The sequence below is a fragment of the Aricia agestis genome, chromosome 19 (assembly GCF_905147365.1).
Source record: "Aricia agestis chromosome 19, ilAriAges1.1, whole genome shotgun sequence".
Classification (NCBI taxonomy): Eukaryota; Metazoa; Arthropoda; class Insecta; order Lepidoptera; family Lycaenidae; genus Aricia; species Aricia agestis.
Window position 1 is genome coordinate 13,773,724 of NC_056424.1, and position 288,358 is coordinate 14,062,081.

At 37.3% G+C, this 288,358-nt stretch overlaps 7 protein-coding genes and 1 long non-coding RNA gene across 10 annotated transcripts; 6 read left to right on the forward strand and 2 right to left on the reverse strand.

Annotated features, from left to right (window-relative positions):
- Window positions 1–15,326: 15,326 nt before the first annotated feature.
- LOC121736480 (protein boule) lies at window positions 15,327–41,898 on the reverse strand. The gene is made up of 4 exons (XM_042127699.1): window positions 41,167–41,898; window positions 18,471–18,533; window positions 16,070–16,223; window positions 15,327–15,524 (listed from the first exon to the last, which is right to left on the reverse strand). Exons 1-4 carry the CDS (start codon window positions 41,539–41,541, stop codon window positions 15,397–15,399), a joined length of 720 nt encoding a protein of 239 aa, XP_041983633.1. The 5' UTR covers window positions 41,542–41,898; the 3' UTR covers window positions 15,327–15,396.
- Window positions 20,199–29,237, reverse strand: LOC121736482. The gene is made up of 2 exons (XR_006037025.1): window positions 29,203–29,237; window positions 20,199–20,431 (listed from the first exon to the last, which is right to left on the reverse strand). It is a non-coding gene; the product is annotated as an uncharacterized LOC121736482 (long non-coding RNA).
- A 484-nt stretch (window positions 41,899–42,382) lies between the features above and the next one.
- On the forward strand, window positions 42,383–67,062 carry LOC121736479 (dual serine/threonine and tyrosine protein kinase-like). Its single transcript, XM_042127698.1, has 22 exons — window positions 42,383–42,608; window positions 51,672–51,795; window positions 53,521–53,681; window positions 54,569–54,685; window positions 54,761–55,186; window positions 56,736–56,938; window positions 57,769–57,863; window positions 58,141–58,337; window positions 58,645–58,761; window positions 59,334–59,448; window positions 60,052–60,278; window positions 60,682–60,772; window positions 61,220–61,307; window positions 61,568–61,732; window positions 62,073–62,199; window positions 63,364–63,482; window positions 64,158–64,249; window positions 64,621–64,753; window positions 64,946–65,121; window positions 65,454–65,679; window positions 66,052–66,137; window positions 66,535–67,062. The coding sequence occupies exons 2-22, from the start codon at window positions 51,681–51,683 to the stop codon at window positions 66,741–66,743; spliced, it is 3,285 nt and encodes a 1,094-aa protein (XP_041983632.1). The 5' UTR covers window positions 42,383–42,608; window positions 51,672–51,680; the 3' UTR covers window positions 66,744–67,062.
- A 16,507-nt stretch (window positions 67,063–83,569) lies between these two features.
- LOC121736769 lies at window positions 83,570–150,013 on the forward strand. The gene is made up of 15 exons (XM_042128152.1): window positions 83,570–83,720; window positions 84,137–84,279; window positions 84,882–85,009; window positions 85,412–85,670; window positions 86,030–86,194; window positions 86,682–86,832; window positions 90,311–90,437; window positions 90,998–91,244; window positions 96,595–96,727; window positions 100,654–100,719; window positions 101,146–101,246; window positions 101,736–101,863; window positions 109,750–110,005; window positions 110,232–110,414; window positions 149,857–150,013. Exons 1-15 carry the CDS (start codon window positions 83,666–83,668, stop codon window positions 149,998–150,000), a joined length of 2,286 nt encoding a protein of 761 aa, XP_041984086.1. The 5' UTR covers window positions 83,570–83,665; the 3' UTR covers window positions 150,001–150,013.
- Window positions 89,265–96,794, forward strand: LOC121736800 (trypsin-like). The gene is made up of 6 exons (XM_042128190.1): window positions 89,265–89,362; window positions 89,707–89,780; window positions 90,376–90,503; window positions 90,998–91,244; window positions 91,507–91,689; window positions 96,595–96,794. The coding sequence occupies exons 1-6, from the start codon at window positions 89,296–89,298 to the stop codon at window positions 96,733–96,735; spliced, it is 840 nt and encodes a 279-aa protein (XP_041984124.1). The 5' UTR covers window positions 89,265–89,295; the 3' UTR covers window positions 96,736–96,794.
- Window positions 124,337–133,429, forward strand: LOC121736797 (trypsin-2-like). Its single transcript, XM_042128186.1, has 6 exons — window positions 124,337–124,428; window positions 124,604–124,704; window positions 126,156–126,283; window positions 131,894–132,149; window positions 132,481–132,666; window positions 133,202–133,429. Exons 1-6 carry the CDS (start codon window positions 124,368–124,370, stop codon window positions 133,343–133,345), a joined length of 876 nt encoding a protein of 291 aa, XP_041984120.1. The 5' UTR covers window positions 124,337–124,367; the 3' UTR covers window positions 133,346–133,429.
- An 8,931-nt stretch (window positions 150,014–158,944) lies between the features above and the next one.
- On the forward strand, window positions 158,945–174,969 carry LOC121736796 (trypsin-1-like). Its single transcript, XM_042128185.1, has 7 exons — window positions 158,945–159,068; window positions 159,249–159,349; window positions 172,765–172,892; window positions 173,203–173,458; window positions 173,987–174,172; window positions 174,711–174,851; window positions 174,891–174,969. The coding sequence occupies exons 1-7, from the start codon at window positions 159,008–159,010 to the stop codon at window positions 174,894–174,896; spliced, it is 879 nt and encodes a 292-aa protein (XP_041984119.1). The 5' UTR covers window positions 158,945–159,007; the 3' UTR covers window positions 174,897–174,969.
- A 52-nt stretch (window positions 174,970–175,021) lies between these two features.
- Window positions 175,022–179,777, forward strand: LOC121736798 (trypsin-7-like). 3 transcript variants are annotated; one of them, XM_042128187.1, is made up of 6 exons: window positions 175,022–175,217; window positions 175,598–175,701; window positions 176,109–176,236; window positions 177,537–177,789; window positions 178,368–178,556; window positions 179,341–179,777. In XM_042128187.1, exons 1-6 carry the CDS (start codon window positions 175,160–175,162, stop codon window positions 179,476–179,478), a joined length of 870 nt encoding a protein of 289 aa, XP_041984121.1. In that variant the 5' UTR covers window positions 175,022–175,159; the 3' UTR covers window positions 179,479–179,777. The 3 variants fall into 3 exon arrangements, with proteins under 3 accessions (XP_041984121.1, XP_041984122.1, XP_041984123.1); XM_042128188.1 differs by having other exon boundaries at window positions 175,147–175,217; window positions 175,598–175,698; XM_042128189.1 differs by lacking the exon at window positions 175,598–175,701 and having other exon boundaries at window positions 175,147–175,217.
- Window positions 179,778–288,358: the final 108,581 nt, after the last annotated feature.

Below are 288,358 nucleotides of genomic sequence, written 5' to 3' on the forward strand. Positions count from 1 at the left end.
CAAGGCTTTTCTGATTTGGTATGTATAGGGAAATTGACTTTATTACATGGTGTGTGGATTCTTTTTACAATGTGACTCTTGTCTCTAGGGATTTGTAGAGGCTCGCCTGGGACGTCTGAGACAATATGATTATAGGCTTATAGTATATGCAAAATTGTATATCACAAAACTACTGAACCCAGTCGTTTTCGATAATTTGAAATCAATGATAGTAGTTTTATATTATTATTACGTCTATGAAATGACAAAAAACGACGACGACGACGACGACGTGACGTCGTCGTTAATGACGTCTCTCGTCGTCTTTAACTTAATAATAATTAATGTAAAACATTTTTTTTAAGAATAGGTTTCATAGTCTACCATATACAATGTTTTGTCATAGAACTGATATTGAAAAAGTAGTCTAAAGGCAAAGTCAAGATTGGCATTAAATAGCTTATTGGTTATTTTAACTTACTAGTATGAAAGAAATTCGAATAATTTAGATTACCCTTAGTAAGCCGTTTTATCTGAATTTTCCACTATCCCGATCCTCCCAAACGGTATTATGTATAATATCAAAATTTAGACAACGGTCTCCCATCTCTTTCGCGCCAGCAGATCGTCCATCTTGCGTCTCGCTCTGTCCAGTCTGCGCGGAGGCTTTTTTATTTTTCACATCCGAGGTTCACCGCTGATTGATAGAGGGGGTGTGAGGGGATAAGAGGAGTTCGGGGGCAGGGGAAGTACTTGAGATATCCGCTAGATATCGCTAGTTGGAAGAAGTTTCAAGATTTGTTATGGCGTTTCAGACTGTTGAAGAAGTGCGGTTAACAGATTATTTTTGTTATGTTCATGTATCTATTGCCATTATTATCTACATCAATGTGATTGTGAATCTACATCGATCACAATAAAGCAATTTTTTTTGTAGATAAAGATTGTGAATGTATTTTACACACATTGCTCATATAAAGACCCGAATATTCGAATGAATCTACAGTAGTTCTCCGTTCATAAAAATACAATTTGTGTTTTCGAGGACTTGTGATTTAATCGCAATATCTTGTATATACTATAATGTACAACTAAACAGGAATTTCAGATTCAGCATAATATATTATTATCTTATATTATTGGGCCAAAAATATACCTAAATTTCAACACTGCTGAATACGCACTCAGTGTAAAGAGGGCTTTAGGGAAACCGATGTCATAGTTGTTTTACATGCAAGAGGGCGGAAAGAGGCCCTTTGACACAGTTATAGTTTTATATGAACTTTGATCATTCCAATTACTTTTTAGCGCTTTTTAAATTATTTTATGTAGGGTAAACATATTAATATAATAACGAGCTTTTGCCCGCGGCTTCGCTCATGTTAAGAAGTATTATTATATACAAACTTTCATCCCCTATTTGAACCCCTTGGGGTTGAAATTTATCAAAATCCTTTCTTAGCGGATGTCTGCGTCATAACATCTACCTGCATGCCAAATTTCAGCTCGATCCGTCCAGTGGTTTGGGCTGTGTGTTGATAGATCACTATGTCAATCAGTCAGTCACCTTTGAGTTTAGAAACTTTTATTTATCATCAAACTCTGCACCTGAGTGTTGTAATATTTTGTAAGAAATTGAAAGGGGCAATAATGATCGCTAATGTGTATATTTTTTTTTATGAAATAAGGGGGCAAACGAGCAAACGGGTCACCTGATGGAAAGCAACTTCCGTCGCCCATGGACACTCGCAGCATCAGAAGAGCTGCAGGTGCGTTGCCGGCCTTTGAAGAGGGAATAGGGTAATAGGGGAGGGTAGGAAAGGGAATAGGGTAGGGGATTGGGCCTCCGGTAAACTCACTCACTCGGCGAAACACAGCGCAAGCGCTGTTTCACGCCGGTTTTCTGTGAGAACGTGGTATTTCTCCGGTCTAGCCGGCCCATTTGTGCCGAAGCATGGCTCTCCCACGTATTTGTAATTGCAACGACTTATACTGATGATTCACTGCACACTTCTCATGGACTTAATTTAATTGTAACACAGTTCGTTGCAGATATGTATGTGATTCAGATTTCTCCCAAACACGAATAATGGCAAGTATTTAAAATGTAAAGTAGAGGAATATATTGTGATACATCACACAATCTCGACACAATCGAGCCGAGGATCTATGAGGATTAAATTGACTATTTACAACTACTGTGACAATGATATGGAAGAGTTTTGAGGACATTTTTTTTAATCAAAATAAGATGGCGTATTTGATATCCATACTCCACGAATATAGTTTTTTTTTTTTTATGAAATAAGGGGGCAAACGAGCAAACGGGTCACCTGATGGAAAGCAACTTCCGTCGCCCATGGACACTCGCAGCATCAGAAGAGCTGCATGTGCGTTATAATAAGTGAATAGGGTAAAAGGGGAGGGTAGGGAATTGAAGGGAATAGGGGAGGGTAGGAAAGGGAATAGGGTAGGGGATTGGGCCTCCGGTAAACTCACTCACTCGGTGAAACACAGCGCAAGCTCTGTTTCACGCCGGTTTTCTGTGAGAACGTGGTATTTATCCGGTCGAGCCGGCCCATTTGTGCCGAAGCATGACTCTCCCACGTATATCTCCCACGTAAGTTTTTATTATTCGTAGTCCTTACTAATATAATTAATGCGAAAGTGTAGATACACTCTGTCTGTCTATCAACTATCTGTCTGTCTGTCTATCATTACCTCTTCACGCCTAAACCGCTGAACTTTGCTGAATTTTGCTGAAATTTGTCATGGAGATACTTTGAGTCCCGGAACTGGACACACTCTTTTTATCCCAGAAAAAAGGTCCGATTATTGAATCGAATTTTGTCGCAACGGAGTTGTGGACTGACGCTAGTTACAAAATATAATATATTAATAATAATATATTATATTTTGTAACTTTCATCAAACAAATAATAAATAATTATTATTTGTTTGACGAAATTACTATAAATAAAAATGCCGACAATTTTTATCGTAACTTTGTCGCCGCGAATAAGTTTGTTGCTCGAGAATCGTACATTATTTTTCCACAAATTTATCCTGTCTTTCCCCGGGACTCAATTATGACCATATTTAATGTTATCTAAATCGATTTTGCGGCATAATTATGAAGCGGTGAACGACACATACCCAGAAAGACAGAAAGAAATAATTTGCACCGTTAATTCACAGACTGCAAACTCTGGAACATTCAATACTGAGAGAAAATCTTCTTGTCTCTTAGTCTTGAATATTCCAGAAAAGTTTTTTTTATGTTATGTTTACGTTTTTACATTTAAGGTTTTTTTACGAGCCATAATTTCGAAGTGTTCGGTGAATGTTGGCCCTAAAAGGTATCCCTTTTCTATTGCTTAAAATTTTATGAAATATTTGTTAAACATATAACTCAGATATAAATATACTAGCAACCTTCCGCGCCCCGGCTTCGTATAGGTGTAATATAGGTGTATATGGCCCAAATTTAGTAACGCAAAAAATCGTGTTTTTGTATGAGCCCCATTATTATTTATTTTATATAATTTTATTATTAATTGTGAAAGTATAAATACAACTGAGTATTTTGTGAATATCTAAATTGCCTACTTATTTTCATTATTGATATCGAGAAAAAAACCCCAAAAAAAAACACGTTTGTTGTATGGCAGATTTTTATTAGTATTTGTTGTGATAACCTCAATTGAATCCTACTAATAATTATTATAAAGGCGAAAGTTTGTGAGTATGGATGTTTGTTACTCTTTTACGCAAAAACTACTGAATGGATTTTAATGAAACTTCACAATAATATAGCTTAAACATCAGAATAACACATAGGCTACAATTTTAAGGCACTGTGGTTGTTGCAACTACGTAAAATGGGTTTTTAAAACACGTTTTAGTAAAGGAAATGTCCTTATTTAAGTATAAAATAAGTACCGTTTTAAAATTGAGAAAATTTCCTATACGCAAAGGTATATCAGTACACAATTTGAAAAATTCTGCTCGATAAAAAATCTCAAATATGACTGTTATGTTCATAATTAAATCATTTTATGGCTAAATTACACACTTTCTAGAAAAAACAAAAAATTTAGTATATGTGTCATAACCTAACCTAAACGATGTGATATATTTGATTTATGTAATACTAAAAACAAAAGGTTTTTACTCCTATTTTCTATTATCAAGGCACGCGGCGAGCGGGTAACAGCCACTGTACAAGGCGCGCTGATATGAATGTTATTTTAATGTCCTTAACGTCGATATTCGTACTGACAGACATCGACCTGCTTATTTTAGGGACTACTGGGCCTTAACTTAGATGGAAGAGGTGTTATGTTCGTTTTTTTTACGTTCAACGATTACTCCGTAATATTTTGTGAAACGATTTTCATATTTATTCTTATGGTGTATGACCCCAATTTGGTGTCATGCTCACAAAAGTGGTTACCTGATTAAGGGATCTATAATATTAATCGAGGGAACTCCTCAAAATTTATATGGAAAAATGTAGTGACTTCAACTTCAATTAATAATATTCTGTGAAAATTTCAACTGTTTAGCTATTACCGTCAAGACAGACAAACGGAGAGTCATTAAAATCTTAGTAATAGGGTCCCGTTTTTTACCCCTTGGTTACGGAACCCTAAAAAGATGAAAAAGAAGAATTTCAAAACAAAAAAATCTATTTTTAGTATGTAAAAAAATGTGTCGTATTTTTTAATTTATATCTACTTTTTATTTAAAACGTTATATCCTATAAAATCCGTGGATTGAGGTCACCGTATAGTAATATAAGGCAGGGTGGTCACTGTCGTAAATTACTAATATTATTTTTGACAATTTACATCGCCGGGAACTCCACGACGCTCTAATAATTTCGACTGAAGCTTAGAGCTACGAAACTGGGTGATGGATGTGGTACAGCACTCAATATGAGGCGGAAAGTGTCGCTCTTTTCTTCTCCTCTTCATTACATACCACTAGCTGATATTACTGAAGCGGGCAAGGTCCTCACAGGATTGCGAGGGTGATAGCTTGCCCGACTTATAAATTGGAAGGTGCAAAGGATTAAGTCATGTACACGATGGTCGACCTGAATAAAACTAACGTGGCAGAGCCATGCTTCAGCACGAATGGGCCGGCTCGACCGGAGAAACACCACGTTCTCACAGAAAACCGGGGTGAAACAGCGCTTGCGCTGTGTTTCGCCGAGTGAGTGAGTTTACCGGAGGCCCAATCCCCTACCCTATTCCCTTCCCTACCCTCCCCTATTCCCTTCCCTTAAGGTGACCCGTTTGCTCGTTTGCCCCCTTATTTCATAAAAAAAATATTAATATAATGACAAAATCTATCAAAAAGTAAACAAGCAAAAAAGTCATAAACTAAAGAGTACAAAATAATATGAAAAAGGTTTTTTAAAATAAATTGAGCTATGTACACTATATTACTAAAAAACGAGTTGACAAGAAGTATTGACCTGTTTTCGGGTTTTTTGTGTAGTCTTAAAATACCTTAAATAAAATATGTTTACTTACCTAATTGGATTTATGCTCATCTGTTTTATTGGTCTAATCCAATGATATTCTACTTATACAGATATGTTATGTCCATACTATTTTCCGGCTTAAATATCTTCCGAACAATTTTCAAATTCAAAATTGCAAACATTGACATATTTGACAGATAAGTGAAACAAAAGATACGAAAAACCATTTACATAAAAGAGACAGTTCTATTTTTAAACGTCGAATCGTATCGCTGTCTCTTTCTTCGCCTGAGCTATGACGAAAATTCGATTTTTTCCAGATTGTTCGAAAAAATAATTGAAAATGTAAATAATTGAGGTATTTATTGCAATCAAGACAAGAGAGAAGACAATGGTAAGAGATTCCATGTGTTTTGTTTACTTTCGAGTCATAATTAGTACATTTTCGAAATACGCACGACGTCATTTTCAATTTATTTAGGTAAGACAAGACGCGGCACGTTCGTGACTGCGCCCGATGCAGACTAAACAACAGACGGCCCAATTGGGCCGTATTTAACAACGCGCGCGGTAGTAACATATCTGCTTTGAGTTTTTCATCATTGGTCTAATCCCTGTGCCATTATGTCCGCCATTGTACATTGTGCAAAAAGTATGAAATTAATAAATAATCTTACCAACTCAACTTAAGAGAGTGACAACTGATTAATTATTATTACTCTACAGTCGACTACACTCAATCACAAACTGTCTACTCTGACTCAATGATTTACAGTTTTTTAAGTAAACGCATGTTTTGTCACTATAACAATATATTCTGCATAGCAAGTCTTGTTTCAATTATTTAGTAGTTTATTTAAATAATTTTAAATAAACTACTAATAAAATAAATAGGAGATGCAAGCAAAGATTTGGAATAGTTTCATTTTAAATGTTTCGTGAAAATCGGGATATTAAAATTAAAGCTTTAAACAGCTACACATACAAATTCCTTCTTTTTTGGAAGTTGGTAAAAATTACCGCATCTAATCCATCGCACGCTATGTAGATCTGGATGTATTCCAATGAGTGTAGCTCGTAGGGTGCGTCTTTGTGTAACTGCTCTTACAATTACATCGCTGGGTTCCTATTCTGATGATTCGAATGTCACTTCGAGCTGCTGAGCACATGCTGTTTCTTTGTTTTTTAACTGACTTCAAAGTTGCTTTCCATTAGGTGACCCATTTGCTCGTTTACCCCCCTTATTTCATATATATATATATATATATATATATATATATATATATATATATATATATATATATATATATATATGCAAAAGTGTATAAACGAATTTTGGCGTAACTCCGTTGCGGGTGAAATCTAGAAAAAAAAAATGTCCTTTCCCGGAACTCAAAGTATCTCCATACCCAGAAAAATCAGTTCAGCAGTTAGGGCGTGAAAATTTAACAGACAGACAGACAGGCAAACATACTCTTGCATTTATAATATTAGTATGGAAGTATGCACCGTATTTTTCAAGTGCTTTTTATGGATGTTAATTAAAGCCTGTTAAATGTTCTTACCGCTAAGGTTATGCTCAAAATTTTTCTTGGAATGCTATTTTAATTGATAGATTAAAATAGCCATTTTGAGCCAGATTTCCACTCAACTGTGCTGTCAAATTGTTACTTGAGAAGCTGACTCCTGAATATGGCCACATTTTAACTTGAGTTCTTTACGCTCTTGATATGAATCTAATAAGAATTACCACTTTAATACCATAATATTGAGTACAAGTATGATAGTAATTTATTAACATAGGCCTAACAACAGTCTTGTATCATCATAAACCTATCCTGTGCTCTGATTGTTTGTTTTTTTTTGCTTCACAACCCTAATAGTAATTACTATTCATGAAACTCTTCGAGTTAATAAAAAAAATGATAATGTCAATATAATAATGGTTGTGTGATAATTTGAATCTTTAGTCTTTACCTGAAAAGAAAGAGGAACAAATAAAACAAAGTTCAATTATAATTAATTTATTACGCTTATCAATGTTATTGCTTCATATTATTGTACTCTTATATGTATCGATGAGACTAATTACGTATAGAGGATTTTGCACAGCAGACATTCATAAAAGCTCCCAAAAATAATTTCTATAAGGTCAATGCCTCAAATTTCACGACGAGCACAGCGGTAGCAGTACCGCCGCAAAATTGTGGCAAAGACCAGGGACTTATTATCATCCTCAAATCACGCTTCGCACCTTAGATTGTGTGCCTGTGAGTGACAGCCTGCGTTCGAAGCGACATTCGAAGCATGACAATAGGCCCCCAGGGGCTCGATTCTCATAGCTTCTTTCGATTCGAGTAGGCTGTCTTAATCGCACGTAACAGATTGTGTGTGAGTAAGATAGCCTGCGATTGAAACTACAGTTTTGCAACTGACGTTAGAATTGGGCCCCTTGGTAATAAGCCGTGTAATGAATAAATGTGTTTTCAAAGCCATGTTGTAAGGTGAGCAGTGGAATTAAATTTAAATATGGCCAACATAATTGAATTACTAAATTCACTAAGACAATTTTTGGTATAGCGTTTTTGTGACAAAAAACAAAATTGCTCAAAAAATGTCCTTAATGTTCTTTCAGCAGAACAAAATATTTTAAGAAGAAGAGTAAAATATTTGCGTAAAAGTTGTTGCAGAAAATATATCTAATGAACCCTAAACTTTACTTTGTACCAAATACTCTATTGTCTAAGTAGGCGTCTCTCTAGATACAGGGAAAATACAAATAACTTTGATAGAATTTGTCTTTGAAATCACAATATGCCGTATAGCTGAAGATTCTTATAAGTATCGTGATATATGAAAATATTAAGCATGATCATAATTTAATTTTTTTTACAGATTAACAAATACAACGATGGCCCAAGTCACAAAACGAATTACAAAACTTCATTTTCGTCCTAATGAAACTTTATGACACATCTCGTGGTTTCAACCATAACAACAAGAAGTAACAAGAAAGAAGACAACAAAAGTAACGTAGGACTAGACAGATTTATAACCTAAAAGATGAAGATAACAATTCCGATTGAACGATCGATTGATGGTTGATATGATAAGAAGCAACCTCATGTGTCTAGCAATACTCTAGAACTAGATCTTAATTAATCACAATACAGTATTATTAAATAAGTGACACAGAGTTGATGGGCTACGAGGTCTAATGGGGTAGGGTGAATATTATTTTATGCAATAAGACAACTCTCATCCCATATACCATACCCCATCCGACAACATAGCCATCAGAATACAATCCCATACAATCGAGGAATTAGCCTATACACATAAGTCAACAAGGAGAATATAGAATTATAGTTAGCGGTTTAAAATATCTATTATTTCAATAACAATATCACATATAACTAGACAATAATGTTATATATTACGATAACAATCAACAATCATCTACAGATACATTCGATGATAGCGCTGCACCGACCGCCGACGGTCGAGGCGTCGCGGTCGGTACTCGTAATGATAAAAATACTTAATTAATTCGTATAGTAAATTTATGTGCGTAATACCACGACAATCACAATCGTAATCTCACAAATAATGCTACAATACTTACGATAAGTACACATAGAATATGGAATATACATGTAGGTCTACACACAGATAATACTACGGGTATATGATTACTTCGTTTAAATACACATCCCTCGGAGGCCAAGGAAGATTTGATGATCTGTGTAGTGCTAAACTTAACAACTGCGCCTCGGGGGCGTGCGGATGAGTGATGTGTCTAGTCAATTCTTCTGTTCCTCTAATAAAAACTGTAGCGAACCTAAGTACAACTTCGATGTTACGCTTGTTACGCTATTGTAATACTATAATCGACGATATATTGTTTTACAAAAATATTTCAAACCATTCGAACTTCGCCTTAGAAGTAGTCAACATTTAGTCTACGTAGACAACAACTGTTATATTTTTTAAAATAATTAGTTTTAAATATGTAAAGGTATCAAAAACTTTCAACGGTAAGCGCTCGAACGATGCACGAGAAGAATTGACAGCGAAATACTTATATTTTGGTAAAAACAAATCACAATCGGCAGCGTACAACGAAACAACGCAGAATTTGAAATCCCATCGTACTATAGAACCTCCTAACAACTCTTAGATATTGTCATTGTCCCTGTACATTATGTCTTTTGACTGATATAGGTTAGAAATCTTCTCCTAACAGGGTCCCACGACCGATAACAGGACGGCTACTTCTATTAATGCTAATTTAGTTCATCCTTTTGTCCAAACTAAAGTATTTAAAAATATCTGAAAATTCATTTCATCATAAGCTTCATCTGGTTCGCAAATAATACTTGATCATAAAATAGCATTCAAAGATATAAATTAAATTGTAGCTCAACAATAAAATATAGATGCCCATAAAAGCAATGATACCGCCCAAGGAGCAGGCGGTGAATCACAATTCATGTATTTATAACATGTGCAATCTCACTTTGTAATATTAGAGTATATAGTTTAAATCTATTTACATAGCCACACATAATGTACGTCTATACGAATGACAACTATTCTGATCTATACTCGATATGTTAGGCAGAAAGTCTCTAGGCCATTACCGTTAATGAAAATTTAATACATTTAGTAGCTTAAGTAGATCATAATTTAGATACAGTAAATTTATTTGAAGTAAATATTAGTATAAATCAATTTGGAATTGATATCACAATAAATGATGCTATAGTTGAATATTATGAAATTAACACGTTTGATTTTTTAGGGCCAACCCACACGCACCACAACCACACCACATCGCAACGACAAAAATATGTGGTCGAGCAGTGGTTACGTGTGAATGGTGTCGCTGCAGCTTTTTGTAGTTGCGTTGTGGTACAGACAAAATGCCGACGTGGTTGCGATGTGGTTACGTACGAAAGTCAATGAAACGGAGGGGGCAAGAGCACGGTCGGTGTGTGCGCACTGTCATTGCATCGACGCAACGTTGTGGTTGCGATGTGGTCGGTATCACACAAGTGGTCGACAACGACTGCAAAATGTGGTACGTGTTAATGGTCCAGTTCATTTACAATACGAAATATATGCCCGACCACGTGGTGTGGTTGTACGTGTGGGTTGGCCCTTAATGTCATTAAAAGAAATACTATAATATAAACGTATAGAAATAATAATTTGAGCAACAAATTAAATGCTTAACACTAGACTTAACCTACCATAGTTTAAAAAAGTCCAAGATAACAAATTGACAGCGTTTTCAGTTACAGAATTAACAATTACAATTACATTTTGTCTTTTGACGCAACACGATGGTATTAAAGATGATTTTATAAAGGAGTTATCTTGCTTGGCATGGTATACTGTAGACCAAAAGGATGTTTGATCTTAATTTTTAAGGATCAATGATTTAAGTGAACTAACGATGATTTTAGTTTGAAATTTTTACTCCAGTTATTAGTAGACAGTATACTACCAGGCTTAAAACACCTTTATTCTAAAACATTACAACATAATATAGAAACGAAGCTTATGTGTAAAGGCAGATTTGAATCAGACTTACACTATACCACATATCTATATAAACCTATGCTATAACATTGATACATTAAAAGTTCTAGAAGACGTTCTTAGAATACATTTAATAACATTTCTTAATTTAAATGCTTTACAAACTTAGTGTGATTTAGATAACGTTTGATAAATGGTTTAATAGAATCTATAGTAGGATTTATACCGAATATATTTAAAAATTTTATATAATCAATGTCTAAAAGCTTTAAGTTTATTCTTTCACGAGTAACACTGGCATAATTTAAGCAAAAATATATTTATCGCCGCCTAAGTATATCAGAAGATGCCTAACATAAAATAATTCTAAAATTCAAATCTCTTGGGGTGTCGCCGGTTGGTCCTAGAATATTTTTTTTTTGTTTTTCATCCGGACGAAGTGTTATTTCATCCGGAGTAGAATATTTTTATGAATCTACCACTTACATTGGTATTAGGACAATGTCCTCTACAACAATCACATTGTTAGATGATATTGCACTATTCATACTTGATGAAGTAGATCGATCGATATAGTCCGGTCGCCGAACGAAAATTATTTGCCATTGACCTATTCCTACTGTCTCACTCGCGAACTAATATTTATCAATCTCGTTTCCATAGGCATGCAAAATGCACTTAGCGATATTTTGCTTTTGAATACGATTTCGTTCGGTAATTAACTATAGACGAAATGTTATTGTGAAATGAATATTATATTCGTATATAAAATGTTTAAAATGAGTTTCATTTGTAACGTTTTACAATATAATTACGGGAATTTCAGGCAACAGTCATGGGATCAGCCGTGTAAGAACATTGACCTATAGGGTCATTGTCCTTATTATACAGCAGATGTGTTTTAGTGTTGACAATTGAATTTTGAATGTTAATAACAATTGTTTTTTTTTTATATTTTTCATGGTTGTGCCATAATCTCCCATACTTATTCTTGAAAAGAAAATACATAACTAGATGCAAGTAACATGATATTAAAATATTTATGATATTCTCAACATTATCAACTTCAGCAAATCGAATCGGCAGCTTCTACCACCGCAACAACAACACAATCTATCAAACAATATAAAGTAATTTGCAAATTGTTGCACAATATGGTTTGGACCCAGATCAATAAATTTTCAATAGCTGATACGACAAAATTATACAAAATACACTTCTCTGTTCTAATAAACTTATTGGGTAGTTATTGATAAACAAATCCTTCATAAGGATAACAAGCAAAGTCAACAAACCTTACGCCCGATTTCGCCAACGCATGTAAACATCGTGTCTCCTCTTTCTTCACTACGAGAAATGAGAGAGACAACATGATTCATCAATAAATTTTATCAGGCGTTGGTAAAATTGGTTATTAAATTATCATAACATTGAGGTATAATAATAACATTGTACAACTAGATGTTGCTATACTCCACTCGGGCTAACTTGTCGCTGGCGGTCATCGACTCCCTGTCAAAAACTTGTCATTTTCCATATAAACCGCGATTGACAATGAAGTGTCAGATGTTATCAATCGTGGTTTTATATGGAAAATGACAAGTTTTTGACAGGAGTCAATGACCGCTAGCGACAAGTTAGCCCGAGTGGAGTTTAGGACTTTGTACACGAAAAAAATCTTGCGGTATAATTTATTTTATACTATTCTGCGGAAGTTACTTTTAGAGCCTATACAAATTATCTTGATTGTCCTCTTACGGCCGTTCCCAATATTTGATCTATCTCTGGTTTTGCCCTACTAGAGATAGGAATAGCTCACAATTGACATAAAATATATGTCTCTAATGTCTAATGTGAGCTATTCCTATCTCTAGTAAGGCAAAACCAGGATAGATCAAATATTGGGAACGGCCGTTAGATAGATAAAGGTAAGATGGATCAGAAGAGGCGCAGTATATTTTCTGCATGGCACCTTCTAATAGTCCAGTGACGAAACACGAAGAAATTCGTAAAATGACCTCGCCTTAGTCTCTCCCTCTCGCACACAAATAACAGGCTATGAGAACATGATAGTTTCGCGTGAGTGAAAGAGATAAGCAGTTAGAGGTCAATGTACGAATTCTTACTGGGTTAACGACCAGATATAGCGCTCTTCCTTTTGCTCAACTAATAATACTGATGTTTTGAGTAATAATGATTATTATAGATGTAACAATTTGAAAGTGGAATACAAGTTGTAAAGGCAAATATCGAAATGTTATACGCCTAATGGCTTAAACGATACTTAGCTACTTTTGATGATATATACTTTAGTGAGTGCATTTGACGAATTGGCTAGTATAATAACACCATCACTAAAGAAACCGAATACTTAAACAACACTTTACATAGAGTCTTTCTTTGCCAGAATAACAAAGATGTACAGCAATTTAAGCACTGTTTAAATACTCGGCCAAAAGTCTTAAAATCCAAATAATTTAACAAGCATTCATCTTATTATATCAATTCATCTGCATATAAAGTCAGGACGCTTATGATGGAGAAATTCAGTCACAGACCTGTCACTTTGTCTCTTTCACTCAAATTTAGCCGTCGCACTATCATGTGAAATCTTGTGAGTGAAAGGAATAGCGAATGTGCAGCGGATTTCTCCGTTATCCGCACCCCGACTATAGCACACCGAACTATAACTAGAGACAGATACAACCAGAATAGATAAAGACAAAAACTTCAAAAACCTTCAAATATCTGAACACTTACATCACTTTACCTCAGCGGTGTTGCCAACTCTTGACGGATAGAAACTACTTGAGCACGATCGAAAGGAATGGTGGAATAAAGATCAGATCCTATACAGCAGTTTAGACATAAATATCAAGAGGTTTCAAACAAAAAATATCCACAGTCTTACATAGAACTTCCTCCTTTTTTGAAAGTTAGCTTGAAAGTCAGGCAGGTTTACATGTAATGCGTGTAATTTAAAGCTACTGACGTTATAAAACCACACTGCTTAGCGAAGGCGTAGTTTTCTTACATGTGTGTGTACACGAGTATGTGACGTTGTCACACGGCGAGGCGTAGTTTCACCGGCCTTAGTATATCATGATTCGTTAAAATTAACCTTCACTTTCTTATTTTGCTTAGCCTGTACTCAGTTGGCTGAGTATATGTCATATCTATATGCTTAGAAAATTATAACAGGCACATTCACGTATTTTTTTCACGCACACAATGTTCTCGTGCATGTGTGCGTGATTTTGACTGGGAACACACACTTATATATTTTGTAAATTTATTTTAATATCTATTGTTGGTATTTTGATTACTTTTATATTATCTGCTATCTAGGATCTCCAATAGATGATACAATATACATAAATGTATTTTATTATATAATAATATGGCAATGATAACATTATAATGACTAAAAGCCTGACTAGGAAAATAAAATTGCAATCAGATTTTTTACAGCATTTCTTGTGATTAGTAGCAGACCCTTAGACAAAGTATATTTCTTTAAAAACGATCATGAAATTCGTTATCAAAATGTATGCGGTTTGACATAAGTCATCGCTAAATGACAATTCGCTTGCGTCAAATCCCATACATTTTGATAACGAATTTCGTTATCGTTTTTAACGAAAGGGACTTTGGCTACGGCCTCAGGTTTACATACATACAGTGGCTCGCGTTTGTGACCAGATGCTACCCATGTTTACACTGATACAGTGCTTATTTAGAATCCAGTAATAGCTGCCGCTACTGTCCCGTAATACCAGGCCACTGCTTGTTGCGAGTAGACGTTAAACATAGAATAAAATCTGTACACTTTCGTAGAAACAGCTAGAAAGTTGCCAAATCGATTTCATTACTACAAGCACAAAGTGTGCACTACTGGGCAGTGGGTATATAGCGCCGCGTACGTGTGCTATGCTAGTAAAAAGGTCGTATTCTAGCTGTTCCTTTGTACGCATATTTTCTCTGTGTGAGTTTCTACCGAAGCTGAGCTAAGCTACATTTTGAGGAATGTGTCTTTAAGAACATTGGTTCTCAAAGACACATTCATTATTTGCCTAACTTCGCAGAGATTCTATTGGATCTTAAAACACATTTTGTGAAGCTTAGCTCAGGTGGAAACAGCCTTAGACCTAATTTCACCAACGTCTGTTTGTGTAAACAGCTTGTTAAAATGTCATGTCTCCTCCTTCATTCATATGAAAAACAAAAGAGGTAACGTGATACTAATTTGAAGCATTAACTTTAACAGTCGTTAATGAAATTGAGCCTTGATTTTCTTTTACATCAATTAATATTAAATGGGGTTATTCTAAGTCAGGCTAACGGAATTTTACTAGGCGTGGGTGTTCTCACAGGCATCAGTAAATGAAGGCGGGGTGGAGGGGCGGCGGCAGGCGCGGCTTGTCGGCGCAGCACGACGGCTCGCAGCACGCGGAGTAGGGCGCGGGGACCAGCGCGTATTGCGGCGGACCGTAGATGGGGGTTGCTGGAAAAGAGGTTGAGAGCATGATGGACTTGTAGATAGTGGTCGTATTAGAGTATTGTGTGGTGTAATTTTTAATTTGGTCCTAATCAAGTCTCCATGTAAAACCGTACACTCCGCGCGAAGGCTTTGATAAGTTATAGATTTGTATAGGTAATAGATTAATGTGTGGTGGGCGCAAAGAAAGATATTTCAACCGAGCCAGTTAGTGAAATGCGCTAGGGGTGGACAGCAGGGCCAAGCTACTGGCAGCTATGCTCATGATGCATCACAGACTACTTACTGTCAAAAGGTAGAGGGTACACTGCGTATGGAGGTGGTGGGCTCACAGGGTCCGCCCGCCGGTAGCGGCGCTAGGGGTGGACGCAGCAGCTGGTAGCAGCGAATATGATGATAGCCTCGAAGGCTAACTTACGATTAAACTGTTTCGTTGTTTTATAGGCTGGTCGTAGAGCTTGGGACAATCATAGCATCTAGTAGCAACATTTTTGATGATAGCTGGTAGCAGATCTTCTGACGATAATTTGGTCAAGGACTAAACAACTTACTGTCAAAAGGTAGAGGGTACACTGCGTATGGAGGCGGTGGTATCTCACAGGGCCCGCACGCCGGTAGCGGCGCTAGCGGTGGACACAGCAGCTGGTAGCACAGCGGCGCCTGGAGCGGTGTCGCTTCTGATGAGAGCATCGGGATCTGACTTATCTGGAATAAGATGAATATGGTTTTAGGTATGTAAATTCATCCACCTTCGTCAATTTTACGATTTATTAAGACTAGTTGCCCGTAACACCACTGCAAACTCGTTTAACGCGCTAACCGTACGTATTTCCCAGATAAAAAGAATCCTATGTCCCATAGCGGGACTTAAAGTATCTCCATATCAAATTAACGCCTCCGTAGTCTAGTGGTATAGAGCGCGGCTCTTGAATCGGAGGTCGTGGGTTCGATTCCCGCGTTGCAAAAATGTTATTTTCAAGTTTGGTTAGGACAATGCAGGCTGATCACATATAGGCATGATGACTATTTTTTTTCTTATCGGTAATTGAAAGACACTTAAAAAATAGAAACATCGTTTAAAGAATGACTCTGATAGCTTAAAAATTCACCAAGATACGACAATTCAAATATCTCATAAAAAAGACCTGCCCGAAACGCTCCATACAAAGTGCTACGAAAGTATGACGTCAGTCTTTCGTAGTTTGTACGCATCGGGAGACAACTTTGTTCGACAGGTATATTAAATATTGCGTTTATGAAAGTGGTTTCATAACAAAAGTTGCTTTTAATTGCATAAGTTATCGAATTGTATACAACTATTAAGAAAATTATTGAAAAAAAAAATTTACTTGAATATCCAACTTTGAAGGCGCATAACAAAAAAAATACAAATGCTATCAAGCTGAAATTGTGGGAACACTTATTTTTTACCGTGATTTCTTTATTTTATTAACAAAATTCGCTAATCTTTGACCTTGTCATCATCCCTATTGTCTGAAAAGATGATCCATGCGTCGGATGGGCATGTAAAAAGTCGGTCCTGCGCCTGATCTCTCACCAGTCGTGTCGGTCTTCCGTCCCACTGGGTTATGAGAGTACAGGAATAGAGAGTGCTCTGGTGTACTGCTCACACACTTGGGCACTATAAAATTACTCCTGCGTAGCTGGCCTGGTTTCAATGAAACCAGCCACCGTCACCGAAACCGAAAAAGTGTGGGAGTTATTATTATTATATCAAATTTCAGAAAAATAAGTTCAGCGGTCTGGGCGTGAAGACAGACACACTTAAATTGTATCAGCGTCAGTTAGCAAGCCATAAGTTTATTGGTAATGAGTAGAGGCGATACCGTTACGATCCCTTTCCGAGTAGGTTGAGTGCGTTACCTTTACTTACCGTTTCAATTTTTTAGGGCAAATCTCTACCTATTTATTGTGAAAACCAAGGCTTGCTTCTAAAGAAAGACCAACATTCACCACTGCTACATTAATTATTATAATTCGTATTCGAGATAAAAATAACTGTAAACTCTGTGATATAAATTATCCGTTCCTTCGATGTAATCGAAGCATGAATTTATGTTGAAAACGAACTTTTGCCCACGGCTACGCTCGCGTTAGCAAGAATTATTATATACAAACTTCCATCCCCTATTTTAACCCCTTGGGGTTAGAATTTATCAAAAACCTTTCTTAGCGGATGCCTTCGTCATAACATCTACCTGCATGCAAAATTTCAGCCCGATCCGTCCAGTGGTTTGGGCTGTGCGTTGATAGATCACCATGTCAGTCAGTCACATTTGAGTTTTATATATTATATTATAGATGTAACTAGCTGTTGCCCGCGACTTCGTCCGCGTGGATTTTAGTTTATAGTTGTTCCCATTTTTTTCACATTTTCCTCTATTTCTTCGCTTCTATTAATTTTAGCGTGATAAAATATAGCCTATAGCCTTTCTCGATAAATGGGCTATCTAACACTGAAAGAATTTTTCAAATCGGATCAGTAGTTCTTGAGATTAGCGTGTTCAAATAAGCCCTTTCAAATAATTTCCCGTTTTTTTCCACATTTTCCTCTATTTCTTCGATCCCATTAGTTTTAGCGTGATAAAATATAGCCTTTAGCCTTTTTAGATAAGTGGGCTATCTAACACTGAAATAATTTTTCAAATCGGACCAATACTTCCTGAGATTAGCGCGTTCAAATAAGCCATGTAAAATAATTTCTACCGTTTTTCCACACTTTCCTCTATTTCTTTGCTCCTATTAGTATTAGCGTGATAAAATATAGCCTATAGCCTTCCTCGATAAATGGGCTATCTAACACTGAAAGAATTTTTCAAATCGGACCAGTATTCCTGAGATTAGCGCGTTCAAACAAACAAACAAACAAACAAAACAAACAAACAAACTCTTCCCAATTATAATATTAGTATAGATTAAAATAATAATTACCTGTTTCCGCACTGCCTGCGCAACTCGAAGACGACCCAGCGGTGAGAACATGACTCCTCCACTCTGGAAAACATAAAAATGTATGTATGAAATATACAATATATTTCACAAAAAATTGCACATTAAAGTGTAAAATAATGTGTCTAAAAATAGTGATAGTCATAGAAGGGGATCCGAAAATACTAGACTTACTGAAATACAATATTACTATACTGAAACTAAACAATGAAAATATAATACTGGAAAAGACGCTTCCTTAGGTTGGATGTGGATTTGCAGAATTTTCTCTGCAATGAAAACTTTTCAAGTTATAGCGAGGTCGAATAGAAATATGGAAGCCAATATAATAAAGCTTCGACTTAAGGTGAGATTAAAGAAAAACACTTTTCACCGTCTTAGGGATTAAGAATTTCACAGCTCGCTTGCGCCAGCAATATGTTTTACCTCTAGTACTGGTTTAGGAATATTAGTATCACTCTCTCGGTAGATTTTTTTTTTAAACGGGCTTTGGCCCACCACACATTCCCACCACTGTATCTCCTGTGTCGCCAGGATCGACAGCGGTATCCAACCACGAAAACCCTTTGATACGATCTCAGGGAGCCCGAGGGACATGCTAAAGCTGTCTTGGGACCCGCAACGAAATTAATCAGAAGAAAATAGGAGGAGTAGGAAGAATTCCAGATTCCCTCCCCATATAAAGCGGGAGACAGCACAAAGTTGCAGTGACCGAAAGTCAAAGAACTGGAAGGGGGAAGCACCACGGGAATAAACGTTAATAATAATAGTGACTACTACGCTAGAGCTAAATTAATTTATTGTGTTAGACTGTTGCCAGCTGTAGTAATTGTGACAAAAACGCTTGAAGGCACGGTAGATGAGATAATATGTATATAATATGACGACCTATGTGGCTCAATTGGTGGGCTGTTGGTAGCTCAAGCCGGGGGTCGCGGGTTAGAATCCCGCCGACGCGGACGGAACAAAAAGTTTTCAAAGTTCCTGGGTCTTGGATGTGCAGCGTTGCAAATAATGCATTACTTTAGTTAATGCATTGACGTTTCATTACTTATTACTTCTAGTAATAAGTAATAAGAAATTTTCATTACGAGTAATGGTGTCAGTGCCCATTACTCATTGCTTTTTTTAATGGCATAAAAATAAATTCTCATTACATTTCTTTTGTAATGATTTCTCAGTACAAAAAAAATGTAATGAGAATTTATTTTTATGCCATATCATCTTTACATTACTATTTTTTTTAATTTAATGTGTATTTTAAAAATGTACATTACAAATTACAATTTTTAATGTTAATGAGTACCTACTGTAGCATTACACATTATTTTTAAAAGATTTTATTTGACTTGCTCTGTATGTATGTATGTAACTTTTTTCAAAGACCCCCAAACACTCCCCCACGAAACTTCTTTTCTTTCTCAATTGGATCGAATAGAGGAGAAAAATCCAGGAAGAACAAGCCAAAGAACCCCATATCCAGGACAGATAGTTGCCGAGTTACAAGCATTCAAACTTTGACATCGACAGCTCGGCAACTGTCAAACGTCTTACAAAAGTAGCCATAACTCCGCTCCCAATAGGCCTAGAGGAACGGGGTTTCTTCCAACGTCAAAGGCAACACCTCGGCTACCTCCTCCCCGAATTTGAACTAAATCGGAGACATCAATTTTTTTCTCAATTGGATCGAATAGAGGAGAAAAATCAAGGAAGAACAAGCCGAAGAACCCCATATCCAGGACAAATAGTTGCCGAGTTACAAGCATTCAAACTTTGACATTGACAGCTCGGCAACTGTCAAACGTCTAACAAAAGCAGCCATAACTCCGCTATAACTCCGCTCCCAATAAGCCTAGAGGAACGGGGTTTCTTCCAACATCAAAGACAACACCTCGGCTACCCCTCCCCGAATTTGAACTAAATCGGAGACATCAAATTTTTTTCTCAATTGGATCCAATAGAGGAGAAAAATCCAGGAAGAACAACCCCATATCCAGGAAAAATAGTTGCCGAGTTACAAGCATTCTTTGACATTGACAGCTCGGCAACTGTCAAACGTCTTACAAATTTGCCATAACTCCGCTCCCAATAGGTCTAGAGGAACGGGGTTTCTTCCAACATCAAAGGCAATACCTCGGCTACCCCCACCCCAAATCTGAACTAAATCGGAGACATTAAAACTTCAAGGATGAATTTGGGGGGGAGACCCAGATATCTGAAAAGTACTCGAAAAATCCAGAAGAACGAGCCCGAACTCGGCCCAATTATCCCAAACGACGAGGAGACAGCGAAGGGTCTAATTTTCAGACATAAATTTGGCCGCCATCTTGAAAATTTTTAAACCTTTATATCTCCGCTTATATAACTCGTATCGACACGGGGTTTTCACTGTTTAAAACGAGCCCTCACTCGGGGAGTCCAGGATTAAAGATGGTCGAGTTATTAGCGGAGGGTTTTTCTTCCAGGGCAAGTTTCACGAGAGTGATATTATGTTGGTGAAGTCTTGAAAGTTTGCTTGCCCGAAGGTACTTGTGCGGTACCCTCGCTGTTCTCCTGAATATGAAAATAGTTGTCGCCCTTATTACTCGGTAATAGTTTGTATACTCATCTAAATTAAAAAAAAAACTCCATAACTATACCATCCCAATTAATTTTTTATTTACATAGGTAATTAGATGTCTTTTTTATGTATTTACATAGGTAATGTAGTGAACAAATTTTACATTACTCATTCTTTACATTTAATGGACAATGAAGGTCCGATAATGGATCATTATTTTGTAAAATGGCAATGTAAGATACTCCATTCCTTTTTTTTTGTGAAGGTGCCCATACACGGGACAAATTGTCGTTCGATTTTAACACCGAGGAGATAAATCGTTACGATAATTGTCCCGTGTATGGCCACCTTAATGAGTAATGTGAATATTCACATTACTCATTACTTTTTTTAATGTGTAATGGAGGACCACACATTACACATTAATCATTTAATGAGTAATGGATACCAATTAAATTTCCATTGAAAAAAGTAATGAGTAGTGCATTATTTTTTACATTAAGATTTTTGCAACGCTGTGGATGTGCATTAAATATTATGTGTATCATATAATAAAAATCTTAAATATCATACTATATGTATAGTTTAAAAGTCTCCTACTATCCTACTTCCTACTAATATTATAAAGGCGAAAGTTTGTTTGGATGTATGGATTGGTGGATGTGTGGATGTATGGATGTTTGTTACTCTTTCACGCAAAAACTACTGAACGGATTTTAATGAAACTTTACAATAATATTATAGCTTATACATCAGAATAACACATAGGCTACAATTTAAGCGACTTTCGAAATGGGGGAGGTGTAATGTTCGTTTTCTTATATTCAACGATTACTCCGCCGTTTGTTAACCGATTTTCAAAATTTTTCTTTTGGTGTATAGGATATCATCCCAATTTGGTATTATATTCACAAAAGTGGTGATCTGATGAAGGATCCATAAGTAATCGAGGGAACTCCTCAAAACTTATAGGGAAACATGTGGTGACTTTGTCAGACTTTGTCAGTCAGATTTTGCAACGAGATATACCTGGTATACCGTGGTTCGGAAGGTGCTGAGAGAACTCCTGATTCTTTATAGATACAAGTTTGGGAGTTTCGGCGTTGTTTTAAGAACAGAAAGCATATGCTACTATGCAAATTACATTCATCATCATCATCATAATCATCATCAATACCATATTATACCATTTCATAGTCTTTTAGATCGAGACTCGAGTTTGTCAAGCGATAATTAAAAAGAATCTATACCCACCTAATATTATGAACCTGAAGAGTATGTTTGCTTGAACGCGTCAATCTTCCTGAGATTGACGCGTCCGATTTAAAAACTTATCTCAGTGTTAGATAGATCATTTATCGAGTAAGACTATAATAGGCTATATTATATTATCACGCTAAGACTAATACGACCGAAGAAACTTAGGAAAATGTGGGAAAAACGGGGGAAATATTTTTTATGGGAAAATGTACGGTTTCTGTGAAATTCCTAATTTACGCGGGCGAAGCCGCGCGGGACATCTAGTTAAATATATTTCCGTTGTCTGGTATCCGTAACACAAATCCTTCAGGTATTTAGCACGGTTCTAGACTGACGTGGTGTGAAGCGTCCATAGATATTATAATATTATATTATACCTAGGATTTATAAAGTTGGTTTTAAGTGCTAGCTCACATGTCCTGCACGCCAAACATACCTTAGAACCTCTAAATATACCTCCTATGAGAATATGTGCCTGTAATTCAACCTACCGTTTTGATACGTCTAAAAATGTGAATACATTTACATGAAAGGACATCAGGCATTCTGGTCTAAAACAAAGGCGCGGCCAGAACTAAGAATATTTCCAATAGTTCGGCTATATAAAGAACTTAAAAAAATATGGACTGTAACTGATTTTTCTGAGTAATTATTTAGTAAGCAAAAATAAAAAATGCATTACATTAAAGGGGTCTCACTGGGAAAGGCAAACGAGCAAACGGGTCACCTGATGGAATGCAACTTCCGTCGCCCATGGACACTCGCAGCATCAGGAGAGCTGCAGGTGCGTTGCCGGCCTTTTAAGAGGGAATAGCTACTAAGGGAATAGGGTAATAGGGGAGGGTAGGGATGGGAAGGGAAGGGAATATGGGAGGGTAGGGAAGGGAATAGAGTAGGGGATTGGGCCTCCGGTAAACTCACTCACTGGGCGAAACACAGCGCAAGCGCTGTTTCACGCTGGTTTTCTGTGAGAACGTGGTATTTCTCCGGTCGAGCCGGCCCATTCGTGCCGAAGCATGGCTCTCCCACGCATAAATTGGCCCAACTAAGATGTGGTCAACATCTAAACAGCATTTTTTTAAATCCCTTGATAATATATTATATCCTCAGTCCAAATAATACCTACAACGTATTATAAAGGCCTATTCATAAGATTTTAATAATAAGGGTCATAGTGAGGTCTACCGAAATTATAATATTCTTTTCGCAAAAAGGTAAAAAGGTTTTGATCTCAATACGTTGCGATAAATGTTGCCCGTCATTTCTATGGACACAAAGAAACATTCGGATATTTTAATTTTATGCTTAGATTGAGATTTTTCGGTTATAATTAAAGCAGATTATTCTATTTTTAGAAAGGTTTTATTGTTATGTGTTGGGGCAAAACCTTCTGATAAAATTACGTTAAAATTAATATTGTGTCTCGTTATTTTAAAGTACTTATTATTGTATAGATAATATAATATCTCTATTCGCACGGAAAGTACATTTTTTCGTGATTAAAACTTTTTCCGAGACTAAATCTTCATACCAAATGGAAACCAGAAAAAATCCTTTCCATCAGGGATTAAAACGAGTATTTTGAATCCCAAAGGCCCGAAATATTCATAGTTCCTCCAAAATCTAAATTGAATCTTTTCATTCAGTCGCAGTCATCAAATTTTGCAGAATTTCATCGTATGCGTTTGCTAATCCTAGTCCGGTTATCTGACGAAAAATCTGACCAACTAAATCTGACTCTGACTGAAAATGTAACCAGTTGTAGCAATTTTGTTACATGCGGTATAGTGAGTTCAGTCCACAACCTAAATTTACAGTCGAAACACATGAAAAAGGATATACCTAAATCTAAAAATATATTATTACAAGCTGTCCCGGTGAACTTCGTGTCACTTTAAAACCTTCCCTGGACTTCTACGAATATTTTAAGACTAAAATCAGCCCAATCCGTTCAGCCGTTTTCGAGTTTTAGCGCGACTAACACATTTGAGAATCCATTTTTATATATACAGGGTGTAACAAAAATAAGTAATAATACTTTCGGGTGTGTACGTGTTCCTTGTAGAGAGTTCATTGTGAAAGTAGCAGCGCTGAAAGACCAACATTTTTTTTTCACTTTTGTATGGGGAAACTAGTGACGCTCGGGCCCTTGCCCATACAAAAGTGAAAAAAATTTTTCTTCTTTCAGCGCTGCTACTTTCACAATGAACTCGCTACAAGGAACACGTACACACCGTAAAGTATTATCACTAATTTTTGTTACACACTGTATAGATATCCTTTTTTAATAAATCGTGTTTTTGAAGGGTTCCATAGGAACTACTGAATACACTAAAATTACTAAAGTATTAAGATACACGTGTATTTGGGGTGAAAATATGTTTTAAGTAGTTAGGACTGGGTTATTATCACAGATCTAAACGGTTTTAATAAACTACCGCATCTGTACCGCTACCACTTCTGATCAAAGAAAAGGGCATAGATTTACGACAGTAAAATGGACACTCCCCGCAATTTTTTCAGACCAGCAGTATTTCCGGACAATACAACTTGCAAACCTTCAAGAAGAGAGCGTATTCCCTCTTGAAAGGCCGTCAACGCACCTGCAACTCTTCTAATGTCTCTTACCCCCCTAATTTTTCCCCTAATTTATAAAAGAAAGTAGCTTGAAATTATGAGGACTGCCTCCTTCCATGTAAGCATTCGATGTAGTACTTATGTTTTTGGTAATATTACCGTTATTACATCGCCAGTAGCTGTTACATTTGACCTTGTAGTTTCCTTGACATGCAATAAAGCCCTCGCAAGTTCATTGCACGAGTTATGATGTTGTTGCCTCCTACGTACTCGATTTTACTGCATGTAATTCTTGAGCTACACGCCAGGCAAACAAAGCCTTAAGAGTCGGGCCACACTGAGGTGCGTTGCGTTGGGTTGTCGCGTCGCGAGTTGTAAAGGAATCACACAATATGCCACGTTATAGCCTATACGTAACTGCGAACTTGCATCGCAAATATTTGCAGATTTGTTTTAATTTTTATTATAAATTTGAAAATATTTTTGCCCCAACAAGCTGCGCACAACATCGCTCAAAAATCCAGAAGATAAAACAGAAGGGAGATCGGGGCAGCAGCCCACCCTGGGCTACGTTATTGGTAGCGTCAAATTGGTAGCGTTATTGGTCGTCATTTCGATAGATCGTGATCAGGTGGCACGTTTTTGTATTGAGTTCTCATCACCTTTAGTTTTTTCAAGTGATCTTAAAATTGGGCTCAGCCGATACCTAGCTGCGTCGTGATGACAAAATATGTCAACATAATACGAGATGCCGACAGAGCAGCGCGCATTCAGCCTCCCAAGTCCCACATCATCTTCGGTCCATCGTTCCGTCTAACAAGTCGCATATCTATTATGATGTAAAAACGCCGTTGCGACGACGCATCGCACCGCAATAGCGCAATGTGACTTCACTCTAAGGCACTCTTGTGGATCGTTGCCAAGCTATTTCCCATTGTCTGTAAGCATCGTAAGACGAACCCTGAAATCTCCTTTTGATTGCTATACGTGCTTTTCTATTACTGTTATGGGCATAATCATATTAGAACACTCGTTAACAGCTGGTTTTAAAATTTTATTATAAGCCTTATTCTGTTATATCCTGACTTTAACTACAATCATCTTTTCCGTACCATCTACTAATTGCCAATTAATTTATTCTAAAGATTATTATCTATTTCACTTACGATAAAAAAAATACGTATTATATATACCCTTGTTAATATTACTAAGAGTGAATGTTGGCCTACATTAAATTGCGCTATTGAAATGGCCTATTTCAATTAAATATATAGGTATGTGAATACTAAAATTGAAAGCTAATTGTGATAATAATAGCAGAAAAGATTTACTGCAAACTAAACGAATAAATTATGAGTAGTTTGGTATCATCCTTAATTTTCGAGCAAAAAAATTGATTAGGTACTTATTTAATTTAAATTCAAAATTACGATTGTTCATCGGCCATAGCAATAACTAAAGTACAAGTAAGTTTGATGCCCGCTTCGTTGCGACAAAATTCGTTTATCGCTCGGGAACCGTACATTTTTCCAGGATAAAAGTATCCTATGTCCTTTTCTGGGATTTTAAATACCTCCATTACCAAATTTCAGCAAAATAAGTTCAGCGGTTTGGGCGTGAAGTGAAAAAGTGACAGACAGACAGAAGCTCTTTCGTGTTTATTATATTAGTATAGAATTATGGATTATTTTTAAGAAAGATCGTTAACATTTCCAAGTAAATCAATGTCATATTTCACAAAAACGCTGAACATCGAACCCTATTAAATGGAAGCCTAGGGCAACAGAATCGCAGAGAAATTAAAAACCTTGACAAATGAGACGGATACCTAAGTCCCAGGAAATTATTCAGCTTTCAGTTATAACTTGAGAGTAATTTCGCTTTTAAAATTAAGGACGTTTTTTGGTTTCAATTAGAAAATCCGTGAACAATATTGCGTAACGATTTCCCGTTCATGATCACCCTCTAATCCAGCCTTAACCTAATTTCGATGTCGGTTTTAAACCTTTTTTATACTGTCAGAAAGATTAATGAGTGTACTTTCCCGTAAGCCCACACGACCCACAACTAGGTATATGCTTTCATCATTAGCGACATCATTATTATGATGTTTTATGATCCTTTTTAAAATAAATTAAAAGTCAAAAAGTTTGTTTAAAAATAATCTTACAAACATATTTGAGCATCTACATAACGCCTACCACCGGTTCGGGAATTAATCCGACGAAAAGAACCAGCGCAAGAAACTCGTACGGGGCTGTCTTTTATCATGAAAGATGTAAAAAATCGTAATAAAGAGCGATAAACTCGTAATGGGGATTGTCCATTTTTTTTTTAATTTTGCTCATTACAAAAACACTTCGAGGAATAAGGTCGGTGATCGTTTTTCTGTATATAAACGAAAAAAATACCCATTAGTTACTTATATTTTTGAACAAATACGTTTAACCTTTGTTTGACCTTCAATGGCGTTAAATTAGCAATAAATTCGACTAACATTACGTTTCGAACTTTTGGTAAGCTTCTCGTATCAGCTTTCACATAATGAGAACTTGCATTTGACGAACCAGCCATTATAATTAAGATTGAAAGGAAATTTAAAACATATGCAGACGTCAATTGGCGGCCGATGATGACGTCAGAGCGAAACTTTAAAAATTTATTGAGAAAAAACTAGCCGATGAATTTCAAAATTATTTAATTTATATTCTTAAAATACTCTATTATAACGAAAAAAAATATAAAAAGTACATGTGTTTTTTTTGGACAATGCCCATTCATAATCCGCGTAGTAACTGCTTGATATCGTAGGTATGTTACACATTTTTCATTGTTTTTTGAACCACAGTTTTGCTATCAGTTTTGTTTTTTTTATTTCCCGTGCTTTGTCCTTCCAACTTCTTTAATTTTTTAAGAACATCAGACTTTTCAGAAATCAGATTAACTGTCGTTGGGAGACCATCAAAATCACTCTTGATGTAAATTTTATCTTCGAGGCGTGTATCTTGTATCTTGAGTGAGTGTTATCAGATAAGTTATCTAGTGTTTGCACGAGAGATACCTTTGTTTTACAAATTTGTTGACAGTGTTTCTGATTTAAGATATAATGTGTAATTATTTGTGCTTCGTACTTACCTACCACAAAATCGAAAGCCTATCAAAAATCTGTTTTTATTATTTCAATGAAACAAAAACAGATACAATGTATGTAATTTAGTATTTTTTTAGAGATTTTTGTACGTAAAAAAAAACAAGTAAATCATGCAACTTCGTATTTGTTCAATTGGAGTGCCCCAAGGACCAATAAACGAACTCATATTTCTTTAATGGTTTATAAAACACGCAAACACGTTTGCGTGAGTGAATTTCGATAAATAGTGCCCAAAGTATATTCTAACGAACTCCCGAGCAATAATTGGAGCAGTATATAGAGGTTAACAAACGGTTAACACCTGTACGGGTGCCAAATTAACATAATTAGGAGAAAAGCTGACTCAGACGCCTTTTCACGCTTATTAATAAAAACAAATAAATTCTTAGCAAACACTTTAGTCCGACCATTGTCTGGGGAGTTATTAAAAACAGACGATTAATTTTGTTTGGTCTACATTCTAAAACGATTTAAGCGAATTGGCAAGTTTTTTACGCAGGGTCTTTTCGCAGGTTTAGCTATCGAATTTACAGTCATCTGATTGATTTGGATAGATTTTTTTTAAGCTACTACTTAAATTATATATATCCATGTCGTCACCAATGGCTCTTGCGGAAGACCGGCGCTGAATATGCCCCTGAGTGTACCAGCACATGCCGAGCATGAGCCAATTTGTGGCTTGCAATTTGGAATTGTCTTGTTTTAAAGTATGTGTGTATGCATCATTAATGTAGTTGCAAATAAACTTTATTATTATTAAATTATTAGTCAATTATTTTGAGAGCATTAATTTTGTATCAATAACACACCTAATATTTTTAAATGAGGATGTCTCAGTCGCACGACGAATATCAAATTTAACTCAACTGTAATTAAATTTTGACATAAGCCTCGTACATTACCTGTCAAACTCTTCATTAAACGCCTCCGTGGTCTAGTGGTATAGAGCGCGGCTCGTGGGTTCGATTCCCGCGTTGGAAACATGTTATTTCCAAGTTTGGTTAGGACAATGCAGGCTGATTACCTGATTGTCTGACAAGTAAGATGATCCATGCGTCGGATGGGCATGTAAAAAGTCGGTCCTGCGCCTGATCTCTCGCCAGTCGTGTCGGTCGTCCGTCCCACTGGGTTATGAGAGTAAAGGAATAGTAAGTGCTCTTGTGTACTGCGCACACACTTGGGCACTATAAAATTACTCCTGCGTAGCTGGCCTGGTTTCAATGAAACCGGCCACCGTCACCGAAACCGGTGTGGGAACTATTATTATTATTATTGGAGTTCAATCAATATTGTGTACTGTGTTACAACTCTGAGTGTGGCTGTAGATCTACAGACTAGGTATATTATAGTATGTACTATGTATTTAATCTGTTTCATACTGCAGGTACATAATATTTACAGTGAAAACGTGGAAGCAAAAATGTAACGTCTCGGAAACATGTAGACGTAGAAGTGGCTTTCAAAGACGAGTGCTGTTCAGGTAAAGCCCCGACGGATTAAAACCTCTTTGGACTTTTACAAATTCTTTCTCGAATATCCAGCTGGAAACGTCTTATTTTCATAATTATTCCCCATTTGTGTAGTTGCCTTGTTACAGATCTTTAGATACATTTATATACGAGTATAATATTTTGGCCTACTTAAAAAAAAACAATAAACTTTACTAATTTTATATAATTATGCGAAAGTGTGTCTGTCTGACAACATACCTCTTCACGCGTATATTACTAAACCAATTTTGCTGAAATTTGGTATGGAGATACTTTGAGTCCCGGGAAAGGACATAGGATAGATAGAGACCTCTTGTGGAAAAACGTAGGGTTTCCGCTCGATAAACAAAAGGCGCAACGGAGTTGCGGGCGTCATCTAGTAATATTATATTTTTAATGTAATAAATAAACTCCTATTTCTTAAATTGGGCGTGCTTTAAAGCATTTAAGTTAGCAATATCCAGATATCTTTTATTTTTCTCTCTCAATGAATTCTCATATTTTTGAGTATGGTTCGCTTCCTATGTCTTCTACGTAAAAATGTTATTGTTGTACCTTCTAAGCTTAAAAGCGCATTACAGATAGGTATAGCTTTCAAGTATAAAAGCTCACGACCTTGAGTTAGCTTCAAAGCTCAATCGCTGCCCTTTTACACGGCTCCAGACGAGAGCAAGCACTCTATCAAACGTACCAAGTGGCCCGTTTTATTTGAAATTTTTCGCTCTTTTTCACGAACGCTGTTCTCGATTGTTCCACGCAAATTGGAGTGTGCTAAAACAATTATTTTCGGTGACTTCCAGTATCGCCCGAAAACATTTTTATACCGATTCCTCAATAAACGTGTATATACACGTTTGCACACCATCTATGAAGAAATACATATCGTTTGTTATACCTGGATCGAAACCATCTAAAACTGATCCATTTTATTATGTACGAGCTTTTGCCCGCGGCTTCGCTCGCGTTAAGAAGTATTATTATATACAAACTTTCATCCCCTATTTGAACCCTTTGGTGTGGAATTTATCAAAATCCTTTCTTAGCGGATGCCTACGTCATAACATCTACCTGCATGCCAAATTTCAGCCCGATCCGTCCAGTGGTTTGGGCTGTGCGTTGATAGATCACTATGTCAATCAGTCATTTTTTTTAGACTTAGAACGACTTAACCCATTTGACTAATTTTAGTCTCAAGAAATGTTTGTGGAAGTCCAGGATGGTTTGTACCACAGAAATGAATCAAGATAGAACGGTTAAGCGGGTGGAGTACGCGTGTTTCAATCTTGCACAAGTGAGCAAGATTTGTTGAACGTTCATTTAGTCAGCGCGCACGTCTCGACTTGATTACACCGGAGCGATTGTAAAAACAGAAGTACAAAAGTGAATCGTCTTAAAAGAGGTACCTATCCTTTCCACGGATAAGTTATTAGTTCTAACTAAATGCAAAGCAAAAATTTACACGATCGATTCCTTAGCAACGCACGCGCGTCGCCGTTCTATCTTGATTTATTTCTGTGGTTTGTACGCTGAAAAAATATGTAAGGAGGGAAGTGACATGAAATTAATCGGGTTATCCAGTGTATATTATACGCAAAAGTATATCTATCTGTTACCCCTCGACGCCTAACAAAGATAGGTAAACACAAACAGGTAGTGAAAAAATTATGTCTTCCACCACGTTTACCTAGCTTATTGACATCGAGTCATCATCCCGGAAAAATCTATAGTTGGCTTGCGAGAAAGAACAAATTTCTAGTCTAAGTCCTAAGTGATAAATTAAAGTAGCCCTAAATGTTATCCATGTAGGGTCACATTTGGGGCATAAGAATAATGTCCTTTTAATGTTTCGATGTTTCTATGTCAGATAAGCCGGGCAATAAAATAAACATAAAGCCTATAGAATTTTATCACATTAGAGATCGTAAAATTGTTATTGAATTAGCAGACAAGCAGATAGATTGTCTGATGGGAAAGAATTATACTATAGCTACTTAAGTTGGTTTTGAGTCACTAGAGAAACACATCTACAAAGTTAAACTGACTATTTTTCTCCATTTGAATCCACATTCCTAGTCCAATAAGAAATTAAACATAACTTTTTGAACCAATTAAAATTAATGTTATACTTTTTCAGTTACTGTATAATGAATTATGATTACATACTCTCAAATGCCTCCTCTCCTACTCTCACGCTGCCCACTTAGATTTTAACATATTTACCTACATCCAATGATGAAATACTCAAACCAGATATGTTACTACCGCGCGCGTTGTGAAGATTCAAATACGGCCCAATTGGGCCGTCTGTTGTTTAGTCTGCATTAAGCGCAGTGAGGAACGTGCCGCGTCTTGTCTTACCTAAATAAATTGAAAATGACGTCGTGCGTGTTTTGAAAATGTACCAATTATGATTCGAAAGTAAACAAAACACATGGAATCTCTTACCACATATCTTGATTGCAATAAATACCTCGATTATTTACATTTTCAATTATTTTTTCGATCAATCTGGAAAAAATCGAACTTTCGTCATAGCTCAGGCGAAGCGATACGATTCGACGTTTAAAAATAGAACTGTCTCTTTTATGTAAATGGTTTTTCGTATCTTTTGTTTCACTTATCTGTCAAATTTTACAATGTCTGCAATTTTGAATTTGAAAATAATTGTTCGGAAGAGATTTAAGCCGGAAAATAGTATGGACGTAACATATCTGTATAAGTAGAATATCATTGCCTACATCTACTCGCTTGGTATTAGATCTGAGTTAAAGTTATTTACGTTCTAAAATATTATTATGATAACTTTGCTTTAATCAAATATATAAGGCGATCCGTCAGCCCGATTGTCGAGTCCCATAGAGTAATGTCAAAGATTTTCAAGTGGTCTATAATTGACGGAAGTTTTGGCAGCGATTTTTGATCAATACTATCGTAGTCAAGAAGTCAAACTTATAAAACCCCGTATTCGCTTCATTTGGTCTGAGAGAATGTATTTGTGAAGTATTATCCATTATTATATTTATTTATGAGGGAAAATGTAATACTGCAATCTAGTATATAATTACACTTTTCTTCTGTCCGCATCTTTGTTACGTTCAAATTCGTTCATTGTGTGGAATCGTTTTAAGAAATTGTCCCAAAAAATGTTTCGGGAGACAATTTTATTTTGTCCTTTTCTCAAAATACCTAACTCTATATTTTTCATCAAACTCAACTAATGGTTAAGTAGGTACCTAGTATGCAATTCATACTGTAGTCACAGAATATAGTAGTACCAACAGAAGTCCAGCTCGTGAAACCCGTTTAAAAAAATAACAACTCTTGCTGCGATACTATAAAGTTCAAATTCCGACCGCGCAGTGCTAGGTGCCTACAATTATATTTGCCTACATGTGCGCTCTCTATCGCGTAAGAGGTACCCTTTCTGACGAAATCAAGATTGTCACCTTTTAGAAAATAAAATAATCTTTTTTTAATTACTATAGCTACTAATAGCAAACTTTTTTATAGTAATAATCAAATTTTAGTAACCCAACGTATATTTTATAATAGTTTTATATTCGATTATAGTGTAGGAGCTGGTCAGGAATTTTTTACAACTTAAACATAGTAACTTGTGTTTATTTATGTGTAGTATGCGGTTTGTTTGTAACAAATTGGTTTATTTGCTATGTTTGTGTATTTTTTTTTTCTTTTTTTGTATTTTGAAGTCTTAAATTACTTTATTGAAATATTTCTTTGACTTTTTTAATTGTTCATATTTATCAGATTAATAATTATTCTGTCACATCGGTTAAATCAGTACCTAGATATATGCGACGAAAAAATTTGCGCGCGCGTCACCGCTCGCTTGTGAGTCCCTTGTGATCTGCCCCTTTAAAGGGGTACTTACAGTTCGATACCTAAAGGCGCGAGTGGGACAGGCCTGCTGTAGTTCAATTGAAAACAAGAAAAGGACACTAATTATCTATCTACTATCTCCCTATAACTTTAAAATTTCAAGATTAACGTAACACAAAGTTACCTATTACCATCCGCGACATTTAAGATCGTTTCGATCTTCCGTAAGTAAAGTAGTAAGTAGATGCTTACATAGCAAATATAATAAAATCTTATTAAAATATCATTTCGATTTATCGCAGTTGTGTAAAATTCTAACTAAAAATCCCTAAAACTGCTCCCTCGCCGCGAGCATTCACTTGTAATGTAACATTTGTAGATTCGTTTTTGAGCATTACATTACACGTGTAATGTAACATTCGACTTTGAGCATTCCATGGCTAGTTGATGTTAGAAAGTGTTAGAAGTTGTATCAAGATATTAAACACTGTCAAGGTGCGCATTGCAATGCTCGCGACCTGTAACGTTACATTACAAGCGAATGCTCCCGGTGAGGGAGCACCTTTTAAAGTTATAATAAAAAGGCTACGCAATTTTTTAGCAGACTCTAAGGTAAAATAAGAAGTTGTGATTAATTCATACTCCATGTTACGAAGTTCAGAACTCCAGAAGACGAAGTAGGTCCCAGCAAGGCCGATCGATCTCCGAGATTAAAAACTGAGAATCATCCGCTTTTCAGATGTTTTAATCATTTCCCGGTCTTAAATTGTAGGCGTGTCATCAAAATTTATTACTTAATTGACATTCTAAAAAGCGGGAAAACGTCAGCATAAAATATTATGTCAGGAAGGAAAAACACAATTGAAGACATCATAATAATAAACTCCCATACCGGTTTCGGAGACGGTGACTGGTTTCATTGAAACCAGTTACACAGCCCGCAGGAGTAACGTTATAGTGCCAAAGTGTGTGCACAGTACACGAGAGCACTCTCTATTCCTTTAACTCTCAAAACCCAGTGGGACGGACGACCGACACGACTGGCGAGTGATCAGGCGCATTACCGACTTTTTACGTCATGCCCATCCGACGCATGAATTATCTTAATTGTGAAACAATCAGGTGATCAGCATTGTCCTAACCAAACTTGGAAATAACCAACCAACCATAAATTATGTTTCCAACGCGGCAATCGAACCCACGACCTCCGAGTCAAGAGCCGCGCTCTAAGCCACTGGACCACGAAGGCGTATAACGTTATAGATGAAGCAAGTAACAGTATAAAAATCACGTTTTCTACTGTTAGTACTAACAGAGACCAGACGTTTACAATTTGAAAATGTTCGTTTTTGCTTTTTATAAAATGACGGCTCTGTCTGTCTGTCACTCTTCAGTTTTCACGCCCAAACCACTGAACCGATTTTGCTGAAATTTGGTATGGAGATACTTTGAGCCCCGGGAAAGGATACTTTCTACCCAGGAATTTTGTTACCGAGTAGTCGATAAACGAATTTTGGCGCATCGGAGTTGCAAGCGTCATCTGCGGGACTGAAATGGTCACATTTAGCAATTCCTCTCAATCAATTCACAAAATGAATTGTTAAAACTGCCAAACTGACGAATGTCAAATTAGTACGAATTTAGACATGTGAATTGCAAACAAAGTGTAAATTTTTCGTTTTTTTTTAATTAATCATATTATTATTTAAATGAATGATTTGAATGAATGAATCACATTTTGATAAGACAAACAACATTTTTATCTGCGAAAAATCTTGAAAGTTAACAGATCTCTGATTTTAAAAAGCTAACAGAGATAGAAAGGATTTCATACTTTGATTTGATGGTCCTGAAATATGGATTGTTCTATTTGTAGGATATAAGAATAACGTACGTTACTCTTATATAACTATTAAGTGTTAACCATTATATAACTATTAAGTGTTATATACAAAAAATCTGCTGGTTAAGGTTCCGTTTTAGGGTTCTGTAATCAACAAAACTTGGTTGACTACGGTACCCTAAAACGGAACCCTTGTTTTTTTTGCGTTTGTCTTATCAAAATGAAGCTACTCGCAAAAAATTAGCTTGATATACTCCACTCGGGCTAACTTGTCGCTAGCGGTCATTGACTCCCTGTCAAAAACTTGTAATTTTCCATATAAACCGCGATTGACAATGAAGTGTCAGATATTGTCAATCGTTGTTTTATATGGAAAATGAGAAGTTTTTTACAGGGAATCAATGACCGCTAGCGACAAGTTAGCCCGAGTGGAGTATAGTACTTAATTAAAAAAAAAAATGTTCTGCTCCCTGACTATCTGCCGTCTAAATATTTGTGATGCATTTCGTCTTCTATTGCTGACTTGTATTTGCCAAGAAATAATGTTTCGTCGTATTGCATTTGCAATAAGGATTTCGTATCGCATTCGATTTCGTATAGTTCATAACATCAAATTGTTATTTGTTTTAAGTTGAAAAGATAATTTTCAAGGTTTTTAGTTATATTCTCACTGTATTCCTTGATAAAAGGTATTATGCTACCAATATCAAAGTCGGCCGCAAATAGTAGGTAAGCAAATGATATTGGATCAGCGGCGTTATGCACTTTTTCTGAAAACTAACACACAAACTAACAAACTAAACATTATTATAGAGATCACACCAGGACACCAATTGAAAATTAATTAATTAGACGAACGGAGAATAGACCATCTGCGCAAGGAAGGAGAGGAAGTTTTAATTTTTTTAATTTTTGGTTACGGTTTTAAATTTTAATGATTATTATTAGACTAGATGTTCCGCGCGGCTTCGCCCGCGTAAATTAGATATTTCATAGACAAATTAGTCCACAAAAATAGCCTATGATCCTTCATGTGGCCTACTTCTTATCTGTGCTAAATAACAGAAAAATTGATAAATTCCTAGATAAATGGCCTATCCAACACTCAAAGAATTTTTCAAATCGGACCAGTAGTTCCTAAGATTAGCGCGTTCAAATAAGCCCTTTAAAATAATTTCCTCCCGTTTTTTTCAACATTTTCCTGTCTATCTTCGCTCCTATTAGTCGTAGCGTGATAAAATATAGCCTAAAGCCTTTCTCGATAAATGGAATATCTAACACTGAAAGATTTTTTTAAATCGGACCAGAAGTTTCTGAGATTAGCGCGTTCAAACAAACAAACAAACTAACAAACTCTTCCGCTTTATAATATTATTAAAGTATTAGATAGTATAGATAGAATATAGTACATATAGAATATTATGTCAGCAGAATATCATACTTCCCTAAAAGTATTTTTCAGACTAATGGTGGTAAAAATCTGTGCACCTATACTGATAAAATATCTAATCGTTTTATTTTTAGGGTTCCGTACCCAAAGAGAAAAAACGGGACCCTATTACTAAGACTTCGTTGTCAGTCCGTGTGTGTCTGTCCATCTGTCTGCCTCAAGGCTGTATCTCACCACTATGCACTATAGCTTTAATAGTATTTACTTACCTACACTTCTGAATTTTTCACAGATTTTGTATTTCAGTTGTCGCTACAATAACAAATAGATACTAAAAACAAAATAAAATTAATATTTAAATCATCCCTCTCTCATACAAAAACACAATTTTTGCCCATATTTCCTCTATAACTTTCTTTCATACTCTTTGATAAAATATCACATATCATCAAAACAAACTTTAATTAGAGATTTCGGATTATTCACCCAAGGACAACTCTTCGCCTATGACAACAATGATAAGATAAACCGTGTGATCTAAAATGTATTCTAATACAACGGCAGAGGGTGTGATTTAGTTCGCAGATAGTCGAGGAGCTAAGTCATCAATCATTGTATTGCTAGCGGTTGAGACAAAATAGGTCTTGCAGATGGGTACCTAGGCACTTCATTTATCTGGGTTAAAGCTTAGCCTATGTTACGACGTTAAACTGTTTAGGATAATATATTACTAGCTATTCGACCGAGCTTTGCTCGGTATTCGATAAAACACGAATAAAGTGACATTTTCTAAAAATTATTCCTAGCTAGATCGATTTATCGCCCCCGAAATCTACTAAATACTAAATTTCATGAAAATCGAAAAGCCAATTCCGAGATTCCAATTATATACTTATATATTATATACCTACAAGAATTGCTAGTTTAAAGATATAAGATTATTATTATTTAATTTATACATAACTAGCTGTCCCGGCAAACGTTGTTTTGCCATAAAATTATTTTCCCTATTTTCCTACTTTTCTCTTGAAGGTTTTTCTGATATTTTTTTTCTATAGACCTCACGGAGCCCGAGACCTTTCCAACAAATGCAAAACTGTGGAAATCGGTTCGTGCGTTCTGGAGTTATAGCGCCAGGAAGGAAAACTGAAGGAAAATGTCGTGATTCTAGTGTTTCGCCATAAAGCAGGGAGCACAATGGCTCTGGTGGCGGAACCAATAATGGCAATCTTAGGTATTATTTTCGGTTAATAAAAAAATTTCGAAAATTAATGTCTAAAACAAACAAATAAGTATAACAGTACCAGAACTTTGTAGACATTTTACAAAAAATAAATACACTCCCGGGGGAGGCAACATGTGCGCAATAATCATCAAAACCTATTTTAAAAATGCTTCATAAAAATAAACATAATCAATAAGTAATAAAATAAGTCTTGTCTTCTAAATTACAAAATTGTAAAAATTCCCGGTGACTCTGCTGGTAATATTCTACTATTTGACAGGATTGGACAACAAATGTTTGACATGTAATAAACAAATCAGCATCTATTGAAATGATAAATTATTCATTAATCATTACACATATCGAGTTTTCATTGTTTTTAAGATGTATTCTGCTATTCGGGACGGAAACAAATCCAACAAATCAAAAACCATGGCAATCGGTCCAGCCGTTCTCGAGTTATAAGTGTTGTAACAAACACGACTTTCTTTTATATATATATAAGAATATATTATGATATCTAATATAAATACTACGAGTAGATGCCTTATGCCATTATGCCGCTCGCAACACCGTGGCGCGAAAATTAGTTTATGGCGTGGGAACTGGGAACCGTACATTTTGGTTACCGTACCCAAAGGGTAAAAACGGGACCCTATTACTAAGACTTCGTTGTCTGTCCGTCTGTATGTCACCAGAATGTAACTCACGAACGGTAATAGCTAGAGAGTTGAAATTTTCACAGATTGTGTATGTCCGTTGCCGCTATTTAAACAACAAATACTAAAAAGAAAATTAAACTAATTTATAAGGGGGGCTCCTTTATATTACTTATATAGGGCTATTTTCCCTTCCCTCCCCATCCCTACCCTCCCCTAGTACCCTACTTCCTCTTAAAAGGCCGGCAACGTACCTGCAGCCATTCTGATGCTGCGAGTGTCCTTGTCATTCCGTATGGGCAGCGATGTCGGCGCGAGGAATTATCGGCCCTTACTTTTTTGAAGATAGAAGGGGACGCACACTCACAGTGAATTCAGAGCGTTATGTGGAGATGTTAGACGAGTTTTTCGTACCCCAACTGCAAAACTTTCCTGGTTACAACCAAAGAACATGGTTCCAGCAGGATGGAGCAACTTCACACACGTCCAACAGATCTCTGCCTCGAGTTCGAGAAATTTTTCCGTACAAATTAATCTCCAGGTGAGGTGACATAAATTGGCCTCCACGGAGTCCCGATTTAACGCCTATGGATTTTTTCCTGTGGGGTTATGTCAAATCAAAAGTTTACGCTAATAAACCGACTTCCCTGGCACAATTAAAAGAAAATATCCGTCATGAAATGGCAGCCATCACGGAGACTACCTGCCGAGGCCCGAGCTGTCATAGGCAATTTTAGTGCCCGACTAAATCAATGCCGAGAGCGCAACGGTTTACATTTGGACGATGTTATTTTTAAAAAATAAATTCCCAAACAGTGTACTTCAATATAAAATAAACATTTTTTCAATAAAGCTAAGACTTTTCTTTTAAAAAAAGATTTAAATGTGAACTTTCTTTTGAGACACCTTGTATTATTATACCTAATTTTAGTAACATATTGGTTTAGCGGTTTGGGCGTGAAGAGGTAACAGACAGACAGACACACTTTCGCATTTATAATGGATAGTAGATAATATGGAAGTATGGATTAATACAAGTAATTATATTATACTTATTTCATCTTCTATAATCTATATCTATACTATTTTAATATTATAAAGCGGAAGAGTTTGTTAGTTTGTTTATTTGTTTGAACGCGCTAAGCTTAGGAACTACTGGTCCGATAAAAAAAAAATATTTCAGCGTTAGATAGCCCATTTATCGAGGAAGGCTATAGGCTATAATTATTTATCACTCTAAGACTAATAGGAGCGAAGAAATGGAGGAAAATGTGGAAAAAACGGAGGAAAATTATTTGAAAGGGCTTATTTGAACGCGCAAATCTCAGGAACTGCTGGTCCAATTTGAAAAATTCTTTCAGTGTTTGATAGCCCATTTATAGAGAGGAAGGCTATTATAGGCTATATTTTATTACGGTTAAACTTATAGGAGCGAAGAAATAGAGGACAATGTGGAAAAAACGGGGGAAAATTATTTGAAAGGGCTTACTTATTTCACGAACTACTGGAGCAATTTTTCTAATTAGGCACAGATTTCCAATTATAAGAATGTACTCTATGGGCACAGATAAGAAGTAGATTACGTGAAGGATTATAGGCTATTTTTTGTGGACTAATTTGTCTGTGAAATATCTAATGTACGCGGGCGAAGCCGCGCGGAAAGTCTAGTTTTTGTAATAAAAACCCAGGGTTAAGTTTAACCTAGACTAGATATCTGATTTAAATTTCGATTCGAAAGTAAGGGTAAAACAGCAGCTGTTGTATTTTTTTTAACCGACTTCCTTTTCAAAAGGGTTTCCGTTAACCACATCGTGTGGTTTAGCCCTTTAGCCACAGAATATAATATATTAGTAGTACCAACTTTAGTACGGAAACCTAGACGCACGTTAGTCCTAGACCGGTCTGATCTGTTTTTAGAAACCCTTTCTTTTAAACGCGGGTTTTTCTCTTTGTTAATGGAATTCTAAAATTGCGTTTAGAATTATTAAGAACATCTAAGAATTATGTTTAAAAGTACCTACCTTGTTTCAAAATCAAAATCGATCGTGGAATAATGAGATAGATACAATAGCTTATCTAATGTTATCGCGGCTGGATGTGGCCGCTTAGGGCTTCATGAATTAAAGAAATGCGAAAGTTTGTCTGTTACCTAGACAGGTAACAACTAACAGACAAACTTTGTTTTTGTAACAGACAAAATTGTATCAAAATCAGTTTAGTATTTGGCGTGATAGACATCACGCCAAACCACTAAACTGATTTTGATGCAATTTGCTATGAATAGGTATATACTTAATATATATTTAGGCATAAAAATAATATCCTATGTCCTTTGTTTTCTATTATATTATAATATACCTATTCCCGCGATATAAGTATTTTTAGGCATCGGTAACAAAGACTTTACTAGTTATGAGCGAAAAAATAAAAATCATAAGGTTTACTAAAAATAATAGGTAAAATACGCTCAAAACCTCTTGTAATATTTTTTTTTTCAAAATAATACAACATCGCGAAAATTATTGTAGCACGCAAACTTGACGCAAACTAGCACGAATTTCAAATTTAGAATTCCAGAATATTTTTTTTATACCTATCTCTGGTTTTTTTTTAATTAAGTACCTAGGTAAGTATTTAATTAAATAATTAATTGTATTGTTGCTTTGAACAAAAATGAGCTCACCTGTTTAACAATAAGTCTCGCAACCCGCGGACTGGCGAATGTGACGAAGCCGTAGCACTTGGAGACACCAGCTCGGTCGTAAATGACCCTGGCCGCTGTGACCGTGGAGAACCCGGAGAAGAACTTCCATAGGTCCTCGTCCGTCGTCGTCAGGGAGAAACCACCCACGAATATTCTATTGTGAATGACGGTCCCGAATTTGGGAGCGTCCGATGGTGGTAAACTGTCGTCCGTGTCCTCCTCCGGAGAATTCAACAGGGCCTTCAACTTCTCGTGAGGATCCGCACTCTTTCTATTGTTTGCGGCGCTCTCCTCCACTATATGAGCACAACTGGCCGATTCGCTCCTAATATATCTCTTCGCGATGCCCTCCATGGTGATTTTTCGATTAATTTTATTCAAAACATGTTCCCTTGTTTACTAAACTAAAAAAACTAGCGACGACTAAACATACACTAATGCTCACACGGAAAAACAACTCGTACACTGCCTTTTTGGTCGGTATCGATTTTGTTTGTAACACTGAGGACTTTATATGTGTATACCAGCGTAGCGCGTTGCGCTGTGGCCACGGCTCGCGTTTTGACTGATTTCTCCGCTGTATAATAACGACGTGAAAGATAAGGCTGTGTAGATTGTGATTTTAGATAATACGCACTAAAAATAGTGTTTGAGCTATTGTCAACCGCTATTTTTACTGGTCGAGGGAACTAGGTCAGCAAATGTTACCGCGGGTAAATTTTGAATCATTCACAGAGTGGGTCGATTTACATCTTAGCGATAATAGATGGCGCTTTCAAATTTATAACTTTATTATAACTTGCTTAGAACCTAATAAAACTTAATAGGATGTAAAGTGCAGTCGATATAATTGTAAAGAAGTCTTGATACGAAACCTTCGATATCGATTATTATCGGATGACACTCGATTTATAAAATATTTCATTACCTACATACCTACAGAAATTTATTATAAAAACATAATATTATTATTATAAAATACCTTACTTTTATTACTAAACTGCAAGCTACACTGATGCGTGAAAGTTGAAATATGATGATGATGAATTTAGTATTGTTTTGAGTTTTGACTAGGTACCTAAACGCCTAATCGTTCGCCACTCTCAAAATCGTTGTCAGTACAAAAAAAAAAATAAAAAAAAAAACATACTGACATTGACACTTGACAGTTATAAAATAGGGCAGTCGCCAAACGTCAAAGTGGCCGTCTGTTGTCAGCTGTGCGGCAAAGCAAATTGTTTTTGTTATTGTAATAAAGTGAAACTTCCTTATATTTTCGCAACCAGTTTCCAAGTTGCACAAAATCCTTTACCGTTAGTGCCTATTGGTATTGAATAGGTTCAATTCAGTGGTATAAGTGGTTTTAAGAACATTGCTGATTGTGCTATATACGTGGTACAGTTGTGACCTGTGCTACAAAGGTACGTTATTAAATTATGGCTTAACGCTTTAACATTCGAATTTAGTACACGTTTAAATGCATTAAAAGTGCATTGGATAGCTGCTGGTATCGTGTGCAGTGAAGCTTGGCGGGATGTCATAATATTTTTTTTGTTTACCTTCAATTTTAAAATAACATTACGAACGAACATAATTTATACGATTAAATAAATATTTGTAAACGTTTATCTTAACTCAAATACCCTATTTGTTGTAGTCAATAGTAAATAAACTAATGAAAATCGACGTTTATTCAAACAATTATTATCAAATTATAGATTTGTATTAGTGGAGCATCCATGGCCTAATGGGTAGACCTTTAGTTCGCACTCCTAGAGGGAGCAGGTTCGAACCCGGGTGGAGGCGTGTACCTATGAGACATTTTCTGATCTCAAGTACAGAATATGGACGCTCGTACGGTGAAGGAAAACATCGTGAGGAAACCCGCACATAGTTGGTCCCAGACATATTGACTAGTTCTTTCATCTCGACTAGGCCGACTATGATGCGAGAATGCCGTATGCGCTTGGGCAACCATACAGTCATTTAAAAATCTTGTCCCAGGCACTACAGTATTTGAGGAGTGGTTACTTCATTCTGAAAATTAATACTGTATAAAAAACCATTTAACGGATGTAAAGGCCTATTAGAATTAGTCTTCAGATGACTTCACTTGTTCATAATTGTGAAGCAATAATTGAGGACAATTGAGTTGCATAATGCAAGTATTCTCAATTAAGAAAAAAGTAAAACTTAATCATTTCTTATGCTTCAATGTTTATTTCTTATTTTCTCTCTCTCTCTCTCTCTCAGTTAATCACAAGTCTGTATAACTGAGGGTTGGAAAATTGAGTTTCTACCATAATATCAAGCAATCAAGTGATCCTTCAAGGCCCATAAGCCCACAATAACATTTCCAAGAATCCGCGATCGAAGGATTAAGGTGTTAAAAACAAGTCATAGCTCATACACGCTGGTTACACAATCAGTTTTTCATCGATCTGATCCATCAATCTGATTTACAGAATACTGATGGTTAATAAGGTACACATTTACCTCTGTGAATAGATGAGTCTCTACTTGCAGGCAAAATATTAATACTCAATTTGCAAGTTGTGAAATAGGTGATTCCCTATTAGTCATGTCCGTTGTACAGTACATTATGTATGTATAGACATTAATTTTATTTTTATATGTATTACGTAATATTCTAGTCTGTGAATGAGATGAAACTGATAAAATCCATTTCGATGATTACAATGTCCGTTTGATCATTTGTTAGAACTTTTATGTGAAATTTGAATGTTTATTATACGAGTATGCATATATTAACTAAAATACTTCATAGATATATCAGCGTGTTTATACACGACGCCGCGTCGGCGTACAACATATTTTGAATTTTGAGAAGCCAATCATAACATAATAATAATTTAATTTAATACGTGGGAGAGCCATGCTTCGGCATGAATGGGCCGGATTGACCGGAGAAATACCACGTTCTCACAGAAAACCGGCGTGAAAAAGCGCTTGCGCTGTGTTTCGCCGAGTGAGTGAGTTTACCGGAGGCCCAATAACCCCTACCCTATTCCCTTCCCTACCCTCAACTATTCCCTTCCCTTCCCTTCCCTACTCTCCCATATTACCCTATTCCCTCTTAAAAGGCCGGAAACGCACTTGCAGCTCTTATGATGCTGCGAGTGTCCATGGGCGACGGAAGTTGCTTTCCATTAGGTGACCCTTTTGCTTGTTTGCCCCCTTATTTTATAAAAAATAAGTAATAATAATACGCAATTAATTTGATTGTCATGTTAGCTGTATCGAAACTGGTTATGACTAAAACAATCTACATTGCAATGATTACCTCATTACATAATTAATTATAATATTAATTATGACTGGGCTCTGTTATCTATAATTACATATTCTAATTTGAAACAATTAGAAAAAATAAGGACAGCATTTCTTCTCTTTTTTTTTTATGAAATAAGGGGGCAATTGAGCAAACGGGTCACCTGATGGAAAGCAACTTCCGTCGCCCATGGACACTCGCAGCATCAGAAGAGCTGCAAGTGCGTTGCCGGCCTTTTAAGAGGGAATAGGGTAATATGGCAGAGTAGGGAAGGGAAGGGAATAGTTGAGGGTAGGGAAGGGAATAGGGGATTGGGCCTCCGGTAAACTCAGTCACTCGGCGAAACACAGCGCAAGCTCTCTCTCTAGACATGAGTTTACAACTATTAAGTTAGTTTAGAATAAAAACTGCTGTGCAACTATTTTTAAGCAATAATATTCCCTCGAGGAAATATATTGATGTCTATTGTTTTCACGGTAAAATTCGGCCGCTTTGTTGGAGCATAAAAAATATATATATATGAATTGCATGAAATATCCATACTTCATATTAAAATATTAAAGTGTTTCTGTCTGTCTGTCTGTTATCTCTTCACGCCCAAACTGCTGAACTAATATTGCAGACATTTGGTATGGTCATACTTACATACTTTTATCCCGAAAAAGTTGTTGTAATTTAATGTATCGAGGACAGCTAGATTCTTCTACATTACAAAAGTAATGTTAAAACTTCTAATTCATGATGAAATTTAATAGATCAACTGAAATTTTTTCATAATTATAGCATCATAACAAGGATAATTTTTCTTGCCTTGAACTGATTTTTAGCACAAGATACTGCCTTTGTTGCTCTGAAACGTTTTTATTTCTCAGGAACTTAAAAAAATATCTATTATAATAAATTAATAATCCTTTCCGGGACTCTAAGTATCTCCATACTAAATCTCAATCTTACCTCTGTGGCTCAATTGGTGGACTGTTCTGCTGCTCAAGCCGGGGGTCGCGGGTTCGAATCCCGCCGACGGAATAAAAAAATTTCAAAGTTCCTGGGTCATGAATGTGCATTAAATATGCACGTATCATAATATAATAAAAATCTTAAATTATATTATGCATAGTATAAAAGTATTAAATATATTTCACTGACGTGGTGTAAAGCATCCATAGATATTATTATTATTATTAACCCTCCGTGCACCACGTGGGGTCTGACAAACCCCAGACGTACAAAAAATTTCATAACTTTTTAAAAATTCGTGTGATTTTTTTGACGCTTTACGTAGCTGGAGTTAAGACGTTGCCTTACCGTTTGGCGGCTGTAGTTTAGGATTTTCTTCACCGATGCAACAAACACACGTGCACAAAGTGTGCTGGTGTGCTGGGGTCCCACAAACCCCACGTAGTTCGGGACGTCGTTAAAAAGTTGTATAGACAAAATATTTGAATTCATTTCGATTAAATAAGCATTCGTTCGTTCGATTAAATAACAGGTTTATGCACAAATTAAGTATGACTTTCATAGAAGAAGATTTGAAATATCGCAAAGATATAAACCATGGATACTGAGAGGTTCTTGTAAGCGGTTTCACGAATTTCTTGGCAAAGCAGCCCCTGGACCACCAGAAAAATTATCAAAATCAATAAAGAAGTGTTCAGATTGTATCAGGAACATAAATTTCAAACTCAAATACGGTTGTGAGCCCAATAATAGACCTATTTGCTTACACATACCGTGCCCACTTTCATTGTAAGAAATGTACTGATTTCAACATGCCTGAATATCGTGTAGACTGATTATATTAAGTTAATATTATGCAATTTGTATTCCTTATATAGTTAGTTTTATAATTTTAAAGCAGTTCGGGAAATAAAAGGTAACTTTTCAACTGTGGGAGCCCACTAAAAAAGAGTCTGTGTTTTTACTTGGTAAAAGATTACAAAATTTTCATTTTTGGGTGTAAAGTATTAAAAATAGGAGTTATCTCAGTAAGTATCGTTTTATATTACAACTAAATATATAAAAAACAGTTCTTTGAAACAAAATAAACAAATAAATACAAATTACGCATTTCTTGCCCAGATAAGTCTTGGGGTTTGACAAACCCCACGTGGTGCACGGTGTAACTTTTATTCACGTGGTGCACGGAGGGTTAACACTAGAAAGACCGGAGCGGTCAAATGACCGCATGTTCGTTTTTAATTTGCGATATTTTTGGTACCGTTGCGTGAAATTCGTTTTCCTCTCGTGAGATTTAATAATTTTCGATTATTTAAATTGAGATAACGTGTTTTAATGATTGCTCAATAATTATAAGTTTTAAATAATAACCTACCTAGAAAGACCGCAGCGGTCAATTGACCGCTTGAATAAAATTTCAAAAGAAAGTGGGTTATCCTTGCAAGTTTTATTTTTCTTTCAATTTTTTTATCATTATTATGTTTTGTTTGTGTATTGTATTTGAAATTTGACTTAAAATTTATAAAGAACTCGACTGAAATAGACTTGTCAATGATTCATAGGACAAAAGTGGGATAAATACTTTTATTTACATAAATGGTCTGAAATTTCACATTTTTATATGTAAAAATAATGGCAATATATTTACAAATATAGTATGTGCACAAATAAAATCTTTTGCCGTGCCTGTTTTGATATTGTAACGTATTTCAAGTTTTTTGCCTAATGAAACCCTGTTTTTTGAAAATTATCAACGGTATTACAAAAATCTATGTCAATTTTCATAGTATTGCTGCCTGAGTTGACCTCACACAGCCAGGGTTTATTAGTAGTTCGAATTTCAATAAAATATTTATGCTGAGTCAATTTTATTTTTTATTTTACCTACATAAACGAAGCAAATAACAAACTAAAGGTTACGAATTGTAGTTCTATGAAAATATGATAAAAATTGTTATATTTATGCTAATTTTAAGTATATTTCATTTCTAAAGCATATTTTTTGTACTTTTTTAGCATTAGTGATAAAAGGTTTTTATATTGTGACCAAAAATACGACACGAAAAAATAATAGCTTTGTCCTCCAATAGGGTATTTTCATCAAGATGTTCATGGCTTCTAGACGTGAATTACTGTACATAAGAGTAACTTTACCTTTCTAATGCTATAATGAGAAAACATAAAATCTGAAAAAACGGTGTTTTATGCTCAAATACAGGAACAAAACCAATAAATCTTGTGGAGTCATTATAATATCATTATATCAGTAGCAGGTCTATAAAATGCTTTTTTAAATAATTTTCTTGAATATTTGTTCGATAATTTAATTTAGTTACATTTATAAATAATTACATGATCAATAAAATGCAAAAACAAAATAGCAAGATACACAAAAAAATGTAAAACCTACGATGGGTCATTTGACAGCTCTTGGTCTTTCTAGGAAGTTCAGAATTCCGGTCTTTTTAGTGTTAAACATCAACATAAAAATTAATTATGCATTATTAGTTACTAGCTGTTTGACCGAGCTTTGCTCGGTATTCGATAAAACACGAGTAAAATGACATTTTCTAAAAATGATTCCTAGCTAGATCGATTTATCGCCCCCGAAAACCCCTATATACAAAGTTTCATGATTTGCTAGACCGTTCTAACTTATCATGGCCATTATATATAAATAATGTGTAGAACAAACAAAGTAGTAAATAAATGATTATTCTCTTGACAGACGCACTGTCCTAAGGTTATCTGTTCCAACCTTGTAACCGAAGTATCCTTACACTTATTGACATTTCAATGAACATAAAACCTTTAAAATCATTTTGTAGAGGTATAATTTAGTAACATCTTGAATTTAACTAGCTATCTTCATGTTAACAATCTACATCACAACCATGACAAATTGCTTACATATTTCACATGATAATTTTTAAAACAAATTTTTGCCTTTGACCTCGAACACTTTACTAAAATATCCAATAAGCACATCAAAATTATAATATAATGGCAATAGTTAATTCTTCATTCGCCCATTGACCTATCTCAAGCTTTCTCTTTCACACGAGCGAAACTAAGGCTGGTATAAATAGTACTTAAGATGCGACCCGGTCTCAAGACGCGGTTCGGCTCTGTGATTGGTCCGAATTTTGACAGCCAACCAATAACAGAGCCTGAACCGTGTCTTGAGACCGAGATGCATCTTGAGTACTGACTATTTATACCGGCCTATTCTACGGAAGAAATATTTAGCTTTCTTATTTGACATTTCAACAGCTATGCGACAGAGCATGCTGGCGATGTTTTTGGGAATATAAGAGGCAAGAAGTGATAGAATTATTAATTGGTCAGCTCAGACCAAATAAAAAGTCATGACAGATCGCCGCGAACAACGAAGTGAAGACATGTACACGCGTACGCCCGCATACGCAAAACGAAAGTACGCCAGTTGGAACGAAGTTCCTTATGGGGCATTCGGCGTAAAGGAGGCTAGGGAGAACGATATTTAACCTCGACACTTTTTTACTTTTTTTTAATACCTGCATAGTAGGGGCAGAGGGCGTTGATAGTATTCCTGTGTGTCAACTAGATGGCGTTTTTGAGAATAAACAACGACGCGTTGTTAGTATTCCTGGGCGTCAATAGATGGCGTTTTTTTATAATTTTTTTGAGTATACATAATAATAATTATGTAAACAGATTTTTTGAACATAAGAAATAACTTCGTTCCATTCGGGTGTCCCTTGACACCTCTCAAGTTTTTTTCGTCAGTAGCTATCGCGTTCGCGACTCGTGAGAGCAGCACGCATTTAGAAAATAATTTTTAACAGCTCGAAAATGCCGAGCTGTCGTTTTTTTTTTATCAAATAAGGGGGCAAACGAGCAAACGGGTCACCTGATGGTAAGCAACTACCGTCGCCCATGGACACTCGCAACATCAGAAGAGCTGCAGGTGCGTTGCCCGTCTTTTAAGAGGGAATACGCCCTTTTCTTGAAGGTTTGTGAAAGTGTTTCGTGACAGGGTGTAAAAATAATTCATCCAAGGATAAAAAGCGAGATGGGCCCACATTTCACAATAAATTTTTGAGGTTACTGCGAGAACTATGCAAAAAAAACAACAAAAATAGTAAAATAAACTAATTTGATAAATCGTAACAAATTTTATTTCTGAAACACTTCCCATTTCCGTCCCATACCGTCCCACTTTTTACCCACGAATCACTCAGGAGTCAGGACGACACTGAATAAATTGAAAGTGATATAAAGTATCACGTTGAATTTATTAATAATAAATAAGTATATATTTTGTTTAATTGATTTTGGGGTAATTTGAATTTAACATGGCTAGCTCACGCACCACATATATCATGCATAAAGAGCCCCCGAGACGATCAAACGGTTTGATTCAAACCGTTTGATATCGGTTTGAATGGTTTGTCAAACGACACTGTGCAGTTTCATTCAATACGCGCTGTCGGGTACACGTCTTGTGAATTGTGATGCAGAAGATGCTATAGATTCTAAAACGAGGATCGCGATTTTCTTATCTTATGTTTATAACATTAATGCATGGCCCCCGCTACCATATGTGCAATGTGTGCAATGCACACGGGTGCCATCCTCTAGAGGCGCCAAATTGCCATCTTTAGGGGCGCCAAAACCAAAGTCCCAAAAAATTACCTAAAGGGGCGCCAAAATCCTTTTTTTTTGCACACAGGCGCCAGTAGCCCTTGCGGGGGCCCTACGTTAATGTCCTCCGTCAGAAGAGAAAAAAAAAGAAAAAGACTGGTCCAAAGAATGGTATGGACTAACATAATATCGTTTTACCCACGAACATCTACAGAAAGTGCTAGAAACTACAGCTTCTTTCTCTTTTTCTTCTTCATAATCCAGCACTAAACTAAGCCGGGTTTGTTCAAACCTTCAAACGCGTCGAAACACGATCAAACGGCGCGTCAAACACAACAAAAATATGAAATTTCATCAAACAAGCCTCAAACACGTAAATGTTTGACAAACCGTTCAAACTAGCTTTGTAAACGATCAAATCGGTTTGAGTCAAACTAAAATTTACGTGTTTGAGTCAAACCGTTTGATCGTCATCGGGGCCCTTAAGAAACCGGCTTCATCTTTTGTTCGCAGCGATCCGTCTTGAGTCTTCACTTTTTATTTAGTCTGATGATGTGGTCAGCAGCTAATATATACGATATTTTTTAACTTAAATTGTTTTTACATGACTACAAAGTTCAATTTTTTTTTTCGACATGTGCCTCTATGACTGTGAATAATGATAGACAATTTGCAGCTGACCTTGATGATACAAAGCGATGTCATTAAAGGCAATAAACCAAATCATACATCTAAGTTACTGTGCAGTGCCGGAAATAGCCTTTTTTGCGCCCTGTGCGAGTGCTCAGTGCGCCCTTGTTTTATTTTAGATATTATTTCATTCAGGGTGATAAAACATGGTGTTGACTGTTGGTAGACCAATTATAATAGGTTAGGTACCTAGGTAGGCTAAAATTTTGGAAAACAAACTTTTTTTAAATAACTGAAATGGGAAAACAAGCAGGCGAGCCGTCTGATATCAAGTAGGCCTTTCGCCTGTTATGATTATACCACCCACACTGTGCAGTACTAGGGGCGCAGTGGGAAATTATCCTGTATAAAATAATATACCTGCCTGGTCTCGCCATTTTTGCGCCCCACCCCCCTCCCCCCCCCTTGGGCGTAATTCTACCTGTGCCTGGGCACCGGTGGCACCACCCTATTTACGGCACTGTTACTGTGTCTATATGAGTTATCTTATTTCGAGGCATCAAAATTCAAATTAAGTACACAATTTTTTAACATTTACTTCCGCCACAGTATAGCAATATTAGTATCATATTGCTATACTGTGCTTCCGCCTTTGAAATGACATTTTTCTAAGAGCCCCCGCAGACTGCAGACTTTTAATCGGCCGATAGTTCAGTTTGGCTCTTGATCGTTTACAACGATACCGAGTCGGCCAATAAGTAAGTTTGATGTGCTATACGAATGCCTTCAAACTAAACCATCGGCAAACGGTCGGCCGATACTAAATCAGTACGACGTTCTTCCACGCGCGCACACGACGCCCATTATTTGATCGGGCGACTCGGTAGATATCCGAATCGTGTAAAATTTTTCAATCAAAAATCTATCGCTGTGAATGGAATCTATCCCTCTTTTGAAGTCGGTTAAAATCTGTTTCCAGATCAGATGGATGGGCGGTAGCGGCATGGCGCGGCGGACGGCGGCGCGCGCTCGCGTGCTGCGGCTGCTGCTGCGGGACACGATGCGCGCGCTGCAGGACCTGTGCCCGGCTCCACCGCCTAATGGTAACTCTTTAACAAGAGTCAGTCAGAAGGGGTGTGCTCACGCCCCTCAGCAAGGCAGAATTAGCGTAGGCGGTATCACTGCTGACGGTTGCTTTTGAAAGGCGATGTGGGATTGCCAGTGCGATTTGACTAGACTTGATATTTTATTCTTATGCTGGCCAGTGCAATCTGGTTTTTAGTAGTAAACTAGTATGCTTAAGATGCACTTATCGTTAATTCACAATCCATTCATCCATCCCTGGGTCGCTGGTTCAAATCCGGCTCGAAGGACCATAAAGGATGTAGCGTTCTTGATTTACTACATACTTTTACTCGATAAATGAAACGATTGACAAATGTATTTGTAAGATATTGGTACCTGTCACGGAGCTCATACAAAAAGGAGCTGGCCTAAGCAACTGTGCACTGTGATTTTCAACTAGGTCCTGACGTCATCATTGTGGGCGGGGCTTAAGAGGATTCCACACCGCCCTTTTTTCCATACATACGTTGTCCCCTGTTTCCTCCCTGGATAATGCTAGTAGAGTTATAATTATTTTCCTGAATATCTACGGCCACTAATACAATGTCCCTATGTTTTCTTTTTTTTCATAATTTAATTATTAAATAAGATATGAACGTTCAAAAACCCAAAAAAATGGCCAGATTTTCCATTGTGTTCAAACGTCCAGAAAACAGATTTGGCTAGATTATACAAAAAAAGCAAAACATAGGAACACAGTTCAATCCTTTTTTTAATCTTTAATGAAAAAAGTACTTAAATCGGTTAAGTTTTGGAGAAGGAATCAGGGGACAACGAATCGTTGATTTTCTGGATTTTTTGCAGTTGTCTCTGTCGCGTTCTGCGGTATAGGCTTGAGGTAAGGGAGACAGCTATAGATATTACCCCTACCTTTTTTTCATTTCTCTAGCCCCTGTTGTATCCTCTTAAGTCAGTACACTTTCAGCGTTTGTCAGGTGCACACGTAACAAGGAAAGGATGAAGTATTGTGTTCTACAATGTCGAACACACTCAGACAGACGTTCTGATAATATAAATACCATCACATTTCATTTGGAAATAATTTTAAATGTAATTTAAATATAAAAGTTCTAGAACATTTCAGCTTTCAGCGTTAATTATACTACTTGACACTAGGTGGCCAAACCTTTGAAAGATAATACAGACGTAAATGCGTATAATTTTGCATAAGTTTATTAGAATAATCATACTTGAATACTGAAAAGTACACTTAGTCTTAAAGCATTTAATGCATTAAATATAATTAATAAGCATTTAATAGCTAAAACCGTGATTATATAGCTTTTATTATTTAATTACTTATAAACCGCCTGTCGTCACCTATGATAACTATTTGAAACGTAAAAAATATCCAGGGCTGTAGTACGCCCCATAATATTCAAGACAAAACGACATTTAGTGTAAGATAGTTGAACTACGTAGTATCATCAACATCGACCTAAGCTAGTAGTTTTGCTTTTAGCCGATGGATGAAATATTGAAAAGTGGGCGGAGCTTGACACCCCCTCACCCCGCAAATTGTCACGCGTCGTTTCATAAGGAAACTTGATTACAACACCTCCTCTTAGTATTAGCTCCGTGGTACCTGTACTTCTATTCCTATTAGATTTTTTTAAATCAAGAACTTGTGCAATTGTTAGGGATTCTGAGGGTAAAAAACTGAAACTTTAAAGTATCAGCCTGCACCACTGCTATTTTTCCAGCGCCGGACGTGTCGGGCGTGGTGGCGGAGCTGAGCCGGCTGGCGGCGCGGCCGGCGGCGCTGGTGGTGCTGGGCAGCACGGCGTCGGCGCGCGCGCGCCTCGTCAATTGCCTGCTGGGCGCTCGCCTGCTGCCCGACGACCTGCCCAGGGGCTGTCGCTGGGTGAGTAGACCTCGATCTGTGTGAGCTGAACTCGAGCTTTAGGGGCTGTTCCACGATTTGCTGATAATTTCCGGAGAGGCTATCCACAACTTATCTACTTATCTGACATACTTTATCTCCATACTTCATCTGTCAGATAAGTTGTGGATAGCCTATCCAGCACTTATCAGGAAATGGTGAAACAGGCCCCTAGAGTAATCGAATCATCAGTCTTTAGGGGTATCTCCAAAGCATTTAAGAGAAACTACCCGATATCAGGGCCTGAAAGTTTTTGGCACTTCTCATCGTGATGACGATAATATGGACAATCGGTATGGCATTGAATTTGTGACCTTTTGTGCCATGTGTCTTATGTCTACAGCCTTAAGAAATTTAAATCTTTAAGAAAATTTTGAATGGATTACGTTGACACTAATGTTTTTTTTTTTTATATTCGACTACAGCGAGGTCAAAAATAAAATATGGATTCTATGTATGTTAGTTCCCTCCTAAATTGCTACTTTCGCATTCGGGGCAAACGAGCAAACGGGTCACCTGATGGAAAGCAACTTCCGTCGCCCATGGACACTCGCAGCATCAGAAGAGCTGCAGGTGCGTTGCCGGCCTTTTAAGAGGGAATAAAGTAATAGGGGAGGGTAGGGATGGGAAGGGAATAGGGGAGGGTAGGGAAGGGAATAGGGTAGGGGATGGGGCCTCCGGTAAACTCACTCACTCGGCGAAACACAGCGCTAGCGCTGTTTCACGCCGGTTTTCTGTGAGAACGTGGTATTTCTCCGGTCGAGCCGGCCCATTTGTGCCGAGGCAAATGTGTCTTACAAATGTCTATTAATGCCGCAGGTTACTTCAGCATTTTCGTAGGTGCCTTATTATAGTCTGTTTGTTTTCAGATACGAATCCAATTCGGTTCGTCGACGCAGGCGCACCTGACGCTGGGCAACTCGGAGTTCGAGCTGGTCGACGAGCTGGAGTGCAACAGGAGACCTTGGGACACGCTGCCTCTGCAGGTGAGTTATAATAATAAAGTGTATTACACTATATAATACAATTATTGAACTTCATTCACCTGAATTTCATTACAGGACGTCCTCCGCCAAGACCCATCCGACAATTCCACTATGCTGGAAGTAGAACTCAACAACTCTTTCCTAAAGACCGGCCATCGCATCATCATACCTCCAGATATTGCCTCAGACCCTGGACCTTCTACCTACTCCACTCTCAAGCAACTCCATGCGGATCTCTTTGCGAAACGAGAGGCCATCTTGAAAAATTTTAACCCTGTGTACCTGTATGCCCTGGACAGCTTTGGCAGTAACATCTTCAATGAGAATCTCAGTCTGGCGAAGTATACGCCTTCTAGGAGTGAGGAGGAATTCTGGAATACGTTCAACCTGCATTACATGGCTCGTATGGGGGCGGGGGAAGAGATGAGAGTGGATAAGGCCGAGGAGATGTTTGAGGAGACGTTGATGGGGATGGACGATAATGCTGTGTTTACTCCGGAGGTATGTGTTAAAGTAGCTATAGAGTATTAAAATAAAACCCCCAACGCACCTGCAGCTCTTCTAATATTGCGAGTGTCCATGGGCGACGGTAGTTGCGTCAGGTGACCCGTTTGCTCGTTTGCTCCCTTATTTTATAAAAAAAAGTCTGTTAAAATATGTTTAGGTTATTTTTGAATCGAAAAAGTATTGTTTGATCATGGCTTTGAATAATAAATTGGAATTAATTTTGTGAATCAGGTGATTCATGTCGACTGGACATGAATCATCGGACCCGACTAAATTGCGTAGGTTAGCCATCTGCCTATGAATCTATTTCTCCGATAACTTGTGTTTTTTTGGTAAATGATTTGGATATCAGCAATAACTATAATTATTGATTTATAGATGTTTTAAATGTACTTTATTGTGATATTGTTATTTTACCCAAAAGACGACCTCTGTGGCTCAGTGGTGAGCGCGTTGGTAGCTCAAGCCGGGGTTCGCGGGTTCAAATCCCGCCGACGGAACAAAAAGTTTTCAATGTTCCCGGGTCTGGATGTGTATTAAATATGTGTATATGATATAACAAAAATCTTAAATATATGTATAGTATAAAAGTATTAAATATATTTCCGTTGTCTGGTACCTGTAACACAAGTCCTTTAGGTACTTAGCACGGGGCCAGACTGACGTGGTGTGAAGCGTCCATAGATAAAAAAAAAACATTGAAAAAATAACACAGTTTGTTGTTAGCGCTGTTGTCGACTACAGTAATTTCGTTTTACCACCAACAAATATCTCGTAATTACCTATACTTTCATTAGTTACTAGATGTCCCGCGCGGTTTCGCCCGCGTAAATTAGGAATTTTACGGAAATCGTACATTTTCCCATAAAAAATAGCTTATGACCCTACTCCATGGGACGATGTATGGTATAATATGGTAGTGATGATGATGATGAATGTAATTTGCATTGTAGCATATGCTTTCCGTTCTTAAAACAACGCCGAAACTCCCAAACTTGTATCTATAAAGAATCAGGAGTTCTCTCAGCACCTTCCGAACCACGGTATACCAGGTATACTTCGGTGCAAAATCTTACTTGTTGGTAGCATGTGCTTAGAATACTTCTCACGAAACCGAAGTCACCACATGTTTCCCTATACATTTTGAGGAGTTCCCTCGATTACTTATGAATCCTTCATCAGATCATCACTTTTGTGAATATAATACCAAATTGGGATGATACCCTATATACCAAAAGAAAAATGTTGAAAATTGGTTAACAAACGGCGGAGTAATCGTTGAACATAAGAAAACGAACATAACACCTCCCCCATTTTGAAAGTCGGTTAAATTGTAGCCTATGTGTTATTCTGATGTATAAGCTATATTATTGCAAAGTTTCATTAAAATCCGTTCAGTAGTTTTTGCGAGAAAAAGTAACAAACATCCATACATCCAAACACGCCTTTATAATATTAGTAGGATAGGATATTAGTAGGACGTAAGTACTCAAAATAATAAGTTATGCTCGTTTGAAAATAAATAATTATTTTCTAATTTTAGAACTGCTTAGATCTGCACCAAATTAAGGAACTGGATCCGAACTCACAAGTGTACTTCATACTATTCGCGGACAGCGTGTCCGGTCCGGACGGCCGGCCGGACATCGCGCCGGACGTGACGGAATCGGCCGGATCCGGCGAGTCGACGTACAATGCTGATGATCTGCCGGAGTCCGATCAGGATTTCGCTGATGGGGCGTTGCGGTGAGTACACATTAAAGCCTCGTTTCCACTAAGCAACAATTCACGCGCAACATGCTGGACAACAAGTTGCCCAACATGTTGAAAGTCAGCGCGGAACTTTTGATGAACAACGTTGTCTGTCTACGCATCTACTTTACGTCAGTCGTCGCCAACATGTCGCCAGAGGAACTTGTGTTGATTTTAGTGGCGGTGGTTATAATTATTTTTTTATAGTATCTGTGAGCAGTATCCCATAGACGTTCATAGTTTTGGTACAGTTCGCTTAATTTGAGCACTTGTTCGTTAGACCACACTACGGACATTGTTGCGCGCGTCTCCACTTGACGACAATTGATGCAATTCTCTTTAAACAAACAACAAGCCGCGCGTCATGTTGCGCGTCAGCTGGCAACATCGCGCGCTGTTGTGCAGCGTTGCCGTACATGTTGAGCGTCACGTGTCGCGCGCTAAATGTTGCCTAGTGGAGACGCGGCTTAACTTACGTACGTATACGACGTTTCACGTATGTGAGACGCACTAGCGTCCGTGCGTACTTGTTTGCGTACAGCTTATGTTTATTTTAGTTAACAAAAAAAAACAATAAGTCACTTCGTTTGCTTTTAAGACGTTCATTTTTTTTTATTTCAACACATAATATAGCTTTAATATCTGGATATCTGTTCGAATGTCACTCCCCTTTAGATTGAGCGTTTTTTTAGAATTGAAACAATTTTTTTTTTCGAAATTCTCAAACGAATAACTTGTGAAAGGTAAGAGGATAAGAGGGACATAAATAAGACCCTCGTTGTTGCAATATATTTTAATATTGAAATATATTGTATACATTACAGTAATACAGAATCTCAAGAGCATATCCCGAGAGTCACACTGGAGGAGCGGCAAGTGTCCTTCATGAACGACCTGCTTGATCAATGGGAGCTATTGAGTAAGCTTTTCAAATTCAAACAATTTAAAATGTTACCATAATCATAATCATTTACATATTCGCCTTGAATGTAGGTTACAAAAGTTCTTACATTATAAGGTGGTACAAACATTCTGCTATAAGTAGCGTGCAAATGTTATAATACACAGTCAAATAACTTGACGCTTTAAATATTTTAGTTTACAATCATAAATGACCGTTATACTTTACCATAACATTAAACAACTTCTAATAAAGCGTTAATATTACGTTCACTTAAACGTTATAATATTTTCAGCGAGTCCCCCGCCCAAGCACCACGTGGGCAGCACGTGGTCGATAGTCGACGAGCAGGCTTTTAACACGGAGCTGGACGAGTCGCGGTACGGCGAGCGCGTCGTCCGCACCCGCAGCGGGCTCATCCGCGCCGTGCAGCGGTACGCCGCTGACGTAGCGCACACGCAGCTGTTAGTGCAGTGCACTAAGTTAAGCGAGGTAACACATACACATTCATGTGTGTGTCTTTACACACTCAAACACGTAAATATACACGCACAAGCGTTCGTAGGTCTGTACTAAGTTTAATGTTGACTAAACACACACTAATACATAGATATATGTGTAAGTATACGCACACAAATAAGGATTTACGCTCGAGCTTACGAATGCACCTTCATCTACAAGTTTTTTATTTCACTTTTTTTTTTTATTAAGTACAAAATTTTGGTTTTGTTTTATTAAATGTCACCTTTTTACAAAAAATACGTCTCGATAATTTGTTTTTTGGGTTTTATCGTTCCAGATCCACGTGAAGCTACTACAGCAGTTCCTGCTGTCGTCGTTCGAGCTGGCGCGCGAGCTGCAGGTCGTCCCGCGGAATATACACTACGCCGCGCACATGGAGCGACAGCTGTATGAGGTGTGTACGGTTTATGTGGTGGGAAAAAAAAAGTGGAAATAATCCGTTGGAAACGCATGTTCTCCTGTAATATATACGAAACATAAGGTAGGATTCAAGTCGTTGGCATTCAATACAAGAATTCACGGAGAAGTCAGAGATTCGTACATTTACCAACACATACGCTATAATATAATGTCTCTTACGCTCGGGCATGTTTATATTGTGCTTAATTTTCCACTGAGAAGCTGTAAAGGCGTGAAAGGCGCGAGGCGTGAAACAATATTTGTTTTGCTGAAATTACTGATCAATGGTCGAATTTGCTCCAAACTGCTCCACGAATGCGATTATACTTACAAGCGACTAGAGTCGTCAAGTTTGCGGCAAGAATTTGGAACCTATAATATGATGTCAACGCAGGAGAAGCAGTTTTATAGTCTGTCTTGTCTGTCTGCCACGCATGCCAGTCTGCGTTTTAAACGTTACGGTGTGTACAAAAATGAAATGTCCACGAAATCTAGATCATATATGGCGATCATCTTCAATCATATTCTAATACCCATCCATCCAATTTCATTGAATGAATGTTACAGATGATAACGGAGAAGTTCTCTATGGGCGAGAAGCGGCGGGAGCTGCTGCGGCTGGTGGAGGAGGTGCTGCGAGACCTGCGACCGCACCTCGAACAAGTGGACTGGAGCGTCGATGGTGAGGATGTTTGTTACTTACACTTATTTTACAATAATATTGTATTTACCTTTAATATATACAAACGCGTGCACGCGCGCACATACGCACGCTCGGACGTACACACACACACACACACACACACACACACACACACACACACACACACACACACACACACACACACACACACACACACACACACACACACACACACACTCACACTCACACACACACACTCACTCACACACACACACACACACACACACACTCACACACACACACACACACACACACACACACACACACACAAGTAATAGTTAAAAAAAAGACCAAAAACACGCTTTTTTCGAATTCATTTATTTATTTATATTTTCTTTAAAAAAATAACAAATTATTGAATTGTCATTGGTTTTAACTACGTATGTAAAGTTTCGAATTAATTTAACTACCGGAGATAGGTGGAAATTGCGCTCAACGATTCTGTTACATACAGCCCAAGCTAATAAAAGCGTGTAAAGAAGTATACCCTAGTTAACTACACTTGCCGTCCTTGTCATTTTGCCTCTAAATGTATGAATAGGGGTAGTTTTGTGTTTATTAACCCTGCCTAATTCGTTTCAGACCTACCGTGCCATCAAGACAAGCGGTTTACCGTATCGTCGTCCATATTCTACTCGAGCCGGAGTTCTATCGACGTCCGACCGGATCCGGACCGACCGGTTCGGACTGGTCCGGACAGGTCGGATTCTGAGGCGGAGGAGGCGGCTTCGTGTTACGAATTTGATGATTATGAGATCATAGATTCAGCGGACGAGGGATTGTGTGTTAGCGAAAGTATAGGTTACATAGTGAGTATTGATCTTACATTTACAATATTTCGTGAGACTACTGTATTTTTGAATTGCTGATTGTTTCGAAATATAATACAGTAAAAACTGATAACTTTTATACATTGGACTTCTCAAATATAGCTCCAGTTGCTGGTTGCTATCATAAACACGAAGGTACCAAACAAAAATTGTACGACCGACCCGAGTATGACAAATAAGTTAATGTACGCCTTCTGAATTTTGTGAAACGATTTTTTTGAATCGGTTACTGCCAATTTTTAATCAGTTAATGCCAATGCCACTTTGGGCCATCGGTAATCTACTAGGTCCAATCATTTAACTGAAGTCGACCTTATTCGAAACGTACTTCTCTTCGTATGCGTTCAAAAATTTTAAGTTCTTAAATTGCTATTACTTTCAGCTGAACTCCGAAGCGGGATCGAGTATGTTGTCGGTGTGCAGCGGAACTAACTTGTCCAGTAAACAAGCCTCACTCGACGTGCAGAGAGCAGGTATACACGATTGTCTCATTTGAAGTACAACTTCTTTAGTAATTAAAATATTTACGCAAAAAAATTAAAAAAGTTTGACAGACAATAAAAAAAACATTGTACAGCTTATTTGGTGTCTGTTTAGCAGTCGTATCCAAGCGCATATTTTTTTTTTGTAAAATTTTGAATGTCTATAACTGCATTCGTAACTCAATACGTAATTTTTTTCTGGATTAGTACACGAATGCTTAACAGCGTCCATGTATGGTATTACATTTTTATATGTAAGGGTAGGCTGGGAAATCGGGGTGTAGGTCGACCTCCAACTAGGTGGGACGAGTAGCAGGAGATCGGTCATCTTGGCGTTCATTGAAAGAGGCCTATGTCCAGCAGTGGACGACTATAGGCTGATATGATGATGATGTAAGGGTATATGACTTCGACTAAGCAAACGATTGTTTTTTACAGTACTATCGAAGCTAAGTCGGATGATAAGTCTGAAGCTAGTCAATTTTGTGGACTGTCTGAAGGAAACTTACTTTGGCACGTTACAGAGGTAATTAACTTTTATTTCACCGTTTACAATTATTGTACTCTTTGTAGCCATTCTTGTTTAATGTACGTGTAAAATGCTTTAGGAAGGTTCTGTGTCACCAACGTATTACGTTATAAATTTTCTGCTTATGAGTGTTTATAATTATTCTGCATTACGTGCGTACATTGACGTTCGTGCGTCCTTGCGTGCAATCATTCAATATTATTTGCTTTGCACGCTTGCGCCCGTCCATAATATTATTTACAATTTACATGTTCCAGATGTATAGAGAACCTGGAGTGCGTGTCGTCGAGTGCGGGCGGGCGCGCGGCGAGCGGCGCGGTGCGGCAGCTGCTGGCGGCGGTCCGCGCGGTCGACCTCGAGCCCGCCGCCGACGCCAGCCTGCTGCCGCGACTGTGGGACGCGCTGCGCCGCCTGGTATACAGGTACTGAGGTCTCGTTGAGTTGGCGTAGAATAATAGGTGTACTTTGCGTGCAAGCTGCGAGAAATCGGGAGCATAGAATACAAAACTTCTTTCAACTATATTTTTGACTGATCAAAGAGGTTTGCGCTCAGAGTGTACAGTAAAACGCAATGTGGCCATGTATATATATTTTTTAATTTGAACATTTTAAAATATCGTCCATAATTTGTTTAACTTTAGCTGGAAGTATAATTAAGACAACGCACTTATCTAACACCTTAGTGATTAAGTATGTAGTAACTTTATATTGACATCCGCTTATTCCTAAAATCTTCCGCCTAAAATCTAAATTATGACGCAGGCTGTGCGTACCGTACGAAGAGGAGGGCGTGTGCTGCGTGCTGAGCCCGCAGTGGCGGCGCCGCACCGCGCTCGCGACGCTCGACTCACTCACACCCGCGAGATTAACAAGACTGATATCTACACAGGTAACTATTGTTAGATGTGTGTGTGTGTTGTGCGGAATATACTCGTCATACATAATATGCAGATGTGCGTACCGCGGGTGCTTTTTTGTGCTACCTACCATTTGTGAACTTTGTAAATAAAATATGAATATGAATGTCCAGACGCGACTCGCGCGGATAGTGATTTATCTGAGCATTTACAAATTATTTTTTGAGTATGGAATATTATTTATTTGTAACACTGAATTAAAGTCCAATAGGCTACTTGACCTCATTTTTTTTTCATGGTAATCGCTTCATTATCATTCATTATTACAAAAAAAAACTAATATTTTAATATTTTACACAGTAGAAACCCATAAAATTTTTAATTGAAAAATATGCCTTATAAATGGCGCCGAAAACACTGTCCGCCATAGTGTGACGTCATACGTTTTGTATTTTAAGCTCTCTTTATTGAACATTTTTTTATATTATGCTAAATGCACGCGTCTAAATGTGCCCAAAAATCATAAAATAATTAAAAAAGAAATTAGAAATCATTTGTAATGTTGAAAACTTTTGGAGAAAAGTTTTGGCCATTTCATTTCCCGTCTACAATAAATGGAGATAATTTATAAGACTGATGTTTTATTTGAATTATTCAAGAAAATATATTTTACAAATCTTTCTAGCCTTATTTTTATTATTTATGTACAAATAAACTTATATATAACGAGCGCGATAAATAAAAGATATTAAATTACGAATAGAATGACGTCACATTCAATTCGGAAGTACCGCAAAAGCGTTTTCGTCAGTACAAATCCTATTTTCATAAAATCATATTTTCAAATCGACTTTATTTATCAATCATAATTCATAAGCTTTTATTTGATGATAAGGGTGAAATACAATTTCCTAGGCCAAGTTCTACTAGAAATATGTATTTGTTCAATGAAATTGAATATAGGTCAAGTAGCCTATTGCAATACCACTGAACAAAAAATTTGAAAAAACCCTGTCAAGTGTTGCTTGGAACATGGAACTCAAGTGCTAGCTTCGGTCACCATAATTCTCAATCAGTAACTTCCGCTGTTTTTAGTCGCGATTGCGATAAATTATCGAAGCGACATTCGAGAGAGAGAGAGAGAATTAGGTCTCTAGTTCGAAGTACTATACTTCTTAGTCCTTACTGTGTTTCAGATCCTAGAGCGTCTGTCGGCGGCGCACGAGCGCTACCAGGCGGCGCTGTCGGCGCTCGCGGCCGCGCTCACCGCCCGCCTCGACCACACCATGGACGCCAAGTACAACATCCGCCGGAAGTGAGTATGGGGAGACCGTACAGGCCCTTCATATTACGCAGTATTGTATCGTATAGGCATATTGTTCGGGGTTGGGATAGATAAACAAGAGATCAAGAAAGGATATTCCTGTATTGCATAGATCTATTACTATAACTAAAATGGGATATGAGATCGAGCCACGCACTCGGTGAGATGTCGCGACGTGAACTAAACTTTATTACATTATTCAAAAGTAATAATTAATCAAAGATGCAGAGTTGCATTATTATCTAAGTTGCATAGTAGGTAATAAGGCAACACACGCTGTACGGGCGTTGACCCGTACACATATTATGCCTTTAATACGTTTGCACTCACTTGGTATCAACTGTATTCAAATGTATTTATACGAAATTCATCACTCAACTGTGCTGTCAAACTGTAACTTGAGGCTTTCTTGAGTGTGGTTAAACTTTCACTTAAGTGCTATACGCACTTATATAAAATAAATATACAGTCTTAAGACGCTGCTTGAGAGTGTATCAGCCTCTTGACAGTAGTATGAGAGCGGTTAATTTTTACGGCCCTATAGCCTTTCATACGCTGTACGATAACCGATATCACATCATACTCATATAATATTTGTTTGTCTTTCATACATACGGAGGAAAATAATAGCGGCTTATAAATACCGACTTATATCTAAAATTTCAGGGTAGCGCCGCGGTTCGCGCGTCTCTGTCTTGAGAGCACGTCGATGTGCGACCTACTCAAGTATGGCAACCCGGAGCTGGGCCGAGAGATTGGTAATTAAATCCTTACTAATATTAAATCCGAAAGTTTGTCTACCCTGCCTTTAATGCTGAACTTGGCACTAGGATGCTTTGAATCCTGGAAATGATAAGGGTGTGTTTGGTTACTGAAAAATGTACGGTAAATGAAAGTTGCGGGCGCAACAACAAAATGGGTTCATATGTTTTCTCTTTCCTTATCACACTGAATGTATGTAATATACTTGGTAAAACACATCTATTACTGTTAAAAAATGACGGTTATAGTCTGTATTGTAAAATAAAATAAATAAAAATAAAATAAAATGGCGGTTATATTCTGTATTGTCGTGCTGGAACTTGGCTCTCCCTGAAAAAACAAAGAAATAACCTTTGTACGCCTGCAGGTCGTGGTCAATATGGCGTCGTGTACGCCGTGCGGGGCTCGTGGGGCGGACACGCGCCCGCAGCGGTCAAGTCCGTGCGCCCGCCAGACGACCGCGCCTACAGAGATCTCGCCATGGAGTTCTTCTATACCAGGTGATGATGATGATAATGATAAGTCTACGGCGTAGTGTACGCAGTGCGGGGAGTGTGGGGCGGACACGTGCCTGTAACGGTCACCGAATCTTGTGAAACAATGCCAATAGTAATTGCTAACGTGTGACAAATCAGTAATCACAAAGCCTAGTGTTTCACTCTTGTGTTTACTTTACCAATTCCCCCTCTCAGGAGTATTCCCGCCCACCCGCGCATCGTGCAGCTGCTGGGCTCGGTGGTGCAGCGTGGGGGCGGCGGTGCGGGCGTACTGCTGGTGTCGCGGCGGTACTCGCGCGACCTTCACGCGGCGGTCGCGGCCGGCCTGCCGCTGCCGGCGCGCATGGCGGTCGCTGCGGACATCGTGGAGGGTGAGCGGTGACATGATAGTTCGACTCTTGAAATAATCCAGATTAACGTACGTAAAATCGACGTACGTTCCAAGCGTGCGTAGGATGTCTGAGGGCACAATTCACAATGCTGTTCGACTCGCATTCAGAAACTAACTGCATGGTCAAAGGTGTCCATGGCGCGGGTTTAGGCTGGGCAAGAAAATTGTATTATTGAGTAGAACAACATATTGTGATTTTTTAATCAGATCCTTGGTTTATTTATGTAACAAATGCATACGTTATACGCACCGTGTCGCAAATCTCGCAATACGTTATAAAGGGTAATCGATCTATTGAACATCAATTTCCAGGCATCCGCTACCTCCACTCCCTCGGTCTCATCCATCGGGACATCAAGCTGAAGAACGTGCTACTGGACACCAACAACCGCGCCGCACTGGCTGACCTTGGGTTCTGCGCGCTGGGCCCACTACTGGGCGGTTCCGTTGTGGGCACGCCCGTGCACATGGCACCGGAGTTGCTGGGCGGAGAATACGATACGGCCGTAGATGTGTACGCCTTCGCTGTGTTGTTCTGGTAAGTATGTGTGTGGGGTGTAGGACACGGATGCGTTCTTATACTCGAACAGTTTACGGGACAATGTGTTTGTACGAAATTTATTGGCAACGTGCACCAATGTGATGGGCGATAGCAGTAGCCAGTATACTGTTAGGAGATTATAAACGTACCCCATTGTATCGAATTTTCGTAAAAGCGCCATCTGAGCGGGTATCAAGGGGTCAAACGCCATCTCTTATCAAATCAAAACATTAATATTATATAATTATTATATTTGGAGGCTAAAACCTTCGCGACCAAAGCGACTGCGACTGCAAATGTCACTTAATTTGTGACTATTAGGAAAATATAATTTGATCAGTAAATAACAATAAAATCATTATGTGTCAGGTACTTGTGTGCGGGCACGGTGCGGCTACCTGCGGCGTTTGAGACCTTCCAGAACAAACAGCAGCTGTGGACCAAGGTCAAACGAGGTAAGACTTCTACTAATAAAGACATTATCTGATCACTTACAGACTTATCTGATCTGATCAGAGTGTGAGTGATCACCAGTCGCACCAATTATATTATCTAAAAATCGAAAAAGGCACATTCCATTTGCATTTTTGCCAACGAACCTTAAAGATATGCGTGGCCTATACACTTGGCCTGTACACGGCAAAAATTGGCTTTTCAGTAGCATGTTCGATCTTTTAATAGATATTCCAGCATTCTCCTCTTTTGCCTTTTATTTCTTACGACCGCACTCGGAGACATAATATTTTAAATATTACTCAACTAGAATATTGTACAATAAGTTTGACAGGTATTGTATAAAGCTTATGTCAAAATCTTCCTTATCACCAACTTAAACTATTACCAACTTTTCAGGCCTCCGTCCAGAACGGTTACCACACTTCACGGACGAGATGTGGGATATTATGACGTCATGCTGGGCGCCCGACCCCGCCGCCCGCGCGTTACTAGGAGACGTCCAGCCGCGCATAGAGAGGATACTGGAGTGGGCGCGTGACCTGCCCCCAGAAAGCGAAGTGGCCAAAGACGAGTGGTCAGGCGCGTCGGACTCTGATATCTGTTAGTGATAATGGACTTAGAATGAAAAGAGGGTTTAAATTCGCATTATGCTGGACGGCAATGGCGAAATTCGAAATTCAATTTTTTGAGTGCGAAGGAGAGAGTAAAGATAATAATATTGTGTGGTCCGGTGCGCCAGGACTCTGATATGACATGTTAATGGACAGTAATAGAACGTCGTCGCGAGGATAAGGCTGGATTTATATGAGCCCGCCAGTTGGCGGCTACACCGCGAGATGACAAACAAAAGTCATAGGGCGGAACCAGGGCCTATACCACAAAACGGTTTTGGGACTCAAACAATCGGACGAGAATGCCATGTCCTGCTCTAACAACGTCATTTTACGTTTGTTAGAGTAGGACCGCAACATTCTCATAAGATTGTTTGAGTCCCAAAACCGTTTCGTGGTACGGGCCCGATCAGTCAAATATTTCGTGCAGTAACCAAAGTAGATTTAAATTGTCACATTGCAGTCCACTTTTCATTTTCTGACCTGTCTGTAAATAAATATACAGGGCAAAAATCATAAAATTATATAAAAAGTCTCTATTTATATAATTTTATGTAAACTGTATATTATAATATTTGCTTATAATCTCGCGGTGTAATAGCCAAACTGCATTTGCGCCGCCGCATATAAATCCAGCCTAAGATCCAGTCCACACGGCGCGTTGCGTCGACGCAGCGCTGCCATTGCGTTGTTTTACATACAAATAACCAAGGTGTTCACACAGCGCGCAGCGCCGTTGCGACGCACACATGACGGACAGCAGCCCCCGAGACGAAGCGGGAGGGGGTGTTGACGTTAATACTACTTACTACGAAGCAATAACGCTGCGATGACGCAGCGCTCGTACTATGGCCGGCTATGCGTCAAACGGCAGCGATGCGTCGTCGCAACGCTGATGCAACACCCGTGTGGACAGGCTCTTAGGATAAGTTGTCTGGTGCATCGCACTCTTGTGTTAGTGATAATGGACTCTAAATGAAAGAGATAGAATTTATTTTGGCACAATGAAATGTGAAAAATGGTCTGTGATGCAATGTGATGGAATTGTGTTTAAGAAAAGGAGACTCTCATGTTATGTATTAAGGTTTATATTGCTCTCCACAGATACTTAATAGTTATGTAATAAGATCGATAGTAGCATAACATCACAATATTTTTGAGTGTGTTCAGAGGAAATGCATTCTCATGCTTATATAAATAAGATGTAAATTGGCATAATACAGGGGCTCAAAGCTTTGTGTCTCGAAGAGTCTTTTCTTTGAAATATTGTGATATTGGCGATCAAAATAAATAATATTATAATTGAAGATCTTAGTGAATGAAGGCAATAACTCACATTTTATAACAAGGGCAAGGGCGGTCCTAAAGCCTCCATTTATGCAAAAAAAAAAAAAAACGACGAAAATTTGTTGTGTTGTCATTCACTTACGTCTTTAATTGTTTTTTAACACCCTTATTTATAAAGATATATTTATACAGCATATTATCCGCTATCTATGTATGTCATGACATTTTTCTTATGCCAGACAAGACGAGTAACTTTGTAATATTATTCGCTTTGAAATTACCTTTATTAGTAAGTATTTTAAGTGTAATTTATTAGTATAAATATTGGCACAAAAATATTATTTAAATAGCAAACAATTGGCTTGAAATGTTGTATTATCTGTGATGTTTTTTTCTTTATTTGTATGTGTTTTTTTTTATTTTTAAATAGATTAAGTTTTAAGTAATATTACTGTATCGAACGAACATAACAACAAGTGATGTAGTCTCGTGTTATGAACATCATTTGAGTTCTGAGAAAGGACAACAACTAGTTGTATGTTTAAGTACGCATTCTTCACTGGTTCTTATGTTCGATGAATAATTTTATCTTTACATGACACAGGCATTCCCTTGCGTGTGAGTGAAATAGGAAATGTGTTTTCTCTGTCTAACTGGATAAGTTGCTGACGTTTTTACAGACCAAATGTTACTAAAAGCGCCATCTATTGGCTGATAACAGAACTAAGTTCATGCACTCTGTGGGTACCGTTCGATTTATAATATTAGGGCCGTGTCACACCGGAATGGCAGCGGCGAGGCGAGCACTTTTAGTGCTCGCTTCGCTGCTGCCATTCCGGTGTAGCGCGGCCCTCATGCGTCAGCGCGACAGAGCGGTTTGACTGATACATACTAATTAATAATACATGGCAGAGCTATGCTTCGACACGAATGGGCTGGCTTGACCGGAGAAATACCACGTTCTCACAGAAAACCGTCGTGAAACACAGTGCGCTGTGTTTCGCCGAGTGAGTGAGCTTACCGGAGTCCCAATCCCCTACCCTATACCCTTCCCTACCCTCCCCTATTCCCTCTTAAAAGGCCGGCAACGCACCTGCAGCTCTTCTGATCCTGCGAGTGTCCATGGGCGACGGAAGTTGCTTTCCATCAGGTGACCCGTTTGCTCGTTTGCCCCCTTATTTCAATTAAAAAAAAAAGTATGAAAATAGCATCGCGCCGCTATTTAAATAAATTGTTACTACGATTGCTTGTGATTTCGCAGTGAAGCGGCCAAATCGCTTTGTCGCAACGCATATAAATCGACCCCAAAGCAGTATTTTGTGGTATGTGATAAATCCCATAATATTTTTCGCGTGTTAAGCTTTCGCATTCGCACTATAGTCGTAAATATTTTACTAATGATCTTATTGTTATTTTTATAAACATATTGAAATAAATTATTTAGGTAAGCATGTTTTATTTTTATTTGCAGATAGTTTAAAATAATAAACTTAAATTAATAATTGAATGAAAAAACGAATAAGGTGCTAAAATATAAATTATAATACTCGTAGTTACAATATTTCCATTCGGTTAGTAAATACTAATTATTATTAATAACAAAGTCTCTACAGTTCAATGACCTTAAAGGGCCGCACTCAGAGGCATTTAATGGTGATTAAACTTCAATTTAATGAAGAGTTTGACAGATAATGTGTGGGGCTTATGTTAAAGTCTTCATTTAATAATAATAATTAATAATTAAGTAATCGTCTCTGAGTGCTGCAGCCTGCAATGATATTCTACTTATACAGATACTAGATGTCCCGCGCGGCTTCGCCCGCGTAAATTAGAAATTTTACAGAATCCGTAGGTCCATTTTCCCATAAAAAATATTTCCCCCGTTTTTCCCACATTTTCCTGAGTTTCTTCTGTCGTATTAGTCTTAGAGTAATAATATAATATAACCTTCTCGATAAATGATGAGTCTTACTCGATAAATGATCTATCTAACACTGAGATAAGTTTTTAAATCGGACCTGTAGTTTCTGAGATTGACGCGTTCAAGCAAACATACTCTTCAGGTTTATAATATTAGGTAGATATAGATTTTTTTTAATTATCGCTGGACAAACTCGAGTCTCGATCTAAAAGACTATGAAATGGTATAATATGGTAGTGATGATGATGATGATGATGATGATGAAGAATGTAATTTGCATAGTAGCATATGCTTTCTGTTCTTAAAACAACGCCGAAACTCCCAAACTTGTATCTATAAAGAATCAGGAATTCTCTCAGCACCTTCCGGACCACGGTATACCAGGTATATCTCGGTGCAAAATCTTACTTGTTGGTAGCATATGCTTAGAATACTTCTCACGAAACCGAAGTCACCATATGTTTCCCTATAAGTTTTGAGGAGTTCCCTCGATTACTTATGGATCCTTCATCAGATCACCACTTTTCTGAATATAATACCAAATTGGGATGATACCCTATATACCAAAAGAAAAATTTTGAAAATCGGTTAACAAACGGCGGAGTAATCGTTGAATATAAGAAAACGAACATAACACCTCCCCCATTTTGAAAGTCGGTTAAAATTGTAGCCTATGTGTTATTTATTTAATATTTTAATCAGCACATGAATTGAATAACAAAATTTTTTTCAAATTAATCGTAGCACCATCTGTCAGGACAAACTAAAATTGAAATAGAATAATATTGAATGCGATGATAGCGCCGTCCGCCGGATCTAATGTAAAACATTCCAAAATCAACAACTGCTTATAAATAAGAAATTAATTGAAAAAACATTTTCCAGTAGACCAAACTGTAAATCTAAACCATTCTCGAATCTCCACGAACACACACAAAAAATTTCATCAAAATTGGTCCAGTCGTTTAGGAGGAGTTCAGTCACATACACACGCACACAAGAAATATATATATTAAGATGTTACGTCTATACTATTTTCCGGCTTAAACCTCTTCCGAATAATTTTCAAATTCAAAATTGCAAACATTGACAAATTTGACAGGTAAGTGGAACAAAAGATACGAAAAACCATTTACATAAAAGAGACAGTTCTATTTTTAAACGTCGAATCGTATCGCTGTCTCTTTCTTGGCCTGAGCTATGACGAAAATTCGGTTTTTTCTAGATTGTTCGAAAAAATAATTGAAAATGTAAATAATCGAGGCATTTATTGCAATCAAGACATGTGGTAAGAGATTCCATGTGTTTTGTTTACTTTCGAGTCATAATTGGTACATTTTCGATACACGCACGACGTCATTTTCAATTTATTTAGGTAAGACAAGACGCAGCACGTTCGTGACTGCGCTCGATGCAGACTAAACAACAGACGGCCCAATTGGCCCGTATTTGAAGCTTCACAACGCGCGCGGTAGTAACATATCTGCTTTGAGTTTTTCAACATTGGTATGGCAAGCAAGTCTTATGTGTCTGGCAGAGGAAGACGAGATTCCTAAAGTTATCCCGAAGCTAATAATAAGAAGAACATTGAAAATTATTTTTAACTTTATACTAATTGGATGCAAGTTATAATAACTTTTCGAATCTTTATCTCTGCGCAAACTCGCATCACTTGCGCCATCTATCACCACTGTTCACTGAGGTCGATTGAGGTTCTTATATTCGACGCTAGATGGCGTTGAGTGTGTGATATTATACAACCGGACAACGCATTAAATTGTGACCCCTCTGCAGCCTGCTCATCCACTTGATGACATAATTTTTGCTCTTTTTCCATCTTTTTATTAAAAAAAGCATTGATTTATGTGTATAATATTTAATAATTTACTTACTTAAATTTTCGCTACGACCCGCTTTAGAATGCTGCTACATTCTATCGTTACGTTGAATCAACGCATCGGCGAACCTCCTACGTTTCACCTACACCTATATCTTACAACTTCAGATGTTTTGATTGTACGATGGGCAAGGCAAGCAAAGTGGGAAGGAGTACGTGCGTGATACGTCCCACTCTGGTAAGTACCGTATTCTGTTGACGTGCGTAGCCGCAACTCAGAAATCACACACGATGCGTTATTCCAACGACGCTAAGCACTGGAGCAATGTGGCCTCGCTTACGTGTTGCGTAATTCTAAGGGTGGGTTACACCAACTTACTTTATCAATAACTTTAACTTTAACCATAACAAAATGTCAAATGAACTGTCAAATCCCTAGTAAAAGTCCATAATGGACGCCATATTTGACGATAACCTTAACCATAACTACGCCTCTGGTGCGACCCACCCTAAGGTCGCAACCCACTGCTTCGCTTTGTTCTGGGCCTGTAGATCCTTACAGTAAGTACGCGACTTCTAAAAATCTTCAAATCACCCACATTACTGCATAAATCGCCACTCGAATCAAATTTAATGTAAAGAAAACACCGTCCGTCCGCCTTTTCAAATCCTTAAGAACCTATTACAACTTGCTATTCCATTCCCAACTCTATTATAAAGTGATAAGGTTGGCTTTGCGTCGTGTGGAATAGAGTAACTGAGATAAAATTAGCATATTTTTCGTTTATTGAAGGCGAGTGACTGGCTCGTGTTAAATCGACCGGCACTAACTATTATGTTAATATTGGCCGTTATAACTTTTGACGTCAGACAATGTAATATATTATTATTGTGACGTATTATTTCGTTTGAACTTTTCGTTGACTATAATTCTTATAGTCGTATAATAATAACTTTTCGTTGACTGATTCAACTTTATAACTTTATTTTGGGGTCAATTCAGACCGCAACGCGACGAGGCGCGGCGCGGAAATTCTATGGATTTAAGAGATTTCAATTGCGTGAGACGTCTTGCGAATCTGTCGAATCCTCAGGTCGAATCCATATAAATTTAGAAATGCATCTACGCGTCGTGCTGCGGTCTGAATTGACCCTTAGACCGCTTAGGCAGGTATTACACGCATCAATATTATCACGATTCCGTGACAATATTGATGGTGTAATAGACCGAATCGCAGTATCACAGTACACTTATGAATCGCGTGATACTAGAATCATGTTAATAATATTGATGCGTGTAATACCTGCCTTACAGACGAACGGCACTTGTCGACGGCATTCGACGGCACGCGTCGACGGATGCCATGCCGGCTGCGTACCAAATCGATTCAGGGGTTTGGGTGTGAAGAGGTTACAGACGGACAGATGGACTGCAGACACACTTACGCATTTATAATCAGGCGAGCGAAGCGTATATTGTCCCACAACCCGAGCACTTTCGTGGTACACTAATTTTTTTTCTTTTTTTATGAAATAAGGGGGCAAACGAGCAAACGGGTCACCTGATGGAAAGCAACTTCCATCGCCCATGGACACTCGCAGCATCAGAAGAGCTGCAAGTGCGTTGCCGACCTTTTAAGAGGGAATAGGGTAATAGGGGAGGGTAGGGAAGGGAAGGGAATAGTTGAGGGTAGGGAAGGGAATAGGGTAGGGGTTAGGGGATTGGGCCTCCGGTAAACTCACTCACTCGGCGTGAAACAGCGCAAGCGCTGTTTCACGCCGGTTTTCTGTGAGAACGTGGTATTTATCCGGTCGAGCCGGCCCATTCGTGCCGAAGCATGGCTCTCCCACGTATGAATACTTTACGAAAAAACTATCACGCCCATGCTAAATGCTGCCCGCCTCATTGCGCCCCGTCGCAATGTGCGCGTACCGTTATTATATTATTGAGATGCGAACCCATGGGTTACATTATGCAAATTTGTATTTCGTAGGTTTATCATACTCCATGTTATTGCAGACATAAGCCGGGTTCTGAAATCGATGTCCAACGTTATTTAGATAACGACAAGGTTTCTGATTCTGTTTGGCTGTCATAGTATAGAATTTTTTATGTGTACCAACTTGGAATAAAATAATTCTACCAAGGCGCTTTTTGCTAGCCTATGTAGCCTAGCCTATGTAGCCTATACGGGCTAGAAAATAGGGCCTTGGTGCCTATACGGCGTATAGCCTGTACGTGCCGAAGCATTGCTTTTCTGGTCGAAATATATGTATCTAATGAATTATTAATTTATTATGAATACATCTGATATGACGCCCGCAACTCCGTTGCGCCAAAGGAACCGTACATTTTTCCGGAACAAAAAGTATCCTATGTCCTTTCCCGGGACTCAAAGTATCTCCATGCCAAATTTCAGCAAAATCGGTTCAGCGGTTTGGGCGAGAAGAGGTAACAGACAAACAGACACACTTTCGCAATTATAATATTAAGTATGGGTTTAAATTGTATGGTCTTTTGTCCAAGAATAACCAGATAATTTCAAGCGCAAATATTTTGGACCGTGATAATTTGGTCGTGTTCGTCCAACACAACGCGCCTTTCTTAATTTCGACTCAAAGCAAATCTGAAATTGTATTTTTCTTGATATTCCAGACCCCTTTATATTTATTTCCTTTGAAATAATTTGAATACTCGTTTGAAATGTTTGATCTTTATTTTCGGAAGTGCCAATTTATTTTTATTGCTTTTTAATTAGAATTTCCAGTTCGCGGCAAGTATTACTTAATAATAATTTGAAAGTATCATTTTAAAATAGGCGTTAAGTCTTAAGGGAGTCATCAACGCAAACTCAAACGACACAAATATCAGTCATCTCTCTTAGCGGGCCAACTGACTCGGCTGACTTGGTATATTTGGGGGATATTAGGTTGCCTTCCCCTAGACGAGCAATTTTATTACGCTATATCACGTATTGCGTAAAATTATTGACCGTCTGGTTGATATTGAACATCGCGCGCCTTCAATCTAATTGTCAAATAAAATTGAAGGGTGATATTGCACAATAAAATTGATCTTGACTTGATCTAGTAAATAGTTTTTACTTTTTGATTGAAATCTTTTTATAAGTAAATCATATCAGATTCCTTCTCGCTTCGTAATGCACAATGGTGTTGTCTGGCTGATCAGGTCAGGGCTATAGCCGGAGCCACTGAGTCGAGGCAATTAGCTTTCATCTCTGCGATTGCCTCAACACATAACATACATACGGCTGCTTGGAATTTAAAGTGTAGCGAAATCTGTTGCGAATCGTAATGCTATTAAATTATATAACACTATGACGCCCGCAACTCCTTTGCGCCAAAATTCGTTTATCACACCGAAACCGTACATTTTGCCGGGATAAAAAGTATCCTGTGTCCTTTCCCGGGACTCCAAGTATCTCCATACCTTTCAGCAAAACAGGTTCAGCGGTTTGGGCGTGAAGAGGTTACTGACAGATAGACAGACACACTTATAATATTATTATTATAGTATGGAGCAAAATCAGTTCAGCGGTTTGGGCGTGAACAGGTAACAGACAGACACCAAAATAAATAATACAGGTGTAGCAAAACTAAGTGTTGAAACTTTAGTTACCTATGTGTATATGGGTCCCTTAAGTAAAGGTAGCAGCGCTTATTATTTCACTTTTATGTGGGGAAATTTATGACGCTGGGGCGCTTGCCCATACAAATCACAAAAAAATGCTCTTTCAACGCTGCTACTTTCACGGTAAACTCTATACAGGGGACCCATATACAACGTGAAATTTTAGTGGTTGTTTTCCCGCAGTAAAATGATCTTAGTTTCAAATTCAGCCCTAGAAAGTATAATCACTTTGTTTTGTTACACCCTGTATAAATTCTGTAATAATAATATAATAATATTATTAGTAAGGATTACGGATTAACTAGATTGTTGGTCCGTGTGTCCCCGCTATCACCTGTGGACGAGCGCGAACGTAATTTCATCATTAATTGCTTTTCACTGTTCAATGTGCTCACTGCTCACTGCTCACTGCTCACTGCTCACTGCTCACTGCTCACTGCTCACTGCTCACTGCTCACTGCTCACTGTTCACAGCTCAGTGTTTCACTCGTAACCCGGTGTAGCTGCCGGCGGACTACACTTCTACATTAAACGTAGTGAAACATTACATTTATCTATTATCCGCGTAGAGCATGTAATATTATGTAATATTAGAAATTAGTTTAGTATTATGACGATCTCCATTTAGTTGCGGGCCCATGTTATGAGTAGCAGGAGAGCGGTCATCTTGGCGTTCATTGAGATGCCTATGTCCAGCAGTGGACGACTATAGGCTGATATGATGATAATGATGATGATATTTACTTATAATTAAGCCTCGTAGAATAGGCATATCTCTCTAAGAATATTTATAATGATGGTTTCGTTACAAAGATCGAACATTTGAACATCTGTATTTCACTAAAAATATTATTTCTTGTAAAATGTTGCCGACACAATCACATAAGGTTTTACCCTGTGATAAAGATAAATCAGATCTCATATAGAACCAAGCTTCTGAATCAACACGGCCTAACTCTACCGACCGTAACTTCAACAAATTCTACATATATATTATCAGAAAATACTAAATAAGTAAGGTTAATCAGGGTAAGTTCGGACACAGGGTAAGTCCGGATAATTCAACTTATCACTAAATTAATCAGCGCCATACTGGACTGCAACCGCAAACTGTAGTACCGTAACTGTAGTTTAATTTAGCGTTAATTTGAATTATCCGGACTTACCCTGTATCCGAACTTACCCTGATTAACTATATTATGACTTCGCCGTTTCGTTGCCGTCGTGGAGGTGATGCGAATATTTAGTTTATAATCTGAAGTTAGTAACGAAACAAGACAGACAGACACGGGATGAACGACAGACTTGAGCATTAATAATATTACTAGGAGTACCATGTATTTAATAACTTAAATACTAAGGCCTTAAAAACCATAATATTATACCTATCAACATTTTCGTCGAACCCCAAAAACGTCAAGATGGTAAAAAAGGCCCATACATCTTAATTAAGCAATAAAGGAATTCTTTTGTACATTCCACACACAAAACTCAACTTAATTAAGGGAGTTTTATTTTAATTATTCCGCCCTCGGTCCCTCGGCCCTCCGAATAATAACATCGCTAAAGACCTCCGGGAGGGCTTTTGCCCTTAGCCCTACGATAATTATCAGAGCAATAACACGCCATGATTTGTGACTATGGCCACTGGCTGATGGGCATATCTGGTGTGAAATATCAGTTGATAACAAGCTGATTGTGTTGTTTTGTCATAATATGTGGGGAATTGCTTAGAGCCTCAAGGATCGTCCGACCGAGCGAGAGGTTTCCTGACGTTGTCGATGTCACGCTTATGATCTCAGTTCCAATAGCGCGATTCAGAAGGCCTAGACAAGCGGCAAGCGATTATCGTAAACACCAACGCCAACGCCACAAAATGAATGGGATTTGACATTAGTATTCTCTAGCGAAGCGATGACTTATAATCAAATCGCAAATATTTTGTTAGCGTTTACGATAATTGCTTGCCACTTGTCTACTAGGGCTAAATTATAATTATATAGAGTCTAAATTTCATAAAATGTGACGAACACAGAAATGGGACGAACGAACAACAGTTTAATGAAAAAATTAAATTGTAGACGAATCGAAATCGGTTCTAAAGCCTTCTAGGCAAAGATTAATAGATTAATTTTTAAGATACCGTGATCTAAAAAAATACTCGCTTTTAGTGACTTACGCAATAAAAATCCTCAAGAACAGCGATTGTTTGAAGCAGAAAATACGCCTGAAGCTCATCTAGTGTAGCAGATATTTGTACAGTGGCAAGCGCTTACTGTAAGGCAATCCACTGGCTCGTTTTTCATTTTCATTTTGACTGATGAGCTACGAAAAAGATGTAATTCTTGAATTACTCCTGAGGAAGATTTGAACAAAGGTAAGAAATATTGTCAATAAAACAGCGCGGCGCGAGGCCCGCGAGACCCATCAGGTTTCTTGCAGGGTTTGATAAATCTCTTAATGTTTCTAAAATATTTTATTGTTACTTACTTGCCGGTTGTCTAGAATTAGTGTTTGTAGGGAGAAAATCCCGCATTAGAGAATTTTTCCAAGATAAGAAGTAGCATTTCTACTCTACAACTGTGTAAATTATCTATAAAATGTTATGAAAAATTAATAAAGAACAAAGAGTTTTTATTATAATTTATAATATTAATATGACAATTATTTAATATTTGAATTAATATTTATTGTTCGTGAGTTTTATTAGAATCCAATCATCAAAGATATTATAATATTAATGTAGCCTTATATAAATTAATGAAGTAGTAACAAAACGGTATGAACATGCGATTTTTTATAAAATCCATGAAATTACGTATGTATAAATAGCACTTACATAGTATATACCCTCATTTGCTGGGCAACGCACCAGCAACACTTCTGATATTGCGACCATGGGCGACGGTAGTTACTTACTTTACATCAGGTGACCCGTTTTCTCAAATGCCCCATAATTTTATAAGAAAAATAATTAAACGTTTTAAAATTGTTAAACAATGGATACGCGTATTAATTTAGTCTGATACATTATGAACGTCGTTAAGGTAAAAACGAAACATGTTAGAGCTCATTCAATGTGTAACTTTTTTTATTAGAGTTGTTTAAGATAGATCTGTAACTTGTAAGAAAAGTTCAACTGAACAAAGTTCTACCTACGTAGTAGATACCACAAATAACAGTTAATTCTTACAGTTGATTAACTGGAATGCAAATTAAGCAAATCCCTCGAGTTAACCTCAAAGAAACTTCCAGATAAACACATAGAGAATATCAGATGGAACCCATTAAGTATGCAATAAAGCATAATTAAGGCTGCACAAAATCGTTCTTTTGTTAAGTTTAAAAGAAATATAAAAGGGGACAAAAGTAAATCCATCAAAAATTCAAGGAACGTCGAGCTCTCGTTAAGAGGACAAACGAGCATCATTAAGTGAGAAGGGGGGTGGGGGGGTAAGGCGCTATATAAGGGTCAGTTCACATTACGTCGCGTACGTACTTCAAATGAGCCATTAAAACTGAAGAAACAAGATACCGTACACATTGAACTGACTTACCACATGTTGCTCCTTGCACTGGTTTCAGAATGGTGCTTATTGGTAAAAGGTGGCCCCGTGCGAGTTTCTTACGCTGGTTCTTCTCGCCGGGTTGGTTCCCGAAACGGTGGTAGGTCTCATGCAGACGTTCTAAACGTTATCCTAATTCGTTTATTGTGCGGGAACCCTACTTTTTTTGGGATAAAAAGTATCCTATGTCCTTTCCCGGGACTCAAAGTATCTCCATACCAAATTTTAGCAAAATCGGTTTAACAGTTTAGACGTGAAGAGGTAACAGACAGACAGACACACTTTCACATTATTTTTATATTATTATAGTATGTCGATAGTATCGATGAAAGTAGCAGCTCTGAAAGAGTTTGTTTTATTATGGTACACAATGTGAACTGACCCCAAGGGGTAAGGTGTGCAGTGTAAACTGCACTCCTTAGTGCAAAAACTATAGTCTTCCTGTGTACTCAATTAAGCGCTGGGAAATGAACCGAAATTTGAAACTCACCGCTGTTAATTGAAATTCTTCGATAAAAGTAATTAATGGAACCGTTTTCTTCATGTCATTCGACAGTCTTTTCTCCCAAGGAAGACGGGAGCTTTGCTGATTTTGTTGTACTTATCTCAAAATTAGAGATGTGCCGATCATGACTTTGGCCGACTAGTCGATTAGTCGGTTGCAAAGAAGCCGACTAATCGGCCGACTAGTCGGCCAAACCGATCATGGCTTCGGATGTTTCGGTAACGCTTCGTTTACTGCTGTTTCGCGGGATGCGCAGCATACGCAGCCTGCGAACGTGTCGGATTGTGTGATCGTCATGATACAGTTAATGATTTTCAGGATATATTTTTTACTGTAATATTAACAAATTACCTAATTTTTTAATACAAAATCTATACATCTATACATCTACACATCTATACATCTATACATATAAATAAAATTGGAGTGTCTGTTTGTAATATTGAAAGAACCGTTTTTAACTAGATGCATATGAATGTATATAGGGTACACACACCAAAACAACATTTTTTACAATTTTTGTCTGTATGTCTGTCTGTCTGTCTGTCTGTTTGTTCCGGCTAATCTCGTAAATGGCTGGAGCGATTTTGACGGGACTTTTTTTTGGCACATAGCTGATGTAGTAAGTCATAACTTAGGCTACTTTTTAACCGACTTCCGAAAAGAAGGAGGATATATTTCACTTTTTTTATATTGGTTCGCGGACAACTCTGTCGTTTGTAAACCGATTTCCAAAATTCTTTTGTTGTTGTATGAGATGTAGCCCGAATTTGGTAACATGATCACAAAAGTGGTGATCTGATGATGCAATCCATGAGAAATCGTCAGGCCTGCCTAAAATTTATATGGAAATATATAGTGATTTTACGTTTTTCTGAAGGATTTTAAGCTTAAACTACCAAAAAATAAGAATTTGCGCCGAAGTACACCCTGGTTCCGAAGATGCTGTAGAGAACTCTTTAATCCTTATAGATAAATCCTTATAGAAAAAAAAGTTGTTATGTGTTAAAATGCTGTTTGTTTTCCAATAAATAAATAAATAAAGAAATGTTCGGCAATTTTGGCGTTGTTTCAACAACTAAAAGCATATTATTATGTCAATGTGTCAATAATACTAATCATCATCATCACTATAATTATGCCATGAATCATCACTTTATTATCAAAAATCTTGCCTTTGATTATATTATTGTTCCACCGTTTGTTGACTGATTTTCAAAACTCTTTTGTTGCTATTTTTATGAAATAAGGGGGCAAGCGAGCAAACGGGTCACCTGATGGAAAGCAACTTCCGTCGCCCATGGACACTCGCAGCATCAGAAGAGCTGCAGGTGCGTTGCCAGCCTTTTAAAAGGGAATAGGGTAATAGGGGAGGGTAGGGATGGGAAGGGAAGGGAATAGGGGACGGTAGGGAAGGGTAGGGTAGGGGATTGGGCCACTGGTAAACTCACTCACTCGACGAAACACAGCGCAAGCGCTGTTTCACGCCGGTTTTCTGTGAGAACGTGGTATTTCTCCGGTCAAGCCGGCCCATTCGTGCCAAAGCATGGTTCTCCCATTTAGTGTTTAGTTACTATTTAGTGCTTACTGTTTATAGAGATGCAATAACCCGAATTTGGTACAATGATTACGAAAGTGGTGATCTGATACTGAAATTCGTGAGATATAGAGGCAACTCCTGGATATTTTTTGGGACACACATAGACGCGTCAACTATTTCTGTATTCAATCTTCATAATTTTTTACTCCGTAGCAGCTAACTTTAGCGCAATTTCTATGTGCAATTTACCGCTTTTTTGTAGATCTATATTAAATGAACTTAAAAGTATTAAATAATTCATATTCGGTACTCAGTATTTCTGTTCTCAGTCTTCATTATTTTGAAGTCGGTACCAACTACCGGCTAATCTAATCACCAGATCCATGACAAAATATAACTGCAACTTATAATATGACTGGTACCGACTTTAAATTATTAAGATTGAGAACAGAAATACTAAGTACCTACAGAATATTAATTATTAATTAATACTTTTTAGTTCATTTAAGAAAATTACTATTGTCTTTACCTTGGAAGTCGGTTTCAATTTTTGTTTAGAAATAATAATTTTACTCTTATTCGTTATCCTTAAGATTTTCTATACAGTATTAGCGTAACTATTTGGGTAAGAAGGGGAAACATTCTTTTTTTTTCTTTATTTATCACATTTTGCTGACGCGGACGAAGTCGCGGGCAGCAGCTAGTTATATAATATAAACGTTATACATATAAGTGTTTATAGAAGAAGATATTATGTGGTTCTGTACAAAAGTATTTTTTTATTGTATGTACTTTGGTACAATTTTTGTTTAATAAAATACGTCATAGATATTTCTTTACCAGCAAGTAATTTCAGACACGATGTATTAAATTCTAAATAATCAAGGTTTTTTAAATAATAGTAAAATAATAAAAAGCCGGATAGTCGGCGCTTTTTGCCGACTGTTCTCCGACTAGTCGCCGACTACAAAAGTGGCCGGATAGTCGGTTTTACTGACTAGTCGGCGACTAGTCGGCAGTCGGCACATCTCTATTAAAAATATAACTAGGTATAGATGATGTACGCAACTCCATAGTCCTTTGGAGATCATTGAAATGATAGGCAGATATTTCTAGGAATGAAACTACCAGATCTTCATAGCTCACTAAGATATAATATTTAAAAATGCGTGTTCACTAAATCTACATCTAGCTGAATCCTTAATAATAATTTTCAACAATTTGTCAACCAACTGTCTTCCGTACATTTTTTTCCTCTCCAGCCTTAAAATATAATATAAGCAATAGTGTCATAGACTACAAACTAAAATTATCAGATTTAAATAACGATCATTAATATTAATTAAAATTAAGCTCACAGGTGCGACAGAGACGCCACAGTCCATTGCGCAGGTTTGTTTATCGCGCGGGAACCGTACATTTTTTCCGGATTAAAAAGTATGCCATGTCCTTTCCGGCACTCAAACTATCTCCACCTATATTTAGTTTCACCAAAATTGTCACACCCTGTATGCCTATTTTGCTTACTTCTGATGACAACGGCTTAAAATATACTCAAAAACTTATTTGATGAGGTCAAAGCAGATGAAAATATTACCATAAGCCCTTACATGTTGGTTTTCGTCGTAAACTGGCTCTTGACACAGTTTCTGGGTTTACAGGGGCATTACTTACAGTGCCGCATTACCATACGTTGCAGAAGCCTTGAAATTATAGAATACTATGACGCTCGCAATTCTATGTCCCTTCCCGGAATTAAAATTCCTTTTCATCCCACAAAAATGTACGGATACCGTGCGACAAACTAATTTTAAAATCATCTAGTCTACTATATAAAAATAAGTCGGGTTCTCCTTCCTGACGCTATAACTCCAGAACGCACGAACCGATTTCCATGGTTTTGCATTCGTTGGAAAGGTCTCAAGCTCCGTGAGGTCTATAGAAAAAAAATCAGTCAAAACTTCGAGAGAAAAGCAGGAAAACAGGGAAAATCATTTTATGGCAAAACAACGTTAACCGGGACAGCTAGTAATTGATAAATCTACGGGTAGCTGAACAATTTTAGTGACGTCTGTCACCTCACCACCCTTGACCACGGCTGCTAGAAAGTAACGAAATCGGTATAAGAAAAGTGTGAATCATATTTTTTTTATAATGATATAAGGGGGCAAACGAGCAAACGGGTCACCTGATGGAAAGCAACTTCCGTCGCCCATGGACACTCGCAGCATCAGAAGAGCTGCAGCTTTTAATAGGGAATAGGGTAATATGAGAGGGTAGGGAAGGGAAGGGAAGGGAATAGGGGAGGGTATGGAAGGGAATAGGGTAGGGGATTGGGCCTCCGGTAAACTCACTCACTCGGCGAAACACAGCGCAAGCGCTGTTTCACGCCGGCTTTCTGTGAGGACGTGGTATTTCTCCGGTCGAGCCGGCCCATTCGTGCCGAAGCATGTTTCTCCCACGTACAAACATACACGAGTGATTAAATTAAATACTCGCGATAAACATAATTTACTCTCGTTTGAATGTAACAGGCATACATTACAATCAGGTCGGCGTGGCATCACATTAGTTCCTTCCGCTCGTGGCGAATTCATTACCAGTTGACATGGCGCTGGTGGTCGCGCTCCTGTGTCTGGGCGGTGTGTTGGCGGAAAATATCCGTAAGTATACACATCCATACTAATATTATAAAATATGCGATAACGTGTCTCTCTGTCTGTCTGTTACCTCTTCACGCCCAAACCGCTGGATTTGCTGAAATATAGAGATGCTTTGAGTCCGGACATAGGATACTTTTTTTTCTCGTAAAATGTACCTGTTATGGGTCTTTGCTAAAGCTCCCCATGAATCCCAATTCGGTGGAACTGATCGCAGGCCGACCTGACTCCATAAACACGAGAATACCCATAGCGGATTCAGCCTCCACGTGGTCTTTTCATCAAATTCAGCACAAAAGTTTCGTAGCTGGGTCTGACAATAGTTTTGATTCTGGCATAAAAAATAAATAGTTCAATATCTTCAGTAGAGTACACCGAACAACTTCTAAAAAATCAATAAAAATCCTTTAAATCGACAGTAACTAATGTCACCTACAAGGGTATCCTGACACCGGAGTGCGTGGGGAACTACGCCGACCTGTACCTCACCAAGTGGTCACCTCCAAGGGACTACTTGTACTACCATGAGACCCTCCTGCCAAGAGATGGAGAGGATGATAGTGTAAGTAGACCCTATTGTCCAATTGTTACTTGTAGCGAACTACACAATATGCACTGATCTCAGAAACTTCCCTAGCGCAATGCAGAATTTATCACTTAACACCTTCTAAAGTTATCGCGACCCAAGTTGCTGGTCGTTCTTAGCTTAATCCTTCGATCGTGGATTCTTGGAAATCTATTGTTATTCTATTGTGTCTCGCTCACTGGTGAGCTTATGGGGCTTGACGGGTTAATAAGCTGAAAGTTTTTCTATAAAATATTATGTCCCCTTCATTTTTTACCAGGTTTAATAAAATGACAAAGCTGGCAGCCCTGGGCTTTATGTTCATAACTAGGTGTTATCCTTAAGGCCAGCCATAGACGGACCGCATCTTGCAGTCAAGACCGACTGCGAGATGCGGTTGCCGCACGCCGCACGGCGATCTGCAGTTTCCATACTGAATTCATATCAGCAATACACGGACCGCTCGAGCAGTTCTTGAGCAGTCGGAGCAGTCGTTCAATGCGACCGCTCTAGAGCAGCTGTTGATCCCGACTGCAACTTGCGGTCCGTGTATGGCCAGTCGTAGTCATCACATTTCTCTAAGCTGCATCACATTTCAGTTCCGCTGGCGCATAGTGGGCGGCGAGTTGGTGTCGATCGAGGATGCACCGTACCAGGTTCTGTATGGCAAGTACTGCGGTGGTGCCATCATTGCACCGCGCTGGGTCATCACAGCCGCTCACTGTAAGTGAGTATGTTTTTGAAATTCCGTTACCACATCCATGGGCTGGACACTAGACTCCCTAAATATTATTATAATATTATGGTCTCGCTGTGTTCGAAGGTAAGTAGACGCCCAATAAAACTCTTTGGTAATGTGATAGCGCCGACCCTGCTGAAGCCACACGAACATATTCGCGACCTCGGAGAAAAGCGAAGTTAGAATCCAATATATCCTTTAAGGACCAAAAGGAGAAAATGGCTAAAGTTTCTAATGGTATTGAGAACTTATATTTTATGCCTATTATGATGTTATGCTTAGCATAAGGTATCTTTGGAATTTTAGAAAGAACAACAAGTTCCTCATGTTCTCAAGTAGCGTAATCACTGCGTTGGAACAATAACAGCCATGACATTTGTTCTATTTCAGAGACAGAGAGGAATACGTATATGCTGGCTCCACGTACCGCAGCAAAACCAGGCCGTACCGCATATGTGCCCACTTCCTCCACCCGTACTGGCGCAGGCCGGAGAACACCCACTCCCACGACTACGACTACCAGCTCGTGATGCTGGAGACGGCTGTCCCAGTGACGGACCAGGCCAGGCCCATCGCCATAGGATACGTCGAGGACATCCAGCCGGAAACGAAGGTAGCGATCAGTGGCTGGGGACATCTGGAGTTTAAGGTGAGAATCTCACGTAAGAGAAGTAGTATAATTATTCTTCGTTTGCTTAGTAAATTAATTTATACCTGACCTTTCCCGCAACAAAGATCATCATCTCGATAACAGGCATGTTTTTGTAATTTAATAAGTATGGTTGCTGTCCTTTGAAACTCTGCTATGTTCCTGTCTTGAGGATGGATGGATTTTTGGATTTTCCATTGACTTACTATTTAAGTAATGTTGCAATCTTTTGAAACTCTGCTATCTTTATATCTTGAGGATGGATGAATTTTCGGTTCCTTTAACTTACCCCAAATTAAAGGAAACCCTTAAAATCCATACTGAGCGCTCGGTCTCTAAAAATGTCTATTAATCGTCAGTCGATGTCGAACCCGGAGCGCAGCAGTATGCAGGAGCAGCTACGCCAGGTGCAAGTTCCGGTGATGCCGGACGTCGTGTGCCGGACCATGCCGGACAAGTACAACACCATCACGCCGCGCATGTTCTGTGCCGGATATGTCAACGGCACCAAGGACTCCTGCCAGGTACGCGAAATAGCGTAGTTTTGTGCATGTGTGTGCGTGATCGCGTGTCAGTTTCAGCTATTACAAAGGCTTTGCAATATCGTTTACATGGGCGTACCCAGGTACTGGGCCAGGGGGGGGGGGAAAACTACCCAGGTTCTGGTGCCAGGGGGGGGCGGGGCAAATTACCCAGGTTCTGGGCCAGGGGGGCGGGAGGCAAATCAAATTTTTCAGGAGGCAAATCATACTTTAACGTTGTTAGTGGCGGCCGAAAAGGAAGATCTTCCGACCGAGAGAGATAGCATGCTCGGTCAGGCCGAAGCCCACTGACGTCATTTCAGACGTTGTATATATGTTGCCGTTCTCCGAAACTTCGATAGCGCGATGCAGGAATGTTAGGCGAATTGTGGGTACCGCCACAATACCTATATCAAAGTCTTCATTAAATTGAAGTTTAATCAACATTAAATGTCGCAGAGTGCGGCTGTAATTCTATGATCTGCTGCAGGGAGACTCTGGTGGTCCCGTGGTGGTGAACAGCCGGCTGGTGGGGCTGGTGTCTTTCGGAGTCGGCTGCGCGGCGCCGCGACACCCCGGCGTCTACACCAACATACCGCTCGCCAGGGACTGGATACGGGCCATCACGCACCTGCCCCTGTAGACATAGAGAACATCAGCCAAGTTGAAATAGTCACCAATGCTACCACCGACTGATACATTAATATTATGATTTTCAAAATTATGTTTATTGGTTTTGTATTCCTTCCTGTCGTGAAATGCAAAAATGACGATTTTATGTTTATTGTTTTATTGTATTTATTGCACATTCCTTCTAGAAAGATTGGGAGGTTGGAAACCTCCAAATAATACACATAAGGACCCTAGCATACGGCTTGTAGCGATGCAAATGCGCTACTATCGCTCGTTTGCATCGATACCGTCGCAAAGCGGTCACCAGCTGCAGCAATTGTGTGCCCCTAGCTTCCTAGGACTAGCACACGTGGCGCTCATTCAGTCGCGATGCCGATGCGATTCAGGAGCCGTAGCGTACCACGAAACCGTTTTGAGACTCAAAACAATCATACAAGAATGCCGCGTCCTGCTCTAACAAACGAGAAGTGATGTTGTTAGAGCATGACACGGCATTCTCATTCGATTGTTTGAGTCTCAGTCACGAGATCACCGTAGTATGCGACACCAGATGTGCAGAGTAGGTTGTTTAGCATTGTAGTTCTTCCGTCCTGCCAGAGACTGCACTCCCAGAGAACATGATGAGCTGTTTGTTCAAACATGTTGTCTTCGATCGAGCACTCGCACATGGGTGATGCTACCAGATTATATCCGTAGAGCTTGGCCTTAAAATTTCCATGACCGGTCAGGAATTGAGAAACGCAGTGATCAATATCCATCCAATGTTTGGATAGTCGTTCAAGAATATTAGGGAAAAAATTATAAAGAAGGTGCTGGATGATGCATCTTTGATGAGGATGCGCGGGCTACGCCCCTTGGGTGTCTCGAGACGGAAGCCGGCAGATTTTAGCGCCTCGACTGACTTTAATTTTTTAACTTGCGACTCGCTCGTGAGGCGCAGAAGCACGCCCGAATTAGCTGTTTTCTTAACGCCGTGAAATTGAAAACCATCGGCCGGGTTTATGGCCTTCATCAAAGCCTGCTTGGTCTCAGTTGCCGATTTTAATTCCGCCGATTTTTCCTGCGTGGGGTATAACACACGGGAGTGGTTTACGTGTCTCGACGGGGGGAACCGATTTCACGAGTTTCAGTTTGAGGGCCTCGGAATAAGAGACCGGAGGCACCGTGGGGGCCGGTTTCACGACCTGATTAAGTTTAACGGATAGTAAATCTCGCTCCAAATTCGCGACTTTGGTTTCAAGTGACGAGTTTTTAATGGCAAGAAGAGAAACTATGGTTGTCAGTTTTTGTGTTAAGTTCATATCGGATTTATTGGCAAAGTTATTGCGCCTCGAGACAGTGTCGTTAGCGAATTCGTTAATTTTTCCCAAGTACGAGGACGCTTCGCGGACTAACTCGCAGTAATTAAAAAAAATTAATACGTGGGAGAGCCATGCTTCGGCACGAATGAGCCGGCTCGACCGGAGAAATACCACGTTCTGACAGAAAACCGGCGTGAAACAGCGCTTGCGCTGTGTTTCGCCGGGTGAGTGAGTTTACCGGAGGCCCAATCCCCTACCCTACCCTTCCGTACCGTCCCTTATTCCCTTCCCTTCCCATCCATACCCTCCCCTATAACCTGCAGCTCTTCTGATGCTGCGAGTGTCCATGGGCGACGGAAGTTGCTTTCCATCAGGTGACCCATCGTGAATCATCGACTGCGCTACTAGTGTCTAATAATGAAATTACCGGGGACTGCGGTTCGTCTCTTATGGGTTGGTGACGTTTTTCGACTGGTGACACGGATGAAGGCGATAGTTGGGACAGCAAACGTTTACCGGATGAAGTTGGCGGGGACCGAGGTATGCCGTCCCTTCTTTCAAATGGGTTGGTATTTTTATCTGGCGGCATGTTATTATGACTAGACATTATGTCTTGTTTTCAAAGTTAACAACAACAATAACACTATTTATGACCAGCTGATCGCAAGTACCGACGATACAATATTTTACCTACCTACAATTCCTTACTGTTAAAAATGAACAAAGGGAATTACTTACCGAGTTAAATCCAATAAAATACTGCCCGTATTTTATTGGATATATTATAATGAGTTCAAAAACTTACACTCACACATCACAATTCTTACATCTTTTATATAAATCACTTTTTAAAAACTCTATAATTTCATGTCATCCACGTAACGTGCTCTAAAGATGTGGTCAATATAAACAATGGTAAAAGGGGACCCAAAACTGCGCCTTGTACAACGCCGGATGGTACAGTACCAATAATTGTAAAGACAATTTCTTCATGGAAACCGACACGTACGAACTCTTCAAAAATAGTAAGATGCAAATCAAATGCAGTAAAATTTCACGCTGATATTATTGTGGACGTCTGTAAACAATTTTACGCCTGTGATGATGTTTTGTAGTATAAAAGCGATACGCTTGACATGAGTTTAAAAATATGACAAATTGAAAAATATTATGTTGGTCGTGTTGACGTTACTATATTTTTGTTGTTTTTATCATTTTACTTGTGCTCAACATGACGGTAAGTATATTTATGCACAATCCTCTTTTTTACTCTACTCTAAAAAGAGATGCTTTCTCAATTCGTCTTTCCTATCTTTTTATGTATCCTTTTTCTGTTTTTATTCATGGATTGGTTTATTTATTTATGTATTAAGTACTATGTACATGTAAATGTACTAAATTATTATCTTAAAATTAAAATTACAAACGGTATTTGTTCGCACGATGATGTTATTATCGTTTATAAACCCATCATGATTGTGAATCTTTTTTTTTTGTTGGTCATATGATTACTGTAAACTGTTGTATAATTTCTAAGATATTATTCTGTTCACACTTATTATAAGCTAATTTTGATTATAGTCGTAACTAACAGTTTGCACGGATCACCTGTCAAACCGGACCTCCTGTCACCTGGAGAATCAAATGCTGCTGATGTAAGTCTTTCTAAAGGGAAGAAAATGATTTCTTCATGGATGTGCTTTCAGTAAGATCATCATGTCTGGATTATTCATGTCAACCTCACCAAATAAAGCAGAATGAAAACCACTCGGTAACATGTATACAATGTGTCCTAACACCAGTAGTTAAGACCATTTTTATTGCATTTACAGAGACAGTAGGAAAATCAATAAGTAGCTTACTTTTTCCCTTTAACTTTTGTTATTCTATATTTTATTCCACGGAAATTAAAAGAACTTAAAACATTGTCTGCGTGATTGTAGTCTACGTGTTTAGCTATCAATTGAGACCTTTTTATATTTAGTAAATAATAAAATAGCTGCCATTTTACAACCGTGAGAGAGAGAAAAAAAAAGAGCCAATTCGTCGATAAAAAATGCCATATTTTATAACATCAAAGAATTGGACACTGATGTTGGGACACATTATAGGTATATTATAGAGATGAAGACTAGAGAAGATAGAATAGGATATTGAGTTGTAAAAAATTCTAGTATTATTACAGATATTGAGACCTCCCTAGATACAAAACTGTTGTCGTTGAAGATAAAATTTGTCGGATTGATTCAGTTCGATTGGAGGATCTGGCGCGGTTACCCCATACCCATCGAGGAGGCGCCCTACACTGTGCTGTACGGTTGGCTGTGTGGAGGCACAATCATCGGGCTTCGCTTTGTGATTACCGCTGCCCATTGCGAGTGAGTTAGATATTAAGATAAGTGACCAGGCCCCTTAGCCAAGACCACAGAAAATGGATCTAGTGCCAAGACCTTTTCTTCTTTGCCTTCGCTTCGTTATAGAATCGCCGATCAATATATAATATGGAATTGATATTGGACGAGTCGAGCGTCAACGTCAAATTAACGAATGCTTATCTCAATTCCATACATTTTTATCGGCGATTCTATAACGAAGCGAAGGTAAAGAAGAAAAGGTCTTGGCTAAGGGGCCTGGCCTCTACGAATAAGCGACAGAGAAAAGGTTTTGGCTAAATGGCCAGGACTTCACAAGGGAGACTGGAGAAGATCGAAATAGCTTTCTTGTTCACCCGATTGCTTGCTTTGAAGTAACTCTATCGTTATTTCGGTTAATAGCTAACTTGAAATGATTTTACTTGAAATTTTCTAATGAATACTTTATTTTTATGATGATCTCGGATTTTAATAGAATAATGATGTGGAAAAAATTTCAGTAAAGAATATTTTGTATACGCCGGGTCACAATTGAGAGAGGTCAACCAGGAATACCCCATCAAGAGGCATATATACCACCCAAACTGGTCGGGTTCGGAGGATTATGACTACGATCTTCTGATACTTACGCTTGACCGACCTGTGTTTAATCAGGATTTTTCAAAGCCCATCAATCTCGGAGAAGAGAAGGATCTTCGTACGGGAGAAGTCGTGTTTGTAAGTGGATGGGGCCATGACACGTATGTGGTAAGTAGTCTCCTGAGTACGTCTGCCATCGCTCAAACGTTTATTCCCTAGTTTAGTACTGCTTGTTTTTAATTTTTTTGGTAATGTTTGTTATTTTAATTACCTAAAAGTTTAACTAAAATAAAATAATCTTTTTTTTTAAATAGTTATTTAAAAAAATAATAATACAATACATATTTAAAATATTATTAAAAGTTTACATGTAAGAACGAAACTGCAGTCGGTTGCACAAATAACTAAACACGAATTTGCATTATTGCAGTTCAACATTACGAAAGGAAAAAGTTATATGTCGGACAAACTGCGCCAGGTGCGGATGTCGTTGCTCGAGCACACTGATTGCGCGGCTCGTGCTGTTCCCTTTTATGCGGAAAAGTTCGGTGAAAAAAAAACAATCACTCCACGTATGGAATGCGCCGAAGGCACCGAAGGGGGTCCTTGTTTCGTGAGTAACCCGAAGCGAACATATTATGCATCCCTGCTGCAGTCAACTGACGGATACATGTGTTCGTGTGCTAGTATGAATTTTGAATGATTGCCGTAGGATAATAGAATTATGGATTGGAATAGAATCAGGGCGGGGAAGAAGTATTGAAAAATATTAAAGTCAAATTAAATGAAAGGATATTTTATCTGCCAGGTTCACCTATAATAAGCTTGTTGCGACTTAGATACAGGAGTAAATGATAACTCGACTGTAGGATCAGAAGAAGTGTTTTATTCATGAAACTTACGGCTATATATACAAAATTTTACAGACTAGAAAGGGACGATACATATTAGCACAATAGAGACAAAACATAAACAAAACGATAGCGATGAAAATTGAGACGATACAATATGTGTGACGCGCGACGTGTGGTGAACTTTGAACCTCACTATCTTCCTACCCATAGTATGTCACCACATTACCCCCCTTCAAGTGAAACGCACCGTAGGTTTGCTAATGCGGCCGGACCTTGTGACTCGAACTTGCGGCTGCGTCGACTGCGATGGCTGCGACGGCTGCGGCGGCGACGGCGTACTTGATGTATTTTCCGATTCACATGCTTCTTGGTTAAGGAGATACGCCGGTTTTAGTCGATCGAGCGATACGACTGTAGTTCGAAGCGGCAATTGTATCTTGAAATATTTTTCGTTGCGCTTCAATACTTCGTAAGGTCCGTCGTACGGTGGTGTCAGCGGGGCTCGTACGGTGTCGTTTCGTACGAAAACATGGCTGCATGTATATAGATCTTTGTGAATGAATGTAGATCTTTTTTCACAGGAGCGTTGTTGCGGTTTTAACGTGGCCATCGTTTCAGTTAGTTTTCGTACAAACTCTGCATCTTCGATTTTTGATGTTGACGGTACGAAGAAATCGGATGGCACTCGTAGCGTAGTTCCGTATGTCATAAGCGCAGGGCTCACTTTTGTGTCTTCGCGGAGCGCCGTGCGGAGGCCGAGAAGTACAGTCGGCAACTCGTCTGTCCACTGCGTCGATGCTCCGCGGGCCACTAGTGCTGTCTTCATAGTGCGGTGCCACCTCTCTATTTGACCGTTCGATTGTGGATGAAAGGCCGTAGTTCGTATTCTTGTTATTCCAAACTTCTGTAGTAGAGTTCTGAATAGCGACGACTCGAACTGGCGTCCTTGGTCTGTAGTGATACGCAAGGGAACACCAAAACGAGCGATCCAGTTGTCGTAGAATGCCTTGGCTACGACTTCGGCTGTGATTTCTTGTACTGGTATTGCTTCCAACCATTTCGTACATCGATCTGTCATCGTGACGCAGTATCTGTAGTCTCGAGATAAGCGCAGCGGGCCCACTATGTCGATGTGTATATTTTCAAAACGCTGCGACTGCGGTAAACGCTGTAGCGGCGTGACGACGTGTCGCTGAACCTTAGCGCGCTGACAGCTGATGCATGTTCTCGCCCATTCTGTGACTTCTTTATTCATCGACGGCCAAAAATATTTTGATTGAATTAATCTTCTCGTTGCTCGTACGCTGGGATGACTTAAGTCGTGTTGTGACTTAAATACGGCGTAGCGATACACTTGCGGCAGGAACGGGCGAGGCGTCGAAGTAGATAATTCGCATGTTATCTGTCGTTCGAGTCCCGGCAGACTTATTTCGCCGAATTTTAAGTTTTCCTGGCGTCTTAGCTTCTGTAATTGTTTGTCGCTGCTCTGGTCGATGGAAAGTTTATTGAAGTCGATCGTAGAGGGGCAAATTATTTCTTCGATTCTCGATAATGCGTCGGCGACTTTGTTCTCTTCTCCTTGTATGTATTTTATCGCCGAACAGAACTGACTTATGAAATGCGTCTGTCTCTCTCTTCGCGGTGTGTCGCTACTGCTCGCACTCTTTGTAAGCGCGTACACAAGAGGCTTGTGATCCGTGTATACTGTTACTTCGCAGCCCTCTATTAATCTTCTAAAATGTCTTACGGCAGTGTATATCGCTAATAATTCGCGATCATATACACTGTACCGTTGTTGCGTAGCGCTCATTGCTTTTGAAAAATAGGCCAGTGGTCTCCAAATGTTGTTCGCACGTTGTTGTAGTACGGCGCCGATACTATGGTCGGAGGCATCGGTCATGATAGCGAGCGGGCAGCTGGGTATCGGATGACTGAGTGTTGTAGCTTGTAAAATGCTTTGGCGGCATTTTTCAAAACTCTCTTCGGCGGCGGGCGTCCAGTCTATTGATGTCTTGTCATTTTTCTTCCCGTTGTGCAGATATTTGTTGAGTTCGTGTTGAAGATTCGCTTGTTGTGGTAGGCAATCACGGTAGTAGTTGATCATGCCTAGAAAGCGTCGTAGTTCGATTACCGTTTTTGGTTTTGGATAACTCGAAATTGCAGATGTTCGTTCTTCCGTCGGTTTTATGCCGGCCTCGGATACTTCGTAGCCCAAAAAGTCGATTTTGTTAACGCCGAACTGACATTTTTCAATGTTCAGCGTTACGCCGTAGTCGTTAAGGCGTCGTAGTACATCGTGTAGTAGCTTCTTATGTTGCTCTTCGTTTTCTGAGTACAGTAAGATATCGTCCACAAAACAGAAGCAATCTTCGATATTCCTGAGTACCTCGTGCATAAATCTTTGAAACGTTTGACTCGAGTTTCGTAACCCGAATGGCATACTTGTGAATTCGTACAGACCAAACGGGGTTATTATCGCAGTTTTCTGTGCGTCTTCTGGGCTCGCAAGAGGTATGCAATAGTAGGCCATTTTTAAATCGAGCTTCGTAAATATCTTCTTGTTATGTAGCGAGTAGGTGAAGTCTTGAATCCGAGGTATCGGGTAGCGATCGGCTTTCGTTACAGTATTCAGTCTTCTGTAGTCGCCGCACACTCGTAATCCGCCGTCTTTTTTCTGGACTATATGCATCGGGCTCGCCCAGGGACTATTTGAAGGTTTACAGATGCCCATTTCCATCATTCGCTTAAATTCTTCTTTGGCGGCTTTGTATTTGTCGGGCGGAAGCGGGCGGGGACGGGCGGAGAGCGGCGGTCCAGTAGTTTCTATGTGGTGGACGACGTCGTGTTTGACGGGCTTCTTGAGTGAAAAAGGATGAAGAATGTCCGGATACTGCTTCAGTATGTCGTGGTATGCCTGCTCGGATTTCAACAGGCGAATACTGTCGACGGAACTTGCGATTTCTATAGTCTTCACTGATAATTCTGTGACGCTGTCGATCAGTTTGTTCTTATGTAAATCGACTAGCAGTTGATAGTGGCGAAGAAAATCGGCTCCTAATATCGATGTCTTGACGTCGGCGATGATGAATGTCCATGTGAAAGATCTTCGTAGCCCCAGGTTCAGTGTGATAGTTTTCTCGCCGTATGTCTTTATTTTCGTGCTGTTTGCGGCGTACAGTGTGTACGGACCCTCTTCCTTTTTCTTGTTTTTAATAGTGGCGGCTAACACGGAGATATCCGCGCCCGTGTCCACGAGGAAACATTGGTTAGTGTTGCGATCGCGGACACAAAGGCGATTTGTCGTCTTGGGGACACCGACATCCGCCACAGTCGGTGTCGATTTTAGTTTTCCGACGTTTTATTCCTTCTGCAGCATGGCGATTCGCATCTCTTAGCTTTATCGCCAAATCGGAAGTGATATTTACATTCCCATGTCGATTCGTCTCTCGTTACAGGCCTTCGGCGCGCGGACTTTGACCGGGAGCGAGAGTACCGCGCGCGCGTGTGCAAGGGACGGCGATAGTGCGGCCGCGATGAGTGAGTATGTAGTTCGGCCACTTGAACTGTAAGCTCTTCGATTTTCTTGGACATCATTTCTATGACGCTATTTTCTCTGCTGGTTGACGGTGCAGACGACGACGAGACTGCTGCAATAGTGTTGTTGTCGCCGGAATACTCCATCATTTTATCGGCCATCGCTGCGAGTGTGTCTAGTGATGATTCATTGTTTACGGAGAGCACGCAACGTATGTAAGGCGGCAAATGATTGAGCCATTCTATTTTTAGACCATCTTCAGTGATCATGCCGCCTGCTAATTCTCGCATCCTTCGGAGCAGCTGTGTAGGCTTCTGGTCGCCGAGTTCTAGGCCGCTGATGAGCTTCTGGAAATTTTGGACTTCTGATTTCTCGTAGACGGTGAGCAGGCGGTTCTTGATCGTTGCGTATTTGTCTTTCTTAGGCGGGTTGTAGAGGATGTCAGTGAGATGCTGGAGATCTGTGTTTTGCAGCTGTTGAAGAACGTAGCGGAACTTCATGTCGTCCGATGTCTTGAGAGGTTCGACGAGGGCTTCGAATTGTATAAACCATGCTCGTGGAATTTCGCGCCAAAATGGTAGGAGTCTTGACTGTACGGATACGGCGGAGAGTTCGTGACAAGGTTGATTTTCTTCAGTATTTCTCGATGGTCCGGCTGCCAGAGTTTCTTCTTCGCTTCTGATTTTCGATGCTTCCTCGGCCATAGTTTCTGCTTATTTGTTCTTTTTTCAGTACGGGGTCACCAATGTTGTGGTTTTGGTACAGGAGTAAATGATAACTCGACTGTAGGATCAGAAGAAGTGTTTTATTCATGAAACTTACGGCTATATATACAAAATTTTACAGACTAGAAAGGGACGATACATATTAGCACAATAGAGACAAAACATAAACAAAACGATAGCGATGAAAATTGAGACGATACAATATGTGTGACGCGCGACGTGTGGTGAACTTTGAACCTCACTATCTTCCTACCCATAGTATAGCTTCTCTGGGCGTTTTAATTTGCATAGTAGATAGTTAGTTGGACCATATAATTAAGCACCCATGTAGATGATTCGATCGATCGATCAAGCAACTACAGTAAATCGTCATGTTTCTATGTAAAATTTGAGCTTTATTCCAGGGTGACTACGGCGGTCCAGTGGTAGCCAACAACAAACTGGTGGGGGTGGCGTCGTGGGGGATTCACTGCGAGCCCTTGCTGGTGTTCATCAACCTGATACCTTTCACTGAATGGATAGATACAACTATGAAGAGTAACTAGCACCAAAAAAGTAGATTATTAATGTGGAAAATTAAAAAAAATACACCCATGTTGAGCAAGATCATGTTTCTTTATCCTTTTCTCATGTTATAACATTAAAATGATAAAAATTATAAATATGCGTGTGTATATATGTGTGTGTATGTGTCTTAAGAGTAAGGAAATCTAACACTATTATTAATTAAGGTTCAGCCTACAGCAGTACTTTTAGAAAAAAGTACTGCTGTAGGCATAGAAATGTACAAGTAGAACTGAGTCGTCAGCAAACATATTTCGGAGTTCAACATTCCCAAGCACCATGTTGAATTTGTTATTAATATAGACTAGAAGCAGTGTTGGTCCAAAAGTACTTTCCTGTAGAACTCCAAATATGCAAGGAAACTTACAGCTTTCCACCTCACCCACTCTTACACTCTGAAGTCGTTTGAATAGGTATAATCCTTAACCATTTCAAGACTGCGCCCTTTATTCCAAGATTTTCCAATCTGGTTATAAGTGTAGTTGGGTATTTTCAAAAAAATGTGTACCCCTGGTTTTTACCTTGTCCCTTGACTTCGCTACAGATTATTTGTAAAAAATTACATACTAACATTTTGTAATTTTAATGTAGGAGCAAAAGCAAGTTTTCTTTAATTAAAATACATTCACGTTTGTATAAAATTTTATTTAGTATCAGATTTATAAGGGTTTTTAAGTACCGAAAACTATTAAATTCACCTGTCCCCTTCCCGGAAGTTGCAACAAAATCTTTAATAACTATTTTTTTTCTTAAAGTAAGTTACATAAAAAACATATGTTAGATTCCTAAATACTTAGGCCCAATTTTACCAACGTCTGTTAGTGTTAACAGTTTGTTAAAATATCATGTTTTGGACGGTTCTTCAGGAACGGTTTATTTGTTCAGATAAGTGACCATATTTTGTAAGCATTATTATACTTTCTCCAACTGTTTTTACTGTTGACACGTTGCAAAATTAGCTTAGTATTTAGTATAAAAAATGAAATTGTGATAACTATTATCGGTTATTTACAAACACTTTAAAAGTAAAAGAAAGTAATATTACGTGACTTCCGATTTGTGACTTTTCGTATGGTCACATATAGGTAATGGAACGGACAAGTCACAACAGGCGGAAAGCATAAGGCTTAGTTCACATTTTAAATAAATTATTTTTTTATTCACAGATTTTATTAAGAAAATTGGAGATTTTTAAACTGGTACGATTAACGTACAAATATATTTTTTATGTGACGCCGCGTTAAAGTAAAAAACCGTTTTGGATATGTTTTAGATTGCTAGTTTTCTATGAAAGGCCGGCCCGGCCTCTCACAGAAAACAAGCAATGGAACAGCAAAAAATGGAAAGGGCGTAAGCGACAAAATAGTTTTGTCGCTTAATTTAAAAACCATAAATACATTTCATATAAGCTATGGGCAAATTAAAGTGTATGCTTGAACCAATCCATGTACATTTTTGGAAGCCCTAAATCACTCTCCTCTGTTGGAAAAATAGGAACCCATTTTTTACACAGGTCTATTTTGATTGATTATTCTGTGTTATAAAAGTTGACCAATCGTGTTATGCTATGGGTAAATCAAAGACAAAGACATGATAAATACTGAGAATGAACTTTAATTTCTTAGCTTTAGTCATTAAAAAATCGATATCGCTACAGCCAAATTATCAATGCGTCGCCTTTACTTAACAATAACAAATATTTAAAATTTAAGTACCTAAAAGTTTTATTTTTTAAATAATTTTGATTTTATTTCCACTACTTTTCTATCAGTAAAGTTGAAAATCATTGATATTTTTAGATTTATAATAACTAGATATCCGATTATATGCATCTGCATACTTGCATATGCAAATGCATATAATGACACTTTTTAGGCGATAGTGCATATTTTGGCAATTTTGCATATTTCGGTAGTTTAACTTCCATGGGCATTAAGATGGCAATCGGAAAATGTTGGTAGACAATTATTATTGACGTATAATAAATAAATAAAAACTAAAAAGTCTTTATTTCAAGAAATTAAAAATCCTGAATTTTATGAAATTATAAAAATTGGTGCTTTTATTAATGTCACTACCGGAAAAGTCTTCAAAAAAATAATAAATTTTAATATTAAGAGACTTTTGATTGTGCATATTTTGTGCATATTTCGACCACTTCTAGTGCATATTTGCATGCATATTTCGGCACTTTGTTCGTGCATATAATCCGATGTCTAATAATAACTTAGGAAATCGTAGACATGTGAACACATCTTTATGATTATGAGATGTTCGTCCCTCTAATTAATGAAGTTAAATCTATGAAATCAAAGATTTTTTTACTTTTATAAGTAGTGCAACAATAAAAATGTTTAAATAAAAGATTTTTGTGTTATAAAAACTTCTTTAAATATGTTAAATATTAAGTACTTTAAATATGTAAAAGTTGGTCACATAGTCACACTATGGATTAAAAATAATTGCTACTCTTGTTGATCCTTGAAATTATCTATATTTTTTTTAATAAACAATTAAATATGCATTTCACTAGATTAAATAAACGAAGAAATCCATTTATTGCTGTATTTTTTTGTATTAAATTATATTTTACATTTAATCGCACAACGGAATCTGTTTCGTCGAAAATTCGATTTTGTTTCAATAATATCAGAATAATATAACGTTTTCGGCGTTCTTTTTAACTTATTCCATTAGTTCAATATTTTTCCTTGTATATGACACTCAATTAAAGGTAAATAAATGACCTTAAAAAATATAGACATATTTTTGCAAGGGTACACGTTTTTTTGAAAATGCCCAGTTGATGAAACTGTATCGAATGCTTTTTGGAGATTCAGGGAAACCCCAATACACCTTTTTCCACTATATATATACTAGCTGTTACCCGCGACTTCGTCCGCGTCAACAAAATGTAAAATACATAGGTAAAAAATAAAAAAGTAAAAAAATATCCTCCTCCTTTTTGGACGTTGGTTAAAAAGTAGCCTAAGTTACTCCTTATTAGATCAGCTATCTGCCAATAAAAGTCCCGTCAAAATCGGTCCGGCCATTTCGGAGATTAGCCGGAACAAACAGACAGACATTGTTATTTTGGTGTAAGTACCGTCTAAATATTCAAATGCATGTTGTAAAAAACGGTTATTTTAATATTACAAACAGACACTCCAATTTTATTAATATGTATATATATATATATATATATATATATATATATATATATATATATATATATATATATATATAAAATTAGCCAAACATTAAAACCTTAATCTTAGATGACAAATTAATGAATGAACAGATGTTGTGACTTGTGACCCCGTAGACCTTACGACCACATGCGACGTCTTCAGAAACTGCAAACTAAATACAATTATGTAATATTTTGTCTTTAATCAATTAAACCAAAAACATTTAATGTGAAGAAAAGGCCAAACTATTATAATTATTTCATTGGAAAATGCCAATTTGAAGCCAAGTTCTGTTCAACTTATTTTGTTGTTTAAAAAAACATTTTATGTTATAAGTTATAGTTATATAATAGTTTTCATCATTTTATCAGATGTTATATTTATATTTACTAAATTTTCATGTTAGTTGGTGGTTAAGCCAGTAATTTTTCTAGCTCTTGGTCAACTAAAATAGTCTAGCAGTCAACATCGAAGACATTATGAAGGGTTATTTAGCCATGAATTACTGCTCCGCGAAAAGTAGGGTATGACCGTGCCTTTACTAAGACTTGGCGGGGGCACAACCGTGAAATATTATGTAAGGAACTTAATATTTCACACTGATATTGTTTCGCAGACGCCCGTAAGCAATTTTACGCCTTTTAATGATTTTTTTGTATAAAAACGATAATATAAACAGAAGTTTACTAAGGTTCTAATGTAAATAATACACGATGGTCATGTTAGCGTTGCTATACTTAGGTTATTTACATCATGTTTTGACTCTAGATGTAGGTAAGTAATATCATAGTAAAAGGAGGGGAAGTAAGTTATCTTCACCCAAAGGCACCGCGCGCGGCTTGTATGTGTGCGCCATAGTATCAATGCGTCGCCACGTACGGCACACAACAAAATCTCGGTCAGTTTAGCTTCGTGGGTACCGCCGAGATTTTGTTGTGTGCGGTACGTGGCGATTCATTGATATTTGATACTATGGCGCACACATACAAGCCGCGCGCGGTGCCTTTGTATGAAGATAACTTACTTCCCCTCTTTTTACTATGGTAATATCAATAATCATGTACGATCGATCCTCTGTTTCATTAAAAAACTGAATAAAATGTCGGTTTCTCATATTGAAATAATAAATTATTTTGTTTCGAAGATGTCATTGTGTACAGTATTATTAAAACTAAAATGTGATGTTCACTTTAATTCTAGTGATGTCCAACAGTTCGGACGGATCATCTGGCAGCGGATCCCGCGATTACCAGTACTACCACGAAGCTCTGACTTCCGGAGAATCAAATGCTGCAAGTAATGTAAGTTGTTCTGTGAAAGCCAAGAGCATGATTTTATCACACTCTTGACTCCCACAGGGATAAGTGATTTAAGGAGTGAGCACACTGAGACGGGCCGTGCCGGGGCTCATCGCAAAAATCCGCCTCCATACAATTTGTATGGAAGCGGAAATCCGCTGCGCCCCGACTCAGTGTGCGATACGCGCATCCGCTTCCATACAAATTGTATGGAGGCGGATTTTTGCGATGAGCCCCGGCACGGCCCGTCTCAGTGTGCTCACTCCTTTATACAACATCAAATACTCGATACTACATAAATAAATATGTGCTAACTAGTTATAATTATTATAATATTGTGCTCTATCTCACTTTGAGAAATCAATACAATGAATACTATGTGGCTCATTCATATCAACTTCCTTAACCCTAATTAACACTAGGGCAGATAGAATAGAGTATTGGAATTCAATAAATATGAGTCTTATTTGAGATTTCTCGGATTCGATTCAGTTCGATTGGAGGATCTGGCGTGGAAACTACATATCCATCGAGGAGGCGCCCTACACTGTGCTTTATGGCTGGTTTTGTGGAGGTGCGCTCATCAAATCCCGCTGGGTGATTACCGCTGCCCATTGCGAGTAAGTTACCCTCTATTTGTACGCGTGCACTCAAACTTGGTTTGGCCGCTATATCGCGAGATAAATTTTCTATTAAAGTACCTATGATTCTTTCTCGTCGTACCCTCACGGCTGATGGACGTGACCACTAAAATTTGCTTTACGGGATAGGGGTCTCCACTTGTCTCTGTTGTTATTGTAAGTTGTATGTAACGATTATTTTAAATATATAGTTAAATATACGATCACTTGTGATCTCGCGGTGGAGCGGCCAAACCACACGTTCGCGTGAACGCATATGGATTGAGCCTTACACAAGCTAAGCGACCAGGAATTTACACAAGGTAGACTGTAGAGGCACCGGATAAACGAAAGAGCTAGCTTGCTCTGGAGTTAACTCTGTTGATCTTTCAGTTATCAACTAAATGTAGCAATCAGTTGTTTTCTCCATAATATGGAGGCTCAATCGTAAATGTGATAGTATGGAGTCCACCATTTCTTTACTAAAGCACATCTGTTTTCAAAATTTCAGTGAAGAGTATTTCATACACGCTGGGTCAGACATAAGAGAGCAGACCAAAGAATATCCCATCAATTTACATGTATACCATCCGAAATGGTCAGGATCGAAGGTTCACGATTATGACTACGATGTTCTGCTGCTGCGGATACACCCTTTTGTGCCCGTGTCGGATACAGCGAGGCCCATCCAAATTGAAGGAGGACGTGTAGGAGAGACCTTGTTTGTAAATGGATGGGGCCATGACACGTATGTGGTAAGTAGGGTTCAGTGATGGCTGTGTTACGTCTTTTATATTACATGCAGTTCTTTATTGAGTGTCCTGACTACGACTGCCATCGCTTGTTTATTCCCTAGTTCAATACTGGTAGTTTTTCATTTTGTTGTAAATATCTGTTATCATGATTACTTTTGACTACGCTGTGTCATGCATGCGCCACGAAGAATTGAATACGAGTTTGTATTTTTTTAGTTCAACTTAACGAAAAGTAAAAGTTTGATGTCGGATAGACTGCGTCAGGTGCGGATGACATATCTTAACCACACAGATTGCGCCGAGCGAGCTCTTCCCATGTATGCATTAAAGTTCGGCGAAAACAAAACGATCACTCCACGGATGGAATGCGCCGAGAGCACCGAAGGTGCCCCTTGTTTCGTAAGTAGCTTAAGATGAGCACCACGTCCATCCCTGCAGTTCACTATGATACCCATATTGTGTTCGTGTGCTGGAATGAATTTTAAATTATTGCTTCCCCACACTGTTCGTGATAGCTCTACCATCAGTGTGTTCAAAAAACGCTTGAAAGAGCATTATCTTCAAGAATCTCGGAACTCGCTTCCCCACACTGTTCGTGATAGCTCTACCATCAGTGTGTTCAAGAAACGCTTGAAAGAGCATTATCTTCAAGAATCTCGGAACTCGCTTCCCCACACTGTTCGTGATGGCTCTACCATCAGTATGTTTAAGAAACGCTTGAAAGAGCATTATCTTCAAGAATCTCAATCCATTTAGTAACGTTATTAAATATACATATAGTATTTATGTATTATAGACATATTGTATAGTATTTATTATTATTATTTATAATTAAATGACAAAAAAAGATGTTATTGTGGGATATATCCATAAGAGATATACTTATACGTGGGAGAGCCATGCTTCGGCACGAGTGAGTTTACCAGAGGCCCGACCCTCTAACCCTACACTATAGCCCTATTCTCTCTTAAAAGGCCGGCAACACACCTGCAGCTCTTCTGATGCTGTGAGTGTCCATAGGCGACGGAAGTTGCTTTCCATCAGGTGACCCGTTTGCTCGTTTGCCCCCTTATTTCATAAAAAAAAAGAATTGTTCCGCACTGTTATAGAGCAAAAATAAGCCAAAAATTAGGTTTTTTGTATGGGAGCCCCCCTTAAAATTTTATTTTATTTTAATATTATTATTTACTATTAAAGTACACATACAACTTTGTGAAAATTTTAAGTGCCTACCTGTTGCCATTATTGATAACGAGCAAAAAAGGCAAAAAAAAATCACGTTCGTTGTAAGGGAGCCCCTCTTAAAAATTTATTTTATTTTGTTTTTAGTATTTGTTGTTATAGCGGCAACCGTAGGCGGCAACAGATATACATAATCTGTGAAAATTTCATAAATCTAGTTCTTGAGATACAGCCTGGTGACAGACAAAAGGACAGACAGACAGACAACGAAGTCTTAGTACTTAATAGGGCGGACCCTATTAAGTACTAAAACTTCGTTGTCCGTCTATCGTTTTTACCCTTTGGGTACGGAACCCTAAAAATGAGAATTTTCTAGGGTGACTATGGCGGTCCGGTGGTGGCCAACAACATGCTGGTGGGTGTGGCGTCGTGGGGGATCCACTGCGAGCCCCTGCTGGTGTTCACTAACTTGGGGCCGTTAACGGATTGGATAGTTCATACAGTGGGGGCTAATTATACGACTTGAAGTGTTGAAAGTAAAACATTCATGTGTAAAAATAAAGCGTCGCACCAATGTTGAGCACTAACTTTACATATTTTGTTGTTTTTATTCTTTCTTGTCTTATATAACGCTAAAATATTATTAATGAAACTGTATTGTAATTATGTTAACAAAAGTGGTGTCCCGTGTTCTATTTCCCATAATAAATTTGATTCTGTCATGATTTATTGCATAGAAAATAAAAATAAAATATATTTTTAATTTTGTTTACAAACTTACACTTTTATAATAGTCCTACTGTATGATATTGTCTACTACTGGCTCGGAAACTTGCCCGGTGAGAACACCCGCCATAGAAAAATCGTACATTTACACCAGATATATTAAGCTTTCTTTGAATAACAAAGAAATTCAGAAGTTTCATGTTGCTTCTTGGGTGGAAGATGTTTACCACGAGCGACAAACTTGTGGATAGAGCATTATAACAGAAAATACGATTGTCCAGAAGTCCAGAAACAAATACACGTATTTTTTTAGAAAATAAAATAGTTTCAAAATATTTTCAAACATTAAAATCAAAATCAGCTGATGAAAAACATTTTCAGAAAAAATGAATGACATGTTTTGCAACATTGACGACCTTGCGACTACATGCGGCGTCTTCAGAAATAGCAAACCGAGTAAAATAAGAAAATAATTTCACACTGATATTGCTTCGCGGACGTCTGTAAACAATTTCACACCCGTCATATTTTTTTAGTATAAAAGCGATAACTTTAAACACCAGTTTGGTAAGTAAATCATAATATTATGATGGTCATTTTAGCGTTACTATACTTGTGTTGTTTACATCATGTTTTGGCCCTCAATGATGGTAAGCATTCACGAGCAATTCCTTTTTCTATAATATACGTTCACGTTCTCACAGAAAACCAGCGTGAAACAGCGCTTGCGCTGTGGTTCGCCGAGTGAGTGAGTTTACCGGAGGCCCAATCCCCTACCCTATTCCCTTCCCTACCCTCCCCTATTCCCTTCCCATTCCCACACTCCCCTATTACCCTATTCCCTCTTAAAAGGCCGGCAACGCACTTGCAGCTCTTCTGATGCTGCGAGTGTCCGTGGGCGACGGAAGTTGCTTTCCATCAGGTGACCCGTTTGCTCGTTTGCCCCTTTATTTCATAAAAAAAATTTATAAAAGATGAGTAAACTGTTTTTTTCTCATAATGAAATAAAAAGATTATATTTTACTTTCAAAGATGTTATTCTGCCTACTATTACTAAAAATAAAATGTGAAATGCATTATAATAATAATTATTCTAGTGATGCCCAACAGTTCGGACGGATCATCTGTCAACAGCGGCTACCAGTTGCAGTACTATCACGAAGCTCTGACTTCGGGAGAATCAAACGCTACAAATGATGTAAGTTCTGTGGGAGTCGAGAGTGCATGAATCTCTCCCTCGCTCAGAGATTACTAAGGGATAAACAGGATAGTTATAGTATAAGAGAGTCAGAGTCAGCTGTTAGTTTGGACATCGCGAAGGCCTTTGATTTGTTTTGGCAAAAAGCGCTTCTGAGAAAACTTCCGTCATATGGGCCTCCTAGAGAAGTTACTCAAGTGAGTCACAAGTCACGAATCGACGTCGCGCGACCGCTTAGAGGTACACAACAGCATTTATTGCTATACGGATAATAATACAGGTGATGCCATATTATATACCGGCTCTCCGAATACTTTTCGGCATGCCATTGAAAACTGAAACGTACTGAATGGGGTAAACTTGACTTAGTTCAATTCAACCCCACCAAGACAAGTTTGCGCGTTCACCACCAAATGTCACCAATGGTCGTATATCCTCGTTTTGAGGGCAGCCTTTTGACAATCTTCCCCAGTTGCAGCCTAAATATTTGGCGTAAACATTACGAGCGAAGTCCAGTTCCGTTGTCGTCTAGGGGGGAAGGCCAAATTAGCCCGGAAGAAGCTTGGTGTTCTTAACAGAGCTAGGCAGTATTTCAGTCTAATCTTATAACTAAACCGGATCGTCCTCAAATTGAGTACTGTTCTCGTCTTTAGGCATTACGCCTTGATCTGGCTTCGCTCTGCATCTTTTATCGGTTGTGTCACGGGAAGTGCTTTGAGGAATTGTTCGAAATCATACCTCCTGCATCGTTCGCTATTGTTCCAAGCAAAAATATACCACCCTCATCACCTTGATGATTCGCAGTCTTTTTTTCTGCCCCGCACGGTACAACTCTGGAACGAACTGTCGCCAGCAGTATTTTCGGACATTGGTCCGAAAATACTGCAAAACCTTCAAGACAGCGTATTCCCTCTTAAATGGCTGGCAACGCACCTGTAATTCTTCTGATGTTGCGAATGTCCTTTGGCGGCAGTAGTTGCTTTCTATCCGGTTAATTATTTAAAAAAATGTCTTTGTGCTTGACAGAAAATAGACTCAAAACAAAGAAAATATGTGAGCTATCAAGTCCCGTCTGCTCTACCCACCATTTATGAAAAAGGCATAAAGATAATATTATTATCATTCTGTAGATTTATCATAATACATAATATACATAATGGCTGCGAATAATAAAAACTATTTATTATTCGTAGACGTAAGGCTTATCAGGGCGAGCGAAGCACGTGCCCTAGTATATCCGACAATCTGAGCACTTTTGTGGTACACTTAACGGAAAAACTATCACGCCCATAGATGTGTTATATCATCGGTCAGTCAAGGTTTGGTTACTATTAAAATAAAATAAAAACTACCTTAAAGATTAATACCATACAGAAAAACGACGCAAGCCCTCACAAAGCTCGAGTTTTACCTAGTCTGATATCGTGATACGTCGGATTTGATTCAGTTCGGTTGGAGGATCTGGGGCGGACACTTCATATCCATCGCCCAGGCACCGTACACCGTGTTGTACGGCTGGTACTGTGGAGGAACACTCATCGCAAGCAATTGGGTACTCACCGTTGCCCATTGCGAGTAAGTAAAATAATAAAATAATAGTATTTTAAAAAGATAAAACCGACTTCAAAATTGTTCGCAGTCAAGAATTAAAATTCCCTATCTCAAAAACTACTGAACCTATTGGATTAAACTTGCAATAAGTATTCCATAAGTTGAACAAAAACTAGAGTCCTAGTGCTACAAAAAAAGGATCACTTAAATCGGACTGGATAGACCAACGTCCAACAGCCAACATATTATACGAAAACTGGTAAATCCTGGAAATATTACATACGGGTCGAATTCGAAAACTTCTATTTAAACTGATAGTAGTCAAGGGCGAGATGCCAACATTATTTTGTAACAAGAGTGACAAGGATCGTCTATGGTATTCGGTTATAACTTATAATACCGAACGCAAACGTTAAACTCCCTGAATGATCGTAAACAAACGACCTGCAACAAAGTACTGACTGCAAAAAAAGTCTATTACAAATTAAGAAAAAAATTTCGTTATTAAATATAATGTTTTTAATAATAATATTAATTAAACTTAAACTACAACTGGTATTTAATAGTACCTGCAAAGGGCGTGCACGGGTGAGGTCAGTGTGAAGCGAGAGGGTGGTCGAATGCATTGTATATTATATAATATGTTACCGTTAGAATGCGGAATACGTTAATGTTCAAATTAGCTAGGTAATCTGCAGATTTCCTGATACCATCCGGTAAAGTCTGAAATTTAAACCAAAAAAGCTAATTTTTGTACTTTACCTAGTCACTTTGCATAGTAACGAATGGTACATCGTTGAATTGCGGAAGACAATGAACTAAACACTTTTCTTACGCTCCTTCGCTGGGACTGCACCCCTCTGTTCCTATGTTTGACGATTTGGTCTGTTATATTTTATCAGCTGTGGAGAAACATTAACAACAACAAGTGCGAGTTTCTTACGCCGGTTCTTCTCGCCGGGATAGTTCCCGAACCGGTGGTAGGCACCGTAGCTAATATTAACATTCTGAAAGTATTTTCTTAAAATCTACTCAGAAATAAAACATTTTTTATTTTTTATTATTTATTTTATTTTAACATTGAAGTTAATATTGAATATTTTATCCTTTGTTTATTTTTTTCTTATTATGGCGCTTCGGCTATATAACCATGGCCAGTGTCAAAATATAAGTGGCGGGAAAACTATGTTCTTGTAATAATGTTTAGCATCGATTTTCTATTTGGTAAAGTCCAAAGTCTAGTCAAAGTCAAAGTAAAAGTCAATGCAGTCAAGGACTCAAGTCGGTCGATTCAGTAAAATGCTAGAGACGCTTTATTAAAACTTTCGATGGAGTTTAGGAGGGAACACAAAAGGCACGTTTCTGGAAGTTGTATCACTGGCCTACACTTGTGCATGATAATAAATATCCAATGGTTAATATTCTACCAATAAAACACATTAAAAACCCAGAACTAGAACAGAACTCTTTCACATTCTAGGCTACACTTTTCCTTTGTTTATGTCCTAAAATTTTTTGACTTAAGCATGTTAGCACCTTATGGCTACCACACACGCTACGGTCTACCGGAGAGGTCACCTGCAGGTATGCCTGCGCAGGTGTCACTCGAAAGAATTGATTCTCGATTTTGCGCCGATCGAATGCGCAGGTCCAAGCAACTGCACAGGTCTATTCCCACACACATTCCGATTTACTTGCGCAGGCACACCTGCACAGGTAGACCGTTGCGTGTATGGCTAACATTAGACTGTTTTTAATTGTTTATTATTGTTTTTTTTCTAGTTGATTTGATCTGTTATATTTTATCAGTGCAGTAATATTTTAGTTACTTAAATTTTAATATTTTATTCATGTGTTAATGTCCTAAAAATTATATTCAATAATCCCTATAACTAAATAATATGATTTATTCAAACAAGAACCTGTTTTATGCAATTTACCGTATGCATGGTCAGTAGTGTGCAGATTACCTAGATATTCTGCAGATTATCTAGTAATGTAAGAATAGAATCAATTTTTTGCACTTTAACTGACTCACCCAGAAAATCTGCAGAATACCGCGTTGATTTGCACTCTAGGTAGTCCCTGAAGATTTATTTGTATATTTTTTACAAAATCTTATAACACAAGATAGCATTTTGCCCTTTGATTACATTTAGTATCTGAAAATAAAACTAAGTTTGTTTTAAAAACTTATTTGCTAACCGTACACACTCGCATACGACCGTCGCGTACAGCGCGCCAGTGAAGACTGACTGCAACGGTGTGAATTAGCTCTATCGGAATGGCGGAAAATTTGGTGCGTATGGCATGTCTACATCAGTTTAAATAGAAGTCTTTGGTCGAATTGATAACTCCCTTTTTTTAAATCGGTAAAAAATGATGATTTTTGAGGATCTTTAAGTTGAAATGCTCTTCGTTTTGTCCACACCATCATATCCGTTGTAAGCACAATTTTCACAAAAATATTTCAGTGAAGAATTCTCCATACACGCCGGATCGGAGTTTCAAGAATCTACTGACGAATACGCCGTGAAAAGACATGTGTACCATCCTAACTGGTCTGACGAATCGAAGGAACATTACTTTGACTACGATATGCTTTTACTCGAACTGGAGGAGTCCGTGCCCGATACAGACTACACGAGGCCCATCGCCCTCGGAGGGCTGGAAGATATAAATCCGGGACAACTCGTGTCTATAAGTGGATGGGGCGGGTCGACCTATAAGGTAAGCGGGACTATAGCACGATATCTTCATTGAACCTAATACTTATTACTTAACTGAGTCTTCTTCATCACGGTTGCCATATCTATAAAGCTTGTTTCTTTTTTAAAATTCGTCGTTCTTAATTTACGGTAAAAGTTTGTTTTCCTAAGTACCTGAAAGATTTACTGTCAGATGAGCAACCGACTGCTCCGTTCGTGCCACAATCTAATGCCCCATATCTTTCCAGTTCAATATAACGGTTGATGACAGTTATATGTCGGGCCTGCTTAGCATGGTGGAGATGACGGTGCTCGAACACAACGACTGCGCGACGCGCGCAATTCCTTTCTACGAATCGAAATACGGCGAACCCAATACAATTACGCCACGGATGGTTTGTGCAGAAAGCAAAAATGGTTCCGCTTGCTTTGTGAGTTACCTGAGTCGAGCATATTATGTGCCCCTAGTTAATAGTCATGTCAGGGTCTCATAATATGTTCGTGTGCTGTGCTAGTATGAATTATGGATGATAGCCGTCGGACAAGGACAATCGTAGCGTGAGGTTTTTTCCCATAACAAGTATTTCTGCTCTTTAAAAATTACCAAATTATGGATTAATACACATTAAGTCCAGAAACGATCCAGATGAAATGAAAGTGGAGCATTATATAACTTATCTGGCAGGCTTAAGGCCATCCCCTGAGCAAACGACCTTGACCATACATTTGCCGCGTTGTCGAGATCACACCAAAATCCAATTTTTTTACTTATTTTACCAAATTGGCCTAAAAAAATTCAAACGGTGAATATGTAGTTAGTGAAATTGTCCATCTATTGGCGTGTGTTTCAAATAAACGTAATTTGTAGGGAGCTACTGAATGTATGCTTGAATTTAAATAAATTGTTATTGCTTCGGAAGCTGATATCATATTCAGTGTAATAAACAAAAATAGGAAATTAATAACAGTGAAAGGAATGTTCATATGCTGAAGATTATTGCTGTATTTTTATTATAATTTTGTATCTTTCAAATTATGAGTTAATAAGACTCTAAAAACGGGAAATTGCGGCATCTCCGTAAGGGGAGGGCCTTAAGATTCGCTGCAAGCTTCGCTTAGCGTTGTTGGAGCTTCCTACCATGACAAAACATACTTCTTTCGTAAAAAAGTAGGATCTTTAATATAATTATTTATGCAATCAATTGAAAAATATTTCAGGGTGACTCCGGGTCTCCAGTGGTGGCTAATAACAAGCTGGTGGGAGTGGTGTCGTGGTCGTTTCATTGCGAACCATTATTAATATTCTCTAACGTGGTTATGGCTAAGGACTGGATCACTTCAACTACCGGGATAAAAGTGTAATGCTTAATAAGAAATAAATATAATATGTTCTTATTTAATATTTTCTTTTGTTATCATCCAAAAATAATAATTGTAAACTATAATATTAAACCTTAATTCACTTCCTGAGTCCCAAGGATTCCCATCAAAATTTTAAATGGCCATAAATCGTAATTCAAAAGTCTTAGCAGCTAGTTTCCCCCACGTCTCAGTACCTTCATGTAGTGACGCGGGCGACATGGTGGAGGATGAGTGCGTACATACCATATTTGGTGAGTTATTACGCCGAGCGAGTCCCAGGGACTCATACTAGTGAATTACGTTATGATTATTTTTATACATTAAAGTTTTGAAATGTTGATTTTTCACTGTTATTATAATGTAAAAAAAAATTATGAAATACGGGGGCAAACGAGCAAACGGGTCACCTGATGGTAAGCAACTTCCGTCGCCTATGGACACTCGGAGCATCAGAAGAGCTGCAGGTACGTTGCCGGCCTTTTAAGAGGGACTAGGGTAATAGGGGAGGGCAGGGATGGGAAGGGAATAGGGGAGGGTAGGAAAGGGAATAGGGTTGGGGATTAGGCCTCCGGTAAACTCACTCACTCAGCGAAACACAGCGCTAGCGCTGTTTCACGCTGGTTTTCTGTGAGAACGTGGTATTTCTCCGGTCGAGCCGGCCCATTCGTGCCGAAACATGGCTCTCCCACGTATAAAAATTATTTATGCTTTTTTTTATGTTGTACAATTGTAAAATGGCTCTAAAAAACATGACTTTATCAATCTAAGTGAAGACGGAGCAGATTCCATTCTGGAAGCCTGGCTTCAAGAAGATTTGGACGAAAGAATGAGAAAGAATTCCTGAAGATGTGCGCCACCCTGAAACGAGTTAGCTAGGGGGGAAAGTATTACTGTTTATGCCACTACAAAAAGAGATCAAAAACTGCTCATTTGTGCACAAAATGTCTGAAGCCGATATGTTTTACTTGCTCTAAAAGATATGCCGACGTATCTTTTAGATTGTGGTAGGAACCCACTGCACGTTTTTTTTTCTTTGTATAGAAGCATACATTAAAGTTTATTTTATTTTATTTTGTGTACCTTTATTGGTTTAAAAACGTTAAGTTCTTTTTAATGGGGATTGTCCATTTTTTTTTATTTTGCTCATTGCAAAAACATTTAGAGGAATAAGGTCAGTGATCGTTTTTCTGTATACGAGTATAAACGAAAAAAATACCCATTAGTTACTTATATTTTTGAACAAATATGTTTAACCTTTGTTTGACCTTCAATTAGCAATAAATTCGACTAACATTAAGTTTCGAACTTTAGATAAGCTTCTCGTATCAGTTTTCATATAATAAGAACTTGCATTTGACGAACCAGCCATTATAAATAAGATTGAAAGGAAAAAAAAACATACTGCAGAGGTCAATTATTGGCCGCCGATGATGACGTCACAGCGAAACTTTAAAAACTTATTGAGAAAAAACTAGCCAATGAATTGCAAAATTATTTAATTTATATTCTTAAACGAAATTTTAACGAAAAAAAATATAAAAAGTACATGTGATTTATTTTGGACAATGCTCATTTTTAGAATATTTGCTGTTTAGAGAAACCTTAAAAAGTAACTATCCTTTTCTTTAATTTTCAAGATGATCTCAGAAGTTTGGTTTTGTTATTTATTATTATAATTGACTAAGTACTTTAGAAGATTACTGAACAAAATGTTGATGAAATTTGTTTTATTTCATTAAAAATACTTTTAAAATATGTGAGTCCCAGGGACTCATAGAAGGTATTAACGCCTCCGTGGTCTAGTGGTTAGAGCGTCGCTCTCGACTCCGGAGGTCGTGGGTTCGAATCCCGCGTTGGAAACATGTTATTTCCAAGTTTGGTTAGGACAATGCAGGCTGATCACCTGATTGTCTGACAAGTAAGATGATCCATGCGTCGGATGGGCATGTAAAAAGTCGGTCCTGCGCCTGATCTCTCGCCAGTCGTGTCGGTCTTCCGTCCCACTGGGTTATGAGAGTAAAGGAATAGAGAGTGCTCTTGTATACTGCGCACACACTTGGGCACTATAAAATTACTCCTGCGTACCTGGCCTGGTTTCAATGAAACCGGCCACCGTCACCGAAACCGGTGTGGGGAGTATTATTATTATTTACGTTAGTAAGTTTCACCTAGTGAATTGAGGGTTAATATTATAAAGCCTATCTGTTCTTCCTTTTTAATTTTTTTAAACATTATATTTCAGGAAATTTCTAGCATAAATTTGGTACTTTTCTAACATTCAAGACAACTTACTCTCTGGAAAAACAATACATAAAAATGCTGCTGCTAGAAGTTAGAGGATAATTATATACAAGCACCAAGCTGGTGGTGGTGGGTATATTGCCTCTCCAGCAGACTTAGCATTATAATAACATTAGAAACGGGAAAGAATGGACAAACCGATAGATTTTAGGACAAAATGTCGAATTTCCTTTGTCTTACTGTCACTTTGTGAAAACTAGATCTATGGAGACCATGCCAAGCCTGCAAGTACAGAAACAAATACACGTAAATTCTCGTGAATGAATCCAATCGTATTATTTCACGCTGATATTTTTTCGTTGACGTGAAACTGGAACAATTTTAATATAACAAATTTATATTATAATAATTATTTGGTAGTGTAAAGCTGATAGTTGCATTAGTATAACAAACACAACAAGTATGGTCGTGTTACTGCTGCTATACTGTTGTTGTTTGCCTTATGTGTGGACCCATGATGACGGTAAAAAATAAAATAGCTTCTGTTTACAAGTTCCTTACGTTCCTTAAGATTTTTTTCTTTGCGTAACAATTAGTAACTCTATTATTATTATTCAGTTTAGTTCCATTAACATCTTAAATGCAGATTTTTTGAGTCGATTTATATATTTTAGAAGTTATTTTAATTTTTATTTTAGTAGTATCCAACAGTTCGGACGGATCACCTGTCAACAGTTCCCGCGACTACCAGTACTACCACGAAGCTCTGACTTCCGGAGAATCAAATGCTACAAATGATGTAAGTTGTTAGGTGGAGTGAAGATTGTGATGTTGTCATCGTTCAACAGATATAGTGGAGTCACTGAAGGTTTTCACCTCCGATTTCGTTGAACCTCCATCGATTTTCATGAAAATTGGTGAGTATTTATACTCACCAATATACAGGGTGTAACAAAAATAAGTGATAATACTTTAGGGTGTGTACGTGTTCCTTGTAGAGAGTTCACTGTGAAAGAAGCAGCGCTGAAAGACCAAATTTTTTTTTCACCTTTGTATGGGGAAACTCGTAACGCTCGGGCCCTTGCCCATACAAAAGTGAAAAAAATTATTCGTCTTTCAGAGCTGCTACTTTCACAGTGAACTCTCTACAAGGAACACGTACAAACCCTAAAGTATTATCACTTATTTTTGTTACACAATGTATTACCAATATATTACTTTTTCGAAGTCTGTGTAGATAATAGTACATATTATCTACACAGACTTCGAAAAAGCGTTCGACCGGGTAGACCACCTCATTCTTCTAAAAAAGCCCCAGGAGCTAGGTATCCACGGGGATTTGCTTCGGTGGATGGAATCTTACCTATCGAATCGATCCCAGGCTGTCGTAATTTTATTTATTTATTTTCTTTATTAGGAACAATAAACAGTTACATGTTAAAACTTAGTTATTACAATTACCTATGGTTTAGAAATGGTAAGCATATAACCCACACCATTGTTCGCATATTAAAAACGGAAAGCACAGCGTATATATGGATAAAAATATGTGACAGTAACACTAGATACAAAACTACAAAAAGCAATAACACATTAAATTAAAGATAATAAAAATAATTAAAACAAAGGATATTTTCAATGTAAAGTTAAAAAAAAAAGTATAACACAGAATAAAAATGTACATTGTAAAAAAAAAAACTACATGTAAAATAAAACAAAATTTTCAATAAGTAAATAAGTTAGAGTTCATTTTCAGACGCTAATTTGATCAATGTCTCCATGGCTTGTTTTTTTAAATTTTAAACTATCAGATAGGGCAAAAATATCAATATTAGTGAAGTATTTGTTGTATGTATCAACAAGACGACGTAGGGGGATACGGAGACCAGCATTAGTCTTGCACGTTTTAGTGAAGAATAACTGAAATTGTCGCGCTTTTCTCTGATAAATTGTTCTCGGCACCGAGAAGCAGATAAAAACTAATGATGGGTGGTTATCGCTCAGACTATATCGAGATGCCCACTGGAGTTGCACAGGGCTCACATCTGGGACCATTGCTGTACAACGCCTATTTGTACGATATTGGTTCGTGCCTTCAACATATATTGTACTATCTCATGTATGCGGATGACAAAAAATCTTTTGCAAGATTAATTCGATCCAAGACTGTTTACAGCTCCAAGCAGGCCTTGACAGCTTGTTCAATTATTATACTCGCAATAATATCACTGTCAATTCTACTAAATGCGAATGTATTACATTCACTCGGAAACCAAAGCCCATAACCCTTAATTATTACATGAATAGTGTATTAATTCAAAGAAAACGTATCGTTAAGGACCTCGGTGTATATCTGGACAGTAAAATGACTTTTTCGGACCATGTTAAAAACGTAATTCGTAAAGCTTACATGAATATGGGCTTTGTTTTTCGGACGTGTAAGTCATTCTTAAGCATCTCAGCACTCAAAATCGTTTATTCCGCATACGTGAGGAGCGTTTTGGAGTACAATAGTCCGATATGGTAATCATTAATATCATTACATCATAATATATAAAAGTCGCCTGGAACGCATTCAGAAAAAAATTATAACTTACCTGACTTACCGCTGTGGTAAAAGATTTGATTCCTACGCCGAGAGCTGCGCTGAGTTTGATCTCTTGCCCCTGGAGCAGAGACGTACTGTTTTGGACTTATGTTTACTGTACGACATCACTAATAGTAAAATAGATCGTCCTGATCTCGTGTCACAACTTACCTTCCGCACGCCGAAATTCCGCACTAGAAACACCCCCCTACTGCACATACCTGCATCAAACACTAGTTATGGACAGAACTCTGTTATATCACGTATAAGTCGCTCATACACAAAAAAATTTAATTCTGTAGACCTATTTGCTTACAATACTAAAACGAAATTCAAGAGTGAAGTTATAAAATTATTAAAAAATGATACTTAATTAAAGAAAAAAAAGAGGAATGAATTTACATAAACATGTTGTATGTACAAATCTTACATGCGGTACCCTAGTGGTATTTTTCACTGATCCCAAGACTTCGTGTCGTAGGGCTAGGGTGCCGCACATGCACACACACATACACACTTACTTGCACGCAAACACACACACATACATTATATTAATATAATTAATTAGCTAAGCAACACTATTTTACATTTTATTAAAACCACAATACTGGGAGTTGACTAGCTTATTAAATAGTAACCATGTCAAGACCTTATTGTGTCGATAATAACGATGACGGTCTTCTAACTTTAATTAAATAGTTTTTATTATAATGTTAAATACATAGCACTACAATTTGACAAACAATGTAATACCTGTTACTGGCCATACTAATTGTTTCATGTTTAGTGTTAAGCTCCAAATTGTAATACGCTGTTGGTATTCAATAAAGAAAAATAAAAATAAAATACAATATCTCAAATTTATGGTAATCCCTAAAGGCTTTTCTTTATTTTAGCATAAGTTATGATCTCAAATATTAACCTGCTTTAGAATGCTTACTTTTGTAAAAAAGTTGATTTCATAAAATTTTAAATAATCAAATTTTCGTAAATTTCATTTCCTTTTGGATATAACTTTCAAAATATTGGATATTCATAAAAAAACATAAAGGAAAATATTTGAGTTCGTTTTCTAAAAAAATATTATGGTTTCCTTTTTATTTTTGTAGGATGAAAAATAGCCAAGATAGAGACGTTTAAATCCTAACTTTTACTGCGATAACCACGTAACTAGCACTTATTAACCCTATTTATTTTAAAAATTAAGGGCTTTAAAAAAGGTTTCTTAGCATGATCTCAAAGCTTTTGAAATTACCTTTAAAACATTTTTAAATGAACCTGATAACTAAAAAATTAAGGGAGCTATGGTAATATAACAAATAAATTATTTTTTGAAAAAAAAAAAAATTGAAGCAGAGATTTGCCCCCGGTTTCTGAAAGGTATGTCAAATCACTGATCAACTAACACTGCTGTTAATTTAGCATGGATGTCAAATCAGTTTGAGTTTCTGATACATTGATCAGCCAAAAATTAACTAATCTATGATTATTTTTAATTTGACTAGCGATTTGTTTGTTTTCGTTCATTGCTTCACTATTAACTATCAAAAATGCAAATTAAATTTCAAAAGAAGCAAATGCAGACTGTCATTGCTTTCAAAAATGTTCTGGAAATTTCAAATCTGATACTTTTTGAAACATTGATCAGACGAAAATTAACTAATCTGTGATCATTTTGATTTGACATGCGATTTGTTTATTTTCGTTCATTTGTCAGAATTCCGAATTTCAATTTTTCAGACGATATCCGATCCAAAATCTTCTTCATTATAGAAATGAAATTGAAAATAATATACATTTTTTGCACATAAAACGAGTACTGCAAATAAACAGTTCATTTGCATAATCGACGTATTTCTTACGTTGTTTACGAACCTTATAATAACGTAGTTTCAAAGAGAAAATGTAGATCATTCACATAAAAAATCAATTGAATTCATAAGTTATTTCACCCACAATTACCGATTAGTTGACACAGCTTTTGACAAACCTTTAATCTATAAAGCTCTTAAAGCTTCATAAAAAGAGCCGCGGAGGTGTCAACCGAACACATAAAAGATTATAATATAAAAATGGCTATAAAAGACAGGAACGATAAAGTCCTAAGCCACATGGCGGGTAGATTCGACACAGAACGATGTCTTTTTAACAACCTAGAAACTCCACCCAGCTTGAGTGACCCCTCTCCACCAAGCCAATGTCACAACATGTAAAGGCAAAGGGTGGAGCAGCATAAAATCTAAGGAAATCGGAAAATGTCGGATCTACTGGCCGCCACACCGACTGGGACCTCACCGTTCAAAACATTAATATTATTATTATGCAATTTATAAAACAATAAATGTATATATTTATTTATTATATGTATAACATATTATACTCTATTCTATTAAAAAAATAAAACTCTATTAAATATACATATACACTAAAAAAAAAAAAAAAAAAAAAAAAAAAAGTGTCCATGGCGTGATGGACCACAATTAATTAAAATTCATAATATTATTTCAATTATCCTTGGTGCGAAAAATCTAAATAATAAAATAACAAAAAAAGGATATGGACGAACAGTCTATAGACGGCCCCAATTTTATAATAAAAAAAAAAAAAAAAAAAAACCTTTAATCTATGATCACGGCTTGACAAGCGTTTCGGAAACCCAAAATGGCGGTTGACATATCCTTCTCGAGTCAAATTGAACATCTACCGTCAACTGACGCACTGATCAAATTAAACTAACTAACCGTGCGTCTAGCAACCCAATTGTTACTTGACAAAAGATTTAACAGGCGATTAATTAATTTTAGTGTTGATCTGCCTTTCAGAAACCGGGTGTTGGTATTGTAGGAAAAGGCGGAAAATTGTGTTTTTTGAATGGGAGCCCCCTTTAAGGATAAAAAATTTCGCAATATTAATTATAATTTTAATACATACTTAGTAAATAACATTTTACTTCTCTCGTGTACCATAATTTAATAGGCTAAGGTTTTTTAACCAATAGTTTTACAGTGATTTTGCATCAAAGGAGTAGTTTGTAAGTGTTGAAATTTCATCGTCAACCAAAAATTATAAATATTAAACAAACCCTGTAAGTATGTCATGTAAAATTTAGAAACTCAGAAACACAAAAAAATATTTTTTCATTTATTGTGTGTTGTTAAAAGGTTAAAAATGTATTAGAATCATAAATCAGGCATAAAAATATTGAGAAAATGTTTATTTTATCTAATTAAACACAATTACTAAAGCCAGAACGGTTAGATTTGCATTTTTCCTCCTTTTTGAAAAAGGGGTGAATTATTTCAACCTTAAAATGCAAAAAGCGCAATAGAGGGTAAAACATACTCAATTCCAAAATTTCATCCAAATCGATGGAGGTTCAACGAAATCGGAGGTTGTGCCTGATTTTTGCCTTCATTAACTGTATTTGATGCAGTTCGGTTGGAGGATCTGGGGTGGATACTACATACCCATCACTGAGGCACCGTATGCCGTGTTGTATGGCTGGGGGTGTAGCGGTACCCTCATCGCGCCCAACTGGGTGGTCACCGCTGCCCATTGCGAGTAAGTTACATGAAAATGACGTGCTTACTAAGTTCCCATATTACCTCTATACATTATAGCATTCATATTTAATGTTACAGATAGTCGCTTTATATAAACAAATTAGCTAATGACTATCATAATATTATTAACTTGTTGGTTGACAAACTGAAACCAACAATCTTTAATAATATATAATATCAGTTTGTTTCAGACCATAAAGTATAAGTTGATTAAGATTTAAGTTGTGCTAAATTCAATTTCATCCACATTACTATAAAACTATTGACTAAAGCTTAAATCATTACTTTTCCAAAAATTTTTAGCATCCAATACTCCGTACATGTCGGATCGGAGTTTTCAGCTGCTACCCAGGAATACGCCGTCATAAGACACGTGTTCCACCCGGGCTGGTACAGTTTTCCGAAGATTCATTACTATGACTTCGATTGTCTCCTAGTGCAGCTGGCCGGCTTTGTGCCTGAAACGGACTACACGAGGCCCATCGCTTTTGGAGGTTACGAAGATCTTTATGTGGGACAAATCGTAACTATATCTGGTTGGGGCCATACGACATATGAGGTAATCGGGGCTGTGTAGTATTTTCAATGAACATAATGTTTAATCGAGGTTCCTGCACCACATATCTTGTTCTGCCTTTAAGAAAATTAAGAACAGCGCATGCGCTGTTTCACGCCATTTTTCTGTGGGCTCGTGGTATTTCTCCGGTCGAGCCGGCCCATTCGTGCCGAAGCATGGCTCTCCCACGTAAATCTTTTTCCTCGTTTTATTGTAAATGTATCACAATTACCTGAAAGATAAATAAGTTACGCAACAATGTATTCCTTGTGCATCAGTGAATGTGTATATAAACTCCCCCACAGGACAGGCTTCGCCTAGCGTGGGGGCCAGAACTGTTGGTTACTGTAAACTGTTATCTATGGAAATAAAATTTAATTTATTTAAATATCAGTCGCATGAGAAGCTAACTTATTTGCATATCGTCTGCATCTTTCACATTTTAGTTTAACTTGGTGAGAGAAAACAGTGTGAGTTCAGACCGACTGAAAGCGGTGCAGATGACGGTGCTCGACTACGACTATTGCGCGACGACCGCACTTCAAATTCAGGCAGCTAAGTTCGACGAATTCGCTGAAATCACGCCACGGATGGTCTGCGCAGAAGGCAATTTAGGAGGTGTCCCTTGTTTTGTGAGTTGTTTTATATGTTTATGTTATACAAGATGACCCGTTTAACTCTCTATTACTTTTCTTCTATTAATGTTGACCTTCCATGGACTTTGGAAGACCAAAATAAGCCAAATCGGTTTAACCATTCTCGAGTTTAGGTCAGATGAACAAAACTTAAAAATATTTTTTATTTATATAGATAGATATCACACACTCGAATGATGATCGATCGTCGATGATTTGTGTTGATCTGACATTTGCCTGGCAACTTCACAGAATACCAACGCGTTTGGTGCGTGTATCTTAAACCGCGATCACAGTCTTCATAGCCAAAGATCGTGGTCTCAGCAGTCGACTTTCCGTACTCGGTCGTCATCGGTCGGCAGGCAGGTTGACCTAATAAAGCTTTACTAAGCATTATTATCTGCATATGATATGTTCAATGTTCATGATCAACGATTTCTTATTTCGATTGATATCAAGCTGCTACAACTTCATAACAAAACGTTCTTCCTTCGAACATTTACGTATAAATTGTCAATTATTTCAGGGTGACTCCGGGGCTCCAGTTGTGGCTAACAACAAGCTAGTGGGGATAGTATCGTGGGGGGTGCACTGCGAGCCCCTGCTCATGTTCACCAACTTGGTATTGCAAAAGGATTGGATCAGTGAAATAACGGGACTAATATTGTAAGGTCCCTCCTCACAAAAGTAAAACTTATACGTGACAAAATAAAGTTAACACCTTCACTGCGTCTTTTCATTCAAAAATTGTCATTTCAAGTAAAATAAATAAAATAAAATAAAATAAATGTTTTCTTTCTGAGAAAATTTGAATCAATTTTTTTCAGAATATGTACCTGATGCCTACCACCTTTATTTTTATTTTTATTTTAAAATCTTAAACCTTCATCTGGTGCGGCAGCGGGCCAAAGTGTGCCCCCAATAGTTTTTCCGCCAGTGCGTGGTAGGCCTTTCTCAATCCACCAGCACAAGGTTAGATTAAATTACTATAACCTTGCGAAAACATAATGTAGGTGTACAGTTTTTGGACTGTTGTAATAATACAAACATAATGACATACATACATACACTTTAGAAAGGGCATTGGGTAACTTTGTATGGACCTGTGGCGTCATTTTTTTCCAGCGGCCAGGGATAAAACCAGTACTATTTTGTAGCACTACATTAGAGAAACACATATTAGTAATAAAAATAGTAATATCGGAGCTGAGCTACGATTATTTTAGTATATTTATTTTTGCGCCTTATGTTCACAAAATCAATAGTAATTAACGTGAAAGCACACACATGAAGCTATCCTTAACAAACAGGTGCAGTAGGAAGGGTTAAATATTAATCTGTTCGATATATATTTCTCACTAGCTATTACCCACGACTTCGTCCGCGTCAAATATGAATAATTTTTCATACATACATATTTTCACACTGAGTTTAACTCTCGTCCGACTAAATTATTTATTTATTTATTTATTTAAGGACCAAATACAGTTTTGTATCACTAAATGCATAAATTCATGATTATTAAAAAATTACAGCTAGATACAATAACTAGTTACATTATAGCCAGACTTGAGATTATATTTCATTAGATACTAGACAGGGGTTTTCAAATTATTTTATTGATGTGACTAAATAAGTATGGTAACATGGCAACGTCCATCGCTATCCCGTCGCACAAACAATGGTCGCCGTCAGTCTCGAGTTGTGATAATTTACTATTATTTTTTCAACAAAGGCACTTATCAATATAAAAAGTAAATACTTAATTAAAAAACTCATTAAATGACGGCGCGTAGTTGTATGTTAAACGATTACCTAAGTCATTCTTCTAGAATGTACGAATAACTAAAATTAAAAATAAATGATGAAATAATTGTACTTGTATCTAATCTATATCTACAGGCTAAATTAAGTGATAATACTTTAGTTAGGGTATATAATTTATTATGTGTCCCTTGTACAGAATTAACTGTGAAAAGAGCAGCTCTGAAAGACCAAATTTTTTTTGTGATTTGCATGGGCAAGCGCCCATGGAAAGGACGTGGCATAAACGTTAATGGCAAGTACCTCTCACACCTTTGTTTCGCTGACGATATCGTCATATTGGCAGAATCGTTGGAGGACTTGCAGGAAATGTTGAACGACCTAAATGAATCTTCCCGGCGGATCGGTCTCGGGATGAACTTGGACAAGACGAAAGTCATGTTCAACGAACATGTTCTCCCGAGACCGGTTGCAGTTAACGGTGTCTTTCTCGAAGTTGTAACGGAATATGTCTATTTGGGGCACATACTGCAGGTAGGTAGACATAACTTCGAGAAAGAAACCGATAGGAGGATACAGTTGGGTTGGGCAGCATTCAGGAAGCTAAGCCACATTCTCACGTCGCATATTCCGCAGAACTTGAAGACGAAAGTCTTCGATCAATGCGTGCTTCCCGTTATGACCTACGGGGCGGAAACCTGGCCTTTTACAGCAGGGCTAGCTCGTAAGTTTTCCGTCGCTCAGCGTGCTATGGAACGCGCTATGCTCGGAGTTTCTTTGGCGGATAAGCTTCGAAATGAAACAATTCGTCAAAGAACTAAAGTCACCGACATAGTGCAGATAATCAGTACGCTGAAGTGGAACTGGGCTGGTCACGTAGCTCGAAGAACAGACGATCGCTGGAGTAAACTTACTCTGGAATGGAGACCAAGGCTGGGAAATCGGGGTGTAGGTCGACCTCCAACTAGGTGGGACGACGATAACATTTTCAATATCATCAGAGCTATTATCTCGCTTCGATTTCCGTTTTTTAACAGTAATAAAGTCATTTTCAGTATCACACACATTCTCATTCTGCTCAATCTTTCTTTTTTCACGGACCCTTTTATTATTTCCACATAATTCCAAAATAATATCATCTTGCCCACTATCACAAATAATATCCTTACCACTTGAGTCATCTTCCTCATCATTCTCCATCGTGAGTATGATATTAATTAGCGTCCACAAATATAATTATAACACTCGCGATAAGTATGCAACTCGGGTGCACGCTGCGAGTGCGCACAGCGGACCGCTGCTAGAAGTTAGAGGATAATTATATACAAGCACCAAGCTGGTGGTGGTGGGTATATTGCCTCTCCAGCAGACTTAGCATTATAATAACATTAGAAACGGGAAAGAATGGACAAACCGATAGATTTTAGGACAAAATGTCGAATTTCCTTTGTCTTACTGTCACTTTGTCTATTCTTAAAACTAGATCTATGGAGACCATGGCCTGCAAGTACAGAAACAAATACACGTAAATTCTCGTGAATGAATCCAATCGTATTATTTCACGCTGATATTTTTTCGTTGACGTGAAACTGGAACAATTTTAATATAACAATATTATAATAATTATTTGGTAGTGTAAAGCTGATAGTTGCATTAGTATAACAAACACAACAAGTATGGTCGTGTTACTGCTGCTATACTGTTGTTGTTTGCCTTATGTGTGGACCCATGATGATGGTAAAAAATAAAATAGCTTCTGTTTACAAGTTCCTTACGTTCCTTAAGATTATTTTTTTTGCGTAACAATTAGTAACTCTGTTATTATTATTCAGTTTAGTTCCATTAACATCTTAAATGCAGATTTTTTGAGTCGATTTATATATTTTAGAAGTTATTTTAATTTTTATTTTAGTAGTATCCAACAGTTCGGACGGATCACCTGTCAACAGTTCCCGCGACTACCAGTACTACCACGAAGCTCTGACTTCCGGAGAATCAAATGCTACAAATGATGTAAGTTGTTAGGTGGAGTGAAGATTGTGATGTTGTCATCGTTCAACAGATATAGTGGAGTCACTGAAGGTTTTCACCTCCGATTTCGTTGAACCTCCATCGATTTTCATGAAAATTGGTGAGTAGGTGGGGGATACCCTAAGAAACAAGTGACATAGTGCCAAATTTCGCTTTTGCCCTAGGGGTGGATGCCAAGCCTTCTCGGGGGTGAAATATTTTTCAATAAAAGTAACCGCAGAAATCGATAAACAGCCAAATTTTAAGCAAAATTTGTTTCATAAAGTTTTTGGAATAAATCAATACTTTCTGAGTAAATAAATGCATTTTATGACATATACTTCCGAAACACTTTTTTAAGGCTTTTCTTTATTTTAGCATAAGTTATGATCTCAAAAAATTAACCTGCTTTAGAATGCTTACTTTTGTAAAAAAAGTTGATTTCATAAAATTTTAAATTATCAAATTTTCGTAAATTTCATTTCCTTTTGGATATAACTTTCAAAATATTGGATATTCATAAAAAAACATAAAGGAAAATATTTGAGTTCGTTTCCTAAAAAATATTCCTTTTTATTTTTGTAGGATGAAAAATAGCCAAGATAGAGACGTTTAAATCCTAACTTTTACTGCGATAACCACGTAACTAGCACTTATTAACCCTATTTATTTTAAAAATTCTGGGCTTTAAAAAAGATTTCTTAGCATGATCTCAAAGCTTTTGAAATTACCTTTAAAACGTTTTTAAATGAACCTGATAACTAAAAAATTAAGGGAGCTATGGTAATATAACAAATAAATTATTTTTTGAAAAAAAAAATTGAAGCAGAGATTTGGTATTGTAGGAAAAGGCTGAAAATTGTGTTTTTTGTATGGGAGCCCCCTTTAAGGATAAAAAAATTCGCAATAATAATTATAATTTTAATACATACTTAGTAAATAAGATTTTACTTCTCTCGTGTACCATAATTTAATAGGCTAAGGTTTTTTAACCAATAGTTTTACAGTGATTTTGCATCAAAGGAGTAGTTTGTAAGTGTTGAAATTTCATAGTCAACCAAAAATTATAAATATTAAACAAACCCTGTAAGTATGTCATGTAATATTTAGAAACTCAGAAACACAAAAAAATATTTTTTCATTTATTGTGTGTTGTTAAAAGGTTAAAAATGTATTAGAATCATAAATCAGGCATAAAAATATTGAGAAAAAATGTTTATTTTATCTAATTAAACACAATTACTAAAGCCAGAACGGTTAGATTTGCATTTTTCCTCCTTTTTGAAAAAGGGGTGAATTATTTCAACCCTAAAATGCAAAAAGCGCAATAGAGGGTAAAACATACTCAATTCCAAAATTTCATCCAAATCGATGGAGGTTCAACGAAATCGGAGATTGTGCCTGAATTTTGCCTTCATTTACTGTACGAGCCTTATGCGTCGTATTTGATGCAGTTCGGTTGGAGGATCTGGGGTGGAAACTACATACCCATCACTGAGGCACCGTACGCCGTGTTGTATGGCTGGATGTGTAGCGGTACCCTCATCGCGCCCAACTGGGTGGTCACCGCTGCCCATTGCGAGTAAGTTACATGAAAATGACGTGCTTACTAAGTTCCCATATTACCTCTATAAATTATAGCAATGATATTTAAGGTTACAGATACAGTCGCTTTACATAAACAAATTAGCTAATGACTATCACAATATTATTAACTTGTTGGTTGACAAACTGAAACCAACAATCTTTAATAATATATATGTCGGAAATCAAGTTTTATTCAGAACGCCAGCGCCATCTCTCGGCGCTCGATGGAGTTAGTGCACCGCGCGCGCCACTATTTAATGCCAGCGGCGGAGAGGACTCACTTTAATTCTCGGGAGCGGCGCGTGCGGACGGTTGCATCTAAACCATCCTGCGTTCTAAATAGATTGAGTGATATAGATACTGTGATTTAATAGTGATTGCTTATTTTAATATTAACTTTTCGAATATAGTTTGTGATTGGACTAAAGTGTTTTCCAACATTACCCACAACTGCCCACAGTTGTTAAAATTCAAAAATGACCGACGAAAATCAGCCTTCACCGTTATCAGAATTGGGATCAGTGTTGGATCAGCGAGACAACGAAAGCAGAATGTGGCGTGCTATGTTCGAACAGCAGAACAAAAACATGCAAGCTTTGATTGCCGCGCTTCAATCACCGAAACCGGCATATCGCGAGGAACTACCGCCATTTGATCCGGAAAAACAAGACACGGACGCAAGATCTTGGTGCGCGACGGCAGATTTGTGCTTTGCAGAAAATCCACCAAGTGGCAGTCGACTGGTTTTGGCGGTTAGCAGAGCACTCAAGGGCGAAGCATCAACATGGTTGTCACAAGTAGTTTATGAGGGTATGACTTGGAGCGAGTTCAAAGTGCTTTTTACAACGAGATTCATTTCGACCGAGACACTAGCAGGTACCCTCATTAAATTAAACGGCGAAAAACCGACCGAGAAGGAAACCCTACCCGCGTTCGCAAGTCGCTTAATTTCGTCGTTAATTAATCGGTGGAAAGATGCGAATAAAGAAGAAATAGCCGTAGCTACAGTACTCGCCCATATATCGCAGTTTGACCCGAGAATACAACGTTTGGCGTTTACTACTAACATTGTAACAAGGGACAAATTGCAACAGGAACTAAACGCTTTTTCTCATTTAAAGCGGAAGTTAAATAGCTCCACTGAAATATTATCGAGCACAAACGATAACAAGCGGCAAAAAATAAACACTATAAAGTGCTTCAACTGTGGAAAAACCGGCCACAAAAGAAGCGAGTGCAGAAGCAAGCTGACGGAGTCAAGAGGACGACCTCAGGCGTCTACGTCGTCGTCGAATCCAGCACCTCAGCAGCCTGCAGCGAAGACCTTGGTGTGCTTCAAGTGCGGAAAGCAAGGACACATCGCATCGCGGTGTACGAGCAGCGGCAGTGCGCACACCGACGGCGGCGGAGCGCGGGCCGAGCGGCGCGTCGACGTCTGCGTCGTACAACCACCGTCGGGCTCGCTACAGCATAAAGGTGAAGTAATAAGATTTACTTACGATTCTGGTGCTGAGTGCTCGTTAGTTAAAGAAAGTTTTGCTTCAAAATTTAGCGGTAAACGCATAAACAATGTTATTGCTATGACCGGTATTGGTCAAACACGAGTATTCAGTACAGAACAGATTTTATGTTGTGTGGTGGTTAACGGTTTTCCTTTTGAACTTCTATTGCATGTTTTACCTGATAATTATTTACAAAGTGACGTAATGTTAGGACGCGAGATTTTAAATTTAGGTTTTGTAGTTAACATGACGGCGACAGACATTTCGTTTTCTAAAATTCACAGTGTTAATTCGGTGCGACAGGAATGTAGTGACGTGATTTCGTTGGATTTAAATTCTATTGTAACGGACGTGAATAGTAACGATAAAATTAAGGTGTTGCAAATACTTGAGTTATTTTCGATTTTTTTTATAACCGGCTTACCCACAAGTCGTGTAACTACGGGCGAGCTCAAAATAAAATGAATAGACCCGAATCGCACGGTACAGCGGCGGCCGTATAGGATGTCCGCTGAGGAACGCAGCGTTATGCGCGACCGTGTAAAAGAATTGTTGGATGCGAATATTATCCGTCCTAGCTATTCTCCATTTGCAAGTCCGGCCTTGTTAGTTAGAAAACAAGACGGTTCTTATCGAATGTGCATAGATTACCGTGAGCTCAACAGTAATACCGTCTCCGATCGTTACCCCCTTCCCCTTATTTCAGATCAAATCGCTCGTCTTCACGGTGCTAATTATTTTTCAAAATTAGATTGTGCAAGTGGTTTTCATTTAATTCCCGTAAATGTAGAGTCGATAGAGAGCACTGCTTTTATAACAGCCGAGGGTCAATACGAGTTTTTGACTATGCCGTTCGGATTGAAAAATGCGATCTCCGTATTTCAACGATCTATCATGAATGCTTTAGGTGATTTAGCTCATGATTACGTAATTGTGTACGTTGATGATGTTTTGATCGTTTCACCTGATGTAGAGTCAGGTTTACAAAGACTTCGTACGGTTCTGGAAGTTTTGACTAAGGCAGGATTCTCTTTAAATCTGAAGAAATGCTCCTTCCTCAGGACGAAGGTAGAGTTCTTGGGATTTGAAGTAGAGTCTGGACAGATCAAACCTAATCGTAGGAAAATAGAGGCCCTTACTGCTCTACCACCTCCTCAGACCGTGTCTCAATTACGACAGTTTATAGGGCTCGCATCTTATTTTCGCCAATTTGTACAAAGCTTTTCTAAAATAATGGCACCTTTGTATCGACTGACTTCGCTTAAGGGTGACTTAACTTGGAAACCGGAACACGAGGATATACGTCAGAAGGTAGTTTCAATTTTAACTAGTGACCCGGTTTTAACAATTTTTGACCCAGATCTTTCGGTAGAGCTTCATACGGACGCGAGTAGTTTAGGATATGGCGCGATTTTGTTTCAAGTAAAACCCGATGGTAAGCGTTGCGTCGTAGCCTACTATAGTAAGAGAACATCCCCCGCTGAGAGCAAATATCATTCGTATGAGCTCGAAACTCTTGCGGTCGTTAATTCTATCAAACATTTTAGGCAATACGTCCATGGCCGAAAATTTACTGTCGTTACAGATTGCAATTCGCTCAAATCTTCTAAAGCCAAACAGGAACTAACTCCCCGAGCACATAGATGGTAGGCTTATCTACAATCGTTTGATTTTAACGTAGTTTATAGAGAAGGAAAAAGAATGAGTCATGTAGATTTCTTCTCGCGAAACCCTCTCCCGCTTGAGTCGACATCAGTAGAGCCTCGTGAAAGTCCGAAACGCGTTGATGTTACTGAACTCTCTCCTAATTGGCTCCAAGCCGAACAACAACGAGATGTAGAGATTTCTAAAATAATGACGGATCAAAAGGATAATCAACTCGATGAGCAACAAGCTAAAACTTACGAAATACGTGCGGGCGTCTTACACCGTAAAATACAAAGAAAACGTAGGTCCAAATGGTTACCTTACTTACCTCGCGCTCTCCGATGGTCCGTAGTTAATAATTTTCATGACTCGATTATACATCTTGGTGCAGATAAGACGACTGAAAAGTTATTCAATTATTATTGGTTTCCGGGACTAAATACTTACGTCAGAAAATTTGTAGACAACTGCGTCACTTGTAAAATAGCTAAAGCTCATTCTGGGAAGGTTCAAGCCGAGCTTCATCCGATACCTAAGGTCACGAGCCCCTGGCATACAATTCACGTAGATGCGACGGGTAAGCTCAGCGGGAAAAATGATAGAAAGGAGTACATTTTTGTAATAATAGACGCGTTTACGAAGTATGTGCTTCTATACCACGCAACCAACATTGATACCAAGAGCAGTTTACATGCTATATCTCAAAGTGTCTCACTATTTGGTGCTCCGACTCGCATAATAGCCGACCAAGGGCGTTGTTTTGCTAGCAAGGAGTTTCGTGATTTTTGCGCTAATAAAAACATTGATTTGCACCTTATAGCGACAGGATCTTCACACGCTAATGGACAGGTTGAGCGTGTTATGAGCGTCTTGAAGTCAATGTTGACTGCGATAGAGGCTAGTGATAACCGATCGTGGCAGGACTCTATTGGCGAAGTTCAACTAGCGATTAATTGTACCGTGAATAGAGTTACACAAGCTTCGCCTCTAGAGCTCCTAATCGGTAAAGTGGCGAGACCGTTGTCGTTGATGTGTAGTGATACTGTAGAGCTAGACGTTGATATAGACGAATTTCGTGAACGCGCGTCAGATAATATAAAGAGGTGTGCGGAATATGATAAAAGCCGATTTGATAAAATTAAAGCTAAAATTAAAAATTTCGCGGTTGGTGACTTTGTGTTATTAGAGAACGAGGAACGAAATCAAAACAAATTAGATCCGAAATATAAAGGTCCGTTTAAGGTGATAGAAGTTTTAGAGGGTAACCGTTACACACTTAAAGCACTAAATTCTAAGCGTACCTATAAATACGCACACGATAGATTAAGAAAGATGCCAAGGGGTCAAGTTGAAGTTGATGATTTTTGTGAATCTAATAATGATGAAGTTTAAGTTGTAAATAATCGTGACAAAAACTCAAGTAAATATCTCTAACGACCGTAAAATATTCGACCGTACCAGTAATTATTACGTAGCCGTAGCCCGGTGGAAATCGGTTTCTCTTGAGGTAGCTCAAGTAGTCCGTGGGTGCGCGGTGCGCGTATGATTCTGGCGGAGGTCGGGGTCTTTGAGGACCGTACGATGTGCAGTCAGCGGGTGATGCACACGGGTTAGATGCTCTATGGTAGTGGTACGTTAACGGTCCTTGCGCAGGACGTGAAGGCAATGTTGTTGCCGGTCGGCAAAGAAGCCGTGGTGTTGGAGATCTTACTTGAGAGTTTGTGTTCTACATAGTAGAGTTTGAGAAATGGTTAATATGGATTTGTTACCTTGCCCAGTTGTATCTGTTAGTACCATTAGTAAGATTTTGATTTCTATGATGGACTTTAAGATTTGTATGGCTAAAATAAATTTCAATTGAGATTACTGCTTGGTTTTTTAATATAGAGTCTGGTCAGGAATGGCCGAGTGAAACGAAGTTCTCGCGTGTACTATTTGTTTCAGAATAATCATCACACGAGGGCGTGTGCTAATCAGGACGGCCGTGTCGGAAATCAAGTTTTATTCAGAACGCCAGCGCCATCTCTCGGCGCTCGATGGAGTTAGTGCACCGCGCGCGCCACTATTTAATGCCAGCGGCGGAGAGGACTCACTTTAATTCTCGGGAGCGGCGCGTGCGGACGGTTGCATCTAAACCATCCTGCGTTCTAAATAGATTGAGTGATATAGATACTGTGATTTAATAGTGATTGCTTATTTTAATATTAACTTTTCGAATATAGTTTGTGATTGGACTAAAGTGTTTTCCAACATTACCCACAACTGCCCACAGTTGTTAAAATTCAAAAATGACCGACGAAAATCAGCCTTCACCGTTATATAATATAATATCAGTTTGTTTCAGACCATAAAGTATTAGTTGATTAAGATTTAAGTTGTGCTAAATTCAGTTTCATCCACATTACTACAAAACTATTGAGTTAAGCTTAAATCATTACTTTTCCAAAAATTTTTAGCATCCAAGACTCCGTACATGTCGGATCGGAGTTTTCAGCTTATACCCAGGAATACGACGTCATAAGACACGTGTTCCACCCGGGCTGGAACAGTTTTCCGAAGACTCATTACTATGACTTCGATTGTCTCCTAGTGCAGCTGGCCGGGTTTGTCGCTGAAACGGACTACACGAGGCCCATCGCTTTTGGAGGTCACGAAGATCTTTATGTGGGACAAATCGTGACTATAAGTGGTTGGGGCCATTCGACATATGAGGTAATCGGGGCTGTGTAGTATTTTCAATGAACATAATGTTTAATCGAGTTTTCTGCATCACAAATCTTGTTCTTTCTTTAAGAGGATTAAGCCTCCGGTAAACTCACACTCGGCGAAAAACAGCGCAAGCGCTGTTTCACGCCTGTTTTCTGTGGGCTCGTGGTATTTCTCCGGTCGAGCCGACCCATTCGTGCCGAAGCATGGCTCTCCCACGTAAATTTTCTTCCTCGTTTTATTGTAAATGTATCACAATTACCTGAAAGATAAAAATCAGTCGGATGAGAAGCTAACTTATTTGCATATCGTAACATCTGCATCTTTCACATTTTAGTTTAACTTGATGCAAGAAAATAGTGTGAATTCAGACCAACTGAAAGCGGTGCAGATGACGGTGCTCGACTACGACTATTGCGCGACGACCGCACTTCAAATTCAGGCAGCTAAGTTCAACGAATTCGCTGACATCACGCCACGGATGGTCTGCGCAGAAGGCAATTTCGGAGGTGCCCCTTGTTTTGTGAGTTGTTTTATGTTTATATTATACAAGATGACCCGTTTAACTTTGTATTACTTTTCTTCTATTAATGTTAACCTTCTATGGACTTTGGAAGACGAAAATAAGCCAAATCGGTTTAACCATTCTCGAGTTTAGGTCAGACGAACAAAACTTAAAAATATCTTTTATTTATATAGATAGATATCACACATTCTAATGATGATCGATCGTCGATGATTTGTGTTGATCTGACATTTGCCTGGCAACTTTTAGAATTCACAGAATACCAACGCGTTTGGTGCGTGTATCTTAATCCGCGATCACAGTCTTCATAGCCAAAGATCGTGGTCTCAGCAGTCGACTTTCCGTACTCGGTCGTCATCGGTCGGCAGGCAGGTTGACCTAATAAAGCTTTACTAAGCATTATTATCTGCATATAATATTTTAATGATCATGATCAACGACGTTCTTATTTCGATTGATATCAAGCTGCTACAACTTCATAACAAAACGTTCTTCCTTCGAACATTTACGTATAAATTGTCAATTATTTCAGGGTGACTCCGGGGCTCCAGTTGTGGCTAACAACAAGCTAGTGGGGATAGTGTCGTGGGGGTTGCACTGCGAGCCCCTGCTCGTGTTCACCGACTTGGTAAAACTAAAGGATTGGATCAGTGAAATTACGGGACTAATATTGTAAGGTCCCTCCTCACAAAAGTAAAACTTATACGTGACAAAATAAAGTTAACACCTTCACTGCGGCAAGTAAAATAAATAAAATAAAATAAAATAAAATAAATGTTTTCTTTCTGAGAAAATTTGAATCAATTTTTTTCAGAATATGTACCTGATGCCTACCACCTTTATTTTTATTTTAAAATCTTAAACCTTCATCTGGTGCGGCGGCGGGCCAAAGTGTGCCCCCAATAGTTTATCCGCCAGTGCGTGGTAGGCCTTTCTCAACCCACAGCACAAGGTTAGATTAAATTACTATAACCTTGCGAAAACATAATGTAGGTGTACAGTTTTTCGACTGTTGTAATAACACAAACATAAAGACATACATACACTTTAGAAAGGGCACTGGGTAACTTTGTATGGACCTGTTGCGTATGGACCTATTTTGTAGCACTACATTAGAGAAACACATATTAGTAATAAAAGTTGTTCTAAGTAATATCGGAGCTGAGCTACGATTATTTTAGTATATTTATTTTTGCGCCTTATGTTCACAAAATCAATAGTAATTAACGTGAAAGCACACACATTTATTTTATTTATTTATTTATTTATTTATTTACTTCTTCAAATCTTACATCTAATTACAATTTTATATTATGATATGCCTAAAAACTCTTGTCGAGTTTGTCTAGACATAACGTTCTCAACTACTTATAACTATAAGTAAACTAATAAGTAATAACAGATGAGTGTAAATTATTGCATAGTTGTAAGTTGTAACCATTCGAGTTAATTTGCATCGAGCGGGCAGATGGGACTTCATAACTGATAAAAACCATTCATGTTCGCTGCGCCGCTTGGTGCGTAAATACCTATGACTATAATGAGTAAACAAGTTACAAATTACAACACTATACAGGATGTTTTGATAATACACCATTTAATGATAAAGTTTAATTACAAATAATATTAAAGTGATTAATTAAGTACAAATATTATTAAATTGTCCTTCAAGTTTATCAAAGTAATATGGTTTTGATCTATCCTTAACAAACAGGTGCAGTAGGAAGGGTTAAATATTAATCTGTTCGATATATATTTCTCACTAGCTATTACCCACGACTTCGTCCGCGTCAAATATGAATAATTTTTCATACATACATATTTTCACACTGAGTTTAACTCTCGTCCGACTAAAATATAGTCAGACTTGAGATTATATTTCATTAGATACTAGACAGGGGTGTTCAAAGGGCCGCATGCAATATTAGGCAATTATATTAATTGTTCTTGAGTATTAATGTGTTGTGGGTAAAATGACTCTAAGGTGTTGTTACTTCAATATAATGTCGATTATTTCCACTATTAATTAGCGAATTTTGGCCATAGTGCAGTATGAGTTATGACGCCGGACGCCACCTTTCGGCAGAATTTTCAGTCTAGCTTTTAATCTACTTCCCGGCTCATTATAGAAGTACAGCTGCAGAAATATTTTATAGAATACTAGCTGTCCCGGCAAACGCTTCTTTGCCATACAAAGTATTTCGCCCATATTATTTTATTGAAGTGACTAAATAAGTATGGCAACATGGCAACGTCCATCGCTATCCCGTCGCACAAACAATGGTCGCCATCAGTATCGAGTTGTAATAATTTACTTTTATTTTTTCAACAAATGCACTTATCAATATAAAAAGTAAATACTTAATTAAAAAACTCATTAAATGACGGCGCGTAATTGTATGTTAAAGGATTACCTACGTCATTCTTCTAAAATGTACGAATAACTAAAATTAAAAATAAATGATGAAATAATTGTACTTGTATCTAATCTATATCTACAGGTTAAATTAAGTGATAATACTTTAGTTAGGGTATACAATTTATTATGTGTCCCTTGTATAGAATTAACTGTGAAAGCAGTTCTGAAAGACCAATTTTTTTTTTGTGATTTGCATGGGCAAGCGCCCAGGTGGCGTAAAGAGTTTCCCCATACAAAAGTGAAAAAAAAATGTTCTCTTTCAGCGCTACTACTTTTGTAGCAACACGGTCAGTAAGTACTTTATACACACTAAATTACTTAGTTTTGTTATAACCTGTATGATGTATACTATATATAATATTATAAAGCTGAAGTGTTTGTGTATCTTAGGAACTGCTTGTTCCATATGAAAAATTATTTTTGTGCCGAATGGCCCATTTATCGAGGAAGGCTTTAAGCTAATAAATAATGCCGTTTTTTGTATTTTTCTGAGTATTCGTGTTACAATTGTATTTACTTTTAGTTGAAAATACGAACTTAAAATACCTTTTTTTTTTTTTTTTTTAATATCTCGGCACCGATATAGTTTAGCTATATGTCCCCCATAATAAAGTTGACTCGCCTTGATATATGCCAGTATATAATATGCCAGTTTGGTGAGTTGCTGCGAGATTGGAAAATGACGCCAATATTACCCAAACCCCAAGACACATTTGTTCAGATGCTGATGTAGACTAAAACATACCAAAACTGGGCAGTTCTGGAAATAATACATACATACTTACAGGTCGCATTGATAACCTCCTTTTTTTTTGAAGTCGGTTTAAAAAACGCGACGTACGTCAGTTACGACAGATTAACTGGGGAGGCGGGCGCTCGGTGCGGTATCGGGTCGCCAACCGCCTGCTTGAACGGCGGGTCGCAATAGGCTGACTCCCGCACCGAGTTGATTTTTGACACCGTCAGTGCGTGGTAGGCCGATAAAGACTTGTCGTACTTAATGTTTTTATAGGGAAGGCCATAATAATTTTGAACACAATATCAAATATTATATATTTGTCTCTGTCGTACCTTTACAAACACCTGAGATAATCGTTCCGCACCGAGTGAGAGATCATAGTTTTCTTCGTCTGCACCAGCTGACATTCCGCGGCAGGCCGATTTGGGCCTGATCCGCAGTTAACTTAAAATAAAGAATTTAAGCTCATGAAAATTCACGTAAATTCTCGAACGAATCCAATCGTATCATTTCACGCTGATATATTTTCGTTGACGTGAAACTGGAACAATTTTAATCTATACTAATATTATAAATGCGAAAGTATCTCTGTCTGTCTGTCTCGCTTTCACGCTAAAATTTCCGAACCGATTGTAATGAAATTTTGTATACATATAGTCTAAAGCCTGAGAAAGGACATAGGCTACTTTTTTACTGAAAAAAAGGGTTGTAAGGGGGTGAAAATGCGTAAATTTGTTCAAATTAAGTTAGTTTCAAAAATTCATAATAAATGGCGCCGTGCGTCTCCTACATCGCGGTGACGCTTGCCCAGACTTCTTTCTATAAGAGGTGGTATCATCTTACATACAAGTCTCAATTTTTATTTCAATTTTTATTACTTTTTTACGTTATTAAATAACTCAGTACTTTATCTATGCATTGACGTAACCTTAAAAGTTAGGCCTATCAATGATATATTTAGTTTATGGGTAAAGTTGTGTAATTATGGGCCTAAATCAGCTTTAAAATTAGGCATGAAATATAAAGTTTAATTTAAAAAAATGAAATATTATGTACACACTGCACAGCTGTTTTGATTTAAGGGGTACCAGGGTTTTTTTTTATAAAAGCTTTTGACACCAATTTTGTTGACATCGCGCGCTATAAACTAAAGTTCACGCGGACGAAGTCGCGGGCAACAGCTAGTATATTATAATAATTATTATTTGGTAGTGTGAAGCTGATAGTTGCATTAGTATAACAAACACAACAAGTATGGTCGTGTTACTGCTGCTATACTGTTGTTATTTGCCTTATGTGTGGACCCATGATGATGGTAAGAAATAAAATGGCTTCTGTTTAAAAGTTCGTTACGTTACTTAAGATTTTTTTTTTTTTTTTTACGTAACAATTAGTAACTCTGTTATTATTATTCAGTTTAGTTACATTAACATCTTATATGCAGATTTTTTGAGTTGATTTATATATTTTAGTAATTATTTTATTTTTATTTTAGTAGTATCCAACAGTTCGGACGGATCACCTGTCAACAGTTCCCGCGACTACCAGTACTACCACGAAGCTCTGACTTCCGGAGAATCAAATGCTACAAATGATGTAAGTTGTTAGGTGGAGTGAAGATTGTGATATTGTCATCGTTCAACAGATATAGTGGAGTCACTGAAGGTTTTCACCTCCGATTTCGTTGAACCTCCATCGATTTTCATGAAAATTGGTGAGTAGGTGGGGATACCCTAAGAAACAAGTGACATAGTGCCAACTTGCGCTTTTGCCCTAGGGGTGGATGCCAACCCTTCTCGGGGGTGAAATATTTTTCAATAAAAGTGACCGCAGAAATCGATAAACAGCCAAATTTTAAGCAAAATTTGTTTCATAAAGTTTTTGGAATAAATCAATACTTTCTGAGTAAATAAATGCATTTTATGACATATACTTCCAGAACACTTTTTTAAGCACTTAAAATTACCTTTCTATTGAGTACTGTAAAAAGTTAATAGCATTAAAATTGAGCAAGTTATGATAAAAATAAGATGACACTTTCGATTTATTTTGGAAAAAACGAAAAATAAAACGTTCACCATTTCTACAATATCTCAAATTTATGGTAATCCCTAAAGGCTTTTCTTTATTTTAGCATAAATTATGATCTCAAAAAATTAACCTGCTTTAGAATGCTTACTTTTGGAAAAAAAGATGATTTCATAAAATTTTAAATTTTCGTAAAGGGCATTGGGTATCTTTGTATGGACCTGTGGCGTCATTTTTTTCCAGCGGCCAGGGATAAAACCGTTACTATTTTGTAGCACTATATTAGAGAAACATATATTAGTAATAAAAATTATCCTAAGTAATATCGGAGCTGAGCTACGATTATTTTAGTATATTTATTTTTGCACCTTATGTTCACAAAATCAATAGAAATTAACGTTACTTTATGGAGTTATCCTTAACAAACAGGTGTAGAAAGGGTATATTAATATGTTGGATATATATTTCTCACTAGCTATTGCTCACGACTTCGTCCGCGTCAACTATGAATAATTTTTCATACATATTTTCACATTGGGTTTAACTCTTGTCCGACTAAAATATAGCCAGAATTGGGACTTCTTTCTCATGTCTTTCATTAGGCAGTGGTTTTCAAAGGGCCGATAGCAATATTAGGCAATTGTAATTTTTGTTCTTGTGTATTAATGTGTTGTGGGTAAAATTACTCTAGGGTGTTCCCATAATAAAATGTCGATTATTTCCACTATTTAGCGAATTTTGGCCATAGTTTGGTAGTATAATATAATATATTCTGTGCCATAGTGCACTATAAGTCATAACTAAAATTAAAAATAAATGATGTAATGAATAATTATTATGCTTGTATCTATAATCTATATCAACAGGTTATAACAAAAGTAAGTGATAATTCTTTTTTTTATATAAAATAAGGGGGCAAACGAGCAAACGGGTTACCTGATGGAAAGCCACTACCGTCGCCCATGGACACTCGCAACATTAGAAGAGCTGCAGGTGCGTTGCCGGCCTTTTAAGAGGGAATACGCTCTTTTCTTGAAGGTTTGCAGGTCGTATAGGTCCGGAAATACTGCTGGTGATAGTTCGTTCCAGAGTTTTACAGTGCGCGACTGAAAGTTACGCGAGAAACGCACGGTGGAAGACTGCCACTCATGAAGGTGATGAGGATAGAATATTTTTCGCGTGGGACGATGGCGAAAAGTTGCAGGTGGTATGATTTCGAACAATTCCTCAGAGCACTCCCCGTGATACAACCGATAGAGGATGCAGAGTGAAGCTACATCTCGGCGTTATTCCAAGGGGTCCAAGCTGTTTGAAACACTATGGCAACAATTCGAGCGGTCCTTCGTTGGATACGATCTAGAGGGAGCAGTTGGTATTTTGGCGCTCCTGCCCAGAGATGAAAACAATATTCCATATGTGGCCGAACCTGCTCCTTTTTTTTTAAACGGGCTTTGGCCCACCTCACATTCCCACCACAGTATCTCCTGTGTCACCGGGATCGACAGCGGTATCCAACCATGAAAACCCTTTCATATGATCTCAGGGTTCCCGAGGGACATGCTAAAACTGTCTTGAGACCCGCAACGAAATTAATTAGAAGAAAATAGGAGGAGTAGGAAGATGAACCTGCGCCTTGTAGAGTTGTAAACGTTGTTCCGGATTGAAGTACTGTCTCGCTCTGTTGAGAACACCAAGCTTCTTCGAGGCTAACTTGGCCTTACCCTCTAGATGATATTGGAACTGGACTTCGCTCGATATGTTGACGCCAAGTCTTTCAATGCTAGGGGAGATGGTTAAAGATGTGCCCTCAAAACGAGGATGTACGACCATTGGTGATTTTTTAACGGTGAACGCGCAGACTTGTATCTTGGCGGGGTTGAATTGGACTAAGTTACGTCTACCCTATTCAGAAACTTTCTCCAATGAATTCTCAATTTAGATACATGTTCGTTTCGACTCTCAATGACATTTAGCCGAGAAATATTGGGGGAGCCGGTATATACAGCATCACCTGTACTACCATCCGCATAGCAATGAATGCCGTTGGTTTGTAACATGTCATTGATATGCAGTATGAATAAAGTAGGCGATAGCACACAGCCCTGAGGGACACCAGCATCAACAGACTGAGTTTCCGAGCATTCGCCGTCAACTACGACCTTTATGCTTCTGTCTGCTAAGAAACTTTTTTGTGATTTAAATGGGCAAGCGCCCTCGCGTAAAGAGTTTCCCCATACAAAAACGAAAAAAAAAGTTCTCTTTCAGCGCTACTTCTTTTACAGTAAACTCATACACAGTACATACACTTAAGTAATATAGTTTTGTTATACCTTGTATACTAATGTTATGTATAATTTGTTATGTTGTATAATAATATTAACGCCTCCGTGGTCCAGTGGTTCAGAGCTCGGCTCTTGACTCGGAGGTCGTGGGTTCGATTCCCGCGTTGGAAACATGTTATTTCCAAGTTTGGTTAGGATAATGCAGGCTGATCACCTAATTGTCTGACAAGTAAGATGATCCATGCGTCGGATGGGCATGTAAAAAGTCGGTCCTGCGCCTGATCTCTCGCCAGTCGTGTCGGTCTTCCGTCCCACTGGGTTATGAGAGTAAAGGAATAGAGAGTGCTCTTGTGTACTGCGCACACACTTGGGCACTATAAAATTACTCCTGCGTAGCTGGCCTGGTTTCAATGAAACCGGCCACCGTCACCGAAACCGGTGTGGGAGCTATTATTACTAATATTATGAAGCTGAAGTGTTTGTGTGTTTGAAAGTGCTAATCTCAGGTACTGCTAGTTCGATTTGAATAATTCTTATTTTTTTGGATAGCCCATTTATCGAGGAAGGCTTTAAGCTGATAAATAATGCAGTTTTTTTGTATTTTACTGAGTATTCATGTTATGTTATACTTTTAGTTGAAAATACGAACTTAAAATGCCTAATATCTCGGCTCCGATATAGTTTAGCTATATGTCCCCCATAATAAAGTTTATTCCTCTTGATATGTTCTTTCATAATATGCCGGTTTGGTGAGTGACCGCGAGAATTGAAAATGACGTCAATATTACCCAAACCCCTTTCATTTTGTTTTGGATATAATTTAAAAATATTGGATATTCATAAAAAAACATAAGGGAAAATATTTGAGTTCGTTTCCTAAAAAAGATTATGGTTTCCTTTTTATTTTTGTAGGATGAAAAATAGCCAAGATAGAGACGTTTAAAGCCTAACTTTTACTGCGATAACCACGTAACTAGCACTTATTAACCCTATTTATGTTAAAAATTCTGGGCTTTAAAAAAGGTTTCTTAGCATGATCTCAAAGCTTTTGAAATTACCTTTAAAACGTTTTTAAATGAACCTGATAACTAAAAAATTAAGGGAGCTATGGTCATATTATAACAAATAAATTATTTTTTGAAAAAAAATATTGAAGCAGAGATTTGGTATTGTAGGAAAACGTGTCAATAGGTACTAAACTAAATACACGTCATATATGGGTACGTGTATGTGTCTTTTCATAACGGAAAAAGTGAAAGAAGTGGTAAACATTGCTGGAAAAAGTGGTGGAGCTTTCGAGGATGACGTGGTCTATTGAATATGTTAGTATATTTTCTAAATTATAACAATTAAAATACCTCCACACTGGTTTTGGTGATAGGCAGGAATAATTTTACAGTGCTCAAGTGTGTGCGCAGTACACTAGAGCCTTCTCTCTTCCTTTACTCTCAAAATCGCCACTGGGTTAGTGAGATTCGATAGAAAGGGGATAACCTGCTATTAATTTCAGATCAGTGGGAAAACAATAGACAATCCAAAATAAAAAGTCGGCCAAGTGCAAGTTAGACTCGCGCACGAAGGGTTCCGTACCACAGTAGAGCAAAAAATAGGCTGAAAATTGTGTTTTTTATATGGGAGCCCCCTTTAAGGATAATAATTTCGCAATAATAATTATAATTTTAATACATATTACTTACTTAGTAAATAAGATTTAACTTCTCTCGTGTACAATAATTTAATAGGCTAAAGTTTTTTAACCAAGTTTTACAGTGATTTTGCATCAAGGGAGTAGTTTGTAAGTGTTGAAATTTCATCGTCAACCAAAAATTATATCATAATTCATAAATATTAAACAAACCCTGTAAGTATGTCATGTAATATTTAGAAACTCAAAAATACAAAAAAATATATTTTTTCATATTTTTTTCATTTATTGTGTGTTGTTAAAAGGGTTAAAATGTATTAGAATCATAAATCAGGCATAAAAATATTGAAAAAACGTTTATTTTATATAATTAAACACAATTACTAAAGCCAGAATGGTTAGATCTGCATTTTTCCTCCTTTTTGAAAAAGGGGTGAATTTCACCCCTAAAATGCAAAAAACGCAATAGAGGTTAAACATACTCAATTCCAAAATTTCATGAAAATCGATGGAGGTTCAACAAAATCGGAGGTTGTGCCTGATTTTTGCCTTCATTAACTGTACGAGCCTTATGCGTCGTATTTGATGCAGTTCGGTTGGAGGATCTGGGGCGGAGACTACATACCCATCACTGAGGCACCGTACGCCGTGTTGTATGGCTGGGGGTGTAGCGGTACCCTCATCGCGCCCAACTGGGTGGTCACCGCTGCCCATTGCGAGTAAGTTACATGAAAATTACTTGCTTATAACTAAGTTCCCATATTACCTCTATAAATTATGGCAATCATAGAGTCTGGTTAGCGAAAGATGAGACTTAAAAAAGGCGGCAAATTAAAAAAATCTACGTATGGCAACCTTGTCTATAGTCGGAATTATAGTTTTGATACTTGATTATTTATGACAATAATATTATATTTTAGTTTGGATAACTCATTTCAAGAATGAGTTCATTGTTGTTGTATAATTGTTTGGTTAAATTTTACTTTGCAATACATTTCATTGTGTTTTGTTTTTGACGAAAACTCTTGAATGTTTTTGTCGGAGTATTAAAACTTCTTCTTTAATACTTACCGTACATCATGAAATATATTACAAAATATAATTTAACCAAACAATTATCTTCATTTTCTTAAACTAAATTGTCACTACTGTTTCTAAGTTTAAATATAATTTAATTTAAATGTTAAATAATTTCCTGTATTATATTATTACTCGCAAACATCATAGATTGTATTAGTTATACTCAAATATGTTTATTTAATACATACTTGTACATGCCTGAAACTAATAACCCTCTCTTACAAGTTGATTAAAAACTAAGGATTAAGGGGAGATGAAAAAACAACACAGAAAGTCAAAGGTTGCGGAAATTTTTTTCGCATTTTATATAAACATTCGAAAGGTTGTTTTTATAAAGTTTATTTACAATTGACTAAAATATATAGGTGTCATTTTGTTTGACAACTTTTTGCCATCTTATTGGTAGGGACACGATCCCATTGCTATAAAAATTTTGGGGCTTCTGATGAAAAAACTGCGACAAGTGGTTTTGGCAGTCCTCTTGTGATGTCAACCTGACACTGCCTAAGGAATCCTGCAGCGATTGAAACAGGTGGAAATCTGAAGGTGCAAGATCAGGACTATACGGCGGATGCATTAACACCTCCCAGCCAAACTCCCGTAACCACACGCCTTTATTTATGTGGCCTTCTTTTTTAATCCTTTTTAGGGTACAAACACTGACATCTGAAAATATGTTCATAAATAAAGTTAGCATTCAATAACAAGGTTGCTTTCAGGTATTTTTTTTTGTAACGTTTGAGTCTTACCGGTTGAGGTCTAAGAAGAAATCTCATCAGGGAACTGATTTTGTCTTTAAACACTCTTCTTGGAACATAATATCTCATATTTTATTTATGCTTGATATTTTAACTTGCATAACTGAATCCTTTGCATCATTCATGTTACCTACAAAACAATAAATTCAATTACATGATAAATAATATTGATTTTAATTAATTGTAATTGAAAGTATCAAAATCTTACCTGTACTTACCAATGCACTGGGATACTTCATGTAAACAATCTTGTTTTTGTTTAAAAATTGCATCCTTTTTACTTCTTTTTTTTCGTATTTACTAATCATAGCTAAAAGCAGTTTTCGCAAATCTCTTTTCAAAGTTTTCGTCACGTTTAAATTAGAAAATCACGTAAACCACAGAAATATTTTTGACTTTGACACATAAACAACAGATGCTATAGGTGACACTGACGTTAATGATAGTGTTACCATAATCAGTTTTGGAATAAAAAGCCAGTCTCATCTTTCGCTAGCCAGACTCTATTTAAGGTTACAGATAGAGTCGCTTTACATAAACAAATTAGCTAATGACTATCATAATATTATTAACTTGTTGGTTGACAAACTGAAACCAACAATCTTTAATAATATATGATATACCTAATCCATAAAGTATTAGTTATAGTCGATCGTGGAATAACGAGACACAATAGCTTATCTATTGTTATCGCGGCCGGATGCGGCCGCTTAGGGCTTCATGAATTAAGATTTAAGTTGTGCTAAATTCAATTTCATCCACATTACTACAAAACTATTGACTAAAGCTTTGTGGGATATGCGTGGCCGCCACAAAGGAAGACCTTCCGACCGAGCGAGATGTTATGCTCGGTCAGGCCGAAGCCCACGTGATATTTAAAGAAGTAGGTCCTGAAGACATTATAAAAACTTTCAATTTACTAAATATTAAGAACACTACTGACTTGTGGGGCCTATCAATGAAAGTTATTAAATCTATAATCGATGTTATCGCGCCCTACTTAGCGACTATATTTAATGATTGTATAAAAAGTGGCGTATTTCCTGATCTAATGAAACACAGTAAAGTTTTACCTCTTTTTAAATCTGATAGTAAGTTGGACCCGTCTAATTTCCGACCTATATCTATTTTACCGACATTGAGTAAAATTTATGAAAAGATAATACTGAATCAATTACTAACGCACTTTAATATAAATAATATTTTACATAACAAACAATTTGGATTTACAAAGGGACGGTCTACTACAGACGCAGGCGTTGAATTGATCAGTAGTATTTTTAATGCCTGGGAGATGTCGCAGGATGCTCTAGGAGTTTTTTGCGATCTCTCAAAGGCCTTTGATTGTGTGCAACACAAAACATTGGTCAGGAAACTCTGTCACTATGGCATAAAAGGCACAGCACTCGCCCTCCTAAAATCGTACTTGTCAAATAGAACTCAGAGGGTTGATATAAATGGTAAAAAATCTGCTGGTGCAAAAATTGAAATGGGGGTCCCACAGGGGTCTATATTAGGACCCTTCCTGTTTCTTATTTATATAAATGACTTGCCATTCTTAATTAAAGATAAACATGGGATAGTATTATTTGCTGATGATACATCTCTTACATTCAATATCAAACGGCTTAATGCGTGTTATGACGAAGTAAATAATGCTCTCTCAAAGATTGTACATTGGTTTAACGTTAATAATCTTTTACTTAATAGTAAAAAAACGAAATGTATTAAATTCAAATTGCCCAATGTAAGGCAAACGGAAACCAATGTGCTTTTAAATAGTGATGTTATGGAGCTAGTGGATACAGCTGTATTTTTAGGTATTACACTAGACTCCAAGCTTCAGTGGGGCCCCCATATTGCTGGGTTGGCCGACAGACTCAGTTCAGCAGCATATGCAGTAAGTAAGATTAGACAATTTTCAGATGAAACAACAGCACGTCTAGTGTATTTTAGTTACTTTCATAGTATTACGTCCTACGGCATTTTGCTGTGGGGCAATGCTGCAGATATAAATACAATTTTTGTGCTGCAGAAGCGAGCTGTACGGGCAATCTACAAGTTGGCCCGTAATACTTCACTCAGAGAAAAATTTAAGGAAGCTGGAATCTTAACTGTCGATTCTCAATATATCCTATCAAATGTATTATAATATGTTAAAAAGAATATATATAAATTCACGAAAAAATGTGATACCCATGGGAGAAATACTCGTAATAAACATAAGCTTGAAATTCCGGTGACTAGACTTACTAAAGTCAAAAATTCTTTTAAAGGTCAATGTATACGCCTTTATAATAAGATCCCAGAAATCGTTCAAAATCTCTCAATTAATAGATTATAAAAAGTTGTTAAAGAACGTTTGTGTACCAAAGCGTACTATAAAGTTACTGATTTCATGAATGATAGTACACCATGGGAATAAGGTCGCCCCCTGCAGAGCTGTTTCTATATAATATTATGTTTAATAATCGTACACTCGTTGTATTTTATTTAGTCACACTGTTATTTTATAATATATTTTTTGTAATTTTCCATCTTTTTAGAAAAAGATGGCCCCGTGCGAGTTTCTTACGTCGGTTCTTCTCGCCGGGTTAGTTTCCGAACCGGTGGTAGGCATCTGTGTAGCCCCGACGTTCAGAGAATATTTGAAAAAAAATATTCTGAATAAAAAATTTTGAGTTTGAGTTTGAGTTTGATACATCTCAGCTGTCATAATTATATATACCGACGCGTTCAGAAAACTTCGATAGCGCGATGCAGGAATGTTAGGAGAATTGTGGTTACCGCCATAGCTTAAATCATTACTCTTCCAAAAAATTTTAGCATCGAATACTCCGTACATGTCGGATCGGAGTTTTTAGCTGATACCCAGAAATACGCCGTCATCAGACACGTGTTCCACCCGGACTGGTACAGTTTTCCGAAGATTCATTACAATGACTTCGATTGTCTCCTGGTACAGCTGGCCGGCTTTGTGCCTGAAACGGCCTACACGAGGCCCATTGCTTTTGGAGGTTACGAAGATCTTAATGTGGGACAAATCGTGACTATAAGTGGTTGGGGCCATTCTACATATGAGGTAATCGGGCTGTGTAGTATTTTCAATGAACATAATTTTTAATCAAGTTTTCTGCATCAAAAATCTTGTTCTTCCTTTATAAATAACCTTTTTTATGAAATAAGGGCCAAGGGGGCAAACAAAAAAGTAAACGGCTCACCTGATGGAAATCAACTTCCGTCGCCCATGCACACTCGCAGCATCAGAAGAGCTGTACGTGCATTGCCGGCCTTTTAAGAGGGAATAGGGTAATAGGGTAGGGGAGGGTAGTGAAGGAAATAGGGGAGGGAAGGGAATAGGGGAGGGTAGGGGAGGGGATTGGGTAGAGGATTAAGCCTCCGGTAAACTCACACTCGGCGAAAAACAGCGCAAGCGCTATTTCACGCCTGTTTTCTGTGGGCTCGTGGTATTTCTCCGGTTGTCATGGCTCTCCCACGTAAATTTTTTTCCTCGTTTTGTTGTAAATGTATCACAATTACCTGAAAGATAAATATCAGCCTTTCAACTGATGAAGCTTCGGCTCTCCTATTCAACTGGCATCGTCCCGGCTTCCTGGAAGACAGCCTTGGTGCACCCGATCCCCAAAAAAGGTGATCGCTCAAATCCTTCCAACTACAGACCAATCGCTATAACCTCTCTCTTCTCGAAGATAATGGAATCCATTATCAATAGCCAGCTTCTTCGATACTTGGACGGCCAGGGATTACTAAGCGACAAACAATACGGGTTCCGTAAGGGTCGCTCGGCTGGTGATCTCTTGGCATACCTGACTCATCGTTGGGCTCAGGCAATTGAGTCGAAGGGAGAGGCATTGGCTGTTAGTTTGGACATTGCGAAGGCCTTTGATCGGGTTTGGCATAAAGCGCTGCTATCAAAGCTTCCATCATACGGGCTGCCCGAGAAATTATGTAAGTGGGTCACTAGTTTCTTAGCAGACAGAAGCACAAAGGTCGTAGTTGACGGCGAATGCTCAGAAACTCAGTCTGTTGATGATGGTGTCCCTCAGGGCTGTGTGCTATCGCCTACTCTATTCATACTAAATATCAATGACATGTTACAAACCAACGGCATTCATTGCTATGCGGATTATAGTATTTTTTTTTATTTATTTCTTTATTAGACTCTCCAACAGCAAAACACAGAAATACATTTAAATATACTTAAACTAAAACATGCACTTATGTGTAAGCCAATTATAGGCGTGTACAGCATTCATTAAGGACAGTAGATATTATTTCTTAAATCTAATAACAATTACAAAGTAGTTTTCATTCTCGAAAACAGAAGTTTGCGTATAATATTTGGTTAATTTGCTTTTTAAACTCTTACAGGAATCACTAAAAATATCTAGGTCCCTTACAGATCTGCAAGCTAGGTTGTAATCAGTACAGATATTAGATAAGGGAGAGTATTTTAGGATGTTTGTCTTACTTTTAGGAGTGTAGAATAATTTGGTAATTGGATAACGAGGATAGTGATACGGGACATTTAATTTTATACAACGAAGTAGTACAGGTGATGCTGTATATACCGGCTCCCCTAATATTTCTCGGCAAAATGTCACTGAGAGTCGAAACAAACTTGTGTCTAAGGTGGAGAAGGTCTCTGAATGGGTTAGACGTAACTTGGTCCAATTCAACCCCGCCAAGACACAAGTCTGCGCGTTCACCACTAAGAAGTCACCAATGGTCGTATATCATCGTTTCAAAGGCACATCTTTAACCATCTCCCCTAAGCATTGAGATACTTGGCGTCAACATATCTATCGAGCGAAGTCCAGTTCCGGTATCATCGAGAGGGTAAGGCCAAATTAGCCTCGAAGAAGCTTGATGTTCTTAACAGAGCGAGACAGTACTTCAGTCCGGAACAACGCCTACAACCCTACAAGGCGCAGGTTCGGCCTCATATGGAATATTGTTCTCATCTCTGGGCAGGGTCGCCAAAATACCAACTGCTACCTCTGGATCGTATCCAACGAAGGGCCGCTCGAATTGTTGACTGCCATAGTGTTTCAAACAGCTTGGATCCCTTGGAATTACGCCGAGATGTAGCTTCACTCTGCATCCTCTATCGGTTGTATCACGAGGAGTGCTCTGAGGAATTGTTCGGAATCATACCACCTGCAACTTTTCGCTATCGTCCCACGCGAAAAACATACCATCCTCATCGCCTTGATGAGTGGCAGTCTTCCACAGTGCGTTTTTCGCGTAACTTTCTGCCACACACTGTAAAACTGTGGAACGAACTGTCACCAGCAGTATTTCCGGACCTATAGGACCTGCAAACCTTCAAGAAAAGAGCGTATTCCCTCTTAAAAGGCCGGCAACGCACCTGCAGCTCTTCTGATGTTGCGAGTGTCCATGGGCGACGGTAGTTGCTTACCATCAGGTGACCCGTTTGCTCGTTTGCATTTGCTAACTTATTTGCGTATCGTAACATCTGCATCTTTCACATTTTAGTTTAACTTGTTGAGAGAAAATGGTGTGACTTCAGACCGACTGAAAACGGTGCAGATGACGGTGATCGACTACAACTATTGCGCGACGACCGCACTTCAATTTCAGGCAGCTAAGTTCGACGAATTCGCTGACATCACGCCACGGATGGTCTGCGCAGAAGGCAATTTAGGAGGTGCCACTTGTTTTGTGAGTTGTTTTATATGTTTATGTTATACAAGATGACCTGTTTAACTCTGTATTACTTTTCTTCTATTAATGTTGACCTTCCATGGACTTTGGAAGACCAAAATAAGCTAAATCGATTTAACCATTCTCGAGTTTAGGTCAGACGAACAAAACTTAAATATATTTTTTATTTATATAGATAGATATCACACACTCGAATGATGATCGATCGTCGATGATTTGTGTTGATCTGACATTTGCCTGGCAACTTCACAGAATACCAACGCGTTTGGTGCGTGTATCTTAAACCGCGATCACAGTCTTCATAGCCAAAGATCGTGGTCTCAGCAGTCGACTTTCCGTACTCGGTCGTCATCGGTCGGCAGGCAGGTTGACCTAATAAAGCTTTACTAAGCATTATTATCTGCATATGATATTTTCAATGTTCATGATCAACGACGTTCTTATTTCGATTGATGTCAAGCTGCTACAACTTCATAACAAAACATTCTTCCTTCGAACATTTACGTATAAATTGTCAATTATTTCAGGGTGACTCCGGGGGTCCAGTGGTGGCTAACAACAGGCTAGTGGGGATAGTGTCGTGGGGGTTCCACTGCGAGCCCCTGCTCGTGTTCACCAACTTGGTAATGCTAAAGGGTTGGGTCAGTGAAATTACGGGACTAATATTGTAAGGTCCCTCCTCACTAAAGTAAAACTTATACGTGACAAAATAAAGTTAACACCTTCACTGCGGCAAGTAAAATAAATAAAATAAAATAAATGTTTTCTTTCTGAGAAAATTTGAATCAATTTTTTTCAGAATATGAACCTGATGCCTACCACCTTTATTTTTATTTTTATTTTAAAATCTTAAACCTTCATCTGGTGCGGCGGCGGGCCAAAGTGTGCCCCCAATAGTTTTTCCGCCAGTGCGTGGTAGGCCTTTCTCAATCCACCAGCACAAGGTTAGATTAAATTACTATAACCTTGCGAAAACATAATGTAGGTGTACAGTTTTTGGACTGTTGTAATAACACAAACATAATGACATACATACATACACTTTAGAAAGGGCATTGGGTAACTTAGTATGTACCTGTGGCGTCATTTTTTTCCAGCGGCCAGGGATAAAACCATTACTATTTTGTAGCACTACATTAGAGAAACACATATTAGTAATAAAAATTGTTCTAAGTAATATCGGAGCTGAGCTACGATTATTTTTGTATATTTATTTTTGCGCTTATGTTCACAAAATCAATAGTAATTAACGTAACTTTATTTAGCTATCCTTAACAAACAGGTGTAGGAAGGGTTACATAATATTAATCTGTAGGATATATATTTCTCACTAGCTATTGCCCACGACTTTGTCCGCGTTAAATATGAGTAATTTTTCATACTTACATATTTTCACACTGAGTTTAACTCTCGTCCGACTAAAATATAGCCAGACTTGAGACTATATTTCATTAGACAGGGATTTTCAAAGGGCCGGATGCAATATTAGGCAATTATTTTTATTGTTCTTGAGTATTAATAAATAAATAAATAAATAAATGATAAATAAATGTTTATTTCCAACTTAGATTACAATAATTGAGTAGAACACATAGTCACCTAGTAAGCTCACGCCTGTATCAGGTGACAAGGCTCTTCCATCGCTAGTAATACAAGACTTTTTTCAACTTTTATAAAAGAGACTTACATACTAAATTACAAAGCAAAAGTACTTAAAGGAAAAAAGTAAATAAACAAAAACTACATACTAATTTACAGAGACAACAGGAAAATCAGCTTAATTCACTATATTAATTTATGTGTGTGTGTGTGTGTGTGTACGTGCACGTGCCTGCATGTGTGTGTGTAAATGTGGATGTGGGTATGCAAGAAATATGTTTTTATAATTTAATGATTTAATATTTAATTATAAATTTTCTAATTCTTTTTTTTATAATTTAATGTTTTCTACAAGTTTTTCAGTTGTTTCATAATTTAAGTTAGATAAATAGATGCTTAGTGTAGTTTTCGTATCATAACATGATTTGTTCCAAAAGTCTAAAATTTTATTGAGCTTGTTATACAGCAGAATAGATTTATTGGCATATTGATTTTTCGCAAACTCCGTTTTTATAATAGGTATATCAATTTTGTGTTTACTACGTTTATTTTTACATCTCTCGTTGCCTCTATTTTTGTGTTTTTTTAATATTGTTCGTAAAATATATAGTTTTCTAATCGATAGGACCTTGCTAATACTATATAGTTCATCGGTAGGTGTTCTTCTTTTTTTTAAATGAATTAATTTTAATAAGGTTCGCTGAGCCCTCTCTACTTCTAATATTTTAGTTTTGCTGGCACCTCCCCATACAGGTATACAGTAGACCATAATAGATTCAGCCAATGCCGTGTATATTTCCTTCATAACATTTCGAGAGGACTGATTATAGTCGTTTGAAGAGACATTGGGATTAGGAACTACATATCTCAGGGTTTTGAAAATCCAGGTTAGTTTCCTTATCCTATTAGCTACTTGTTCCAGATGAGGATACCAAGATAGCCTTTGGTCTACTATAACACCCAGATATTTTATTTTATCTACTTTTACCATAGGTGGACAGTTAATAATAATATCTATGGACGCTTCACACCACGTCAGTCTGGCCCCGTGCTAAGTACCTAAAGGACTTGTGTTACAGGTACCAGACAACGGATATATATTTAATACTTTTATACTATACATATATTTAAGATTTTTTATTATATCATACATATATTTAATACACATCCAGACCCGGAAACATTGAAAACTTTTTGTTCCGTCGGCGGGATTCGAACCCGCGACCCCCGGCTTGAGCTACCAACGCGCTCACCACTGAGCCACAGAGGTCGTCACAGTTACATGGTAAGTGAGTATTAGGCTGGCAAGTGTGTATTTTTATGCTATAGTTCGAGTCTGGTTGCATGCGGTTAAGGATGCTGAAGCACATATATTGTGTTTTGGCCGTATTTAAAGATAAGAGATTAATTTCTAACCATCTTGCGATTTGTCTCATGCCATGTTCTACAAGTGCTTTAAGTTCCGTCCAATTTTTCCCCTTAAATATAATCGCAGTATCGTCGGCATATGAAATGATGCTGGCATTAGTAATTTTCAAGTTACAAAGATCATTTATATATATTTTAAAGAGTGTAGGACCTAATACACTTCCCTTCGGAACACCGAATGTTACTGAAACGTCTTGGCTAGTATATTGACTTATTTTTACTCTCTGTTTTCTGTCCGATAAATAGCTTTCGAAAAGGGAGAGTTCCGTGCCTCTTATGCCAATATTTTTTAACTTTTGCACAAGGATAGGTATAGAAACCGTGTCGAAAGCCTTCTTTAAGTCCAGAAATACTGCTAAACATCTTTCCCCTTTATCAATTTGTTTTGTTATAATTTCAGTAAGAGCTAAAACTGCATCTTCCGTCGATCTGCCATGTCTGAAGCCAAACTGAGATGCAGATAATAAATTGTATTTATCTAAGTAACCGACAAATCTGATATTTAGCAGTTTTTCCAATATTTTAGAGATCGCCGGAAGAACAGAAATAGGTCTATAGTAACACATATTGTCTCTACCCCCGTTCTTGAAAACTGGAGTTATTACTGATTTTTTCAATAGATCCGGAAAAATTCCCCTCTCGAAACAAATATTGGCAAGGTGCACTATTATTGAAACAAGCTCTCCTGTTGCAAGTTTTAAGAAGCTAGTAGAAATACCATCCCAGCCAGGTGCACTATTGTTTTTTAAATTTATGATAATATTCCTTACTTCATCAAAGTTGGTCTTCATTAAAGCGAAAGAATTTGGAGCAGTAGGGGAATTACTTACTGTAGTGTTATAATTTAAGGAAGAATTGGATAATATCTTACTAGCAAGATCTGCTCCTACATTAGAAAAGTAAGTATTTATAGCATTAACTGATTCATTAGGGTTGTGCGTAATAGATAAAAGTGCTTTATTATCAGTATGTGTTTTTCTGTTATTTGTTATCTGTTTGATGTTGTTCCAGAGTAATTTATTATTTTTAATTAATTTACTTAGCAATTCTTCTTCATATGAGCGCTTGAGTTTTTTAATTATATTATTGCAATGGTTTCTGTAGCGTATGTATGTAACACTTAAAACTTCATTGTGGCTCTCTCTACGTGTTGCTTGTTGCGATTTATTACGATGTTTGATACAACGTAAAATACCTGGAGTAATCCAAGGCTTTAGTGTTAATTTAGATTTAGGAATTTTAAACGTTTTGGTATTTGACGTGAGTATATTACCTATTTTATTAATTAAGCACTCAGTGATAATATTTGGGTCATTTTCACTCATCAAATCCGAAAGATACTCTGTTTTAATTCGATTAAGGCTCTTTCTAGATCCATTTTACTTTTAGTCCTAGCGATAGGGCTTAGTGTTTGTGTTTTTGAAATACACAGCAGAGTAGTGTAGTGATCTGTTACAGTTGTTTTTAAGATAGCGATATTGGCAGAGGTTTTTAATTTATTAATTCTTAGCATAAAGTGGTCTAAGCAACTATTTTCTCGAGTAGGCAAAGTATGTCCAGCGAGAATGCCAAATGAAGAGAGAGAGGTAAGATAATTCATCCTATTAGTGTAATCATAATGTGATTCATTAGGTTTTTGTGCAATATTTATGTTTATATCACCCGCTATTATGATTTTTCTATTCATGTTGACAGAATCAAGATGTGAGAAGAGAGAGTTTATAAAATTGTCTGCATTTGTATTAGACGGTGATCTGTAAATGTATAGGATAGTGTTGTTAAATATATCCACCTGTAGGCAAGAAGCTTGTGTCAATGTTATCTCTTTAATCATGGAGTTCAGCGATTGTTTGACATAAACAACTACCCCGTCATTCTGGTTCACATGATTTGAGGTAGAGTAACAGTTGTAGTTGTCCATTGACGGTATTGCCTTATATAGGCTTATTCGGCATTCAGTCAGGATTAATATGTCGGGATGAATAGATAGATTAGATATAGCTATAAGGAAATCGTCGAAATTAGAGTAAATACTGCGTAAATTTTGAGATATAATTAAAAGATCATTTTCATTCACGGTCAAGTGACTGGAAAGTTCTTCGCAATTGCATGTTATAGCATGAGCAATATTAATATTATCAATTTCATTTAAATTAAAAAGTTCATTTGCCATTGTGAATTATACAAATATTTAAGAATGTCGATTTTATAAAATTTATGCTTGTTAATCTATTTTTATACGAGTTTTTTGTCGGTTATCCATATTTGTCGTTATTTTTGTTAAATGCAAAATAATTTTAATATACTTTTGGTAATAAATCTGTAGTATGAGTGTAAGTGTTGTGTTAGATTTTAATACATAATATTTAATGTTAAAAAGCAAGCAAGCAAGGATTAAAAAGGTATGATCTATAAAACTATGATAATAATATGCTGTTATTTTCGTGACCACAGTATTGAACAATGGGTTTACTGTTATTATTTTTACTACAATTAGTCACTTCTTTTGAGCATCCTGATGTGGGCCTGCTAGTAATTCCTGTACCTGATTTTCTTTAAATATTTGTAGGACTGGTGTTTGCTAATTTTCTCTTGCATAAACTTTTCTATAAGCCTTCCAGCAATATTGAATTTTTACTTTTTATTAAATCACGTGCTAAGAAAAATAGTCTTGAATTTTTAGGTGTTAGATGCTCACATAAGTAGATGGGAGTATCCACTTGCGTACTATGGCCGACATGTCTTGCACACAATTTATTATTCCTATTTCGTATATTAAACTTTTTGCCCGCTTTTAATAAATTATTCTTCAAAATTACCGACTTCATTTCTACAATTATTGGCGTATTGTTCGACTGGCCCGTTTTCGGTTTAAGTCTGTAGATATTATATATATATCTGATTTTAAAATATTACACTCTACCGATTGAGACAGATTCACGGCCATGTCAATTAGAACTTCCTTGTCTTCGCTAGCCAGTTTTGGGACATTTCTAATTTCGAAACTAGCCTTGCGGCCCTGCATTTGTATATCTTCGAGCTTATTTTCTAATACAGTAATGTAGTTTTTATCCTGCTTGGCTTGTGTTTCTACAGGGTGTAACAAAAATAAGTGATAATACTTTAGGGTGTGTACGTGTTCCTTGTAGAGAGTTCACTGTGAAAGTAGCAGCGCTGAAAGACCAAAATTTTTTTTCACTTTTGTATGGGGAAACTCGTGACGCTCGGGCTCTTGCCCATACAAGAGTGAAAGTTTTTTTTTCGTCTTTCAGAGCTGCTACTTTCACAGTGAAGTCTCTACAAGGAACACGTACACACCCTTGAGTATTATCACTTATTTTTGTTACACACTGTAGATCTATAATCCTTTTTCTAAATTCTTCATTTTGCGACGTCAAATATGCGATGGAATTTTCTATGTTATAATTGGTTAGTTGAATTTTTTTAAGCTGAGAAGTAAGATTTTTCATTTCATTTGATTGTGCAGTAGAAAAAGAAGTAAAAAGTGTCTTAATTTCGTTTTGGAAGTCCTGCAATTGTGTAGAGAGAGAGTCCTCCATCTGGTCCCTGCATCTTTTATTCCTCGTTAATGTGTTGTGGGTAAAATGACTCTAGGGTGTTGTTACTATAATTATATTATAATGTCGATTATTATTTCAACTATTAAGCGAATTTTGGCCATAGTGCAGTATGAGTTATGACGCCGGACGCCACATTTCGGCAGAATTTTCAGTCTTTTTTTTTTTTATTAAATTAGGGGGCAAACGAGCAAACGGGTCATGGACACTCGCAACATCATACGAGCTGCAGGTGCGTTGCCGGCCTTTTAAGAGGGAATACGCTCTTTTCTTGAAGGTTTGCAGGTCGTATAGATCCTGAAATACTGCTGGTGACAGTTCGTTCCAGAGTTTTACAGTGCGCGGCAGAAAGTTACGCGAAAAACGGACTGCGGAAGTCTAGCTTTTAATCTACTTCCCGGCTCATTATAGAAGTACAGCTGCAGGAATATTTTATAGAATACTAGCTGTCCCGGCAAACGTTTCTTTGCCATATAAAGTATTTCGCCCGTATTATTTTATTGAAGTGACTAAATAAGTATGTCACCATGGCAACGTTCATCGCTATCCCGTCGCACAAACAATGGTCACCATCAGTCTCGAGTTGTAATAATTTACTATTATTTATTCAACAAATGCACTTATCAATATAATAAGTACCCAGTAGCCGATTCTCAGACCCACTGAATATGCATATTATAAAATTTGGTTAAAATCAGTAAAGCCGTATCGGAGGAGTACGCGGCCTAACATTGTGACACGAGAATTTTATATATAAGACTAGCTGTCCCGGCAAACGCTGTTTTGACGTAATATAAACTATTTTGCCCATATTATTTTATTGATGTGACTAAATAAGTATGGCAACATGGCAACGTCCATCGCTATCCCGTCGCACAAACAATGGTCGCCGTCAGTCTCGAGTTGTGATAATTTACTATAATTTTTTTAACAAATGCACTTATCAGTATAAAAAGTAAATACTTAATTAAAAAACTCATTAAATGACGGCGCGTAGTTGTATGTTAAACGATTACCTAAGTCATTCTTCTAAAATGTGCGAATAACTAAAATGAAAAATAAATGATGAAATTATTGTACTTGTATCTAATCTATATCTACAGGTTAAATTAAGTAATAATGCTTTAGTTAGGGTATATAATTTATTATGTGTCCCTTGTATAGAATTAACTGTGAAAAGAGCAGCTCTGAAACCAATTTTTTTTTGTGATTTGCATGGGCAAGCGCCCAGGTGGCGTAAAGAGTTTCCCCATACAAAAGTGAAAAAAAAAATGTTCTCTTTCAGCGCTACTACTTTTGTAGTAACACGGTCAGTAAGTACTTTATACATGGGACTCATACGTAGTACACACACTAAATCACTTAGTTTTGTTATACCCCGTATACTATAGTATTATAAAGCTGAAGTGTTTGTGTGTGAAAGTGCTAATCTTAGGAACTGCTTGTTCGATTTAAAAAAATATTTTTGTGCCGGATGGCCCATTTATCAAGGAAGGCTTTAAGCTAATAAATAATGCCGTTTTTTGTATTTTCCTGAGTATTCATGTTATATTATTGAATTTACTTTTAGTTGAAAATACGAACTTAAAATGCCCAATATCTCGGCACCGATATTATAGTTTAGCTTAGTTTAGCTTTATTGACGACCTCTGTGCTTCAGTTGGTGGGCTGTTGGTAGCTCAAGCCGGGGGTCGCGGGTTCGAATCCCGCCGACGGAACAAAAGTTTTCAAAGTTCCTGGGTCATGGATGTGTATTAAATATGTGTAACATATAATAAAAATCTTAAATATAATAATAATAATAATAGCTCCCACACCGGTTTCGGTGACGGTGGCCGGTTTCACTGAAACCAGGCCAGCTTCGCAGGAGTAATTTTATAGTGCCCATGTGTGTGCGCAGTACACAAGAGCACTCTCTATTCCTTTACTCTCATAACCCAGTGTGACGGACGACCGACACGACCGGCGAGAGATCAGGCGCAGGACCGACTTTTTATTTCATGCCCATCCGACGCATGGTTCATCTTACTTGTCAGACAATCAGGTGATCAGCCTGCATTGTCCTAACCAAACTTGGAAATAACATGTTTCCAACGCGGGAATCGAACCCTCGACCTCCGAGTCAAGAGCCGCGCTCTATACCACTAGACCACGGAGGCGTCAAATATATTATAATTTAAATTAAATAATAGTATAAAAGTATAAAATATATTTCCGTTGTCTGGTACCCGTAACACAAGTCCTTCAGGTACTTACCACGGGGCCAGACTGACGTGGTGTGAAGCGTCCATAGATATTATTATTATTATTAGCTATATGTCCCCCATAATAAAGTTTACTCCCCTTGATATGTTCTTCCATATATGCCAGTTTGGTGAGTTGCTGCGAGATTGGAAAATGACGCCAATATTACCCAAACCCCAAGACACATATTTTGTTCAGATGCTGATGTAGACTAAAACATACCAAAACTAGACAGTTCTGGAAATAATACATACATACCTACAGGTCGAATTGATAACCTCCTTTTTTCTAAGTCGGTTTAAAAAACGCGAAGTACGTCAGTTACAATAGATCTGGCGAGGCGGGCGCTCGGTGCGGTATCGGGTCGCCAACCGCCTGTTTGGATGGCGGGTCGCAATAGGCTGACTCCCGCACCGAGTTGATTTTTGACACCGTCAGTGCGTGGTAGGCCGATAAAGACCTGCCGTAATGTTTTTATAGGGAAGACCATAATAATTTTGAACACAATGTCAAATATTATATATTTGTCTCTGTCGTACCTTTACAAACACCTGAGATAATCGTTCCGCACCGAGTGAGAGAACATAGTTTTCTTCGTCTGCACCAGCTGACATTCCGCGGCAGGCCGATTTGGGCCTGATCCGCAGTTAACTTAAAATAAAGAATTTAAGTTCATGAAAATTCACGTAAATTCTCGAACGAATCCAATCGTATCATTCCACGCTGATATTTTTTCGTTGACGTGAAACTGGAACAATTTTAATATATTATAATAATTATTTGGTAGTGTGAAGCTGATAGTTGCATTAGTATAACAAACTCAACAAGTATGGTCGTGTTACTGCTGCTATACTGTTGTTGTTTGCCTTATGTGTGGACCCATGATGATGGTAAGAAATAAAATGGCTTCTGTTTACAAGTTCGTTACGTTCCTTAAGAATTTTTAATTTTTTTTTACGTAACAATTAGTAACTCTATTATTATTATTCAGTTTAGTTACATTAACATCTTAAATGCAGATTTTTTGAGTCGATTTATATATTTTAGAAGTTATTTTATTTTTATTTTAGTAGTATCCAACAGTTCGGACGGATCACCTGTCAACAGTTCCCGCGACTACCAGTACTACCACGAAGCTCTGACTTCCGGAGAATCAAATGCTACAAATGATGTAAGTTGTTAGGTGGAGTGAAGATTGTGACGTTATCATCGTTCGACAGCTGATAATAGACTCAAAACAAAGAAAAGCAGGTACCTCAAAGTAGGTGCTCTACTTCTAGTAAAACAAGAGCCTCTGTCAATAAATAAATAAATAAACGTTTATTCTGCCAACATTAAGTGTTACACATAATATAGGTCATATACAAAACTGATGTTAACAAGCACAATAATAATAATAATTAGTCAATCTGTCGGTAATTAATCTCGTGGGAACTCCAAAATAACTAATGTGTTCTTTGATAATTCAAATAGTTGTAGAAGCCTTTACATTTTTAACAGCTGTTAAAAATGTAAAGGCTTCTACAACTATTTGAATTATCAAAAATCAACTATAACCAAAATATAACAATTACCGCATTTACTTTTTATAAAGGGACCTAAATAGTCAGCATGAATGGTGTGAAAGGGTTTGTCAATTTTGGGTATGGGGTGAAGAAAACCTTCACGAGGTCCCCCTGATGTTTTATGATGGGCACACTCGAAACATGCACCAACATATTTTTTTACAAATCGACGCATTTTAGCAAACCAAAATGAATCTTTTATTCGAGTTATTGTGATTCATTTTTAAAATTTTGCCAACGCATGGGTTTCGGAACTAGCCATTTCAGACCAGATTTGGTTTACCGATAAACCACGTAATTCTTAATTTCATAATTATTTAATATCTCTGTAACGTTTTTGCTATCTGGGTTTTTTAAAATAGATTTTATCGACTGAACTTCTTCATCAACTGATTGAGCTGTACTTAACCAGTTGTTATCGGACTCAACATTAAATACGTGTAAAACATGTGTTTCTATTACTTTTAAGCTAACGGGAGGTCTACTAAGCGCATCGACATGAGCCATTTTATCACCGGGCCTATAATCAATCTCACAATCAAATTCCTGTAACTGAATCCACCATCGCGCTATTCTTGGCACAAGGTCTCTTTTTGTAAGAGTGGTTCTAAGGGCGTTATAATCAGTATAAATTTTAAAAGTTATTCCCAAAAGGTATACCCGAAATCTATTTAGGGAAGCTATAACAGCAATCGTTTCTAACTCATATGAGTGTAATTTTTGCTCATCTAATGTAGTTTTTCGACTGTAGTACGACACGGGACACAATTGACCATCTTTGTTCTTTTGTAAAAGGATTCCAGCCACGCCAAACTTACTTGCATCAGTATGCAATTCAGTCAATGCATGAGGATCATAATGGGATACAACAGGGCGTTCAGTAAATTTTTCCTTAATACCATTAAAAGCATTCATTTGTGATTCAGTCCATGTCCAATCACAGTTCTTACGTAGCAAATCAGTCAAAGGCCTAGCAATAATAGCAAAGTCTTTAACGAATCTTCTAAAAAAACTAGCAAGACCCTTTATCCCGAAGAATCTTTATGAAACTAGTAGCGCGCTTTGACAGAGTCGCGGCGTGTCGGAGTGGGAGAGATGAAGAGGGAAACGTCCAGTCACCAGAAAGTGAAACCAGTCTCGTTAAGGCTTCCAAATAGCCAACACGTTCCGGAACTGTCCCTAGTTTCGTTTAAGTGCTATCTGTGCTAAGTGAAGTAATTAAAGTGTGTTGCGAAGTAATAATTATTGTGAAGTATTTAGTGAAAGTGTAAAGTATTCCTGTGAAGTTTCATTATGAAAGTGTTTGATGAATGATGGAAACTCAATAAGAATTGTAACAGAGAGATTATAAGGTGGTACTATTTCTATTATTCTCTCCTCGCCCGTCTTCCCACGCCACTGTCTTGAAACAGCACTTTAGGTTGAAGACCTATCCTGATAATAGCGAAGTTCCTTTATATTTAATGGATCTTGTTGTCCGAAAATAAACATTTTTTTTATTTGTATTTTATACACGACTGGCTCAGAGTCTTTAAGTCTAATCTCCATTTCAGTCACAGTTGTATATCCGAGGTCTTTAAGACTATTAGAAAAACAACATTTAAATTCCTTCAGCAAAGCCTCTAACTTTTTTATTTGTTTGGGACTAATATCATTACCATGTCTCATTTCGTAAGTATCCATTGAGTCATTAACCGTAGTAATTTTGTTTACGTTAACAATTTTGTTACAAGGCATGGCACGCGTTATTAAAGAATCTTTGACCAATTTTAATTGATTAGTTGTTAAATTTTGAACAAGTACATTGCCAACACCATCTGCAATCACTTACTCTCCAGGAAGTAAATAAAATCGATTTGCTATACATCCTCTGACTGAACCGTTCACGTTAATATTACCAGTAAAATTACGATCTGTGTTCACAGGTATAGCTTTAATGCTCAAAGGTTCAACAAAAATATCATATTGAAGTGTAAGAAACAGTTTGCTATTTGCTTCTATACTTTCAAAAATTAGTCGGGTTGATGTTTTCGTAATAAAAATTTCAGACTGTTCTGTAAAAGAGTGTCCAATTAAGACTGGACATTTCAGTACGCTGTCTTTAACTACAAACATTTCAACCGAAGGAATGGCTATACCCTGTATTTCAATAGTAGCACTAGTTTTTCCTACTGGCGTTACGAGATTTCCACCTAACCCTTTCATTAACGGTAAATTGTCTAAGGTCGTCGGTAATTTCAATAATTCAGCACTAGAACTTTGTATCAAAGAACACTGGCTACCAAGGTCTAAGGTTATTATTTACTTTAATTGTTACGACATATTTGTCATTAGACGAGTACAATTTCTTCCCAGTTATTTGACATCGGTTAAGAAGGTTTAGTTTAGAGAAATAATACTGCTCTAACGGTTCCCCAAATTTAACTTTTAACGCTAGCATTTCTGTCAAAAGTTCTGCATAATTATCGCTACATGGAAAAGATTCAATAAGTTTGATTTTCCATTCACTCCAAGAGACTCTCATACCATGACTTAGCTAAGCCAACAAGTTTTGGTATAGCATAATGTATAGTTTCGCGCTCACTCCACAGTCCACTCATAAACCGAACATTCATTTACCTTACCAATCCAGTCAGTCATAGTCTGAGTTTTATTCCTAGGGTCAAATTCGGTGTTACTTTGTTGACAGAATTTAGTTTGTGAGCATTTTTGCCAAGACATTTTAGAGAATTTAAAAACTGATAAAATATATCACTCGACTTTTCCCTATCATGAGCAGAACTATCGCCGTGGTCGAACATGTATCGGGAAGAAGAAGCTCGATGATCGGACGGACGTCGAAAAGCTCGATACTCAGACGGACGACGAGTCGTTCTTGTCTGCGTTGTTGAACTGCCAGGTCGAATCGCCAACTCACGATCTCTATATTCGGCACGTCCCAACTGTTATCGATCGCGATAATCATTCATTGAACGTCACTCTAGCTCATCGTTCGTTTCGTGACGTCTTGGACAGGTAGTTGTAGAGATCGGCCGTCGCTCAAGCTCACCGTCCGAAACTCTTCTCCTACGTCTCACATCTCTGATTAATTTATTCCTAAGTCGTTGCTCAAGCTCACCGTCATTAGGGCTGGGTGTACGTAAAATTCGTCTACAAGGCTCACGCTCACGACTGCCTCGAGGTTCTTGCAATGCACGAGAAGCACGTTTATAGTTGTAATGTAGTTCTTTATTATTAATTTTTATTCAAGTGACCAAACAAGCACGGCACCATGACAACGTCCATCGCTATCCCGCCGCACAGACAATGGTCGCCGTCAGTCTCGAGTTGTAATAATTTACCATTTTTCATTAAAACAAATGCACTTATCAATAAAAAAAGTACCCAGTAGCCGATTCTCAGACCTACCGATTATGCATATAAAATTTGGTAAAAATCAGTGAATCAGTTTCGGAGGAGTACGGTAACTAACATTGTGACACGCCAATTTTATATTAATTAAGAGATAATGCGACATTATTAAGTATTTACATAATATTATACCAAATAACGGGATATTAGAACATTCAATTCATACATCAACAAATTCATATTGTAAGCAATCGTGCTCTCATAAATTCTGTCTTACTTCAAACATTAATTTGTTACAAAAATCTATATCTATACTAATATTATAAATGCGAAAGTATCTCTGTCTGTCTGTCTGTCTGTCTCGCTTTCACGCCAAAACTACCGAACCGATTGTAATGAAATTTTGTATACAGATAGTCTAAAGCCTGAGAAAGGACATAGGCTACTTTTTAACTGGAAAAAAGGGTTGTAAGGGGGTGAAAATACGAAAATTTGTTCAAATTAAGTTAGTTCCGAAAATTCATACTAGATGGCGCCGTGCGTCTCTTACATCGCGCTAACGCTTGCCCAACATCTTTCTATAAGAGGTGGTATTATCATAAATTCGAGTTTCGATTTTTTCCGATTGTTAATTCTTTTTAACGTTATTTAATAAGTCAGTACTTTATATTATATACAGTGACGTAACCTTAAACCTATCAATGATAAATAGTATATGGGTAATGTAATTGGGGGGCCAAATAAGCTTTAAAATTTGGCATAAACTATAAAGTTTAATTTAAAAAAATGAAATACTATGTGCACACTGCACAGCTGTTTTTATTTCAGGGGTACCAGGGTTTTTTTATAAAAGCTTTCGACACCAATTTTGTTGACATCGCGCGCTATAAACTGAAGTCCACGCGAACGAAGTCGCGGGCAACAGCTAGTTATGAATAATTATTAAAAAAAAAAACATTAAATCAATAATAGCACTTTCTAAAATATTATTATACTTGACATTGTAAACGAAGGACAATAGTATAGAAACCATAAAATCATGTTATAATTCAACGGCTGCAGTAATAATATATTAATAGTTTTTGTACACAATATTAAGCAAATTACTTGTTTAAATGTTTGTTTAAATGTTTCTTTGTCTTTTAAATGTTTCTTTAATGAAATATAATCGTTCTGCAGCGCAAATCTATTTTAAACCTTAATATACTTAACATAACTAGACGAAAATATCCTGTTTTTAGGGTTCCGTAGCCAAATGGCAAAAAACGGAACCCTTATAGATTCGTCACGTCTGTCTGTCTGTCTGTCCGTCCGTATGTCACAGCCACTTTTCTCCGAAACTATAAGAGCTATACTATTGAAACTTGGTAGGTAGATGTAGTCTGTGAACCACATTAAGATTTTAATACAAAAATGGAAAAATTATTAAAAATTTTGGGGGTCCCCATAGGTACAACTGAAACAAAAAAAAATTTTCATCTAAGCTATGCGTGTGGGGTATCTATGGATAGATCTTAAAAATCATATTGAGGTTTCTAATATAATTTTTTTCTAACCTGAATAGTTTGCGAAAGAGACTCTTCCAAAGTGGTAAAATGTGTGTCGTCCCCCCCCTCTAACTTCTAAAGTAGGGGCATGATAAGTCTAAAAAAATATATAATATACATTATTATAAAAACTACCAACGAAAATTGGTTTGAACGAGATCATTTTTATATGAGAGAGATTTTTATACGTCATAAATGGTAAACCTTAAATTAACTTTAATTAAATCAACTGAAACATAAAAATAAATCAAAAACCCTTTAATTTCATAAAAAATAAACCTTATTGTTGCTGCGGAACCCTTCATGGGCGCATCCAACTCGCACTTGGCCGGTTTTTTAAATTAAGAGATCACTATTTTTTTTAATTCTAACATTTGCATAAAGTCTTTCCTGTAGGGCTTTTCATCATATTACATACCGTGTCCGTGCATAGTACATTGCATGCGGGATCGCTGTCTTAAAAAAAATTAAAATATTGGAACTCACCAAAGATGAATATCTTTGGAACTTACCATTGGAACTTACTCTTTTATCAATATAGTTACTGTAGGGGCGTGGACCCCTACACTACAACGATGGGCAGAAAGGAAACTGGGGTTACCTGGTGGCTGAGACAGCTGGGCAAATGGGCTGATAGGGCTGATGTGCTGATGCTCGTAGTCACACGACACTGTCACCTTCTATTTCACTGAGCTGAGGATTTATCGCGAATCACGGGAACAGCTAGCCGATATTTTTCGTATGTAACGATCGCGCGCCGGTACTGGACTGTGTCATTGGCATGTCAAAACGTATGACAGCTGACAGCGCAGACTCATGCGCAGTGTTGCCAACTGCCACATTCGTCGCGCTAAAGTTTGGCGCGAACATCCTGGGGGGGCCCGGCAATGAGCGTGAGCTGATCCCCATCTTGAGCTGAATCCAGTGGGAGCCGGGCAATCTTGCCGACAGGTCTCCGCAGCTGGCCTTGTGAGGTGGCCAAGTCCACAACTCTGATGACTCCATCCTTCCCAGGTAGTAGGCGTGTGATTCTTCCCATCTTCCATTGGAGCGGAGGCAGATTGTCTTCTTTGAGCAGAACCAGTTCCCCAATTTTGGGTGGAAAGGAAGAGGAAAGCCATTTGGAGCGGATTTGAAGGGTATGGAGGTAGGACTTGGTCCAGAGAGCCCAAAAACGCTGAGAGAGAGATTGAATGAGCTGAAAGCGCTTAAGGGGAGAGATGACTCTGTCATCTATTGTGTGCTCGGGAAGAGCTGTGAGCGGACGGCCTATGAGAAAATGGCCGGCTGTGAGGGGCTGATAGTCCGTAGGATCGGACGATAGTGGGCTGATAGGCCGAGAATTTAATACGGCCTCAATTCTAGCGAGCAGAGTTGAGAATTCCTCAAATGTGAGGCGTTGTTCACCGATTACACGGTAGAGAAGTTGCTTGGTAGATTTAACATTAATCTCGTGGATGCCTCCCATCCACGGGGCCTTGGGCGGATTAAGTAACCAAGTTATATTTTGAGCTGAGAGTTTATGGGAAATAGCGTCATTATTGTCATTGAGAAATTGTTGAACTTCTAGGAGCTGATTCCTAGCACCTACATAGTTTGTGCCGCAATCGGAACGTATTAAAACGGGAACACCGCGACGTGAGCAAAATCTTTGTAACGTGGCAATAAATGCATCTGTAGAAAGTGCGGATACGGGTTCCAAGTGAACCGCCTTTGTAGTGAGACAAACGAATATACAAAAATAACCTTTTATTAACTTAGCATTTCGTAGTTGACTCGATTTAAGTGAAAATGGGCCGGCAAAATCTGTAGACACGTGACTAAATACGGGCTGAGGTATAACTCTGTCGGCTGGAAGGTCAGCCATGACAGGCATTTCGGGCTGAGCGCGACAACGGAAACATCTTATACATTTATACGTTTTATGTCGAATGATGCGGCGTGCTGATAATATCCAGAATTGTTGACGTAATATAGCGTGTAATGTATCGGTGCCAGGGTGACAATGAATACGATGATAGTGATCGATGATAAGGTCTGTGAGCGGACTAGAACTAGGCAGTATGAATGGATGCTGTGCATCGTATGTGAGTTCCGAGCGAGTGAGTCTACCACCTACTCGAAGGAGACCGTCCTGCATAAAAGGTGATAATCGTTGTAACCTAACTGTGCAGAGTTTGTTAATTTGCAGGCGGTGAATGTCTTCTGCGAATGAGTTCTGTTGAACAGAGCGGATCCAGAAGAGCAGAGCTTGTCTACGTTCATTTACAGTTAGCGGACCTAGTTCTCGCGAGTGTGTAGGTAATTTACAGTTAGAAATAAATCGTCGCATGTACGCTGTGACGCCGATAAGTTTATCTAATGAGCTGAATCGTGTAAGAAGATCACTATCTATACCGGGGATTGTGAAATGACATGGAACTTGCTTAGGTTTGAGTCCCGGTAATTCTTGTCGAGTGTGAGCTGAAGGCATCTTGGGCCAGGTATCCTCTGGCAGTTTGAGCCAAGGAGGAGACCACCATAAACTATGCGAAAGAAGAGAATGTGCTGAGATTCCTCTGCTGGCACAATCAGCAGAGTTTAAGTGTGTAGGTACATGACGCCAGACGAGTGAGAGAGAGTTATTAGTAATTTTGGTTACTCTGTTAGCTTCAAATGTTTGTAAACGATGAGTAGGAGTTTTAATCCACGCGAGTACAATGGTGCTGTCTGACCAACAGACGTGTTGAGATATTGTTAGATGAGCGGAGAGATGTTGAGAGACACGAGACATGAGTTGAGATAAAAGTGTAGCCGCGGATAATTCTAATTTTGGAATTGTGAGTTTATTTTTAATAGGGGCTACCTTAGATTTAGCAATTATGAGTTGAACGTTAGCTGATCCATCGTGATTTAATTCGTGTAAATATACGACTGCAGCAAAACCATTTTCTGAGGCGTCTGCGAAACCGTGAAGTGAGTATGTAGAAGTTAATTTGTGCGGAGCTACGTGTCTGGGAAAATGTATGTTTGAGATGTGCGGAAGATCATGAGAAATGCGCTGCCAGTCTTGTGTAATGTTATCTGGAGTGGGGTCGTCCCAATCCAATTTGAGCAACCATAATTTTTGTAGAAGTAATTTCGCGCGGAATATGACAGGAGTGATCCAACCGTTTGGATCATAAAGAGAAGCTACAGTGCTGAGTATGGATCGCTTCGTTATGTGAGGAATTGGCGGTAGTGAAATGTGATATGTAAATTCATCAGACTGCGGAATCCATCTAATACCTAAGACCTTAACAGATGGAGAGTCTGAGCTGATGTCAAAGTCCTTAGGCATTTCGCATTGATCATCTGGGAAACGTTGTAAGAGTTGAGGAGTGTTAGATTTCCATTTACTGAGCTGGAAACCACCAAGCGATAATAAATTAATGAGTTGAGTTTGAAGAGCTGAAGCTTCTTCTATGGAGTCATGACCACAGAGAATGTCATCTACGAATATGGAGTTACGTAATACATGAGCAGCTTGGGGATAGCGATGACCTTCATCATCAGCTAGTTGTAATAATGTGCGGATAGCATGATAAGGACTTGAACGTAATCCGTATGTAACAGTGTTGAGCGCATATGTGAGTAAAGGTCGATCAGGAGACGATCTCCAGAGTATGAGCTGATAATGACGTTGATCTGGATTAATAATAATATTTCTAAACATCATTTTTATATCTGTGGTAAAAACTACACGATGTGTTCTAAACGTCATAATTATATCGACAATATCACGCTGAAGGGCGGGGCCTGTGTGTAGGCAATCATTAAGGCTGACACCATTGGATGACTTACAACTGCCATCGAATACTGTGCGGAGTTTATCAGTACCTGATTTAAATATACCATGATGAGGAATATAATAATGAGGTTTATGGGTAAAAGTAGAAGGATGACAAGGTGTCATGTGGCCTAAGTTTATGTATTCGTTCATAAATTCTATGTATTTTGAGCGGAATGAATGGTCGGATTGTAATCGCTTTTCTAAGTTGAGAAATCTACGGAGAGCAATAGCATGTGTACTACCTAATTGCGGAGCATTCGATAAAAATGGAAGAGTTACGATATAACGTCCCGATCGGTTACGAGTAGTAGTTGAGCGGAATAAGTCTTCACATTGTTCATGTAATGGGTTTGAGTGAGTTGGACGCGGCTGGGGTTCTTCTGACTCCCAGAATCGTTCTAGACTTTTATTTATATCTTGATGAGAATGAGAATGAACAGAATGAGCGGATTGAGCGGAATGAGTCAAATGAGCGATATGAGCGGAGTTAACTTGAACTACTGAATTATCGTATAATTGTTTAATAGGACCTATGAGTGCAAAATCAAAAATCGTGCCGAAGGCTATGGGCTTCCCCGGGCCCAAAGTCACCTTAGTACCATCTAAAACATGGCCTAAAACATCTGAGCCTAAAATGAGATCGATGGGCGCAGGAGTATGATAATTGTGATCCGCTAAAGGAATAAGCTGATTTTCCGAGTCATGTACTACATCGGGAATTTTTTGCATAGGTAGGTAACCTGTGACATCCTTCAAAATATGAGCGGAAGTTGTGATGGAAGGCGTGTCACTACGTGTGGGCCGAAAAGTAATCGAAACATGACCTTTAGAATTTTGTATGTGCTGATCTCCAACGCCTGTAATTTTTAATGAGCAATGTTTCGGTTGTAAATTAAGTGTTTTTACTAAGCGTTGAGTAATTAAAGTTATCATACTACCACAATCAAGTAATGCGCGTGCTTTATGATAGTTACCATATTTATCTGAAATTTTCAAAACGACTGTAGGTAATAATATGGGAGTTTGTAATGAGTTATTATTATGCTGAGTAGTATTAACTTGAGCGGAATCATTATGAGCTGAATTATGAGCTGAGTTATGAGCGGATTTATGATGAGAAAAATTATTATTTAAATTATTGGGCTGATTTTCTAACTCTGAATGCTCCGTGATGGTAGGTAGTCATTGTTTGTTATTATTATTATTATGAGGCGAAGATGAATGCGACTGATGAGATGTAGATGGTTGATGATGAACGATCGTATGGTTAGTATTAGATGTGTAGGTATGAGCATTATTATTATTATCACGACGACGGGGCTGCGCGCGCAGGTGAGCAGGAAGTAAATGAGCTGATGATGTTGGCGAGCGTGGTGCATCATGACGATGAAGAGAAGTGTGATGATTAGGACTACCACAATCCTTACAGACACTAGTCGACCTACATTCGTTTTCGTAGTGCGGACCTAAACATTTACGACATCTACCTTTTGACTCGATAAAGTCCCAACGTCCTTGAATGGGCTGATGGTTATACTTGGGACAAGCTATTAATTTGTGATCTGTGGACCTACAATATGGGCAGTAAAACTTAGATTTAAAACTGGCTTGAGCTGAGTATACGTGCTGAACTTGTCGGGGGGGAGAGGGGGGTGCATAGTGTTGGCGAGAATGAGATGGAGCTGGGCTGACATGCGGGGTACGCATGGTATGTGCTGAAGGCGAGCGCTGATACGCGGGGCTTATGGGTCTAAAGCGGAGACTGCGCGGAGAGCGGGGGGAGGGGGGCTGTTGACGGGAAGATCCCGCTTGACCTTGAGACTCAGTGCGCGCTGGTGTCGGACATTCTGTCTCGATGCAGCGCGCGTGCTCTTCTAAAAAAGAGATTAAATTATCTAAAGTGGGCAGGGCATCAGATGCGCCGTATCTCCTCTCGAATAATGTGCGGAGCTCCCCCTGTAGTTTACGGACTACAATTGAAACAAAAACATAATTGCTGTCCATAGGCAAGTTTAAGTTTTTTAATGCGCTTTGAGCCGAGATGAGCGGAGTGAGAAAAGTAGCTCGGATACTCGAGCGTATATGAATATTGGGCAGACCGAGTATAATATCGACAAACCTGTCGATCAACACGCGACGGTTTTCATATCGACGTGTTAGTATGTCGAGCGCAACACTATAATTCTCGTTAGTGATTTTTAGATGTGAAACCATGGATAATGCCTCCCCCGACAGGCATGAGAGCAGGTAATGTAATTTAAACGCGTCCGACAACGTTGCCATGTCGTCCATCAGACTACGGAAAATCGTAATAAAAGAAGGCCATTCTTCAACCAACGAATTAAACTTAGGAAGCTCAATTTTAGGCAAAACGGAAGAAGTGAGCTGAGGAGTCTCCGAAGTACTTTGTGTATTTTCGGCCGCCGTTAAAATAAAATAATAGTCCGAAATCGCACTGTCGTAATTGGACGTATATAGTTTTTCGTTATCTTGGGATAAGTTTGGGTCGTCTAGAATCTCATGATAAATATTTTCTAACCTTGTTTTTTGATAGGGGACTTCCTTAAGACGCGCATTAAACTCCTTTCTTAATGTTTGAGAAGACTCCTTGGATTCGCCACTAGAAAGTGCTGTCGCAATTTCTTTGAGCCGACTGAAAGCTTTGACGGCCTCTCTGAAAACGGCAGCTTGCGATTTAGTAGGCATGCTAGTGTAAAGGAACCTTAACGAGCTGATAAAAATGTATATAAGTAGTTAATAAACTATGTTGAAAAAATAGTAATGTGTTATAGTAATGTGCTGAGTCAGTATATCTGAATTTTAACGCAAGTATAACACGGTAACAGCAATATTATGTAATGAGCGGAGACATAAAACGTTTAAATGCGATACCTAAGACGCTTGTTATTGTAATAGTTAAAAACAATTAACAGATGTTTCTTATCGGAGCGGAGGTGCTGAGGTATGCGCGCGCGGCGAAAGATCGATCGCGATAAGGCGAGTAATTAAGTCGAAGTACCTAAGTGCTAAGTTAACAAAAACAACTGTAAATATTTCAATGAGCTGAACAATAATAACACTTAATGTAATAGGCACAAACTATGTGATGTATGAAAGTTTCTTTGTTCCTACAACCCGACGGAATTATGTTGAAGATATTTTTATATTGGTATTTGGGCTGAAATATATTCGGGAATTTAATTTAAATGCAATATAGACGCAATATATGGGCTGAAAATAATGCGATTACAATTACACAATAAGATGATAGGGGATTAAATTACCTATGCAAATTATTATTTAATATGGCGGACGAACAAAATCGTATTTGGCAAACTTGCACAAATATTGCCGTAAGGGGGTAAAAAATGGGCGGAGGCTACTTTATTCGATAGAATATTAGTAATAAAATGGGATTTCAATAATACTAGGCAGAAATATGAGCAGAATGAACTGTAGTTTTAATTTTCGCCGGGCCGGGCATTAAAGCGGGTGGGTGAAAAAAATATTCCTAGGCTCGCTATGGACCAGGGAGTGTGCTGAAAGGCTCGAAATGACCAGAAAGGTCACTGGACGGCTCGAAAGGACCAGAAAATGTAGGGGCGTGGACCCCTACACTACAACGATGGGCAGAAAGGAAACTGGGGTTACCTGGTGGCTGAGACAGCTGGGCAAATGGGCTGATAGGGCTGATGTGCTGATGCTCGTAGTCACACGACACTGTCACCTTCTATTTCACTGAGCTGAGGATTTATCGCGAATCACGGGAACAGCTAGCCGATATTTTTCGTATGTAACGATCGCGCGCCGGTACTGGACTGTGTCATTGGCATGTCAAAACGTATGACAGCTGACAGCGCAGACTCATGCGCAGTGTTGCCAACTGCCACATTCGTCGCGCTAAAGTTTGGCGCGAACAGTTACTGTTTTACCATAATATTATAGTCTGTTTAATCAACAGTCTGAAACTAACAAAAAGGTTTTCCATACTAAGGGCGCCGAATTGAATCACACTTGCTGAATTATGTACAAAACGCTGTTAACATTTTATAAATCATGAATTTACTTGTGTTGTCCTTGAAGATTGATTTTACTTAACCTTTTTTTCTCGTCTGTACGTTCGCTCTCTCTGCCTCGCTCAGTCGTCGTCATCCTTTGTCCTTAAAATCTTCCGGAAATCAAAATACTTACCAATATATTTTACACTTGGAGCTTTGTAATAATGATAATTTAACATAACTTATTACTACAATAAACATAAAGTTTACACTATATTTTTCATGTCGAGCCTTATGCGTCGTATTTGATGCAGTTCGGTTGGAGGATTTGGGGCGGAGACTACATACCCATCACTGAGGCACCGTACGCCGTGTTGTATGGCTGGGGGTGTAGCGGTACCCTCATCGCGCCCAACTGGGTGGTCACCGCTGCCCATTGCGAGTAAGTTACATGAAAATGACGTGCTTACTAAGTTCCCATATTACCTCTATACATTATAGCAATCATATTTAAGGTTACAGATACAGTCGCTTTATATAAACAAATTAGCTAATGACTATCATAATATTATTAACTTGTTGGTTGACAAACTGAAACCAACAATCTTTAATAATACAATATAATATCAGTTTGTTTCAGACCATAAAGTAATAGTTGATTAAGATTTAAGTTGTGCTAAATTCAATTTCATTCACATTACTACAAAACTATTGACTAAAGCTTAAATCATTACTTTTCCAAAAATTTTTAGCATCCAATACTCCGTACATGTCGGATCGGAGTTTTCAGCTGCTACCCAGGAATACGCCGTGATAAGACACGTGTTCCACCCGGGCTGGTACAGTTTTCCGAAGATTCATAGGCTTGACTTCGATTGTCTCCTAGTGCAGCTGGCCTGGTTTGTCCCTGAAACGGCCTACACGAGGCCCATCGCTTTTGGAGGTTACGAAGATCTTAATGTGGGACAAATCGTGACTATAAGTGGTTGGGGCCATACGACATATGAGGTAATCGGGCTGTGTAGTATTTTCAATAAACATACTTTTTAATCAAGTTTTCTGCATCAAACATCTTGTTCTTCCTTTATAAATAACCTTTTTATGAAATAAGGGCTAAGGGGGCAAACAAAAAAGTAAACGGGTCACCTGATGGAAATCAACTTCCGTCGCCCATGGACACTCGCAGCATCAGAAGAGCTGTACGTGCGTTGCCGGCCTTTTAAGAGGGAATAGGGTAGGGTAGGGGAGGGTAGTGAAGGGAATAGGGGAGGGTAGGGGAGGGGATTGGGTAGAGGATTAAGCCTCCGGTAAACTCACACTCGGCGAAAAACAGCGCAAGCGCTGTTTCACGCCTTTTTCTGTGGGTTCGTGGTATTTCTCCGGTCGAGCCGGCCCATTCGTGCCGAAACATGGCTCTCCAACGTAAATTTTCTTCCTCGTTTCGTTGTAAATGTTTACTTTCACAATTACCTGAAAGATATTTAGTCGGATGAGAAGCTAACTGCTTTGCATATCGTACCATCCTTCACATTTTAGTTTAACAAGTTGAGAGAAAACAGTGTGAGTTCAGACCTACTGAAAGCGGTGCAGATGACGGTGATCGACTTCAACTATTGCGCAACGACCGCAGTTCAATTCCAAGCAGCCAAGTACGGCGAATTCGCTGAAATCTCGCCACGGATGGTCTGCGCAGAAGGCAATTTAGGAGGTGCCACTTGTTTTGTGAGTTGTTTTATTATGTTTATGTTATACAAGATGACCCGTTTAACTTTGTATTACTTTTCTTCTATCAATGCTAACCTTCCATGGACTCTGGAAGACTAAAATAAGTCAAATCGGTTTAACCATTCTCGAGTTTAGGTCAGACCAACAAAACTTAAATATATTTTTTATTTATATAGATAGCTATCACACACTCGAATGATGATCGATCGTCGATGATTTGTGTTGATCTGACATTTGCCTGGCAACTTTTAGAATTCACAGAATACCAACACTTTTGGTGCGTGTATCTTAAACCGCGATCACAGTCTTCATAGCCAAAGATCGTGGTCTCAGCAGTCGACTTTCCGTACTCGGTCGTCATCGGTCGGCAGGCAGGTTGACCTAATAAAGCTTTACTAAGCATTATTATCTGCATATTATATTTTAATGATCATGATCAACGACGTTCTTATTTCGATTGATATCAAGCTGCTACAACTTCATAACAAAACATTCTTCCTTCGAACATTTACGTATAAATTGTCAATTATTTCAGGGTGACTCCGGGGGTCCAGTGGTGGCTAACAACAGGCTAGTGGGGATAGTGTCGTGGGGGGTGCACTGCGAGCCCCTGCTCATGTTCACCAACTTGGTAATGCTAAAGGGTTGGATCAGCGAAACTACGGGACTAATATTGTAAGGTACCTCCTTACAATAGTAAAACTTATATGAGACAAAATAAAGTTAAACCATTTTTTTAGGACGGAACACAGATAAATTTTTATTCTTTCCTTTTGATGGAAGCGTCAAGCTTGTGGTGGTGGTTTTATAACAGAAAAAGGCGTCTTCACAAGAATTTACACGTGTTTGGACTGATGGTCATCAGTCCCACCACGTGTAAATTCTTGTGAACAAAATCAATCGTATTATTTCACGCTGATCCTGTTTGTTGAAGTGTGACTCGACCAATTTTACGCCATACATTACTGTACAAACTCGACGAGTATGATCGTGTTACTGCTGCTGTATTGTTATTTACCTAATGTGTGGACTCAAAAAAATGGTAAGAAAATGGTTGCTTTTTTTTAATGAAATAAGTGGGCAAACGGGTCACCTGATGGAAAGCAACTTCCGTCGCCCATGGACACTCGCAGCATCAGAAGAACTGCAAGTGCGTTGCCGACCTTTTGAGAGGGAATAGGGTAATAGGGGTGGGTAGGGAAGGGAAGGGAAGGGAATAGTTGAGGGTAGGGAAGGGAATAGGGTAGGGGTTAGGAGATTGGGCCTCCGGTAAACTCACTCACTCGGCGAAACACAGCGCAAGCGCTGTTTCACGCCGGTTTTATTGCTTTCACATTGCTTTTGTTTTACACATTAATTACAAGGTTACTTTTTATTTATATCTAAATATAAACTAAAATATTAATTAAATGTTGAGTCTAGTTGTGCCTAATGGTTTGGGAGGAACACCTGTCAACAGAACCCGCGACTTTTTATACTACCATGAAGACTTGGAGTCACGAGGATTAGATGCTGCAAATCATGACGTATGTAAATTAATTGTGTAACTTGAAACTATTTTATATTATAAACAAGTTATAGGTTGCTTGTAAAAAGATCTGACGGATATTTTCATTCATTTATGTCTTCTAACGCCAAGGATGGATGATTGATATGACTAGCGAAAGATTAGATACGGGGTCGAAATATTGAATTCCATTCTATTGCAAAAAATCTCTTTCTTCTAGGACACTTAGGTGATCCACCTGCATTGTGTCTATTCAACATGAGCTTTGTCTGATATTGAGAAAATGTGAGAATTGAGTTTACAAGTCGTAAGCCGCTCTAATGTCTTGATCTATAAAAGCAATAGCAAACAGCGGTTTTGTCCAGTGGTTTAGTGCAGGGCTCTCTATTCTCTGTATAATGTTATTTTGTGTATGTTTTGATACAGTTCGATTGGAGGATCTGGGGCGGAGACGTCGTGTCCATAAAGAAGGCACCGTACGCCGTGCTGTACGGCTGGGTCTGCACCGGCTCACTCATCTCGCCCAACTGGGTGCTCACTGCTGCTCATTGCCTGTAAATTGTTACTTTTGCTTCTCGCGATTCTGATTAAAAACACCACTCCTTAGTGATTACTATAGGTGTACCAGAATCTAATGGCAAATTTTGACGGCAGATTTTCAAAAAATATTTTGATTATTGGATAAATTAATATATTTATTGTTTATATACATTTATATTAATTGCATGTTTCACACACAGTATCAGCCACTATAAGGATAAAAAAACCGGCCAAGTGCGAGTCGGACTCGCGCACCGAGGGTTCCGTACAAAGATCTAAGTATTTGATATGAATTTCAACTTGATAGCTCTACGCGTTCATGAGGAAAAAATTAATAAGTTTATATTTATTAAAAAATATATATTTTGTAATGTAACTAAAAATTTAAGGTTTTCGGAATTTTTCCTTTATGTGTGCTATAAAACGTTGCTTCATGCCAAATTTCAAGATTCTAGGTCGACTGGAAGTACCCTTAAGGTTTTGATTCCCTTGCGAGTACTTGCGAGTTTCAAAATATGCAGCTTAAATTGCTGTTTCTTTTGATTGCGTTGACATAGAAGTTTGATTTTGTTACAGCTTAAAGGTATTATAGACCTGAGTATTTGGTATGAATTTCAATTTAATACCTTTACGCGTTTATGAGGAAATGGGTAGTAAGTTTAAAATTATTAAAAAAATATATATTATGTGATGTAACTAAAAATTTATGGTTTTCGTAATTTTTCCTTTATCTATGCTATAAGACGTTGCTTCGTACCAAATTTCAAGATTCTGAGTTCACGGGAAGCACCCTGTAGGTTTTGATTCCCTTGCAAGTGTCGAAAATTTGCGGCATAAACGGCTGCATCTTTTGATTGCGTTGGCTTAGAAGTTTGATTTTTTCACAGCTTCAAGGGACAGTAGACCTGAGTAATTGATATACATTTCAGCTTCATACCTCCACGCGTTCCTGAGAAAAAGGGTCTTGACAGACGGACGGACGGACAGACGGACAACAAAGTGATCCTATAAGGGTTCCGTTTTTTCCTTTTGAGGTACGGAACCCTAAAAAGGATCAAAAATTTTCCAGATATTGCTAGAGTCTATTTATTTTCTCAGTTTTTGCCATCAGATTCGTAGACGTATAATTAATTTAGTAAGATTATAACAATCTTTAAACTCTTTGGTAAAAGGCGGTGAGCCGTTTGGCAAGCAGGTACCTCAAAGAAGAGCATGTAAAAAAATAAAATTTTTGAATAAAATCTTAATTCAAACGATATTTAAATCAGCCTTCACTTTCAACATTAAAACCACTCAGATAAAAATGATTTTCAGAGAAAGCGATTTCATACTTGCCGGTTCGGAGTTTCGAAATAAAGCCAAGCGATACGCCATTCAAAAACTTGTCTACCACCCGGGATGGTTTGCTGAAAAAACTAATCATCATGATAACGATTTCCTGCTGTTGGAGCTGGCCGATCCTGTGCCTGTCACTGAATACACGAGGCCTATCGCACTCGGGTTCCACAAGGACTTGAATGCGGGACAACCGGTAGTTGTGAGTGGATGGGGTTACCCGTTTTACAAGGTAGGACTTTAATATAATTGACGCGATTTTAAGATTAAAAGAGATGAAGGATAAAGGAGTGAGCACACTGAAACGGGCCGTGCCGGGACTCAGCGTGCTGGGGCTCATCGCAAAAATCCGCCTCCATACAATTTTTATGGAAGCGGATGCGCGTATGTGCGCGCGCACACTGTGTCGGGGCGCAGCGGATTTCCGCTTCCATACAAATTGTATGGAGGCGGATTTTTGCGATGAGCCCCGGCAAGCTGAGCCCCGGCATGGCCCGTCTCAGTGTGCTCACTCCTTTATTGTATAATGTGTATGCCCTGCATATTTTATTCTCTTTTCCTGTAATCTTAAAAATGTTTAGTACTAAGAAGTGACAGGATATGGGTTAATTTGTGCAAAATAAGCGGGAATAGCCTTCATCGTGTGCCAAAAATCAAAAATGATCCAGTAGTAATAATAAGTACCAATAAAACTAGTAATTCCAATCAAATAAATAACCAAACGATACTTTTCGGTGTATCAACGATTTGACTTTTCGTCAGATTCCTTTTATGAATGGGAAGTTGGGAAGTCATGTTATTTCGTTGTAGTTCAACGTCTCGCGCGCAGACACGTTCTCGGCGGAACGACTGCGTCAGGCTTGGATGACGCTGGTCAGCTTCGACGAGTGCATGACGCATTTGCTTCCCTACTACAATGCGGAGTTCCACGAAATGTCAGAACTGACCCTGCGCATGTCCTGCGCTCTGGGCAACAGGCCAGCTTCGGGTGTTTGTTTTGTAAGTATACGGAAGCTGCAATCGAGACATACTAAAACGACAGCTCTATTACGAAACGTGGGGAAAACGTGCTTCAGCACGAATGAGCCGGGTCAATCGTGTCAATGTTACGGACTTACAGAAAGGCCCGGATACAGCTCATGTTGTTCGAAACACACATTCGTGTAGCATCAAGTTAAAGTGGCAACTGAAGGCCTCAGGAAGGTGGACATTTTAAGGACCTAGCCTAACCTCACTGACTGGCCTTGACACTAATCTCTGCCGCTCAGTACTCAAATACGTACACCCGGTTTCTGAAAGGCAGATCAACACTAAAATTAACTAATCGCCTGTTAAATCTCTTGTCAAGTAACAATTGGGTTGCTAGAAGCACGGTTAGTTAGTTTAATTTGATCAGCGTGTCAGTTGACGGTAGATGTTCAATTTGACTCGAGAATGATATGTCAACCGCCATTTTGGGTTTCCGAAACGCTTGTCAAGCCGTGATCATATATTAAAGGTTTGTCAAAAGCTATGTCAACTAATCGGTAATTGTGGGTGAATTAACTTATGAATTCAATTGATTTTTTATGTGAAAATACATTTTCTCTTTGAACCTACGTTACTATAAGGTTCGTAAACACATTTATTATGAAGTTTTTATAAAAATTCGTAAGAAATACGTCGATTATGCAAATAAACCGTTTTATTTGCACGCCACGCTGCATCCACCGTTCCATCCAATGCATCACAAAACACCCTCGTCTTGGAAAAACAGGGTTGCACCACAATTTGAAATTTCCAGGGTGACTCCGGTGGTCCAGTAGTGGCGAACAACAGGCTGGTGGGGTTGAACTCGTGGGTGGTGCACTGTGAGCCACTGCTGATGTTCGCCAACGTGCATGTCGTCATGAACTGGGTCTTGACAACTGCTGGACTTTAGACTGTGGGGCCGGCAGAACTGCTTTCAGCTTTGCATAGAATATTCGTTTTTAATACTCTTAACAAGATTCATTTTTAACACGATAAGGGAGATCGCAGATGACAGACTTTTTGTGGCATGGCCGCGCCTTAGCATCATCATGCATACATGTAATTCAATTCAATTTCTTTATTTGCAAAATGTGAGTTAGTACTTAAAGATGTTAGTAGATTTCACAATGGTATCATCACATTTGCCCAACTGGGCATGCAAATGTTTAGCTTATAAACTACAATATAATAATATGAAATATTACTATTCTTACAAATTAACAAAGTATAAAATATTATATATTCCAAATGTGTTAATTAAAAGAAACTAATTTGTGTATGGATATCTTATTTAAATTTAAGTAACGGAATCTTTGAGCACGATTTTTACCTATCTCGAGTAGTTTAATTAATTGGAAATTTTGCATACATATTAAGGGTGGGTTGCGTGGTTAAAGTTAAAGTTATGGTCAAAGTATATAATAATAATATAATAATAACTCCCACACCGGTTTCGGTGACGGTGGTCGGTTTTATTGAAACCAGGCCAGTTACGCAGGAGTAATTAATTTATAGTGCCCAAGTGTGTGCGCAATACGCAAGAGCACTCTCTATTCTTTTTACTCTCATATACCCAGTGGGATGGAAGACCGACACGACTGGCGAGAGGTCAGGCGCAGGACCGACTTTTTACATGCCCATCCGACGCATGGATCATCTTACTTGTCAGACAATCAGGTGATCAGCCTGCATTGTCCTAACCAAACTTGGAAATAACATGTTTCCAACGCGGGAATCGAACCCACGACCTCCGAGTCAACGACCTCAAGAGCCATGCTCTGAACCGCTGGACCATGGAGGCGTTAGTCAAAAAAGGATGGTCAAAGTTATGGTTATAGTTAAGGCTTTAACGTTAACCTTAACTTTGACCACAGAATTTAACAGATGACAGCTGGTCCGACAAGGCTTGAAATGAACGTGGGACGGCTACTGGTAAAGGAAAACTGTCAAAAATGGCGTTTTTGTATGATGACAGCGTTAGTTCCTTTTTTCGCCACGTTCATTCAAAGCCTTGTCGAGCTCAAGGTTATGGTTAAATATGGCGTCCATTTTTGACTTTAACCAAAGATTTGACAATTTGCATAGGAGTTATAGTTACAGTTATAGTTACAGTTAAAGTAAGTTGGCGCAACCCACCCTAAGAGCCAATGACAATGCAATAATTTGTTAAAATTTTTGAAACAAAAAATTAAAAAAGACAGCGCGTTTTTTTCATTATTATTCTGTTTTGTGTTTGGTATCCAGACATAATATTATATGGGTCACAAGGATATTCCTAATTTGTATCCATCATATAGGTTTTACTTTCCTCGTTGCGTTACAACATACCAGAAATTTACAATTATAAGGTACAGTCGCCAAATATCGTCCCCTTTTTTTAAAAACGTTCAAAAAAATAAAATAAAATACTACAGTTATAAATCAAACATCAAACTTTAGCTTCACTATTTCTTTATTCTTAAAAATAATCAAAAATGCGTTAACGTTTTCAGGAAAAGCTTAAAAATAAATTTAACAAAAATACTCATATTTTCAACATTTATTTTTGGGCTCCTAATTCCGTCCCTTTAATATAAATATATTAAATGGATAAATATCATATATTTATTTTTAGTATTTGTTGTTGTAGCGGCAACAGAATATATGTAACACAATTCCTGAAAATTTCAGAAGTCTAGCTATAGCGGTTCTCGAGATAGAGCCTGGAGACAGACAGACAGACGGACATACAACGAAGTTTCAGTAATAGGGTCCCATTTTAACCCTTTGGGTACGGAACCCTAAAAAAACATATTTTTCTACAGTTTCAAGCAAAAAGAAGTGATATGAACGTTCGAGATCAATTCACTGTTTGAGATCGTAATACCGTCTTGGGGGACGATATTATAGTTCATGTAAGGGGACGATATTAGGAAATTTTATTTTTTTTGGTTTATCTATTTAAACAAAAAACGTGTTATAATCTCAAAATGTTACTTAATCGATTAACATCTGAGGTAATAATTATTAGTTTTACAAACAAATTATATCAATAAGTCAGGCATCTCAATATTTTATGGTATCCAAGAATATTTCAATGAAAAACTGACTTTGAAAACTTTTTTTGATTTTCCAATTCCTGCCGATACGAAAGTCGTGATGCCCTCACTTCTTCACAAATTATGACCGACTGATGCAACTAACTCCTAGCTCGTTCCACTAATGATAGATGGCAGTTTTTAAATAAGTAGATATCGAAGGGGACGGAATTAGGTTTGGGGACGAAATTTGGCGACTGTACCCCTAATACCTGTCTCAAAATAGTAAAAGCATTATTTTTTAACCCGTTCACTTATATAAATGGCTTATAAGTTATAACTTTACAGCAAGAAAACTTCAATAGCGCGATGCAGGATTGCGGTGCTAGTCGCTCCTCATACCAAAGCTATGATTATAATATTATAATAATATTATTTTCAAAGGTTTGAAGTCCCATGCGCACGCAAGATTTGGCGAATACGCATTTCGTTAGCCAAACCGATATTCCGTGGTACAAAATTGGCATTCAGCTTCCATTACAAACCCAATGATCGGGCGGCCATAATAAAATTCAATCAGCCGTCGAAATATATTTTCTAAAACATTTCCGCTTTGTTCGATTTTTTAATTAATTTCTAAGCCGCCACCTGGACAGGTAGACCGACCAAGAAGGAAATAAGACGATTCTAGTCTCTAGACAGATTTCTATCGTAATTTATTAGTCAACGTTAGAATATATTATACGTAAAATCAAAACTTTCGAAAAACTCTCAACAGCAAGAATATTTCTCCGGGCGCATCTAAAAATAGCTTTCTGTGATGTCCGTCTATATCCTATATTATGTTATGCATCATGGTACTTACCTAAGTGCACTAAAACACCCGAAAGAATGTACGATTACCGTTTGCATAAAAGAATTTTGTTATTTTCATATATATATATTATTCTCATAAACACGTGAAGTTTTTTGACAGGACCCTATTGAATAGATAAACGGCCAATAAAATCTAGTCAAGCAGTAAAATGGAAGTCAGTAACTCGTCAAATTGATATCAAATGCCTTCGCGCGGTGTTTGCCAACTAACTGCGGCGATCACAAGTTGATTTTTCGTATTACGCATCCCTCACTCACATATTCAAGCCTCCTAGCCCGTCCTGTTGGAAACACACGGGAGCATAGTGGGCTAGATTATTAAATTATAATGTTTAATGAACTTTTTTATGTCTACTACAAGATAAAACAGCAGAGATGTTGCAACCATCCTGTTAATAATGTGAACACCGGGGCAGCCGAGCCATTGAAAAAAAAATACTACTAGTTTTCACGATAATGCAGACCGTTATCCAGTGGCTTAGAGCATGGCTCATGACTCGACTCGTAATAAATATGTGGCATGTACCATCGAGGAAATTGATTCCTAGGCAGTTAGCGGACCTACGACGTCCGGTGGTCGGCTTTTTTGTTTCATTTTTGTGTTTAGGTTGTTATCTGTCGGCTGGGTTTGACGTAACGCGACCAAACTACGTAGGTCCCCCATCTGCCTAGGAATCAACTTCTCTGGTAATACAATCATTTGAAAATTTGAAAAAAAATAATGTTGTTTTAGGTTAAGACATGCAGGCAGGATGATTGACCTAACAAGATAATCCATGTGCTGGATGAGCTTGTAAAAATTCTTGTGCCTGATCTCTTGCCAGTCATGTCGGTCAACCTTGCTACTAGGATACGAGAGTAAAGGAACAGAGAGTGTTCTTGCACTAAAAAGGACTTGATTGTTATATTTTTACTAATCGTTTTATTTAATTTGGTTATTTTACGCGTAAAAAAGCGGTCAAAAACACCTAAAAATTAAAATTTCCTCGTAAATTATTGACTACGCGCTCTTAACTGCAAACTTAGTTAGTTGTTACTTGTTACGCCATAAAACCATCGTAACACTCTTGCGTAGCTTGTCTGCTTTCAATGAAATCGATCGCCATCACCAAAATCATTTCGGGAGGTTGAAAATGATGATGACGAGTGATTGCGAATATTCCACCGTGTATCTTCAACCTCTTTGCATTCAAGTCGCCTCCGCGCGAGTGTTTTCCGAGCGTTTCGCCGCGAACACTACTTCGTATGCCCCCCCCACTCCCCTCCCCCCCTCGCACGAGACCATGATTTATTTACCAGGGGGGCAGAAGGGGGTGGAGGGGGGTGACGTCTCTTTTTATTTATCTACGAATCCGTGGCGAGTCGATGAAATATTGTGTGTCAAGTCCTCGTTAGCCGAAATGAAGTTTTTGAGTGTCTATGATTCGAAATGTTTAAAGTCGTACGCGCAGAAGACACTAACTTGTTTTTTCATCTTCAGAGTCTATTGTAGTACAGAAGAGACATGAGTATATTCATGTAATCAGGAAGACTAACAGTCAACTTTTTTCGATAAAAATATCCCAACCTTTTTTATAAAATAACTAGCGAAATGCCCCGGCTTCGCACGGGCCTATTTATGTCACTCACTGAAAAAATGATTAAAATCGATCCAACAGTTTTGCAATGTAAGCAGAAAAAAATGTAATTATTTACGACATCACATTAGAAACCTCAAAAATAACAGAATTTCTCCACTATTTAATTGATGTTATTATACTAATTTAAACCTTTCTCTACCAACTGACTAAAAATTATTTTAAAATAGAAATCCACGTTAACTGTGACTGTATTTTCAAAGCCGTAATGGCTCATTTTCATTGGTCGCTAACTCGTTCGTTATACAGCATGCGGGCAGTCCCCGCAGCCGAGATAACGACCAATGAAAGTTACAAGTCGATACGTGTTCGTTACACCGCCTGCGGGGATTGCCCGCATGCTTTATACCGACTGTGATATCGACCAATGAAATTCATCGGTCGATATACAGCTCGAGGGACGCGAGTTGCCACGTTTCCGACAGTTCTCAATGGCCGCCATACTATTGCAAAGGAGTTTTTTTTTATTTGTACCACCCTGAAACTTTTTTTAACAGTTCCCTGTATGATCATAAATAGAAGTCTGATAATGCCATACCTGTGGGAGGTCGTGAATGTGAACAATATTTTTTCAAAATCCTAAGATTTCATTCGTAATTCGAACGATTTGTAACAGTATGGCACTAATTTTTCTGTTAGTTTGAGGTTTAACAAAATATATAAATACAAAGTTTCAAACACCTAGGTGGCGGCAATCTTGTCAAAGCAGATGTTATCATAATATTAATACGCGAACGAAAAACTTTGTAACCCTTTTTACGAAAAATGGGGATACGTAGGTGCATGAGATTTTGCACAGTTATAGTTTATATGGTGAAGGAGTGCATCGAACTAATATTATTTTGAAATTATGCTTTTATCATACATTTTTTTAACAAATAAAACATTACACACACTACAACACACCTACATGAGAAATGACAGATTTTTGAGTGACAAGGCTATACATACGAATTATACTCTTTTATTTATGGTTGAAGTCTGTTGACAACAATTTGACAAATTGAAAATGGATTGTAGTTTTTTTATTGAATCTAAGATACTAACAATGCTTACACGGCCAGTCTGAGATCAGCTTAGTCCCAGAGACAAGAGTTGAAAAAAAATATGATAAAGTCAATATTTTTTACAAAATATAGGTAGTAGTCCTAAATATGTCGTTGAAAGTTGAAACTAAGGTCGAATTTCGACCATTGGGCGATCTCTAGTGTTGTATAATATTCTGCGGCTCCCACCGCTCGAAAGATTTCTCAAGATGTCTTCCACCCAATAGTCAAAATTGCTCCGCGTAACATCAATTGTTGTTCCATGGCAAGAACGTCTGTAACTGGCGACAAACACAGAGGTTCTCTCCAGCCCTGCGGGCCATATCGACTAATGAAAACGGTTCCCCGAATGTGGGCCCTGTAGCACGCGTTCCAGAAATCTCCCGCACCCCGCATGCGGGCCCTATCGACTAATGAAAACGGTTCCCCGAATGCGGGCCCTGTGGCATGCGTTTCAGAAATCACCCGCATCCCGCATGCGGGCCCTATCGACCAATGAAAATGAGCCATAAGGCTATAAAAATTAGGGCGCATTTTCATTAGTCGTTAGCTCGTACGGTATACAGCATACGGGGAGTCTATGACAACGAATGGCGCACGTCTATTGTGGCTCATTTTCATTGGTCGATAGGGCCCGCATGCGGAGTGCGGGAGATTTCTGAAACGCATGCCACAGGGCCCGCATTCGGGGAACCGTTTTCATTAGTCGATAGGGCCCGCAGGGCTGGGAAGAACGTCTGTTTTCGTCGCCAGTTACAGACGTTCTTGCCATGGAACAACAACCTGATTTCAAGGTACAAGACATAATATCATTTGTTACAGTATGTGTCTAAGCACACTAGGCTGAATTACTTCGACGTAAATTCCGCCGCGTTTACGCCACGTATCAAACCCATACAAAATACGGACGTAACGCGACAGACGACACACAATGCCGAAATTCCGTCGCCAGCCGAATTTCCGTCGAGCCGAGTCGAGCGTAAAGTTCGGCAGCGATTCGGCGGTATAGCACTTAGATACGCGACGAAATTATCAAAACCGAACATAGCAAATCAAACCTTAACTCCAAATCGTTAACGCACACATTACATCTGGGAATTTTAAATACTCACTTACGCGAGCGTTCCGCAACGAAAATTACGCCGCGAAATTTCGGCTCTTCGCGTTGTATGGCCAGTAGTATGGCGGCCATTGGGAACTGTCGGAAACGTGGCAACTCGCGTCCCGCAAGCTGTATATCGACCGATGAATTTCATTGGTCGATATCACGGTCGGTATAAAGCATGCGGGCAATCCCCGCAGGCGGTGTAACGAACACGTATCGACTTGTAACTTTCATTGGTCGTTATCTCGGCTGCGGGGACTGCCCGCATGCTGTATAACGAACGAGTTATCGACCAGTGAAAATGCGCCATTAATGTTTTGAAATTCTAGGATATGATATTGAATGTACTGTCACTTCTTGGTGGAAATTCATCTTCAATTATACACTTTCCTTGCACTTATTCCACTTTATTTTAAGATATTTATTACAAAATTGTTAAATACACGACCGATTTCGAAAAAATCATCAAAATTGAGTACACCTGATGATGATTTTTTCGAACCCGTCGTGTATTTAACAATTTTGTAATAAATATCTTAAAATAAAGTGGAATAAGTGCAAGGAAAGTGTATAATTATAATTGAAATTCTAGGAATACTGTTTTCGCAGATGAAGACGATGGCAATATGCTTGTACTAAATAACATTTCATATCAAACATATCAACACAAATTGGCCTCTAGGATTGTCTTTGAACCATCAAAGTTAGAATTAGTACAGTAACTTCATATAATAAGTTAACAGCACAAGTTCGCCTTTGTCAATTACCTAATGATAGCATAACATAGTTGTTACAGTAGTGACTGAATATGTAATGAGTAATGACATTGATTCGACTTTATTACTTGGTAATTTAATTAGAATCAAAAGTGGAATGGTGGAGTTCAAAAGTTCCCGGCTGAAAAGTATCCTATGTCCTTTTTCGATCCTTAAAGTATCGGGAAATTATAATATATTATTTAATTAATTAATTTATTTATATATTCAAAATATTATACGGAAACCGTACATTTATTCGGTTTGAAAAGTATCCTGTGACCTTTTTCGATACTCAAAGTATACGAATTTAAGCAAAATCGGACACATCGCAATCGCAGGAAAACGAATCCTAAATAGGTAATATTCTGAAAATATTGTATGCAATATAAAGGAGAAACAACAACAACAACCAAGAAGAAGACTAACACAATTGAAAATCCATTTTTATATATATAATATAAAAATGGATTTTCAATTGTGTTAGTAACGTCAAAACTCGAAAAAGGCTGAACGGATTGGGCTAATTTTAGTCTTAAAATATTCGTAGAAGTCCAGGGAAGGTTTTAAAGTGACACGAAGTTCACCGGGATAGCTAGTAATTTATAGAATAGAATATTTTTATTGCATAAATGTGGTACAAAAAGGTCTTACAATATTATTTAAATAGATCCAACATTCTGCCTAATAAGTGGCTTGCAAAATACCAAGCTACAGAAATTGAAATCACAAAAGTAGATAGCGTTTCCAATCTTGAAAAATATCTTTAATTAAATGAACATTATAAAGATATCGAAGCCGTTATTAACATGGCATTTTTAATTTAGTCCGGGAAATCCCCGGGGCGGGGGAGTCGCGGGGGAAATCCCGCATTACCGGCCGTCGCGGGCACTCGCTGTTATTGGACAATATCGAGAATGTCCGGCACAGGTGGGTAATATAAAATATTGAAAATTTACTATCGTGCTGTTTGAGTAATGAAATGACCTTTATGGAAACGACGACATAAGAAGCACGTCTTCTATAATTTCGAAGGTTAATTCAGTTGGAGAGACTTTTAGAAGTAGTCGAAGCGATTTCAACGTTTTTGTGGCCATTTTGTATATTATTTTAAGATCTAAATTTACGATCTACTGTCGGTTCTTGGTGGAAATTCATGTTCAACAGTAATGACACATTATTATTCATGCAAATTTTCCACTATATTAAGAAATTATTTTATTAACAAATTATACGTCTGGTTTCGAAATAAATCATCATCAGGTTTACTTAGTATCTAGGTAGTTTTAAATTAATAAATATTATGAAAACAAATATTAGGGTGGTCAGCATCATGGTGTTTTATACAATTTGGTATTTTTTTTCGTATTTTTTAAAATATTTCTGTTTCGTAAAATTACTACAAGTATATTGTGTAACCATAACTAAAACTTTCAAAAAAGATAAAAAATCCACAACACACTGTTTTCAGTGAAACAAAAAAGGCTATTAAATTACAAGCTTTTGAAAATAGACGTTATTTATTCTGCCGGTACTCCCAGTTGTGCTACAGCGTTGATATCAAAAGCAATATTTTAAGATTAATGATCGGCTCTCAGGCTCTATAGACGATTCCATTTTGCGGCTGAGTTTAGGCTGATAAATATACTACGTAAATACTACTGAAAATGATACTGTTTTATGAAGTTTGGTGGTTAAATTCATACTAATATTATGCTTACTAATATTATAAATGTGTGTCTTTTAGTTCTTCAAACTTATACGACTGTGAGATACGGCAAGGACAGAATATTATGTAGGTACGACATACATAGTTTTTGCTTTGGGAAATTTACAGTTCGGAGTTCCCGAATATTGCGATCAACTGGTTTCCGCTATAACAAAAAGTTACAGAAAATATTTTTAAATAAATAAAAAAAAATCCACCCATAAACAAAAAATGTCACCAGATTGCACTTTGAACCGTGTATAAACAGAAGAATGTCAGGATGTAACAGGTTGTCCGTGATAAATACATTACTGTATCCTCATCAACCCCGGGAACCGTACCATTAATTACCACATCATTAGCGACGACGGGGGACGGACAGCGGGGTTGCCAGTTCAAAAAACAATTAAAAAGAGCAGGGTTGCCAGATGGGTGATTATGTATCTAGCAACAAATAATATTATGTGAAAACCAAAAATTCGTATAAACATTTAATGTAAGGGGGTTTGTGTATAAAAAAACCGTTTACTTTACTCCCAAAAGAAGCCACGCAAATGAAATTATTCTTAACCCTTCAGTGATCACCTTGCGCAAACAAGAAACAAAGGTCATTCTTACCCCATCCCAGAGGACAGAGGAGGGTTTATGAAGGGCAAAAATCTCATCCGATAAAGAGCTTTAGTGTTCGAGTGTGTACAAAAAGATCATTGTTTTCATCACTCGCAATATGCGAATAAGATAGTATTAGATAACGACTGCGCTGGGAGGGTTTTGGTAGTAGATATTATCTTTTATATAAAATTCTCGTGTCACAGTGTTCGTTCCCGTACTCCTCCGAAACGGCTTGACCGATTCTCATGAAATTTGTGAGCATATTGAGTACGTCTGAGAATCGGCCAACATCTATTTTTCATACCCCTAAGTAATAAGGGTTGTTCACATTATTAAAAAATATTTATATGGCAAAACAACGTTTGCCGGGTCAGCTAGTTATGTGTAAAGTGCAAAAATTATTTGGTTGGCTGTTTTCAGGAAATTAAATGTGGACACTCATCAAAGTAGTTATTAGTTATTTTCTGTATTGCTTGGTTTTTTCGACATTTGCAAAGATATTCCTCGATACTATAAATAATTAATATTCAAAATACATTAAGCGTGCAAATTGAATAGATTTAATTATCGTGATTGTAGCACCTGTTCCATACAATTATGCTTGATGAATGAATACAATTTATACAATTTGGATGAGTAATACACGATAATTGTATGAGGGATAACGTCTTGATAGAAATGTAAATAATTTTCCGGTAATCGCAGATCTAGCCGCACAGGACGTTCTTTATTTGATTCTTTGATTCATTATTGCTATAAGGATTCCATTTTTTGTCATCTAGGCATGTCCTAACAATCATTAGATACTGAATTAAAGTTAGAAGAAAACTGACGTAGGGGTTAGTGTCTAAACACACAATGCCGAATTTCCGCGGCGGAAGTTCGGCTTGATTCCGCCTGCAATGTATTTTAAATTCCCGATGACACACCATGCCGAAACTCCGTCGCGTTATGTCGCGCGTATGCGTTTGACATTGCTGACGTAATCATGCGGAATTTCCGCCGCGGAACTTCGGCATAGTGTGTTTAGACACTTATGGTTCAAGACTCGAGACGAGTTATAAAATACTTCTTTCCATTCTTAATATTGTATTCTTTGACATGGTACATAACAACTAAATACGCTTTTTCAAACCTCTAACAATACATTTAAAGAACGTACAAAATATTGTTGTCTTACAACTGTAAAAGTTCGCCACGGACACAAATAAAGTGGCAAACAAAGAGGTCGAAATAAAACAATAGTGCTGTCACACTGCAGATACTTCATTAAAAGTAGATTTCCTCGGCGCGTCCGCCGGGACCCGGTGTGAGACTTGTGTGTGCTGTTCTAGGGACGTAGCTTTATACTATATTCGGTAACTTATCCGGTCATTATGTAACGTACATATGTAATTTTTTATTATTATTATTATTATTATTATCAGCCTACAGTGTCCCGCTGCTGAGCAAAGGCCTCCCCTCTCTTTTCCAAAGTTCACGATCCTGTGATGTTGTTGGCCACTCTTTATCAAACGCATCTAGTTCGCCGCGCCACCTTTTCTTGGGTCGGCCTCTGTTACGCCGACCAGTCGGTAGCCACTCCGAAACTAGACGCGGCCACCTATCCGGGTGCATGCGGGAGACGTGCCCTGCCCAGCTCCACTTAAGGGTAGCTGCCTTTCTGCCTACGTCAACGAGCTTCGTTTGGGAATGCAGGGTGGTATTCCGGACGGGGTCAATCCTTTTTATACCTAGAATGCTGCGTTCCATAGCTCGTTGGCAAACTCCGAGTCGGGACTTCTGTGAAGCTGTCAAAGACCAGGACTGGTCATGGTATGTAAATTATGCAGACAAAATCTGCGTAAGTTGTTATCACACAAATAATAATTATAAAAGTAAGCGGCTCAAAGAAAAAATCTACCCTGAGGCTTCAGTTCCGATGGCTATATAAATCTATACTCTGGAGTCTGGAACGTACCGCCGCCGCCGCTTCCGCCCCGCTGCCCGCTTAGCGGAGAGTCAAAGATGGATGAGATTAAAGTATGTTTCTTTCAAAAAGACTCCAATTATTATTGGCCATTAGATTACTTTCCCAATTCGGGGCTCAGTGTATCAGACGACGGAAATTGAACCCTACCTGATAGCTGTACAGTATCTTATAGTCCTAAGCTGCTAAGAATCCACGATCGAAGGATCAATCCTTCGATCGTGGATTCTTGGAAATCTATAGTTATTCTATTGTATCTCGCTCACCGGTGAGCTTATGAGGCTTGATGGATTAAAAACTAAAGTCTAAACGATATAGTTGGTATTAGTGCTAATAATTTGTTGTTCCCTTATTCGTTATTCGGCAGCTTAGCTAGCTAGCCAAAGCCGCATAACCGATATGCGGCTCTAGGCCATCCCTATTCCAGTGTAAATCGTCCAATTCCAAACACTCGGCAACTAATTCTAGTTCTTGAGAACTAGCCGCTAGCCGCTACGTGACAAACTCTCGCTAAATATGGCTAAGTATTTTATACCGTTTAGAAGATAAAAGTCTTTTTAATTTTATTATCTGAGAAAGTTCCTCTGCAAAGAGTTTTTGTATTGGAGCTGTCTAAGCTTTAAACTATTAGTATAAACCATCTTGAAAAGTAAAATCCAAGCCATCGGGTTTTTGTAGTCATTCTAAAATAAGGAAATGAAGTCTTTAAAATTTTAAGCATTGCATAACTTTGAGCGCGGCGACCGAAACAATAAATTCCGTAACGAAAATAAACCTTACACCCACTCCGACCGGCAAAGTAGTGCGGTGTTGAAAGCCGTGCATCATCTAACGTAGTTTCAGTTCGTCAGACTTCGGCACAGTGTTTGTGTGCGTGCGACTAAACGTATGCGAATTATAATTGCATAAGTTGATAAAAAAATGCTGTACAATAGCTATACCGCGGCAGTCCCCGAGTGCCACACGTACTTTTTATTCCCCAACAGTATTTCAAAAGAAAGTACACATTGTAAAAGCACGGTATGCTTTTGAAAGAATTTTCCAAAAATTCCCCGACAAAGTTAGTCGCTTATGAATTTTGTATCTCCCGAGCTTTGAAACTTTATGATTTAAGCACTTTTCCGTAACATTTGATGAATTTCTCATAATATGAATACAGGTTATATTATTACCAGGCAGTAATACTGATATTATAAATGTGTATGTGAGTTTGTTTTTTCTTCTTCTCGCTGCTGTCTCTTCCCGCTTAATACACTAAACTGATTTTGATGAAATTTGGAAATATTATACATCCCCGGGTAAGAAAATATATGCGATTCGATTTTATCTCAGAAAAATGTACGGTCCCTGCACGATTTGTAAAATCTCCTACTCTTTTACTTATTTTATTAAGTTTACTCTTGACCTATTTATTAGGATGCACTTGCAAGCCGCTAGGTGCAGCAGATGTACGCGTAGGAATCCTCTCAACACGGCCGGCTGTATGCACTCACATTATTTCATTACTTTTTCATTCCGGATTGAATTTCATTACCAGGTCAAGCGTGAGACGTCTATTGTTTTGGGTTCCGCATAATATTAATAGGCATGACGAAATTTTTTTTCTTGTTGGTAAGTGAAGGACCATTAAAAAATAGAAGTATCGGTGAAAAAATGACTCTGATAGCTTAAAAACTCTCCAAGATATCACAATTCAAAACTCACATAAAATAGACCTTCCCAAAACGCTCCATACAAAATGTCAGCTAACTGTGACGTCACAACTAGCTAGTTTGTTCGATAGCTATGTTAAAATATATTGCGTTTATTAAAGTGGTTTCATTATAAAAAAAAATATAAATTGCATAGCTTATCGAATTATATACAAAAATTAAGGAAATCTATACTACGTGAGCCAAAAACTTTGTATCCCTTTTGACGAAAAATGGGGAAACGTAGGTGAATGAAATTTTGCACAGTTATAGTTTATATGCTGAAAGAGTGCATCGAGCTAATATTATTTTGAAATTATGCTTTTATTATACATTTTTTTTAACAAATAAAACATTACACACACTACAACACACACACTAGGAAAAATGACAGATTATTGAGTGACAAGCCTATACATACGAATTATACTCTTTTATTTATGGTCAAAGTCTGTTGACAACAAGGTGACAAATTGAAAAAGGATTATAGTTTTTTTTTATTGAATCTTAGATACTATAAGACAATGCTTACACGGCCAGGTTGAGATCAGCTGAGTCCCAGAGACAAGAGTTGAAAAAAATATGATAAAGTCAATATTTTTGGTAGTAGTCCAATGTCGTTGAAACTAAGGTCTAATTTCGACCATTGGGCGATCTCTAGTTTTATAAAAAAATCGACTTGATTATCCAACTTTATAGGCTCATAACAGAAAAAAATACGTAAGTTATGAAGCTGAAATTTTGGCAATAAGTACATATTTTTTATCTCTATGTCTTTATTTTATTTAAAAAATCCGCAGAAAAGGGACTCAGCTGATCTCAGACTGACCGTGTAAGCATCGTCTAATAATATCTAAGATTTAATAAAAAAAAACTTCAATCCATTTTCAATTTGTTACCTTGTCGTCATTCCCTATTTATTGTATTGAAAAAATATAAATATAGGGAAAACATACACAAAGATTATATAAGCTACCTAACAACATACATAGGTATGTTTTCCCTCAAATCAAATCAGTCTTTATTCTACGTTCATGACGAAATATAAGTATATTCAGGGAAAACATACCTATGTATGTTATGTATATATATATATATTTTAAATCCACTAAATGCCTGATTTATAGACTAAAAAAACGACCGTAGTACAACGACGGATTAAACAATGCGTCTGAGTTCGGTGGACGGCGTCCGTCCCCCACCCCAAGCTCACCGCGGCGGATGGTCAATACCGTCCCTGTTCTACGGTTACGCGTACTTTTTACTCGTAACGCACTTTTTAATAATTTTTAAAGAATATTAAAATAGTTTATAATACGTATTAGGCATATGTAACTCGAATAAGTTCAAAATGTTATGCATTCAAGGTTAAAACAGATGTTTGCGTTCGTGCAAACTGGTAATCTTATGGGTAAGTGAATATCATAATATTTGTTGCTTTGTAAAGACTTGAGATGCTGTTTACTTATAAATTAAACACTTTTGCTACATTAAATAAAAGAACAGTAGAAAATTGATTGTTACGCGACCGAATTCGAACGAACAGAAGACTTAATTTTCTTATCCACCGTACAACGACAGATTTCATAAATCCGTCGTTGTTCTAAGGACTTACTTTTTTTAGTATATGCTTTTAGTATTAACATTGATTAAGCTTTATTTTCTTACATCGTGTAAGATTCTTACACCGTGTAAGAAAAAGAAGTAGTTATATATTTTTAGAGTGTGTACTGTATATATTAATCCCACAAAAAACATTTTCATGTAAAAATGTTGCCAAGATGAGAACATAATAATATTATAGTTCGTCGTGTCAAAAAGTAGTGAGATCGCATGTAGAGCCAAGTTTCTAACCTTACATACTCAGTCCTAAATCTAAAAACCTTAATTTTACACTAAAGCCCGGCAAAATACTTGATAATAATATAATGTGTCAGCCGCACGAGGAGAATCTAAAAAACTTACACATTAGTTAAAACCAGTAGTTCCTGAGATTAGCGCGTTCAAGCAAACATACTCTCAAGCAATATTGAGTATAGATGTTTTTCACTTATCGCTTGACAAACTCGAGTCTCGATCTAAAAGACTATGAAAAGTACTAATAACAGGGTCATTATAGGCTCATAAGTCATAACCATGGGACGATGTATGGTATAAAATGGTAGTGATGATGATGATGAATGTAATTTGCATAGTAGCTATATGCTTTCCGTTCTTAAAGGAACGCCGAAACTCTCAAACTTGTATCTATAAAGAATCAGGAGTTCTCTCAGCACTTTCCGAACCTATACCAGGTATACCTCGGTGCAAAATCTTACTTGTTGGTAGCATATGCTTAGAATACTTCTCACGAAACCGAAGTCACCACATGTTTCCCTATAAATTTTGAGGAGTTCCCTCAATTACTTACGCATCCTTCATCAGATCACCACTTTTGTGAATATAATACCAAATTGGGGTGATACCCTATATACAAAAAGAAAAATTTTGAAAATCGGTTAACAAACGGCGGAATAATCGTTGAACATAAAAAAACGAACATAACACCTCCCCCATTTTGAAAGTCGGTTAAAATTGTAGCCTATGTGTTATTCTGATGTATAAGCTATATTAGTGTAAAGTTTCATTAAAATCCGTTCAGTAGTTTTTGCGTGAAAGTGTAACAAACATCCATACATCCACACATCCATACATCCATACATCCAAACAAACTTTCGCCTTTATAATATTAGTAGGATACAGCAATATTCTTCAGCATAATATGAACATTCCTTTCTCTGATATTAATTTCCTATTTTTGTATATTATACTCATGATATATCAGCTGCCAAAGTAATACCAATTTATTTAATTTCAAGCATACATTCAGTATCTCCCTAGTATTTACAAATTACGTTTATTTGAAACACATGCCAATAGATCGACAATTTCATTACTTAAACTGTCTGTTTAAGAAAAACATTTATTTTGTTAAGTTGTCTTTCTCTAAATAAAAACTTACGCACTCTACATCCGCGGGACCCCAAAACCAGTGCACCTCAAACGTGCGGGGTCCCGAGCGGCGCGGAGGGGGGCGGGGGGGTGCATTAAGAACATTGCACGTTACATCCGGCGCCGGATGAGTTTTAACCGGATTAAGAGTCATTTGGTTATGAGATGAGATCCCGATGTATGGTCAGGGAAATATAATGTTTAGCACTTAGCAGTGTCTTCAATCGCAGTTCTGAGAGGCACCATCGCTGCTATGGTGGAGTCTTGTATATCTTCCATACCCTTTTTTATGCTGTTTATGCTAGTGACTGCTGATTTCATGTCTTCCTTTATAGAACAATCATGATTTTGATTGGATATTAGATTTTTTATGTCGTTTAGGGTAATTAATATTTAGCGCAACATGTTTTCTGTTTCTTTTGGGTCGTATATATTATGGGTACTGCAAATCGTGTCTTTATTTTGTTTAGTTTCAAGATCAGCTGCTACTATTTTAATTAGACCCTGCAGTCTCTCAAAATCCTCGCGGAAACTGGCTGATGGTAACATTCCTTCTAGTTCCGTTTTGAATTGTAGCATGGAACCGTGAACCAGAGCTAGCTCTGTTTTGACGCAGTCTCTCAGTCCTGATTTCTCGTTAGGGGAGTTGTAAGTAGAGTTTGATCTTTTTATATCAGAGTGCACAATATGTGTAGGCAAATATCAAATCCCGGTATGTCCACCATAAGCGAAACTTGGCAAATGAGAGAAATATGTTTTTTTAAACTTTATTCTCGGCATTTTTCTTTTTAACTTTTGACGCAGACATCTTCTTTGCTCTTTCTTCTTTATTCTTAAAAAAAACGCCATCTAGTTGACGCACAGGAATATTATCAACGCTCTCTACCATGCATGTACTAATAAAAAAGTATCGAGGTCAAATATCGTTCTGTCTAGAACCCTTTACGCCGAACGTGCGATAAGGAACTTCGTTACAAAAATGTTATTATTTGATGGCAAAATTGCTTTGATTTGTAATCAATTGAACCAAAAGACTATAAAGGGAACAAACAAACAAAGAAATGATGCATTCAGGACTTTGTTATTGGGAACAAAAACAGTATTCAGAATCAAACAAATCTGGCAGAACTCAATCTAAATTGTCGAATGTGTATCCGAGCTTACACAGAACAAAATGTAGCAAACAGAAAAATAGAACAAAATTTGTAAGGGTTAGCACTCACATAACATACACCAGTCTTGACTATACAGTATACAGGGTGTAACAAAACTAACAATACTTTAAAGTTTGTATGTGTCCCCTATCTTGAGTTCATTATGAAAGTAGAAGCGCTGAAAAAGCGCTCAAGCGTCATGAATTTTCCATACAAAAGTAAATAAAGTTACTTTATCATCGCTGATACTTTCACAGCAAACTGTATTTATAGCTGGCGACCCATACACATTTAAAATTATTATTACACTTAAATTTGTTACACCTTATATACGACAGATCAGTCTTGTCTTGGTACCATCTTGAAATTGTTGACAAGCAGTCTTAAGTCAATCTTATAGTCTGTATTGCAATAGGGAACGTGTGCAATAAAGGCTCTTCGAAGCGGTGTTGCGAATTCGAATCTTGTACTCGCTTATTAACTTGTGTTGTGTGGAGTGCTCTGAAGAATTATTCGAAATCATACCTCCTGCAGCTTTTCGCGTTCCACACGAAAAATACATCCTCATCACCTAGATGAGTGGCAGTCTTCCATGTAGGTTTTTCGCGTAACTGCCGCGCACTGTAAAACTCTGGAACGAACTGTCACCAGCAGTATTTCCGGACCAATATGACCTGCACATCTTAAGAAGAGAAAATATATTATTATTCCCTTCTAAAAGACCGGCGACGCACTTGTAGCTCTTCTGATGTTTCGAGTCGGTAGTTGCTTTCCATCAGGTGACTCGTTTGCTCATTTCCCCTTATTTCATTTAAAAACACCTACAGTTTGCATGTTCTCGCCGAAACAAAACGCTTCCTCTTTCTTTTAAAACTAACAATATCTAAAATCCTCAACATGACAAATTATGTGTCCACCTATATTATCTACACGTTCCCTATAATCCATCGACTGTTTTGTCGTATGTGAGTGATAAGCCTAACACTACGCAAAGCAGAAAATAGACAGACAATTTGCGAGCGCGAATATTTCAGGGCGATATCGGCACTCGCAAATTTAATCAAACGGAATCGCGGGCAGAAATTGTATGCAATAAATAAACAGGGTTCGGGGCATTTTTGGGGTTCGGTATTCTTGCAAAAAACCTCCAAATTTTGCTACTTTTTCGTGTTTGTAGCTCTGTGACGAGTAGTCACTAGATTATCGGTATAATATTTTATACATTTTGGTATTTGACGAAAAATGCAATTTACACTTGAAGGGGGCATGGAATCCATTTTTAGTTCACGCAGCAGTATAATATGCACTGCTAGGATCGACAGTGTGTGGCATGAATATTAATAAAAAATCACCTTCTTCTTCTTCTTCGGACTCTTATTCAGACACGATGCACGATGTCCATGCGACGCATGCGACGCCTCTTTCTTTTCAGAACATCATGAGATCAGCCTGGATTGTCCTAAAAAAACCCCACAACTTCCGAGTCAAAAACCACGCTGTTAAACATGGGGCATAAATGAAAATTATTGGAACCCCTCCGTTTGTGGCCCGACTCGCGCTTGCTAATATCGGTTGGCGCGCGGCCAGCAGTGGGCCGAATAAATACATATTTGACACCGCCGCTGCCGCATTAATGTATTGACAAATAATCTTAAGAAGTACACTAAGCTACTTCCATACAAACACAAATATTTATCGGGACGTCTCGTTCCGGGAAAGTATGTTAAAAGTTGTTTATGTATGTGTGTTAAAATAATTTACGTAGTTATTGATTAAAAAGATGTTGGTTGGTATTTAGGGTATGCTTTTGTTACACCAAAACTAAAAACATTGACAGTAATAATATATGTGCAAACTGTATAATATTTTTACACAAAGCGTATACTTGGTAGCTGGTACTATAGTCTCGCACTTATTTCACTTTACTTCTTACAGTTTCAATGTTTAACACGACCGGTTTGCCATAATTATTTAGTCACTTCAATAAAATTATATGGGCTAAATCTATATATTATCATAGTAATTTTGACGTGGGAGAGCCATGCTTCGGCACAAATGGGCCGGCTCGACCGGAGAGATACCACGTCCTCACAGAAAACCGGCGTGAAACAGCGCTTCCGCTATGTTTCGCCAAGTAAGTGAGTTTACCGGAGGCCCAATCCCCTACCCTTTTCCTTTCCCTACCCTCCCCTATTTCCTCCCGTACCCTCCCCTATTCCCTTCCCTACCCTCCCCTATTACCCCTTAGAAGGCCGGAAACGCACCTGCAGCTCTTCTGATGCTGCGAGTGTCCATGGGCAACGGAAGTTGCTTTCCATCAGGTGACCTGTTTGCTCGTTTGCCCCCTTATTTCATAAAAAAATAAAAAAAGTAATAATAATTATTAATTAATAATATGATGTGCGCTTACTTTGTGCTATACTATACTTTACTGACTACTGTATAAATTAGCTGGCTAATAGACAGTGGCTGAACAATCACACCATCTCGCTTCGATAAACATCTTATCTCTTTGAGACTTCCACTCAAAATCTTACACACTCGTTGTTTTTATAAACCTTCTATTATTTCCACAGAAAATGAAAGATTGTCGAAGAGCATTTCGCAGGATAATGATTCTATACGTATACAGCGAGAATACAAGTATGAATCAATATACAAGTTGTGGCAATACGAATATTATAAATCAAATCACAATGACGTACACAAAAGCTTTTTGCGAGTAACGAATGATGGATCTGTATCGCCGAAGTCGGCTCGAACACAATCACTCATATGACGAGGTATGTAGGTACCTAACTACAGTCAGAACAGTGAAATGAGTCATAAGGTTTAATACTGTTCATATTTGACGAGACAATTTGTGACTGTACATGAGTCCAGATCACGAGATCTATCCAATCGGCACAATCGAAAAGATTTCATCTTTACGGTTTTATAAAACTACTGGATCGATTCTGATGAAATATTTGTGTCTGTACATTGATATACAGGGAAAGCAATAACACTTCAGTGATTGTGTCCCTTGTATAGAGTTTACTGCTTTTTTTACAATGGAGACAAAACAATTAAGTAAGTTTTTTCTTTACAGCCTATATAAAGTACAAAACTACGAAATAATATTAATAAGTAATAATATCAATGGACTCTTCTCACCACGTCAGTCTGGCCCCGTGCTAAGTACCTGAAGGACTTGTGTTACAGGTACCAGACAACGGAAATATATTATACTTTTATATTATACATATATTTAAGATTTTTATTATATCATACACGATATTTAATACCCAGGAACATTGAAAACTTTTTGTTCCGACCGGCGGGATTCGAACCCGCGACCCCCGGCTTGAGCTGCCACACAATCTTAACCATTGAGCCATGACTGAGGTCGTCGATATTTTAATATATTATATATTAAAATGTAAAGGCCGAAAAAAAACGTAAATAAATTAAAATTTTCATCTCATGTATCTGTGACTCTCCGATCAATGCAAGCTCGGTCCGTATAAACAAAGACTTATTTTGTTAATTATGATTATAACTATACAGTCAAAACTTGAAGATTGCGGCTGCTTCTAATCAATGCTGAGCTGGTTTAACGAAAGGCTCAGTCTAATAAAATAACGACTCGTTAACTTCTTTATCTGTTTTTTTTCATCGCAGTGCCAAATGCCGTACTTTTATAAGTTTCGTTCAATTAATTAACAAGAAAAACCGAGATCGATCTCGCGACCTGTCACCCCTCAATCTCTCTATTCATCAGCACAGGCTGGCGCGCCGCCAGCACCCCCCGGCACCCCCCCGGGGGCGAGGGGTGTCGGTCAGAAATGACCCGCTTAGGAAAATTTACGCGATTGTATATAAATCAAGTGGCAAGATAGATTCTAATAATGATTTATTGTGGTTACAGTGCTTTGTTTAGAATAAGTTATGTTTTTAGTGTTGGTGACATTAATGATACAACTTCTGAGGCATCACAAGAAGTTCCATTTTCACAATCTAGCTTTATATCAGGAGATACAGTGGTGGGAATGTGTGGTGGGCCAAAGCCCGTTTAAAAAATCTAGCTTTATGTAAGTACGAGCTTTTTCTTTACTACCCTACTACTAACTTGCAACTACCCCTTGCAACCCTACTACTAACTTGTCATTGTAATATCTCCCGATTAAAAATTGTAAAATAATTATAAATCTTTAATAAACTGTTAAAAATAGTTAATAAGTTAGTTATAATAGGTACTAGTAATAAGATAAATAATAAATCTCAGTGCTGTGAACAAGTTTTGTGTAAAATTGAAAGTGACCTACGTCAACGGCGATCAGCTGTCAAGGTAATTTAAATTTTGTATTAAAAACGCTCAAAACTCAACAGAAATCTTTTAAATTGGATTATAATTTTATTATTTACTATTACGAGCTGATATAAATTGATGATAGGCCATAATAATCACCATTATATCACAATTCACCGCTAGAGGAAAGCAATATATCAGCTGTTTCGTTATAGGTTACTTAGGCCGGTCCGTGGAACTGATGAACCTTGTCGTTCCTTTTTAACAACCCTCAAAACCTCACTCTAGCTTGCGTGACCCCTCTACACCGAGCAAATATCTCAACATCTAAAGATATCGAGTGACAGGATCATATAAGGAGGACTTGGTTAGATCTATTCCACTGCCATTGTAGTTATTTAGAAAATTAAACACATTTCGTTGTCACTTGCTTTATGCTATATTTCTTGATAGGTTAGCTTGTAGGCCTGGCATAGACTTGTATCTTCTTTAACATCTTACACACCCCACTCTAGCTTGCGTGACCCCTCTACACCGAGCATATATCTCACCATCTAAAGATATCGAGTGGTTGGGTCTCTCTGAAGATATTGGAAAGTGTCAGGTGTGCAAGCTAATAGATAGTTGGTTCATTGATAGACAGATAAGTCAATTAATTAACTGACTATCTTATAGTTTACTGTTAGCTATTATGATGACTCGAGGAACCCTGGCTCGTCAGACTGAGGAGCAACTCCGTCTGACACTTCAGGAACTTAAGGAGTGTAAAAATCAAAATGAAATATTGCTTTCTGAACGCGAGGATCATGAAAAAGAAATGTTAAATATTATTAAAAGAAATAGCGACTTAAAAATTGAATTGAATAAGTTAAACATAAATTATGAGGAATTGTGTCAAAAGAATATTCAATTACAAAATATGGTGGACAGCTTCGACCAGTGTAGGGATGAGTATGAGGAGGCCCTGAGCAACACTACCATGTGGAAGAGGAAACTCGATGAAGCCCATACACAGATTAAGTCACTTGAAACCGAAATTCATGAACACAAATCCTCACAAACACAAAACTTGTTCCAAGAAATGTTTGGGAGGGATCCTAGTATTATAGAGAAAGATGTCACAAACAATAAGAATACTTTATTACCAATAATAGATTTAACGGGTGATGACAGCATACCTTCCTACACATTTCAAAGCAAAAATAAACTAAAAAAATATATAAAAATTAATAAATGCATTAAAAAAACCAGAAAATTATTAATAAATAATAAGAAAAATATTATTAAACTAACGAAAGTTGCAAAAGACAAAATCTTAATAAGGAACAAATATTTAGCTAGTACCAAGGAATTGGAAAGTACGATATGTTCATATGAGGCAGAGGTATGCAGTCTCCAATCAGAAATTACATATTTACATGCCTCCCTCCAATCTGTTACTAAAAGATATGAACTGGCACAACTGGAAATATCTAGTCATATATCAGCGTTGAACACTTTGCTTGAGGAGTCCCATTATAATGAAGAAAGACTTAAGTCTCTATTACTAAACTCATCATGCCAATGTAAAGTAAACTGTTCATCGGATATCATTAATCTTACTATGGATGTGGAGACTCATTCCAAACCCTCTAATATAGAAAACTTAGATGCATCATTGGCCTCAAGACCAGGCTCAATCAATATTTACAGCGATGAGCTGGGTCGTGGTGTCGGAATGCAACTGAGTAAGTTGTACGAAGGACAGTCAGTATGCAATACCTGTATGCCGGGTGCTACATTTGAACAAATATCAAATAAAGTTTTAAGCATTACTCACTGCCCGAATACTACATTAATAATATTGTCAGGGAGACGGGGAAATGTCAATAAAGATCAATTGGAAAAGTATATAGAATCACTAAGTTTACTTAAAAATGTAAGTAAAGTTATCTTATTTACATTTCCCTACATAAAACGGTTGCCATGGGAAAATAAATTAAGATATAAGCTTAATAGCCAATTGTATAAGGCTGTTAATAATAATTGTATATTATTGAATGAAACTGAGAATAAGATAAACATTATTGACATTAATAATATTCTTAATTATAAATTATGTAAGTTGACATTAGATAGATATTTTCTATCATTTTACTTTACACGACTTATAGCAAGTACGCTATTCAATTTTTTATTTTTAAATTCAGCCAAGAACTTGGCTAGTAGGACGATAACTGCTTCTGTTGAGCAGTTTGGTCATAATGATATGACATCTAATGACAGCTTGGAATATGTTCCAAATAAAAATAATTTAAATTAGACTATAAGACAACAGAGGATGTCTCTAGCATTGTAGATCTAATTCAAAATAGTAAACTTAGTTCACTTACGCTGGTGCATCAAAATATACAAGGAATGTCAAATAAGGAACTAGAAATTGATTTATTTTTAAATAACAATAATGTAGATATTTTATGTATTACTGAACATTGGTTCAAGAAAAATGAAATAATGTTAAATTATAGTATGCACCAGCTGGCAAGTTCTTTCTGCAGAGAAAAAGCCATAAGAGGTGGTTCACTCATACTAATTAACAAGAATTTAAAATATAAAGAACGTAAGGACTTAGTGAGCCTCTCTACAGAACGAACAACTGAAATAGCCTGCGTAGAGGTGGGAAACTTTATTATTATATGTGTATACAGGCCTCCACTAGGATTATATGATATATTTGAAAAGGACATGGAGATTTTATTAACAAAAATAAGTGCATCTAACAAACACATTTTACTTTGTGGTGATTTTAATATAAATATTTTAGACAATAATTCAACCACTGTTAGATTCACTTCTTTGTTAAGGTCATATAATTTGACAAATTTGTTTTATGAACCCACAAGGATCAGTGGCAACTCTGCTACATGCATTGATAATATTTTTACCAATATAGACTCCTTAAAGAAAGAAGTCTTAAACATACTAAGCTCTGATCACTGTGGACAACGAGCTATTTTCCCCATGAACAAGAATTTCAAAAAAGTATGTAAAAACAAAAGTACTTGTATTCCAATTAATGATAAACGTATTGAGAAGTTTAGGGGTGAAATTATATCTAAGATTGGAAATTTAGAATATCATAGTAGTCCAGATATGACATTTGGTAATCTTTTCAAATTAATTAAAAACCATTTTGATACTACCTTCACCTCTAAGACAGTTGGAAAAAACAATAAGAGTAAATTTAGTGAATGGGCTACACCAGGTATTATGAAAAGCAGATTAAAACTGTATGACCTTTATAATGAAAGGACTATAAATCAAAGTGAACACTTTATAAACTATGTAAGATTATATTCAAAAATATTTAAACAAGTCTGCAGGGCTGCCAAATCTATTCACATTAGAAATAAAATTAAGAATTCAAAAAATAAAGTAAAGACAACGTGGCAAATAATAGCAAGTGAAACTGGACGAGTCGCCAGTCACAACTCAGATTTTAAATTAAATATAGATAACAAAAATATAACTTCCGACAATGATGTTGCGACTGCTTTTGAGAAATTTTTCGCTGACATTCCAGTTTCAATTACAAGTAACCTAAAGGACTCTCCTGATGATGCTATATTGTTACTTAAAGAAAATGTAAATGAATGTGATATCGACTTTAGATTTAAAGAAGTAGGTCCTGAAGACATTTTAAAAACTTTCAATTTACTAAATATTAAGAACACTACTGATTTGTGGGGCCTATCAATGAAAGTTATTAAATCTATAATCGATGTTATCGCGCCCTACTTAGCGACTATATTTAATGATTGTATAAAAAGTGGCGTATTTCCTGATCTAATGAAACACAGTAAAGTTTTACCTCTTTTTAAATCTGGTAGTAAGTTGGACCCGTCTAATTTCCGACCTATATCTATTTTACCGACATTGAGTAAAATTTATGAAAAGATAATACTGAATCAATTACTAACGCACTTTAATATAAATAATATTTTACATAATAAACAATTTGGATTTACAAAGGGACGATCTACTACAGACGCAGGCGTTGAATTGATCAGTAGTATTTTTAATGCCTGGGAGACGTCGCAGGATGCTCTAGGAGTTTTTTGCGATCTCTCAAAGGCCTTTGATTGCGTGCAACACAAAACATTGGTCAGGAAACTCTGTCACTATGGCATAAAAGGCACAGCACTCGCCCTCCTAAAATCGTACTTGTCAAATAGAACTCAGAGGGTTGAGATAAATGGTAAAAAATCTGCTGGTGCAAAAATTGAAATGGGGGTCCCACAGGGGTCTATATTAGGACCCTTCCTGTTTCTTATTTATATAAATGACCTGCCATTCTTAATTAAAGATAAACATGGGATAGTATTATTTGCTGATGATACATCTCTTACATTCAATATCAAACGGCTTAATGCGTGTTATGACGAAGTAAATAATGCTCTCTCAAAGATTGTACATTGGTTTAGTGTTAATAATCTTTTACTTAATAGTAAAAAAACAAAATGTATTAAATTCAAATTGCCCAATGTAAGGCAAACGGAAACCAATGTGCTTTTAAATGGTGATGTTATGGAGCTAGTGGATACAGCTGTATTTTTAGGTATTACACTAGACTCCAAGCTTCAGTGGGGCCCTCATATTGCTGGGTTGGCCGACAGACTCAGTTCAGCAGCATATGCAGTAAGTAAGATTAGACAATTTTCAGATGAAACAACAGCACGTCTAGTGTATTTTAGTTACTTTCATAGTATTATGTCCTACGGCATTTTGCTGTGGGGCAATGCTGCAGATATAAATACAATTTTTGTGCTGCAGAAGCGAGCTGTGCGGGCAATCTACAAGTTGGCCCGTAATACTTCACTTAGAGAAAAATTTAAGGAAACTGGAATCTTAACTGTTGCTTCTCAATATGTCCTATCAAATGTATTATATGTTAAAAAGAATATATATCAATTCACGAAAAAATGTGATACCCATGGGAGAAATACTCGTAATAAACATAAGCTTGAAATTCCGGTGACTAGACTTACTAAAGTCAAAAATTCTTTTAAAGGTCAATGTATACGCCTTTATAATAAGATCCCAGAAAGCGTTCAAAATCTCTCAATTAATAGATTTAAAAAAGTTATTAAAGAACGTTTGTGTACCAAAGCGTACTATAAAGTTACTGATTTCATGAATGATAGTACACCATGGGAATAAGGTCGCCCCCTGCAGAGCTGTTTCATTATAATATGTATAATAATTGTACATTCGTTGTATTTTATTTAGTCATAATGACACTGTTATTTTATAATAATATATTTTTTGTAATTTTCCATCTTTTTAGAAAAAGATGGCCCCGTGCGAGTTTCTTACGCCGGTTCTTCTCGCCGGGTTAGTTCCCGAACCGGTGGTAGGCATCTGTGTAGCCCCGACGTTCAGAGAATATTTGAAAAAATTTATTCTGAATAAAAATTTTTGAGTTTGAGTTTGAGTTTGAGTTTTTTTGAGTTTGCCTGCCGCTTCGCTCGCGTTAAGAAGAATTATTATATACAAACTTTCATCCCCTATTTCAACCCCTTGGAGTTGGAATTGATCAAAATCCTTTCTTAGCGGATGCCTACGTCATAACATCTACCTGCATGCCAAATTTCAGCCCGATCCATCCAGTGGTTTAGGCTGTGCGTTGATAGATCACTATGTCAATCAGTCAGTCAGTCACCCTTGAGTTTTATATAATAAATATAGATTTGAATTTTCCAAGTTTAACAATATTTTTATAGACTATTAATTTATAATAACTATTATAACTTTATATTATATTCCAAACTCTTTATAAGTTTCTGTTTGAGTGAATAATGTAATACAGTAATAATTTTAATATAAAAATCTTTAATTTTTTTTACAAATTCGAATCTCGATATCTTTTAGGTTAGATGTCAAAATGACTAACGCTCGCGCAAATCAAACGTCAAGTTTAGCGGCAACTCTGCGCCATCAACAACGTGGTTCAGGCCAACAGTTAAACGCTAGAGATTAGTTGTAAGTAGCTAAGTGATTGCACGTGCGCCACCAAAAATATACCGACATGCATTATGCCCGCCTGCGCCGCCCGCGCCAGCCGCCTTTACACCGACTTGTAACTGTATCTTCTATTTTAGCCGCTTTTAGACTAACTTGTAACAGCATTGCGTGCGCCGGCTGCGCTCACAACGACTTATCACAGCACAAAAATATTCTGACATTCATTATCACTGCCTGCACCGACCTCTAGCATGCCGACGTGTAACAACACCGCCTGCTTTTACTCTGAATTGTTCCTGTACCAACATACAGAGTCACTATTGGTTATCCTTATACCTGCAACAAAAATATATTATTTTTTATATAGTTTTAACGAAGGTTTACAAAGGTTTTTTTGGTTATGAACCGCACTGTAATAATAATAATTTGATTAAATTTCGTCAAGAATTGATTACGTGATTTATTTATTTTAGTCATAAATAATAACGGCATTATCAAATTAATTATTTTTTAAAGATTTTTTAAGAAAACAAAATACACTATCTGCTAACAAAATACACCACGCCACCAGAGCAAAAGTACACCACGGTGTGAGTATCGTCCAGCACAGTCCTCTAATGAAATTGTCCATAAATCTGAAATATTGGACTGGCGACATGCCTAACTCCGGTGTTTTCCGCCGCCCGCCCTCGCCGCCCAGCGCCATACGTCAGCCGCTGTTTCTCAATGTATGCCCGCTACTTAACTTAATTGAGCTATGTATACTATTATTATATTCATAGTACATTATGCGGTAACGACAGTACTTTGTGGATAACAAATTGCTGTCAATCTAGGTCCTTTGAAATAATAAAAAAATATATACAATCTCAAATAAAAAATGTGGGTGAAATATAATTAAATGCAAGATCTGCTTGAAAATCTTTAAGTACGTGATGAATATCTCTTTCCACTATCGCTGTTTATTTCAAAGTAATTAAAAGAGATAAAAAAATCTGGTTATTAGTAATTTTAAACTAATTTAAAAGGCGATTGTAAAACAGGTAGTATGTCGTATTGGCTATTTCTCCTCGACCTCTGTGGCTCAGTTGGTGGGCTGTCGGTAGCTCAAGCCGGGGGTCGCGGGTTCGATTCCCACCGACGGAACAAAAAGTTTTCGAAAGTTCCTGGGTCATGGATGTGTATTAAATATGTGTATCATATAATAAAAATCTTATATATAATATGTATAGTATAAAAAAGTATTAAATATATTTCCGTTGTCTGGTACCTGTAACACAAGTCCTTCAGGTACTTAGCACGGGGCCAGACTGACGTGGTGTGAAGCGTCCATAGATATTATTATTATAATTATAACATTCTGTAAGGTTGTGAAGGTAGGTTTTATTAACACGCTGTAATTACCATAACTCACTATCAAGCGATGAAATATAAGTATATCATGCATGATCAAGACGCGTATTTTAACCGAAAAGGAGGTTATCAATTCAACCCGTACGTATGTAATATTTCTAGAACTGCCAGTTTTCATATATGTTAGTCTATATCAGAGTCTGAACAAATGTGCCAAATTTCAAAAGTGTATATAGGTATATGCTTTTATATTTGTGCTCCGGAACTACAAGTTCGAATTAAGTGATTTTTTTTTTGTTGTACTAGGTTGAACTTAGGGAATACTACAAGTTTTATCAAAATCGGTTCAGTAGTTATTGAGACAGGGAATTTTACTTCTATTAAGAAGTAAAATTCCCTGTCTCAATAACTTTGAAGTCGGTTTTATCGTTTTAAAATAATATTATTATCTTTTTAGTTCTTCAAAGTTTTAAACCTTGATTTAGCTTAACTATTTATAGTCTGTGACATTGTGTCAGGGTGACGGGCGGCGGTAAGCTGTTACTAAGCCGGGAGAGAGAACTTAATTGATGGGGAGACTGATATAAAAAAAAATATCCACAGCCGAACATATAACCTCCTCTTTTTTTGGAATTCGGTTAATTATATTTGATAAAGTTTTTTTACAACCTTTGTTGCAATAGTTTAGTATGAAACTTATAAGTATTAATAAAAAGTTATGAGGAGATTTAGTTTTATGATAATTTGATCCTAGGGGGCGTCGGATTATAGTGCACCTCACGGTATGGTACCTAGCGTCTAGACCATGCGTCCCCCAAGTCCAGTGGTTAGAACGGCTGGATAGTCCCGCCTTCCTGCGTAAAACGGACCCTCCATTAAATATTATTAAATAAATAAATTAAAAAAAAAATAATAGTCCATGGCGTGATGGACTACAATTATTACAATTAATAATATTATTTCAATTATCCTTGCTGCGAAAAACAAAACAAAGATATCAAAAGAAGGATATGGGCGCAGAGCCCATAGACGGCCCCAAATTAAATAAATAAATTGAAAAAAAGTAATGTTACTATTATTGCAATTTATACGATTTATCATAGTTGTTTTCAAACAGATTAAATTAATATTGTAATGTTAATTTTTTTGTGGTTCAAATGTTAAAACGAACAAAATATAATAATAAAAAAGAAAAATATTTCTCTATAAATTTAAAGCAAACGTTTTAAGAATTTTCCTAAAATATCAATTCTATATATGATTATAAATATTACTTGAAAATTATTCAAGTACCTACGAAAGTTTAAAGTAACATTAATATTAATGAGCTTTCGTAGTTCCTGCTACGGCGATATTCAGAACGCTACGCCGTGCCGCGCCGCCTGTCTTGACGTTCACTGCCCAAAGTCTACCGAAAATTGTAATCCTTTTAAAATCTATTAAATTTAGTATAAAAACGAGCTTTTGCCCGCGGCTCGCGTTAAAAAGTATTATTATATACAAACTTTCATCCCCTATTTGAACACCTTAGGGCTGGAATTTATCAAAATCCTTTCTTAGCGGATTAGTAGATGTTATGCCTACGTCATAACATCTATTTGCATGCCAAATTTCCCGATTCGTCCAGTGGTTTGGGCTGTGCGTTGATAGATCACTATGTCAATCAGTCAGTCAGTCAGTCACCTTTGAGTTTTATATATAATATAGATAAAAATAGCCGACCTGGCAAACGTAAAACAGTAAATCAAGGTAGATTTTTAACCCAAGCTCACAACGTTTTATCAAAATTGGTCCAGTACTTATACTTAGTGGTTTCAAGTCTACGGAAAAGAAAATTGCTTTTACATAAAAGAAGCAGCTTCATATAACATATTCGGTAACAATTGAGACAGAATCCATACAAGCTCACAATCTATTAAGAAATCTTTTCTTATAATATCTGAATTCGTAAGCGATGCTGACAAAGAACCTGGTATTGAGCCCAGACTGGCTCTATCCGCTATAATCAGATGAATTATTCATGAACAAGGTCAGCGAGAGAAGTCTGTATAGCATCACTGCACGTACCAACTTGCAGGATTGGTAAAAAATGTACTATAGAACACATTATTAATAACATACATATAAGACTCTTTTAGTGCATCATCATTTGGTGCTTATTGTTTATGGAATGATTGTGTCCATTTACATTATGATTGATAGACAGAATTGAATGTGAACTGGGTGAAAAAATCTGAAACCATCAAAATGCATAAGTACTTCTTTTGCATTATCCTCTCTCTTTTTTAAAGAATAAGTTGTTGGTGTATTACAATTTAAATAAGTAAATATATCTCGTTCGATGATTAACATCATAATATTATTTAATTTCTAAGATATTATAATACTCATAGATTATAATAATTACCTTTTTTTTTGGGTTTATTCAAATCATAAGACGTAACATTAGGTTGGGGAAAAAAATTAAAAGGTTTTTTTATAAAGTTTATTTTCAATTGTCTACAGTATATAGGTGCCATTTTGCTCAAAACTTTTGCTATCTTGCTATTTCTATTATCTTGGACATTGCTATAAAAATGTTGGCGCTTCTGATGAAAAAACTGCAACAAGTGGTTTTGGCAGTCCTCTTGCAATGTCAACCTAACACTGCCTAAGGAATTCTGGAGCGACCGAAACAGGTGGAAATCTGAAGGTGCAAGGTCAGGCCTATACGGCGGATGCATTAACACCTCCCTGCCAAACTCCCGTAATTTTTTGCTGAGTGGCTAAAGATGTGTGAGGTGTAGCGTTGTCATGGTGAAAAACCACACTTCTTCTGCTGATTAATTCCGGCCGCTTTCTCTCAACTTCTTGTTTTAATCTCATCAGTTGTTCGCAGTACGGCTCAGAATCGATGGTCCTGCCTAGCGGTAACAACTCGTAATGAATAATGCCCTTCCAATCCCACCACACACACAGCATCACCTTGTTGCGAGTCAACCCGGGTTTCGCCACAGTATGTGAAGCCTGACCGGATACCGACCGGAGCGGAGACCGGACCGGAGACCGGACCGGACTTTGAACATGATCTTTTTCACGCGTTTTTGTCGTACGTTTTCCGGACTGAAAACGCTTAAACCAAATTTGTGCTACTCTCACAGATACTGCATTAGGTTCATAAACATCACTTTTTTTTGCGACGTGTAGTATTTTACTTTTTTTCTAATAAAATCACTCATTTTAACAATAAGAAAAGCAAATGAAAATCTCACAATTACCTAATTTCAATTTGTAATTGTTTTCTGTAAAATTAAAACTTATTAATGATACCAAAAACAGCCAGATACAATTGGTATACCCCAAAAATTTTTTTGACAAGTTCACACATACTATAATGCAAAAAGACTCTTTACCCAACCTATTATTTACAATAATAATAAGTTTTTTTAATCTTCTTCAAATCATAAAACGTAACATATTTATAATTATAATTATACTTTCATGTGTACCAATTTTATCATGTCCTGTCGAGGCAGTCGATAAATTATGACATTTATATTTCCTTCCCTGCAGGCAGGATCGTGTATGAAGGCCTAACTGCGGTGACATTGTGCCAATAGTTCGGCAGCTTTAGTTTTGTGTCGGTAACGGCGGTTCCGTCGCATTTACATTTTTTACGAGGCGACCCCGTTACGTAACAGTTACGTAACTGTTACGACACGATTTAGCAAGTGATATGAGTTTATGTTGTGTACGAGTTGTTTTATTATTTATCTTTGTTATATATTTCTTTTGTATAATAATAAATTAGATATTGACGTAACTTTTCGCACAGAAAGACTGTAGTGTGGTTCGAAAAACTTTTCGCTTGGATTCAATAAGATCGGAGCATTAATTATTATTGAAGGCATTAGAATCGTACTCTTGATGGCAAAGCACAATGCATTCGTTTGCGAAAAGAAGCAATAGACGGAAGGACCTATTGCATGGTTCTTCTAACTACGACTATAGGCAATGCATTTGTCATCAAATTGATTTTTGTTTTCATTTCTTATTCTATGTTCTTAAGTCTAAACCATGATGTGAGGCACAAGCTTTTATATTAAATATGATATTTAATGACTTATATTTTCATGGTTTAAGCCACCATTATTTTTCTCAACATTGTATGAAACGATTACACAAGGCTTCTCGTTATCACAATAAATATTCTGAATGTAATCATAAGCGTTAAGGTTTCGTTTGTTGGAAATTAGCGGAATCCCCACTGACATGTTGTTACGAGATCTCAGAATTTGTTTCTTGTATTTTTTCTTGATATTGTATATTGAATGTGACGTTTATAACGTCACATTTCTGAGAAAAAAGAAATTAGGAACATAACTCTTGAAACAAATGTAAATTCTACGTATAGTATTTATCTGTTCAGTTCATAAGTTCTCAGTAATCCTTTTTTTTTTTTATTTGGGCCGTGTTGTACTAACACAATCTATTTATCTTATATCTTTAAACAAGCAATTCTTGTATATATTATAATTGGAATCTCGGAATCGGCTCCAACGATTTTCATAAAATTTAGTATATAGATTTCGGGGGCGATAAATCGATCTAGCTAGGAATCATTTTTAGAAAATATCATTTTATTCGTGTTTTATCGAATACCGAGCAAAGTTCAGTCAACTAGCTAGTTTATAGTATGTACCAATGTTTGTTGTTAACTTTACGTGCAAACATGAAAACTTTTCGGTGTCTAGATAAAGTAGACTATTAAAATGTTATCTCAGAAAAGTGTTTCAGTAAACCCAGAGACTCTTCTAGTTTTTAAAATATTTAATTTTTTTGCTCTGTATGTATGTAACTATTTATTATATAGCGTTTTTTGTAAAAAAATATGTGTAGTTAAATAGTAATGTTTTAAAAACATATCTTCAAAGTTTTTTTTATGGAATACGATACAAACGAGCAAACAGGTCACCTGATGGTAAGCAACTTCCGTCGCCCATGGACATTCGTAGTATCAGAAGAGCTGCAGGTGCGTTGCCGGCCTAGGGGAGGGTAGGGAAGGAAATAGGAGAGGGTAGGGAAGGTAAAAGGGTAGGGGATTGGGCCTCCGGTAAACTCACTCACTCGGCGAAACACAGCGCAAGCGCTGTTTCACGCCGGTATTCTGTGAGCCCGTGGTATTACTTCGGTCAAGCCGGCCCATTCGTTCCGAAGCATGGCTCTCCCACGTCAAAAGTATTGTGATTAGTTTCGTGAAAAGTTTTGTGATTAGTTTAGCAATTCTCACTCGAAAAAAAACCTTTTTCTTAAACATCATTTGATTCTTAAACCTTCCCAAACACTGTACCAATGGGATACAAACTTCCCTATCACTCAGTCAAAGGATACAAACTAAGCCCCCTGTTTGTTCGACGAAACAAAATAAAACCGACAAATATTAATACAGAGAGAGCACATTAATAATACTTAGCTGTTGGTCTCCGTAAGTAATTGGGACCGTCTGTCTAGTGTATGACGCGCAGACGGACAAAGCTTATTATGAAGGGTGTATTTTTATCTCTACGATGTATTATTATGGTCGACAGTAGGCCACAATATATATTAAATGAATGTGAATGTGTACATCTATCACTCACGTAAGATGATAAAATAAAAGTATTTGATCGGGTAATAGAGGTAATTTTTTGTATTTTCAATAGAATTTAAATTTCAATTTGACTAAAATAGTAATAAATTATGTATTAGTAAAATTAATAGGTAGTGGTGTTGTTTTACGGCCGTTCCCAATATTTGATCTATCTCTGGTTTTGCCCTACTAGAGATAGGAATAACTCACATTAGACATTAGAGACATATATTTTAACGGCCGTTCCCAATATTTGATCTATCTCTGGTTTTACCCTACTAGAGATAGGAATAGCTCACAATTGACAAAATATATGTCTCTAATGTCTAATGTGAGTTATTCCTATCTCTAGTAGGGCAAAACCAGAGAAGGATCAAATATTGGGAATGGCCGTAAGTCAATCTTGAGCTATTCCTATCTCTAGTACGGCAAAACCAGAGATAGATCAAATATTGGGAACGGCTGTTAGTCGTACAGCGCGACGTTAGCTCGGTAGCTATAGCACTGCAACGTAATTGCCATGTCATACGTCACATACTCTACAGCAATGCTACTCGGTTATAGCTCCATGTTCTGTAGCAGTGCTACGCCATAGCTGGCTGACGTGGGAGAGCCATGCTTCGGCACGAATGGGCCGGCTCGACCACGAGAAATACCACGTCCTCACAGAAAACCGGCGTAAAACAGCGCTTCCGCTGTGTTTCGCCGAGTAAGTGAGTTTACCGGAGGCCCAATCCCCTACCCTTTTCCTTTCCCTACCCCCCCCCCCCCCCCCCTATTTCCTTCCGTACCCTCCCCTATTACCTTCCCTACCCTCCCCTATTACCCCTTAGAAGGCCGGCAACGCACCTGCAGCTCTTCTGATGCTGCGAGTGTCCATGGGCGACGGAAGTTGCTTTACATCAGGTGACCCGTTTGCTCGTTTGCCCCCTTATTTCATTAAAAAAAAAAAAATTGCTCCATATTATTCTGCAGCAGTGCTACGCCGTAGCTCCATACTCTGTAGCAGTGCTACGTCGTAGCTCCATACTCTGTAGCAGTGCTACGCCGTAGCTCCATACTCTGTAGCAGTGCTACACCGTAGCTCCATACTCTGTAGCAGTGCTACGCCGTAGCTCCATTCTCTGTAGCAGTGCTACACCGTAGCTCCATACTCTGTAGCAGTGCTACGCCGTAGCTCCATACAATGTAGCAGTGCTACGCCGTAGCTCCATATTCTGTAGCAGTGCTACGCCGTAGCTTCATACCCTGTAGCAGTGCTACGCCGTAGCTCCACACCCTGTAGCAGTGCTACGCCGTAGCTCCATATTCTGTAGCAGTGCTACGCCGTAGCTTCATACCCTGTAGCAGTGCTACGCTGTAGCTACATGATACCCTGTAGCTTCAAACTATAGAATAATAATAATATGAATGTTTAGTTTAAGTCGCTTTCTCGTTTGAAGTAAAATGATTAACCTACTAACTCTTTTCTTATTTTAAAATAAATTAAAACATGTTTTCGTGATTTCATAATATTATGTAACATACTCTTCCACGTCAGTTTTCTCATATGAATCTCTCACGTGATGCCGAAACTCGGAAAGTTCTCGTATGAATAAACTTTCCGCATGAAACCTCAACTCGTGGTTCAGTTTTCAAAATTGTAACTTTTAACCAAAATGGTTTGAAATCTTAAATTTAAATCATGGAAGCTGCCGCGAGTATATTATAGAGCTAAATATTTTACTTCTTTAAATTCCATTTAAATGTTGGCAATAGAAAGTAAGGTGTCCTGAAAATGAACGTATTAAATGTGAGGTGAAATTTATTTCGGCACGTGTTGTTTATTATAATAATATGAACTCAAAAAACCCAAGACAAGAGAGCTGCATGTTTAATTTCTTTCTGTTAAGAGTTAACGTTCTGGTCCTTAAAAACCCCACCTCTTAGCCGTCCTCCATCTCACATAATCAGGTAGACACAACATTTCAAGCGTTGTTCACCGACGTTCTTTTTATCAAGACAAGCAGACTAATTTGTGCCAAAGTTATAAACCTCCCCACATTGTATAAGTCATCAACTGATCACATAAACAATCATAAGTAAAAATTTGCATGATAGTATTGGATTTCATTTCTCTTCATAATTATTTTGTGACAAAACCCTCGTGATTTTTTTGTCTATAATTAACTAACACAATGTTAGTTAGTAGTTCAAACAACCTTTCACAAGTTCACCTGACAAACACGTTGACGGTTTAGTAATAATTAATTCCCGCCCGCCCAACGGGTGGTTCGGGCGGCTAGGGCGGCTGGAGCGGTTAGGCTTTTGTCGCTAAAAAACCATTGTGTCGCCCCATTCAGCTTTGGAATTATTGTTAATAATACATTGCGAGTGTATTAGCATCACAAAAGTGGCTCAGCTTTATTGGAGGTAATTTTTGAACAATTTCGCTTAGAGATTACATAATGCTGTTACATAATATTATGGAATATACAAGTAAAAGATTTAGAAGTATTATAATATTATTATGTTTGCTGCGGTTTTTATGGAATGGTGGTAGGTCTCATGTAGACTTTTTAAAATTATTAGTTTTTTAAACCTATTTATAAATAAATAATAATATTCGTTAAATTTCATTTCAGTGTATATAATTTGATACTTGAAACAAAATAATATATGAATAGGTATCACTTATCTTTCCGTTATCTTTTCATGCTTATAACGCTGAAGGTTAAACTGAAAATGACAATGTAGTTTACTTATCTTATGTTGTTTTATAAGACAACGTAAGATAAGTAAACCACATTTGACAACAGACTTTGCGTTTAATAACACAAAATATAAAATTCAATAATTGCTTTATCTTATATCTTATATATAAAATTCTCGTGTCACAATGTTAGTCTCCGTACTCCTCCGAAACGGCTTTACTGATTTTACCAAATTTTATATGCATATTCAGTGGGTCTGAGAATCGGCTACTGGGTACTTTTTATATTGATAAGTACATTAATTGTTGAATAAATAATAGTAAATTATTACTACTCGAGACTGACGGCGACCATTGTTTGTGCGACGGCATAGCGATGGACGTTGCCATGGTGACATACTTATTGAGTCACTTCAATATAATATGCGCAAAATACATTATATGGCAAAAGTGCAAAACAACGTTTAGGACAGCTAGTATTTTCATAAAATTACACTTAACTAATCACTAAATCTCTCTGAGTACGGCCCTTAGTAAACTGTATAAACTATAAAAACTACTCGCAGGAAAGAGCACGTTTGCCCTGCCTCTAACTTTCAAAGCGCTATTGATTTCAGCTGATTTGCACCTGCAGCCTGCAACACCTTGTATGAAATAATCACAAAAGGCGAATGCTCGCAAAGTACCTACACATTTCCCGGCAAACACACACACATACACACACACACAAACAGACATACACGCGTATCACTTGCAATTGAAATCTAATTCGCCAACGGCAGCGCTGCGCCAATAAAGGCGGAAAAATCACAAGCACCGCGGTACGGATAGACAGGACCTGGTTATTATTTGTATAATAATAAATGTTTTATTTAAAGTTACTTACAATGTTTTTTTTATATTTAGTTTACTTTTTATTGACGGTTTCTTGATTAAAAATCTTGGTAAAACCTATTATAAAGTTGTATCTTATATAACTTTAATCTATAAATACAACGACATGTATACCTGGTCCAAGCTATCCTAGTCACAGAGCTAATAAATACATTGCGTTTAGCGTCGTCAATCGCCACGTCAACAGCGGCTATAAAAACTACTCACACTCAAATTCGAGCTGACAGTATGAGTAATTTTTGACAGTATTATCGCTTATCTTCTCTTATCTATACTACTTATACGAGTAATAAAATTGTAGAGGTAAAATTTTTGTACATTGAAAATAAACTTGAAAAAACGAGTCAGGGGCATATTAGAAGAGTAGTAGAATACATTTTAACTGTTTTTGAAATTTTTGTTTCTCTGTCTGTTTGTCTGTTTGTACAGGCTAATCTCTGAATCCGCTGGACCGATTTCAATGAAATTTGGCATGATGATACCTTACATCCCTGGTCAACATCTTAGATACTTTTTTTTAACCGACTTTCAAAAAAGGAGGAGTTAATGTTTACTTTGCTGTTTGTGGTCAGATTTTCAAAATTCTTTTTTTGTTGTATAGATTGCCCGAATTTGATACCATATTTACAATAAAATCAGCCAAGTGCGAGTTGGACTCACGCACGAAGGGTTCCGTACCGTTATAGAGAAAAAATAGGCCAAAAGTTGTGTTTTTGTATGGGAGCCCCCCTTCAATTTTAATTATATTCCAATTTTATTATTAATTATTAAATTACACATACATTTAAGGATTTTGTGAAAATTTCAACTGCCTGCCTGTTGTAATTATTGGTATCGAGCAAAAAAGGCCAAAAAAATCATGTTTGTTGTATGGGAGCCCCCCTTAAATATTGATTTTATTTTGTTTTCAGTATCTGTTATTATAGCGGCAACAGATATACACAATCTGTACAAATTTCAGTACTCTAGCTATAACGGTTCTTGAGATACAGCCTGGAGATAGACAGAAGGACAGACAACGAAGTCTTATAGTAATAGGGTGCCGTTTTTACCCTTTGGGTACAGAACCCTAAAAACGGTGACTTGGTAAGTAATGGAATTGAAGAAACTCCTCGAAATTTACAACGACAACCAAAGTGATTACCAATTCTAGCATAGGTCGATCTTTAAAACTTTTCCTAATATTCGTAAACGCTTATCCAAACCCTGGATGGATATTGACCACTGCGTATCTCAATTCGTTACCAGCCAGGGAAATTTTAAAGTCAAACTTTACGGATCTAAGTTGCTAGCATCGGTCGAGCACATAGGTAGAAATGGTAGAATATATACGACCGAAGGCAGTTTGAGTCATGTTCTCTGGGAGAGTTTTTCTGCCAAGACGAAAGAACTACAATGCTAGTCAACCTACAGTGTAAATCTGATGTCGCATACTACGGTGATTCTGGACACCAGCATAGCTAGCACAAGCACGTAGACAAACGAAAGAAACTAAATTTTGACAGTTTTACCGGAAAAACATTGGAGTAAAAGTTTCTTTCGTATCTCGATATCTTTCGCTTTTGAAAATATACAGGGTGTAACAAAAACAAGTGATAATACTTTAGGGTGTGTACGTGTTCCCTGTAGAGAGTTCACTGTGAAAGTAGCAGCGCTGAAAGACCAAAAATTTTTTTCACTTTTGTATGGGGAAACTCGTGACACTCGGGCCCTTGCCCATACAAAAGTGAAAAAAAAATTTGGTCTTTCAGCGCTGCTACTTTCACAGTGAAATCTCTACAGGGAACATGTACACACCCTAAAGTATTATCACTTGTTTTTGTTACACCCTGTATATGTCAAGCATGACGATCCGCTTTTGACATTTAGTTTCTTGATTCTGTTTTTATTTTTACTATGGCACTTGGCTATAAAACCATGGCCAGTGTCGAATAATTGCCGCCATTTACTCAACACTGGCCATGGTTTTATAGCCGAGGTGCCATAATTAAAAAAAAAAAGAACCTAGAAACTAAATGTCAAAAAAAAATAATTGCCGTTGCTTTAATGGTTGCTATGGAAAGAGTTTCTTGTCTTTGTCCACTGAAACTCAAGTCGATGGGTGGTGCCATGCTCGGGAATAAGATATGTAGACATGGGAAAGAAATTGCCATTACTTTCTTCCGAAGAATCGACTGGGAAACCCCGTGCTAGCTACGCAGGAACTTAATCCGTGCCTTCAAGCGTTTTTGTCATAATTATTATTGGCAACAGTCTAACACAACAAATTCCAATATTAATTTATCTATACTTAGTACAGTTACAATTTTTATAATTATAGTTTATTTTCGTGGTGCATTAAAAATTTCGTGTGTAATATAGATCCAAATAAAATAGTCGTAGATGGTTGTTAAATTTTGTAAATCTCGATTTTAATAATATACATTCACGCGGCCGAAGTTGCGGGCAACAGCTAGTTACTTTATATGGCAAAACAACGTTTGCCGGGACAGCTAGTATATAATAAAATTCTCGTGTCACGATGTTAGGCCGCGTACTCTTCCGAAACAGCTTTACTGTTTTTAACCAAATTTTATATGCATATTCAGTGGGTCTGAGAATCGGCTTTTGGGTACTTTTTATATAGATAAGTGCATTTGTTGAATAAATAATAGTAAATTATTACAACTCGAGACTGATAGCGACCATTCTTTGTGTGACGGGATAGCAATGGACGTTGCCATGGTAACAAACTTATTTAGTCACTTCAATAAAATAATATGGGCGAAACATTTTCTATGGCAAAGAAACGTTTGCCGGGACAGCTAGTAACAGTCTAAAAAATGTAAGTATAGTTTTTGTTACCCACTTTGACATTGTTGATTTATCAAGAAGCTATTTAACGAAGAAGATGAAGATACAAAAAGCTTTCTAACCTACTTCTTTGTGTACCTATAAACGCACTTCCCTGTTTCAAAAAGCTAAGTGGTGGTGAGACAGAAGTTGTGACGTTGTTACAAGTTGCCGCCCGCCACATTAATATTGTAAAACAATGCATGGGCTTATGTTTGCGAATACCGTCGACTACACAGGTGCTATGATTCAGGAAGTAACTTTTTTTTAATTGGGTTTTTGACATAATAAGCAGGTCCAACATTACATACTATAATATTGACATAATATTATTCTTTCCCATTCAATCATAATATTATAATTGTGTATTTATATTGACTATTTACGTTGTATAGATTAAGTTATTGTAAATTTTATTTTAAGAAAGTGTATTTTCTATTTTTTGATAAAAAGTGGCTCCATGCCACTTCATTACGCCGGTTCTTCTCGCCAGGTTAGTTCAAACCGTTAGTAGGCAACACGGAGGACGTTCTGAATTCATTCGATTCAAATTTATTCAGACGTAAAACAATTTTATTATTATTATGAATGGTCATTTCATTTTTCTATTGATAAATATACTTCTTAATTAACTAACTGACACACCGAAATTGGTAAAAATATCTACTCTAAAACATCTGTCACTAGCTAATTAAAACATATAATGTACTTGGAAGCCAGCCAAATATTGGATCCGCTTTATTTTGCAAATTAACCACTATCGCCTGTGACTTCCATTAACGCCAAACAATATATATTATTAAAGTTACTTTTCACTATATTTCGGTACAGATTAAAGTTAAATGAAAAATTTAGATTAAAGGAAAAAAAGAGAGGAAAGGAAAGAAAGAGAAGAAATACAAAATTATCAGGCAGCTTAACAAATTGTATATTCTCATTATATTTTGAATTATTTTTATAAGAAGAATTATAATAAAAGAAAGCGCTTGCGTGCATGCCAGTACCGAGCCCAATATCCGAAGTTGTTGTATTTATTAAGTTATGGCAAGTTGCGATGTACAATGGAATCAAACCGCCGACCGACTTGCGAACGTGACTGTACACACGGAGGCGAATTCGTACATTTGACTCTGCGATTCGTAAAGTAAACGACTATTATTTGGCTATCTCTTAAGTGGAATATTAAGGTTTCTATCATGCATAATACTAGCTGATTTGGTAAACGTGATTTGTGATAATATAGTATAATAGAGATCTTCAAACCGAGTCATATTCAGACGTTCTGACGAACTCCTTTCAGAACCAACTTTCACAAAAACTTCGATAGAGTAGGATGGTAATAATATTAAATTATGTAATATAATATATTACAGGATTTGAAAGCTTGTGTTGTCTTATTGCGAGTTGCCACAACGCGGTTCACTTGCGTCATGCGTCGCCTTTCCAACTACGCAACAGAACGCAATTATAGTTTGTCTTCGCTCTGATATCGCTGCGTCGTTTTGTACAATCAATTCCCGTATGTCCCACAGTATCGCTCACCGCACAAACTTGCTCCGACGTGATCCACTCATCATACCTACACAGTACAGCTCGTCCCTCGCGTCCCACTCGTCCCACGCGCCCGCATTCCGTAGGACGTAGGATAACAGAATATAATAATGACTTTTTGTACTTAACAAAATTTATATTGTTAAAGAATTTTAAGTGTAAATTGTAGGTGGATCAAAATATGTGTTGAACGGACGGACAAAATTATAAGTTGGCCAGACACAGGCCAACTGGATTCGTTGAGCTTCCCCATAAAAATAATTTAATGCACCCACATGAGGGGCATTAAATTAAATAATGCGACTAGGTAAACGATCGAAAAAGTTTAACATGGGAGAGCCATGCTTCGGCACGAATGGGCCGGCTCGACCGGAGAAATACCACGTTCTCACAGAAAACCGGCGTGAAACAGCGTTTGCGCTGTGTTTCCCCGAGTGAGTGAGTTTACCGGAGGTCCAATTCCCTTCCCTATCCTCCTCTTTTCCCTTCCCTTCCCATCCCTACCCTCCCCTATTACCCTATTCTCTCTTAAAAGGCCGGCAACGCACTTGCAGCTCTTCTGATGCTGCGAGTGTCCATGGGCGACGGAAGTTGCTTTCCATCAGGTGACCCGTTTGCTCGTTTGCCCCCTTATTACAAAAAAAAGTACTTTTTTACTTACAGCGACCCTAAAAACGGCAGTAGGATAAAAACACAAGCTCCAAAAGAAATGCGGATAACTGTCCGAGTGCGGCATCAATGGCTGCTATTAACTATACAGTCACAGTTTGGGAAAATGAGCGAGGATTGGGCACAATTTTGTACGGCGTCCTTGTGATTATAATTATGAACATGGTGCTTAGTTGGACTTTTGGCTCATAATATAGCACTGTTGCAACGAAATGTCAAAGACTAGAAAATGAAATGTATAGCTATTAAATAATAAAGCTTTTTAGTTTAAAAATCTAATGTTTTTACTTATATAATATAGGTATCATCATATTATTATAAGGAATAAAATTTTACTCTTTTCTGTTACGCAATTTTTCCAATAATATAGTGCCACACGAATTCAAGTATACATTTACACTTCTTCTTCATCTATATATTTCTATTCTTCTTCTTCTTATATAGTATACCTACTGTTAATCGCTGTATATTATAACTAGTCCTAACTAATAAAATAAGCGAACAGTAGAAACTTATTAAGAACATTTCGATCAGGCTTATCGACGGAGCCAAGTCGGCCTGCGATCTTTCCGACTGGAACGATCGGCCTTCCAGTACTAAATCATGTTCTGTCTACGAATTCTTAAGTCTTTAGGCATATCGTTCTCCCATAGTCGGCATTAGCATACGGTTGTATCGCATTGCTGCCAGTCGCCAGTGCACGCAGTGCGGTGCAAGTCAGAGCATAAGGCCAAACTCATTCAATAACATAATAATTGCTCCAGTAGTTCTTGAGATAAGCCCTTTCAAATATTTTTACCCGTTGTTTTCCACATTTTCCTATGTTTCTTCGCTCCCATAAGTCTTATCGTGATAATATATTGCTAATAGCCATCCTCGATAAATGAGCTATCTAACACTGAAAGAATTTTTCAAATCGGACCAGTAGTTACTGAGATTAGCGCGTTCAAAAAAACAAACTGTTCAGCTTTACAATATTAGTATATTACTTATATAAAAAAAAAAACCGGCCAAGTGCGAGTCGGACTCGCGCACCGAGGGTTCCGTACAAACCTGCAAGGTTTACAAAGTTCGTTCATTACGACAATCGAGTCATAACTATGGTATTTTTATTGCAAAATGAAATTCATAACATTACAATGGGGAAAGATGGAGGAGCATAAATTTAAGACAAAGATCTCTTTATCGTTTAAGTAATAAAAAGTAATAAGTTTATATTTATTAAAAAATATATATTTTGTAATGTAACTAAAAATTTAAGGTTTTCGGAATTTTTCCTTTATGTGTGCTATAAAACGTTGCTTCATGCCAAATTTCAAGATTCTAGGTCGACTGGAAGTACCCTTTAGGTTTTGATTCCCTTGCGAGTACTTGCGAGTTTCAAATTATGCAGCTTAAATTGCTGTTTCTTTTGATTGCGTTGACATAGAAGTTTGATTTTGTTACAGCTTAAAGGTATTATAGACCTGAGTATTTGGTATGAATTTCAATTTAATACCTCTACGCGTTTATGAGGAAATGGGTAGTAAGTTTAAAATTATTAAAAAAATATATATTATGTGATGTAACTAAAAATTTATGGTTTTCGTAATTTTTCCTTTATCTATGCTATAAGACGTTGCTTCGTACCAAATTTCAAGATTCTGAGTTCACGGGAAGCACCCTGTAGGTTTTGATTCCCTTGCAAGTGTCGAAAATTTGCGGCATAAACGGCTGTATCTTTTGATTGCGTTGGCTTAGAAGTTTGATTTTTTCACAGCTTCAAGGGACAGTAGACCTGAGTAATTGATATAAATTTCAGCTTCATACCTCCACGCGTTCCTGAGAAAAAGGGTCTTGACAGACGGACGGACGGACAGACGGACAACAAAGTGATCCTATAAGGGTTCCGTTTTTTCCTTTTGAGGTACGGAACCCTAATTAAAAAAAACACGGTTCAAGTAATTGTAATGTAAAAGAATAAAAATAAATGAAAATTGATAAATTGATATATTATTTTCTAAGTAAATTTTAAACAAGCCCTACCTTGGTGACCTACCACTGGTTCGGGAACTAACCCGTCGGAAAGAAGCAGCGTAACAAACTCGCACGGGGTAACTTAGTGAAATATTATTTTAAATCTAACCTCCCGTAACTTACACCACCTTATCAGTTCATCACGTTACCCGGTGCGATTCGCGTCGGAAAAAAACTTCTTTGACTCATTCATTCGACCTGCTCACTAATACTAATGCTCACTACATATCACTAATGCTCACTACATATCACTAATACTCACTACACCTCGCTAATACTCACTCATCTCACTTTGATGCTTTCATAACTGATCATTTAGCTGAAAGCTGGCATATTTTTATTCAATGCAATTTTTGATTTGCTGATGTAATGGTGGAAATGAAAAAAATCATTGTTTCAAATTTCAATATTCTAATGAGTGTACATTGAAATTTTCAGCGGTGCTAACTTATTAAAGGTTGATTTTATAACTTTGAAAAGTATCATAGAAATTGATTCTGAGGCAGATGGAAGATCTTCGTTATTTGGTCAGGTTATATTTTCAAGTCATTGTTGCCAGCTTTTCAAATCGTTGGTCCATCGAGCTATAGGGCGTCCTATGACCTATACCTACTACGTTTGCGGCCTAATTGTGGTCTCTAACACGTCTTGTCTGTTCCATCGACCGTCTTTCCTTAGACATAGACCTACTTTCACTTTAATTTGCTAACTGCTAACTCTTTGAGTAATGTCAGTAACTTTAGTTCTCTGGCATATTAAGGCCGGTATAAATAAAAAGTACTCAAGATGCATCTCGGTCTCAAGACGCGGTTCGGCTCTATGACTGGTCCAAATTTTGACAGCCAACCAATAACAGAGTCTGAACCGTGTCTTGAGACCGAGATGCATCTTGAGTACTGACTATTTATACCGGCCTAAATAACATTGTAGAACTTCATAAATTTAACGTGTGAAGTTTCTGTTTGCCATAATTTTTTACGAGATTTTTTTATATAGTTATAAATCCAATTAGACAATTTTCGAACTAAAACACTTGTAAAACCTTGAAGATAATGAAAACAGTTATTTATTATTACTATTTCTCATCGGAATGAATATCCATTGGCGAGTTGTACTTGAGCTCTAAAACTGGAAGTAACATTTTTATCTAGATTTAGTGTAAAAGCTGTGACCTATTTGGCTTTATTTATGCTATTGATATAAATTGGACGATTGCATTTTATGTCTGCTTTTGTAAATAGACTGTCCCCTAAAAAGTACTTGAGTAAACTTGTCTATTAAAGACTCCACATAACATACCAGCCGGGCTAGCACGGCCACCAGTAGAAATGCGAAAGTATGGACAAACTGTGGACATAAACTTAAGGTCTGTTCCGATCTTTACCGCGGCTAATCGTGACCGACAAAAATTCAATTAAAATGCCACTTTATGACAGACTATAATATTATATGTCATAAAGAAGGATATTATTTGAATTTTTAGGACTAAAGCCTGTCATAAAGTGGCATTTTAATTGAATTTTTCGGAATGAAAAAAGATTGGAACTTCAACTTAAGTTTATCTCCACAGTTTGTCTATACTTTCGCATTTCTACTGGTGGCCGTGCTAGCCCGGCTGGAGGTCGATCGATACAATCGGACTGATTGCAGGCCGATCTGACTGGACTCGGTTTATGCACTTACAAGACAACAAAGTAGATGGCAACATATAATTTAAATATTAAAGAAGAAGACTGAAATTTGAGTTTACCGGAGGCCCAATCCCCTAACCCCTACCCTATTCCCTTCCCTACCCTCAACTATTCCCTTCCCTTCCCTACCCTCCGCTATTACCCTATTCCCTCTTAAAAGGCCGGCAACGCACTTGCAGCTCTTCTGATGCTGCGAGTGTCCATGGGCGACGGAAGTTGCTTTCCATCAGGTGACCCGTTTGCTCGTTTGCCCCCTTATTTCATTAAAAAAAAAAAAAACCGTTGGGCCAATATAAGTACTGTCTTATATCCTTTTAGCTCTCAAAGTATCTCCGTCATTTAAATTTCATCAAATTCGTTTCTTATATGGATAAGTGTGAAGAGGTTATATACGGACATTCGCATTTATAATATTAGTAAGAGTAAGAATTGAGAACCTTTCTTTTCGATGTCGGTTAAAAATATCCGAGCTGCCAACTCGCTACAAAACGTGAACATTTCAGCAAAACTTCGGAGCGCTGACTGCAGCGACCGCAGCATTTTATATTGTTCCAAATTGTGTACAAAATTATTGCTACACCTACTTACCGTTCCCGCGATTCGGTTGTTTGAAGCTTGCTTGTTTTTTTATGAAATAAACATGAAAAGGAGCAAATGTACCATACCAAGGAATTGATTCTTAGGCAGTTGATGGATCTACGTCATTTGGTTGGATTATATTTATTAAGTATTTATTTATTTATATCAATTCAATATTGATTATGATCTGTCGGTTGATAAAAATAACGCAACCAAATAACGTACGTCCGCCATCTGCCTGCGAATAAACTTCTCTGATAGTACAACCTGTTGAGATCAAATAAAAGGGAAAGATCTAAATTAGACCAACCTGACCACACTGTAATGCTCGAACGAGTCCCGTCAGGTCAGCTTGTGCCAGCCTGGCCAGCTTTGATTGGTCTTCCCGTATATGGAAGCTTTAAATACTATTCCTTTGCCTCATAATACTTCATTCTAACAACAATAACCAAAAATCTTATATAATTCAACGACAGTATACCAAACAATATGTTGTAGGGTAACGTTATTGTATAACGCCGGCAGCCTGTACACTAATTCTAAACCTTACGCCTGTTGATATAATGTCGATGTTACAATGTCGGTATAGTGGCGAGCTGATGTAACTCATGCAATCTTCACGAGCCACAGTCCGGTGCAAGCGAGAGAAAAACACAGTATGCGGTACATTGCTGGTTTTAATAGTTACGGTCTACGAATAATAAAAACTAAGGAAAAGTAACTCCGTCAAAAAACATGCTCAACAATACTTGTCAAAAAAGTGTACCTTAGGCACAGTACAGCAATATGACATATCCCTACTAATATTGCTATACTGTACCTTAGGTACACATTTCAATACATTTGCAATATTTAGGTGACCTTAAACGGTACTAGGCTGACGTCACATGACAGATCAAAAGGAACCAAATTTAAAACGGTAATAGTATGGGAGTTACGATTCCTTAGTTTTTATTATTCGTAGGTTACGGTATATAAAAATTTACTTATACCTGGTTTATTAACCTAACTGGTTAAGTAGTCAGTATATCTGTATTAAAAATGCTCAACTTCCAGTTACGTATTCGAAATATAGAGCAACGTTACGTGTTTTCTCAGACTGAATAAGCTTATTCGTTTTGCCTTAAGAAATAACTTACAACCGAAATTGTTGAACTCAAAAATTACATTAATTTTTCCATTTAAAAATTATGAAATCTACCTTTATTGAGCTATATTATAATATCCGTACCTTAGTCATTTAAATCGTACCGTACATGAATAGTATAATATGTTGTATAATATGCTTTTTCTGGTGTTTGTAACGTAAATGTTTCTAGGTATTTGTGTAACATGCTACATAATCGTATGGTATGTCACATAGTGCCTACGTTTTTCGTTGATTTGATTTACATTTAAGTCCTACAGCAAAAATCATAACCTTACCTTTAATTCAATTCTACATCCGACCAGCAATGTACCCCGTCCTCCACTCTACAATCGCACCGTGCGAGTGCAGGACCGCGGGCAGGCGGAAGCCCAATATAATCCCCACATAATAGTTTCGTGTTCCCGCCCAGACGGGATTTGTTCTTAATTGGTAAACAATTGATTATTGAGAAATTGATTGCAGAAGGGTTCTCTACAGGAAAAGAGTTGGAAAAGAAAACAAACAAAATTTATGGAATTATATTGAAGCGAGCAAGGTCCTCGCAGGATTTCGACTTGCCCGACTTTTGATTTTGAAGGTAAATCACGTACACTGCCGTACACGATGGTCTGTTGAATTAATTTAATCTAATGACAAAATCTATCAAAATGTAAACAAGTAAAAAAAACATAACCATAAACCATAATAAATAAAAGAGTTGTACTTATAAACAACGGAACCCTAAACAGGTTTGATAAAAGAATTCCAGCTATGTACACTACAACATTAAAAAATATAATAATACTAGCTGTTGCCCGCGACTTCGTCCGCGTTAACATAGTTATACTTAATAACAAAGATGGATAGTTTTCCCCTTTTTGTGGTTCCTTATACAAAGGGTAAAAACGGAACCCTATTTAAGCAAACGTCAAACGCAAACGTCAATAAACTTTCATGTTTCTAATTTAAGAAATGACGGAATTTCACCCCCTTGGTGGTAAAATTACCAGAAACGCATAAATACGTATCCATTCATTTTTAAGCAGTAGCACAAAAATAAAGTTTCATGTTTCTAACTCAAGAAATGACGGACTTTCATTTAAAGTTTCAACCCCAATTTCATCCCCTTCGGGGTAAAATTTTCACAATTCCTTCCTTAGTGGGTGTCTACTTAATAAAACAACCCTACTCACCAAATTTCCTTGCTGTAACTTTAACAGTTTTTGCTCAGCGATGATGAATCAGTCAGTCAGTCAGTCAGTCAGGACATGTAATTTTATAAGTATAGATCAATAGGTTTTTCATACTAACTTTCAACCCTTATTACACCCCTTTAGGGGTAGGTTTTTCGGAAATCCTTAAATATGTATCTTTTTGTTTTTAATCAGTAGCCCAATAATAAAGCTTCATGTTTCTAACTCAAGAAATAACGGACTTTCATTCACATTTTCAACCCCTATTTCAGCCCCTTGGGGTAGAATTTCCAGAAACGCTTGAACACGTATCCATTAATATTTAATCATTAGCCTAAAAATAAAGTTTCATGTTTCTAACTCAAGAAATAACGGACTTTCATTCACACTTTCAACCCCTATTTCACCCCCTTGGGGGTAGAATTTCCAGAAACGCTTAAACACGTATCCATTAATATTTAATCATTAGCCTAAAAATAAAGTTTCATGTTTCTAACTCAAGAAAAAACGGACTTTCATTCACACTTTCAACCCCTATTTCACCCCCTTGGGGGTAGAATTTCCAGAAACGCTTAAATACGTATCCATTAATATTTAATCATTAGCCTAAAAATAAAGTTTCATGTTTCTAACTCAAGTAATAACGGACTTTCATTCACATTTCCACCCCCAATTTCACCCCCTTGGGGGTAGAATTTCCAAAAACGCTCAAATACGTATTCATTCATTTTTAATCCGTAACTCAAAAATAAAGTTTCATGTTCAAGAACTTAAAAAATGACGGACTTTCATTCAGACTTTCAACCCCTATTTCACCCCTTTCGGGGTAAAATTTTCAAAATTCCTTCTTTAGTGGGTGTCTACTTAATAAAACAACCCTACCTACCAAATTTCCTGACTGTAACTTTAACAGTTTTTGCTCAGCGATGATGAATCAGTCAGTCAGTCAGTCAGGACATGTAATTTTATAAGTATAGATTTTATAAGTTTGTCGGAAAATGTTGTTTTGTCATTAACGATTATGCTTTACCTTGACTCTTACTTTTCTCTTACTCGACTTGATTTTTATGCGTCCGCGTGATGGAGCGGTTTGGTCGCTAAACAACGAAACCATAAGCAAATATATTTAAATAAACCGTTACATACAATTGCTTGTTCTCTCGTTGTGCAGCGACCGCATAGGGCCTAATATAAAGTCTGAGCCTCAAAGAAAGATCTTTCGACCGAGGGAAGAGTCATATTTTGTCACCCGTTGTAATCTTAACTCCTATCAGAAAATCCAACCTTCAGTCAAACTTCTATAGAGCGATTTAGGATTGTGCAATATTTAGCCCACTACAAAGTAATTTTGATTATGAAACATAGACTTTGGAAAATTCTAAGAGCTACAAAATTTTAACAAAATTGGTCCAGACTTCAGCTATTTGGGAGGAGTTTCGCAACAAACTTACTGACACCAGAATATCTACGTCAATGCTAAATTTAATTGCTACATTTCATCTTAAAAACAAGCATTAGCCTTTGTAGTAACATAACACAAAGTATTATTTTATACAAATCAAGGGCTTTCAGAGGAACGTTTAAAAAAGAAACCCTTTTGTGTTTTTGAGGCCATTATATTTGATATCTGTCAGTCTGCCACGGGCAAGGGTTGCGAGTTTTTGTAACTTTTAAACTGGTGATGGTAATTTGCGGTGCTAAATTCTGTATGCGAGGTGCTGAAAAAATGTGGGTATATTTTTTGGAATTGTGTATAACTTTTTTGTAGAATCTGTTAATAATTGTCATAATATCTCTGCCCATAATATGCATCTACATTTCAAGTTGTCAGTAGAAAAACAATTGAATTTATCACTGTCTGTGAAGGAAAATACTTGGCTAGATCTGCTGAATATCTCAGATTTAAAGTTTCTTAAAAATTCATTATCTTATTTGCCATTAACCAGCATGAAAAGGTATGCTCATTATACTGGAAATGCAAATTTAATAAGATTGTGTCTTTAAAACAATATAATTTTAAGAAAGGTCACAAGCAGAAGGAATGTTCAATGTCATTAAAATAATAATTCCCACGTTCAATCAGTAAGCCAACATTATTTTCTCATCCAATTAGATCGGACTTTGAATCATATTTCACTCGAAACAAAGGGCCAAAACCCTTTAATGATGCAAAGCTTATAAAGTGGAGTTCATAACCATTAAAATCGGCCATTACTAGAAACAAAGTACTTACTAAACCATAAATATCAGGACCTACCTCGGCTTTGCCTCCCCGTAAAACTTGCTATAACGACTTCGCAATGGACAGATTTTGTGAATTAACTACGTCGTGTCTCGTCGCATTCGAATCCCAACTCTAATGTTCGGTAACAGAGCGTATTTTTGCTGGATGAGTGGCTGTAAAATTTATGTCTTCGTTTAATTTATTATTTTTGTTATATCCCATGTGATTTTTTTCGGTGGAAATGCCGGGAATGACTTCGCGTCCCTACGGCATTCAACGGGTTATTTTATTTAGAAAATGTTTACTCATGAAGAGTACTTATGGTGTCTTCTGAAGTAAAATCCCTCCTCAGTTTACATGCTGTAATATAATAATATTATAACAAACAAAGCTATGCGTTATATAAATATATTATTATGACGGCCGCGCCGGCGCCACCGATGTTGATTGAGATATACCTCTATATACAATATACTATAAATATAATATACCTAATGACTAATGAGTCATTCCCTCAACTCCGTTCATACACTGTACCAAATTTCGTCAAAGTCAGACCATTAGTTTTGGAGCCTATTCAACGCAAATGAACACGTATTTTCATTATAATATTAATATTATATAAGACATTAATATGCAAAAATTTAATTATTATTAATTAATTATTTTATTTACAGCTTTGCTTTAAGCTGCGCTCACAGAGTTTAACGTAGCATGCGTCTATCACAACATAATATTATTATTGTAGTTCACAGTATTATTATTACTTGTTACGTCATTCTAATTAACACTCAATGTGTTAATATTATGACAACGCGAACAAAACATAATATATCTTAGGTTAGAGTCGTAGTGCCTAGGTCTTGACTGTACTAATTGCACATTGTTATGACTAATTATGATGCCAGACTCGACGCTCCGCCGAGCACAGCGGGTCGCGAGAGAATATTATGTCGCTTTTTGATATAACGACTCTATAATATACTGAAAGGGGGTGAAGAAGAAAATTAATTGTTACTTTTTTGAATCGCAAAATTTGCTATTGAGATCCAGTTTAGGACTTGGAAGGAGCCGTGAGTTTGATTCCCGCGTTAGATATTTTCCGTTAAATCGGATATTAAATTCATTGCTTAAATATTGCACCTCCATCGTGGGTATCGCTGACACAATAAATTTTCAATATAATTTGTCAATAATTTAGTAAAAGGGTTAAAATATAGCACTAATTCAGTTTAACAAGAAGGGTCGTGTAAAATCATTTTAGACATTTACGTTTCAGGTGTATTCAGCGCGATTCAACCCTCTACCGAGCGTGCAGGAAACAAAACAATTCCTAATTCAATTTGAACACAATTAGCAACAAACTCTGCAACTCCGTCCCGCACTTTGCCGCTGCGCACTTTGCGGAGCGGCGCAAAGTGCGCGGTGCGCCAACCGGCAAGCTTCTTGGGAATTGAAATAATGAACGTACTCGTAATGAAAACCTTTCTACGTCGTTTTGAGAATTAATCATACCTAACGAATTGAACCTGCTTCATTGGCCAATACGTTTTCTTTATAGCTTCTTTATAGAATGACATAGTAAATTATTACGACTCGAGACTGACGGCGACCATTGTTTGTGCGCGGGATAGCGATGGACGTTGCCATGGTGCCATACTTATTCAGTCACTTCCTTCGATCACTAGTGATCGAAGGTCACTTCAATAAAATAATTTATGGGCGAAATACTTTTTATGGCAAATAAAAAACGTTTGCCGGGACAGCTAGTATTGTATAAAATGTGAACAAAAACTTTTACAAAAATAATAATAATAATAATAATAATATCTATGGACGCTTCACACCACGTCAGTCTGGCCCCGTGCTAAGTACCTAAAGGACTTGTGTTACAGGTACCAGACAACGGAAATATATTTAATACTTTATACTATACATATATTTAAGATTTTTATTATATCATACATATATTTAATACACATCCAGACCCGGGAACATTGAAAACTTTTTGTTCCGTCGGCGGGATTCGAACCCGCGACCCCCGGCTTGAGCTACCGACGCGCTCACCACTGAGCCACAGAGGTCGTCAATATTAGTTACAAAGCCTTAACTACCTACCGGCTACAACTATGGTGTTTCAGAAATAATAAGTATGGTTTACGGCAAAATTGTATGGTTCCCGTGCGATTCACGAATCTCAGTGTAATAAAGTTGCGGGCAATAATAAAATACCAAAAAGAAGCCGCAAAAATCATCCCTGAAAATAATATAATATGTGGGAGATACGGGGGAGAGCCATGCTTCGGCACGAATGGGCCGGCTCGACCGGAGAAATACCACGTTCTCACAGAAAACCGGCGTGAAACAGCGCTTGCGCTGTGTTTCGCCGAGTGAGTGAGTTTAACGGAGGCCCAATCCCCTAACCCCTACCCTATTCCCTTCCCTACCCTCAACTATTCCCTTCCCTTCCCTACCCTTCCCTACCCTCCCCTATTACCCTATTCCCTCTTAAAAGGCCGGCAACACACTTGCAGCTCTTCTGATGCTGCGAGTGTCCATGGGCGACGGAAGTTGCTTTCCATCAGGTGACCCGTTTGCTCGTTTGCCCCCTTATTTCATAAAAAAAAATGTGGATGATAATTTTAAGTGAAGTTCTCAAGAAATTATTCTCTTTGAGAGTTCTACGTAATATTCTTTCGCATTAAAACTTTTGCTCATTGTTGTAGTTCTCCGCCGGACTGGTCTTATGAATTCTAATGCGATACTGCATTTTAGCGGAGATTAGCTCTTTCATCTTGATTTATTTAACATAAAAATTGTGCGGTAATTTTTTCTGTAAAAAAATTAAACTAGAACGAATCGTTCTCCTACTGTCTTACACGTGATAGAGTCAGCCTGCAAACGTGGTAGAGCCATGCTTCGGCACGAATGGGCCGGCCCGACCGGAGAAATACCACGGGCCCACAGAAAACCGGCGTAAAACAGCGCTTGCGCTGTGTTTCGCCGAGAGAGTCAGTTTACCGGGGGCCCAATTCCCTACCCTTCCCTTCCCTACCCTTCCCTATTCCCTTCCTTACCTCCCCTACCCTTTAATCCTATTCCCACTTAAAAGACCGACAACGCAACTGCAGCTCTTCTGATGTGGCGTGTAACCATGGGCGACGGAAGTTGCTTTCCATCAGGTGACCCGTTTCCTCGTTTGCCCCCTCATTTCATAAAAAAAACAGCCACATAATACTAAATGACGTCCGCAACTCCGTTGCGCCAAAATTAGATTGTCGCACGGGAACCGTACATTTTTCCGGATTAAAGTCCTATGTCCTTTCTCGGGACTCAAAATATGGTATGGATAGCCACATATTATAATATGTAACATGAGAATCTAGTATTTGATTACACATAAGCTTGGCATGAATATTTGGAGTAAAAACCTTTTTAGTAGGTATAGGTGCTGTGAACTATTTGAGATGGGTAAAAATTTTTAAACTCATGTCAGGGTCTGATCGAAAATTAGTAAGACAGAAGAAGAACAAACTCAGTTCCTACTTCGTGGCGCAAATGTGCCCGCTTTCGTTGTTTTGCTTTCACTTAGCTGCAGATTATTTTTCCACGTTTCTCAAAAAAGGCTGTTTTATTTTGTTTCTAATGACGCCTATTTATTCAATTAACTCGGCAACCACAAAAACCAAAAGTGATAAAAGAAAACTTTCTGAGTATTATCAATTTCTTTGGAAACCAAGCTACGTCTAAAGTAAATAAAAAACTTTGTGTTTCTTTGAAGTATTCAATACGATAATAAGAGTTTTGTAAGTGACATTATATTTGATAATGTAAGGACAGGCCCTGCTTACACTTGAAACTAATATACTAAATCTAATCTAACTAATTTATTTTGATTATTTTTGTTAACCGACCTAAAAAAAGGAGGTTATCAATTCGACGCGTATGTATGTGATATTTCCAGATCTGCCCAATTTTGTCTGACCTACCATCCCGATTTCAGTTATTATTATTTTGTTGTACTAGGTATTGTTCAACTTACGGAATAGTGCAAGTTTAATCAAAATCGATTCAGTAGTTTTGGAGATAGGTTATATAGTTATATTGTAGGCATAGTTTTAATTATCAATTGCGTACAATTTTTAAGTGGGTTTTATCTTTTTAAAATACAGTTATTAGATATCGTGATTCGGAGAAGTTAAATTTTGCAATTTATTTCAGCTGGCATAGTTTACAGTATAAAAGTGTCTAGAAATTAATGTCTTTGTAAAACTTATAAATGTTTACTTAGTCCAGTGCCACTGTATTTTTTACATAAACAGCACTATTATTATTTTACCACAATAATTAATCATTTTAGTTCTTTGTTGGTATTTTTCATGCACTGACGAAGTTTTGCTTAAAAAGAGTACGAAATGTTCGTAATGACTTATCCTTACTTTCAAATCGAGTTCTGCTCAATCAAGATAAACAAATTGAAAAGTAAAGTTATTGAATAAACTCGACAGACACAGGGCTTCTCCGAAAACGATCAATAGGACGAATTCACTTAGAATAATTTTATTTATAGAGGACTTACGCCCGAATACCTGAACGTCGCTTAGTATCTAAACACACGCCGAAGTTATTCAACGGAAGTACTGTTGATGGTTTTAGGTTTTTTTTCTATAAAATAACGGGGCAAACGAACAAACGGGTCACCTAATGGAAAGCAACTACAGTACTACCGTCGCCCATGAAGACCGCAACATTACAAGAGCTGCAGGTGCGTTGCCGACCTTTGGGAATATTCGCTGGATATTAAGACACGAATACATTCTAGTAAGCTTCGCTCGGTTGAAAGATTTTCCTTTACGGCCACCACTCTTAGCCGTCTGTCGGTGGACGGTGCTGGCGGGGTGGACCAACGTCCTCCTACAGTCTGTAAATAATAACCCCCACACTGGTTTCAGTGGCCGGTTTCATTGAAAAGGGCAGTTACGCAGGAGTAATTTTATGGGACTGAAGACCGACACGGCGACTGGCGAGAGATCAGGGTCTGTAAATCTGTAAAGAGATTATTTAAAAAAATACTGTCTATTTTAATTAATAAAATTCAATGACATGGAAAAATTATAATTACAATGACAATATTTGCACACTATGTTAATAGTAGAATATGTCTGAACTCATTAAAATGTAAACATCTACTGTACGAGTACCATATTCTTGGCAAATAAATAAATTTTGAATTTTGAATTTGAATAAAATAAATAAATAAAATTATTAATTGTGGGCTTATGAGATCCTAAACTTTGGATACATTCAAATAATTCATTACATTATTTAATGTATACATTCATTACATATATATACATTCATTAATACAAATTATAATTTTTATACCATTAAGTTATAAAAATTAAGTTAAAATTTTATATTTTAGTCGTCGCTTAATATTTCTGTGTTTCTGTATCGAATATCAAATACCATTTGCGTAATCAATCCTAACAATAAATTGAGTTACTTCGGTATATAATACTTGAATAGTTTAATTAGAAAACAGGAGGTCTCAATTAACCAAAGATGCCTTTTATTAATAGCTAGCTTTTTCTAAAGCTTTATGAAAATCTATACTTACATAGTACTATACTTGTATTTAGTATATTCTCCGACCCACCGATGTGTATAGAAGTATTCTACGTATACATGCATTCGACAAAAATCGTTTTCTAAGATCTGCATACGATATCGGTTTCACATATTATCACAAGTATAAAACCGGAATTTTCATCACAAAATCGAGTCAATCTAAATCGAAAATCTGACTGTTTCCTTCCAACTATTGCACTGCTTAAATTCCATACTAATACTATAAGTGCGAAAGTGTGTCTGTCTGTACCTCTTTATGTCTAAATCGTTGAACCGATTTCGCTGAAATTTGGCATGGAGATACTTTGAATCCAGCGAGGGCATAGGATACTTTTTATCTCGGAAAAATGTACGTTTCCGTGCAAATTCATCTAGTACAAAATATCATACATAATATATCCCTTATTTCAGCTACTAGTTTGGAATAATTTATTGGTTTTGAAATAATAATTTATAGTATCGAGGTACACTGCCACTGCACTTCCTGATTTCACGTGCTATATATTTTCTGATAAAATATTTAGCATAAAGTGCTTTTACACCGTACGATTTCTTAAATTAAAAATTAGATTTTTTTATCGGCTAAGAACATCTATAAAATACATCTTGATCATCTTGTTAATAAGTTTCGATAATTCTATTATTATACTGTATAGCGTTGTTAAAACATTAAAATATTGAAGATGGCCAATGTGCAGGGGCCACATTACCACCTTTTTCCTGTAATATAACTTTATTATTACTACTTACATCAAAGGTTACTTGTAACTATTTAATAAAAATGTTTTTGCTAGTGTCCTTATAAGAAAAGGACTCAAAAAAATATATATGATTAATGGATTCTTAGTCATAGGAATACACAAAAATACAAGAACATACACAGTACACTGCACTAATATATATTATAACTAGCGACCCGCCCCGGCGTCGCACGGGTATAAAATATATGAACTGAAATGATGAACTGAATATATGAACCACTGAAAAAATGATTTCAATCGATAGCCTATGATCCTTCACGTGGTCTACTTCTTATTTGTGCCAAATAACATAAAAATTGGTCCAGTACTTCGCGAGATAAGCCCATTCAAATAATTTCCCCCGTTTTTTTCACGGTCTCCCATTAGTCTTAACGTGATAAATATAGCTTATAGCCTTCCTCAATAAATGGGCTATTTAACACTGAAAGAATTTTTCAAATCGGACCAGTAGTTCCTGAGATTAGCGCGTTCAAATTAGCCCTTTCAAATAATTTTCTTCGTTTTTTCCACATTTCCTCTATTTCTTTGCTCCTATTAGTCTTAGCGTGATAAAATATAGCCTATAGCCTTCCTCGATAAATGGGCTATCTAACACTGAAAGAATAATCAAAATCCGTTGCGTAGTTTTAAAGATTAAAGGGAACAAAGGGACACGAGGGAAAAAAAGCGACTTGGTTTTATAATATGTATATAGATTTATAATATAGATTTATAGTTATATAATATAGATAGTTTTATAATATAAATTATACTTACTACTCCGTTTTCTTTCATTATTAATGGACCAATGTCGACAAAGATCGACGGGAGTCCTATTTTTTTATGAAATAAGAGAGGAAACGAGCAAACGGGTCACCTGATGGAAATCTACCGTCACCCATGGACACTCGCAACATCAGAAGAGCTGCAGGTGCGTTGCTGGCCATTTAAGATGGATTACGCAAAAGTTACGCAAAAAACGCACGGTGGAAGACTGCCACTCATCATGATTTAATTGACCGGCGATAGGCTGATGATGATAATTCTGATTAATAACAAGTGCCGTGTCGTATCGTAGTCGTCCCGCGTGTCACAAGTGTGCCCCGTCGTATTCTCGCGGCGTCAATTCCCCGCTATACATTTTTCAGCGCGACTTCACCTGTGAGTATGTAGACGACCGCGCCTGTATATTGTATACATTATTTATAAGTCGTCTAGCTACCGACATTTGAAAATATGGGTGTACTGACAAAAATATCACCTAGATCACAGTATGGAATGCAACGAAAGTTCTGCCTGCTGGCGTCGCAAATTCGAAACATATTATTATTTGCTTGACATATGCTTCCACCAAGTTCAGGCCGGTTCCATATTAAGCGCTAGTACCTAAATCAAATGGAAAAAAACATTTTACATTGATAATGATAAATACAATTTTTGAGAGTCCAATCAACTCTGAAACTCCCATGCTAGTAATTTATTTTTAGTCCAAAAATCCAGGAAACCAGTCATAAGTAAAATATTGTGTATAGTGTGCCTACCACTTGCACCAATCCAAGTTGAGGTTAACCGTGTGTTATTATGCCTTCTAAGGTTTAAGACATTTATTTCTCATAAGAACTTACACAATTCACTTAATTGAGAAAATATACAATTATTATCAGTTTACTAGCTCTAAGCGTACCGCGTGTACGGGCTTACAATAATATTATAAGACTTTGCTCATAACATTACAACACTTATTCATATTATAATTAACTTATTGTCTTCGTCTTGAGGGTAGACAGTAAAAACTCACGTAAACAGTAAACACAGAATAACATCATAGATCTAAGATCTCATATAACTGGATGTGGCAATACATATATTTTGTTTATTATTTAATATTTAGTTTATGAAATCATAAATATAGCATGTAATATTTAGTAATTATATTAATGTTGTATACAGTTAATTATGAAATCTATAATAAAATACATACAATATCTATAAACATATATAGCATATTATATACTTATTATATTTTCCTAGGTGGCATGATTTTGTTTATAATATATATATGTATATATTTTAATAAAATAAGTGGGCAAACGAGCAGACGGGTTACCTGATGGAAAGCAACTACCGTCGCCCATGGACACTCGCAACATCAGAAGAGCTGCAGGTGCGTTGCCAGCCTAAAGTTTTAAAGTTTTAACATGTTGTTTAATTAGATTTTTAAATTTAGACATTGTTTTTGAATCTTTAATGTTTTTTGGCAGGTGATTATATATCTGTACTCCCTCAAATAGGAGATTCTTTTTTCCATAATTCGTTCTTGGTAAGCTGAGTACGATGTCATTCGAGTTTCTTAATTTTATTCTTTGTATCTGCTGTTTTTTAGTTAATTCTATTTCGGAATGGATTTCCTTGTTAATAATTTTTCTAATGAGTATAGCTGTGTAGTAAGTATATGTTTGTACGATATTCATTTTGTTAGTTTCTGTATATATTTTATCACTTGGCGTTAGGTAATCATAATTAAACAATATTTTTAGTAATTTATTTTGAGCGGTCTGTATTGTTTTTAAATTTGACTTTGGCAGCAGTACCCCAAACTTCTATAAGGAAATCGATATGTGGCTTAATTAATGAATTGTATATTGTATGACGTACTTTTATAGGCAAACTTTGGGCAACACCGTGTAGTAGTCCAGTTAAAGATGTTATTTTTGATTTGACCTTTTCTATATGAGGTCTCCAGGTTAATTGTTTGTCCAAAATTAATCCTAAGTACTTTTCATTATCTACTCTTTTAATTATTTGATCATCGATTTTCAGTGGTTCAAAGTCATGTATTTTTTTGTTTTTAGCTGTAAATATTATATAATTAGTTTTATCTATATTATTAGTCAATAAGTTTGAGCAAAACCATGTATTTAAGACATTTAAATCATGTTGTGCGTCAGCAATGACACTCTGTATCGTTTGACCAAAATAAAATAAGCAGGTGTCATCTGCGTAAAGTCTAGCATCTCCTTTGAGCCCTTGATGCAGGCTATTTACGTATAAAAGGAACAATAGTGGCCCCAAGATTGATCCCTGAGGGACTCCACATGTGATTTTCTCAAGACTACTTTCATATTCATCAATTTTTACAATTTGGTACCGATTATCTAAGTAAGATTCAAACATTTTGTGCGAAACATTACTGAATCCAAGACTTTTCAGTTTGTCTAAAAGAAGTTTATGGCTGACTGTGTCGAAGGCCTTTTTCAGATCAATAAATGTACCTAAAGCTATTTGCTTATTATCTAAACTATTTTTAATTTTTGTAACAAGGTCAATTGTAGCAGATAAGCAGTTAGAATGTTGCCTGAAACCATATTGTTTTTTATATAAAATTTTATTTGCAACTAAATAGTTTTCTAAACGATTATACAATACCTTTTCGAAAATTTTCGACAGTACGGGGAGTACAGATATCGGTCGATAGTTCCCCGGGTCAGTTCTTTTACCACTTTTGTAAATAGGGGTAACCTTTGCTACTTTAAGACTGTCAGGGAACGTGCCATCCAACATACATCTATTAATGCAATTTGTTAAGTCTTCTAGTATAATTGGTTTTAAACATTTTATAGATTTAGTAGTTATGTTATCAGTTCCCTTACTTGTATTAGATTTAAGATTGTCAATTATTTTACCTATTTCTTTTGTAGTTGCTGGGTCAAGATTGAATTTTTGGTTTGTATCTTTTAAGGTATCGAATTTTTCTGTAGTGTGCACTTTATTATTATGATATTTTTTAGGAATTTTATTTGCAAGAGTTGGGCCAATTGTAGAAAAATAGTTATTAAAAGATTCGCAAATAAGTGTTTTATCGGTAATGATGTTATTCTGTATTTGTAGGTTAGTTGGACTCGAGTTAATTTTATTTTTATTATGGCACAAACTATTGATAATATTCCACATTTTCGCTGGCTTATCTTTACATTTTAGAAACAGGTTATCATAGTATGCAGATTTAGCTTTTTTAATAGCAATCGTAACAGTGTTTCTTTTCTTAATAAAATCGTCTTTAACCTGTTTGTCTTTAGGATTTGTTTTTAGTTTTCGCCATAAATAGTTCCTTTGAATTATCTCTTTAATTATATGCTTGTTAATCCATTCTTGTTTTCGTACATTTACTATCTTAGATTTATTAATTTTACTTTCATTGATCGCAGTTACAATGCTCTTCTCTAATTCACTAAATTCTGTATAGGTATGATTTTTCTTTCTTTCTTCCATTAATGTATATAATTTCTTATAGTCAATGGCTTCATAAGAGATCTTTTTATTGAACTGCGTCGGGAGTTTTCTAATTTCTAGATATAAGTTCTTGTAATCGGACAAAGCTGATTCGACGATAGCCATATGATAAGTATTATCTCTAAGTACGGTTTTAGTGGTACTGGTCTCTCGTGTACAAAACCTAGGCTCAATTTTGTTTATAATATCATATCTATTTTCTGTTAGCGTGTCAGTATAATTGGCAGATTGATTATTTTTATTTTGTAGATCGATATTAAAATCTCCGATTAGTAATGATCTTTTATTATTCAAATACGTACCTAACGTATCAATAAACTTTCTTATATTTGATTTTGGTGTCCGATACACAGCGCCAATGTTTATATTAAATTGCTCAAGATGTATCCAGAGGAAGTAGTTGTCGTCCAAGCAAAGTTCTTCTTTAAGACTATGTTTCAAATTATTATGAACAAAAATAGAAACTCCGCCTCCCCTAGAATTTGGTCGAAAGTTGTAATAGTGCGTATATCCCGATAATTGAAGATTTTTAGCCTCCACCTCTGATTTGATCCACGTTTCCGTTAAAACAATAATATGCGCAAAGTAAGGAAGCGAGTGCAAAATACAATTTTAGCTCGTCAAGTTTACAAGGTTTAATAATACTGCGCATATTAGAGTAGAAAGTCTTAAAGAGTGCTTCTTAGCTTCAATTTCATGGTAGTTTGCAGCGATTTGGTAGGTAAAACGGTGTTTATATGGGTTATTAATTGAAATGCTATGTGCACTGGGTAATATTAGTTTTTTGTCTTCTTTGTATCTTTTACTACCTTCGGAGTACCTTTTATATATTGAATTCGTAGATTTGTTTCCCCATTTTCTACTCGTTTGTTAAGTTCTTCTTTAGCTTTTATATAACATGACTGTTGCGGTGGAGTTTGATCGGAATAAATTTTGTAATTTTTATTTTTATCAAGGAAAGTTTTCTTATTGCGTAGTACATTCTTAGCGACAAGTTCTGATTCGAGGTATACTTTTAGTGCACGATTCTTTTCAGAATCATATTTTCCCAAACGAACAGTTTTTAGTGGTTGAGTGCAGTTGTCTACGATATTGGTGAGTATTTTAAAGGCTTCATTTATGTCATAAGAATTTCTTTCATTCTTATCCTTTGAAATTATTTCCGGTATCCCACTTATTATAATATTTTTACCTCGTATGTTTCGGTCAGCAATTTCGCCTAGAAGGTCTTCGCATATTTTAGGGTCGGACTCAGATACCTTGTAATTTATCGACTGTAACTCATTTTCCAACGAAATGACACGATTCTCAATTTTCTTGTTTGCTACTATTATGTTTTCCACTTCTAATTTGGTATTGTTTTGCTCCTTAGACAATTGTTTTATAGATTGTTTCATTTCATGCAGTTGTTCTTGTATAGAATTCATATCTTGAATTCATATATTATGCCTTCTCTGTAATAAATATTATATCAAAAAAGATAATTAACATTACATTTAACCCAAAGTTAACTTTAACCCAAAATGGCACAACCACTTCATAAGTAGGGCACACAAACCTTGACATTACATAATATATTATGACAAACTAAGTAAAACTTTACTAGCAGTTATAGTTACGTCAGAAGTTCGTCAGTGACCTGACAGTTAAAAATTAACGCTTCATTATAACTGTACCTTCGGGGAGGAAACTTGCTACATCCGGATATATTATTTAAGGAAGGGTTAGCACAGAAAGTGGTTATTATGAAATTATACTCATTTGTACAGACGTAAGCTTCAATAAAAGATGGGCTGTACGAGTAGATATAGTGAGGGAGCCCTAGAACAATTTTTTTATGATTACTAACAAGCAAATTTTTTGTGAGTTCTGTAATCAACAAAACTTGATTGACTACTGTACCCTAAAACGGAACCCTAACCAGCTGATTTTTTGTATATTGGTAGGTTTATTATAGTTATTATATAATTTAAAAGTAACCTTGTCCTACAAATGAAGCAATCCATATTTTAGGACCATCAAGTTAAAGTATGAAATCCTTTCTATCTCTGTTAGCTACCACTTTCAAGATTTTTCGAAAATTAAAATGTTGTTCGTCTTATCAAAATGTAGCTACTCACAAAAAATTTGCTTGATAGTAATCACAAAATAATTTGTTCTAGGACTCCCATACTAGTACGTGGATTTGACAAAAAATATTCTGGACCAACAAGAATGTTGTGTAGGTATTGTGAATTCATAGTTTCGTATCCATATTACTAATATTATAAACGCGAAAGTGTGTCTGTCTATCTGTCTGTATGTCTCTCTGTTACCTCCTCTTCACGCCCAAACCCTGAACGAGTTTTGCTGTAATTTGGTAATACGTTGCGTCCCGCGAAGGTTATAGAATACTTTTATCCCGAAAAAATATAGGTTCCCACGATAAACGAATTTTGGCGCAACGGAGTTGCGGGCGACATCTAGTGGATGATATTGTCATGGAGGTGTAGAGGTAAATGTAAAAAAACTTTACTATACTTTAGTTTGTAGGATTAGCTCACCAAATTATTATAACAGTCCACATTTTTCAAACTTAAATGTTCTGTCTTATCATTTATTACCTCTATTTTACACGCTTTGTACAGTCCATTACATTGATTTTGCTGAAATTTGGCATGGAGATACTTTGAATCCCGAGAAAGGACATAGGATACTTTTTATCCCGGAAAAATGTACAGTTCCGCCACGATAAACGAGTTTTGGCGCAACGGAGTTGCGGGCGTCATCTAGTTATTAATACTTACTTTGTTCAAATTTTTAGCACTAGCTTACAAAATCATAATATTACTTTACATTTTTATATACTTACTGTTGTGGCTGCACCGCAACGGTACGCGCGCTCACCGAGCTGCGCCGGCGCATGCGCCTTAAGAGCTCACCTGACTCTAAAAATCAAACATCGTCCTTCTCTCTTCACACTCACTATTCTTTCATATGCCAGGTGACAAAGGACGGCGCGGAATCATCACCGAGTTAGTTTTACTTGAATAATCTTTTATTTCTGATATACATAAACGATTTCCCTCGCTGCATAAAGTACCCCATGACTCTATTCGTGGACGACAGTACTGTCGTGTTTACCTGTTATGATCTTGGTAGTTACGAAAATGACATAAATGAAAGTTTAATTGACATTACAAATTGGTTGACATCTAACAATTTACTCATAAATCTAAAGAAAACACAAATAATGAAATTCCAGCAAAGAAAGCCTCTATTAAAAACATTAGATATCAAATATAATGGGGATAAAATTGAAGATATTGGAGTTACAAAATTTCTAGGTATATACATCGAAAAAGATCTTAAATGGGTAAAACATTCAGAACATGTCTGTAGAAAAATAAATCAATTTTCCTATGCTCTATATACAACCTCTAAAGTGGTTAATGAAAAAGGTTTGTTAATGGCCTACAATGGTTTCGTAGTCTCTACCCTTCGTTATGGTATCATATTCTGGGGCAACTCTCCTATGCGAGAAGATATATTTAAGGCGCAAAAGAAATGTATCAGAATTATAGCCAATTTACGTACAACTGAGTTGTCAGCAGTATTTAAAAAAAATATAAACTTTCCTTTCCGTGTTTGTACATATACGAAGTAGCATTATTTGTGCGATCAAATCTACATTTGTTTGAGCGTTTCAACACAAAAAGACTAGCCGACAAATTATGTTGTGTTGAATCAAAAACCACCCTAATTAGAAAAAATGTTTTGGTATGACAACTAAAATATACAATAAACTACCGCAGAGTCTTAGAGAAATAGACAGCATTCAAAGATTTAAAAATGAATTAAAAAAGTATTTGGTTGATAAATGCTTCTATACTATCGAAGATCTCTTTCGTGAATGTAAATTTTAAACATAATATGTATCTAATTTATTGCCGACTTCTAATAAACTTAAAAATTAATTTACTATTGTTATAATAATATTATTCTAAATGAATAACGTACTATGACATGTTTTAAATATTTTTATGGAGAAATTACTACATACCTATTTACATTGACATTTTAATTTAATAATGACATTTTTATACATAATAGTTTAGAATAATATTAATGAATTCATTTTACTATTAATTATTGTTGACTGTATAATTCTTTTATGACCTGTTTTAGACTGTAATAATTCTCTATTGTTAATTTTGCATGCCAACAAAGGCCTATGTGTTGAACCTAATATCAAATATAAGACCTAAATTATTGTAACACACATACGCAAAAATAAATAAATTTGAATTTGAATAAAAGACGAACTATAATGATTTTGAAAAAAGTGTTTTGAGCAAATTTAGGTTTTATCAATACCTTTTTAGATATTAAAAAATATTAAAGAAAAGACAGCAAACTTCGAAGATCCAAGCAAAAATGTGTCTAAAACAAGGTTTTTTGTAAAAAAGAAAATATCGATCATTTTTTGAGTAATCGTGTTTTTGTCTTGAGCATTTAATCTTTATGAACTGAAGTTACTTGTGTCAAAAATCAGTTTTCTAGACCTTACAGATTGAGATCTAGGTTAAAGTATGTAGTCAAGTTAGGGTCATATGGGTCCTCGCGAGCGCATACTACGCAGCTATTAGTTATTATACGTATAGTTTTGACCAGTATACTCAATTGTAACTTAGCAACTTAATACAGTCCACTATCATAATATGCCTAAATCTTTCATTTCAAAACCGTAGCCTACACTTACTTAACTCATTTTAAGGGAAAATAAAGTGATACCATTTGATTTCACCAGCGTGCAATAAATCTAAGACCATGCCATTCGCCCTCAAAAGCGTTCTTTCAGATCCGATTGACAAAAATTAACAATAATTTCTGTCAAAGACCTTATTTTGCGACAGATCAGACGCGAACAATATTGGCGGCGCTTTATGGAAAAACTCCACAATTTCCGGAACCCCCTGCGACCCCCCGGGACCCCCCGAGACCCCCTGTTGGACCCCCGTCGCCTTAGCAACGGCGACATACGGATTTGCGAATTCTATTAACATGGTATTGGATGATAGAACCCTTTGAATGGTCGAATATATCTGAATGCAATTATTTTAAAGCCGTACAGAGTTTGATACTTTTGTACTGTCAGAAAATAATTTTTAAATAATTATATTAGAAAAAACCATACATAATATAAGAAAAAAGGAAGAGGGATTTAAATAATATTATTATATTAATAATTCAGCGTTGTTGGTATTAATATTATGTTTTGTGATTATGTTTTTAACCATGTATTAATAAGTTACATTTTTCGCGCAACTTCTTTGTGAAGCAATTCGTTTATCATGCATTTTCCAAGGATATAAACTATCCTTTATCTTTAACCGAGACTCAAAGTACCTGTCTCCATACCAATTTTAACTAAAATCGGTTTAGCGGCTTAAGCGTAACCTAACATAACCTAACCTTTTCAGGTTAGAGACAGACAGAAAAACAGATACACTTTTGAATTTATAGCATTAGTTTAAATACATAAAAGTAAAACAGCTTGTTATGTACGTTTCCACAAACTCTACACGAATCTAGAAAATTAAGACCACACACGTTGGAACATTTCGCTTTATAATTAAAATAACATCTGCTTTATAAGCCACTTTAAGATGTTGCAGACTGAGTGATATGTGGAATTTTAGTGCTAGAAAGTCCCTAGCTTTATACTCTAGCTCTAAAATTTCATGTACTGTGGATTATAGACTTGAAAATTGAACGTGAATTTCAACATTACATATAATTCTAATTTCTATCTATACAATATACATATTATAAAACAAAGTCGCTTTTGTTTGTTTGTTCCCTTTAATCTTTAAAACTACGCAACGGATTTTGATGATTCTTTCAGTGTTAAATAGCCCATTTATCGAGGAAGGCCATAGGCTATATTTTATAACGCTAAGACTAATAGGAGAAAGTGGAAAAAAAAAAACGGGTGAAATTATTTGAAAGGGCTTGTCTCGCGAACTACTGGAGCAATTTTTATGTTATTTGGCACAGGTAAGCTGCGCGAAATAACATAAAAAATGCTCCACGTGAAGGATCATAAGCTATCGATTTTAATCATTTTTGTAGTGGCTATATATTTTATACCCATGCGACGCCGGGGCGTCGCTAGTCTATATATATAAAACTCAAAGGTGACTGACTGATTGACATAGTGATCTATCAACGCACAGCCCAAACCACTGGACGGATCGGGCTGAAATTTGGCATGCAGGTAGATGTTATAACGTAGACATCCGCTAAGAAAGGATTTTGATAAATTCCAACCCCAAGGGGTTCAAATAGGGGATGAAAGTTTGTATATAATAATACTTCTTAACGCGAGCGAAGCCGCGGGCAAAAGCTCGTGTAATATAAAAACGTTATGTTTTTTTTATTTAATAAAATATTACATAAAGGCTTTTATTGTTTTTGCTTTAGGTACAGCACCATAATTGTGTAACATAAACATAAAACTTAACACTAACACGTCACTCAAATCTTAACCGCCCCTAAAATATTTCGACATCACTTAATTCGCAAGCATCTGTTATGTGACGTTGACGAATTCATATCATAATCACTATGGCGTTTAAACGCCAAAACGTTATACCCTATACACCCCACACGGGCTTGAAAGCCAAAACATTTGTAATACCCCATACCATACGTGTTTTAAAGCCCAAAGGTTCGTAAGCCCTTCTTTTGTGCACAACTGAGATGTCAAAACTCAAATCTGAGTATAATGAAACACTAGGCCCGCCCCCCGGCGGCGCGTGAATAACTGAGCAGCAACAGTACGATCTTCCGTCAGACCTCGCTAAATTATTCAGATGCGTTTCTGGCGGTGCGCTTTAGAGGGTACGATGCGATGTAGGACACGACATCGTACGGTGATTTGAGCATAGATTAAAATATTGCCAAGCCGGAAAGCACATCAAATAAAGCATAGTAGGTTTCTTGTACTAAGAAGAGCTAGCACCTAATAGTAGATAGTAAGTATCGTTTTAGTAAATTTTATATTTTTTATTGTCTCATTTAATTAACCTGATTCGAAACATTTGACACAAAAATTATTACTAACGTCGTCAGGTCGAACTGACATAAAATTACTAAACATCTTTCCCCGTGGCAAAATGTATAGTTTCCGGGAGTTTTCCTGCTGTGTGCACAAAATCGGGTCATATTCAGTTCAGCTATTTAAAAAATGTACGTTTAGTTACACAGATGGGATCTTGACGTAATAAAGTTGATTTATGCGTGCGATATGAAGGGTTTATTGATATTGATAGGGCCTATTACGATCAACAAGGTTGCCCGATTTCAATAACCCAGGTAAAAGGGCGAGGAAGGCAGATTACTTATTCACTTACATAATATTGAAAGGTTTAGTAGTTATCGATAATTTCCACTTTATTCAAGAGGTGTTTCATTTAGTAAGACGAAGTTGAAGGTGTTTCATTTATTCTGCAGTTTTAATATAACGGACCGTCGTTTATTACAGATAAAATGTCAAGTAAATGATAGTGATCTATTGGTTTTGGCTTGACATAATCGGAAAAAATTTGTCCAACATCTGAATCGATCTCTCAGAGTAACTTTATTTATATTTGGCGAAAACTTTAAACCTAATTAGGTATATCAAAAATCTTCTTTAAAATAGCTTCAAAGTATTTGATCATTCAAATAATGTAATTAAATTTACGTTGTATTAGATTGATTGTAACACCATATTTTGTGGCAACACATTTTATTTGTGGCACGCTGAAATTTTGTAAATGTCGTACGATATGAACACGCTTGTAATCCTCCAAATATTATCGCCGTCTCATCCCACGCTAGGCGAGTGAGCGGGACAGCTAATTAGGAGGTAATGAAGACACAAACTATTAACTTTTCATTCCAACTCTCAACTTCTGACTTCTGTACCATTGTTCAGTTTTTCGGTACGCTGGCTTCGGATGAAGTTATTTTAATAACGAACATTCGGAGATGATATTATGACGGGCAAGTGAGTATACGTTTTGATGTAAAGAATATTTTACATTCATATTAAATAGAAATAAAAAAATGATTTATAAACAACTACAAGTGTAATTTAGAAACTTGTCTTAATGTATAAAATAGTTTCTAGGCAAGGGCTTTGGGCTATAATTTTCTACATACTTATAGTTATACTTATTTACAAGTATGTAGATAGTAGAGGTTTAACGGGAAAAAGACAAATTTTTAATTACTCCAAACAACGTTTCGTCACTAACGTAATTATTGCTAACAAAAATTTATAAATAAAAACGTTTCTTTTGTTTAAGGTATCATGTCGATAAAAACGGTGGTACTGTCATGTTCTTAAACAAGTTTCTTTAAACATAGGGTAATCCCAAGCCAGCAAAACTCTGTACTTAGCACATTATTAAAACACATTATAGCTTATAATAACTAGAACTGACTAATTTCAGTTCATAATGATATTACTTTTGGAACTATAAAAACTTGTGCATATTTCTAACTTAGAGTTTATAATTTTAATGGTTTTTAAGTAGTTATGGCTTGTGACTTCGCACGTAAAAGAACATCTTCGGTAATATTTTTCTGTCATAAAAAGGCTATATTTTTTCTCAATTGCTGCTTGATTACAAAAAAAACTGCGTTAATTTTATCAAAATCAACCCGGCAAGGACTAACTAGGTTAATATTTTTGGGCGTAGATGACATTGTCATGGCGGCGTGGATGCTAAAGCGCTATTACTGAAAATGACAAATATGTATAATATGTAATGCGTCAATGATATTCTATGTTTTAGAAACTCATTGTAATGCGTACTCACATATAATTTTACTCGATCGAGCAATCACTTAGAGCAAAACCCACGGCTTGGGCTTTCGTCCACACTATTGTGGAATGGTGATTCGGAATGCAATTAAGTACTTACTGAAATATTTTCCCATTTTATTATCTGTGAAATTAACGTAAAAATTAAGTCAATGGGGATGTTGTGTCTTATAAAACTGGCCTGACAAGATAGATGTTTTGGCGCGTAGATATTACTATGTGAGCGTTATTAGTTCTAATTTCTACCACAAGCCCAAAAAAAAATTGTAGGATTGTCAGAAAACTATGCGTATCGCGATGATGATGATGTATCCAATTTATTTAGCAGATAATACCGGGCCAAATCTATCTCCATAACAGTTTAGGAACAACAAATGATGCGGAGCTCTGCCAACTTGTGATTTGTGGGGAGGTATAATACCATCTCACACGGAGGTATTATACGTACTAACGTGAACGAATAACTTTTACAATATCGTAGCGAAAACTTTTTAGTGTTGTGCACTTTTTTTGAATGGGTAAAAAATCAAAACTGGCGCTAGGACACAGATCTGTCGAAAATTCGTAAGACGATTACAGACCGCCGACGCGACGCGGCGTAGAAGTGGAAGTATTATCCGTTTCCCACAACCTGTATACATTTTGTGGTACACTTTATGGAAATACTACCACGTCTATTGATTTGTGCTTCCACATAATAATTTTTATTCATATTATGTAAATGTGTTATCATCAGTCAGTCAAGGCTTTTGAAATGTAGATGACGTGAATCGTGATGTCATCAGTCAATCAAGATGGTAGTCACATCTTGATTGACTGATGACATCACGATTCACGAGCCCTCACAAAGCTCGGCTTTTAGCTAGTTATTAACTGTCAATTTCTATGCCCGATATCACAGTATGGCAATAATAATTATGTCATATTGCTATACTGTGCCGATATGCACGAGTGTGTCCGTTCATGTAGGCACTGCTTTTTATTTTTCACGTCTATCTGATAACAGAACGATACTGTATAAGATAATGACGCTACTCACTTCTTTCTTCTATATATTTAAATAAATAAAAATTGTTTTATTTCTGAATAAATTAATACCACTGGGTTCGGGAACTAACCCGGCGAGAAGATCCGGCGTAAGAAACTCGCACGGGGCAACCTTTTACCAAAAAAGTGGAAAATAACAATAATAGCTTAATATAAATGTAAAGTGTGTGTCTGGCTACTTAATCCACTAAAACAATTTTGATAGGACATACTTAACACCTTCGGGAAGAATATGTGATATACTATCCTGGAAAAATGTATACTTTAAACGCGACAAACGACTTTCGAGCGGGTAATAAAATATTGTGGTGACAAAATAGAATAGGCAGGTCATGAATAGATAACCTAGCTCAGGGGTCACCAAATGGCGGACCGCGGTCCGCATCCGGACCGCCGACCCATTGTGTGCGGACCATGTTTCGAAGATGAATTACTTAGTTAAAAATAAATTTCTCTCTCGACTTATCTGATGAACATCTCCAGGATTTAATGTCAGTAGCTTGCATCAATTGCACTGAAAACAAGCAACAAAAATTTACACTTTTCTCATTTATATGTAAATAAATTTCCGTTATTAGTTCCTTTGTTTAATAATTTTGTTTTATATAAAATTTGTGGACCGCGAAGATAATTTCATTTTTTTAAAATGGACCCCGAGTGAATCTAATTGGTGACCCCTGACCTAGCTCATGATACAGCCCATGAATATAAAGCTAGACAGTGCAGTTACACGCATACAGCAGGCTGTTATACCGCGATTATATGCATACAACAAGCCATAAAAGCTCGGCTATACGCATGCTGGTAGTGTGATCGTAGCTAGTAACTGCTCATTGTTAAATAGATAATGTTAGGCCTCATATACACGCGTACTGGTAGTTAGCGTAACTTCTGCATTATAACAGAGGTTGTAGCCAAAGTCCCTTTCGTTAAAAACGATGACGAAATTCGTTATCAAAATGTATGGGATTTGACATAAATCTTCGCAAGCGAAATGTCATTTAGCGACGACTTATGTCAAACCGCAAACATTTTTATAACGAATTTCGTCATCGTTTCTAACGAAAGATACTTTTTTTAGGGCCTCAGTGCCTGGTTACTTGAATTTTTTATAATAACAATTATTAAAAATATATAATAACAATTATTGTGTCAATTTCCAATTATACAAAACCAGATGACGTTCACAACTCCGTTGCGCCAAAATTCGTTTATTACGTGAGGACCGTACATTCTTCTGGCATTAAAGTATCCTACTATGCCCTTTACCGGGACTCAAAGTGCCTCCATACTTAGAAAAATCGGTCAGACGTGGGAGAGTCGGCACGAATGGGCCGGCTCGACCGGAGAAATACCACGGGCTCACAGAACACCGGCGTGAAACAGCGCTTGCGTTGTGTTTCGCCGAGTTAGTGAGTTTACCGGAGGCCCAATCCTACCCTTTTCTCTTCCCTATCCTCTACTATTTCCTTCCCTACCCTCCCCTATTCCCTTCCCTACCCTCCCCTATTACACTATTCCCTCTTAAAAGGCCGGCAACGCACGGCAAAGCGATCTAAAACATAATAATATTATCCTGTGGCGGTACCCACAATTCGCCAAACGATTTTTTACTTTAACGTGGCTTCACCTTAACTAGTACAGTAGTGTAACCTATTTGTCGGCCAAATAAATTTCATTAATTGCAAAGCTGTACAACTTTCGAAGACAGCTGCTGATTGGTTATGGTGTAGTAGGTATGTCCTCAGAAAAAATCGATTCATCTCACTATCGTCGTGTATAAACCTCTAAACGCAACATACAAAGTACAAAGGCTGTATAATAATTTGACCATCATATTGACGGACAAAAAGGCCTTGGAATTAATTTACTTTGGACGTGGCAGCGCAAATCAAACCTTATCCCGCTGTAATAGAAGTAAAAGTTTAAATAACAAGGGTTCATCAAACAATCATGGTAAACGATATTGAGAATGGAAGCATTAGTTGTTACAAGTTTTTGGCCGGTTTCAGGCGTTTCATTTCATGGCCTTTAGTAAATAAATAAAAATTGATTTATTTCTGAGTAGATTTTAAGAAAATGCTTTCAGAATATTGATACTACCGAGTACGGTGCCTACCACCGGTTCGGGAACTATCTTGGCGCGGTAAGAAACTCGCACTTAATGATAATCTCAATGGTTGTTTCGAGTTCTTTATAGTTCATTTTAAGGGTATTTATAATTTAGCGTCTGATTCTAAACAAAATAAGGGTTTAAAAGTGAAAATTCAAATATAATATAATGTACTCCTTAAATAAAATTTGCAAGCATAATATTTGACTTTTGAGTTTTAGGAGGTGCTTGTTGCCTAAAAACGAAGTCACTTAAGTCTATACATACCTTTCTAAGTCTTTATAGATATTATGCACGTGAAAGAACTGCTGTAAGCATATTATACATTATACAAAATATATCTTACTACAAGGATTCCAAAATTCTATATTAGGTATATATAATACATCTTCGAAACCAGGGTATACTTTCGTGAAAAATCTTAATTTTTGGTAGCTTATATTATGACTTCATAAAAAGCTAAAACCGAAATAATATGTTTTTATGTAAATTTTGAAGAGTTTTTGAGGAGCTGGCGAAAAGAATCGGATTAGTCCGCGAGAAAAAAAAATACTCAGTGGCTAAAAAACTAGTATCAACAACTATTACTACAATTGAACTTATCCGGTTTTGTTTGACTGACTTTTAAAGTCTTTTTAACCGGTTTCGATTGAAGATATTAACAGGGATTGACGCAGATGGGTCAAGAGGAGGAAAAATATATTTTCGCACTCTGGTAGATTTGTCCGATTTTATTTGCCAGCTCCTTATTTATTATGTCACCACTTTTGTGAATGATAATAAACTCAAGTTATACCCTATACTTACAAAAAAAAAGGATTTTGAAAATCGGACCACAAGCGGCTAAGTAATCGTTGAACACACAAAAAATAAAAATAAAATGTATACAGCCGAAAATATAACCCTTTTTTAAAGTCGGAAAAGAAAATCTGAAATCTATCAGGTGTTTACAATCACTACAACATTGCAAGTGGCAAACATACTAACAGCCCCTAACAGTATTTACCTGGTAAGCAGCAATAGCTGTCTGTTTGTAGGTCCTCAATGTCTTCCATAGTAGTGACGGCAAAAAGCAATTTCGGAAGCACACAGACATGGGGAGAGGAGCGATACTGTCATGGAATCGACGGCAGCAGGAGTCGTCTTGTTGGGTGGAATTTTCAATTCCTCAGAAATGTACTTACTTCCCATTTGTAAACTTCATCATTACATTTTAGGGGCCACAATGTACTTATTAAAATAATATAATATACAGCCATTAACTATACAAGGTACATACTATGTTTGTATTTGACTGGCATGTTGAAGAAGTCACGTGACAAAGACAGTAGATTCTTAATATATTACAAGGTTCAAAGTTCAAACACTTACGGATTTTGTCGCGGAGCACTTTTATTAATCCCGACGTTTCGGCTACTTTACAGCGGCCGTGGTCACGGGTGGACTGAGGTGACAGGCGTCCAATTTATTGAAGTTCTTCAACTACCCGAAAACTCATCAATTTTTGTTTGCGTTCCGATCTACGCAGAACGAACTTACAAGAGTTATAAAGCCGAGGTTTCCTAGATTTCCGAAACGTCGGGATTAATAAAAGTGCTCCGCGACAAAATCCGTAAGTGTTTGAACCTTGTAATATAATGAGTGATACTCGCGTAAACCTAAGAAGTCATTAGATTCTTAATAGTTAGTATATTAGTAAGAAACTAAAATTCACTGTTAATTCCATTTCAGGTTCTCCCATTCTCGCGTGATGCTACAAGTGTTCGTGCGAGTGAGACAAGCTGTGATCATAGGATTCGAGATTTTAAAAAGGAGACCTTTCGCTCAGTTATTTGTAATTTCAGACTCTGTCTCGTAATTTTAATATACCTTACTAGAATAATATAACGCATATTATTTATATGATGACATTATTATATCTCGTGTTTTTCTTCGAGGTCAAGAGTAAGACCATCATCAATCCATCCTCTATGTCTAGAGCACTGCAGCCATATTAAACAGCTGAATCATCGCCCGCTTCCCGAACAGTCGGATTCTAATATCGAGAGAAATAAAGTGGCAACGGCTCCTAACTCGTTCGGACATTAGATTACATTTTATATTATGTACGAACAAACATAGAACTGCATTATTCATTGTATGAAAAGTGCTTTATCTTAGAACTGATTTTATATTTTATTAGATGCTGACCGTAACCTCGTTGCGTCAAAATTTGTTTATTGAGCCGAGAACCGTACATTTTTATGTAAAAAAATCTCATTTCCTTTCCTGGGACTAAAAGTAATGTTTAGTAAGTTTAGGCATGACTATACTCTGGGACTATTCCCTGTAAAAGTCACAGTCTGTTTATAATTTAGTGAAGAAACGACCGTTGTGAAGATTTTTTAAGCAACACGTACATTTTTGGGGCGTTGACTGGTTGAATAAACATATTACGTCAATGCGCGCACCCTGAGCGTTTTAAGCTTTAAAATAAAAAATCAGCTCCATTCAACTAAATAATATTTTATACCCTTAAAAAAGGACAAATTATGACAAATTGACTAAGTCAATTACTTAATGAGTACACTTTAATGAAATGAAACACAGCCATTTAAAAACGGCTGATACATCGCCCGGATGTACAATTTACATTAGACAACCCTACCCTTGTCACACTGTAGCGCTGTTAACCAGCTCGAGAAAAAACTAACTTTATTTCTATATAATAGAGTTGAATTTCGCAATTTCGAGGACTCAAAACAGACACACTCGGGTCCGTATTGTTGTTATTGTTAAAATGAACCGTAATATCATTTAGTTAAGGTTGCATTTCAATTGTAGGGTGTGTTTAAAGTGTAACGAGGGTTGCGCCGTGACAGTTCTCGAAACATGGCGTCACATATTGTTGGTGCTGTCAAAACTGATTACGGTTCGTTTAATTCGGTTTTAAAGCGACCCAATTGTTTGACATTGGCGATTTCATTATCACGGCCATGTTGGAGCAACCTGCTGCTTAGACCTAGAAGATTAGACTGAGATAACACTTTTAGAATATTTAAATTACATTGTTTTACATTAATGCCTCAGTAGTCCAGTGGTTTGGAGCGTGGCTCTCGACTCGAAGGTCGTGGGTTTGATTCCCGCATTGAAAACATGACTAGAATAGCTGTAATTATTATTATTTAAAGTTTCGCCATCTGCAATGGGACATTACTGATAAAAAATACTTGCATTTTTACACGAATAATCGTGCAGCAAGAGTTATAACCCAAATGAAAGGATAGTCACGAGCGCCAGATTGTTTTAACACGTTTATTCTGGCGCACTCAAACAATTAATAATCTGCAATAAGCGCATGTTTTATTATTAATATGACATATTATGTTTTTATTTTTTCCGTATAATAAAGGTCTACATTGCTATAAGAATATATATTAAGCCAAAAAATTTCAAAAAAATTACATAGGTGCACAGATATAATTATATTATCAAGCGTAGGTGTATATCACAGGCCATGTAAACGAAAAATGCGAAAAAAAAATTTGGGTAAGAGCTCTTGCACGTTTGTTCGTTGGGGCCATCGATGTTATTTCCAAGTTTGGTTAGGACAATGCAGGCTGATCACCAGATTGTCTGACAAGTAAGATGATCCATGCGTCAGAAGGGCATGTAAAAAGTCGATCGTGCGACTGATCTCTAGCCAGTAATGTCGGTCTTAATTAGTTGTTGATTGAAAAAAGAAATATTAACCAATTTTCAAAACTATTCAAATAGATATCACAAAATATAATATGACAAAATTTCAGCAAAACTGGTTTATCCGTTTCGGAGGAATTCGTACATAAACAAATTTCCCCAGTTTCATGGAGCGATATTTAAATTTTAACCGGCCTATAGTAGAGTAAAGAGTTAGATATTATGTAAGTGCTCTACTTAACTCAGTAATTTCCACAATTGAGTGACTTATTTGCCCAGCTCTCGACAGTGGCAGGATTGTGAAACGCAAATGTACTGACCTGAGTGGTTTAATGAATTACTGAGGAATTCGCGTTCTACTTTACGACGTAGCATTTTGAAGATAAAAGTCAGAGGCTTACAGTTTTCTCTCTTTTTCTATTTTTACTCTCATAACGCAGTGGGACGGCTGAGCGACACGACTGGAGATAGTTCAGGCACAGGACCGACTATCATATCCATCCATGGATTATTATCAATGCACGGAAGAAACTTGTCTAACGTGGGAATCAAACCCAAGATCACTTGAGTCAAGAGCCGAGATTAAATAAACCACAAAAATTCATCAGAATCGGTCTAGCCGTTTAGAAAGAGTTCAATAATTACAAACACACGTACAGAAGATTTATATACATATTAAGATAAATGAAGAATTTATATGTATTAAGATAAATGAAGAATTAAAACAATGAAAAAGTATAAATATCATTTTCAATTTGTTTTATCATACTTTTGTGATACAGAAATAATTATTTGTAATTGAAAATTAAATGAAAATAATTCCCCTATTTTTGAATTCACGATTTTTTTATTAATACTCGAAGTTAAAAATAGGAGCATTATCTATACGTCTTAATATTACAAAGCGGACGAGTTTGTTTGTTTGTTTGTTTGAACGCGCTAATCTCAGGAACTACTAGTCCGATTAAAAAAAATATTTCAGCATTAGATAGTCCATTTATCGAGGAAGGATATATGTTATATTTTATCACGCTAAGATTAATAGGAGCGAAGAAATAGAGGAAAATGTGAAAAAACGGGGGGAAATTATTTGAAAGGGCTTATTCTAACGGGCTAATCACAGGAACTACTGGTCCGATTTGAAAAATTATTTTAGTGTTAATTAGCCCATTTATCGAGAAAGTATTAAAGCTATATTTTATCACACAGCGAAGAAATAGAGGAAAATGTGGAAAAAAAGGGAAATTATTTGAAAGGGCTTGTATCACGAACTACTGGAGCATTTTTTCTGTTATTTGGCACAGATAAGAAGTAGACCACGTGAAAGGTTCATATACTATTTTTTGTGGAATAATTTGTCTGTCAAATAGATATTTCACAGAGTTTCAAACTTAGATAACTTACGCGGGCGAAGCCGCGCGGACGTCTAGTATTTAATAAATAGTAAAATTGCCGTTTTTCCGAGTCAAGGCGGTTACGACTTACGCAGAGGTTCGTAAATCAAACCCGCCCCTTTTCTTTTTTGTCGCAACTCGTATGACATCCGCATCCGCATGAAAATCCGCATTGAATTATGCAGATGCGGATGCAGATGCAGATGTACAAATTTACGCGGATGCTCCGCATTTGCGGATGCGGATGCGGATGCGAATATTCGCAACATCCCTGCTCTAGAACACAAATGCGATAGTGGGTGATGAGTTATAAATTTATTCTCTTCTTAGCTTTCAAAGAAACTATTTTCTAACTAGTTTGCGATGGATCGAAACGATCGCAAACGAGTGGCCCTATCGCCACCAAAATCAGTCAATATAACAAACGAGTGAAAAAACTTACTCAATAAACATTCCGAACACAAATCTTTTGTGTTTTTGTTGAGAGTTGAGACAAAAAGTTGGGATTGTCGGAGTTGCAAAGACGAGACGCCCATAATGATCGCGATCTTGAGATTGATATCGAGATGGGTTTTTGTGTCGTAAGTGCGTTTAGCTGAGTTGATAGTCAGGTAGATCGAGTAATACTTTTGATTGAGTTTTACTACATGTCTGCGAAATTATAATTGTACCTGGATGTTTACCGTCATATTGTATCATCGGTAGCATCCACACGTCATTTGGTCGGGCTATGTCAATAAGGAATATCACGCTGAGGGTGCTACTAGTATCAGTAAATAGTATCAGATTTTGGTAGGATACCAAAATCTGACGTATTGCACATGTCATAATATTATCAGAATGTTGACCGAAACATCGTCTTATGTCTAACGTCAAACAAAACTGTCTGTTTACTGTCTACGCTGGTGCTGCATCAGGCGTGAAAATGTTGCAGTAGCATACCCTATTCAGTGTTATATATATTTTGTGATCTGTTGACTGTTTTTGACGCACGACCAAATCGCGTCGTCGCGCCGTCTGGCTATGAATAACTTCTCCGTTTGTACATGCGTAAATCTCGCGGATACTTTTTTCCGCTATCAAAACTTAATTACGCCCTTTCTAGATTTTTACCAACATCTTATATCTAGGTTAAAAAAGCGTTATAGGCTTACCTAGATAAGCCTAATTTTTGGCTTAAATTTGAACCTAGATTCATTTTATATGATAATTCCAGACTCAAAAGAATAAAATTATATTACCGAACAAATCCAACATGGATATGAGCAAAATCAATTCTATATTATATTGACTGGTGGTCCCTGGTGAGCTTGTTCACATAGATCTCGTATCTCGTTATCAAATACAAAACCCTGGCTAGTCAGGATCTGTATTAATAACTAGCTGTCCCGGCTAAAGTCGTTTTGTGGGAATATGAGAGCTTGAAAGGAAATTACTACTTCTGCAATTTTGGACAAATTTTGATTGCGTAATTCAGGATTGCGCATCCATTACAAAGTTATTTCGGGTAAGAAAAAAAAATTTTACCACTCAAAATGTCATAAAATGGTGCAGTTTCGGAGGAATTTGGCAACAAACATCACGACACGTGAATTTCATATAATTCAATGCCCATAATATGAGTATATTGTCCGCGATAACAATATTATAAAAATACGAAACATATCCAGCCAAAATCATCACCCTCCTTTTTGGCTTCGTCGGCCAAAATATTATATCAAACTATATTCCACCAACGACCCTGAATTTTTACAAGTTATTTACGTCTGGCCATAATACATGGTGTTTGGGACGCGCGGGGATATTTATCTGTCTTTATGGAAATAACTGTTAGCGGGGAGTGGAGGGAGGCTAGGGGGACAGGGGGGAGGTTATCGCATTACGTAAATTGGTCGGAAGCGGAAAGTTTCCGACCCCCGGCGGAGACAAATCAATGCTGTTATTCTGTTATGTGGCATAAGTTTGTTCTATTCTTGATTTGACCTTTCGCCGCGACAGGTTGTTATGAAAAAGCAATAAATTTTTTATTTTATTTTATTTTATTAACGGAATAATAAAGCATACATTTTATACGTGGGAGAGTCATGCTTCGGCACGAATGGCTCGACCGGAGAAATACCACGTTCTCACAGAAAACCGGCGTGAAACAGTGCTTGCGCTGTGTTTCGCCGAGTGAGTGAGTTTACCGGAGGCCCAATCCCCTACCCTATTCCCTTTCCTACCCACCCCTATTCCCTTCCCTTCCCATCCCTACCCTCTCATATTACCCTATTCCCTCTTAAAAGGCTGGCAACGCACCTGCAGATCTTCTGATGCTGCGAGCGAAGTTATTTTCCATCAGGTGACCCGTTTGCTCGTTTGCCCCCTTATTTCATTAAAAAAAGAAATGTTGATTAAAAACAATGAAATTAAAGGTGAGACGTGAGACCGCACGAGCCATAACTACTCAGAAGCGGTGCTTCGCTCTAAGTATTATTTGTATAAAATTGTATGAACGAAGCCGCACTACGCGGCAGCCGTGCTACGCGACATAAATCGTCAATAATATTATGGATGTGAAGTGTCGTGTCATGTCGCTTCGTTGCAGCGTCGCGTCTCCCAGTGCGATCTCGTCTTAACAAAAAAGCAACAATATTTAGTGCCAACGACTTTTTTAAGAAGGTTAAAGACTGAATCGAATTGTATGTTGCCAGCAACACCAAAGAACAAACAGAAATATCCTTACTCGAAAGGTAGTCGTCTTAACGGTACTATATTTTTATTCTATTTCAATAGCTATCTAGTGATTGTGCTGAAATACTAATTCATTATTGGATTTTTATTTATCTGATACAAAAAACGTTTGAGTAAATGCTAATCAAACAGCTCAGTAAATATAACAATGCTAATCAAACAGCTCAATACTTTTGAAACTAAAATAACTTCTCTCAAATTTTATGATTGATTGAACTGATGATCGTCCACGGCTGCATGTCCCCAATCTGTTACACTGACAAAAACTGCTCGATTACTCATCATTCATCATTTAAAAAGTTATCTGTATTGTACAAACAGAGTCGCGTAACATAAAGAGAGGGACTGAAAGAGTTAAAGTATAAATTTTAAACTATACTTAATTATGAAACAGTGTTTATCTATTTGTTACATCTCCACGCTTAATCCGCTAAACTGATTTAGATGGCATGAAGATATTTTAAGGCCCAAGAATGCGCCTCCGTGGTCTAGTGGTACAGAGCGCGGCTCTTGACTCGGAGGTCGTGGGTTCGATTCCCGCGTTGGAAACATGTTATTTCCAAGTTTGGTTAGGACAATGCAGGCTGATCACCTGATTGTCTGACAAGTAAAATGATCCATGCGTCGGACGGGCATGTAAAAAGTCGGTCCTGCGCCTGATCTCTCGCCAGTCGTGTCGGTCTTCCGTCCCACTGGGTTATGAGAGTAAAGGAATAGAGAGTGCTCTTGTGTACTGCGCACACACTTGGGCACTATACAATTACTCCTGCGTAGCTGGCCTGGTTTCAATGAAACCGGCCACCGTCACCGAAATCGGTGTGGGAGCTATTATTATTAAGGCCCAAGAATGGTCATCAGATAGTTTTATAATACAGTTTTCGAACGTTAGGTACACTATCTTCTAGATAGAGAGCCGTGATGCGCAAGGTGTTCCTGCGCATCGCAGCCCCCCGAGCAGCGGGGTGGTGTCGGGTCTGTAGATGATGGCTGGTACTGTTGCGGTAGGTTCTATCGTACTCGCAACTCTGCCTTAAGCGATGAGTGGAACACCATGGGGTTTTAGTGGGTAGACAGGAGTCCCACATACCCCGGCCGATATCTCCAATTTGCCGGGGATGCGTAAAGCATTTCCCCATGTTAAAAAAAAGGTACACTATCTTAACTAGACGTTTCCTGTAAAAAAGGACAATATGTAACATGCGCACTAGTTTAAACGTTGGAATAACATTATCTCCCACTTTTAAAATAACACAGCGAATAACTTAGAATCGAATCACAGGTCTGCTAGTCTTTATCTGGCAACTTGGAAATGTCACATTAAGGAGTGAGCGAACTGAGACGGGCGTGCCGGGGCTCAGCGTGCCGGGGCGCATCGCAAAAATCCGCCTCCATACAATTTGTATGGAAGCGGATGCGCGTATCGCACACTGTGCCGGGGCGAATAGGCGCGGATTTTTGCTCGGCGGATTTCCGTCAATGCGACACGGCCCGACAAGACCCGCTGCGCCTCGGCAACAGTGTGCTATAGCAAGCGGCGCGCGGATGTGATGCGATGCGGCCCGCCAAGCCTCGGCTCAAAATCCGTCAATGCATTGCGCGCCGACCCGCCCCGGCACGCCCCGGCATAGTGAGCGTTAAAATCCATGAGCAATGCGACCCGACCCGGCAATAGTGTGTATAGCGCATTTTGCGCTGCGCTGCGCCCCGACATGCCCCGGCACGCGTCGACAAAGTGAGCGCGAACCGTACATTTTTTCGGGATAATAAGTAGCCTATTTCCTTTTCCGGGACTGACAGTATCTGCATACCAAACAGCAAAATCGGTTGTTTGGACGTGAAGAGGTAACAAACGGACAGACACACTTTCGCATTTATAATATTAGTACGGATATGGATACGCTGAGTAAATATTTTTATTAGTAAGGGGGAATAAAGATTACTTTCTCATAAAATTACAGTATTCCCGCGAGAGCGAAGCCGCGGGCAACATCTTGTGGGCTACAAAATTTATAGCCTATCAACATCGAAATACCAGACTATGGAAGAGTAACTAAGTCAAAAAAATGGTTGCACGAGATTCACACTAAAGCGTAATTTTAGTTGCTTGCCATCTAGTGGATTATTTTTCGATGCCCTGTAGAGTTTTCATGAAAGAAACAGGAGCCATATTTGAGCAGTCAAAATATTATGTAAGAGAGGTATCGTTTATACCTACGTAGTAACTTTTTTACTAATCTGTGTGCATGTTTTGTACATCGATGTCTACAGGATATATATAATATATCAGGCGTTTTATAGCATAAAAGATTGTGTTTACATAAGAAAACATAATAATATATCTTCCTCGGGGCTACGCGTAAAGTATTCATGTATCCCTAAATCATATGAGGCTACTTAAAATTTAATACGGAGCGTGTTTATCCTCGAGGAAAAGGCATGCAAATGAGGGCTTGAGTCAACACTGCGGCCTCCGAATGTCCCTCTGGATTTTGAATATTCCAAAGTTTTCTCGAACAGATGGCCTACAATCACAATTTAGATATTGTCGAAGGTTTTATTCTATGCCAGGATTATTATAGTATCCATGTGTGAAATCCATGCAATATGATCATTAAAATGATCACTCCTTTCATGGGCGTACCGAGGAGGACAGAGGGGGCAGCTGCCCCTTCAAAAAGTAAGAAAACGATTTTTTGCCATTTGTTTGCAATACAATATTTTTACAACTATAAATTATATTTTGTTTATTCTTTATTATTACATTTAGCTTATAAAAAATCTGATTTGCCCCCCAGGCCCAGAACCTGGGTTATTTCCCTGTTTCACCACTTCCTGATAGGGCTATCCTACCAATTAACTTGACAGATCAGGTATGGAGAATCTGTCAAAAAAGTTGTGAATAATAGCTCCCATACCGGTTTCGGTGATGGTGGCCGGTTTCATTGAAACTAGGCCAGCTACGCAGGAGTAATTTTACCGACACGACCGGCGAGAGATCAGGCGCAGGACCTACTTTTTACATGCCCATCCGACGCATGGATTATTTTACTTGTCAGACAATCAGGTGATCAGCCTGCATCGTCCTAACCAAACTTGGAAATAACATGTTTCCAACGCGGGAATCGAACCCACGACCTCCGAGTCAAGAGCCGCGCTCTATACCACTAGACCACGGAGGCGTTAAAACATCTCAAAAAAGTTGTGAACGAAACTTTTTAACTTTCGGGACTTAACGCGACTTATTTAGGTAGTAATGCTATTACGAGTACTACGAGGCCGTGTTGCAACGGCCGCCCTCGTGACCACGGCCGTTGCAACACGGCCGAAACGTCAAGAAAAAGTATGTACTCGTAGTAGCATTACTACTTAAATAAGTCGCGTTAAGTCCCGAAAGTTAAAAAGTTTCATTATAATGCAACGCGAAAGTTTAAAAAGTTGTGAATACTGAAAGTGGTGAAACAGACCCTTAGTATGAAATTCCTTATTCTGCCTCTTCAATTTGATTACAGTATACTTTATATAATTATTACATGACTGCTCCTTTATCTGTATCAATATTGTATCAAGGTATTAGCGATGGCTACCCGTAATTAGATTCAACACCGATAATATAATCGTCACCCAATTAGTCAATATATTATTAACCTGCTACTTTACAGAACTATTACGTAATGTTGCGTGACTTTCTAACCTTCTGTCAGTCTATCTGTTTGTACTGTCTGTCTATTATATAGAATGTAACAAAACAAAATAATAATACTTTAGAATACGTATAAGTCCCCATATATAGAGTTCACTGTATAATGAGTAATAACTTTTTAAAACTCTTGTATGACGCTGGCGCGCCCATACAAATCATAGAAAAAAAATTGATACCTTCAGCCCTGGTACTTTCACTCTATAGTATTATCACTATGTTTTGTTACAACCTGTATATAGTTCTGGTACATCATACATATATTATAATCTATACTTAATATTATAATTCTGCAGAGTTTGTTAGTTTGTTTGTTTGTTTGTTTGTTTGTTTGTTTGTTTGTTTGAACGCGCTAATCTCAGGAACTACAGGTCCGATTTGAAAAATTTTTTCAGTGTTAGATAGCCCATTGATCGAGGAAAGCTATAGCAAGCTTTCCTCGATCAATGGGCTATCTAACACTGAAAAAAATTTTCAAATCGGACCTGTAGTTCCTGAGATTAGCGCGTTCAAACAAACAAACAAACTCTTCCCAATTATAATATTAGTATAGATTATATTATAGTATTATAATTTATAGATAATACGCTACTTTCCAACTCAAAAAGTGTTCATATGGGGTATTGTAGTAGCTTTAGCTTTTCCGCGAAAATTTCGCAGTTTTTTTTTTATTTATTTTTTTGTTTTCAATGGACATAACCGTATTTTCAAAGTCAACGTAAAAATAATATCACGGACACAAAAGAGTAGTTGTACAATGGAACGTACACCCGCTATATTTCACCGGTATTTTATTCCCCCCCTTTCCCCCTCCGCCGTGGGGGAAACTACATCGGTCAGTCAGATTATGAGAACGGGTTTTCAATTGTATGTACCAGTATAATGCTAGAATTACGGTTGACTAGATGACGTCCGCAACTCCGTTGCGTCAAAACTTGTGCGGGAACCGTACATTTTTCCGGGATAAAAAGTATTCGATGTCCTTTCCTGGGACTCAAAGTATTTCCATGCCAAATTTCAACAAAAAACAAGCGGTCTGAAATGGTTGAAAAGTTGTGTGCATCTTACTATAATATTTAGGTAAATTATTTCAGTGGTTTGAGTGGTTAGGAATCGCGACGTTTACAAACCTTCAATTTACAGTATAGAAACATATTATAAAATGACGATACAAACAAAACAGTATGAAATATAAATAGTAGTAGAATACAAACAGTAGCGTAACTCAAAAGAAAAAAGATATTTAAAAACATTTTTCAGTGCTTGTAAATTTGTAATGCTTTTGGTTTGTTTAGAATTGTTGCAAAATACAGCGTTTGTTTGAATATTTAAAATTCGTGAATAATATAGTTTCGACTACTCGTAGTAGCTGTATTTGGGTGAAAAAGGGTGCCAGTTGGCAGCTGGCGACATGAAGCGGCAGCAGACGACGTGTCGTCGCGACACTATAACGGGTCACCTGATGGAAAGCAACTTCCGTCGCCCATGGACACTCGCAGCATCAGAAGAGCTACAGGTGCGTTGCCGGCCCTTTAAGAGGGAATAGGGTAATAGGGGAGGGTAGGGATGGGAATAGGGTAGGGGATTGGGCCTCCGGTAAACTCACTCACTCGGCGAAACACAGCGCAAGCGCTCTTTCACGCCAGTTTTCTGTGAATGTTCTCACAGAAAACTATATAGTATTTCTCCAGTCTAAGATTCTAGTATTGCAAATGATAATTGTATGTTTGTCGTTTCGTCGTCATTAACTTAGTACTTCTTGACTTGAGCTGACTGAATAACGGGGGAATCACTACGACATTTTAGTGAACCGTGTAGAAAGTCAAAAGTAATGTTTTAACTCGTAGCACTCCACACCTGTCAACACGAAACTGACAGGCCGACCCCACCCGACGTCGTAGGTCACGCTGACCCAACCTGACGTTCCGACCCGACCCTACATGACCTAACCCGACGGTCAATTCAAGGGTTTCGTAAACTTAAACAATATTACGTTAAAAGTAATTGTAGACATAACTAATACTTGTTCTTGATACTGGGAGGCCGTTCGATTCTGGTCGGACTGATCGTAGGCCGATCTGACCGAACTTGTCCAGGAGAATGCACCAAATAAGTTTGGGACTCTAACACAGTACAAATAGAAAAGTCTCTTAACCGTGCAAAATTTAACCCGTCCAACACAGCAAGTCCAAAATTGCCACTATAACTGTTAAATATGTTTCAAAATTTGTTTAATTTCATGTTGTGAAACGTGTCAGTTAACTTGTTTGTTAAAAACAAAGCGCTAACAAAAACTATGTAAAAACGACAATAATTATTGCGACATTTGTTGCGCTGAAATACGTTAATCACGCGGGGACCGTGCATTTTCCGGGATAGAAATCCTTTTGTACTTCCCCAGTCCCCCTAGCATACGCCAACGAGATATCTCGTGGATATCTCACTCTCGAGCGTAGTGATATTGTCGATATCGATATATATCTCTTTTTCGCTAACATGCATACGTCGAGACTCGAGAGATAAATTTCCGAGAGTTCGTTAGTATATAGAAAAAAATAGCACATATAAAAAAAAAAAACAAAATTATCTCTAATTTTGACGACAGATACACCAGTTAACATCGAGATAATGTGTAGAGTGAGATATCTTGTTAGCGTATGCTAGCACGGCAGGACTCAAAATATCTTCATTCCGAATTTCACCTAAACAGATTCCGGGGTTTAGGCGTGAAGAGGTAACAGACAGACAAACAACATTTCATAATATTTTGTTTTAAAATTTTATATCGTAAAGCGTGTCAATTAACTTAAATGTTACAAACAAAGCGCTAACAAAATTTATTTAAAGACAATATTTAAATAAGTCACTGTTTCTAAATAATTTTGAAACAATGGCTTATTTAAATATTATTATTATCAATAATATTCTCAAATTTAGCGGTCATAGATCCTTTAACCCCCGTTGTACCCGGGGCATAGTTTAAGTTATTTAAAGTTATTTAATAATTTTGTTGGAAACCGATCTCAACCCCGTCTCATTATTATTGTAATCAATACTTAATAATTTGCTAAGCGACGCCCCTCAACTAACTTTTAACAAGAACAGTTAACAACTTGAAATGTATAGCTTTACCGACAGGGATAAAGGAGGTTTTTGTTTTTGAGTTGTAATCTGTGAAAATGCAATTATTTGTATTGACCGTACATGACATATTACGTCATTATCAAAATAGGTCCTATCTAAGCCGCGACGTCTAGACCTTGGGCATGAAAATTCAAAAGTTTTACTGTAACGAATACATTGAAATCTAATGGGGAATCAAGGTACAAAGCTTCATAATAATATAATGAAATGTCAGTTTATTATTGTAGAAAAGACATTTGTTTGATAAATAATATAAATAATATTGGTTTTTGATCAACATTGATGAATTTAATTACACAGCTGAATTCATACAGCTAGAGATCGCCCAATGGTTGAAATTCGACCTTAGTTTCAACGACATTAGGATTACTACCTATATTTTGTAAAAAATATTGACTTTATCATATTTTAAACTCTTGTCTCTGGGACTCAGCTGATCACAGACTGACCGTGTAAGGATTGTCTAATAGTATCTAAGATTAAATAAAAAAAAACTATAATACATTTTCAATTTTTCACCTTGTTGTCAAAAGACTTCAACCATAAATAAAAGAGTTTAATTCGTATGTATAGGCTTGTCACTCAAAAATCTGTCATTTTTCCTAGTGTGTAAGTTGTAGTGTGTGTAATGTTTTATTCGTTAAAAAATGTATGATAAAAGCATAATTTCAAAATAATATTAGCTCGATGCACTCCTTCACCATATAAACTATAGGTAACTGTGCAAAATTTCATTCACCTACGTTTCCCCATTTTTCGTCAAAAGGGTTACAAAGTTTTTGGCTCACGTAAAATAAGTGATAATACTTTAGGGTGTGTACGTGTTCCGTACACACCCTAAAGTATTATCACTTATTTTTGTTACACCCTGTATAGATAATATTAAGATTATTTTGATTGTATCGAGTAACCTTCAAGTGAAATTCGACTTGTCAGTTTTACTAATAAATTGTAATCGAGTTTGTATATTATGTTACGAACTACTACTAGAATTTGGCACATATTATATAGAGTACACCACAGAGAAGGATATAAGCTCCTTTGCGGGACAAGATACGATTCCGGAGAAATTTTCTACGCGGGTAAAGCCACGTTGAACATCTAGTACAATATTATAATGTAGATTGTAGAGTATGTACATTGCACTCGTAACAAACTTGTGAGAGTACAGTGTTGGGATTAAAACTTATGCGAAAGACTTAATGGATGAAAATTAACGTTATAGCTCTGTTATACTAAGCATATTCAATATCATATCTTGACTAGCTTTATCCAACTTGACTAGCTTCATTTACGTGAATTCTACTTGAAAGCTAGCTTTGTCTTCTCGTTTTAATTCATTTATAAAAATCGTCCTTATTTGTTTTTAATATTTTTTCATATAGTTTTGATAAGTAGCCTATGTTTACTTCTAATGTATACCTCTTAGAATATGTGTACAATGATGATCGATAAAGTATTTTTCGTATAAGAACGTTACAAAAAACTTTAACGTCAATACTGTCTCTACAGGATTAACAAAGGGGAATTAAAATCTTTAAATATAATTTCAGCTAAATATCCATTCAAACCCTCATAAAATTAAAGCTAGTTTATCCGGGCATCTTCATACGCAATAAATAGGACGCACGGACAGACATTCCGCAGTTATTAGCCATTAATAACCACGGAATGGCGCAAGAAATGCGACGGAACGGATTCACAATTGCCTAATTTTGTGATGTGTGTATGCATTTATCTTGAAACTAAACCGTGGCTGTTGCACCATTTAATATTTAGGTATTTTAAAATAAAATAATTTAGGGCGTGTTTTATTATTAGGGGAAAATTAATGAATCATGACGTTATTGCATTTCTTATTTTAAAAGATTCATTTTTCTCACTTTTCTTGGTAAAAAAGTGGGCCCCGTGCGAGTTTCCTACGCCGGTTCTTCTCGCCGGATTAGTTCCCGAACCGGTGGTAGGCATCATTAAGACGTTCAGAGAACATTTGCAAAAATTTATTGTGAATAAAAAGTTTGAGTTTTTGAGGTTTTTTTTATAACATAAAAGTCAAAAGTACGAGTTTCAATGCTGTAAAATCTATACAAGAGACACATACTTTATAATTATATGTGTCTCTTGTATAGATTTTACAGCTAAGGGTTGATTCACGACCGCAACGCGGCGAGGCGAGGCGCGGCGCGGCATAAATTTGTATGGATTTGACAGATTTCAATTGCGTGAGACGTCTTGCGAATCTGTCAAATCCATACTAATTCAGAAATGCATCTACGCGTCGCGTTGCGATCTGACTCAACCTTAAGAGCTGGCGCGCACTATGACTTTTTGTCGCGCGATTATTTTACCGACCGACTAAAATTCAAATAAAATGTTACTTTATGAAATAGGCTACAGATTTCATTTTTTACCGACATTTGTCTAGCGACCCATGCTGCCGCTCCTTTTCAATGACGTAGAGCGAAATGAAATCTATAGCTTATGTCATAAAGTGGCATTTTATTTGAATTTGTGTAGGTCGATAAAAATAATCGCGCGACTAAAAGTCGTAGTGCGCGCCAGCTCTAAGGGTTGATTTAGATCAACACATGCCGCGCCGCGCCTCGCCTCGCCTCGTCGTATTGCAGTCTGAATTGACCCTAACACTAAAATATTATCACTTAGTTTTGTGACACTTCCTAGAAGTAGTGATTTTACAATTTTAATCTTTATTAATAGCTAGATGACGCCATTGCACCAAAATTTGTTTTTCGCGATTCGCGGAACCGTATATTACGAGTATGATTTTTCCCGGGACCATACCAAATAGCAAAATCTGTTCAGCGGTTTGGGCGTGAAGAGGTAGCAGACTGACAGACAGACACACTATCGCATTTATTATATTAGTATGAAAGTTTAGATTACAGTTACTATGTCTTAACTACCAGCTTAAAGTTTTAATCTGCTACAGCTATAATCGCCAGCTGAGTCTAACTTGTCGAATTCATCACTTTTTCTGACGTACGATGAATCAGCTCATTCGTCACTCGAAATTGAAATTCGAATTACAAATGAGTATCGATCCCGCTCACCATTCGCCTCGCAGACGAATGAAGACATGAATGAACCGGGTAAGTAAGATTTTACCAAAAAAGAGCAACTACTCATTTTTAGGGTTCCGTACCCAAAGGATTACCATATTGCCATTACTGAGACTTTGGTGTCTGTCCGTCTGTCTGACCGTCTTTCTTCCTGTCTCCAGACTCCATCACAAGAACCTATATAGCAAGACAAGACTTATTCACAGATTGTTTTAGGGGGTCCCATACACAAAACACAGTTTTTTCACTCTATAATGGTACGAAACACTTTGTGCGCGTGTCCTACTCGCGTCTCGCAATTAGCCGTTCTCTCCCTTGTAATTTGAATAAAAGTAGTAACTTACCTACATCACATTCTGGCTAATATATCTAGTTATACATTCACATTTGATTTCAAATCATTTTACCGGCCCTAAAGCCTTAATTTATGCAAAACGACCGTTTGAAAATCGGCAGTTACCCGCTACATCCACATGTATTCGAATGTGTTTGTTCGTTCTAATCAGATCGTCTCCGGGACAAATATTTTCGTGACACCCGCCGGGAGAACTTATTGATATTAAAATGTTTTATGATTCCAAGTTCCGAGATAAAATAGTGCCAGCGCGCAGAAGAGACGTGGAAAACAAAAAATGTTATAATATTTATGGCGTATGTGATAAGGTGTAACTTGCAAGAATACTTTAATATAATTGCTACAAACGCCTCCGTGGTCTAGTGGTATAGAGCGCGGCTCTTGACTCGGAGGTCGTGGGTTCGATTCCCGCGTTGGAAACATGTTATTTCCAAGTTCGGTTAGGACAATGCAGGCTGATCACTTGATTGTCTGACAAGTAAGATGATCCATGCGTCGGATGGGCATGTAAAAAGTCGGTCCTGCGCCTGATCTCTCGCCAGTCGTGTCGGTTGTCCGTCCCACTGGGTTATGAGAGTAAAGGAATAGAGAGTGCTCTTGTGTACTGCGCACACACTTGGGCACTATAAAATTACTCCTGCGTAGCTGGCCTGGTTTCAATTAAACCGGCCACCGTCACCGAAACCGGTGTGGGAGCTATATAATTGCTACAGCTTGCACAGTAACCATTTTGTTAATGGTGCTCGAGTTTTGAGTACAATATATTTCGTAGAAATTACCTAATCGTAATAGTTATGGAACTCATATTATTATACTATATAATATCTTCTATGTGATCACTATTTCCTTTTTTTTTTGGTAAAAGATAGCCCTGGGCGAGTTTCTAACGCCGTTTCTTTTCGCCGGGCTAGTAATGAACCGGTTACCAAGCAAACTTTTGAGTTCACACAAGTTTTGTAAATCAGGCGATGGAATTTAATTATTAATTTTATGCTACTGCATTTCAAGCTTTAAGGCTTTAAGCGCTGCGACAGAATCAAGAAATTTCGTAACGGAAAAGCCTAACCCCCCCACTCCGACCGCCACAGCGGTGCGGCAACGCGGTGGCGTTGTCAGACTTCGGCACGGTGAATTATTATTATAATTGCATAATTAAAAAAATGATAAGCAACAGCTTTATCGTGGCAGTTCCCGAATGCCGTGCATTTTTGTTTTCGCCGAACTATCAAAATGTAGATGCTAAACACGGAAACGGAAATCAGGAATGATTCGCGTATTGGTTATGAAACAGGCGCTAGGCGTGATGTGGGAGTCCCAAACAATAGCGCGTAATGTATGCGCATAACGTGATTGATGTATCGACGGCCGTGAGCCACGGCTCGGTTGCTGAGAGTAGAATAGACGTACAACTAGGTACAGTCTGTCAAGAGAGAGTAGACGCTGAAATAAATTTTACGAACATAATCACGATCAAATGGTACATTTTGCGTCTTTTTTTATGAAATAAGAGGGGCAAACGAGCAAACGGATCACCTGATGGAAAGCAACTTCCATCGCCCATGGACACTCGCAGCATCAGAAGAGCTGCAGCAGGTGTGTTGTCGGCCTTTTAAGAGGGAATAGGGTAATAGGGTAGGGATGGGAAGGGAAGGGAATAGGGGAGGGTAGGAAAGGGAATAGGGTAGGGGATTGGACTTCAGGTAAACTCAGGCGAAACACAGCGCAAGCGCTGTTTCACGCCGGTTTTCTGTGAGAACGTGGTATTTCTCTGGTCGAGCCGGTCATTCGTGCCGAAGCATGGCTCTCCCACGTCTAAGTTAGTATTTTAACAGTGGTTTTTTTTTAATTTAATTTAGGGCCGTCTCTGGGCTCAGCGCCCATATCCTTTTTTGCTATGTTTGTATTGTGCACACATGAAACATCTCCTCATGTTCACGTCAATATTATGTGTAATGTTATGACTGTAGTCGTAAAAACAAATAAAAGTTTACTATGATGTTGTTCATCTGGCTATCTAAATAATCTGTGTTACCATGACTTGTATAATCGGAAAGATATTTGTGTAACTTCTCGCTAAGCAATTCAGTAATTTGTGATACTTACAAAATATTTTGTTTTTCCATGATTATAACTATACTTTGCGATAATTCCGTTTTCAGTTTTAAAATTTTCTGCTTGCAGCAAAATCTGTTCAGCAGTTTAAGTATTATAAGAAGTAATAGATTCTGACAAAAGAAACACTTTTGCATCTATTGTATTAGTATTTACAATTACTCTTTTTACATTTAAAATAACATGCATACAATAAGACAGACGAATACCGCGGTCCTGCACACAACATGCGTTTAAGGGATACGACGCTAAAGACTAACATAAACATAGACACCTAAAACACACTTTTTCTAAATAGGCTTTAAAATGCCTACAAATATAAATTCAGAATTGCTTAAACATTTTCTGTATTTAGCTCCACTTGTGCCTAATTGTAATATTATTTTTTAGCTTGTACTCGAACAGAATAATAAGGCGCGTCCCAGCGTAGCTAGCACGGGGTTTCCCAGTCGATTCTTCGGAAGAAAGTAATGGCAGTTTCTTTCCCATGTCTACATATCTTATTCCCGAGCATGGCACCACCCACCGACTTGAGTTTCAGTGGACAAAGACAAGAAACTCTTTCCATAGCAACCATTAAAGCAACGGCAATTATTTTTTTTTACATTTAGTTTCTTGGTTCTTTTTTTTTTAATTATGGCACCTCGGCTATAAAACCATGGCCAGTGTCGAGTAAATGGCGGCAAATTCAAAAAATCGACGTGTAGCAACCTTGTCTATAGCCAGAATTATAGTTTTGATCTACGAAATACGATTAATAAAAACTAAGGAACTTTATTATTCGTAGTTTGTAGATCAAAACTATAATTCCGGCTATAGACAGGGTTGCTATACATCGATTTTTTGAATTTGCCGCCATTTACTCGACACTGGCCATGGTTTTATAGCCAAGTGCCATAATAAAAATAAAAACAGAATCAAGAAACTAAATATCAAAAGCGGATCGTCATGCTTGACTTATAGATTTTCAAAAGCGAAAGATATCGAGATAGGAAAGAAACTTTTACTCCAATGTTTTTCCGGTAAAACTGTCAAAATTTAGTTTCTTTCGTTTGTCTACGTGCTTGTGCTAGCTATGCTGGTAACCTTTACATTAAATATTAAGGTTACATCTCAATTAATTAATATAAGCCCTACGCTTAGCTAATTAGGGTCTCCTGTTTTTCTAACTAGACCCCACTTTCTAACATTCAATTAATTACAGCTGATCTTTTGGGCTTTGGCCTTTGAATATTTTTTTTTCTTCGATATGGGTAGTGGGATTTACTATAATTACTAAAAAATATATTTTTATAATAAAGAAAATTGTTTCCAGCTTAGTAATAAAAATATTATATTTTAAACAATGTTTTGTCCTTGTAGCTAGAACTAAATAGCTTGCCCATTATAGCTTATTCATTGTACAACATTTTTATTATTAGTAAGAGGTACAACATAATATTACATTAGTAGTATTAATAACAGTTTTTTTTTTATGTATCTTCTTGTGTTACGGGTACCAGACAACGGAAATATATTTAATACTTTTATACTATACATATATTTTTACACATAACGCCTCCGTGGTCTAGTGGTATAGAGCGCGGCTCTTGACTCGGAGGTCGTGGGTTCGATTCCCGAGCTAGAAACATGTTATTTCCGAGTTTGGTTAGGACAATGCAGGCTGATCACCTGATTTTCTGACAAGTAAGATGATCCATGCGTCGGATGGGCATGTAAAAAGTCGGTCCTGCGCCTGATATCTCGCCAGTCGTGTCGGTTGTCTGTCCCACTGGGTTATGAGAGTAAAGGAATAGAGAGTGCTCTTGTGTACTGCGCACACACTTGGGCACTATAAAATTACTCCTGCGTAGCTGGCCTGGTTTCAATGAAACCGGCCACCGTCACCGAAACCGGTGTGGGAGCTATTATTATTATTATATTTAAGATTTTTATTATATTATACACATATTTAATACGCATCCATGACCCAGGAACTTTGAAAACTTTTTGTTCCCTCGGCGGGATTCGAACCCGCGACCCGCGAGCTACAGAGGTCGTCAAGACGTAGCAGTAGCCTTTTGAAGGCAAACAAACCAACAACCTGCATCTCCTCACAACTTTAGGATATACTAAAAAATCGGCTAAAGGTCATTTATTTACTTGTTACGTTTTTGTTTGGTATGTTTGCCAGGAAATGAGCACAATTAAAACAAACAAAAAATTAAAGCACCCAAAACTTTTGCTATTTTAAAGCAAACAATTTCAAAATTGAACATGGCATTAATTATAGTAGAAGTAGCTAAATTATCACAATATATTATTTGTTGTATTTTATATTATCATTTTATGTTGTATAAATTATAGCTAAAATCCGGTAGGGTCTGTCTTAGGGGACGATATTTTAGAGGCCATATATCGCACTTGATCCCTTACTTAGCTGTTGATTTCGTGTTATATTCCCTTCATGAAGAGTAGGATCGTGTTTAGATCTTTAACGGGAAGTAAATTACATTTTTATATTTTAACCGAACCGCACCAAAAAAAAGAGTATATCGTATTTTTACTTTTACCGGTTGTGTTCATCGCAATCGGGAAAATATCATTTTTTTTAAATTAAATTAATAATATTACCATAGTCATTCTTATTTAGATTGATACGATTATCAACGCCAGAATTTCTAAATATTGGAGCTAGGCTAAATTCACAAGCAATTGTATGAAAATGACAGCGCAACGCTATCTATCTATATATTAATACGTGAGCCAAAAACTTTGTATCCCTTTTGACAAAAAATGGGGAAACGTAGGTGAATGAAATTTTGCACAGTTATAGTTTATATGGTGAAGGAGTGCATCGAGCTAATATTATTTTGAAATTACGCTTTTATCATACATTTTTTTAACAAATAAAACATTACACACACTACAACACACACTAAGAAAAATGACAGATTTTTGAGTGACAAGCCTATACATACGAATTATACTCTTTTATTTACGGTTGAAATCTGTTGACAACAAGGTGACAAATTGAAAATGGATTATAATTTTTTTTTTTTTAATTGAATCTGAGATACTATTAGACAATGCTCACACGGCCAGTCTGAAATCAGCTGAGTCCCAGAGAAAATATTTTTTTACAAAATATAGGTAATAGTCCTAATGTCGTTGAAACTAAGGTCGAATTTTGACCATTGGGCGATCACTAGTTTAAATAAATCGTTACATACTATTGCTTGCGATGTCGCGATGTAGCGGCCAAACCGCTCGTTCTTGCGGACGTATATAAATTCAAACTTAGATTTATGCAAAAACATTGAACCCCTTACTAATAAAAGGCCCATACTGTGTAAATAGTACGTTTGGGTCACTTCAGAGCGCAAGGCGACGCGTAGATGCATTAATTCTAAATTTGTATAGATTTGACAGATTTCTCACGCAATTGAAGTCTGTCAAATTCATACAAAAGAAATGTATCTACGTGTCGCGTTGCGGTAAATGAGCCTAAAAATGGTGTATCGTTCAAATAAACTACCAAAACGTCAATGCACAGAAATGAACAGTCCGTTTCGCTTCGCAATCGGCAATAGTGACATAAAAAATAATCGTCACATCCCTCTCACAATTACACGTAGTTGATATTCCCGGCGGCATGGCGCAATAAGCCCGACTGCGAACGGGATGCGGGTGATCATTCCTGACATGACGTCCTACATTGCGCGTTAGAATGCCTGGAAGAAAGAAAAAATAGTTATAAAGGCACTAGTGAGCAGTTATTTATTTTGTAATATGCAAAAACATGGGTATATTTTCTATTTTTTTTTTTCATAAATATTAAAATAGATATTAATATCTATATTTTTCTCATCCGATGGCGTAATTATGTGCCACGACTTAGGCACTTGATATAACTTATAGTTTGGTCAGACTTTCTTAGAGTTACGATAGTGGTCCGGGTTCCGAAGTAAATACAGCTCATATAATTTCGAATTTCTGTTTTTCGACTTCGGCTCCGTTGTTATCAGCACTTTGTGTGTCAAGCTTGGCATCTTCAGTGGATATCATGTCGGTGCTAAAAAAGTAAATCCAGTAACTAATAAAATTACAAATACGTACTTCTTGATTTTAGTAACAATTTTTTAAACGGGCAATTGGCCCAACACTGCATGCAACTCCTGTGTCGCCAGGATCAACAGTGGTAACTTCTCTGGTAATGATCTCAAGGGTGCCCGATGGACAAGCTTAATCTATCTTCGGACCCGCAACGAAATTAATCAGAAGAAAGGTAAAGCGCACGATATTGATTTTTGTTACATGCTAAAAAGTTCCTTATTATACTGTTTTGTACTTACTGAAAGTAATAATTAAAACAAATATTATTAAAATTAAAAGTATCCTTCTTCTGTTTTCTTTTTTTTTATAAAATAAGGGGGCAAACGATCAAACGGGTCACCTGATGGAAAGCAACTACCATCGTCCATGGACACTCGCAACATTAGAAGAGCTGCAGGTGCGTTGCCGATCTTTCTCTTTTGCTTGTTTCATTTTCACTCCTTTACTCCCGAAGTGTAACCCGTTCTCCTCTAAACCAGCATTGTACCACGCGGCATCGTAGTACGCGGGTGTTAGCTAATTTCCGTGGAGACGGTCGTCACTCGTTAGTGATCTCAGTTGCCGGGAATCAGGCCCGCTGTTGTCACGGATCAAAGAGCAGTTGTCACGGATCAAAGAGCAGTTGTTATTGAATTGTCGAACTGTCTGTGAATTGACTCGTTTCAAAAATTGTAGATTACTCTGGTATTTTTACGTGAGACGCTGCTAATGACAACTAGGGCCTAAGGCTACAGTTGACACAGACCGTTCATACCATCCACGTACAAACATCACGAGAACACAATAATAATATACTCCCACACCGGTTCCGGTGACGGTAGCCAGTTTCATTGAGACTAGGCCAGTTACGCAGCAGTAGTTTTATAGTGCTAAATGTGTGCGCAGTACACAAGAGCACTCTCTATTCCTTTACTCTCATAACCTAGTAGGACGGAAGACCGATACTGGCGAGAGGTCAGGCGCAGGACCGACTTTTTACATGACCATCCGACGCATGGATCATCTTATTTGTCAAAAAATCGTGTTATCAGTCTGCATTGTCCAAACTTGGAAATAACGTGTTTCCAACGCGGGAAACGAATCCACGACCTCCGAGACAAGAGACACGCTCTAATAACCACTAGACCACGGAGGCGGTAATACGGGAACACAATTTCTTATCGGCTTGCATACTACGAGATTTTATCGTCCTCTTATACGAAACCTTTAAAACCATGACGTAGGCTCTATTGAATATTTATTGACATTAATGTAATATTTTTATTCTTAACTTGACTGTGATATAATTTTTAATTTCAAATGTAATTAATAATATGAACTAAACTTTATAATAATTATTATGACTTTGCATGCCACATTACTGGCAGAATGTATGGAGCTAATATTATTACTTTTAAGACCTTTACTTTATGTATATTCATGCAAATAAATAAATTTGAATTTGAATTTGAGGCTTATATTGGACTAACACAAGCAATAATGAAAGTTTAAAGGGGTACAGTCAATTGTGCTGTTGATAAGCATGGTCATTAAAGTTTCGACATGGCATAACGTGGAGTGCTTGAACGTTGCTTGAGCTGTCATTATCTAACATATGCTTGTCGGCAAAATGACAGCTCAAGCAAAGCTGAACGTCAGTTATGTGTCAGCCAAGTTACAGCTTAGGTGCCTACCAAATGTGCATGCTTGACCACAGTTTTGCTGGCGCATGCTTCTCGCATGAAAATATGGAAGACTGACTTATCTACTACACGGCACAGTTATGTATGCGCAAGCCATATTCTTGCTGAGATCGATGGCGTATAAACAACTTGGCTTGAACACTGAACATCTAATCACACGCACAGACAAGTTTGTACACGAAGGCTTGCATGCCAGAATTTCAAGCAAGTTTAAAAACCGTCAAGCCAAACTTTGGGGCTTGCGCATACTATCGTTTTACACGCACAATGTTTAGTGTAAAAGCCGGCTTGCGCAAGAAAACTGTGGTCAAGCTTGAACGTGTGGTAGGCGCTTTACTGAATGGTAATTTCGTTAACTTTGGCACGTGTCGTAAATATTACTAACGCCGCCATCTTGTAATTTGGCACTTCCGATCGGGCTAAATACTGATAAACAATAACAAATTAGCAAGAAAGGAATCCCCCTCCCCCAACCCTTACACCTCTGACACGACCCTCGTTATTAAACATTTCGCCTCAACAACATTTTTTCCTCAAACATTCAACTCCAATTAATTATCAAAAGCAAAGATAATTAATTCTATTGTAATTTCATTTTATTATTCACAACCTCATCGTACATTCCGCTCATATTAATTTAATTCTCATTAAATTCTTTTTTGCAGCTAAAAGTATCCATTAATCTTTTCGTGATTTTATAATAATTTATTAATATTTCAATATTAACAATGTTGTTTAATAATTAAAAATTAACTGTAGCCCGAATACTTACTACAATATTATATTATGTAGCCTAAATTAGCCACGCTGTTAGTACGAAACTAAGGCCACCTCATTCATTCTAATAGGATGAGTAACTAGTGCCTATTTGATTAAACTGGAGTTTAGTTGCTATGACAAAACATTCTTAAGGGTGTAACAAAACTATGTGGTAGTACTTTAGTAAAGTAGCAGCTCTAAACGAGTATTTTTTAAACTTTTGTATGGGCAAATTCATGACGCAGCACTGGGGCACTTGCCTATAATATACTCGTATTACTGAAAAAAATCACTTTTCACTCCTTTCCTCCTCCTCAATTATTTTGATTCCCTTTTTTCCTCTTAAGAGTTAAAACTCAAATTCCTATTGACTTCGCCGATAATACTCTAATCTTATCTTATATCTTTAAACGAGCAATTCTTGTATATATATATATATATACAAGAATTGCTCGTTTAAAGATATGTATAGATAGGGGGTTTCGGGGGCGATAAATCGATCTAGCTAGGAGTCATTTTCAGAAAATGTCTTTTCATTCGTGTTTGACTGAAAAATATGACTCTTCCTGACATCTATTGGCGAATAATAATTACTATTTTGCGAGCAACTAATTGTTTTAACGACCAGCAGATGGCGTTATTAAGTAACACGAAGACAATGTGTGTTTGCTATACCGAGCAAAGCTCGGTCATCCAGGTACTACGGAATAATATGAGTTTTGACGGGTATAAAAGTAAACATTTTTGAAGTAATCATGACTGTAAATGATGAGGGTATTATTTAACATTACGATTAACGTAATTTAAATAAACGAAATGTTTAAACCAACTCGCCAGAAATCCTACAGAAAAATTGCAGCTTTTAACCATCTTGGGACAGCTCTTAATCAGGTGGAGTGTTTTTACACCTCTTTGTATAATGAGGGTAGTCCGCAGAACAAACTCGCCATCATGGCGCCATTATGACGCCATTAAACATCTAAATGAATAATATGTTACGATTTACTTTCAGCTTTTAAATATGACAATATTGCGTAGTACAAGCTATGAGAACAGAGCTTTTTTGTGTAAAGGTTTTTTAAGGTTTAGTTTAGCTATTATTAACCCTTACTACTTTAACCTCGGCTTATATTTAAACACAAACTAAATTTACGTTGGACTTGGAAAGGTAATTTTTTAGAACATACGTACTTATTCCAGTAGAAGTTTTCGTTTGATTTCCACTCGTGAGGGTCCAGATTCGTTCTCAACTCGCGTGATTGGAGTACGAACGCTCTTGAAGTAAAGGAAAAAGACTGGAGTCTGCGATCTCGTAGTGAGAAAGTATTAATACACGAGATGACGCCCGCACGTGTGGGAACTACATTTTTCCAAAATAAAAAGTATCCTATGTCCTTTCCCGGAAATCAAAGTATCTAATTACCTAGCAAAATTGGTTCAGCAACAAAAAATAAAACCTCGTCCACTTTCAACTTGGGCCACACACGAATTAATCAAAGAGCTTTTGTTGCAAGGGAACAGAACGGTGATTTTAAAATTTTTATTGTGTTCCCCAACAGGTCATTTACAACCGTGATTATAGCCGCCTGGGCCTGGGCCTTCTCCCTGGCCTATTCCCTGGGCCCTAGAAGATAATGGCTCATTATTGTTGAAGGCTCTTAGGCCTGAAGTGCCCTGGGAGTAAAGTACATTAATTAATTTTAATTCAAGTACCATTTTTATTTACTAAAAATATTGTTTATCTTCCTTGGTAAACATTAAATGCGTTAGTCGTTTTGTTTTAAAAACTTTTTAGATGTTAATTAGTTACTTTATTAAATCGTTTGCGATCTAAAAGTCAAATCTTACAGGTTAGGAACAGCAGCTATAGGCTTCTTATTACTAAGATATAACGCCTCCGTGGTCCAGTGGTTAAAAGCGTTGCCCTTGACACGGATGTCGTGGGTTCGATTCCTGCGTTGGAAACATGTTATTTTCAAATTTGGTTAGGACAATGCAGGCTGATCGCATGCCGACGCATGGATCAAGTTACGTGTCAGACCTGATTGTCTGACAAGTAAGATGATCCATGCGTCGAATGGGCATGTAAAAAGTTGGTCCTGTGCCTAATCTCTCGCTGATCGTGTCGGTCTTCCGTGCCACTGGGTTATGAGAGTAAAGGAAGAGAGAGAGTGTTCTTGTGTACTGCACACACACTTGGGCACTATTAAATTACTCCTGCGTAACTGGCCTGTTTTTAATGAAACCGACCACCGTCACCGAAACCGGTGTGGGAGTTATTATTATATTATTACTGAAGATTAGTTTAATACTGTTCCCGCGTGATTCAAAAACTGCCCCATAACTGGTAGCCAGCCTATTGGCAACTTTTATGTTTGTTTGAAAATACTGTGAATACCAATAACAGGACTTTCTGTAGCATGAACTCTAAAAGTGCCCAAAGTAACTCGTTTTATCTCACATGTAAAACATATTATCCTACTAATATTATAAAGGCGAAAGTCCGTTTGTTTATCACCTTTTCGTGCTGAAACCACTGAACCGATTTTGCTGAAATTAGTTATGGCGATACTTTTAGTCCCGGCTAATGACAAAAAATAATTCTCATCCCGGAAAAATGTACGGTTCTCGCGTGATAAACGAATTTTGGCTCAACAGAGTTACGGACGTCAGCTAATTGAGGAGCTGGCGAACAAAACCGGATGAGTCCACCAGAATTCCAAAGCATATATTTTTTAATCATCTTCTTTTGACCCATCTGCGTCAATTGTTAATTATTTTAAACTAAACCGGTTAAAAAGTCTTTAAGAAGTCCATTTTCAAACAAAACTGGATTAGTTCAGTATTAGCAGTAATGGTTGATACTAGTTTTTTGGCCACTGTGTAATTTTTTTCTCGCGGACTAATCCGGTTCTGTTCGCCAGCTCCTCAATCCAAAGGCTTCGTATAATATACCAGTCACCATCAACTGCAGATAGCTACAAAACGTCTTCATTTACAAGCCACCTCTTTTGAACACATTTCTCTAAACAGTCACATACCCAACTTATATTTCACCGGAAAAATATCAATTGAAAAATAAATTGATGATTGAGAGAGCTACACTTATCAAGGTGGCATCGGTGGCGATCGTCTTTGTGCTAGCCGACGGAAGGCCCCCGCTTGGCCCCCGCTTGGCCCATCTTGGCCCTACGCCAGCCGAGCCGAGCTCAGCTAATGGGCCCGCAGTATCGGGTTTACTGAATATTTCATGCAATTTAAATTGAGAGGGAAAAAAGTGTTTGTTGTTTAATCCTCTATCAGTTAGAGAGTTAGATTGTAACTCATAGAAAGAGGGGTACTATAATTGAAGGGTGTATGAGTTTCAATGTTAGGTTGTAGCTCTTTCAGAGCTACAACGTAACGAAAAATGATTTCAGTAATGAGAGTCATAATCTTTGCTAGCTTATTATAACCAAATAATATTAAGCCAATCGTAACTAAAAGTTTCATTTTGTTTATTTCCGGTTTGTGCTTCAAATACATAATAGCATTTAAAATAAATTATGCATTTTTCATGGCTACAAAGCTAATATATTTTTCATGCTATAATTAAATAATAAAGCATGTTTCATTGGAAAATTTTTATTAAGAGGGCGACTAACCCAAGAAAACAAACATCGTCCTTCTCTCTTCACACTTACGCCCGTCTTTCATATGCCAGGTGAAAAAGGGCGACGCGGATTCATCGCCAAATTCGTTTTTTCTCAATAACTCGATAAATATACAACATTTTAAAAATCCGCTAGGTCGATCTCTGTCGATGATAGAATTTTATACAATGTGTTAAAATACTTAGTTCAATGCACGGTATGGCAATAAATGAAAAAATCGTGAAAATTAGATGCACCTTTGTGATTTTTTTCTATCGAGAAAATTTTAAGATATCGTGTTTTTGCTCAGATCGAATTCTCGGAAATATAATGTAGTAACAAATTTTAGAAAATAAAACAATTCGGGGCTTATTTTTAAGTATAAAAATGAATTATAAAATCGACACTTTAGGGTTAGTCGCCCCCTTAACACGTACGGGTTTTAAATAAATTCATACCTTTTGGCACCGGCATAATATAATTTAAAGTGAAATACACACAATTTATGATATAATATTTCAACCACATTTAATATTTTCATACAATTTTTGAGGTGTACGAGACTTAATCCATTGGAAACATACCAAACTCTAAACCAGAGGTACCCAAACTGTTTTGTTTATTAGACCATTAAAATTGTGGTGAATCTGGTAGACGCGTGCAGATTAATTACTATTTACTACCAGTTTCTAAATCTCTAAAAAAGTGAACACTAAAATATCTACTTTTTTTTAAGTAACTTCACACAAAACTTCTCACAGCTCACTTCACAAAAAATTACCTGCCTGTACGTTACGTTAAAAAAAATGTTTCATTGAAATTTTAAAAGGTTTTTTTTTTTTAAAAATGGGAACACTTTTTGGAAAGTTGAGAATGCTTGCCACCATTGTGGACCCCCAGTTTCAGTCACGCAGCGTAGACCCCTGATCCTTTCGTTGACCCCTGGGGGTTCACTTTTACCACTTTGGGAGTAACTGCTCTAAACTAACCGGGTACGTAATATTTCCACTTTGACAAATATTATAACAGGTGCACAAAAAAAGCTTTTAACTGGAGATTTATGGGTGCAATATAGCGGTGCCCGCGGGGGCCATTCAAGCGCTTGCATCTAATATTCAATGTTATGAGTTGTGTGACTATTCGACCATGTTACTGTATACTAGACGACGTCCGTTGCGTTGAAATTTATTTATCGCGCGGAAACCGTAAATTTTTCCAAGATAAAAAGTATCCTACATCCTTTCCCGGAACTCAAAGTTACCTTAGGTAGGTATTTCAGCAAAATCGGTTCAGCGGTTTGGGCGTGAAGTAAACAGACAGACAGACACACGTTCCCGTTTATAATATTAGTATGGATATTATGATAATTACACTATACTATACTATATAAAGGTACATTGGATGTTACCAGTCACTTACTTTTGTTAATAGACTTTTGCTCGTGATTATACTCAATTTATATGAAAATTGCTGAAAGTGTATTTTCATTTCTCGGCTTGTTAACCGTTAACTTCAATTAAACCTACAACAATATTACTGTTCATTTAAATATTAATGGAAAACCAAGTTAGAGGTCTTATTTTGATTTCTGACGCTTGTATGGATACTAAAAAAATATTTCTAAGCTTCACGGCTATCTTCGGAATATAAAATATTAGATAATCTAGTTGAAAATATTTTGTAAATAAAAGTAAAAAAACTTTTTTTTTACATTTTTACTCACAAGTCGAGTTAAAGAGTTGTATACCAAATAAAATTTCAAAGTTTACACTCTATAGAACAAAATTACTTATTAAGTATGTTTGATTTGAATCATGTTGAGTTATAGCACTTAAATTATTAACATCCCAACATAGAGATGGTGTGAAGCACTGGAGAGTGCAAATTAGTTGATCTTCTCTAATAGCTATCCGTCGGAGTTCGACAACTTACCAACTTACTACCTAATTCCTCACAAATTGGGAGCTCCAAGTTTGCCAATAAAATATGTACACGCCGGTGGCCGCGCGCCAGGCACAATCAATTTATACAAAAATAAACTTTGCTGCATTTGCATAAGCGTCATTATGAATGCACGAATCGGTGGATCGAGTTGCGAAGACGCGACGAGTTTTTATTGTCTCCCTCATCGCATTTTCAACTTTATGTCTTCATGATAGGGTGTGTACTTCTCTGGGTTGGGAAGGCTGCATTAGAGTTGGCGGTTTTTTGGTTGCATCTCACATTTCGGCAGCAAATCGGCTGGAACGACTACTTCGTATTCAGTGGGTCATACATTACCGAGCGCTGTTTATGCCGGTATAATGCGGTGATATTTTAATGTTGGATTTGTCATACGAGCCTGCATTTTCTTATTCGGCCACTGAATATGAGATTTCGTGTTTCTTTTTCTTACCGATATCCATACTTCCATACTAATATAATGTCATTATAAATGCGAAAGTGTGTCTATCTGTCTGTCTGTTACCTCTTCACACCCAAGCCGCAGAACCGATTTTGCTGAAATTTGGCATGGAGATACTTTAAGTCCCGGGAAAGGACATAATGATACTTTTCATCCCGTAAAAATGTACGATTCCCGCGTGATAAACGGGTTTGGCCTAAGTCATCTAGTTATTAATATCTTAAGAAATGTACACTGTTTACAAACGTTATAGTTACCAGTCTTGCTACTTTTCTAACTTTAACGCCTACTTAGTTTAGGGGTTATAGCAAAGCTCATGACTCAGAATTCATGTCCTCGATTCCCATGTTGGATAAATGTCATACCATGTCTCTGATATGTAAAAAGTCGGTCCTACGCCTGATCACTCGTTAGTCCTGTCGGTCATCTGTCCCACTGGGTTATAAGGGAAAAGGAAGAGAGATTACTATAGTACTAATTCACGCCTGTGTTTCTGGTCTGGTTTCGATGAATCCGGCCACTGTCACAGAAACCGGTGTATATTAATGTTTTGTTCTAATACACGTGCACTAGCATTAAGTACTAAACGCCATCTCGATCGATTTTATTATACCGTATTAGCTTATCCTGCAGTGTGATGAGAATTTTATATGAAGCTAACATGGCTAGAGAGAATTAAAATTGACTGCTTAAACGTCTTTCGTCTTTTCAGTTGAGACAGTACTTAACTATAGTTAAAAAATATTTACAGAATTTTATATATAGTATTTTCTGTATAGTATTATGATCTACTAGAACCCTAATAGCATCGCCTGACTAAGATGTACCCAATGTAAGAGTCAGTTCAATTTGTCGCGATGCATTTTTAAATGGCCTTTGAAATTTTGGAACAGTTTTTCCTCGCACTTGGAAAAATCTATCATAACCCCGATTCCCAAGAACAATAAAAAAGATCACATAACAGAATACAGGCCCATTTCTAAGCTTTGCGTCTTGGGTAAGATATTAGAAAAAATTGTTACCACACAAATTTCACTTGTTTTTCGTAACCATATTTCCCA

What these genes read in the sequence shown, in the direction of transcription:
- LOC121736769 (XM_042128152.1), top strand. Translation starts at nt 83,666, where the DNA reads ATGGCGCTGGTGGTCGCGCTCCTGTGTCTGGGCGGTGTGTTGGCGGAA. An exon ending in ATCACAGCCGCTCACTGTAA is followed by an intron (nt 85,010 to 85,411) that starts GTGAGTATGTTT and finishes GTTCTATTTCAG; the next exon opens with AGACAGAGAGGAATACGTAT. An exon ending in AAAATGGTTCCGCTTGCTTT is followed by an intron (nt 110,415 to 149,856) that starts GTGAGTTACCTG and finishes CAATTATTTCAG; the next exon opens with GGTGACTCCGGGGGTCCAGT.
- LOC121736480 (XM_042127699.1), bottom strand. Translation starts at nt 41,541, where the DNA reads ATGGAGGGCATCGCGAAGAGATATATTAGGAGCGAATCGGCCAGTTGT. An exon ending in CGAGACTTATTGTTAAACAG is followed by an intron (nt 18,534 to 41,166) that starts GTGAGCTCATTT and finishes TATGTTTTCCAG; the next exon opens with AGTGGAGGAGTCATGTTCTC. An exon ending in GTACCCTCTACCTTTTGACA is followed by an intron (nt 15,525 to 16,069) that starts GTAAGTTGTTTA and finishes CCTCTTTTCCAG; the next exon opens with CAACCCCCATCTACGGTCCG.
- LOC121736800 (XM_042128190.1), top strand. Translation starts at nt 89,296, where the DNA reads ATGTTGGTCGTGTTGACGTTACTATATTTTTGTTGTTTTTATCATTTT. An exon ending in ATTACCGCTGCCCATTGCGA is followed by an intron (nt 90,504 to 90,997) that starts GTGAGTTAGATA and finishes AAAAAATTTCAG; the next exon opens with TAAAGAATATTTTGTATACG. An exon ending in CCGAAGGGGGTCCTTGTTTC is followed by an intron (nt 91,690 to 96,594) that starts GTGAGTAACCCG and finishes GCTTTATTCCAG; the next exon opens with GGTGACTACGGCGGTCCAGT.
- LOC121736479 (XM_042127698.1), top strand. Translation starts at nt 51,681, where the DNA reads ATGGGCGGTAGCGGCATGGCGCGGCGGACGGCGGCGCGCGCTCGCGTG. An exon ending in CCCGGCTCCACCGCCTAATG is followed by an intron (nt 51,796 to 53,520) that starts GTAACTCTTTAA and finishes CTATTTTTCCAG; the next exon opens with CGCCGGACGTGTCGGGCGTG. An exon ending in AGTGCACTAAGTTAAGCGAG is followed by an intron (nt 58,338 to 58,644) that starts GTAACACATACA and finishes TTATCGTTCCAG; the next exon opens with ATCCACGTGAAGCTACTACA.
- LOC121736798 (XM_042128187.1), top strand. Translation starts at nt 175,160, where the DNA reads ATGATCGTGTTACTGCTGCTGTATTGTTATTTACCTAATGTGTGGACT. An exon ending in CTCACTGCTGCTCATTGCCT is followed by an intron (nt 176,237 to 177,536) that starts GTAAATTGTTAC and finishes AATGATTTTCAG; the next exon opens with AGAAAGCGATTTCATACTTG. An exon ending in CAGCTTCGGGTGTTTGTTTT is followed by an intron (nt 178,557 to 179,340) that starts GTAAGTATACGG and finishes TGAAATTTCCAG; the next exon opens with GGTGACTCCGGTGGTCCAGT.
- LOC121736796 (XM_042128185.1), top strand. Translation starts at nt 159,008, where the DNA reads ATGGTCGTGTTACTGCTGCTATACTGTTGTTGTTTGCCTTATGTGTGG. An exon ending in GTCACCGCTGCCCATTGCGA is followed by an intron (nt 172,893 to 173,202) that starts GTAAGTTACATG and finishes AAAAATTTTTAG; the next exon opens with CATCCAATACTCCGTACATG. An exon ending in GGGGCCATACGACATATGAG is followed by an intron (nt 173,459 to 173,986) that starts GTAATCGGGCTG and finishes TTCACATTTTAG; the next exon opens with TTTAACAAGTTGAGAGAAAA.
- LOC121736797 (XM_042128186.1), top strand. Translation starts at nt 124,368, where the DNA reads ATGGTCGTGTTACTGCTGCTATACTGTTGTTGTTTGCCTTATGTGTGG. An exon ending in GGGGCCATTCGACATATGAG is followed by an intron (nt 132,150 to 132,480) that starts GTAATCGGGGCT and finishes TTCACATTTTAG; the next exon opens with TTTAACTTGATGCAAGAAAA. An exon ending in TCGGAGGTGCCCCTTGTTTT is followed by an intron (nt 132,667 to 133,201) that starts GTGAGTTGTTTT and finishes CAATTATTTCAG; the next exon opens with GGTGACTCCGGGGCTCCAGT.